Here is a 288,358-nt window from a genome sequence, read left to right as displayed (position 1 = left end):
CCTGCTGCTAGTGGCAGGTAGAAGTTTGGCCCCAACAGGAGTGCAGTGCCTTCCTCCAGCGGGGGAGGGTAGTCAGAGTAGGTTGACTGGCCCCAGTGTGACCTCCAACCTCCTGATCCATGAGATTGGATGAAATTTGGGCATTTGCGATTCTATTATCCATCGTGGTGTCACAAGGCACCACGGGAGAAGGGAGAGGAAAATCCCACAATGTGGAGAGAGGGTGTCACTCCTCCCTGCAGCGCCCTGTTAAACAAAAGCCCTTAACTTGCACAGCTGAAAGTCTTTTTAAAAGAAAGGGTTTATCAGGTAGTGTTAGCAAATAAAAAAGATTGGCCTTGGGGCATGGCGTCCACACCAGCAGTAGCATGGCCAGTAGGAGAAACAGCATGTCTGTCATCTCCAAGTTTTGCAAGTGTTTGTAATAAATCAAGTAAGAGGAGAAAGATGTAAGCCCTTCTGAAGGATTTGCAGTAGCTGTAGACAAGGGGACAGGAGAAGGTAAAGCGGGGCTAGTTCTGGGACTGAAGCAGAGACATAGGAAGAATGTCCGCTCCTGTGGATTAGCTGTGGGTAGCAGATTGGACAATTCAGGTGTAAATTAGAAGCCTCCGGAGGCTCTTGGTTCTATGGCTCCAGGCTATTCTCTTTTTTGGATAATCTCAAAAATAGTCCCCTGGAAATTAATCCTAAATTCCAACAGATACACAGGAATGTGAGCAGTCTTTCGTCAGAATTGGTCCACAGCTACTCACCGGCTAACTACTCTGTCTCTCTCACATGCTCCGGCTGCTGTCATTTTAATTTAGAACATCTCAGAATTTTTTTTCTTGTCATCCCCTACTTCTCCCGGACACTCTGGAGCAGGGTAATTTGTAGACTATTTTGAATCCCCAGATTTTAGAACTGAAGGGGATCTCAAGCAAGAGATCCATAGTTCCCCATGCAGGACTCAAAGTCAGGATGAACTGGCTGCTTGAGGGTCAGGGACAGCATTTGGGTCAGGTTTCCAAACCCAGCCTGAGAGATTCTCACTCCTAGGCCCAGAAATCTGCATGAGTCAAAGCTCCTCAGGTGAGTTCCCATCCAGGGCAGAGAGTCAGTCCTCCCTCCACAGGAAGAACCTGGGTTCTCAGGCCCACGTGCTCTGGAGGGCACACAAGGGGAAGGTGGAATTCCTACCAGTAGGGCTTGAACATCAGCTCTTTCAACCACTGGCTGGGAGACTTTGGGAGTCTCCTAACCCTTCTGACCCAGCAATTCCACTATTAGAAATTCCCATGAAGTCACAGGTTCCCAGCAGCATGGTTTGTAAGAGTAAAAGGCTGGAACCGACTTAATTTCCCATCAAGAAGAGAATAGTGGTATGAATGATGGCACAGCCACACTATGAAGCACTGTGAAGATTCTAAAAGAAAAACAGCAAAATAGCAGCTCTATATGTGCTGCTGCCGGAGGTGAAAAAAGCAAGGTATGGTCATTCTTACCTCCATTCCCCACCTGCCCCTTCAGTGGCCTCTTCCTTTCCCTCAACCTTTACATTCACCACGAGGACCTTAGACTGATGGATTCCATCTCACCCATGACTCTAATTCTGTGCACTCCATCCCCACTGCACCATCTCCCTGCGGGTCCCTGCAACAGCTTCCCAGTCTCCAGGATGCGTCCTCACATGAAGATGCAACAGCCCCACTCCCTCCACCATTAAATCCCTTCAGCACTCACAATTGCTAACTCTGTTCCTGCTCACCATTAGCAGGGCCTAGCAAGTCATCCCTGACCCCTGCTTCCTTCTCCAGCCTCATCTCTTGCAACTTTCCATTCTCCCACCAAAAACTTTGAATTCTTAAAATGCATCACGCTTTCTCTTTACCTCCAGATCTACTGCTCCCTCCCTACACCTCTATGGCTAGTCACAGCCTCACAGTCTATATTTATTTATTTATTTTTTTTAAGGTTTTTCTTTTTTTTATTTATTTATTTATTTTTTTTATTGCTTAAAGTATTACAAAGGGTATTACATATGTGTCCATTTTATCCCCCCACCCTAGACAGTCCCCTAGCCTCCCCTATCCCCCAATGTCTTATGTCCACTGGTTATGCTTATATGCATGCATACAAGTCCTTTAGTTGATCTCTTACCCCCCTACCTCCTGCCCCCCAACCCTCCCCGGCCTTCCCGCTGCAGTTTGACAATCTGTTTGAGGCAGCTCTGCCTCTGTATCTATTATTGTTCAAAAGTTTATAATGGTCTCTATTATCCATGAATGAGTGAGATCATGTGGTATTTCTCCTTCATTGACTGGCTTATTTCACTTAGCATAATGCTCTCCAGTTCCATCCATGACGTTGCAAATGGTAAGCGTTCCTTCCTTTTTAGAGCAGCATAGTATTCCATCGTGTAGATGTACAACAGTTTTCTAATCCATTCATCTACTGATGGGCACTTAGGCTGTTTCCAGATCTTAGCTATGGTGAATTGTGCTGCTATGAACATAGGGGTGCATATATCCTTTCTGATTGGTGTTTCTGGTTTCTTGGCATATATTCCTAGGAGTGGGATCACAGGGTCAAATGGGAGTTCCATTTTCAGTTTTTTAAGGAAACTCCATACTGTCTTCCATAGTGGCTGCACCAGTCTGCATTCCCACCAGCAGTGCACAAGTGTTCCTTTTTCTCCACATCCTCTCCAGCACTTGTCGTTTGTTGATTTGTTGATGAAAGCCAGTCTGACAGGTGTGAGATGGTACCTCATTGTTGTTTTGATTTGCATCTCTCGGATGATTAGTGACTTTGAGCACGTTTTCATATGTCTCTTGGCTTTCTGAATGTCCTCTTTTGAAAGGTGTCTATTTAGGTCCTTTGCCCATTTTTTGATTGGATTGTTTATCTTCCTTTTGTTAAGTTGTATGAGTTCCCTATAAAATTTGGAGATTAGGCCCTTATCAGATATGACATTGGCAAATATGTTTTCCCACACAGTGGGTTTTCTCGTTGTTTTGTTGATGGTTTCTTTTGCTGTGCAGAAGCTTTTTATTTTGATGTAGTCCCATTTGTTCATTTTCTCTTTAGTTTCAAGTGCCCTAGGAGCCGTATCAGTGAAGAAATTGCTTCGGCACATGTCTGAGATTTTGTTGCCTTTGGATTCTTCTAGAATTTTTATGGTTTCCTGTCGTACATTTAAGTCCTTTATCCATTTTGAGTTTATTTTTGTGTATGGTGTAAGTTGGTGGTCTAGTTTCATTTTCTTGCATATATCTGTCCAATTTTCCCAACACCATTTATTGAAGAGACTGTCTTGGCTCCATTGTATGTTCTTGCCTCCTTTGTCAAATATTAATTGAGCATATTGGTTCGGGCCGATTTCTGGGCTCTCTATTCTATTCCATTGATCTATATGCCTATTCTTGTGCCAGTACCAGGCAGTTTTGAGAACAGTGGCTTTGTAATACAACTTAATATCTGGTATTGAGATCCCACCTACTTTGGTCTTTTTCAGGATTGCTGTAGCTATTCGAGGTCTTTTTTTATTCCAGATGAATTTTTGGAGAGTTCGTTCTAGATCTCTGAAGTATGCCGTTGGTATTTTAATGGAAAGTGCGTTGAATTTATAGATTGCTTTGGGTAGTATGGACATTTTAATGATGTTGATTCTACCAATCCATGAACACGGTATGTTCTTCCATCTGTTTATGTCTTCCTCTATATCTTTTTTCAACGTCCTGTAGTTTTCTGAGTAGAGGTCTTTTACCTCTTTAGTTAAATTTATTCCTAGGTAGCTTAATTTTTTTGGTGCGATGGTAAACGGGATTGTTTTTATAATCTCTCTTTCTGAAAGTTCACTATTGGTGTATAGAAATGCCTCAGATTTCTTGGGGTTAATTTTGTATCCTGCTACATTGCCAAATTCATGTATTAAGTCTAGTAGCTTTTTGATGGAGTCTCTAGGGTTCAATATATTTAGCAAAAGTGTCTCACCCTTCATAATTTTTTCTTTCCCCACACCCCAAGCTCAAGTGCTCCCATGGCCTCCCCGCAGCCTCTCCCACCAGAGCGTGTTCGTGGCCACACTGCAATTGCATGATTCCTTCTCCAGACCTCTCAGCGCACCTTAAGCTCTGAAAGAGGAGAGTCTCGATCTGTTTCACTCCCAGAGCTCCAGGTCCCAGCACTGCCACGATGCAGGTGCTTAATAAATATTTTCCTGGTGGATAAGTAATAGCCCTCACTACAGTGCATTAAAAATTATCTAAATCTATCGATGGGGACAGGTGCTGAGGATAGAAAGATAAATTAAACAGTGTCTGCAACATATGGAACACGTTTTTAAAAATGCCAAATAAATACGTGAAGGTTTTCTTCCTCCTGCTGTGTATTCGGCCTTCCCAAGTTCTAAGCATTGTCAGAGAGACACAGACCACCACACAACAGCAACTCAAAGCCAATGAAATGAAATAGGTGAGATCATCACGGAGGTCAGAAAACTTCACTAATAATCAAATTTCCATCAGAAAACGTAGAACACTTTGAAAGTTATTTCATTTTCTTCAGGGTGTACACTAAGCAAAATGTTATCTGGAGAAGGACACCAGGTAGCTTATGTGTCATTCGTTAGTGTTGAGGACCAGCATTCCCCTAAGCATATTTAGATTTCATGCAAGAATATAAGCATCCTCTTCTTTTACTTTTTTTTAATTTTTCTTCCAGTTTTATTGGGATATAATGAACATGTAATATTGTGCTAGTTTAAGGTATATAACAATGATTTGCTATATGTACATATGGCAAAATGATCACAACAATAAATGTAATTAACATCCATCACCTCACATAGTGATAATTTTTTTCTTGTAATGACTCTTCTTCCTTTAGTGCACTTATCACAATTTACAAAAGCATATTTAGCTGAGCATTTATTTGTTGAATACCTAACTCTGCACTAGCTTTTAAGCTATGGGAGGAGCAAGAATTTTCACTGCTTTAGATCCCCAGGATCCAGCAAGCTGTCCTAACACTTAGATGTTGAGTGGATATTTGTTGTGTGAAGCATGAATGAATGCGTGAATGAGTGAACGCGGAGAATAGAGCATGCGAGTTCATTTATCCTTGGACAATTACTGAGCATTGATAGGAAAGTCACTATGAAACCAATCTGATGAAAGCTAAGAAAAATGAAGAGTGCGGACGAGCCACGGTCACTAATGAATCTGGTTTGTGTGTGTGTGTGTGTGTGTGTGTGTGTGTGTTTAAAGGAGAGACAACCAAAAATATGGGACCAAGGAGAGAGATGTTATCATAGACCATTGACTGATACACTCAGAGCATTGTTCCAGCACTGAGCTGTGAATAAAATGCTGCTTACCTAAGCAGTGTGCGCGAGAGTAGGCACTGTCTGTGTTCTGCTTAGATGAGAGTACCATCACGGCTCCCTGTCAGCCTCCATGTTCAACCGTCCCAATCACTGCCGGCTGCAATTAGGAGAGCTGGCGAAAGGACCTTGGAGGGAAATCAGCTTGCGTGCTTTTTCTTCCATTGTGGCTGGCTCATTTGAATGATAATGTACTGCAGTCTGGGTGTAACATCGACTGTGTTGAATAATGAGGCAGTCCTGGACTCCCCGTACCTGAGTGACCTGCAACAAAAGAGGAGCAACATCTTTGGGCAATAAAATGGCGACCTGGTGGCAGGAGACAGATGCTGGGGGACACCCCACTGCAGGCACCCTCAGGAGCTTCCGCACTGCGAGCTTGTTTCGTTTATTTTATTCATCATCATTTTTCCAGCCGAGAGGCTTGAAGGCTTCTGGCCGATGGCATCCTGAGGTGATGAAACACTGGGTAGGAGACCAAACGAGATGCAGAACCCCGTCCCTGGGGAACTCTTAACACCCCTGAGCCTGTTATCCATGTTCAATAATTGAGAGGAAAACTTAGCTCAGCTCAGGGGACAGAGCCAGGTGACAGCAGGAGGGCCCTACCAGTCTGGGGATTTTCAAATATCACTTTATTTCTATTAACATAGATATCCCTGTAAGACACCACCTGTGTAGGCTCCTGGCTCTGGAAACCGGGAGCCAGGTACTCAGAGCTGTGGGGAGGGTGATTAGGGGTGCAGTGTCTGGGTTCAGACTGCCTGGGGATGAAGCCTGGTCTACCACTTACCAGCTGTTTTCCCATCTGTAAAATGGAAAGATTATAATAAGAGCGTTTACCTCATATATAAGGTTGCTATAAGGTTTCATTGTGTAAATAAGTGTAAGGCACTTAAGACAGTGCCTTATACATATTCAATTCCCAATAAAGATCAGCTATTATCAGCGTTGCTCTGTGCAAACGCCAGAAGACACTCATTCTCCACAGGGCAAAGCATGGCTTATTTGGACGGTACAGGTCCTCGAGTCAGGCTACTCAGCTAGGTACTAGCTGGGTCACCTGGGCAAGTAGCTTTACCTCCTGAGCCTCAGTTTCCTCATATGGAAGTGGAAGTACATAATGGTAACGACTTCATCGGGCTGTCATGCGGGGTTAATTACATCAGACATACACTTAAAGGAGCGCCTGGCACACAGTCCTTAGTCAATCACTGTAGGAGGATGCTAGTATCATGCTGCTATCACCGTCATCATTAGCAGCAGCAGCAGCACAAACCACCCTAAGGAGTCTGGTCTTCAGGTAGTAGGCAATGGGATGTCATGAAATGTTCATTTGAGAAATTATCTGTCCAGGTCTGTGCACCTGAAATCTCACTCTGGCAGCAAGTTAGAACGTGGACCAGAGAGGGTAAGTCTCGGCAGGACACCAGTTACAAGGCTCTGCACTGGTCAAGGCAGAGGGTAGTGATTGCAGACTCACCCTTAAAAACTTCTTAACCAGGACCTATGCACTTGCAACCAACTTACTTCATTTCTGCCTGTTTTTCTGCTATGCTGTCCCTTTCCCTGGGATGCCGGTGGACAAGGCCTAGTTGACTTGGAAAAAGCGACAAGGTAAGTGAAGGACTGTCTTCCTCTCTTTCCCCCCACCCCCTGCAGCCCCCACCTAAACATATACTGTTTAATTTGTCTCAACTTAAATATGCAGCCCAACTCCTAATAATATGTCACACTGAGAATCTTAAATCCTTTCTGGAACAAGACATGTTATTAATACACAGATAAATTATGCAAGTGACTTGGAGTTGGGGGAGTAGGGGAGGGAGTGACAAGAGGTAAACATGTTTTGAATCTCTGTCTAGACGCCTACTCTAATAAAGATACCCCAGGTACCAGCCCCAGAAGGTTTCAGGGTCTGGAGTCTCAGAATCCTCCCAGACATCTTTGGTGTCTGCCCCACCCCCACTTTCACCAAGTCAACCGCCATTTCTCAGTGCTCTCTCAGACAGCAGATTTGGGTCGCCCCACTGGCTCCCTACCCGCCCCCCGGGTCCCCCCAACCCCCAGTGACAGGACACACCCTCTCTCCTTCCCTGCTTGTCAGCTGAGCCGGCATCCATGAATGGCAAAGCATGCAGAACTGGAGCCCAGACAGCACTCATCATCCTGTCAACCAGGACAAAGGGAGGAAATTCCATTATGTCACCTTCCACAAGCAAGAGACAGCGACAATTTCCCCTGTAAACACAGCACTGACACTGTTATGATGGATCTCAAGCGCTTCTAATCAGTATGGAAGTGGAGAGACTGCGGAAGCTCTTCAGCCTGAAAGATACCAGTCAGCGGGAATTGTGGTCGCCTGTTGTCATTGAAATGACCTGGCTGGGAGCACCCACCACTCCGCACCCATCACATCAAACAGATGTGTGTACAGCACAGGCCAGCTCTGCACAGCACATTCACGCTGTGTGGTGACTTCGGGTGAGCACTAGAGGTCGGGCACATTTACACTCGGTTGCCACATTTTCACCCTCATTTACTCACTGCCCTCTCTCTATTTCCTCCCCTCCAAATTACAAAAAGGGGACAAGGTTTTTACTTCTTCAGTTTTGAAAAGGAAAAGGATGAACTTGTTTTATAGTTTTTAAGAGGGAGAAGATTTTCTTTCTATAGCTTCTTACCAACAACAGCAATGGGCTTGAGTTTCTAATGATTTGATCAATACTATCCAACTGCACAAGTGTGTTTAGTTTAAAACTGGCTTTCTCTCTCTCCACAAATTGTTTATCTATATATATAAAAGCCCAGCAACTGGAACGGCGGAATGACCAGAACGACCGAAATGACCGGTGGCTATGACGCACACTGCAGCAGCCAACCCTCCTGATCTTGGCCCCCAACACCCCGACCGGGGGAGGGGCCAGCTGCCAACCACCGGCAGCCCCTCTCCCTGCTGGCCCAGCCCAATGGGCCCCCATTGGGGTGGCAGGCCAGACCCCACCCATGCACAAATTCGTGCACCGGACTCTATTAATTATAAAGGTAAACACCATCCTTACCATGTGATCAAACTTATCACCAATAATGGGACAAACAGACTTCATATGCTTCCTAATACAATGTATCCAAAAGGACAAAACATCACTTATCCAGTATTCCTGCCAAAATGGGCAGAACCTGAATGGATACCAGACAAACCCAAATCAGGGAAATTCTACAAAACAACAAGGTTCCACTCTTCAGATATGTCAATGTTGTGAAAAGCAAAGCTGGGCTGAGAAACTGTTCTAGACTGAAGGAAACCAGAGAGAGCTGAAGGATAGATTATAGTATTGTATCAACATTAAGTTTCAAGAATTTGATGGCTGTATTATCCTATATAATAAAAGCCCAGCGACCAAAATGGCAGAATGACCAGAGACCAGAATAACCATGGCCCCTCACCCCGGCAGGCAGCCCCCCAGTGAGCAGTTAGGGGCAATCAGGCAGGCAGGCCAGTGGTTAGGGGTAATCGGGCAGTCAGGCAGAGGCAGTTAGGGGCAATCAGGCAGGCAGGCAAGCAGTTAGGGGCCAGCGGTCCTGGATTTTGAGAGGGTGCAGGCTGGGCTGAGGGACCCCTCCCCCTTCCCCCACCCATGCACGAATTTCATGCACCGGGCCTCTAGTGGTTTTATAAGAATGTTCTTGTTCTTAGGCAGTCCATGTTAAAGTATCTGGGGGAACAGTCTACAATTTACTCTCAAGTATTTAGCAAATAATAATAACAATGTGTATATGTGTGTATAAGAACATCTACAGAGAGAGAAATAAAACAAATGTGGCAAAATATTAACAGTTGGTGGGTCCAGCTGAAAGATAAGTGGGAGATTGCTGCCTTATTCTTACAATTTTTCTGCAGGTTTGAAAATTTCAAAATAATTACCTGTGAGGATGGGGGTGGGGATTCTTCTATTATGTTTATCAAATGAACATGGAATATCAAAGGAAATACAAGATATCTTTCTGACATCAGAGGCAGGAAGGAAAACACTTTTGGGGGGGCATTTATAATGTAGGTTTGTTTTATTTAAGTTTAATGTTAATTCCATGCTGTGTTTCATTAAGAACAATACAGGTTCTGTATCTGTGGCTTCAGTCCGATATCCAGTAGTACAAATTAGCTTCAAGTTACACATACTGAACAAAAGAGGTTGAGTGAGTGAAGGAGTGGGGCCAGGGAAAGGGGAAAAGGAGAAACAAAGAATTGAACATGCATGCAGGCTTTTCCATGCCACCGTCAATGCTTCAGAGGGAGAGTAAAAGAAGGAAAACATTTCTTAAACAGAACACCAACACACCATAAAAGGAATGAAGATAAATTACACTGTAATTAAGAATGATTTTTTTATCAAATGAAACTTGAAAAAGTCAAAATGCAGAGAAGAGAAGATATCTGCAACATATAAAAACCTATCATGTCTTGGTGTCCAGAATATATAAAGAATACTTTTTACAGTAAGCCATTAGAAATTGAGCAAAATATATAAAACATTTTAGAGTGGAAGAAACACATGGCTTATAAACATAAGAGAAGATGTTCAACCTTAATAGTGATCAGGGAAATGGAAATTAGGACCACAATTAGGAAACAATTTACACTTAGATTGGCAAAACTTAAGTAACTTCTGTTAACTTACAGGACAAGATGGAAAAATTTTACATCAACAAAACTATTACCTGCTAAATGTACAGTCAATTGGGAAAACAACTTGGCATTGTTTTCATAAGCTGTTCACTGAATTCATTTAACTTTCTTCCTAGATACACAGAAAGACTACCTTTCCCAGCCTCCTTTGCACTTAGGTATGATCATGTGACTGAGGTCTGGAACAATGGGATGTAAGCACACATGATTCTACACCACTGTCCTGACTTGCCAATAAAACTTCCTTTGTGAACCCCCAGTCTTTCACTTCCCCTTCTGTTAGCTATTTGTACTCTTCCAGGTGAATGTCTGGAATGTTTGAATGTCTCATTCTCAAGAAGCTTCTATCATCCTGGATTCTGAATGACTGGGTGGAGTGGAGCACAAATCCTCACCCCACCCCCACCCTATCTCCAAAAGACTTTTGATGAATAAGAGTCCTTCTTTTGTGTTAAGCCCCGATGGTTTTGTTTGTTTGTTTTCTGTGACAATAGCTAGTGCTACTTTTTAAATAAAAGCTTTAAGTTGAACATCTGCATATGCTACAACCCAGAAATTCAGTTCTTGGGGCCAATTTTCCAAGTTTGGTAAGAAGGGTAGTGTCCACCAGGTTGGCTAAAAGAGCTTCTTTCAGAATTTTCTCTTTCTTTCATTGCCTTCCCATGGAGGATTATAGATAACCGAGTTGGATTACTTCCATCTATAAAATAAAGACTATAAAGTCTTTTCACCCTAATCAGAAAAAGCATCCTTTTGTCCCTCTATATTCATCAATATGTCATATTTAACGGTTACAATTATTGACAGCTATATAAAACATTTGGTGACAGATAAAACGGCTTCCTATAAAGTGTTTATTCTTTTTTATTGATAATAAGTTATCTTTCTTAGCTCTACCAAGAGAATACAGACCACTAACAAGAGATCAAATCCATTTCTATGGCTTTCTACGATCATTCCTTTTACTCTGGGGCTGTGTTCTCAGTTCTGTCTTTAAACCTCAGCATTCCTAGGAGCTTGGAGCCCAAAAGCAGGGTCATATTACTTCTGTAATGAGGAAAATACAATTCTAATAGCATCACTTACTATACCCTTTCATTTTTCTTCAAGACAGACTGTGCTACTGTGTGCCTATGACTTGAATCTTTAAAATAGAAAAATTTCAACTATAGAGAAATATTAATCAAAGGATCTGTCTGTATGTAGTGCCAGGCAGGCATCATACATAATAATAATAATAATTATAATAATGTATTATAATAACTATAAACATAATTGCTACTTTTATTTAATGCCTACTGTGTATCAGGCATTTCAGTGAGGCCACAATTGGTAGGTGTGCCCTGCACAAAGGTGTCTGGCTGAGGAGCAAGTTGGGGCTGAAATCTACTTGCCAAACTCTTTGTCCTGGGGCAAAGCTGCATCATCCTGTCACATGTGCTAGGAGATGTGCTGCTTACACAGTATTTCTGATCCCTAAGACATCAATGCATTGCACAACCAGGAGACTCAGGTCCTGAAAAACCATATTTTTTCTCACACAACATTGCCTTTCTCCAGAAAAAGAATCCACAAATTGAATTGTTATTTTGTAATTCTAAGGAACGTCTTAATGGAAATGATTCATCCAGTCGTTTCACAAATACATATTCACCTCCTCTGCATAAGACAAATCTCCGCCGTCTGTGGAGGCTGCGAGGGTGAGGCCCACGGTGGCGTCCAGGAGCTGACAACTTCATGACAAAGACAAGCTGACTGCGCGGGTAATGGCCCTAGAGGGGATAGCGTTCAAGAGAGGGCGAACTTTCAGCTCTGAGATGCTGGACGGATATTTGAGGGGAGCCTTGAAGGATGAGAAGATTGAATATACAGAGATGGTGGTGGAATTCCAGGCCAAGGCAAGAGAGGTATTATTATCCTATCTAATAAAAGAGAAACATGGTAATTGGCGTACGACCGCTACCCTTCCCATTGGCTAATCAGCGAGATATGCAAATTAACTGCCAGCCAAGATGGCGGCCGGCAGCCAGGCAGCTTGAAACTAACATGAGGCTTGCTTGCTTCAGTGACAGAGGACTCCAACGTTCCCCCTCCTGCTGCTGCAGGCCTCTGAGCTGGCAGTTTCAAACATAGTTACAAAAATAGAAGCTAAACAAAACCCCAGAAACCAGCTTTCAGCTAGCCGGGATCTCAGACCTAGAGTTGATACAGAGTTTCGATTGTAGAACCTAAACAAACCAGATACCTGCTTTCAGGAGCGGAGGCCTAAGAGCTGGAGCCTCAGAGCTAAAGCTGGCTCAGAATAAAAAAAAAAAGAAAAGAAAAAAAGGAGCAGTTGGGAGCTTCAGTCCCAGCCTGAATACAGCCCTCAGCCCCTCACCCAGACTGGCCAGGCACCCCAGTAGGGACCCCCACCCTGAAGGGTGTGTGACCAGCTGCAAACAGCCATCATCCCCTCATCCAGGCTGGCCAGGCACCCCAGTGGCACCCCCACCCTGATCCGGGACACCCTTCAGGGCAAACCAGCCAGCCCCCACCCATGTACCAGGCCTCTATTCTATATAGTAAAAGGGTAATATGCCTCCCAGCACCGGGATCAGCGGAGCCGCGAGGCCTCCTGGCACCAGGATCAGCGTGACGGGGCAGCGCTCAAACCCCCTGATCGCCCTGCGGCTCTGTGTGTGACAGGGGGCGGGGCCACAACCTCCCTATCCACCCTGCTCTGTTCCTGACAGGGGAAGGCGCCCCAACCCCCTGATCGGCCCTGCTCTGTGCCTGATAGGGGGGAGCTCCCCAACCTCCTAATCACCCTGCAGCTCTGTGTGTGACAGGGTGCGGCGCCCCAATGCCCCCCCCCCCCACGGGCCCTGCTCTGTGTGACGGGGTACAGCCATAACCTCCCCATCGGCCCTGCCCTGAGTGTGACAGTGACGGCGCCCCAACCCCCTGATCCACCCTGCTCTGTGCATGACGGGGGGAGCTCCCCAACCCCCTGATTGGCCCTACTCTGCGTGACAGGGGGTGGCACCGCAACCTTCCCATCGACCCTGCCTTGAGTGTGACAGGGGGTGGTGCCCCAACCCCCCAATCGGCCCTACCCTGAGAGTGACTGAGGATGGCATCACAACCTCCCAATCGGCCCTGCTCTGTGCATGCAGGGGGTGGCGCCCCAATTCCCCAATCGGCCCTGTTCTGAGCCCGACCAGGGGCTGCACCTAGGGATTAGGCCTGCCCTCTGCCACCCGGGAGCAGGCCTAAGCCAGCAGGTCGTTATCTCCCGAGGGGTCCCAGACTGCGAGAGGGCACAGGCCAGGCTGAGGCACCCCCCTTTCCCCCCGAGTGCACAAATTTTTGTGCACCGGGCCTCTAGTAATACATAATACCCATGCAGAGAGATGGAACCTGTTACCCGTGCTCTGGCCTGAGCCTCCTGACCTCCTTTCTCAGGGAATCAGCCTGACTTCCTGCCTTTCCTTTCCCAGCCCAGGTTCCAGGGCCCATCACTGGGTCCCATCTCACACACCCAGCAACACTCAGAGTTTTGACGGAGCCTCACTCCTGACTATCCTCTTCTTTGTACCCACACTGGTCAGTTGAGGCTCGTGAGAGAAAAGTCTCACAGCCGTGATGGGAGAGCTCCAGCTTCAGGGTTCATCCCTCATGGGACCCTCAGCAGCACCCCTCCCCACACCCCATTTCCTGGGAGCTCTCTGCCCTTCTCCTAACTGCTAAGTCAAAACCACAGCCCTCCTTTGGCTCACCTCCAATGCCCTCCCTTACTCCCAAAAGGCTTGAGGCAGGGCCTCATCAGCAGCTCACTGCCACCCAGCGGCATCCCAGGTGTCCGCTCCTCCCCGCCCCCCACTTCTCCTCCCCCTACACAACACTCCTGGCAGCGGGGAGACTGGGCACCTCCTCCATTCATCACTGGGATCTCATCTTCGCCAGGAATGTCTCCATGAGCGCCAGCTCTTAACCATCACTCACCAGGACCTCTCCACACATTAGCACAACATGAATGTTTTACAGACAAGTGATTGGTGAAGGAAAGGAACTATCACTTGAAGACTTACTGTGTGCCAGTACTGCCAATAAATCCTCCTATTTAATTCCTGCCTACCTCTGTACCACATGCCTATTCGATATTTCTGTGTAGTAACTGCGTACGCTCAGAGAAGTTAGGAAATCCACCCAAGATCACACAGCAAGTAAATGGGGTAGTGATTGAACCCTGGCTCTCTGATTAAATGCCCTCTCCTCAGCACAAGATGCAGTGCTCCCTGCAGTCCCGGGGGGCTCCGCAGCCCCTCTGAGCGTGCGTGGGCTGGCCCAGCACTTTGGGAGGGTGGAAGATTCTCTCAGTTTCTGCGGCGTAATCAACTCCTTTCAACGTTCCTTTCACAGGAGAGAAAGGAGGAGAAAGCTGGCCTAATTCTTCCCCTTTTCACATCTAAAGGGTTTTGTTTTGCTTTGCTTTTTGTACCTCTAATTCTTCTTGCTTTAAATACCGAAGTTTGTAGCAGACCTCGCTGAGTTTCTAACAATGGCTTCTGGTGTTCTAACTCAAGCAGTGGTTTCTCTGCCTCTGGGAGGCATCATTATGCCTGTAAGACGCCCTAATCATTATCCTCTAACATTGTCTGACAGAGGACCCCTGCTGCCCCCCTCTCAGACGCCATCATAGAAAGAAGCAAGTGAAGGAGGTGTACCAGATAGAGACAGTTTAATGTAAGCACAGCAGAGAAACCATGGGCTGACAAACATGCTCCCCGGGCGGTTGCAGGGGGAAGATCTCTGCTCATAGGGACAGCAGGCTGATCCTAGAAAATAAAACTGTTTTCTTTGGAGGGACCAGGAGCTGAGCATCCCCCAGGCCTCTGCCTGGGTTCAAGGGTAACAGTGGCAAGATGAACTTGCCTGGCGGGGCGGGGGGTGAGTTTGCTTCCCCACACCCCCAAACACTCCCACTGAAGCTCTCACCTCCTTTTGACCCAATTCTGAGGGGCGTGCAATCCACTGGCCCGTAAGGCCCCGCTCTGCCGGGGACTTGGCAGAGCTCCCGTGCTCCAGGAAGTGAATCGTTTTCCTCATTCCCACGACGTGAAAGTGTCTTGAGAAACGCAGGGGTGTGCTTGTTACAGCAGGCCCAGCGTGGAATTCACAAGTCCTGTCCCACACAAGTGGCAGCTCCAGTGGCCAGGGGAAGCCAGCCTGGCTAGACTCAAGTCTGAAGGGCAGGCTGGGCTGTGCCCAACAGCTGGGAATGGGCAGGGAGACTCGGGGGTCCTAAGCAGCCCGGCACTCGGTGGTTCTCCATCGTTAGCAAACATCAGAAACACCTGCAGGGCTAGGGGAGCACAGATGCCTGCTCCCCCCCTCCCCCGTCCCCAGAGATGCTGACTCAGCAGGTCAGGAGCATGGCCCGTGGGTCTGCATCTCCTGCGAGTTCTCAGGGCTGCTGCCGCCTCTGTTGGTGCCTGCTGCACACTTGGCAGAGCAGTGCCTACTGCTGCTCTGTCTCTGGGCCTAGAAGGAGGGAGCCTGAGGGGATTCTAAAGGCCTGCCTCGTGCGGGTGCACAGTCTGTGCACTGCTCTGATGAGGGGTGAGGGGCATGCTAATTGCATTCATGCTGCACCAGCCAAGCCATGCGCTCTGCCAACGGGCTGTGCTGGCCAGGAGAAAGGTGTCCAGAGAGGGCACCTCCTAATTCACCTACTCAAGGGAAGTACCTTTTCCTAATTTGCACTAAAGCACATACAGTGGGGCTTTGACTTACGAGTTTAATTCGTTCCGTGACGGAGCTCGTAACTCAAATTACTCATATGTCAAATCTTTAAGTGAACGAGTGAGACACATGATGCTGGGCTGATGTTGTGGCGTTCACTGTGATGTTCGCTGCGCTAACTAGCGATGGGGTATCTGAAGCTGGCTCATAACCCGAATTTTAGCTCGCAACTCAAAGCAAAAAATCGGCCGAGAGACGGCTTGTATCTCGAAAAACTCGTTAGTCGGGACACTCGTAAGTCAAGGCACCACTGTATAGGCAGCTGTGGCCCTAAAAAATGCCCTTTACCCACCAAGATGCATAACAGAACATCAAGTGAACACCCGCTCTGAGCCCTGCCGAGGGGATCTCAGGTCACAGGTGATCCTGGTGCGTCGTGGGCGGGGAGGAGTTGGCTTTTACACCCTCAATTCTTGTCTCGCATTGAGGTTATTTCATCACATTTAGGACAAGTCATTGCCAAGGCCTTAAGGGTGATCGAAGCATGTGGTTCTGTCATTTCCTGCACAACCTCAGACCACCGGGCAGGGAACTGCTGCCCAGGAGAACTGTCCTACAGCTAATGCGTCTTGCCTGCCGTAAGCATCTTCCACGGTGTTCCAGGCACTGACAGAGACATGCTCTCAAGCAGTCTCCCCCACAACCAACTGGCTCGACTGGCCAGAGCTCCCCTCCGCTCTGTATACCTTCCTCCGCTGCCCACAGCAGGCTGACCCCGCTCTGGAACGCTGTGCCACCTTCTGCCGGCTGAGCTCTGTGTGTTCCCGAACCTATGGGTGCCAGCTGCGTGTGGCACTGCGATCAAGTCATTTCAGTAACTATCCCGTAAACTGGTGAAATGCAAAAGGAAAGAAAACTTTTGTTTCCATGAAAATTAAGTTGATTGCTTTGCAAAAGCTCAATGAAGGCACGTTTCCAGCAAAGATTACTGTCAAATTAGCAACGGAGACAAATGTAAGAAATCAAGGAGGGGCACACGGAAATCTAAAAGAACGCTGTCGTCAGTTGCTATCCGCGCATCTCAAGTTCTCCGTTTGAAGACCCTGAAGTTAGAATCGGACATTTCTCATGAGAATGGTCCACGTGAGAAAGATGAGGGGGATCTGGAATCAGCAGGGCCCACACCTGAAAACAAGGTTTTGGCCTAAATCAGAAGAGTGGGGAATGAATGTCAGTTCATACGTTTTCAGTGAAAATACATTTAAGTCAATATGGGAAAATAGTGCTGGAAACAGCAAAACCAGGTGCCCCGGTCACTCTGCCCCTTTCCAGCGGGGTGAGCTTAGACGAATAATTGTTCTGAGCCTCAAGATCCTCCCTGTGAGTGGGAAGAGAACCTCGTGTGAGGAAAATGCAATGCACGAATATTGGTGGCTACTGTTGGGAACCAGCATCCCTTCACCACCCCACTCAGGGATGGGTCTGCCATTTCTTTGTGAGAGCCCATCCCATTCTCACTCTCAGCCTGGGAGCTTCTAGGGCAGAACCCCTGACTCGGGATGGGGATCCCCACACACTACCCACCTGGCCACCCATGTTGTTTCAAGGACGGCACACGGCTCAAGTGTGGGCAAAGGGGACTCAGTTCCCTCCAGGATTTTGAATTATCAGGGGATTGACCTCTCTCCTCCCCTGACTGGGGTATGATGATGACGTAAGCCTGAGGACAAGTGGAGAGAAGAGGACAGAGCTAAATCAGAGGAGACAGGCCCGAGAGCAGAGGTGATGGTCAAGCCATTCCTGAAGCCAGGCTTTCCATTGAGGGAGCTGATACAGTCCTCTTCCGCCTTGTTTACCTCCTCCAGAAGCCGGCGCCACGACATGAGCCGCCTGCAAGTTGTTTCTGTGGAAGATGGCTGCAGGGAGCACTGGAGGAGGCGTGGGGAGAGAAGCAGGGAAGGGAAGAAGGCCAGTGAGGGGGCATTACCAGCAGTTCCCCTGTGGCCGCTGGAGCGTAATCCCGTGGGGAAGCTCTGGAAAGCAGCGCAAAGCACCCCAACTCAGAGTTATCCCAGCGAGGGGCACAGGAGCAGGTACATGTACCCATGGTCCCATCTGCTGCTGGCTGAGGCCGGCTCTGAGATGCACCAAAGGGCATGACCTCCCTGCGCTGCTGGCCTGACCCGGGCACAGCAGAGTGGACCTCTGCTTCCCTCGGACAGAGTGACAGGGGCTGGCAGCTGGCCGCCGGGCTGGTGCTCAGGAGCACGATGGGGCTGGGAGGACATCGCAGGTGTCAGCAGTGTCTGCCACAGTGGGGCTCTCCGGTACTTGCTGAAGAAAGCCCTTAGTGATACTTCAAGGTGCTTAGCGCCATGCCTGGTACGGAGTGAGCACTCAGTAAGTGCAATCGTCACCAGTGTGACTATTATGGCGACTGACCAGTAGTGGGCATGATGGAGACCCAGCTTGCCATGTGATGACAGGTCTTGGTTACCTAAGAGCTCTTCCAAAGGGAAAGAAGTGATGCCTCAGAAGTCCCTCCCCAGCCCCTGGGCACAATTGTGGGTTCCGGGGCGCCGCCCATTGCTGGCCCTCCCTGCGGCAGAGGGCACCTGAAGCCTCAGCCAGCCCTCAGCACCAGCGGGCCTGCAGGAGCCCCTGGCCCGCGGGCCCCCTAGGCGAGCACGGAGAAGACGGGCAGCTGCCCAGGGAGGGCCCGGTTATGCAGGTTGAGAAAACATGTACCAGAGACCTTTTGGGGGTTTTCCGATCTTGGTTGCAGTTCTTGCTTTCCTTCTCAAAGCCTGGATGAAGAAACTGATAGAAGAATGAAGCTCATTAATAATTAATTGATTGATTGGGGAAAAGTACTTAAATGTTTCAAGGTTTTGGCCTGAGAGATTTCGCTACAATAGTCCAAACATCTGTTAGGAAAAGAATCAGCCGCATTGAGGTCACGCCCCATTAATCTGCTTGGGTCATGAGATGGGTTCGGGGCCCGGAGCCAGAGGAGCTGCATGGGTTTGGGCAGTGTCCACCCGTCCCCAAGCTGGCTAGAGAGGCCGCTCTCCTCCTGCACCCCAGCGGCTCCTGAGTCCCAGGCTCAGATGGGCCAGGTACCTGGGAAGCACTTCATGGCCTGTGAGGTTGGCACTTTCCTTATCCCCATTTTACAGATGAAGCAACTAAGGTACTGAAAGGGCACACAGCTAGTAAATAGTAAAGCAGAGGTTTGAACCTGAGCATTCTGACTGCAGAGGCCACTGAGCAATACAGTTTAGATTAGAATATCATGCTTTGAACACAGCTTTAGGTACAAGCCTTCTCTGGAAGATCGGCGTGTCTCCCACAGTCTTCCTCTGCCCCACTCAGTCACATGCAACCTGAGTCAGGCCACCGGGGAACCCTTGCCGGCTTACTGTTTGAGTCCTTTTCAGTGCCCTTTCTGTTGGGGACATTCTGCAGGGAGCCGCCAGATTTCTCCTACGAGCCCTGCATACGGGGGGCAGGGCTATTCTGTTAGCCTCCTGCGCTGCATATGCTGCAGGAAAGCCACAATGTGTGCTGAGTTTTGAAGAATCAAAACAACACTTTTGAAAGGAGGTTGGGGAGGGAGAGAGGGCGTAGCAGGGACTCTCAACTAACAGAGGAGCTTGTGGCTGGGAGTGTGTGTAGAATCAGCCTGACATGATGTCAAATGGCAGCTCTGCTCAGGGACATGGGACACGTGACCACACTTTCAGAGCCTGGTTCCTTCCCCACCTGTAAGTGCAGACAACAGTGCCCACTGGACAGGGTAGTCACAAGGTTTCAATGAAAGAGTCCAGGTGAGACTGTGCAAGCGCAGGCACACAGTCGGCTTCCAATAATTGCTCGTTCCTTCCTTCCCTCTCGGTGGAGGAAAGAAAGGGGGCACTTGGAAGGTTAGTCATCCTCCCGTTTCAGGAATCATGGCAATGGCTTTGCTGATGTCGTGGGAAGAAGACCCCATTGGGAATGGGTGCTGCCTGGGGAAGGAACCCCAGCTCAGCGTCTATACATTGTGTGTGGGTGACTTCCCTCGGGCTTCCTGCAAGTCCTGGCTGGGACGTGACGGCAGATGTTTATTCGGTCAGGGGAGAGGGAGAGGGAAAAGGGATCTCTGATCGGGTCCCCATGCCCTCAGCCCCCACACGCACCTCCTGGGACTGCCTTTGGACTGAACGTGAACCCTGCAGTTTGTGAGTTTGTTTGCTTTGGGCAAATGATGACTTCCTGTTGCTTAGAAGACAGAGCGAAGCTTCCCAAGGCTTCTCCGCCAGGCAGCAGTTCTTCCCAAATGACAGGAATGCTTGTGGGGTAAACAGAACTGAGCCTGGAGGATGGGGCCCGCCCACTGAGCAGCCCCAAGAAGTAGAATTGGGGTTTGAGAAAAAGGGGGTCGGGTCAGCTCCCCCAACTCCCACGTTTTAATGGAATCCCAAGAGCAGTTTCTAGGACTCCGGGCCCTTGCCCACACACACTGCGTCTGTCCTGTGACATTTTCCCTGGACCCCTGGAGCTGGCATAACAATTCCCCCGCCTCCTGTGCCACTTGGCAGTTCTTCCTACCAACTGGGCAGCCTGAATTCCCCTCTCTTCAAAAAGCATACCAATGTTATTCCCCAAGCCCCCGTAAATGGTCCCACGTACCTTCCTCTCCTGCTCAAATGCTCAGCTCATGCCTCACTTCCTACAGGAAGTCCTCCCAGGTTGCTCCTCTGATCTTCCTGTTTACAGCCCTTACCACTCAGTCCTGCTCACTGAAGTTAGTCTCATTTTCACATCCCCACATTGTAAACTGTCTGAAGGCAGGGAGTCAAAACATAGCTAATGTGTGCTGAGCTTTATAAGCTTGATTACATTTAAATCTTCAAACCATTGTGAGGTAGTCACATTCATTATCCCCACTTTACAAATGATGAAATGAAGGCCCAGGATATATAAACAACATCCTCAAGATCACAGAGTTAGTGGCAGAATTTGGCAACGACTCAGCTCTGGTTTTAGTGCCTATTTTTGAGAACACAATGGGATGTGGCCTCCTAGATAAATGTTAATTAATTCCTGGCCAGGCCAATGGTTCTCAAAGAGTGCTTCCCAGGCCAACAGCACTTGGAAACTTGATAGAAATGCAAATTATTGGTCCCTACCCCAGACTTACTGAATCAGAAAGTCCAGGGTTGGGGCCTAAAATCTGTATTTCTTAAAGCCCTACTGGTTCTTCTGATGTTTGCTGATGTTTTAGCCTATCTGACTAGACCACAGATGGACAAACTTTCTCTGTTAAGAGCTAGATAGTAAAGATGTTAGACTTTGCAGGCCTAGAGGTAGAATGGAGGCTGTAACATAGGTTACTTCCATAACAAGACAGAAAACAAATTCCCAGAAATGTTTTATTGATGAAATTCAAACTAGAGAATAATTGTTGAGTATGATGTTTTTATAATACAGATCTTACAGTGAGAAAAATGAAATTCCTTTTGGAAGGGTTAGCATTTTGTGTTTGTGAGATTCCAAGGTTCCCTACCATCAGGTCAGTTGCAAATGTCCATTTGGAGAGACCGTCCTTCGCTCCCGGGACACAGCCGGCAGTGGACTGGATTTGGCCTGCAGGCTGCAGGAAGCCCATCCATAGACAATCAGTGGGTGCACTTGGGTCAATTCATGCCTAAACTGAGCACTCACTATATATAACTAATTTGGTGCTTCCGTACCCCAACCCCGCTCCTCCACCCCCCAAAACAGTTGCTCAACAGAACTGACAGATCTGACCAGGCGTTTTGGCATCCTGTAACTCTCCGAGAGGCTGTGATAAGCCAGACAGGCCTCGCCTCACATAGCTCCCTGAAGGGGAGACAGCTGCCCGGCCAGGTGGCTGAGCAGCTGCAGGAGGCCCTCAGCCTGGCTCCTGCTGCCACCTGTGGCTGCCCTCCCTGCCTCAGCTGGCCCCTCCTGGACTTCCCTGGGGCAGACACCCTCCTTGCTCCAGGGAAGGTGGGTGTCCAGAGAGGACAGAAACGGACCCTTTTGCCCCATTTTTATCCTTGGCCTGGCTTCCTCAGCACTTGTCTGAACTCGTGGAAAAATGGGAGACTCTAGGGAGATGAGACTCAGGCATAGCAAGAAGCGCAAAACCTTTATGGTGCCCCAAGGAGGTGGATGGACGTAACAAATGGCTGATATACTGGGTTGTACTGTATCCTACAAAACAGTATGTTCAAGTCCTAACCCCCAGTACCTGCGAATGTGACCTTATTATAAATAGCTCTTTGCACATATATTCAAGTTAAGGTGAGGTCACACTGGATTGGGGTGGACCTTAGAAGAAGAGGGAGATTTGGACACAGAGATGCAGGGACACAGAGAACACCATGTGGAGATGGAGATGATGTTAGAGTGATGCCTCTACAAGCCAAGGACCCCAAACATCCGGGCCACTCCCAGAAGCGGGGAGGGCAGCTCCCCCCAAGCCTCCAGGGGAACCAGCCGTGCCTCCACCTTGATTTTGGACCTCCAGCTTCCAGGACGGCGGAAACTTGGGTTTCTGTTGCCCAAAGCCACCCAGTCTGTGACATTTTGTTCCGGCCGCCCTAGGAAGCAATACAGCTGATAATATGGGAAATACAATGAGATACATCAGATTGATGAATGAGAGAAAAAATCATCATACTTTAAAAAATCTGTAGCATTTAAGACTATGCTTATGACATAAAGTTAAGCCAAAGAAGCAGATTTCAGAATGAATTTTGGAGCCCTAAAACTTACATTTATATACACACGGTATGCAGACAAAAGGTTGGATGAAAGTGATAAACAATGTCTTATTTATCTGAGTGGAATAAAATAAACATAGGTTTTTAAAACCAGGAAAACGGGTGATTAGAAAAATGAAAGCAATTAAATAGAAGTAACAATCCATGTTTACTCTGAACAAAAGTACCAAGAAGTGTGAAAGCAGCCTGAAGGCTAAACGGCGGAGACAGGTGCCGGGGAAGCTCCTGTAAGAAAAGGCGAAACAAAACCAGACACCAGGTCGGCTCCTTAATTAGAATCATGTGAGAAACGGCTCATCTGTCCGAATTTCAGATGACGGACTGGGAAACAGAAATACGGCGAAAATGAGACTTTTAATTGCACTCTCGTGAGTGGGTGTCCATTGTACGGCAAGCACGTGGGGCAGGGAACATAGCCTATTTATTCAGTCCCTCCTCCGGTTCCTCATTGGCTGAGTACTATTTGGTCACATGTTGCCTAGGTCTTGCTGTCTCCCATTGGGCCATTTAAATATTGGGCTGAGACCTTTCTAGCTGTCTGCACTTCCCTTTTGTTTAGGGGAATCTTCCTGGAAAATGCGCTATCAGCCATGTGCACAGCTCTCATACCTTCACACCCGCCCCCGCCCCCCCCCCCCCCCCCAACACACATACACATCCTGTTTGCTCTGGGACATTCATTAACTGCCTGGCCACATGCTGTTTCTTTTCTGTGGAGATGAATCAGAGGCATGTTTCTTACAAATCATCAGGAAGGTTTCCAGACAAACCAATGCCCTGGTCCCACCCAGACCCACTGAATAAACTGGGAGAGTCACCTAGGACTGTAGGAAACCCCAATTTCATTTTAATCAGTCTTTGCTTTGAAAAAATTCTCTATGAGAAACCTGAATTTGGCCTCCTCAGTGAGTTGAGAAGAAAAAATGAATAAGCAACATTTTATACATCTGCTACATGGTTGGCACAATTCTAAATTATTGACATTACCCCTTAAACATCACAGTAGCATCATACTTGCCATGATTATACCCATTTTAGGGATGAGAGAACTGAGACAATTATGTTAAACATCTGCCAGGGTCACACAGTGGCAGATCTATAACCCAAAATAAGGAAACTTATTTTGCATCACGCTGAGGTCCTCATGCTATTGGTCTGGGGCAGGGCCCCTCAGGTGGTTCTAAGCACCACACTGAACTCCACACTGAACTCCATCTAGGAAGCTTGAAACATGGTTGTCCAGGCTGGAACGGTAAGGAAGGTTGAGCCGCTCATGTTCAGATTGTATTCTGGAGGCCTACTTCCCCCAGCCTTGCACAGCAGGTCAACACCGCTGGGCTCCGCATGTCTCAGCTCACATCCTGAGTGGGTGCTGTGTGTGCAATCATTTCATACCTCAGTCAATTAGGCACCTGGGGAAACGTCCCTACCTTCAGAAGTGAAGATGGCAGGCTTCTGTCCTTGAAGATCTTCAATAACTGCACAGAAACCTCTGCTCCTGGTGAATCACCAGAGAAATTTCGCAGTAGTCTCTGGACTGGGCCTTTCTGGAGAAACCTGTTCTCACTCATCGTGTGGGCCTGAAATCCTACCCGTACCACCTCACTCCTCGCTTCCACTTCTCCCTCCTCCCCGCATGCCCCACTGTTCTAATTTCCTCATGCATGCATTGCTCATCTCTTTTGCCTTTTTGCACTGGCTCTGTTTCTATGCATCACTTAAGTCAGTGGCCTTTAAACTTGGCTGCACTTTAGAGTCACCGGAGGGGCCCTGCCCCAGACCAATGGCATTAGGACCTCAGTGTGGGACCGGGCAGCGGTTCTTTAAAGTCCCTCAGCTGCTGATGAGCAGCTAAATGAGCTCCCAGATTCTTCCTGCAAAAACATGGGGCAATAAATAAATAATAATATAGCCATTTCAAGTTTCAAACAGCTAACTTACAATCATTACAAGCATTCATTTTTTTAATGCTCCCCCTGCCCTATGACCTCAAAGCCTTTGCGTTAACAGACACAGCCACAGAAATCTGCTTCTTCTGTTTCTCTGAGTGCCTCCTCCTCTGCTCCCCCCCGCCCCCGCCCCCCCACACACCCAGCCACCTGCCTCTTCTCCTTCAGAAACCTCCTCCCACCTTCCGTGTTCAGGAACCCCCACTCCCACCGTGTTCCAACGTCTGCCTCCACCAGGGACTAGAAGAGCAAAGCACAGCAAACCACTCTTCTGTAATTTGCTGAGCTGCCAACCTTAGAAAGAGACTAAATATTCCCCTTTTTGTTGTTTAAACGAAATTTGAAACAAACCAAAGTTGTGGTTTTTGTTTCCAGAAGTAATTTAGTAAACTAGTTTAATGCAGAAGCAAAAACAATATAGTCGCAAAACTATGGAATGCAAACATAAAGAAATAAATCTCCAGAGGCACCTAACATATTCACGTCGAGGGGATCAGATACACACCTGCGTGAGCGGAACGGGCGGGGTGAGGGGTGGCAAGCCCACGTACCCGAAGGGCTGATCTTTGAAAAGCACATAACAGGGGACTCCCTGAAGACAGAGCATGAATATTATCTGCAGAGTGAGGACAACAACATAGTGCAAAACTTTATAAATGAAGCAGCAGTCTGCCCTCATCGGAAGCCCTTGCCATCCTTCCTGCCCTCGGCCTTCTGCTTCCTGCACCTGGGACTGTGGCTGGAATGTCCAGGAAGACATGGAGATGGAAAGGGTACCCTGAGGTCCCACTGCTGTGCTCCTCGAAAGGGCAGCCGTGTGGGTTGTAGCCGGGGATCAGACCCCAAACCTAGTCTCATCTCTGACTGAGCTGTGGACCCTGAGGCAACTCTCTCCCGGTCTCTGGGTCTGTGTCCTGCTCAGTAAGATGCAAAGTCCTCTGAGGTGCCCTCCAGGTCTGGTATTTAAGGCTCAGGCTCTAGGAGTAAAGTCAGGTAGCGACTCAGGATTCTGGGAGGACTCCACTCTACCTCTTAGGGTTTGAGGAAGAGCTGCCCACCTTTTGCATCTGGGACCTAGAACGGCTGATCTCTGGTTTGTATAAAGGGGTCACTCTGCCTTGAGTAGGGTCATGGGAAATCACTGCAACAAAAGAAAAATAGCCAGGAGAGGAACCAGCTCACACAGTGGGTTCTACACTTTCCAAATGACCATGAAGTCAACAAAGTATTGTGCGCAGACAATGGGCTTAAATATATATAAGCACACACATATATAATGTTGATAGCGTTAGATTTAGAGCCAGCAAACCTATGGTCTAATTCAATTCAGTTCTGGCATTTACCCATTAGATCACTACCAGAAAGTTAATTTTTTGTAAAAAAAAAAAAAAGGAAGTCAAGTGAGGTTCATAGTACCTACTGTAGTAGATTAAAGATAGCCCCCAGTTCTCTGCTACTCCTCCCACTGAGAGGTGCAGTCTAATTTCCCTCCCCTCAAATCCGAGTCAGCCTCAGTGACTCGCTTGATCAATAGAATGCAAAGGAAGTGGCACTATCTGCTGAGGCCAGGTCACATGGCGTCTTGGCCTCCCGCCGTGGTCTCTTGGAGCTCTTGCTTTCAGGATGCTCCGACTTGGGACCCAGCCAGCATGTTCTAGAAATCCAAGCCACATGGAGAGGCCACCAGTACACATCTGGGCAACCAAGCTTTGACCCAGCCAACAGTCAGCATTGACTGCCAGCCATGTGCATGCGCCATTCTGGGTGCACAGATGTTAAGCTGGAGGGGAGTTTGTTATGGAACACCTAACTTGAAGACAAGTGACTACTGTGCCATATGAACTGTCAAGAATAGAGAAAAGCGTACTGTAAATGGTAAAGTGCTCCACAAACGTAAAGGGTCGTTGTTAATATCATCAGTTCCTCCCTTGCCCTTCCTGTCCTGTCCCAAAGAGCAGCTCTGAGTCCTTGTTCCGGCCACAGCAATTTTCTGCCTTGGCTCTGGGCCCACCTCTCAGATTTTCCAGCTTAGCTTTTAAGGAAGGCTGAGATCGGAGAGAGGAGCCCCTGGGATTGCTCGCCTGAAGTTCCTGACCCACATGCCTATACTCATCCCTACACCCCGGGTTTCCCAGTACCTAAATATAGCTGGACATGGGGTTATAAGCTCCTCTGTCAACTCATGCCCACAGAACTATCCTGAAATTAATGTTTCTCCAGCCAGAATCTGTATATATCCCTCCCCACTATGGACAAGTATTGATTATCATGATGAACCACAGAGTCCTACATTCAAACAGAGGATCGTAGCTGACATTAGAATGGAAATGCGACCATAACCAGCTGACTGTAATTTCTTCTCCAAGGGCCTTATCAAGCCCATTATGAGGGAACTGCGGGGCTATTCTTCAACAGAGTTTGTTCAATGACAGATCAATGACCTGAATCATCTTCAGGAGAGGTCCCTATACTTCTGTGCATTCTCAAATGTCATCAAACATGAGATAGTGTCCACAGAAGACACCTTTTAAACCCATTCAAGTGTAATTTCCTGGTCATTTAGAGCAGAACTAAATGTAGGAATCATTGGTCTAAAAGCTAGTTCTCTGGACATATTTTTAATAGATTTATTTCCAGATTTCCCACTACATTAGTGCTTGAAGTTGGGTTATGCTTGTCACCTGTCCTCCCATTTCCTCAGCCAGTCACTGCTGACAGAAGACAGCGCACTCCCATGCTGCTTCACAAACCTGATGGCATCAACCCCCACCTCTTCACACCCCACCCCACCCCCGCAAGGTGTGTGTGTGGGGGGGGTGGGGGGGCGGTAAAGTCTGTGTCCTTATATTTCTCATGACATTCTGGCCATCTGTGATCCTCTCGATATCACAAGGAGCTGGAGGCCTGTAAACAACATCTCCCAGGTCAACTCCCATACCAGCTGGCTTCCCGTTGGGTTCTGCCAATGGTAGGCGACTGGAAGGAGGGAAGAAGGGAGAGGGTATTTGTTCTTTTGCTACTCGTATCATCAGTGCAGTGACAGTAGTGGCAAGGGAGCACGCATTCCTGGGTTCCTGGGCAATAATGGAACACCTTTGGCAGCTCAGTGCTCACGGGGTCTGGCCCTGCAGCAACACTGCTAGGGCGGTGGTATTCAGGTTCCTAGGCTCCTGCAATAAGAGCACAGGCTTCTGACTTCCTGTGAGGTGGCAGCAGCAGCAGGTATACCAATAGTCCAGGAGCCTAGCAATCCTGAGTCTGGGGTAGCACCATATTCCTTTTTGCAGCTACAGCCTAGGGGTGTTAATTACTTCCTACAATTCCTAATATCTGGTTAACCTTATTTTCCTCTTTTTTCCCTCTTAGATCTTCTGACCCTTCTTGTCCAACAACCAAATCCCTGCATTGAACTCTCTTTTTTGACATACCTGGAGTGGTTTTTATTTTCCTTACTACACTCTGCTGCTATTCAGTAGTCTACACACCTACAGGAGACATTGGTCATTGCCTGCCCCTGACTTTTCTATAAATGGAACTCCAATTTTTATCAGATCAGCAAAGTTCCCAGATAGATACCCACTTTCCAAGAGCCTGATAGATACCTACTTTCCCAGGTGACCATTTGGCCAAGGCAATATAAGGAGTCTTCTTAAAAGGTTTTCAATTTTCTGATTAAGGACCGTGTCACCTCCCCACCATTCTTTCTGCCTTAAGTATAGCTGTGCTGTTTGGACCTGCTTCGGCCCTCTTGCATCCATGAATCAACAAACATGGGGACAAAAGGCAACACTCCGGGGATGATGTAGTAGAAAGCTAGAAAGAGCCTAAGCCGCTGATGGCATTGTAAGCAGCTAAATCAACCTTGGCCCCAAGGCCCATGCTCTAGTCCCATCCGATGACAGTTCTGAGTTCTGGAACTTTCCTTGCAAGTTCCAGTTCTTTTCAGTAACTTCTGCCTTCGTTTGACAGCATAGGAACATTGTAAAATTGTTTCCAGCTTCTGCTTAGCTCAGTTTACATGTACACTCATACAGGGCTTCTTCAAAGAGGGAATAAAGGGCAAATTTAGAAAATGAAAAAAAGGAGCTTTCCCACACACAGGGGAGCAGGCGAGAGGTTGTGTCTGGGCAGAAATCTGACCAGAGCAGCCCACACAGTATTTGACCTCTCTGTTGTCATTTTGATTAGCCCTTTATAAAAAACAAGCTCACCATACAATTCTCATGAGACCCTCTACGATAAGCTGGAGTAGGTCAGAGGCAGATTATTTGGGTCATGGCAATGATACAATACCACAAATCCTTCTTCTCACCCTACTTTTTTCATTTCTTTTTTACCCAAAATTGGCTTTGGAGCCCATCTTCCTGGAGAGGCAAGCTGGTGATCCCTGCTGACCACAGCTTCTCTTGGCAGCAGGTCTAGTCTGATCATTACTCAGTATTGCTGAGTCTCTCTCGCTGGGAGACTCCCACCGCCTGGCCATGCTTTAATTAAGTGGATACCTTGTTCTGCAGTGGTTGTGCAGCTGCTGTGTTTTGCTGGTCTCTTGAAGCCAAATTAGAATTTTTAAAATCCTTAGCTTTTATTTGCTGAGTTCCCTGGAAATTGCATCACTCATCCCCACTCTCACCTCTCCACTAGCCATGGGAAGGGTGGGCAAGGCACAAGGGGGAGGGTCCCTCCCTTGAACTGGTCACTGGTCATGTGCATGTGTCATGTTAATGAGTGAAGAAAGGAAGGCAATGAGGAGAAACCTTATTTCTCTCCTTCTATTTGTTTTTTAATCAAATCAAATTCTTAATTACATTTGGTTGGAATGAAATTATGCCTCTGAAGAGCTTCCAGATGGAACTTAGAAAGTGACTTTAGCTGAACTTTGCAGCCGCTTGGTCAGTATAAATTATTTGCCACCAAAGGGGCTGTTAGCCTGCTGGTTTTTCTTTGAGGGGTAAGGGGCACTTCTGCCCCATCCCGCCCTCCAGATGTGGCTTAGGGATGACTTACCTGGCTGGGCTAAGGGGCTTCTAAGTTTAGAGTTTTTCTTTTTTTTAAAAAAAAATATTTTTTATTGATTTCAGAGAGGAAAGGAGAGGGGAGAGAAAGATAGAAACATCAATGATGAGAGAGAATCATTGCTCGGCCGCCTCCTGCACGTCCCCAACTGGGGATCGAGTGCGCAACCCAGGCATGTGCCCTTGACCAAAATCGAACCTGGGACTCTTCAGTCCGCAGGCCAACGCTTTAATACTGCGCCAAACCGGCTAGGGCTAGTTTAGGGTTTTTCTAACAAGCCAGCAGGATGAGGACTCTGAAAGGCTGTCCAGTGAAGAGCTTCTGGGATTTATCATCAGATGAGCAGGGACCGAATGCTGACCTGGCCGTCATAGGCTGTGTGTGTGACACTACAGTGCCTCGCTTCTCTGAGCCTCCGTTTCCTCAATGGAGTTTTCTTACATCACATGATTATTGAGATGAGATCATATGGTCTGTGCTTAGCCTTTAATTCCTCCTCTTTCCTTATTCTTCATCTATTTCCTCAGAGAGAGGCTGCCCAACACAATTGAAATGAAATCCAAGATGCTGGTTTATGTCAAGAACCTCTGGTTTATGAGCTACAGTTTTCAGAGCTTCATGAAATGGGTGGGCGAACCAGGATGCCAGTTCTCTTAGACTCAGCCCTTTATCTCCAACCTGGTCCCAAGCTCCAAGTCTTGAAGTTCTGTCCTCCTCAGCTTATGATGGGACTTACACTGCCTGAGCATTCTCTCTCCTCTCTCTGGTTGTCCATCCAACACCATCTCCTAAAATTTCATTATTTTAATTAATCACACCCAATCTAGCAAAGGAAGACAACTGGTAGTGCAGCCTTTGGGAGCACAGGAACGATGCCCAGGAATGCCTCCTGCCTTCATCCTGAGCCCACCGGGCAGGTGGAGGGGAGAGAAAGCGGGAGGGGGGCAGCTCCAAGTTCAGGTCCAGAGACGGTGGGTGACTTCGAACTCTTCCTCTTTGTTCCTTTTCCTATCTCATCAAAAAAAGTACTTTATGTACTTGTCCTGTTTCTGCCAGTTTTCCTATGGAAGTCCATCTATCTATCATCCATCTATCCAGCTGTCTTTCCATACATCCATCCTTCCAAACAATAAATACTTATTGGGCTACCATTAAGGTCCAGTACTTTAGGAATTGTAGGGAACCAGAACTGCCCTCAAGGAGTTGTTAGTCCAGCTGAGAAGATTAGGACACAATGGCTACCTTCTCTGGAGTTTCCTTGTTTTATTCTTTTAGGAGTTGCAGCCTCCTCTTTGTAGTCCAGATTCCCTGGGGGTGCGCCTGACCCCAGGAATTGTGTACTCTGAGCTGAGACTAAGGCTGGAGATTCCTGGTGATCAGCCAGCATGAAGATCACCTGACCCCTGGTGATCTTGAAGCAGATTATCTGACCGAAGGCCAGAGTCCAAGGGCTGAGGGATTGGGAGCCTCCCCGAGACCTGGGTGCATTATTCACAGCTTGTCATTTGCAGTCGGAGAGACGGGCTGCCCTCTGACATCTCTGAAGATGTTCATGATTTATTGGAGGCATCAGAAGAAATATAAAACTAAATAGTAATATAATCCCAGGGGAAGGCTTGCTTCAGTATTTTACATAATATTAGAACCTCAGCAAATAATTTCCCTGAGATAAAAATAAAAAAAGTTGACAAACATTCAACTGAAATGAAACCATTCATGTTTTGATGTCAGGAGACTTGGGTCTCATCCAGCCTTTAAATATCAAATTTTCAAAAATCCCCATACAAAGGAACAGGAAGTCCATGGACAGGGAAGGACTAGATTGAAACCCTGATGGGGGAGGAATGGTGTGTTTGGGAGCAGTGGAGTCGAGTGACAGAAGTGTAGGCACGTGTGGATGGGTAGAGGGGTGAGCTCAGAGAAAGTCAGCTGGGCCAGCCTGGGGTTGGGCATCCATTCTTTTGTGGCCTTCCCTAGCTACAAAGGGACTTTGTCAGGTCTGCTCTTGACAGATATTACTCTGGAAGCAGTATAATCTTTGGATGGAGTGGCAGGGCTGTGTGTGTGTGTGTGTACTTAATATGTTGGGGAAATGGTGAGGGTGCAAGTGAGAAGAATGCTGGCAAAGACACAATAAAAGAAATATGGGACTTTGGATTTGAGGGAGGTAGCAGATGGAATGGGAGTAAAGAAATCACTAACTGATCAAGATTATAGCTGGGGATAAAAACTCTGCGAACATTCACAGTACATGATTATCTGTGTGGGGTACAGGTAGGAACTCAGCAGTATGGGTCAGAGGTGGGAGCAAAATATTTAACGCATTACTTTTCCCATTGTTGGCTTTGGAACAATATAAATGTATGTCCAATTTTAAAAATTGAACTAGGGATTTTAAAATAAATTTATAAAGATAGTGTGAGCAGGAACATCTAATCGAGTTTTTGGGTTGGTTCAAAAGAGCTCAAGATGTACCTGAAACATCGCCAGCTCTGAAATTTCCCCACACCGAAGTCGTCAAGGCCCAGCCTGGCCTCTTTAAATAGGTTGTGCTGACTATAAAATGTGTGTGCAGGAGTCACGGTAAGAGCAGGGGAGGAAGCCATGTGGGTGTGCACCTGTGGGTGATGCTTCTGGACTCATCTATTGAAAGTCAGAATTCAGTGTCCAAGAGCACTTACTCCTTACCCTGCCTCCAAAGGTGATGTGTCTGTAGAAATAACGTGTACCTCTTTATTTAACCACTAGAGGCCCAGTGCACAAAATTCATGCACTGGTAGGGTCCCTAGGCCTGGCTGGCAATCAGGGCCGATTGGGGCCTTCCTTCCCCCAGTTGCCGGGCCTTCCTTCATTCCGCGCCGCCCCCTGGTGGTCAGTGCACGTCATAGCGGGCAGTTGAACTCCCAGTGGTTCCAAACCCCAGAGGGGACAATTTGCATATTAGCCTTTTGTTATATAGGATAGGCTCTTGAGTCCAGCGCTTCCTTTTAACTTTCCCTCGATCTCATTATGATGTTTTCTGAATCATCTGACAAGGTCCCTTTGTAGCTAGAGAAGCCTGCACAGCGTGAGTGGCGCCCCCCCCCTCCCCACCCCCCCCTGCGGCTGGCCCTGCTGACTTTCTCTGAGCTCACCCCTCTTCCCACCCACACCTGCCCGCACTCCTGCCACTCCACTCTACTGCTCCCAAACACACCATTCCCCCTCCCCCACCAACCCAGGGTCTCAATCTCGTCCTGCTGCCCGAAATGACCTGTCCACTGAATCCCAACTGTTCCACACCAGTAGGGATTTCTTTTCCTCTACTCTCTCTCCTCTGTTCTCATTTTAAAGGCTGCCTGCCGCTCTCCTCATAAAGTATACTAGATTGTAGGATCCTTAAATTGGATGTATCTATTGTGAGTGGACCCCATCCTGTTTCTCCCGAGTAAGCACCTACTTAGCATCGTGAACACCCAGCACGTAAGACCCACTGCTCACTGTACCCAGCACCCACTCTCTGCTTCTCTCTTCCGGTAACAGAAGGGCTGCTTTTTCATTGCGCACATGTCTACCCAGAATAGAGATTACATTTTGTGGCCTCCTCTGTGTTAGCTGTGACCTATGCCCACGTTCTGGCTAAAGGGAAGTGCACCAAAGGCATGTGCAGTGTGTGTGTGTGTGGGGGGGGGGGGGCTCCCTTAAAGGAAGGAGCGCTCCCAGCCGTTCCTCCGCCCTGTTTCTCTGGCTGGAACGCGGATGTGCTGGCAGCCACGCGGATGTGCTGGCAGCCACGTTGGCCCAAGCAGATGTGAGCACAGCACGCAGTTACAGGAGAGAAGAAAGGAGGCGCTCACACCAATTCCACGGGCCACCTTCCTAGGTAACTGAGCCGCTTGTGCACAGGTGGTTACACAAGAGAAAAACGCTTTCCACTGCGTGGAAGTCACTGTTATTTTGGGTTTGTCGGCAGACAGCCTCTTTCATAATCTCTACAAAGTGCTTAGTACACGGGGACCGAACTAAATGACTGGATGGTGGATTCAGGTGTGCACGGAAAATAAGAAACCCGAGGGGCTCTTGTTTCACGTGCCCAGAGCGAAGTTGTAAGCAAGCAGACCTTGCAGGACCCATCCCGAGACGCCTCTCCCAACCAGAGCTCTCGCCAGAAACTGAGCTAACCCTGCACTTATTCTATTGATTAAAGGCACGTACCCCAAGACCAAACACACCCCGACTGTGTCAGGAGCCACTTGGTGGGAGGCCTGGCTGAGCGTGGCAATTCTCTTTGCCTGGGAGGCTTGGCCACGTTGGGGAGTTAAAATAAACAAGAGACAGTCTCCAGAATAGTGTGACCCAGCGCGGCTGCTTATCCAGGCCCCAGCAAGCAGTCTCGCCAAAACCCCTCCAACGCAGCGTCCTCTGACTTTCCTCTGTGTGCAGTCTCCCAGTGTTCCCGGGTGACAGTACCCAGCGAGCCAGAGCATCGCTGATGGAGAGACTTTCCCTCACCTGTTCACTCTGCCACGTTAACCCACTCCGTGCTGGACCTGACCCTCCAAGATAATCACAAACGACCTGTCCCCCACCCCCGCTCCCGCAGGCTGCTCCTGGGCATGGACTCAGGTGCCCTGGGATGGGCTGTGTCCAGTCACTTAGCAGAAGTCACCTAGGCCTCCCTGACTCCACCTCCCCTAACCACTAGGCTTGCACCATGGTACTTACAGGAATCGTGCACCACACGTCCAGTGAAATAGGAGATACGGGAAATGAGCCAGATTCCGGGGCTTGAGGGAGGGCTCACTGTTAACCAGAGGGGACAGGACAAGAGCAGCCACACATGACATTCCAAGCCCTTGGCAAACGGCACAAAGACAGGCAGGGCTTGGATCTGCAGACCTGACTCTTCCTTTTCCTTAGACAAGAAACACTGAACATTCAGACTTGTGTGTGAGTGTGTGTGTCAGTGAGTGTGTGTGTGTGTGTGTGTGTGTGTGTGCATTTAAACATGGCCCTGGATCAAAGGGCTGAGGCTCTGTAGACATTGAAGAGCCAGAGTGGCCTCCCAGCAGGAAAAGCCAATTCTGGAAAGAAGTCCAAATGTGAGGGAGGTCTGGGAAGTGCCCTTGACTCAGCGATTCAAACCACGTACCCAGCCCAACCCTTTCAGATCCCTGTTTGTGGCATTTAAAAGTGGGGAGACAGGATCCCCACAGAGTCTGAGCATCCAGGTTGGGGGTTCCCGCATAACCTCATCCTCTCCTTCCTCTTCCTCAGACCTGAATCACTGCCCCTGGGTCCAATTAGCTTAAAATCTCTTCCTTCTCCAGTGCTTTCTTTATGACTCTCGGTGCTCTTTCATCCTCCTTTTCCCCCAAACCATGTGCTTGCCCGGCCTCGGCTCCTCCAGTGGGACGGAGTTTCCCGGGGCCTGCTCCATCTCTCTCATCTCTCCCTCCATGCTGGATGGCATGAGGCCTGACCCGGCAACTCAAATTCCTGCTCAGTTGGTTTGATTTTCTGTGAAAGGGTCCCTTTCCTCTGCACCTCACAACACGAGTTAATCATGGCATCCAGCCATCCCACTCTCAGACCCAGGAGGCGCTGGCTGAGTATGGGCTCCTCATCCTCAATTGTGGGACCGTGAGGCCGAGAAGTGCCCACACCGAGGTCCCCTCCCTGTTGCCCGAAGCAACTGCCTTCCTCTCCTTCTCTCCAAGGCCCCGTCTCCGGAGGGAAAGCCAGGGAAGCACCCAGTGAGTACTGGGGAGAATTTTAACAATTAGAAGGGAAATGAATCACTTCCCGGTGCTGGTGGAGGCTCCCACATGAGACACCACCATGACCCAAGGGCAGCGGTGGAGGTCCATTCCCAGTGTGGAGTGACCAGGCTCACTGTCTCTCCCCTCGAGGCGGGGACCCAGCCAAGCTCCACCGTCTTCCCCGGGCAGGTTGGAGGGGACCCCGTGGGAACAGGGGCTTCTTCCTACAGGGAGACAGCCTGGATCTATACAGAATCAGAGCCGGAGGGCTGGGAGCCTTCTGTCTGGTGACACCAGAATAACAGTGATTTTTTTTCCCTTCCCCCCCGCCCCCTCCCCCCCTTGGCAGGCAGAGAATCGCCATCAGACCCCCAATACCCCCAGAAGTCTAGCCACATGCCCTGCTTCCTCTGCACTGTAGTGGGCTCAGGGGAGTCCAGGGCTCGCCTGGTAGACGGGATTCCCCATTTCTATCACCCCCTCCACCCTCTCACTGTTCACTCCACAGTAGTCACTCCAGGAGCCCAGTCTTCACACATGCCAGGCTCCTCCCAGCCTCAGGGCCTTTGCACTCACTCTGCCCGACCACTCTTTCCTTGGATGTTCCCACGACACTCCTCTCCCTCACTCAGTTTTGCTTAAATATCACCTCAGAGAGCTCCCTGCTGCAAATCTGCAAATTGCTCCCGGCCCCCTGCGCAAGCCTTGTTCCGTTTTATTTCTCCCTGCTGCAGTTCCGGAGCCGGCTCCTTCCAAGGACTCAGGGAGACTCTGTCTCATGCCCCCCCCCCCTGGTGATCCCTGGCTGGTAGCAGCACCTCAGCCTCCGCCTTACCTTCACAGGCTCCTCCCTGTCTGCATGTCTGTGTCAGATTTCTCCTTCCTACAGGGACACCTGGCTTTTGGAGTAGGGCCCATCCTAATGGCCTCATCTTCACTAATGACGTCTGCAGGGACCCTATTTCCAAATAAGGCCGCGTGCTGGGGTCCTGGGGGGTTAGGGCTTCAGTGTATGAATTTGGAGAGGGACACACAATTCAACCCATGACAATCCCCATCTTGTCTGAAGACAGAACGTTTGCCTCTGGGCAGCATCTTCTCTTCGTGCCCCTCTCCGGCTTTTCACGGAAAGGAATGTGGTAGCAGACGGCGTTGGCTCAAGGCCAGCCTATAGCCTGTGTCCACCTTCCTGGGCCTTCCCTTAAGATGACCTTTGTCCAGGCAATGACAATTGCCCTGCAGCCCAGAAAGAGGCCAGTGCCCTTCGGCCCCCTGCAGGCCCCTGATTGCTCAGCCCTCAGCTGGCCCCGAGCTGATTCCCCAGGAAAGAACTGGGAGTCTTCATGTCCAGCTCCAGTCCCTCCCCGATGGGCAATGTCAGTGCCCAGCGTAGACTTTGCTCACACAGTGCTCCTTAGTGGAAGCATCAACCCTAAAGAACCAGACATGGAAACAAGTGCAAATGCATGCCTCCTGCCAGTGGGGGTTCGCTGAGGTGGGCTCACATAGCTTGGGCCCCCACCCACAGCTGGGGATGGGTGGGGAAGTCCCTAGAGCCTGTGGAAGGTAGAGCTGCCAGGGCCTAACCAGGGTCCGTGGGCACCGTGCCTGATACCAACACTGAGAAATACAAATGACAAGGTTTACCTCCACACACACACCAGCACACAGATCTCTGAAAGCCATGGTGGGGGCTATTCTGAGCTGCTCATTAGCATCAGCACATGAAAGCTGGCACCGGTGTCTCCGCCACAGCCCAGGCCTTGGTGTTTACAACCCGAGGTCCGCCGGTGGGATGGGCCCTCTGAGAGCCTCACCCAGGTTTTAATTCATGTGCATTTGCCCCCAGAAAGGGCGCTAAAGAACACCAGTATGTGCCCAGTCAGCGTAGCCCAGTGGTTGAACATTGACCTATGAACCAGGAGGTCAGGTTTGATTCCCAGTCAGGGCTTATGCCCGGGTTGCAGGCAGGATCCCCAGGGTGGGTGTGTAGGAGGCAGCGGATCAATGATTCTCTCTCTTTCCCTCTCCCTTCCTCTGAAATCAATAAAAATATATTTACACACACACACACACGCACACACACACACACGCACACACACACACGAACACGAGGATGCTTTAGTTCTTACAGCCCATGATATTCTGAGTTACCAGAACTAAAATGGAATAATTACAATGCAATGATGTGAGCCTGGATGTGTGACCACAAAGCCTGAGCCCCAATTTCCAAATCATACCTCCTTCGCTGCTGTGGCCAGGATTCGATGAGATCACTCCTATGCCATGCACGGAGTAGGTACTCACTAGATGCAAGGAGAGTTTTCGAAGCAGGCAAGTCATCCAGCCTCGGGCAGGAGCAGGACCAAGCCCATGCACTGCAGGCTGTTTTCCCTCCCGTGGCCCAGGGGCCTGCTGCAGCCAGAGGCGAGAGAACAGGGAGCACTGGGGCGCCAGCTTTCCCAGGAGGCACAAGCTTCTGTGCACCTTTCCTCCTGCTCAGATTTAAAATGAAGTACGGAATTTGCATTGGGTCCCCCCAGGGCCTGGCTCAGTGGCCTCGGCCTCAGGTTTGAAATACCTCTGCTCGCGGGAACTGTAGGTTCAAATCCCAGAGGGCTTCTGCTAGGCCTGGCATGCTTCTGAGACATGTTATTTGAATAAATGCAATGTAGTGAAGGCACACCTCAGAGAAGGCCTCTGGAAAGGGGAGATGGAGGCCCTGTGGGAGGGCGTGGAAGCTCGGAGCTTTCCCATGTCCTTGCCAGATGTCAAGTATGTACGTAAAACTTCAGGGAGAACAGAGAAAGCTCACAGAGAATCCCTGTGCCAGAGCCCAGCCCCCAATTGTCTTTATTGTGAATCCTCTGTAACTTGCTTTCCTTACACCTCTCACTTCCCTGAAAGTGGGTGTTTTTAAGAAAAGGGGTGTTTTTGCCTAAGCTCTTTCTCCGATCTGGAGATCAGTCTATCCCCCTCCAAGCCACAGCCAGGAGGAGGGATGGTTTCAAAGACCACTCATACCTCACAAGATAACTCCCTTATCCATAGATCATGCTGCAGCCATTTGAAGACAAATATTCTGTTTCTTTCCATGGGCACCCACCATGGACACCCACCATGGGCCTAGGAAACATTTGTTCGTGGATTTTATACGCGTTACCTTTGTGCCTTCTGCCAAGGCCTTCCCTGGACATCAAGTTAGTCCTCATAAGAATCTCACAGGATAGCAATGGTCGGTGTTGTTATTATCCTTGGTCCTTCCCCTGGGGAATTAGGAGAGGTTGGACAGAAAAAGGAAGCAATGGGTGTTGGGGGGGCTTGGCATTCCAGGCTGGGGGGAAAGGAATTATGAGGACCTGGAACATCAGAGAGCTTGGCATATTTGGAGAAAGCTTGTCATGTGGATCACATGGTGATTCTCAGCTAAGGACAGTTGCTCCCCAGGGGACATTTGGCAATGTCTAAAGGCAGTTTGTCACCAATAGCAACAGGTACCACTGGAATCTAGTGGGTTGAGGCCAGTGACGCTGTTAAACATTTTACAGCCCACAGCACCGCCCCACAACAAAACATTATCTGGCCAAAATTTCAATAGTAAAGAGGCTGAGAAAACCTGGGCTAGGACTTGGGGTGAGGGCAGGGATGGTGAAGGAGGAAATTGGAACTGGATTCTGAAGGGCCAAGCTAAGGGTTTTCATAGCTTCCCATGACCTGCTGAGGATTTCAGAGCCTAGATTTGGTAAGGAAATTGAAGAATGACCTACAGTGAGCAGAGTCTGAGATCAGGGAGATTGTCAGGAGACTGTTAGGATTTGCCCATTCATTCATTCTTTTACTCATTATTTATTAAAGACTTAATGAGCATCTATTATGTACTAAAGTCTGTGCTAGTCACTGGGATGTAATTATGAGTAAAAGAGACCCAGTCCCTGCCCTGGGGGTTTTACAGTCTGAGGGAGGAGAGAGGTGCTATTTGAATAATTCAACAAATATGTAAGCACACATTACTGAGTACAATGAAGCAACAGCAAGGAAGTTACGGGAGCGTATGTGAATGAGGACCTATCAAGGAAGGCTCCAGAAAGAGGAAGAATCCAGGCAAGGGATGACATGAGTCTTTTCTGGGCAAATCAAAAGAGAGGACGAGCTGATTCAAGTAAGTTTTAGAGGCAGAACCCATGGGACTTCACAGGACTTGCTGTGGATGAGCTGGGAGAAGTCAGGTCCTGCTAGATTCTGGAGCCAGGTGCTGCGTCAGCGATGGGGGCCACAGCCATGTGGGGGGTGCAGGGGGAGGAGCCAACCGGGGCTCAGTGGTGCCATCAGACCTGCACCCTTAGGACCCATGGCACACTGAAGTAACCCAGTGACAAGCTGCATTCCCACTCCTGTCCATCTTGTTGCTGGAAGAGCCCTTGGATGGGAAGCCCACCTCCATTTTACAGGCGAAGCCCCTGAAGCCAGAGGGGCTCCTCGATTTTGCTAAGGTTCCCCACCCCCACCCCCGCCCCCGCCCCATGTGGTTAGTGGCTCAGCCAAAGCTAATCTGAAAACCCCGGAACATAAGAGAGTGAAAGTAGAGCCCTACTTTCCACCTCCCCACCCAGATTTCACATTTCCCAAACTGAGATGCCCTTGACCACCGTCTGGCCAGGGCAGGCTGGGCTTCATTGATGTGGAAGCATTTCAGCCCCACTTTGCCTCTTATCCTACAGCGAGGTCTCTTAGGGAGGCTGCTGTCCACCCAGAAGCAAAGACAAGCTCGGGGTGAGGCCTGGGAACTCCCCTGGTGAGAGGCTCAGCCGGCCAGCCCTTCAGATTGGGACTCAGGCTGACCTTGTAGGTGACACACCTCATGGGGCATTTGGGTGTCTAACCAGCTGTTATACAGGACTCTTTTTGTCTCTGAGTACTGCCTGAGGCACCTCAAATTAGGAACAATAGATGCTCGGGCAGCCCTCTGACTGAGTTGTCCAGTTGTCTAGCAAATGGCTTTCTGTTTTTCTAGCCTGGAGGTGACAGTGGGCAGGATGCTGGGAGAACCGGTTTGGATTCAGGAAGTTGAAGAGGTTGGTAGGAAGGATTTCTCTAGACAGTGACTGTCAGGCTGTGTCCGCGGCTTTCTATGGGTAGGTGGAGGGTGAGTGAGGGGGCTAGTGAGGCGGTCCTCAAGGAAGCCTCTCTAAAGGGGAGCTGGATTCGTGTCTCCTGGAAGTAGGGTGGGTGTAGAGACTGGTTCCTGTCCCCAAAGAGGGAGGTAGGCAAGTGAGCCAGGAAGAGAGTCTGTGACTGGGAGAGGTGAGGCCTACATCCAGATGGGCCCCAGATGGTGCCAGTGGGAGGAGAAGACAAGAAGGGAGGAGGGGGACGGGCTCCCCAACAAAGGAGGCGGGGAAGCCAACAGAGGGATGGAAACCAGGGGGTGGAAGGAAGCACACCAGCGAAGGCATTGCCATGGCCAGTTGCTACAAATGGGAGATCCCTAGGGATGGGTAATCCTCCCAAGAATCTGAAAAAGCACCCACATTTGGGGTGAACCCAGAGTGTCCTGACTCCAGGTTGTAGCCTCATCATGCAGACTCTGTGCAGGTTTTCTCATATACCCCCTTTCCCTGGGGGAGACCCTGAGAGGGCCAAAGAGCAGCAACAGGGTGAGTAGGAGAGGAGGCAAATGAAGGAAGAGAGACCTTCCCCCTTGGGGGGAGAGGGTGGGGAAGGGCAGATGGGAGCAAAGTTTTGAAATATATGCAAGAGTAAAGCTTTGCTTTATTTATTTATTTATCGAATTTATTGAGGTGATTGGCTAATCAGATCATATAGGCTTCCAAGCTTTGATTTAAATAGACTAGATTTTTAATATTTATGGATAATTAAATGTTTGGATGATGAAGCTTAGGACCTGAGGTCCAGAGAGGCACCCAAGATTTTACGTCAGATCCCTATGCTCCTGCAGTGGTTCTCAACCTTCCTAATGCTGTGACCCTTTAATACAGTTCCTCATGTTGTGGTGACCCCCAACCATAAAATTATTTTTGTTGCTACTTCATAACTGTAATTTTGCTACTGTTATGAATCGTAATGTAAATATCTGATATGCAGGATGTATTTTCAGGGGTCGCGACCCACAGGTTGAGAACCGCTGCCTGTGGCTTCCTTCAATGGCTTCGCCACCAGACTATTGTCCGCTGGGCTCTATTTTAACCTCCGGGTGCTAAATGCAGGCCTCAGGTCCAGACTTCCAGAGATCTGTTGTCAACAGCTCAGGGTTCTCCACGTGTGCCTCTTATTACACACCCCTCCAAGGGGAGCTCACCCCTTGAGGAGCTGGTCCCCTCCCTCCGGAAGGCTCTTCCCTGGGCAAAACTCCTCGGCCTCAGGAAGCCTGCAGGGAGGGAAGCAAGAGGGTAGGGAAAGTCAGGTGAGAACCCGGAGCTGCAAAAGGAAGAACCAGGGCGTAGCCCAGATTGACAGCTTAACAAGTCCAACCCCGTCTGTAAACTCATTACTTTTCTTTAAAGAAGGCGAAAGCCTCCTTCTAGCCTGGCTGTGCCCTGGCCTGGAGCTGGAGCAGAGAGGAGAAAGGGCCAATCCAACAGCGGAAGGAACCGGCCCATGTCCTGGACCACATTGTGGCCGCTGGGTACCGGGGAGCCTCTGACAGAAACCCAGTCGCGGTGCCTTTTGGTGAAGAAGGCTGGGGTCTCCAGGAAGAAACCAGGCCTCGGAATGGAGCAGAAGGACCTGGGCCGCAGCCCAGCACACCCACCAGGAGACCCGCCCCTGCTCACCCTGGCCAGGATGCCTGCCCATCCTCCCTTCCCCCGTGGCTATCGGTGTGGAAACGGTCTTTCTTCCCCCACTGCTGATGAGAACTTGTTGGCAGTGAGCCTTTTCTGTGTGCATTTCCTTCCCAGGAAAGCCGGTGCCTTCGCTAATGAATTCCTTGCCTTGACACCGAGAATAGCTGCTGTGCATCTCTCCTCATTGAGGCCCTCGCCGTTCTGGGGCCTGTGAGAACAATGCCTGCGGCCACTTTTGTCCCCACAAAGCAGGAGCTAGCCAGCTTCATGCTCAAGGAACGGCTGGGTGGGAATCTCCCTCTCTCCCTGCAGGCCCAGTGAAGGGCCTGGATTGGGGAGATCTGGGGTGTGGAGGGGAGGGACTAGGAACCATCGATCAGGTACACCCGGGCCACCAGCTTGGCCTCCACTGTGAGTCAAAAATGAGTCTATTCTCACCAGCAATGTGACCATGGAGAAGTGACTTCACATTTCTGAATCTCAATCTCTTCATCCATAAAGCAAGAATAATAATGTGAAACCCAGGGTGGTTGGGATGATTAAATGAGAAGAAGAAATGACTGAGAGCGGCGCAGGCTCATACAGAGGATGCGGGAAGTGGAGCTAACTTAACCCCCACAGGCCTCGGGCAGCCTTCCTTGGGTGCCCCACTTTATGTGGGTGCCTTTCAGCTTATCACCCTGTCGGCCTTTCTCCAAAGGCCATGGGTAGGAGCTAGAAGGCCAGCCTGTGGCAGGCAGAGGGTGCTGTTAGAGCTGCGGACACCCAGGCACTAGTAGAACCACGGTCCAAGGTTTAGATGATGTCCTTCCAGCTTTAAAATCAATCGTCTCTTACATCCTGTGTACTCTCTCAGTGATGGTGACTTAGCCCAAGTATAGGCTCCTGTGGCCCATGGACAAGCCGGGCTGCTGATGTGCAAGATGAAGAGGCGGTTCCTTTCCAATGCCTGGAGCGCTCACACCCCTGACCAAGATGCTGATGTCCCTGTTCTGACGCTCTCCTCTGGTCAGGGGATCTGCGCTGTTCACTCTTCCTCAGGGTGCCCGTTTTCTGAGTTTCCTTACAGATTAGTCCTGCCTTGTGCCCCATCAAACGTGTCACCATCACTGGTGACATCACTATGATGTAGATGCTGCTACAGGCCTGGGGAGACCTCAGCATCCTCTCATTCTGTGTTGATTTAATTAGTGTGGCTTCCCCAGCCTCCACTGACTGAGCGAGGAGGAATACTGGACACGGTCCCAGGCTCCTGAGGCCTCCGATCACCCCAGCTGCCAGCCCCTTAAGAGGCCTCTGTGTGAAGGGGGCAGTCTGGCCTCTGAGTCAGAATGACTATGGCACAGGTGTATATCAATGTCTGAAGAAATACACCTCTGGCTTCATCTAAGCCATTATTCTCAAGGCCACTACTCAGAGCAAGACTTTGGGGGACCAGGGAGCTGCTGCCATGGAAGAGGAAGATGAGAGTTCAGATCAGAGGCTGTCAGGGTGGGAAAGGGTGCAGGTGACCGGCTGAACACCGCTGATGGAAATGAGGTGTGCATTTTGTCAACTTGCAGCAATAGTCAAACTCTGGGCCATGAGTCAGTCTCATGTTTTCATTGAAATCTTGGGTCTCCACTGAGAATGTGGGTAGGGGTCCCGATGGCCAGACTCCGCTACCAGAGGGCTTTCCCGAGGTGGCGAGGGGGGTGGGGGGGTGGGGAGCAGTGGTCAGAGAAGCTCTGGCGCTGGGCCAGGGATGCAGCACAGGTACAGGCTGCCGCCTCACAGCAGAACCCTGGCAGCTGTGGGGCCCCTGACCCAGCAGTGACAGAAGTGCATGGCATTCCCAGACTGTTCAAGAGCTCTAGAAACAGCTCCTAAGCCATTCCCAGTGACAAAACGGAGCCCACTGAGACCACATACACTGGGGCCTGTGCAAAGAGTCTCAGTGGAGGGGAAAGACCGAAGAAGTGCAGATGCCGTATTAGAAAGAACCTGGTCTAGGAGCTTCCTCAAGATCTGACACCTCTGGGTGCCATCAGGGTAGACCCCACAATAAACACTTTTCTTCAGAAATAACTAGGTGTCTCTGTTCCTTGATATGGCAGGAACCCTCATTAAACCATCTTCAGCCAAAGAAATAAGGGAAGACTGAGATTTTTTTAAAAAAATATATTTTATTTATTTTTACAGAGAGGAAGAAGAGGGAGAGTTAGAAACATCGATGAGAGAGAAACATCGATCAGCTGCCTCCCGCACAGTCCCCACTGGGGATGTGCCCAAAACCAAAGTACATGCCCTTGACCAGAATTGAACCTGGGACCGTTGAGTCCACAGGATGCTCTATCCACTGAGCCAAACCGGTTAGGGCAAGACTGAGAATTTGAACAGATAATAGCATCTCATGGCTGTTGCAACACGAGCTGTATCACCCTTTGCCCAAAATAGGCAAACTCTATTATAGAGACAGAAAGTAAATTAGTGCTTACGTAGGACAGAGGGTGGGGAGAATTAGGAGTGCCTGTTAATGGGTGTGGGATTTCTTTTTGGAGCGATGAAAATGTTCTAAATTAAGCTTATGTTGATGGTTGCACAGCTGTATAAAATATATTAAAACCATTGAATTGTACACTCTAAATGGATGTATTCTATGGCATGTAAATTATCCTATATAATAAAAGGCTAATATGCAAATTGTCCCCTCTACCAGGAGTTTGACCAGGGGGTGGGTCGGTCAGCCAACTGCCTGCATCTCCTCTCCCCCACCAGCTGGCCGGCCCCACCGTGCACGAATTCGTGCACCAGGCCTCTAGTATCTCGATAAAACTGTTTCAAAAAATAACATGGCTGGTTGAACCCTAATGATATCTGTGGCTACAAAGTAACATAATGTATAGGACTGCTTTTTCAAGAGAGGAAACCAGGCTCATGTATGAGTTATGGTAGAAAGCATAGAGCTCTGATAACAGGTAGGTCTGCACTTGCGTGACCTTGAGCAAGCTACTTAGTCCTTCTGTACCGATTTCTAAGACTTTTATGAAGGTGAAATGGGGTAATATCTATCCCAAGCTGTTGTACAGACTTGTGGTTGAGTATGTGTTAATTATACCCTCCTGTTCTCTAGCAGGAACGAGCCAGGTTCTTAGTCTTGAACAGGGATGAGGGTGTGAGTCATGAGACCCTTAGGAATGGGAATAAAGCTGAAACCTGTCATAACCTCTGTGGTCCAATGTGAGAGCTCGGGCTCAGTCACGACTCTGAAATTCAAGACTCAGGTCTAATTAGCAACCAAACGGTGTCACTGAGCCTCAGGCTGGGGACCTGGGGATAGTGAACATTTCTTTGCCCTGGTCATGCTTGGTTCTGCAATTTATGGGCAGCCCGAGGAGGGTGGGGAGGCTCCAGCTACAGGGAGTGAGGGACTGTAGAAGCCGTGCCATCTATTTGCCTAGCCTTCACCCTAAAACAAATAGTACTTAAAAGGCCCTGTCAACTTTATATTCTCTACTTAACAATTTTGAAAACTATCTATAGTTCTAATTATTTACAATTAAATACATTTATATTGCTGTCACTTACCTGCTTCAGAAATTATTTGACTTCATCCCTAAAATGTTTGAAAAACAGTGTTTGCTTTCTTTTTTCCCTCCCAGAACCTTGGTGAAATATATTATTTCTACATTACAATGGTGTATGAAACTTACATTCTGTATTACAATCATCATTTCTACAGATATAGTAATTCTTGGGCCAGCAGTTGTATGGGTTCAATGCTCACCACCATTCCTTTTGCCAAGGTTTCCTCACTGATCTTTTTGGTTGAACAAAACTTGCCTTCTTGTAGTTTCTTTAAAACGTGGTTATTGGACTTGCTGGTCTTACATGTTTGAAAATGTTTGTTTCCTGCTTTTATGCTTGATCAACATGTTTGCTGGGTGTGAAATTCTTGGATTCCTCACGTTTTTTTTTTGTGATTTGAAAAAGTGTCCTCCTTTGCTGTGGAGAAGCTGAAGGTCAGTCTGATGCTTTCCCCTAGATAGGCAACTTTTTCTGTTGATTCGAATGCTCACAGGGTCTTTTACCTTTGAAGTCTAGTTACTTTACTATGTTTTAATGCTTAGCACATCAGTTTTTCTTAGGACATGGTATGCCCTTTCATAGTAGAAATTCAAGTCTTTTTCATTTCTAGAAATATTCTTTTTTTTTAGTTGATTTTTAGAGAGAGTAAGAGAGGGAAAGACAAAGAGAAATATTGATGTGAGAGAAACACATTGATTGGCTGCCTCCCGTACTCGTCCCATTCAGGGCCCAGGCAGGGAAGGAGCCTGCAACCAAGGTGCGTGCCCCTGACCAAAATCGAACCCAGGACCCTTTGGTCCGCAGGCCGACGCTCTATTCACTGAGCCAAACTGTCTAGGGTTCTAGAAATATTCTTTGAGTATTTTTTTCCTATTCGTCTGGTTCCTTTATAAGGCAATACTATTTGTGTATCTCACTTGACCGATGGTCTATTTATTATTTTCATGTTATTCTTGTCAACTCTTCCTCATGTCCAATTCACTTTGCTTGCTTTTTAATTCTTTTCTTTGTGTTGTTATATTTTCATCTGCATTTGTTCTTTTTGTCCTGATTCCAATGTGAGTTTCATTTCTGTCTCCTCCCTGGACTCTCCAACTCCTCACTGTACAGTATAGTGGTTAAAAGTGAGGGCTCTGAAGTCAGAGTTTGATTCCTCTGATCAGAACATAACTCTGGTTAAGTTACTTTGGTACTTTATCTTTAAATTCAGAAAATGAGAGTATCTACCTCATAGGGCTGTTGTTAGGACTGACGAATTAATATATGAAAGCACCCTGAACCATGATGGGCACATTTTAGGGTCTGTTTGTGAATTTGAAAGAGGAGATGATGATGATGGTGAGTATAACAATAACAATAACAATAACAATAACAATAACAATAACAATAACAGTAATCATAGCTGTGTCTCTTCCTGAGCTCTTATGTCACTGCTTTGAGGTCTTAGATCAACTTAACTTTTTTTTTTTTTTTTTTTTTTGCATTCAAGGTAATATGGTCATAATTTTCATCTATTTGATGGCCACATTTTTCTGATGCCTATTTCTTATCATTTGTTTTTCTCACTCCTTTCCTCATCATTTTCTTGTAACATGTTTATATAGATACTGTACTGATTCTTCTTTCAAATTATTACTTACCTTTTGATGAGGCTAGTTCTTACAGGACAAGCCTTTTGCAGGAGATTCCGATGCACAGGCCAGCCTGGGTTTCAGACCAACAGAAATAGTCCACACGATCACAGAGTTGTGTGAGCGGATATTTTCAAATGCCTCCTCAAACAGAAAAGAAAAAGCCCCGAGAGCTTGTCTGGTTTCCTCTTTCCTTCACTTGGTCAGACAGGGACTCCTCAGTGGCTAAGTCAGCAAGGGCACGTGCTGCCTGGTGTGAGATCGTGGCTGGTGGGAAACACCTTGCACACACAGGAAGCCACTTCCTCCACGGAGCTTCTTGTGCAGTGGGACTGAGTCCCGCCAGAAAGGCCTTGGAGGGAACAAACCACTGCCTCAAACGCATCGCCTTTCTAAAGTCCGCGGTGGAACTGCAGGGCTGTCGGACCAACTGCTCGGGAAAGAGACACTGAGAATGTCATCAAGATAAGGAGCCGAGCGCTGCCCCCACTTCAATTCCACCCGAACGGCTGGCAGGATGCTCCTGGAAGCCCAATGGGACCTGAAGGGCAAAGGAGCCCACGAGTGTGAATGCTCTGTCTAGCGATTTAATGAAATGCTTTTCACGCATTGTCATCAGTTTTGAGTCCCCCACATCTCCTAGAGTGACAGCAATCAAAATTGATTTGGGGAATTTCATCCACAAATTAAATTTGCTGGTTTCCAATATGGAAGCTCAATGGCTTTGTCTCGCTGCCAGTGAGGGGGCCTGAGAGTTTGAGGCATGACATGTAAAAGGCAAAAAGCATTTGCTCATCTGGCACAATTGAATGGTTCAAAAGTGGACACAGGTGCAGTTTCAGCTCTGGGAGCCAGAGTTGGCAGGGCCATCTGAACCTGAACCGCTTACCATGGTTTTAGGCAGGCTTGTGTCTTCCAAGAGGTGTCCTTTTCTCCAGGCTCACCTGGGGTTTTTAGATGCTGTGTACATGGGCTAATAATGTATTATTTTTCTTTATTGATTAAGGTATTACATATGTGTTCTTATCCCCCCATTGCACTCCCCCCCCCCCACGCCCCGCTCCTGCCCTCACCACCTTGGTGCCTGTGTCCATTGGTTAGGCTTATATGCATGCATACAAGTCCTTTGGTTGATCTCTCCCCCTTACCCCTCCCCTCCCCTATCTTCCCTCTGAGGTTTGAGCATCTGATCATTGCTTCTCTGTCTCTGGATCTGTTTTTGTTCATCAGTTTATGTTGTTCATTATATTCCACAAATGAGTGAGATCATGTGATATTTATCTTTCTCTGACTGGCTTATTCTGCTTAGCATAATGCTCTCCAGGTCCATTCATGCTGTTGTAAATGGTAGGAGTTCCTTTCTTTTTACTGCAGCTTAGTATTCCATTGTGTAGATGTACCACAGTTTTCTAATCCGCTCATCTGCTGATGGGCACTTAGGCTGTTTCCAAATCTTAGCTACGGTGAATTGGGCTGCTATGAACATAGGGGTGCATATATCCTAATAATGTATTAATTGCCATTGGAAGCCATCCCTCAAATTTTGTTCCAAAACTCGTTTGCGGAGTGTTTTCTAGTCTCATGACTTTCACCTAGAGCAGTGGTTCTCAACCTGTGGGTCGCGACCCCTTTGGCGGTCGAACAACCCTTTCACAGGGGTCGCCTAAGACCATCCTGCATATCAGATATTTACATTACGATTCATAACAGTAGCAACATGACAGTTATGAAGTAGCAACGAAAATAATTTTATGGTTGGGTCACAACATGAGGAACTGTATTTAAAGGGCCAGAAGGTTGAGAACCACTGACCTAGAGGGAGCTCACCCAGCAAAGAGCCCATAGGTATACTCTCGTTATGTCCCATCGGTGTGTGGCAGCACCCCGACCATGACGACAAATGCTGTTCTCTGGGCAGCACGTGGGAATCACTAGAGAAAAGTGCTCCTGTGAAGAGCTGCCGGCAGAGAAGCCGGGTCCCGACATCTGGGGGACGGACTGGCAGGTCCAGCAGCACATCCTCCCAGCCATTTTTTCTAGTCCTTGTTTCATAATCCACCCTTCAAGTAGACCTGGGAATGTTGGCTGTGAAGGCAATAAATGATCTTTAAAGCTGTGTCCCTCATCAAGAGGGTCAGAATCACTGAGTGTGGGCTGAGGTCCAGGAGTTAGCATGTCTGACAGCCCCTCAGGTGGTCCTAAGGTAGGCGGTCCACAGACCACGCTGTGATAAACATGCTATATAAGATGATCCATAGGTTAAGGAGAATAAAGTGTATTTATCATTGTGAAAAAAATTAATGAGCTCATCCCCACCCCCTCTCCACTACTTGGTCCTCGAGCCCTGACTGGTGATAAGCTAGCAGAATCACCATTAGTCAACTTGGATCCAGAGATGGAAAATGAGGACTATTAGGTGAGCTAATAAGCTTCAATCTTGTTTTCAAACACACATATGTATACACATGTGCACACACAAACACACATCACACATACACATCACAGTTGCACATAAAATTGCATTTCCTGCCCTAGCTGGTTTGGCTCAGTGGATAAAGTGTCGGCCTGCGGACTGAAGAGTCCCAGGTTCGATTCTGGCCAAAGGCACATGCCCGGGTTGTGGGCTGGATCCCCAGCAGGAGGCAGTCGGTCAATGATTCCCTCTCATCACTGATGTTTCTATTTCTCTCTCATTTTCCCTTCTTCTCTGAAATAAAAAAATATATACATATTTTAAAAATTGCATTTCCTTGGTTCGAATGAAGACAAAATTGATCATGTCATGTTGCTCTATTGACTGGAAATTCAATAGAACAAGATAGTTGCTGAAGAGTTCCACCACCTTGCTTCATCCATTTTAAAATTCATTGTGGCATTTTTTCTTGAAGGTCAGAACTATGTCTTATAATTCTCTGGGCCTTCTACAGTGCTAAGAATGTAGCCGTGCTCAGTAAACACAATCATTAATTCCACGAGAAGCAATAGAGCTTGATTGCGTGTGTCTGTGACTTGGGAGCCAGTGGTCTGAATACCCATTGCACTATTCTAAAATGGAAGAAAGTTCAAGCTGCTCATCTTTGCTACATTTTATATTACTTAAAGGGACATATTCACAAATCTGCAGCCACTTACAAATATTCATGGAGGAAAAGCAAAATTCCTTTGTACGTGCTTATATCATCAGGCCTCACATCCTTCAAGTTAGGGTTCATCAGTAGAGCTGAACATTTAATAAAATTATTAATACAGTGAAATAAAGCAATTGCTTTCGTAAAGGAGATTTTGTTCTTTTTCCTCCTACTTCCCCTGCCTGCAGTAGGAAGATGTTTCCAGTTTGGTACTGATGCAAAATGAAGAGGGAAGAGGCTTTCTTCCCTTCCTGTTTCAGAGCTGGCTTCGCTGAGCAGAAGGGTTTCACATCACGTCACGCTGAGTCACGAGACCCATGAACAGAAATTGCCAAAACATGCTTTTAGCACGTGTGAACATTTAGGAAGTGACATTTTCCACGACTGTTTCAACTTTTTTTTTTGTATGTTTAAAATTTGCAGAATAAAAAGTTGGGAAAAGAAAACAAGAAAAATAAACATGAAAGTAGGGAGGAAGAGGGACCATTATTTCCTTATCTGACTTTAAGCAAGCCAACATCCTCCAAAACATAGGAAGTATTAAATGATTGCCAAAAGCCAGCACAGACTGGAGAGTCAAAATATTCATAAGGCAATTAGTATATATTTGTAAGGCTGTATCTATCTATAAGGCTGCCCATCAGTAAGTTATTATTGTTTCCAGCATAGAAAACAGCAAAAGTGATGACGGCACAGATGAAAAGAAATCTCTCTTCTCTGGAGTCCCACACCCCAAGAACAGGACCCCTGCTTAGTCACGGGTGTTCTCTCACTCTCCCCCTTACATCAGGAGCCACGCCATAGATGGGGTCTCCCTGGGGGTTTTCCAAACTGGAACGAAGAGAACAGTCTCTCTCTGGTAGAGAACTGTAAGAATCAGAAGCTGGTTCTCTGTCTGTGGCGAACAATTTTTAAGTCAATATGGAGACAGAGAGATAAGAATCGCTCAGAGAACTGAATGCTAGAAGCAGCCACCGTGCAGAGGTCAGGAAGATGAGGAAAGACAGGCAACTTCCAGTAGATCAAGTTTAAAATGTTGGCGTCTTTAATGCCTCTCTTCCTCACATGCTACATATAACATCCAGAAATGCCTCACCCTGGCCAGGCCGGACTCTCATCACTTGTCACCATCTCCACGGACCCAGCAGGGTCCACGCTCCTTTGCTTCTTGCCGCGATTACCCTAATAGCCTCCTTGCTTCCTTCCCTCTTGCCCTCGTAACCACACAGCAGCCAGTAAATGGCTTCTTGTCTCAATTATAAGTCAGATCACAACTCTCCTATTTTGGATCCTTCAAATACAGAGGAAAAATATTTACTATTTCCTATAGGAATAAAAGTGGAAAATATTTTATTATCTAATTGAATTTCCCTCTACTTACCTCCTACCTCACCCTCCTCCCACCCATTCTGCCCCGGCTATAGTCTCTTTCCTTTGCTGATCTGAGGTATAGAAGTGCAAAGACACCCTACCTCAGAGTCTTCATACTTGCTGTTCCTTCTGCCTCAAACACACATCTCCCAGAGAGCAGCATGGCCAGCTCCCTCCTTCAGGCATCTATCTGCTCATATTTCATAGAGGCGTCTTCCCAAGTCCCTACACTAGCACGCTCCCCCTGCTTGTCCCTATATTATTTATGTTTCCCTCTCACTTAGAATGTCCTTTCTGCTCCATGAGAATAGGTATTTTGCTCACTACTTGTTTTCTTAGCACCCAGGACCATGCCTACCATGTGGTCGGCACACAAAAATATGCTGCACAAACCATTCAGAATCCTTTCAGTGTCTCACATTTCAACCTCTTTTACCGACACTGGCTTGAACTGGTCCTCATACTGGTGGAAAGTCATTCACCTTAAATTTTACCTCAGTCACATTTCTTTTTTTATTTTTTATTTTATTTATATATATTTTATTGATTATTTACAGAGAGGAAGGGAGAGAGATAGAGTCAGAAACATCGATGAGAGAGAAACATTGATCAGCTGCCTCCCGCACATCTCCCACTGGGGATGTGCCCGCAACCCAGGTACATGCCCCTGACCGGAATCGAACCTGGGACCCTTCAGTCCGCAAGCCGACGCTCTATCCACTGAGCAAACCAGTTTCGGCATCAGTCACATTTCTTTATCAAATTACTTAATGATAATGTTTCTCTCTACATTTTCCTGTCTTCTCACATTTAAATCCCTGAAACAGCTGCCATTTAACAATTTTTTCAGCATTCAGAAAAAGCCCAGTTCTCCTTTGCTACTGTAACTTGTTATAATATTGACTACAGTAACTTGAGCTAATAATTTTTATTCAATTGATTTAATATTTGAAAGTCATGAAACATTCATTTCCACCCTGAAACTATAGCTTCTCTTCTCAAATGAAATCCCAAGTCAAGAGCAGTAAAATGCAGAATTCTACAGTCCAGTACCCAGTTAGGAATCCTCTCTCGCCTTTGAATTATCCAAGTTTGTTGCTCCTTCCATTTCTCCTTCCTGTTCAAATTTTAATCAGGTCAGGATTTTTTCTAGCACTGGTCCATTGGAAGATGAGAAAACACGACACATCAAATTAATATACTTGACCACAGTCATAACCAAAAAGCAGATCCTGGTAGTGCAAGCGTGTGGGTTAAAACGGGGAGGGGAGAGTAATGAGTTCATTTGTCTGTTATCCTCAGTCTCATCTATCCTAAAGGTCCACAATAAGTAAGACCTCCCTGCAAAGACAGTCAATGGGTGCAGACCAATTTTCCATCAGGGGAGAGAGATCTCCGACTCTTGGCTCCTACAAGTCACTTTGTGCTTCCTTTGATGCCACTCCTCCAGACTTTTTAGCAGTCACTTCATTACCAAAATGTCCCAGTGGTTTCAATGGACCCACATAAATTTATATTTACACTTAGGCAGCACTTTCAAAAAAATGAGAATAAACTTGTAAAAAGGAATCAATCCCCATACCATTTTATAGTTCTGTTTTTTATTTTTACTTGGTGTTAATGGGATTTTAAAATGTCATCATGGATTTATTTAAACTTCTACCTATTAACCTTTTGACATCTGGAATCTGCTGTTAAGACTAGATGTCAAAGATAATTTTAAGAATATTTCAAGGGATTAACTATTCTGAAAGTTGTAGCTTTAAAAAAACATTTGTCAATGTTACTTCTGGGTTTGTATCTACCAGAACTAAAAGGAGAGTACAGAAGAGACAGTTGCACATATGTGTTCACAGCAGTACTATTCACAACAGCCAAGAGGTGGAAGCAACCACATGTCTGATGGATGGATAAATGAAATATGGTATTTACATACAATGGAATACTATGCGCCTTTAAAAAGAAAGGAAATCCTGTCACATGCTACAACACGGATGAGCTTCTGAGGACATATGATAAATGAAATAAGTCAGTCACAAAAGGACAAATACTGTGACTTTTATGAGATCTCTAAAGTAATTTATAGAAGAAATTCAAATCAAATTCATAGAAATAGAAAGTAGAATGGTGGTTTCCAGGACTTTGGGGAAGGACAAGAAGGGCAGTTGTTTACTGGATATTGAGTTTAGTTCTGCAAGATGAGGAAGTTTTGGAGCTCTTGTTTCACAGCATGTAAATATACTTAACACTACTGAATGTATACTTAAAATGGTAAACTAATGGTGTTTTTATCACATACAAAAAGCAAACACATCTGTATTATTTGCACATACATTTTTCAATGAAGATGGGGCAGGACAGATGCTTAGAGTGTATACGCAGCATTTATCCTTATAATGCAACTAGAGGCCTGGTGCACGAAATTCGTGCATGGGGGAGGAGAGTCCCTCAGCCCGGCCTGCAGCCTCTTGCAATCCAGGACCCCTCTGGGGGTGACCAACTGCCCATACCTGCAGGATTGGACCTAAACCGGCAGTCAGACATCCCTCTCTCAATCTGGGACCGCTGGCTCGCCTGCCTGCCTGCCCGATTGCCCCTAACCACTCCGCCTGGCTGCCTGATCATCCCTAACCGCCTCTGCCTTGGCCCTGCTGCTGCGGCTTCATCTGGAAGGGCGTCCGGCTGTCTGGTCTAATTAGCATATTACACTTTTATTATTATAGATTTCCTTTTAAACTACACACCAAAAAACCTTCCATAAACTTAGCATTTATTAACTATATCAAGTACAGAGTATCTTAAATTATAGTTTATTAATTAGGGAGGAATAACTAAGTATACAAAGTGAAGAGAAATTGGCTATTCTATCTTATAGTTTATCTTTGTATCTGATCTATGTCTGTCTTGTCCATTAAGCAGACAGTAAACATCAATGTTTGGTTTTGTTTGTTCACCATTGTATCTCCAGGGGGTAGTACTTAAGTATTTATTAGATAAGTGAATATAAACACTTGAAGATGTAGTAAAATCCAGTTCTATAATCACCAAGTTCAAGTGTAGTAAGAGATATACCATAAAAAGAGGCAGAATCAACTTTCAAAAAACTAATTTTAATCAAAACAAAAATTGTTGATCATTAACAAGTTTATAAAACAGTGATTTAGTTACATAAATAAATTGATATCAGTGTATCAAATCTTAATTACTTTCGACTTCATGAGCATGTTTACATGGGTGATGAAGTACAACCTTTTTTTTTTCTTTTTACCTATTATAATAAATAAAATGGAGCGCATGAAATAGTTCTTCTAAACAAAAATACCTACAAACATACCTCTAGCATGTTCTCTAATGAAGGGAACAAGAGACACTGGACAACTTTTGCACCAAAACATAAAAATTGCTTTAAAAAGCACAAGGTTACAGAACCATCAGCTAAAGTAAAGACACTATACTGTAACCAAAGTTGGTATTTCATAATATAATGAACAGTTTGGTAGTTAGATCTCCAGTTTGGTTATTTTAAAGCATTAAGACAAGGCAAGATAGAAGGCTGCTTTTGTTTTGAGTAATTCTAGAGAAAATAAAATATATTTTAAAAAAAAGAAAGAAAACTGAAAATAGAACAGTCCTACCTACACAACTTTCTGTCCTGCACAAAGTCAAAATACCTATGCAGAAGAGACATATAATATATATAATGTTATTTGTGCACAAAGGTTAGCTTATTAGCTCACTGCAAAGGCGTTATGTATCATAAGTCAATTGTTCTGGAAAACATTTTGCGTTTGTGTCAAAAGGATATTTAAGTTTCGTAGGCTAGGAGGCACGAACCCCAGTTCCGGCATACTGTATATTCTTAATGCTAAGGCTTGCTGCTCTGGCTGTGTTTTTGTTGTCCCTCTTTCTTCTAGTGCCTGTTACAAGCATGTGTGGTGTAGTGGTTGTTGTTGTTGGTATGTGTGTGTGTCTGGTGTCTGTATCTACATATATATGTATACATAAGTTGTATAAATATATATATACATATATAATTTCTCCCAAATAGATCTCAGTCCAACCATGCAATCCAAAGGTGGCTCTGCATAGATGCCCAGTATGAAGTTCACCGCCTGAGCCAACCCCGAAGCAAGGCGCACTTTTAGTCCCTCTGATAGGTTTTCTCTCATTTTGTTTTTGTTTAAAACCAAGCTACTGCAGCTTCAAGTATTTTGCATTACATAGAATATTTTTTATAAATTAGTTAATGTTATATTTTCAATATTCAGACATATACTATAATATATATACAGTACAATAAATGCTCTCATTCTTTAATTTTTTTGATAAATCCCTGAGAATGTATGTTGACAGTCGCTAAGTTTCCACATGCACAAGCATCGTGTGCCATGCTTCTGGACGAACAGCATTGCAAAGCCACGTGGGTCAGCCTTTAACTACTAGTATTTCATTTTGTTGGTTTGTTTAAATATGCTGAAAATGTAAAGATGAGTTACAAAGGAGTAAAGCTGAATCCATTCGAGGTACTTATCACAGGATGGAGGTGTTCTGTTTGGTTTTTAAAGCCATTTCAATTATTTTTTTTGAGGCTGTGAACGTATACAGAAAACAGGAGAGCTATGTGGACTTTTGCCACTTGACAACATATACTCAGTGTAAACCAAACCTTTTTAACGTCTCTCTCATACAAAAAAAAAAAAAAAAAAAAAAAAAGAATTAAAAAATATAATAAAGTAAAAGGAAAGAAGAGAAGAGAAAGGGTAGAAAAAAATTAAGAACACACGAACTTTCACAACATGACAATTTAGTCTGCAAACGCAATAGAACTATACACATATAATACCGGTGTGGCTCTGTTCTTTAAGTTAAAAAGGATACAAAGGCAGGCTCAAGTAAAAACAAACCATCCCTCCCACCCCCACCCCCACCCCATTCATACAAGTTCTATCAACCAAACCTCTCCCGAACCAACATCATCAGTTTCTTTTTGCCTTTGTAGATTTGTTTCAGGTTGTCAATAAACTGCGTAAACTGAATGTGTCCGTCATGCGCCATTAGGAAGGTCTCTCGGGCCTTGCTGAGGAACTCTATGAACTCGCTATAGTGCCGAGGACTGATGTGGGTGAGTCGCGAGTGCGTTGTGTTGATGTAGGCCCCGATCGTGGCGTCCAGAAGCTGCCTCAAGGGGGCTTTGTCCAGGGACATGAGCTTACCAGAGTTCCTCCTTCCATGAAGTCCCACCATGCCAGGGGTGGTCAGAGTGCACCTGCGCAAAATGTCTGACAGTACCGTTGCACACTTGACACTCTTGACCACCAGAGGTATTATAGCTGCAAGCTCGTTTTTACCGAGGGAGTGGCTGAGCGCACAGGCCCACAAAACGTCATTAATGGCAGGGTGCGTGTCCTGATTGTAGCTCAGGTTGAGATGGGTCATGGCCAGGGTGGCCAGCTTGTAGGCCCTCATGGGGTACCCGCGGTGCTCCATGTACCGTGCTATCGTGAAGAGCTGGGTGTAGCTCATGCCGGTGGTAGCAGCGTCGAGAACAATTTGGTACGCCGTCTCAAAGGCTATGTGATCCTTTTCACATAGGGTGAGTGCGGAGAGGGCGCAGTTCTGAGGGTCCTTCATGGCACACTGCAATGCGAGTGTCCGAGCACTGCTGGCCAGCTTTTCCTGCTGATGGCAGTCCAGGTGGAGGCGGACAATGGTGCTGTTGGACATCACCGTGGTTGCAACTATACTTGTGGCCTCGGTGGGAGTAAAAAGCGTAAACCAGCTCTGCATGATGCTGTCTAGGGCATAAACACCTGCGAGGAACACAGAGAAGCCTTATTACTGACAAGGACGCTGCCTAGAGGTCTGGCCTTATTTTCACTTTACAATCAATGCTTACATTGTTAACTACCACCAGACATGAGCGAGGCCAGAAAATCCTATAAGGTAATGTGCCTGGGAGCAACCTTTTAGAATAAAGTTATTATGGATTGTTATTCAGTGAAGTGCCTGAAAGGAACATGAACTTCCTGTAATACAGAACTAATCCTCTCCGTAGCCGGTATTTGCACTGTGCTGCTTGCCATTTCAGACAATGGCTTTTTGCTAATGAGTTCCAGTTCACTGGGGCCTCCTGTCAGATACTCACTACAGAATCTGTAGTTTTTCTCAGAAAAACCACAACCCCCAATAAAATAGGTAGTTTTTATGTGGTGTGTGTGTGGGTTTGTATGTAAGTTTAAAATACACATGATATAAAATGATTAAGACACACAAAGAAGCAGGAAAATGTGACCCATAATCAAGAGAAAAACTTCAACAGAAGCAGACCTACAGATGACTCAGATGTTGGAAATGGCTGACAAGAACTTAAAAATAACCATTTTAAGTACACAGACCCAACATGCCTCAGCTGTAGAAAAGTACTAACGGTGAATGTTTCAAGAGAAGGTACTAAATTGCAGAGAGAAATTAGGCATATATCTTGGTGCAGAGGAAGGGGAATTGTGTGGCAGTTCTTAAGGTGGTATTACTTCGTATTGTTTCACTAAAGCATCACATCAATAATATAAACATAATTTTTATATTGAGACCAATTTACCTTTTGCCAAAATACCAAACCATCACAAGTTAATAAAAGAAGAACAGTAAGAATGCCTTCACAGTGTCTGCTGTGTCAGTTTCTAAACACTGAGGTGGCAGGGTCCTCTCAGCAAGAGGCATGTGTCCTTTTCTGACGCCAACAGGAAGAAGGAAAGACAGGTGAACCAACATTTATTTTCAACAGCCACCATGTTGTTGGTGTTGGTGCTTCCGCTGCGAATGTAGTTTTTTCAGCACTGACTGCTGCAGAGGGGAAGCAGGCAGCTAAAAGGTCTCACAAATGGCAGCTTGGGGGATCTTCTTAGGGCTAGCTACAGTATCTCACACATCTGAGAGCTCACCTGACCCATACCCAGTGGTCATTTCTCTGCTGGGCAGCATGACAAGGCCTGAGAGGATGAAGAAAACACTCCGAGCAAATAGGCAACTATATCATTTTTACTGAAATGGACTGAACCACTAATCCAGTCTCAAGTTAGTTTCAAAGGTGGGCTCCAATCCCCCAAGGATTCATGCTGGAACCCTTTAGTATAAAATTGTAACCTGATTATCACAAAAAGTTACTAAAAGCACCTTAATAGTGACAGAACAACTGGATAAAAAGCGTTTTCTCACTGACCTATTCCATTTTAGTGAGTTTGGAGCCCCACATACTTGACAGTTTGGAAGAGGAGCAATGCAAGTGTGTACACAACTGAAGGCTGGAGGGAAGGGAGCCCCTGTTGGTTGCTGGAGCGGCAGGAGCCTTGGAAAAGTCAAGGTGAAAGAGGGAAGAAGTTCTTGTACCTATAACTGAGGAGTTAAATCTGACAGGAGGTATCTGGGGAAGCTCCTCCTCCAGAGTTTACCTACCCACTTCAGTAGCACATGTTACCAGCCATCTGACCATCTCCCGCCGTCGCCAATTTAAGGTTGACAGTGTCATTCGCATAACCTATAAAGAAAGATAGGAAAACAAAGTGTTTTGGAAGATTATCCCAAGTCAGTGGAAATATAAAACAATTCATTCCAAGGTATAACTACAAGGCAGTCCCCCTATTAGCAGGAGGACGGAGGGACATATTTAGAGAAAGCTCTGCATATGAATTTGTCCATGGCTCTCCCAGCCTTGTCCCAGCCAGAGAGGCAGGAGGTCCACTCCTGGTGGGCCAACTGACCAGATGCAGCATCCTGGACAAGTCACTCAATCACTTTTCTCATCTGCAAAATAAGAGGCCTGGGCTGAAGCATTAAACACAGTCCAGGCTTCATCTTCTCCCCAACTTTAACATTCCATGGTTTTAGATTTCTGAGGCTCTCCTAAAATAATTCTGATTACAAACCCTCAGATGGCAGAGGTATTTTAGTCATTATTTCAGTCTCTGGTTCTCTTATTTGGCAAGTGTGAAGATAACCTCAGGTCCATGGAAAGAAATCATCTTTGGCATCATTAGTGATCTGATTTTGTTTTTCACTTTCTAATAAGAGACCCCAAGATAAAATATCCCTCTGTTCCTATTTCCCCTATTGTTTTAAGATTCAGAAAATCTAGGCACGTAACTCTGAAAGCCTTGGAAAGGCCCTGTGGGATTTCTTTCTGTGTCCTACAAGGAATGAGGCAGGGAGCAAACTCTCAGTAACCTGCCATTTATCCCCCAAATCTGCCAGGATTCCAAATACCTGGAAAACTTGTATTAATGTGTGTTTTTTCCTGCATACCTTTAAGAGGCAAAGGAAATAAGCCAAATAACCAGAATTCATTTTTATAAAGAAACTTCTAAAATGTCATTTTATTGTTTAAATGCAATCAATCTCCGATACCAGTGAGATGGCGAACCTTTTGAGCTCGGCGTATCAGCATTTGAAAAACTCTAACTTAACTCTGGTGCCGTGTCACATATAAAAATTTTTTGATATTTGCAACCATAGTAAAACAAAGATTTACATTTTTTATATTTATTTTATATATTTAAATGCCATTTAACAAAGAAAAATCAACCAAAAAAATGAGTTCGCATGTCACCTCTGACACGCGTCATAGGTTCGCCATCACTGTCCTATACCCTCTGCTCGTATAGTACTATATACGGTAACTGTATTTTCTTGTAATACAACTCTTTAAACTTTATTAATTACTGTAAGGAGAATCCATAACTAGAAAACTAGATTAATCACCTAATCAGGGTATTCCATGCCCCATACTTTAGGTAACTAGAAGATAAAAATGTCTTTTACTGCTTTTCAAGGAGGGGAAAAAAAGCCCCCATAAGTGCATACAGAGATTTCCCGAGTAAGGTAGAAATATAAACTTTACAGTTCTGGGTTTATACAGTAATCTTTTCAGAAACTATAAGAAAGCAAACATTTATTGGCATAACTAACTGAAAATGTCCTGGGTAATATGTCTAATGGCTTGCTGAATGCTGAAACTGGCCCTGGCACTATCGCTCCTTCTTTTTCTTTTTTTTAAAATATATTTTTTATTGATTTCAGAGAGGAAGGGAGAGGGAGGGAGAGATAGAAACATCAATGATGAGAGAGAATCATTGATCGGCTGCTTCCTGCATGGCCCCCACCGAGGACCAAGCCTGCAACCCAGGCACGTGCCCTTGACTGGAATCAAACCTGGGACCCTTCAGTCCATAGGCCGACGCTCCATCCACTGAGCCAAACCAGCTAGGGCCATCACTCCTTCTTTACCTAATTTCTCAGGGTTATAAAAGAGAGTGCTTTGGCTGGTTTGCTCAGTGGTTAGAGAGTCAGCCTACAGCCCAAAGGTCTGATTCCTGGTCAAGGACAGGTGCCTTGACTGCAGATTTAACCAGTTGATATCTCTCACATCAACGCCTGTCTGTCTCTCTCCTCCCTCTCCCCCTCTAACCTCTCCCCTTCCACTTTCTCTAAAAATCATGGAATACCCTCCCTCTTTGGATGAGGATTAAATTAAAAAAGAGCTAGAACTACCCATCTATTATGAAAATGCAAACATCAATAAAAATTCATACTTCCTCTAAAAATTTACCCCAACAACTGAATCTTTATTATACACTAGAGGCCCGGTGCAATAAATTCATGCACTGGGGGGGGGGGGGGGGTGTCCGTCAGACCAGTCTGCACCCTCTTCAATCTGGGACCCCTCGGGGGATGTCTGACTGCCAGGATCGGGTCTAAACCAGCAGTTGGACATCCCTCTCATAATCCAGGACTGCTGGCTCCTAACTGCTTGTCTGCCTGCCTGCCTGATTGCCCCTAACCACCTCTGCCTGGCAGCCTGATCACCCCCTAACCACTCCCCTACCAGCCTGATCAACGCCTAACTGCTCCCCTGCTGGTCCGATTGCCCCCAACTGCCCTCCCCTACCAGCCCAGTCGCCCCCAACTGCCCTCTCCTGCCAGCCCAGTTGCCCCCAACTGCCCTCCCCTGCTGGCCCGGTCCCCCTCAACTGCCCTCCCCTGCCGGCCCATAACCCCCAACTGCCCTCCCCTGCCAGCCCGGTCGTCCCCAACTGCCCTCCCCTGCCGGTCTGGTTGCCCCCAACTGCCCTCCCTTACTGGTTTGATCGCCCACAACTCCCCTTCCTGCCAGCCATCTTGTGGCTGTGGGTGCTGCCATCTTCGAGGGTGGGGCAGTCAATTAGCATATTCCCTCCTTATTAGATAGGATGATAGCTTTATTTAAGTCTCTAATGAGCAATAACCCTTCTCCATTCATTAAAGGAGAAAAGGTGACATTAAGGCTATAGAAAATGATTTTCTTATTTGAAAGACACATATCAAATCAGCCTTCTAAATGTCAATCCAGTCCCTGCACCTCAGGCAGTACCTGGTTCAGGGGAAATGACCTCAGCTCTGAAGCACAGTGCTCTCCTGAAAGTCTAACAGACTTATGCACCCAACTCATTTACCTGCACTAAATAAATCCAAGTAAGCAAACAGAAACAACTTCAAAATGCTGCCTTTATTTAGCAATCGTTGGTATCCTAAGAAAGACCATGAGTCACATACCTGCAGGCCCAGCTCCAGAGACACTTTCAAAAGAGTGATGTCTGGCAAAGTGTCCATGAGAGTTGCTATTTTAAATGCATCCTGGGCAAGCTTGAAGATGTGGGATGAGGAGTGAATGTTTTTCTGGATGGATTCTAATACTGTTTCCAGCCTCCGAACATCGCCTGCAATGAACAAGGAAAAACCAAACCAAATCAAATGAAAGCAAAATAAAAACAAACAAAAAAATCATACCAAACACACACATACAAAGGGAAGTAAAAAGGAAACAAAATAAACATAAAGCAGAAGTTAATTTCCCTGAAATGTTCACAGATGGCACAGATGTTATAACTAAGTCACTGCCATGTCTATGAATCTTGGCTTCACCCAAAAGAAACACTGAAACAAACCCTCAATGACTAAAAACACATGTGACCCAGGACCAACACGAGATAACAAATAGCTCTCCTAGTTCCTACTTATATATGTTTGGTGAATATTTCAGGGAAAGAAAAAAATATAACCAAACTTTTCAATCTCCTTCTGAATCTCAACCATCACTCACACAGCATGGCAACTAAACCTGAACTTTGCCAGCAACAGGTTTAATGATACAGTTAAAAGAGGAAAATGCCAGGCTCAAACGAACAACACCTATTTTGCCCCATAAGCTAACACTAATGAAAAGTATCCCCTACAACCAACTACTGAGAATCTGACAGCAAACATGACCCTTAAACAAAAAGGTAAGCTAACAAAATAATCATGAGGCCTCAGGACAATCCAATACCTTTGGCTGCAGTTAGCATGGTGGACGCCAGCTCACACTGCTGGGATTCTATGTGGCTTAAAGTGAACCAACGAGGGTATCGGTTGGGAACAACTGACGCAATGTGGTGTGGGCGGGTGAGGTCTCCTGCTGGAGCAGCAGATTCCAATACTAGTAACCTGTAACGAGAAGAGACAGGGTAGGTGGCTCCTGGTTATCACTCATCTATCATCTTTGCCACGGGGACTAGCCTATTGCCAGAGGAGTAGGTAGATGCTGGGAGAACCAGTCAGTCCTTGTGCAGGAGGAGCTGGTACAGCTACACTCTGCTGTCTGGATGCCAAAGTCATCTTGTTAATTACTCATTATCCAAACCTAAGGGATTCCTTTCTTTAACATCGTTCAGAAAATTGCACAATTCAAAGAAATTAAGATATGTAATAATGAAGTATGAAACTCAGTCTTGATGTTTACCTACTTTCAAATTTTTGAATCTTACCACTCATTAAAAAATAGAAATCAACAGAAAACTAACAGTGAAGTGGATATTAAGACTTAGATTACAACAGTCAGGGATCGGGTGGATAACTGAGATATATATGCTTAACTTACTAAAACACAACATAAGAGGGAAAGTAAAAAAAAAAAGACTCCCTTTCCATTACTCATACATTCTAAAAAATGAGTTCCTTATTCCTTCAGGCATTTGTAGTTAGAATAGGTTCTATCACATATATCAGAAGATGAGGAATGCATATGATCCAAGTATTTGTCCTTGACAGTCTCGTATAAATTCCGTGAATTTCCCATTTCAATCAATCTTTGATTAATATGTTGACAAATAAAGAATAATTATTAAAAACAAAGCGCATGCTTAGTGATCGTCTCCAAATATAACTGCCAAAGAGATCAGTACAATAGCTATAACTGAAATAATTCCTCTACAATCATCAAAACACTGATCTTTAATCAAGTACACCAGTATCAGGAACTACAGAATAAGAGCTGGGGATCAAGAGTTAGCAAGGTCAGGGTGTGAAGCTGGCCTTGGGGCCCCATCCAAGAGCAGGTACTGCTCTGGTAAATCAAATGCCTCATTATCTTTTCCCCTTATCTAGGGACAAAGAGATGTTAGCATTAGAGGATGGCAAGGTAGTCAATTAAGTAATAAGCATTTTGGTGGGGTTGCTCTTTAGTTAAAAACACACACAAAAACACCCAGAATGTTCCTGAATTAACAGGCAGATCTTTCCAGAGTTGTTGTAGAAGAAACTAGTCGACCCCCCTGGAAAGATGAGAAAATGAGTGCTGAAAACACCCTTCCCCAGCCCACCACACCTACTTCCAGAAGGACTAAGCAGCAAGTAAGCTACAGGTCTCTCTTCCTTCCTGTTCTCATGGCTGCCCTAGGAGGCCCCACCACACAGTCCTTTGGCAGGGGATGGTGGCAGGTAGATGAGAAGAGGTGGGAAAGCAATTCCCTTGTGCCCTTCTAGTACCCCGTGAACAAACTGCCTGGGCAGCAACCAACCACAATCATAAATGAGTTTCTGAGTGTCAGCCTTAGCATAAGCCAGACCCACAGAGAAATCTTATGCTATTTTCCTCTTAAACTTTACAATGGTCAGAGCAATTGCATCTGGTGGCATCATAACATTAGCATCCTTCCCTTTACACAGGAGCACAACTCTCAAATTTGAATAGGTATAGAGCTGAGCATGTGTCTTCATCTGACAACTTTCGTCTTCCAAACATGGGAATAGGAAGTTACTAAGTGTGCTTTAATACTTTGTACGCCATAAGCGTCTATAGACGCAAGCGAGATAAAAGCATCTTTGGACATGTGGCAGTTAATTGGTTAAAACACAAACCAAGTGGTATAAAATAATTTGGTGGGAAACTTTGCTTGTTAGCTTTAAATTTATTTTTTGGTATTTTGAAAATAGACAAGAGAATTATAAGGTTTCTCTAGTAGGTAAATGAGACTTCACATTGCCAAGGGAAGCATGTGAAATTGAAAGATGTCAGCCTCAGAACACACTGACACACAGGTACACACACACCCTTATCACTGCACCAAAAAAAGACCTCTGAGAGATGAGCTACACACATAAAAAGGCAAGAGCTTGATTCGAACCCACTGTACTGGTTGCAGACATAGAGTCTTTGATGAAAAGTTTCTATGGGATCTAACTATTCTTCGGCACCACAAGCTTTTAGGTTATGTTCATGGTTTGTCTTTAGGTGATTATAACGAGGTCTAATCTGCACTTTAACATAGAAGTGCTATAATTTTTTTTTAAAGGAAAAAGTTCATGTTTTAAGAAAGGTTGATATTCCTTTCAGGTCCTTGAAGCACAATAGGCTACAAATAATACTGACAAATACATCTTGAAGTCACTAAAAAATATTCACCAAGAACAGATTGGCAGTAAAAATAATTATCTGGTGAACTGACTTTTAAAAGAGAAGTGAAAATAGAAAGGTGAGTGGCAGAGAACATACTCTAATTGTTGTTGCTGAAGAGGAGGGGCTGGAGAGGACATGGCAGCAGTCAGTGCTGAGGGGGGCAGATCCTGGCAGACCAGCATCTGTCCTCCTAGTGAAGCCTTCAGCACTAGAAACAGTCCCATCCCCGTCACCCTCCCCTGGAGTGCAGGGTATGACAGCAGTCAAGGATACCATCTTCCTTTCAATCAGAAGTCAAACAAGCCCACGGCCCATGAACGAACCACTACACAATCCAAGAAACATATAAATAAATATGTTCTGTAGATTTTCTGCTGCCTACAAGAAACATGAATGAATGAGAAATCAGTGAACAGCCATTCCTCCCAGGGGGGAATTTGGATTGCATCTGCCCGGCTGGGCTGTGAATACGTACCGCATTGCTCTCAGTGCAATTTTGTATGCCAATTCAGCATCATGAGGTAGGAGAGAGGTGAAGAGATACTTGGCAAATGTGTGCATTGGAACGCTCTCCCGATGGATTATTTCGCCTAAACCACTATATGGTCCGGCTGTGGGAAGAGAGCATACACATTTTACATTCCTAAAAAAGGAACTAAGACTTCATGTAAAGTATATCTTAAAATTGTTATGTAAAGTTATAGCGTATACAAGCTAATCTAGTTAAGAATGTAATCTAAGTCAGCTGTCGCCAACCGGTGGCCCGAGAACCACTGATTGTCTACAAGGTCCGAAAGGTTGGCGACTGCTGATCTAAGTGGCATAGTAGAAGGAATACAGATTCTTAGTCAAAAATGATTCTATAGGCTATGGTATTCAAAGTCGAATTTACTTCAGGAACAATCCTCCAACTGCACCACAGCTGAAATGAGAATCAAAGAACTAAAGGGCAGAGCTTTTTCACATTATAACTGCTTTGGAGAAAGAAACCTTCCAATGTATAAAACCTCACTGAATTCAAGAAACATCCTCTGTACACGTGTATGTTCCAGCATCCAGATTTTCAAATGCACAGATAACTCTGCTGCTTAACTTTGGAACCTGTGCCTGGCTGGCCCCTCAGTCTCAAGGGCACAGACAAGCCAAGTTTCCAGAAAAGAGTGCTCTGAAGGGTTGGGGAGGATTCTGAAACACAAATCTCAATACAAAGACTTTAAACATTGTTTCTTCTAATAAGCAGAAATACTGATTCTCAGAAGGTGATTAATAATAAGAGAATAGTTACCCATTTGATACTCACCATAGGCAAAAGAAAAAAAATTAAAGTAACTGAAAATTTACTTTTTGCGCTCCAAAAGACCAATTTTAAAAGCAAAATTACATTGAAGCAGCTGAAATTCATTTCTTAGTAAGCTATGACAGGGATGGTGGCAGAGCTGACTTCCCCTGTGATCTCTGAATGCTACCCTAGGAAGGGCAATACAGACTTTTAAATTTTTAAAGGAAACCACAGTGGTTAGTTCAACTACTTTCCACTTACATACCTTGAGGTTTAGTTACTGTAAACTGTATAATAAGTTAGTTTCCATGTCACCTTTGGGTAAAAACTGTTTCATGATTTCTAGAGTTATGAACCATGACACTACTGCTCAAAGGACATAATGCATTTGTTTTCCCTGAGAAAAAATCAGTCTTGTGAAGAGTTTAAAATGCAAGAAATGCAAAAGAAATGGTGAGAGGAGTTACTGCACTAGCATGGAATAGGAACATTACATATTACATATTATAGATAATTTTAATAGAGGTTATTTTTAAATTTCATTAGTATTTTTGAATTATTTGTTCTAAGTACTTGAAAAATCATATAGTAAACACCATTTTTTTTTTAACCTAGGTAAATTAAAATACATCCTACATTTCTAATTTTACCAAACCTATTCAACTTTTTTTTGTGTTTAAGATATTTAAAAATGTTTTAATGATCTGGTATTCTTCAAAAGCTGAAATAGCATTATACTAGTAGTTCGACCCTTAGCTCATATAATGAGGCCAAATTATTTAGGTTATTATTATGAACTTAATGCTTGTTATCTCCCACCTCAATTCATTATGTCGAAGTCCCAACTCCCAATGTGACTGTATTTGGAGAAAGGGCCTTCATAAGATAATGAAGGTTAAATGAGGTCAGAGGGTGGGGCCCTGATCCAACAGGATTAATGTCCTTACAGGAAGAGACAGCAGCTAGAGCTCTCACGCATGCACCTCTCTCTCTCAGGCAGCTGTCTACAAGCCAAGAAGGAGGACCTCACCAGAAACTGTACTGACCAGCACCTGACCTTAGACTTTTCAGCCTCCAGAACTGTGAGGAGAAAATTTCAACTGCTTAAGCCACCCAGTCTATAGTATTCTGTTATGGGAGCCTCAACAGACTAAGACACTAACTCTATTTTACTTAAGAACTAAATATAGCAAATTTGTAGACTATTTTTTTCATGTCTCTTCCATTTAATTTCAATGTTTCCCCCTTAAACCATCAAGCTACCTGCTCACTATGCAGGAAAAGCCAGAATGCATAATCGGCATTTTGTTATGACACTTACCAACAAGCAAAACATTCAGTCGGGTAACACCGAATTATTTGTGGCTTAATAATCACTGTAATTCAATAATCAGTGTACTGAATAATGAAAAACTGAAATTTGGTAGTAAGTTCCCCAGAAGTTTCCAACATCTGAGTCTGCTAACTATTGCACCCCTGAAATTCCTGGAGTACATTGATGCATAAAGAAGTTGGTGCCCAGTGCAGTCAACTCAACCATGAGGTGCCTATCTTCTGGAGTGGACAGAAAGGGTCCCTTTCTTTCTTGTTGGACTGTTTTCTGTCCTGCACCACCCACTCTCTGTGGGCCGAGCAGGGATGAGTCAACAACACTCTTCATCAGGCACAGTTCTTATAAAAATATTTAATGGGGAGGTATGAACTAATCAAAGACTAAGACAGTTAAAAATTATTCATGAGTAATGAACATGGAAAACATTTTAAAAGGTAAAATGATAAACAAATATCAGACACCCTCAAGACTGAAAAGCATACACCCTCTTACTCTTCAATGTATTGGAAACCAAAAGCCCGTTACTAAGACTCAGTGACATCATAAAAAAAGCTATGGCTAATGATTTTGCTTATTTCAAAAGAAATTATGAGAGGAAAGTAAAAGAAAACAGTAATGAAAGAATCAAGATCACTTGAAATTTGCCAAGATAGGCTTTTATGTTTAGAAGAAGAAGAAAAAAAAAAACTTTAGCAGAGTGCTTCAAAAAATTAATATTAGGAATTTTTACCTAAATTAAGCATGCTATTAAAAACATTTTCTCTTTAGAATGCATTTCTAAAACACAAATGTGTATAATGTATTGGTGAAAATATTTCAAATAGATCTTTAGCTTTGGAAAAATAAAAGAGGTTTTGAAATGCTATTTTCTCTAAATCCCTTCCCCATATGTAACAGTTCTGAATATAAGATGAAGACAGCACACTTTTTGAGCCTATCAATCAGAGAGAATCCCATAATAATGACAAATGTGTACTTTTTTTTATCAATTAGACATCACCTAAATTTACCATACTAATTACACTTAGTCTTTTCAAGGAAAAAAACACACAAAACTGTGTTAAAAAAAATGCCAGCCAAATTTGTTAGGCACTTCAGCTCTTAACCTTATGAAAAGAAGAAAATTGGGCTTTGCCTTAGAGAGTCTATGAAACTTTAACTTGCTGAATCTAATCCTAATGAATTCTCTGAAATAATGACTCAGCACAGTGGAGATCCACTCCTGCAGCTTTTAGTCCTTTGTTAGCATGTGCAAATGACATATTCAAAACCCAGACGTCATGTAATAGCCAATAATTCAGAGGAATGCCAATCAATTTCCATTATATTATTTAATTGATCCAGCAAAGAGGAATATGGCTACCAGCAACAGCTCACTAAATATCAAACTTGCATTTATCTCAGGAACAACAAGTCAAAATAAAAACAGTCCTTTTCAGAGCTGGTGGCATTAAATGGGGCTCATTTCTAATAGGTTATCCTATGTGACCACCTAAATAAAATGATATAAATCTGAACATCTGTATTTTTTTATTAAGTAATACTGTAATTGGATAATGAACACTCACTGACCATACTACCAGGATAACCACCATATTAAATACACTCAAACCTTACTTCCAACAAAAATAAAATTGGCTAAATAAGTGGAAAATCTCTTTATTAAACTACCTTCTAATAGGAAGACTGCTTGCTTTCGAAAAATTTTCACCAGTGTGTCATCCAATTCAATTTCCTGAAGTTTAGAAATGAGCTGCTCCTCATTCCGGCAAACCTTCTCTTGTGTGTACAGCCCATCAGGCATGATACGCTGCTGTCCCAGCCCTATCAGGGCTACCTCCACAGCTAGTGTTAAATAGGATTCCCCTTCTTCTAAGAATTTGTGTGCAGGTAGATGCTGGTATTCCAGAGATTTGCACTGTCCCATATTCTCTGTAAAATGTCACAAAAGAAATCAGAGTTCAGAAACTACTTTCTCAGGTACAAATATTTATTTTACCCAGTACTTGTAAATGAATTATTGACTTACTTCCAAGAAGACCAAAAAACAAGTGTATAGCTTTCCATTATGTTTTCTAAATGAATAACTAGATGTGTATGCTTTGGGGGATAGAATATTACAAATATTTTTCCCATTGAAAATGAATCACCAAAGAAAACTATAAATCTAAGAGGAGATACTAAGAATACTTAAGAATGAGAAAACTTTTAATTAAACAAGTGTAAAATTATATGATGACTGCAACAGTTACCAATTCTTAAAAGCCTCACAATAAAAAAAGTTTGCATACTTTTATCACAATGTTAAAATCTATACTAATAAAAGGGTAATATGCTAATTAGACCAGATTGACCAGACATCTTCCAGATGCCTGACTTCCTTCAGGACAAAGCCACGGTGGCGGGGGCTGAGGCAGAGGCGGTTAGGGGTTATCAGGCCGGCAGGGGAGCAAGCAGTTGGGAGCAAGATCAGGCCAGCGCAGGGGAGCAAGCAGTTAGGGGGCAATCAGGCCGGCAGGGGAGGGCACTTGTGGGTGATCAGGCAATCAGTTAGGGGCCAGTGGTCCCAGATTGGAGAGGGTGCAGGCCAGGCTGAGGGACACCCCCCTCCCATGCACGAATTTCATGCACCAGGCCTCTAGTTTATTATAAAAACAGTAGAGAATACAACACATGTAACCCAATTTCAAGGGCCTTTTTGTTATCAAATAAGTCATCAGTTATCACAATAGTAATGATTCTTTGAGCATTCTCTTATCTCTGTTTCCATTATAAACTTTAACAAACTTTCAACCACTGAACTCCCAAGGAAAGCACATTCACAGTCATACTTTTTGCCCTCCCAATAGTTTTGGGTCACCCATAATCCATGGAGGTAACCACCACAATAGACAATATGGAGGGAAGATAATAAACCCTCTGAGCTCACCCAAACCTGGGAGCAGCAAAGGGACAATCCTTTCTCACTCCCACATTATGCACATCCTTATTGTATATCTTTATGCTGGAAAACAGTCATCAATGCAAATAAATTCTTAGATGCACAACCACTGACTAGAAGAGAATAAATATGCCTAAGGTTCTTTATACATGCTGTCAACTGTCGAATCTGAGCCTGCCTGAAAAGCGGAGAGTGCCTATTTCCTTGCTCTCTTGCTAGCTGTAGATATTGTTAACTGTATGGGTTCATAAAACAAACTGTGAAGAAAAATGACCACTGCCATTCAGAGTTTAGAAAAAAGGGCACACGAGACCAATGTCAAGGTTTTACCTGTGAAATTGGAGAATCCAGGGAAGCTTTCATCGTCCATGTGGCAGGCTTCCATAAGGCTGCTGAAAAGAGTGCCCACAGGGTCCAGAGGGTGTCCAACCCAGCCCTCCAGATTGGTTATCAAGGTTATGCTTTTATGGGGTAGCTCTGTGTAAGAAAAGGAAATTGAGAGATGAAAAGAAGTAAAGGGAAGAGAGGCTCTGCCATTTAAAGCAGCATCCTGACAAATTAATACTGAATTAAATTTAAAAAAAAAGGTACATATAATCCCCAACTTGTGAACTATTTTGAATTCGGAAGATTCATCTATAAATCAATATAAATGGTACTAACCTCCTAGGAAAGCTCCCAAACATCTATTTAATTCATGTGCCCAGGGTACAGTGTTAACATTGCAATGTACACTTTTAAATTATGTTGTATGAGGAAATGTCAATTCCAAACTGTCACCTGAGAAGCTAGGGACAATTCCTCTCACTTCCTAAGAGTGACATTAGAGAGGACTAAAAAGTTGACCCCAGAATTACCACTGGATAACGCTACAATTTTATTAAGAAGATGCTCTCAGAGTCAGTGCTCACTGGATCACCTAAGCTGGAGACTAGAGGGCAGTTGTGGCCTGGGTCAGACTTGGACTCCCCCATGAATATTATTAGCTTACTTCCCTATCACCTTATGAAATTGTTCTTTATCATGGATCAGTGAGCCATTTAAGGGAGGACCTTTGCCACAAAAAGGAACTATAGCAGAAGATAACGTATCATTTGAATGAAACATATCCCTTTCATTTTTCACAGAATGTTAGCACTTTCAAGTTCTTCAGTTAAATTACAAAGTGCTGGAAAAAAGCTGCAAATATTTTAAAAGACATATTCCATTGTTGTAAAAAATGCAACATTTTTACATCTTAGTGTTTACTAAAGTAATAAATGGTAATAGCTCCTTCTTAAATGAACATATAATAAAATCTATATACAATCTTATATAATAACAGCATAGTATGCAAATTGCCCCCTCAACTGGAGTTCTTCTGGGAGTTTGACCAGGGGGCGGACCGGCTTGGGGGAATTTCATGCACTGGGCCTCTAATATCTACACTAATAAAAGAGAAAAATGGTAATTGGCGTACGGCGATACCTTTTTCATTGGCTAATCAGGGCTATATGCAAATTAACTGCCAACTAAGATTGGCAGTTAACTGCCAACAAGATGGCGGCTAATTTGCATATGTAGGCACAATGCAGGGAGGTGAAAGGGAAAGCAGGAAGAAGCCCCCTGCCACTGACAGTGATCTGAAACCCAGGGGGGAGCTAAGAGCTGGGGGGCAGGGCAAAGGCGGCCCTGGGGCCGCTTTTGCCCTGCCCCCAAGCCATGATCGGAGAATCAGGCGCCTTTGCCGCCCTGGCCAGTGATAGCAGGAAGTAGAGGTGGAGCCAGCGATGGGAGCTGGGCACGGTCGAAGCTGGCAGTCCCAGGAGCTAGGGGTCCCTTGCCTGGGCCTAAAGCGAAGCCCACGATCGCAGCGCCCCCCGCTGCCACTGCAGGTCCCCGCTGCCTGGGCCGGACGCCTAGGCCAGAGGCGTTAGGCCTGGGCAGGGGCGGAGCCTGCAACCGCGGGGAGCTGGGGGTCCCCTGCCCAGGCCTGACACCTCTGCCAGAGGCCTCAGGCCTGGTCAAGGGGCCGATCCGGTGATTGGTGATCGGAGGGTGATGAGGGTCAACTCCTCTGGCCGAGGCATCAGGCCTGGGCGGGGGGCAGAGCTGGGGATTGGGGGGATATGATGGTCCCCTTGCCCAGGCCTGAAGCCTGGGTCAGAGGCGTCAGGCTTGGGCGGGGGGTGGAGCAAGTGATCAGAGGGAGATGGGGGTCCCCTGCCCAGGCATGATTCCTGGGCCAGAGGCCTCAGGCCTGGGCGGGGGCCAGAGTCAGTGATCGGGGGGAGATGGGGGTCCCCTGTCCAAGCCTGACACCTCTGGCGGAGGCGTCAGGCCTGGGCAAGGGGCCGATCAGGCGATCGGAGGGTGATGGGGGTCAACGCCTGAGGGCTCCCAGTATGTGAGAGGGGGCAGGCTGGGCTGAGGGACACTCTCCCCCCCACCCCCACCCAGTGCACGAATTTCGTGCACCGGGCCCCTAGTAAAGTATATAAGAAAAAACTGCTTGTAAATTGCTAAAGAGCCATTCCATGAATCCAACATTCCTTTAGAAGTTTTCTGGTTTGGACAATCAACTATCAGTACATAAAAATAAAGTATGGCCTGCCATAATGTATTAAAATCTATAAAAGTATGGTCCTAGATTCCTTGGAAAGGTCTTTCCCTTTGGCTTCTGTCACTAGCTTTCATATACATAACCAGTATGAAAAAAAGAAATATGGGAACAACCAAATCTATATGCTTGATAGGAAATTTTATATATATAAAATTTATATATATATAGAAGGGAAGTGTTGTGCTTATACAAATAAATCTACTGTCAAGTGATAGAAACTGAGGATAAAATTTTACAAAGTATTTCCTATATGTCCTTTCTTTTCACACAAAAATTAGTGAAAAAACACAGAAATGGGAGAAATAAAATTTAAAAAGTAGTTTTTTAAAAATTGAGAAGTTGACTCGGGCACGGAGCCCACGCCATCTTGAAGGGGAGAGTGGCCTCTTTTAGGAACTCATTAGCACCACCACCCAGACAGGCCTGGATACTGCCCGCAACCCAGCAGCCACTCCAGCCAAAATCCTGCTGCCCACCCGCAGACTCGCAGACCCTGGGACCTCCATCTCGAAAGGAGCATCGCGCCCGCAGCAGTAAGTGCAGCCTCCACCTCCCCAGTGGCAGACCTCCAACATCGCATTCGTGCGTCTCCAGCGCACAGGTCTCCGAGGCACACCACTCCATAGACTTCTCTTAGGAGTCACTGTAAGCCCCAGCTGGGTGTGATTTTGTACAGACACAGGCACACTGCCCCCCAGTAGAAATTCTGAATTTCCTCTGCCTGAATAATTGCCCACACACACACAGCTGCGCTACTTAAGCGCCAGGGCCCTTCAGCGCCAGGGTCCCTCAGAATGCGTCAGAGTTCAGCGCCTGGCCAAGGCACTGCCACAGTTGCTCACTCCCCCTGAGCCCATCTATCCACAGGGCACTTTGGGAAGCCACAGTGAGCCTCTGCTGGGTCCGATCTTGGACAAACAGGGACGCACTCCCCTGGGCAGTAGAAATTCTGATTTCACCCATCCTGGATACCTGCCCGAAGACGCCTTGATTAAGCATGCCAGGACCCTTCAGAGTGCTTCAGTGCGCCTGCACTAGCAAACTCACTGTGGGTGCTCCTGTGTGCCACCACCAGGAACGCGCGCCTATCCACCACAGGTGCACCAGCAAAAACTGAGTTTCCCGACCCCACAGCTGCAGAACTCTGGACACTACAGTTGCATGCTTTTCCAGCGTGTAGGTCTCCCAAGACCAGCAGCCCTGGGGCCCCGCTGTGAGCCCCACTGGACACACACTTAAACAAACAGGGGTGCATTGCTGGGCTGTAGAAACGCTGAATTCCCTCTTCTGGGATACCTGCCCACAGACACTGCAATCCAGTGGCTTCAGTGCCAGGGCCCTTTAGAGTGTGTCAGTACATCCTGCTAGCAAACATACCACAGGTGACCCTGTGAACTGCTGCTGGGATTGCGTGTATCCAACCACGGAGGCAGCAGCAAAAGTTGAGTCTGCCCATCCCACAACTACAGAACTCTGGACACCAGTCACGCCTTTCCAGAACACAGGCCTCCTGAGCCCCACCACCCCAACGGATGGTTCCTGGGTGCCACTGTGAGTACCGGCTGGGCACGCATTCAACCAAGGGCACAAGACAGCAAAAATTGGGACACCCCATCCACGGCTGCTGACTTCTAGACACCTCAGTGGCGCCTTTCCAGCTCGCAGACCTACATCAAGAGAACCCAAATAGCTCAAGTAGGGAGCTACACTAGACTACTAAGCCCAGGAGACCTGAGAGGTCATACCAGTAGCACCATACCCAAAAGAAACTGGGTAGCGAAGCAATCGGAGCTACAATTAAAACATTACAGCAAAACATGGGAAGAAAAAAAGCAACCCAGAAAGGAAAGAAAAAGAGAAATCACCAGAAAGGGAGTTAAATGAAATTGAGGCTACTAACTTATCAGAGAAAGAATTCAGAGTAATGGTTATAAGGATGCTCAAACGCTGGATGACAAATACACACAACTCACTGAGAATTATAAGGAGCTGAATGAGAATGTCACCAACATGAAAAGGAACCAAGAGGAAATGAAGAAGGACATAGCTGCAATAAAGAACACAATGGAAGGCTTAAACAGCAGACTAGAAGAGGCTGAGGACTGCATCAGTGAATTAGAAGACAAGGTAGGAAAAAACACACAAACACAGGAGCAACTGGAAAAAAAACTTAAAAAGCAAGAGGAGAACCTAAGGGAGCTTTGGGACAATGCAAAACGAAACAACATTCACTTAATAGGGGTACCAGAAGGAGAGGAGGAGAAGCAAGGAATAGAAAACCTGTTTGAAGAAATAATGACAGAAAACTTCTCTGATACTGGCAAGAAAAAAACTACACAACTCCAAGAAGCACATAGAGTGCCAAACAAGATGAACCCCAAAAGACCAATGCGAAGACACATCATAATTAAATTGGCAAACACCAACGACAAAGTAAGAATCTTAAAGGCTTCCAGAGAGAGACAGAAAGTTACCTACAAGGGATCTCCTATTAGAATATCAGCTGACTTCTCAACAGAAACACACCAGGCAAGAAGGAAATGGAATGAAATATACAAAGTGACGCAAAGCAAGGGAATGAATCCAAGAATACTATACCCAGCAAGGCTATCATTTAAAATTGAAGGTGGAATCAGGAGCTTCAGACAAAAAAGGGCTAAGAGAGTTTATTACCACCAAGCCAGCAATTAAAGAAATGCTAAAGGGACTGCTGTAAAAAGAAGAAACAGAAAGACAAGAAGAAACACAAACATTAAGAATAAAAATGACCACAAACAAGTACTTTTCAATAATAACATTAAATGTAAATGGATTAAATGCTCCAATCAAAAGACACAGGGTAGCTGAATGGATAAGAAAACGTGACCCATATATTTGCTGTCTGCAAGAGACCCACCTCAGAATCAAGGATTCACACAGACTGAGAGTGAAGGGATGGAAAAAAAATTTTCAGGCAAATGGAAATGAGAAAAAAGCTGGGGTTGCGATACTTATATCTGACAAAATAGACCTCAAAGTAAAGGCCATAACAAGAGATAAGGAAGGCCACTACCTAATACTAAAGGGAGCAATTCAACAAGAAGGTGTAACTCTGGTAAACATATATGCACCCAAATACATAAAACAACTTCTGGAAGATATCAAGGGAGAGATCAATAGCAATACAGTCATAGTAGGGGACTTTAATACACCACTGACACCAATGGATAAATCCTCTAAACAAAAAATCAGCAAAGAAACAGCAATCCTAAATGACTCACTAGATCAGATGGACTTAATTGACATCTTCAGAATATTTCACCCCAAAGCTACAGAATATACATCTTCTCTAGTGCACATGGGACATTTTCAAAGATAGACCATATCTTAGCACACAGGCAAAGTCTCTTCAAATTCAAAACAATAGAAATCATAACAAGCATCTTCTCAGATCACAATGGCATAAAACTAGAAATCAACTACAATAAAAACATTGAAAAAAAAATCAAACACTTGGAGGCTAAATAGCATGCTATTAAACAATGACTGGGTTACCGGAGAGATCAAAGAAGAAATAAAAAGCATCCTGGAAACAAATGACAATGAAAACACAACAATCCAAAATCTATGGGACACAATGAAAGCAGTCCTGAGAGGGAAGTTCATAGCTCTACAGGCCTACCTCAAAAAAAACAAGAAAAACTGGTAATAAATGATCTAACCACACAACTCAAAGAATTAGAAAGAGAGCAACAAGAAGAGCCCACAGTACCCAGAAGGAAGGAAATAATAAAGATCAGAGCAGAAATGACAGAGACCAAAAAAAATACAAAAGATCAATGAAACCAAGAGCTGGTTCTTTGAAAGGCTTAACAAGATTGATGAACCTCTCGCCAGGCTCACCAAGAAACAAAGAGAAAGGACCCAAATAAACAAAACCAGAAATGAAAGAGGTGAAGTAACAACAGACCCTACTGATAAACAAAGGATTGTCAAAAAATACTACGAACAACTCTACTCCAACAAACTGGACAACCTCGATGAAATGGACACATTCCTAGAAAAATACAAGCTTCCAAAATTCAATCAGGAAGAATAAAAAAACCTGAATAGGCCAATAACTACTGAAGAAATTGAAACAGTAATCAAAAAACTTCCAGCAAACAAAAGCCCTGAACCAGATGGCTTCAGAGGGGAGTTTTACTGAACATTCAAAGAAGAACTAAAGCCAATCCTTCTCAGACTATTCTAAAAAATTCAAGAGGAAGGCACACTTCCAAGCTCTTTCTATGAAACCAGCATTACCCTAATCCCAAAACCAGATAAAGACACCACAAAGAAAGAGAATTACAGGCCAATATCCCTGATAAACATAGATGCTAAGATCCTCAACAAAATTCTAGCAAACCGGATCCAGCATTACATTAGAAAGATCATACACCATGACCAAGTGGGATTTATTCCAGGAATGCAAGGCTGGTACAATATCTGCAAATCAATAAACGTGATACATCACATAAACAAGCTGAGAGACAAAAATCACATAATCCTATCGATTGATGCAGAAAAGGCATTTGACAAAGTTCAATACCCTTTCTTGATAAAAACTCTCAGCAAAGTGGGAATAGAGGGATCATACCTCAACATAATAAAAGCCTTATATGACAAACCTACAGCCAACATCATACTCAATGGGTAAAAACTAACACCATTTCCCTTAAGAACAGGAACAAGACAGGGATGCCCACTTTCACCACTCCTGTTTGACATAGTACTAGAAGTGCTAGCCAAAGCAATCAGACAAGAAGAAGAAATAAAAGGCATCCAAATTGGAAAAGAAGAAGTAAAATTGTCATTATTCGCAGATGACATGATACTGTACTTAGAAAACCCTAAAGATTCCATCAAAAAATTATTAGACCTAATAAATGAATTTGGCAATGTAGCAGGATACAAAATTAACGCCAAGAAATCTATGGCATTTTTATACGCTAATAGTGAACTTACAGAAAGAGAAATTAAAAAAACAATCCCATTTACCATTGCACCAAAAAAAATTAAGATACCTAGGAATAAACTTAACTAAGGAGGTAAAAGACTTGTACTCAGAAAACTACAGGACATTGAAAAAAGAGATAGAGGAAGACATAAACAGATGGAAGAACATACCGTGTTCATGGATTGAAAGAATCAACATCATCAAAATGTCCACACTACCTAAAGCAATCTACAGATTCAATGCACTCCCCATTAAAATACCAACAGCATATTTCACAGATCTAGCAAGAACTCTCCAAAAATTCATCTGGAATAAAAAACAAACAAACAAACTCGAATAGCTGCTGCAATCCTGAGAAAGAAGAACAAAGTAGGTGGGATCTCAATACCAGATATCAAGCTGTATTACAAAGCCACTGTTCTCAAAACTGCCTGGTACCGGTACAAGAATAGACATATAGACCAATGGAATAGAATATAGAACCCAGAAATCAACACAAACCACTATGCTCAATTAATATTTGACAAAGGAGGCAAGAACATACAATGGAGTCAAGACAGTCTCTTCAATAAATGGTGTTGGAAAAATTGGACAGATACATACAAAAAAATGAAACTAGACCACCAACTTACACCATACACAAAAATAAACTCAAAATGGATAAAGGACTTAAATGTAAGATGGGAAACCATAAAAATATTAGAGGAATCCACAGGTAGCAAAATCTCAGACATATGCCAAAGGAATTTCTTCACTGACACAGCTCCTGGGGCAGGGGTGGGTAACCTTTTTGTGAGTGCGTGCCAAAACCAGTAAAATCTCTGACTCAAAATTCTGCGTGCCAACCCTAATTTTTTGAGAATGTGTTACACCTACTTGATATCTCTTAAGGTGTATGTATGTGAAGAACCTTGAAGAAATAATAAAATTAATTTGAGCGACAAAAACACAGTATATGATGATGAAAAATACATTTATTTTTTAATGTAGACATGTATACTGATAGTCCGACAGAAAACTTTATGACTCCATTTGATATTATCAGTGGGACTTTTGCTGCTGCATCACTGATGATAGAGATTTTACATCAGGTTTATATTTCGTGACCTTCAGAGATATGCACGAGCTACTTCTTTCATCCGTCAGGCTACTCCTATTACGAGACTTAACAAAATTCATGACTGAGAACAAAGATTCAAAAGCGTATGTGGATGAAAACATGGAGAGTAACGCTGTTGCAAAGTTTTTTAAACAGAAAAAATTTTCTGGAATGGCATTCCAAGTCCTCAATAGTTCGTTTTCGACACTTCTCTCTGGTACTCCCGTCTCTAATCACTTTTTTTCAATGTTTTCCAAGTCAACTCTAAGGTCAATAAATTTCTGCTTCCAAATTGAGCTACTGTGAAATTCAATCAACTGCATTTCAAAGTCAGCTATGTCTATGGTCTTTAAGATAACTTGTTATGTAAAATTATTTATCTAAGATGCACCTACACTGAATTTATCTGAAAAATAAAAAAGTTGATATTAAGAAAATAACTGCAAATGGAAGATTATAAGAGAGGGTTTCGCATGCCAGCCAAAGTTACTGGCGTGCCATGTTTGGCACGCATGCCAGGGGTTGCCCGCCCCTGTCCTAGGGCAATGGAAACTATGGGACTATATCAAAATAAAAAGCTTCTGCACAGCAAAAGAAACCATCAACAAAACAACAAGAAAACCCACTGCATGGGAGAACATATTTGCCAATGATATCTCTGATAAAGATTTAATCTCCAACATTTACAGGGAACTCATACAACTTAACAAAAGGAAGATAAGCAACCCAATCAAAAAATGGGCAACAGACCTAAATAGACACTTTTTGAAAGAGGACATACATAAGGCTGAGAGACATATGAAAACATGCTCAAAGTCACTAATCATCTGAGAGATGCAAAATCAAAACGACAAGGTACCACCTCACACCTGTCAGAATGGCTATCATCAACAAATCTACAAATGACAAATGCTGGCGAGGATGCAGAGAAAAAGGAACCCTCATTCACTGCTGGTGGGAATGCAAACTGGTGCAGCCACTGTGGAGGACAGTATGGAGTTTCCTCAAAAAACTAAAAATGGAACTTCCATTTGACCCAGTGATCCCACTTCTAGGAATATATCCCAAGAAACCAGAAACACAATCAGAAAGGATATGTGCATCCCTATGTTCATAGCAGCACAATTTACAATAGCTAAGATTTGGAATCAGCCTAAGTGCCCATCAGCAGATGAATGGATTAAAAAACACTGGCACATCTACACAATGGAATACTACGCTGCTGTAAAAAGGAAGGAACTCCTATCATTTGCAACAGCATGGATAGAGCTGGAGAGCATTATGCTAAGTGAAATAAGTCAGTCAGAGAAAGATAAATATCACATGCTCTCTCTATTTGTGGATTATAATGAACAACATAAACCGATGAACAAAAACAGATGTAGAGACAGAGAAACATCGATCAGATGCTCACAAGTCAGAGGGAAGGTAGGGGAGGGAGGGGGTGAGGGGAAGAGATCAACCAAAGGACTTGTATGCATGCATATAAGTATAAGCGATAGATGTGGACAACAGGGGGTGAGGGCAGGATTGGAGGGGATAAGAGGACATTGGGGGGGATAAGGACACATTTGTAATATCTTAATCAATAAAGGGAAAATAAATTTTTTAAAAATATATTTTATTGATTTTTTTACAGAGAGAAAGGGAGAGGGATAAAGAGTTAGAAACATCGATCAGCTGCCTCCTGCACACTCCCCACTGGGGATGTGCCCGCAACCAAGGTACATGCCCTTGACTGGAATCGAAGCCAGGACCCTTGAGCTCGCAGGCCGACACTCTATCCACTGAACCAAACTGGTCAGGGCAAGGGAAAATAAATTTTAAAAAAAGAAACATGATGCAATTTCAGACTAAATTAATAGAAGTGAAGTGTCTGAACAAAGGGAAAAAAAATTGAGAAGTTGAACTAAGTGAAATAAGACAGAGAAAGATAAATTCCATATGATTTCACTCATATTTTTAAAAAAACTGAGCTCCCACCAAAACCGGTTTGGCTCAGTGGATAGAGCATCGGCCTGCGGACTGAAAGGTCCCAGGTTCATTTCCGGTCAAGGGCTTGTACCTGGGTTGCGGGCACATCCCCAGTAGAAGATGTGCAGGAGGCAGCTTATCGATGTTTCTCTCTCATCGATGTTTCTAACTCTCAATCTCTCTTCCTTCCTCTCTGTAAAAAAATCAATAAAATATATTTAAAAAAAACCAAAAAAACCTGAGCTCCCAAATACAGAGAACAGATTGGCAGTTGCCAAAGGTGAGGGGATGGATGAAATAGAAGGTGGTCAAAAGGTAAAAAATTTCAGGCATAAAATAAATAAGTCATGAGGATATAATTTACAGCATGGTGACTATAGTTAATAATACTGTATTGTATATTTGAAAGTTGCTAAGAGAATAGATCTTAAAACGTCATAAGAAAAAATATTTTTAACTATATGTAGTGATGGATGTTAACTAGACTTATTGGGCTGTTCCTTTTGAAATATATAAATAGTGCAGTATTATATTGTACACCAGAACTAACATAATGCTAAATGTAAACTATATAGCAGTTAAAAAACAGAAGCTGACATATCATGCCATATAGTATTAAAAAATGTACAAAATAATTCATTTGCCAATCTTGACCATGTAATAAGTAGCTGTATTGCATGAAAAACAGCTATGAAAAACATATTCTTTAAATACTGACAGACAAAAAAGTAGAGAAAAATATAGGTATAGATATGTAATCCCAGAATACTTAAGAATAATCGGAAATAAAGTTTTTCATTGCTCCCAGGATAAAAGAGAAATGTGTCTAAGAGTGGCCTCAAAGATAACCAAATGAGTTTAATTTAACATGTATTCTAACATACCTACATGAGCTAACATTTTTATACACTTTGCATTTCTTAGATTTGCAACATTTAAAAATATATATATTTTATTGATTTTTTACAGAGAGGATGGAAAAGGGATAGAGAGTTAGAAACATCGATGAGAGAGAAACATCGATCAGCTGCCTCCTACACACCTCCCACTGGGGATATGCCCGCAACCAAGGTACATGCCCTTACCGGAATCGAACCTGGGACCCTTCAGCCTGCAGGCCGATGCTCTATCCACTGAGCCAAACGGGTTAGGGCTGCAACATTTTTATTAAACTCATTTTAAAGACAGTTCTTAAAGGTTATGATCTTTAAAGATCAGATAATCATGAGCTAGCTCTCTTTTTGTAGTATAAAATGTGCTTCAATCTTCCTTAGTTTAAATATTATCATTCTTTATACTTTTCAGAAGTAAATACCTTTTGGCCAGATATTATATGTATTTAGGGGGAGGGGAATTTCAGGAAAATTTTCCAAAGGACCAAGCAGCATATCTTGCAAACATATCTGTTAACCAGTGATGACATGAAGAACATGAAAGATTGAACAACAAAGTCTTGATTATCAGGAATATTATAATCCAATACTATCTGAGCTCCCCCTTTCTTTGGTTCAAATTGTACCTTTGGAATTTTCTTCCATCATATAAATGATAAAGTTAACATTTATAATACTTTCAATGTAGAGGATACTAAAAGTTCAAAAAAAAATCTAACCTCGTCTACTTCAACGACTTCTTTACAATTTTTAGCTGTATCCTAGGTGGAGTGTGTATAATCACTCAAGAATTAAAAACAAAAACATAAAAAGAAAAAAACAACAGCAACTAAAACCATCTTTCTGAATAAGAAATAAAATTCCAGAGTAAACACAATCCTGCCAAAGAAACATAAAAAGATTTATACCTACAGATGGAACAAAAAGTGTATAGATTATCCAGAAAAAGCATACGTATTTCTTTTTCTGATCAGGGCCTCATTCATGTAAGATGCTTTGCAATTAACCACTACTCAGTAATGCTTAATGTCAAATCTAAAAGATTAATAAACTGAGATATAGAGAAGTTAAATATGTTCTGTCAGCTGACAGTTCATCATCAAATGCTGACAGAATTTTAAAAATCCGAGGAGTTTTCTGCTGTGATCACTTTAAATATAATGTCCTTATGTACAAATTATAACAAGTAAAAAGTTTTAGAGTGATTACACACTATGCCAGGCCCTGCTTTAAGTGCTTTAAAGGATTAATAATCTTCTCAAGAACTCTAAGAAATAGGTCCTCAACTGAGCCTCATTCCACAGATGAGGTGTCTAAATCACAGAGAGGTCTAGTCATTGCCCAAGGACTTTGAGTTTGGACTGATTGCTATTATTCAAATATAGGCAGTTTACCCCACAGAACCCTACTGTTAGAATTAAAATGCAGTCACAAAATAAGATATTTGGCTAACTTATATTTTAGATAATTTTGACATATTAAGCTCCCCCTTTCTTTGGTTCAAATTGTAAGTAATAATAATAAAAACTTCTTCCCCTTAAAAAATTAACTAACCTAAGATACTTAAAAAAAAAAATCTTACATTTTACCATATTAAGCCAGGGGGGAAAATACCTAGAATTTCTCAAAGATCAGATATTAAATATTTCGAATGAGTGGTTAAGTACTGCCATCTCCATCACTTTCATTTTAAAAGCCATCTCTCCCAAAAGAGCACAAAACCTAGTGATGTCATCACCAAAAATCCCATTCATTCCAATGAAAACAAACTCCTTCACATTCACCTTTTTTTTGAGTTCGGAACATGTCCAATTGTTTCTGTTGCTGCCGCCTTAACGTGTTAACAATAGCTATTGCCAGTCTCAATGCTTCTCTGGGGTACCCATGAGAACGTAATGCGTCCACTCTTGCACAGGCTGTAGGGACATGTTCTAAAAACAGAAAGTTAAGGGGCGAGAGAAAGTTGCCACTGTCAGATATATCCATAAAAACAGGATTTAATAGTAAGATGTTTTCCCCTCAAAATACTATTAAAAAAACACAACAAGCCATTTCTGAACTTTGATTTGAATGAAAAACTCAGCTCCTATTGCCAAGCATTCATCCATCTCCCATTGAATCCCTCAGCTCTCCTCCTCCCACTCCAATAATGCTATAGAAACTAAACAAAGAAGTAAGTCATGGAAATGTCTTTCCGGTTTGGGCACTTACCATGCCAGAGGGGCCACCCACGGGAGTCAAAGAGGGAGTTTTCAGTGTCGTCATGGTAACAGTAGTTGGTGTATAGGTCACTGCTGATAATGTGCTGCAAGTGGCTATCCTGCCAGTGGAGATCGCATGCCTCGATGGCTCGGGTGAACACTGTCCGATGTGGCCTGTTCGATGAATCTGTTTTTTTCACAATTCAGAAAGCCGTGTCAGCTATTATTCACATGTGAATAAATCAGTCATACCACTCTGTGGCCAGATGTTCATGAGCAAACCCACACGCATTGTCCTCACCCCCTACACGGAAGGATGGAGGGTGAATATTCTCATGTCCTAAGTACTAGGAGGCAAGTCAGCCCAAAGAGCCACCATTCACTCACTTGTTTTATCCAACACAAACACTCTGCAGCCATCAAGCTAAGGTTAAAGGCATCCTGCAAAAAGAACTGTCAAGTCTAGTTTCCATGCCAAATACACTCAAAGGAGGCACTCGGCACAAAAACTACATGAAAACTCACTGCTCCCCATTTCGGAGGTGCTGTGGTGGGCTGCCCTGATGGGATCAACAGCTCTCACACACACTATGTAAGAGATGTGACACCAGCCATGGAACCTTTCAGGAAGATGCAATCAGCCTCTAAAGATATGCAGAAGGGTTGTGCTTTTGGTTGTATTTTTTAACTATATTGTGCGGTTTTGCACAATTAAAACTATTATGCTTCTTGGGATATAATGGTTAAATGCCACTTTATATCCCAAAGGGCATAAATGCATATATTTAACAGTTCACAAAGCCACACAACATAGCTACAAAACAAACCAGCGCACTTACCTTGCCCCTACAGGCTGCCTCCTGACTCCAGTGCAGGTTCCATGACTGGTGTGATGTCCCCAGCATAGTGTATGCCGGGCATCACAAAAGAGCAGAAGCATACACTCCAAAGAGGGTTCAAGTTTCAGGACCTGACGGAGAAAAGAAATGTTTGGGGAATAAAGGATATTCTCACCCCCACTTCTGGGAATATTCAGTTCCTCTGGATAACATGGTCCAAATTCTACGTGCACTCCCACCCTTTGTGTCCCCACTCCAGACTTACCTTCAACTATGGCACAAAACTTAGTGAGCCTCAACTGAAAATCAGGGGAACAAACTATTTTTATTTGTGTGTACTTTACTTAGCTCAAATATTACCCTCACTGTTCTGAGGCTTAATTAAATGAGAAGCAAAATCTGGAGCTTCCTTAGTTGATAATGTTTCATCTTCCTGTCACTGGAGATCTGGCTAAGCACAGACATTAGGAAGTCATAAAAATAAAAAAGGAAATCAAGAAGAGCCCTGAGAACTCATCAAGTCCAACCTCTCTATTCTGCTGATTAAACTGAAAATAGAGAGAAGTAAAGTGACTTGCCAAGGTCACACAGCAAGGCAATGGCAATCAAGATCAAAACACAGATATCCTCAGTCCAAATTCACCTATTTCAGCTGGAAGGTTTCTGAAGGTCTTTAACAGAAAGACCTTACTTCAGTTTGGTCTCGGGTCAACTTAGATATCTATATATCTAAGCATAGCAGACATATCAAAATGCATCAATGACATAATTTGAGAGGAATAGATACCGATGTATGTGTTATGGCCCCTGCCTAGACTCCTTGCTAGCAATAGTTTTAATTATACATCTTACAAATGGGAAGAGTGCACCTTACATTAAAAGGCCTTTTGAGCCTATCAGGGCCTTTGCTGAGCAGAATATACTCCTACCCAATAAAGAACTGGCTCCATCACCTCTCATAGCCAACTGATCAAATATTCCAAAGTGCAAAGCTCACCCATGTTTAAGTGGCTTTGTCATTTCATTTATCCTGTTTAGCTCAAATCAAAGAAATAGAATTTAAAACTAAAAGGAGATTTTTAAAAGAGCAACTTAATGTTATGCATGTATTAAAAGAATGAGAAATTCTACCTGGTGATTTGCTTCACTGTGGTATCAATAATAGCATTCCATTAGAAAAAAAATGAAGACCTTAACTTTTCACATGATTGTATTGATTGAGCATAGAGAAAGGTAGAGGGCACACTAGGCTTTTAACAGTTGTTAGCTCTAAGAGAACAATAAAACCAACTGTAACAAAAAAAAGGCTAAACACTAATAAAATAATATTTAAATGAAAATGTAAGACAGAAAGTTCTATAATAATATGGGACACATTGTAGACAATGACAAAAAAACACACACCAAAATGTTGGCTTGATTAGGTGGCAAAATTATGGTCAATTTTTATCTTAGATGTCTTTTGTTTTCTGATTTTTGCAATTCAGATTAAAAAAAAGAGAAACAGATTATATTAACCAAATTTTTAATAAAATGTATGTATGAATAATAATGCATACTTATTGAAGAATATCAGGGCTTGAGAGAAACCAAGATGGTGGCATAGGTAAACACCGGAAATTGCTGCCTCACACAACCACTTCAAAAATACAACTAAAAGACAAAATGGACATCATCCAGAACCACAGGAAAGCTGGCTGAGTGGAAATTCTACAACTAGAAGGAAAGAGAAAAGCACTGAGACTCAGAGGAGGTACGGAAGTAAAGTGCAGAGATATAGAGGCGCGCGGAAAGGGCTGGCAGCTGAGGACGCGGTTGTCTTTTTCATTCAGGAGGGAGTCTCAAGCTCCCAAGTGCTCTGAACTCCAGTTCTGGGTGAGTTTCTGGGGACTCATACGGGGAGAAACTGGACTGTCTGGCATCGGGCAGAACTCAAGGGCGGCTTTCTCTCAGAGGTGTTTTCAGCGATTGCCGGGACACTGAGACATGGGCCTCTTAGGGTAGGACTGGGGAGCAGCCAAAGCTGCTTGCTCCGCCCTGTTGATCCCCTGAAACCCCGTCCCACCCAAGTTCTACGCAAAGGCTCTTGCATATGAATGACCTGGCCCTTTGCAACCTGAAAATTACCTAACAAACTGCAGCTGAATCAGAGAGACCCAGAACATCCAAAAGAAGGTTCAAGGCCTCACAGCAGCTTGCATTGCTTCACAGCTGGGCCTCATCTGGGCACCTCCAAACCCCAAACAAAGAAGAGGAATCTCTCCATAGCTCCTGCTGGGTAGCCTCAGGCAGAGGCTAAAATAGCACCTCCTTAGAGATCCAAGAGCCAGTGTACCCAGTGGTCAGAGTGGGACCATCCAGATTACAACTCCTCAGATCCATAAGGGACACACTCAGGGGGCAGACTCAGTGAGCACCAAAGCCCCACTGAAGCAAGTCTTGCCCCAGAAGGGTGTCTCCAGCTCAGAAGTTCTCCCACTGCAGACACAACTGATTCTCACAGCCAATTGGCCTGGAGGTCAATTCCTCTAAGTGATACCTACAACAATCAAGGCTTAACTACAACAAGACTGTGCACAAAGCCCACAAAGGGGTGCACCAAGAGTGTCCACCTCAGGTAATTGGGGAGGCTGAGCCCCTGGGCCCTATAGGACACCTAACACAGAAAGCCACTCTATCAACACAGGGAAGCATAAAAATGCGGAGACAAAGAAACAAGTCACAAATGACAGAAATGGAGGAAAGCAAACTACTGGATATAGAGTTCAAAACCACACTTTTAAGGTTTTTCAAGTATTTTCTAGAAACCACTGATAAATTTAGTGAGACCATCAAGAAATCTAGTGAGACCGCTGATAAATTTAGTGAGACCATCAAGAAATCTAGTGAGACCCTTGAGGTTATGAAAAAGGACCAACTTGAAATTAAGCATACACTGACTGAAATAAAGGATATTATGCAGAGTTCCAACAGCAGACTAGAGGATCACAAGAATCAAGTCAAACAAAGATTTGAAATACGAAGAAGCAAAAATCACCCAACCAGAAAAACAAAAAAAGAATCCAAAAATATGAAGATAGTGTAAGGAGCCTCTGGGACAACTTCAAGTGTACCAACATTCGAATTATGGGGGTGCCAGAAAAAGAGAGAGAGCAAGATATTGAAAACCTATTTGAAGAAATAATGACAGAAAGCTTCCCCTACCTGGTGAAAGAAATAGACTTACAAGTCCAGGAAGCACAGAGAACCCCAAACAAAAGGAATCTAAAGAGGACCACACCAAGACACATCATAATTAAAATGCCAAGAGCAAAAGACAAAGAGAGAATCTTAAAAGCAGCAAGAGAAAAACAGTTAGTTACCTACAAGGGAGTATCCATACGACTGTCAGCTGATTTCTCAACAGAAACTATGCAGGCCAGAAGGGAGTGGCAAGAAATATTCAAAGTGATGAATACCAAGAACCTACAACCTAGATTACTTTACCCAGCAAGCTATCATTCAGAATTGAAGGTCAGATAAAGAGCTTCACAGACAAGAAAAAGCTAAAGGAGTTCATCACCACCAAACCAGGATTATATGAAATGCTGAAAGGTAACCTTTAAGAAGAGGAAGAAGAAGAAAAAGGTAAAGATACAAATTATGAACAACAAATACACATCTATCAACAAGTGAATCTAAAAATCAAGTGAATAAATAATCTGATGAACAGAATAAACCGGTGAATATAATAGAATCGGGGGCATAGAAAAGGAGTGGACTGACTATTCTCGGGGCGGGGGGGGGGGGGGGGGATGGGGGGGGATGTGGGAAGACACTGGACAAAAACTGTACACCTATGGATGAGAACAGTGGGTGGCGGGGGTAAGGGCAAAGGGTGGGGTGGGAACTGGGTGGAGGGGAGCTATGGGGGGAAAATAGAGGAACAACTGTAATAATCTGAACAATAAAGATTTAATTAAAAAAAAATAATGCATACTTAGTGAAGAAAACTTGAGAAATTCAGAAAGGTAAAATGGGAGAAATTAGTTCTTTTATCCAAAAATATAAAAATAAAAAATTGGCTACCATTGTTGTACATTTTAAAAAGTCAAACAAACTACTCTTTCAAAGGGTGTAGATTCTAATACTATTACTGCTGCTGTTAATTAATTCTAACAATCAATCCCTGCTAGCAAAGTCAGGGCCTAATCTGTCCTTCACATTCACTTCAATATGCCAACACATGCAGTTCTGCCCACTGTCTGTACACTCCACACCCAGCTGCAATGGCACTGCTGGCCACTGCAGGCTCTCCCCAGCAGCCTGTACAGCTCTCTTCTGACAGCCCCTCTGGAGGATGTGAGCATTATGCTAAAAACAGGAGCCTTGGTGCCTTTAGGCACAACAGCTATAAATATTGCCCTCAGAAACTAGGTCCTGACTTCATACCCCTAGGCCAAACCATAAATAAAATGAACTGTTTTATCTGGAGGCTGGACCACTGTTTAAGGGTGTTCTGAAGCCAATGGAATATTCCTGTTTAACCAAGGAGAAAGTAACCAAATGGAAAGTAAGTGTAAAATGTTAGGATGGTGCTCCCCAAAAGCAGGTAAGGAGTGAAACAGAGAAACTTCCAAATATAAAGAAATAAAAGATTAAAGATATTGCCTATATAGGTGTAGGCATATCCTTTCCTAGCAATGCAAGAGAAAAGATGTTGAATTGCTAAACTTGAAAATTCTGAGCTTCTGGAAAATAATTTGGGTATAAGGGATACATGTATTTTCTTCAAAGTTATTAAATAAAATCATGAGCAATAAAGATATGACAGATTTCAAATACTGAATTCCCAAGGCAAATACCTCTAGACAAAGCAGAGCCAGCCAATCATCTTTCCCAAGTCCTAAAACTTCCATCCTTTTCATTGTACAAGTCCCTGTGGAGTAATACATGTAATTCTTTCTTCATAGAGACTGAGAACACTATGCTAACCCACATTTGCACTCAGCACATTGTCATCTCTTTCCAGGAGTACCAACTGTATATGGGGCCAGCAAACATAGAATAACAGTCTTGATTCTGGATCCTTCTGATATCATATAGCTCTCATCTTGCATTTTTCATAACTTTAGAGTCTTTCAAGTTTTCTCAAAAACAAAATAGAAAAACGCAGCAACAGCACAAAATCACACAAAAATAGTGACATGAATTGATGAATGAAAGTTTTATTTGTAAGTGTTAACTACTTTTAAGATTTGGTTCTGAGAGAGAGGAGAAAATGCTATAGTAGCTGAGAAAAATTAGTTAAGCAGAGGAAAGATTAAAAAAAAAAGATAAGAGGGACTTGAGCTAAATGGTTCGATCCAATAGAGGAGCTCAAAAACAAACAAACAAAACGGGATGGAAATGTAAGACAGAGGTTCTTCAGAGGACATTTGGAAATGTCTGTGTGCATTTGTTAGTTGTCCCAAAGTAGGGTGTACTATTAGCCTGCAGTAGGTAGAAATAAGTATGCTAGACAATCCTTCACAATGAAGAATTTTCCTAGTCCAAATGCCAACAGCACCCCATGCCCTTCCAACCATCATAAAATTCTTGCTATATTCTAAAACTAAGAATTTTTAACTGACTATGCAGTAGCCCAAATATGAATTGACCAAGAGACAAAAACACACAGCTGCTAAAACCTTTCAATATTACCAATCTATACCATGATTTATTAAATTAAAAACATTCAAAATAAAGTTAATAAGCAAGTTTATATACCATATAATCTCTATATACAAAAGCCTAAGTGACTGTTATGACTGGTCGACTGAACAACCGGTTGACCAGTAGCTATGACATGCACTGACCACCAGGGCTCAATGCAGGAGCTGCCCCCTGGTGGTCAGTGCACTCCCACAGCCAACCTCCCATGGCCGGCCAACCTCCCACGGTACCCCCCCCCCCCCCCGACTGGGTGAGACGGCCCTGATCGGCTCCATTGCCAGCCAGGCTGAGGGACCCCACGTCTAGTTTTATATAATTGTAAATAACCCATACTAATACATATAAGTATTGCATCCTTCTGTATTCTGAGAATATGAAGAAAAGCACACAATGGTCTCAGGTAAAAATTAAAACATATATTCACAGTCAAAACACATTAAATTCCTTAAGTTATAATAAGTTCTTAAGTGGGGAAATTATTTTCTCATATTCATTGTAAGTTACTGTCATAAATGTATGTGCACAATTAGATACGAAGAAAGCAGAATATTACTGTGGACTAACCTTGGTTGACATTTGCACCCTGAGGCAGAGCGTTGGTTAAGTTGGGTAATTCACTGCCATGATTTCCATCTTCCCATGGACAGACATCAACACTGTTCCACTTTTTCAGCTGTTTTAGCCAACTAGCCTTCTGTTCCAACTTGCAGTGGGGATTTAAAACTATACACATCCACAGAGCACCTAATTTAAAAGGAGAGAGGGCAGTAAATTAAAAAAAATTATAAAAATGTTCAATTCTAATACCTAATGATAAATTTTAAATCATTTCAAAATGGATTCAAATCTGTCATTTTTATAACACAATTCTCTCTTTAATCCAAGCCACAAACCCCATGCAGAGTTAATGGAAGGAGGACAACTGAATTTGAACCAAAGATTCAAACACTGTTTGTTACAAATAAAGATGAAAGATATTTCAAATGTTTATTGTTAAATACTTTTCTACTTATGTAACATTTTGGACAAAAAGTCAATAAAAGGTACAACCCTAAGGTCCAATTTGCCACTTCAATTTAAAAACAGATTTTATACATGGATTCTGCAAAAAGTCACTCTAAATAAAGAACACAATGAACACAAATAAACAACTTCCTAGTTTCCTTATAGGAGTGTCAAGCTTTATTGTATTTATTAATTAGTATGCCTATCTATTATATCAATAATGTCTTAAAAATAAAATTCACTTAAATATACTTCCCTAAATGATTTAACCAGGAATTAATCTTTATATAAATGAACTCATTAAATGTATGTCTTTATGTGAATGAAATCACTAAACATTAATCAAAATTACACTAGTTATTTAAGGTAAAAGCCAAAGTGAATTTAGAAGACATAACTTATAATTTGAATTAAGGTTTTGATTTATTACTTTCTACAATCTTCAGAAAAGAGGTAGCTAATTCAAGCAAATAGTTTACAAGTTTTAAAAGTTCAAGTTTTTCTTTATTAATTTCAAAACAAGATAGATACCAATACGTCAAAGCCATTCACAATACTTTTGCTTTGAAAAGACACGTCTGTGTGTATTTTATTTTAATCAGTTGTGTTAAATGAATAATAAAGATAGAAATGATCATTATGTTTTGTTTGTCCAAAAGAGATGCTTTATGTTCTTCCACATTTAATATTAGCAAGCTTCTTCACTTAGAAATTTTGGTAAGTTAAATACCGAATAAACTTTTACCACAAGAAAATAAAAATGGACATAATCTATCTAAGCCACAAATATTTACAATTTACATTTCCATATTTTTAAATGCCAATTGAAAAACAAAATGTGGTTGAACTAGATAAGGCCACCACAGCTTATCACAGCTTAGCCATGATTATAACCAAAAAATCTGAACAAAATGCAAAAAGCAGCAATCTAGCGACTCTGAAAAGTAAAGGCTAAATACTAATAGAATAATATTACAAGCAGATTATGGAAACAAAACATGAAGAAGCAAGCCATACGGGGATGACTTCCTGTTTTCTTTTCCCTCTCTTTTCTTCTGGCTTGGACACAAGATTAGACCCATTAGAGGAACTTTACAGATGGCATATTCAGCAAAGACTTGAGAGAAATCTCATCTACCTGGTGAAAGGCCTGGGAAAGGGGACCTTAACCTCCACTCGGGAGCAGGAGCAAGGGGATCCTGGATACTGTGTGCAAAGAGGTACAAGTTCTGGTAACATCTCATGTGCATGAAACAGACCCCAGGAAGCACAGCCAAGGCCTTAAAGACTTTATTGACATTGTCACCTGAAGAAGGTGAAACAGGCCTTATATCCTGAATCTACTCTGGTTGGTTGTATGCTTTAAAAAAATAAATTATCCAGAGGATTTTAATAGGACCCAGACTCTCACAACACAATATTCAAAATGTCCAGGATCCAAAATTACGTGGCTTACAAAGAAACAGTAAAATGTGATCAATTCTCAAGGGAAAAACAATCAACAGATGCCAACCAAGATGAACCAGATGTTAGAATTATCAGTCAGAGACTTTATAGCAACTATTATAACAGTGCTCTATGAGATGAAGGTAAACACTATTGAAAGAAGTGAAATACAAACTATAAAAATGGACTAAATAGAAATTTTAGAACTGAAAAAAAACACACACCAATATTCGAAATAAAAAATTCAGTGGATGGGATCAAGAGCCGATTAGACAGAAGGAAAAGTCAGTGAACGTGAAGATATAAATGATCTCATCTGAAGAACAGAGAGAGGAAAAAACAACAACAACAATAACAACAACAAAAACACAGAAAATAACAGAGCCTTAAAGGCAGGCGGGAAAACAGTGTGTCACTGGAGTCCCAGAAGAGACAAAAATTTGGGAAAAATAATGACTCAAAACTTTCCAAATTTGGAGAAAGATTAATTTAGAGATCTAATAAGCTCAGCTAACCACAAAAAGGTAAACTCAAGGAAAACCATGACCAAACATCATAATCAAATCACTAAAAATCAAAGTTAAAAAAATCTTGAAAGCAGAGAAAAATGAAATACCATATATAGAGGAATGACTCAAATAATTAGAGCTTCCTCATCAGAAATCATAAAAGGCAAAAGACATTATCTTTAAATTGTTAAAAAAACACACACAAGTGTCAACCTAGAATTCTATATCCAGAAAAAATAGACTTCAGAAATGCTGAAATAAAGGCATTCTCTGATTAAAGAAAACTAACAGCATTCATTGCCAAGAGACCTGGTCTAGAAGAAATGCTAATGGAAGTTTCTTCAAGGCTGAACAGAAATAATACCAGAGGGAAAGTTGGAATTATAGGAACAGAGGAAGAGTTATAGAAATAATAAATACCTAAGTAAGTGCAACAGACTATTTTTGTCCTTTTAAATTCTTTAAAATAAATATGACTATTGAAAATAAAAATCTGACCATTGCCTTATGGAATTTTAAATGTACGCAGATGCCCTAACCAGTTTGGCTCAGTGGATAGAGCGTCGGCCTGCGGACTGAAGGGTCCCAGGTGTGCAGGAGGCAGCTGATCAATGTTTCTAACTCTCTATCCCTCTCCCTTCCTCTCTATAAAAAAATCAATAAAATATATTAATAAATAAATAAATATACGTAGATGAAATACACATGAAAACTGTAACATAAAGGAAGGAGAGTTAAAGGAACCTATATAGTTGTTAAGGATACATTCTATTAAAGTGGCAAAATATTAACACAAAGTATATATGTTTGTTGTAATACTGCAAACATTAAAAAATACAAGGAGATACAAACAAAAAGGACAATAAATTACCATACTAAGAAAATTAAGTAATTCAAAGAAGGAGAAAAGAAGGCAGGAGAGAGAGAACAGAGGAATAAAAACAGAGAAGACAAAACAAATGATTAGATGGTAGATCTAAAATTCTCAACAACATCAATAATTATATTAAATATAAATGGTCTAAACATACCAATTATGAAATGGTAAAATTGGACTTAAAAACAAGATCCAGCCTAGGCGTGTTGCTCAGTGGTTGAGTGTCAACCTATGAACCAAGCAGGAGGTCACAGTTCAATTCCAGGTTAGGGCACATGCCTGGGTTGTGGGTTCAGTGCCCAGCAGGGGGCGTGCAGGAGGCGGCTGATCAATGATTCACTCTCATCATTGATGACTGATGCCCGCCTCCCCCCCCCCCCGCTTCCTCTTTGAAATCAATTAAAAAAATATTAAAATAAAACACAAGATCCAACTCTATGCTGTGTGTTCAAAATACACTCTAAATATAATGACATAGATTAAGGGAGGGGGGGAGGAGATGGAAAAAGATATACCATGCAAACATTTTCAAAATAATGTTCAAGTGGCATATTAGTATCAGACAAAGTAGACTTCAGAATAAGAAATACTACACCAGGGATAAAGTGAGATATAACATGATAAAAAGGGTCAGTTTTCCTAGAAGACATAAGAATCCTAAATGAGAATGCTTCATATAATGTCAAGACTTCAAAATACATGAAGCAAAAACTGAAATATTTGAAAGAAAAAATAGACAAATCCACAATTGTATATGGAGACTTCAATACTCCTCTCTTAATAACTGATAGAACAAAAGTAAGTAGAAATTAGCAAGGATGAAGAATGCTTAAACAACACTATCAACCAACTTAACCTAAATAGCATTTGTAGAATACTCCACCTAACATTAGTAAGAAAAAATAAAATGAAATCCTACTCTTTTTTAAATGCACAAAGAACATTAACTAAGATAGTCCATAATCTGGGTCATAGAGCAAACTTTGATAAATTTGAAAGAAAAATCATACAAAGTAACAAGAAGATATTTGGAAAATTCCAAAATATCTGGGAATTAAACAACAAACTTCTAAATAATTTATGAGTAAAAAATAAAGTCAGAAGGGAAACCAGAAAATATTTTGTATCTAAAGAAAATGCAAATGAAGTATATCAAAGAGTTCAGAGGGAAATTTATAGTATTAAATGCTAATATTGGAAAAGAAAAGATTCAAATCAATAATCTAAATATCCACCTTAAGAAATTATAAAAAGAGAAATCAAAACTAAAGCACAAGAAAGGAAGTAAAAGATCAAAAATCAATTAAATTGAAAACCAGTAAAAAAAAAAAAATCAATGAAACCAAAAGCTAATTCTTTATAAAAGATTAATGAAATCATTAAAGCTGTATGTAATCAGGCTGACTGAAAAAAGAAAAGAAAAACTAGCAGTTTCAGGAATAAAGGGGGCACATCATTATAGATTCTAGAGGCATTAAAAGGCTCAAAAGGGAATACTATGAACAACTTTATGTCCATAAATTCTACAACATAGATAAAATGAATTCTGTAAAAACAACAAAGTTCCCTCAAGAAGAAATAATAACCTGAACAGTTGTAAATTTATTTTAAAAATTAAATATGTAGTTAAAAGTCTCTAACACTGCAGGTACAGGTGTTTCCCTGGAAAATTCTCCCAAACATTTACAATAGAAAGAATACAAATTCTACACAATATCTACCAGAAAACAGAAGAAAAGGGAATGGTTTCCAATTCATTTTATGTGGTCAGCATTACCCTGATATCAAAACCAGAGAAAGACATTACAAGTAAATACAATTACAAATCAATATCCCTCATGAACATAAAACAGAATACTTCAACAAAATATCAGCAAACCTAATTAAGAAAATATATATATATATTTTAAAAAGTAAACCACAACTAATTAGAGCTTATCCCAGGAATGCAAGGCTGGTGTAACTTTCAAAATCAATCAGTATAACTTACTATATAAACAGAATGAAGAAGAAAAACCATATGACCACTTTGACAGATACAGAAAAAACAACTGACGAAATTCAACATCCTTTCATAATAAATAAAACTCTCAGAAAACTAGGAAAAGAAGATAACTTACTTAACCTGATAAAGGGCATCTGTTAAAAAAAACAGTTCACATCATAATGGCAAAAGACAGAATGTATTTCCCTTAAGATCGAAACAAGGCAAACATGCCTGCTCTTGTCACTCCTATTCAATATGACGCTGGAAGTCCTGGCCAGGCCAATAAAGAAAAGGAGGTTAATGACATAGATTAGAGAGGAAAAAATAAAATAGCCTCTATTTGCAGACAACTAATCTATATATAAAAAAAATAAAGCTCCTAAAACTAATAAGTTTAACGAGGTCATGTAATAAAATTCAAATAAAAAAAATCAACTGCACATCTATATGCTAAAATGTCATTGAACAATTAGAGATCAAAATTTACCAAATAAGAACCCAAAAGACCCTAAAATACTTATAAATCTAACAAAACATGCACAATCTCTATCATAAGAACTACAAACCACTGACAAAAGAAATAAAGACAATCTCAGAAAGCAGAAAGTTACTATATTCATAGATTGAAAGTCTCAAGTGTTAAGATGCCATTCTTCCCCAAATTGATTTATATATTAAACACAACCCCTCTCAAAACCCTACCAAGCGTCTGTGTACATATGGAAAGAATAGATATAAGATAGCTAAAACAATTTTAAATAAAGACAAAGCTGAAGACTCACAGTATGTTAACATGATATTTGAGACTTCCCATAAGTTACAGTAATCAAGACAACGTACAAGTGGTGAAAGAAAGGCACATAGATCAATGGATTCAAAAGCTCAAAAATAAACCTACAGAAATATGGCCTATTCAAGGTTCATAGTCAATTCAAAGAAGAAAAGATAAATCTTTTAAATAACTGGTACTGAAACAATTAAGATATTCACATGAAAAAGATGAGCTTAAGCCTGCACCATACACTTCATTAAAATATAATTCAATAAACTTATTAAAAACTAATTCAGCCCCTAGCCAATGTGGCTTAGTTGGTTGGGTGTCGTCTTATGCACCCAGAGGTTGACTGGGACACATGCCCAGGTTTCGGGCTTGATCCTGGTGGGGGGCATGCAGCATGCGGGAGGGAGGTAATCAATAAATGTTGCACTCTCACATAGATGTTTCTCTCTCTCTCTCTCTAAAAATCAAAAAACTATTCTTAAACAAACAAACCTCAAAACAACAAAAAAACTAATTCAAAATGTATCACAGACCTCAACGTAAAATATAAAACTTCTAGAAAAAAAATCTCTGTAACCTTGGGTTAGGTAAAGATAATGTTAAATATAATACCAAAAGTATGATACATAACAGTTAAAATTGATAGTGGACTTTATCAAAATTAAAAATTTTTACTTTTCAAAAGATACTGTTGAGAGAATAAAAAGGCAATCCACAGACTGGGAGAAAATATGTGCAAACCATATATCTAACAGAGAACTTGTATCTGTAATGCCCTCTCAAACCTCATCAAGAAAATGAACAACCCTATAAAAATAGGCAAAAAATTTATAAAGACACTTCACCAAAGAAAATATACAGATGGCAAAATGCAGATGAAAACATACCTGGCATCATTAGCCCCAAGGAAAATGCAAATTAAAACCATACAAGATACCACTATACCCCTATTATAATGATTAAATTCAGAAAAACAGATTTAAAAACTGATAATACCAACTGCTGCTGAGGATGTGGAGCAACTGGAATGCTCATAATTGCAGCTAGGAGTGCAAAGTAATGTAGTCACTTTGGAAAATGTAAAAGACTGGAAATAACCTAAATGTCCTTCAACTGGTGAATAGATAAACAGTGGTGCATATAACAGAATACTACTCAGCAATAAAAAAATTAATATTCACAAATAATGTGATGTAGATTTATTTTCAATGTATCCATTTTCATAATTCAGAATTCCGTATTTGTCCATATCTGTGTGAATTATAATCTATTTTGAAAATTATTTAAAAGCACTACCAAGACAACTAAAAGCTAAGATAGGTGGCATAGAGCTAACTTTAAATTAAATGTAAAATAAAAAAATAAATTAAATGTAGAAATTACATATTCTAAAATATGTATCTCAAACCCATTGTTTTCACATTCAATTTCTCCTTTTTAAAAATGCAAGTGAAATACTAATTTTTAAAAACAGAATTTTTAAAACCAAATTTATATTAAGCACTAGCTCTTTTTAAGTAACTCAAAAGATAAAATTAGGAAAATATCAATCAATGTATGTAGTGTTATAGACTGACTGATTTGCATATAAAGGAACTGATAATGTGACAATGAATCAGTGCGTTTCACCTTTACCTGGGAAAAACTCAAGAGTCTGTACGAAGATAGAACAGTACTGACAAAGAAATACAATTCTACTTAAAAAAAGTTCTTTTGAAGAAGTAGAGAAACACTAAGAAAACCGTAATTAAATAATTGTTATTATCACTAATAGTTACTATTTCTTGGGTGCCTATATAAGCTACAGGCATTATATTTAGGGTTTTACAAACATTTTCTCATTTACTCATTACAATAATCCCCCATGGTCAGAATTAATATTTCTATTTTAAAGGTAAGAAAACGAAATCTCAAAGAGATTGTGGTCCTTAAAACCAAGATTGTAAATATTTTTGGAAACTTTAAACAATGATTTCTATGACTTGATGAAAAAAGAAATTCATAAAACTCACCTTAGATTTTCATGTTTACATTTCTCTAATTAGAAAATTTCTATTTTACAGAATGAGAAAATATTTAAAAACCAAGAATTTATTAAATTGCCTGTAACATTCTTTTATCTTCCTAAAAGAGAGGTTTCATCCTGAAAGAATGTTCTTAATGTAAGACCATCTAACAGATATGGTCTTTAATCTTAACAGTCAATAATACAAAAGCTGTAATTAGCATTAATAACCAAGTTAACCAAATTGAGTATGTCATTCTCCAAATTTTATTAATTCAGAGTCCCACTTTGGGTATTGATTTCCTTCCCCTCCAATACATGTCTGAAACATTCCCAGCTTTAAAAATAAATTTCTTTGATGATCAAATGCTTCATTTTGATGTCCCCTGGAAATATTAACTCTTTCAAGGACTCAACCAAATATAGGAGAACTCAGTGAGAACTTTGTGTCTCTAGCACCTAGCAGAAGATCTGGCATCCAGAAGTTATTACTGGTTCTTTCACAGAACATGCTTAATTATTTGCTATGAGTTACAATGAAAACAAATTCAATAGTTTTAAATTGCTTTCCTAGCTTCAATGCCTCAAAGTATATAAAGGCAATTATCAAATCACTGGTGTGTGCAGCATTCAGATTCTGAATTATCCATGGCTCTCCTGATTATACATTTCAGCTCTCATCTAGGTTTTCTTCACCATCCAGCATGCTTTTCCTCTCCTTTCCACTACTCAGCCTAATCTGCATGCACTCAGTGATTTCAGCAAAAAGATGCACTGTAACTTACAAGCCAAAGTAAAACAAAACTAGGAAAGCAACTTCCCTGGGAAGAAGAAGAAGCATTCTTTGCACATGGTGAATGGTTCTAATCCACTGGGTGGTCTTAAACCTGTTCACGTCCTATATATATCTGACCAAAATAGTCAGAGAATGTGGACAGAATCACACTGAGGCAGAAGACAAAGCATCACAAAGGCCTCTGTGGTTACTTGCATTGCACCAATAACTGCCAGTGGACAACCACCCACACTCTGGCCAAATGTCAGTAACAAAAATCAATGAATTACCATGCCCTGAAGGCCAGTCTTTCCTGTCAAACACCATTTTGCCCTACCTCACATTGTCTTACATTTCCAACTAGAATAAATGTTTGATCGACAAGCTCTGATCTTAAAAGGGCAAGATATGGATTACCAGCCATAAGAACTTGGGCAAGCCCACTTAGTTTCTCTGTGGCAGCAGTTCCCTACTTAAACAATAGGAATAATAATTTCTACCTACCTCAGTGGGCTATTTGAACTTAAGATAATACAACTGAAAATGGTGAAGTTCACCCAATTCCAAAAGGTGCATTCCTGCCTGCCGCTGTGTAGACTTTGGTGTTGAGGAAATTGAGACTCAAAGGTTAAAACAGTTTGGAGAGCTCAGATTGCAAGTGATTCTGATTTTCACTAGGGTTCAAATAGTCTATAGAAACTCAAAAGTTAACAGAACCCAAGTTCTTATTATTGGAGGGGGAAAAGCAGAAGTCAAAAGCAGAAGTGAAATGTGGTAGAAGGAGAGTATGAAGGTGAGGAAGAATCACTGTTGAACAAAAATTATTAAAAATTAAGATGTAGACTACACTAGGACTGTGTTGCACTATTTCCTAATAATATAGATTCATTTTTGACAATTTTATCCCTTTGTCCAACATAAGGGATAAAGTTAACTGAAATAACAGAACTTCATTTTCACACATTATTATATTCTACACTGTTAGAGATATTTGGCATTTGGAAAATGACCACTAGAAAAAGCATGAAATATTGTCAGGGGTCACAACCATGCCCTGGCTATCTATTACTACGTACAAAACTACCCTGACTTAATGCTTACCACAACAATGTACCATTGCATCTCATGATTATGTAGCTCAAAAATTCTCTCTGCTCCTTACTCCTCCCTGCCCCCAAATGGCTTCTCCATGTAGAAACCAAGGGCTTTCTCATGCATATCTTTTAGCTAGAAACATCTTAGCCTGCCTCAGGATAACTAGACTTTTGACCTAGAAACCCAGGTCTCAAAGATGGAACCCTCTGAGAGACAGGAAGTAGATGCTGCCAGTCACTTATACTATAAGTGGTTCTCAACCTGTGGGTTGCGAACAATGAAAATACATACTGCATATCAGATATTTACAGTACGATTCATAACAGTAGCAAAATTACAGTTATGAAGTAGCAATGAAAATAATTTTATGGTTGGGGGTCACCACAACATGAAGAACTGTATTAAAGGGTCGCAGCATTGGGAAGGTTGAGAACCACTATACGCTTGCACCCAGAAACTGGCCCAGCATCTACTCTGCTATATTCTGTTGGTCAAACATTTATATAAAAACTGCCCAGGTACAAGAGGAGAGAACACAGACCCCACATCTCAATAAGAGCACCAAAGAATCTGTGGCCATTTTAAATCTATCGAAATTACTAGAAAAAAATAATAAAATGTTATAAAGTTTATAATCTCTAGAAAAGATTATAAAATGTTTGTTTGAATACAAAATGGAAAAGAGGTATTTACCAGTATGAGAATGTTAGTTAAAATGATCAAATCTAAATAAACCACTCAACATATGAGAAGAGCTCCAAATCAAGCAAAAACAAACAAATCATTATAAAAACTTAACAGCATAGAAAGGATCCAACACATGCTGCAATATTAAGTGCTGGTATGTATGCTAATTTTTTACCCCTTTAAAGGAAAATCCTAACAAAATTGGGTTACATATGTTAGGTTCCTAATTAAAAGTCCACATTTAAAGTTTTAAAATGTTAGTGTTTAGGGTACAAAGAACATACCATCTAGTTCAACGAACATATTTCTAAAGTGAATAGCATCTTTATTTATCCACCTGACAATAACAGCTGCCACTTATTGAATATTTACCTGACACTAACCCTGTGCAAAGTGTTTTATATACATTATCATATTTCACCCTCACAAAAAAACTCACTGTACAGATAAGGAAACTGAAGTTCAGAGAAGTGGAAAGGTTGTGCTGCTATTAAAAGATGGTAGCCAGGATTTGTTACCACACCCACATTCCCCCCAAAATCATTATTCTTAAATAAACACTATGGTGTTTAGCTTTCTGCCAGGCTATGTGGCCAGAAAGCACTTCTGTAAGTTAGGATTCATATGTGCAGCTATGCATCTATGATTTCCAAGATTAATGTTTTTAGTCTTTTGACAGAATCATTATTCCCTTCCTCAAATTTTAGCAGTATAATACAAATGACATATCACTGTCTAAAATTATGAAGAAGCCCTGGCCAGCTTGGCTCAGTGGATAGAGCGTCAGCCTGCGGATTAAAGGGTCCCAGATTCGATTCCGGCCAAGGGCACATGCCTGAGTTGCAGGCTTGATCCCCAGGGGGGGCGTGCAGGAGGCATCCAATCAATGATTCTCTCTCACCATTGATGTTTCTATCTCTCCTTCTCCCTTCCTCTCTGAAATCAATAAAGAAATTTAATTAAAAAATAAAATAAAATAAAATAATGAAGGAGCCTTAAATATACAACCAATAAACCCTATACCTCAACCACGTGTTCTTAGAACATATCTTATGCATGTATAGAAAGCATATCCAACAAAAACCTACACAGGTTCATCTAAATGGAGTCTAATAAAACAAAAGTAACCAGTTTTTCAGGACAGGCATAGCAAATAAATAATTTTACTGTAGATTAAAACAGCAGATAAACAATCTGAAGACTCAGCTTACAATTGAAATCTGTTTTCTCTGAAAATATGATAATGTCCGATGAGGTCTGTTAGGGGGGAGTTGTGTCAGCATTTCTGGGATAATGCATTTGCATGTGACTGTGTGTGCTTTTTGCCTGCTGGGGGGAGCCTTATGATCTGTGACTGAATAAATGTGGCCATTCTCTAACTATTGCTAGACCCTGTCTCTCCCCTACCCTCCGCCACCCCCCTTCCATCAAAAAACTTGTTTGGAAAGTTCCTTCTATTCCATGGTTTTTTGCAAATAAATCCAGTGTTTAAAATAAAAGCTACATATTTTATAAAAAACACTTTGGAATTTTTGACAAATGTTGCTCTTTTCCCTGTTTTCCAGGAGGTACAATGAGTATAATGCTACTGAAGATAGCAAAGGGAAGCGGCAGAGGAAGTAGGGAGCAGAGGACCAGGGCAACCAATATCACCTTGTTTACTTTTTATTTATTTTTAAATTTGTCTATTATAGTTGACATTCAATATTATTCTGTATTAATAAGTTTCAGATGTACAGCACAGTGCTTAGACAATCATGTACTTTTATCTTCTTTAAAGGTAAGAAATAAGAAAGGTCAGTGAGTCCCTTTCCCCTGTTCCAAAGATGGAGAATAAAGATTGTTAAATGTATGGGAAGTTTAATTTCTACTTTTTAATATCATGTTTATTTTTATGAACTAGCAGCAAGCAAAGAAAAACAATCACTTCTGGTATTTCCCAGGGTTCCACAAATATAAAACAATTCATAATTTTTATCATATTTATTTTTGTTCTCAGGACTATTATAAGAGGCTAGAATTGCATGCATGATCCAATTAACTTATTATACTTATTTAGAGGCCACGAAATGCCTAATTGCAGTCACAAATAGGAGATCACTGGTATAATTAGTTGTGCTAGCAAAACTGTAGTTACAAAATTTCTTGGGTCAGGCCACACAAAAACCATGACCCTAATTATAGTATTGTTCTCAGTACAATTCAGTCTTAATATGTTAGTAACTCATGTTTAGAAAATAAGTTTAACTGGAAAAAACATTCTTCTTACTTTAAATTTGGTATGCTAGCTTCTTAATTCACTAAAACATCTCCAGGAAAATTTCAAAATAAAACTTCAGGGATACTGTAAAGAGAGAGTTTTCAAGATCACTTAGGTCAAGCAGAGCTAAACCCTCAGCAAAAGGGCATTCAATCAGTAAAATAACCATCTTTTTGTTGTCAAAAAATAAAATAAGCCACGTATATTCCAAAGCAGTTGACTAGTAACCTGGATAATGTTCCTCTGGGCAAACCTGTGGCCCTTATCTAATAAAGGGTGTCCCAAAATTCACACAAGAAGTAATTTTGATAGAAAACACAGGTTTATAATTAAAAATTGTAAATTTTTTATTGATTCATAAAGTATACAGTATAGGGTTATGTATGGAATAGCATATCGGGTAGATGGGTTATCATGTCGTGATAGTGAGCACCATTAACTGTTATTGCCTGAGCAGCAGCATTTTTGAAGAAGAATGGTCCGATAATGCCTCCAGCCCAAAATCCGCACCAAACAGTGACATGTTGTGGATGCATTTGTTTCTCAACAATCACTCGTGGATTTTCTGAACCCCAAATGTGACAATTTTGTCAATTAACCAAGCCATCAAGATGAAAATGAGCCTCATCAAAATTCAGCCATATTTATGCAAAACGGTCATGGAAAATTTCAACAAAAGAGTGCGTATGTGCCAGCAAAGCCGTGGAGGACATTTACCCGATATGCTAGTCCATACATAACCCTATACTGTATACTTTATGAATCAATAAAAAATTTACAATTTTTCATTATAAACCTGTGTTTTCTATCAAAATTACTCCTTGCATGAATTTTGGGACACCCTTTATGTGGTCTTCCCATCCCACTTGATGTGTCAGTGCTGCCGGGTCAACATGCAAGATTCATCTAAAACAGCCTTGCCTCACTAGGAACCTGGTTCTACAGGAAATAACCAAAGACAGGAAATTCACCACTCACCACCCTTCTCATTTTCGAGAGAGGGAAGAAGGAAAGACAGAAGACAGTGACAAACAATGTCTTATTTTGATACGAAAAGGGGAGTCAACAGTTCATGAGGAGAAGGAATGTGAGCTGTGGTAAACTCCAAAAACATTCTCCACATGCTCTGCACTGGCTGTGTAAGGAAGCTATCTATGTAAACAGTTCCATTATTCGTCCAACAGTCCTGCCTCAAGTCTCTTTCTCTATTCCTAGTGTTTGTGTGTGTGTGTGTATACACACACACACACACACACACACATACATATATTTATTTCTTTAGGTCTTCAGGATGCCTCTTCTCCACTGAATCTACTATCTCCACACAGACAAAAGAGTCTTGGAATGAGAAAGTGATATGTGCATTATTTAAATTATCTTATTTTAGGCCTCAAGAATCAGTATCACGCTCATATTACAGATAAAGAAACTGAGGTTCTATCTAAGCTAAGGGACATGTACGGGGCTACACCGTTAGTAAATATGAGAATTAGAATCTGTACTTTTAAAAAGAGTGTCTGGCTCAAATAACCCCATTCTTTATATTCCAATTGAAGGCTTTGAAAACAGTCCTGGCAAGCTTATATTCATTTGTCCCTTTGAAAAAAATATGGTCAAGTCTGACAAGGAATTACCTTTGAATATCTACACTAATAAAAGAGAAACATGCAAATTGGTGTTACTCCGCTACGCTCACCAGCCAATCAGATGAGTATGCAAATTAACCCAACAAAGATGGCAGTTAAAATTTGCATACATGGACACCCAGCGGCCTGGGTCCCGGGAACATCATCAGCACCCAGGTCACTCCGAGGTAGGCCCCGTGTGGGCCCTGAGCAGCACAGGAAGGGCCTGAGCCAGGGGGCTCCTGAGCAGGGGTAGAGCCAGCCATCGGAGCTGCAGGGGAGCCCCCTGCTCAAGCCTAAAGTGTCGGCCAGAGGCATCAGGCCTGGGCGGGGGGCGGAGCCGGCAATCGGAGGGGTCTGGGGGTCCCCTGCCCAGGCCTGATACCTCAGCCAGAGGCGTTAGGCCTGGGCGGGGGGTGTAGATGGCGATCGGAGAGAGATGGGGGTCCCCTGCCCAGGCCTGATGCCTCAGCCAGAGGTGTCAGGCCTGGGCAACGGGCTGATCCGGCGATTAGAGTGTGATGGGGGTCGACGCCTCTGGCTGAGGCGTAAGGCCTGGGCAGGGGGCAGAGCCGGCGATCGGAAGGGTCTGGGGTCCCCTGTCCAGGCCTGATGCCTCAGCCAGAGGTGTCAGGCCTGGGCAAGGGGCTGATCCGGCGATTAGAGGGTGATGGGGGTCGACGCCTCTGGCTGAGGCGTAAGGCCTGGGCAGGGGGCAGAGCCGGCGATCGGAAGGGTCTGGGGGTCCCCTGCCCAGGCCTGACGCCTTGGCCAGAGGTGTCAGGCCTGGGCGAGGGGCTAATACGGCAATCGGAGGGAGATGGGGGTTACCTGCCCAGGCCTGATGCCTGGGCCGGAGGCATCAGGCCTGGGCGGGGGGGGGGGGGTGCAGAACCAGTGATCAGAGGGAGATGGGGGTCCCCTGCCCAGGCATGACACCTGGGCCAGAGGAGTCAGGCCTGGGCGGGGGGCTGAGCCGGCGATTGGAGGGGTCTGGCGGTCCCCTGCCCAGGCCTGACGCCTCAGAGAGAGGCGTCAGGCCTGGGCAGGAGGTGGAGCCGGCGATCGGAGTGTGATGGGGGTCATGCCTCCAGACAAGGCGTCAGGCCTGGGCAGGGGGCCGAGCCGGGATCGGTGTGAACTACAGAGGAAACACCTTTTCTGACTGCTCATTGGCTAAGCTCCCTGTATGCCACTGGTAATATTCTTAGTAACTTGGGTAATAAGAATCCAAAAAGGTGATCTAGGGTGAAAAAAAACAAAAGGTCCACTGCTGGAGGGCTAAGTAATGTCATATACTGCCCTAGCCGGTTTTGCTCAGTGGATAGAGCCTCAGCCTGCTGACTGCAGGGTCTGGGTTCAGTTCTGACCAAGGGCATGTACCTAGGTTGCAGGCTCCTCCCTGGCCGGGACCCAGGTCAGGGCTCATGATGGAGGCAACCAATCAAAGTGTTCCTCTCACTTTGATGTTTCTCTCTGTCTTTCCCTTTCTCTTCCACATTCTCTAAAAATCAATGGAAACATATCCTCATGTGAGGATTAAAAAAAATAATAAAGAAATGTCATATCTATGAAAGACACATCTTGAAAATGCCTAAAGAAAGTTGTCATTTTTTCATGGTGAAGGGACTGGAATCCGTGTTGATGAAAACACCTTGCTAGCTGCAGTGACTGGCAGTGGCTGCAGCAGCGGGGTGATGGAGCTGGTGCCTTCCCCTGATCAGCCTGGTTGCCTCCCACAAAGGGAGGCCAGACTGCTGCTTAGGCCCGCTCCCCAAGGGGAGCAGGGAGTGGGCCTAAGCCATCACTAGGACATCCCCTGAGGGCTCACAGTATGTGAGAGGGGGCAGGCTGGCCTGAGGGACATCCCCCCCACCCCGGCGCGCCAGTGCACGAATTTCGTGCACCAGCCCCTAGTATATTATAAAATGATACAGAACAGTGTCATATAATATGAAATGCATTAGATCTATCCTCAAAATTTTCTGAAATGCATCCTACCTTATATAACCTCACTTCTTAGGTTGTTTTAGTATGTTTTGGGCTGCTTTAATTTTCACTTACTCATCTGTTTTCTAACTAGACAGTAAGTTCCTCAACGGCAGTGCCTACCACAGGGCACTGTAAATAGCAGGCTTTTGTCACTCTGCTGTCTACCAACCGTATTTATAGATAAGTGCCTTCCCTGAGCCACTGGTACAACACCTTTCCTTTCACTTATCATGGAGAACCAATTTAGAAAAAAATTAATCAGGAGCCCTACCAAAAATAAAAAAAAATTACCATTAGTTATGATTATAGACTATTTATAGCACTATGGTTGTATAAGAATAGCAAGGAAAAGGGTTTACAGTATCCTGTCATATTGGAACTGCAATTTTATTTATAAAAACAGTTTGTAATGCACTGACTTCTCTATGGAGTTCAGAAAGAACCTGTGATGGGTGCCGAGTTTCTCAGAGAATACAATGTTTCATTTTGCTCTAATTCATTCTATTACCGAATTAAACTTTGATGTATTGGTCTTGACAAGTGCTTCATGCTGATTGTATTGTGTATGATAGTATAATCACTCCCCATGCATTTCCCACTGGCTGGCTGATTAATGCAATAGATTACCTGCAGCATTGATGGCAAGAGGGAATCATTGCCCTTCTGTGCTCTAAACTGTTTGTATTTCCAGTGTGCATGCATGCGTGTGTGTGTATGCGTGTGTGTGTGTGTTTTACACGTACACAGGCACCCATGAAGATCTACCTATACATAGGTGGAAAAGGTGGGATAAACCAGAAGAAGAAAAGAAAAAGAAAACTGAGGACACAGAGAACATTAATGTCAATCATTGTTTTTAGTACTCGCTTCTTAATGCTTCCAAATAGGTGACTAGTATTATACCTCAATTATTCATTCACTTTTTATTCACAAATACTTACTGAGCACCAAACTCTAACTAGGCACAATGTTTTTCTCAACCTTTACAGAAAAACAAACTTTAAAAATGTGTCACAATCAGTGTTCTTATCAGTGGGCAAGAAGGGAAAAGGGGGGAGTGAGGATAATCAAGTGAGCACTAACACAGGGATGAAAAAGAATAGCTATGAAATTGGTTTAAATGCCTAAATAAAGACAAAATATAGAGTGAGTAGTTTAGTGGTTAAAAAAAACAACAACACAAAAATCTCTAGATGACTTGGTCTTGGAGATCAGACTCTTGTGCTCTTGCAGCGTTTTGAAAGCATTCCTCCTAATGGGATTTCCTCCCAGTTTCAAGCTTACATTTGACCCAAGTGCCCTTTAACTCCTCCCACCCAAACCCTTCAGCCCTTGCTCATCTGCAAAGACTATGGCTTCCAATCTAAGGCACTTAAAGACTGCTGATCGCTTACATCTACCTATTTTATGAATGATTCTCACTCTCTCCTCCAGGTTTGCTGAAGCAAATTTTGAAATTTACTAGAGTAACCCAAAATGAAAAGGGTTGGAAAGCATGACCCACAGTCAACAAAGTCCGGCTGGCCATAGCTCACCATCACAGAGATTTGGATTTCTATTTCAAAGGTTATCTTCGCAACAGAAGGCGTAGAGTTGAGTGAGTTAGCCACATTTCAGACAACTACTATCACTACTCCTGACTATTACCTTTAGCTCAGAGTCTGAGAAAATAACTGGAAAACCAGTTACTAACTCATCCAAGCAATTTAATGTCAGAAGGCACCTGTATTTTACTAGAGTCCTATTTTTATTTCAATTTGGAATTTTTAAATAAAACACTCAAACAAAATTATACAATTACCAAACAAGATTACAGCAGCCTCACAAAAATTCACCTGCTGCAAATCACTTACCAGTCTGTCTTCCCCCTAAAATATGTAAGAGGAAATTTTTTATATGAATAAAAAAGTTATTCTTTGGTATATCTCTAAGAAGAGCAGCTACTAAAAGTCTATGAATACGACTATCAAGCATGCATTTTGAATCTCAGAATCCTTTGTTCTAGAGAAATCTTGGTGGAAAGCATAGTGTAAAGTGGTGAAAGTCACCTTGCTGGAATTGAGAAGAACCTGCTCTCTCTTCCTTTCCCTCCTACCCTAGGACTCTGTGAGGCAGTGTCTGAACAGCCCCTGCCTAAGGGATAACCAATATTATTTACTTTCCTGGATTCTCCCCACCCCTCATTAACCTACCTAAGCTTAAATGAACTATGAGAACATTTGTACAGTATCCAGAGAAGAGTGTATAAGTATGTGGCTGCCTCAGTCCTGGGCTTCCACTTTTTATTCTAGCTCCTGGCATCCCTGATTCCTGTGAAGCCCCTGGGAATCTCAGATTGTTTAAATGAGGCTTCTCAGCCCTTGTTAATTTTTGTATGCTGCCACTTCAGGGTAAGAAATAGTGCAAGGAAATTATCCTTAGCCTGACTTCCATCATTTTCACTTTCACACTCTTGAGATCCACAATCTAGCAAGGAGACACCTCCAGCTACATTTCCCTTTGGTGGCAGCTTCTTGAGGATAAGTGCAATACTAACTCTTAGGAAGTGGGAAAAGTAAGGAGAACTTTTCTAAATTGTTATGAGGAAGAAAAGGACATGTTTTACTTATGCTCTTACATTCCTATTAACCACTAATTTGAGAGTAGCATCTACTACCAATGGACTCATGGACCAAATAAAAAGACAGCATAAAAAGGTAACTGGAACCCATTCTTGGTACAAATAATGTACCAGCATGCTACGTATATGATATAGAACACTAAAGTATACAATGAATCATAAGGCATCTTAACTCCTAATTCAATCTCCATGGTATTTAGAATAGAGTTTTATAAAAATATACAAAGGAGTGACCTCAAGTGTTGTTATAAATTATCCAAATATCTAAATACCTTATATGACTATCATTAAGACTCTCCAACTTGTTAGATAATAAGATCAAATTACCCGTAAAGCTCTCTTTTAATCTTGAGAACCTACTATTTTATATTAATATTTATTTAAACTGTTTTCTCTTTATTTCTACTTTCACATACAGGGTACCGAATGGATACTGAATCTTAGCAGCTGCAGTCAAAAAGAAGCATGATTGATTGATGCATTACACAGTATTTATCATAGGTTTGCTAACTGTACAGAAATATGCCTCTTCTTTTGGTTAACTTCTGACCCAAACTAGAAATTACTCTGCCTACTTAAAGAAGCAGAGAATAAACCCCTCCTTCCCATCCCCAGACAAGAACAGAATCCAGAGGCCTCTGACCCAAGAACAGAGAGGTCTCAGTTTTAAGAGACAGAAAGCAGCAGGATCACACAACAGAGAAAGAAACCAGACCCCAGTAATGAGGACCCCAGCAGCAGATACCATTCTGAGAACAGTGCTGGAGGGAAGCAAAGTCTCCTGAGCAACACAATTGACAAAGCCCGTGTATTTAGAGGGAGCTCTGAATAATAAGGGGGAAAGCAGAGACCAAGACAGGAGCTCACAGCCCCATTCCAGGGCAGAACAGCCCAGCCCGTGCGCAGGAAGGGTCTGCAGAGCCTACAGTCCACATCAGGTAAACAAGTGCTGACAACCGTGTTATCATCAGGGCCTTGTATGGGCCAGGATAAAGACAGTAGCCTAAGGGTCTTCCCTGCTCCTTAGCAAAGGAGACTGAAAAATGAGAGCAAAACTTCACTGTATCCCATCTGCAGTATGTAATATCTTAATATATAACATATAATGCAGTTCTCCATGGCATATGTTTGCCTATTCTACATTAATGTGTTTGTTTTTTCAGAATCTGAAATTAGAGAGTTGGAAACAAACGGGCAACTAGATGAGGTACGCTCTGCTGACCACTGCAGTCAGGACCGAGGGAGCACGGCTGGGCAGACCAGGCCAGGCAGCTTCTACAGCGTGGTTTACAGCCATCTAGGTATAATCTTCACTTGGTCCCCTGCTCTGCACTTAGCAGAGAGACCGCCTAACAGGCGCATTATATAGTCTTAAAAAAACAAAAAGCTAAGGACAGTGTCTGGTGGTTAAGTCTTTGAAGTCACTGACACCTGGGATAAAATTCCTGCTCTGCTGCTGTGATCTTAGGCAAGTTATGCAGTTTCTTTAAGCCTCAGTTTTCTCAGCTGATAAATTAGAGCTAATAACTGTTTAAGAATTAAATAAAACAATGCATGAACTAAGTGCTTAGCATAGTGCCTGATATAGTGGCTGGACTGTAATGGGAAATAAAACAAAGCGAAAATTTAGATCCTCTCTCTTTCTCTCTTCCCTTTGAAGTTAACATGGAAAAAGAACAAGGTTGGATTGAAGGCAACATTTTTTATAATGAATTGAGCTCATCCCTCAATTGAGCTCATCCCTATCTTTGTTCATATTATTCCTTCTTTCTGGAGTATTCCCTACAATTCACTTTCATAAACATCTTATAAAACCATGTTAAATTCAATCTGTACACATATTTGTACTAAAATGGGAATAAATTACCCTATCAAAGTGCTTCTCAGTTCATTCATGCCTGTTCTAATCTCTTGTGTCTCCTGATGGCTGGCAGCTCTATAATCCCACCTTCCTACCAGTACCACTGTCACAATAAAATATTTCATGCATCTATTCCTCTGGACATAGTAAGTGCCACATATGTACTGATAGAGAAACTAGTTAAGAATTCTGGAAAGAAGGCACTGAAATGGTAAAGCTGTATTCTCCTTGTACCCAAGGAAGACAAGCTAGTAGGTGCCAAGCAATCCCTGATAATGTGGTTCATTAGGATAACATTCTGCAGTCGCAGCGACAAGAAAGTTTCCAAGTCTATAGTGTCATCTTCTTACTGCAAGATGGGGCTCTGGGAATTGCTGTTTTCTCCATGGCCCTAGCAAGGAGGTAAACCACATTGGAATTCTTTCTAGTTCTCAATGAGAAGCAGTTACTCCTTAGCCATTCACTAACCGCCATCAACTTCAAAATGTAGAAAGTTTGAGTTTGAATTTACCACAGAAACTAAGGGGCTTAAAACAGTGTGTGTGGGTGGAGGGAGGAGGGAGCAGAGGGCGTTCCTAGCCTACTGCTTTCAGCAATGTAAGATGGCATTTCCCAGAAACTTTTCCACAATTACCCCCCAAACCAGAGCCTTTAGAGTATTATTTCTGGCTGTGCACAAAGGGTCTTACTATATCCTCTAGAATGTGTAACTTAAGTATATGTTTTCTTCCTTATTCAAGAATAATGTTATAGGTAGCCCTGGCTGGGTGGCTAAGTTGGTTGGAGCATCATCTCACACAATAAAAGACTGTGGTTTGATTCCCAGTCAGGGCATATAACTAGGTTTCAGGTTTGACCCCAGGTCAGGGCACATACAGGAGGCAACTGATCAATGTTTCTCTCTCACATTGATGCTTCTCCTCCCCGCCCACCCTCCCCCCACCCCAACCCTTCCTCTTTCTCTAAAATCAATAAGCATATCCTCAAAAGAGGATTACAAAAAAAATGTGGGTGGGTGTAGGATAGACTCAGAGATGAGAGAAGACTACTTATATCTGGAAATGTAGAAGGAACAGCATTTTCTAGGTACACGGTATAGGTAATTTTTAGTATATTAAATAAATGTGATCCCAATGGATAAACTAAGTCCTCTACTGCTAAACAGATTTATACTGATTTCAAGAGCTCTGAGTCTGTAACCTACTCAATCTGTCCAGCAATGTTATAGCTGTTGCTTAATAATAGTGGTCAAACTAACCTTACAATGAAATTTGAACTAGAAAGAAACACCTAACTATGGCTATTTCTGCTAACACAGAATTAGGCATCCAGATAAAAAGCTTTGGACAGAACTCAGAGGTACCATCTTTTCATGTGACCTGAGTGAACACAGCTCAGAGATGCAAGGCTCTTGCAATAACATCTCCCCAAGAAACAGTGTTTATATGCTAAATAGCAAAACACATGACTCAGCTTAGAGAGAAAGTTAAGTGTTTAAAATATGGGGGGAGGGGGGGTATTATGTAATACTTGAAAGTGAAAATTTAAGGCTTTTCCCCCATGATAAAACTGCAATTAAATCTTATTTAACTGTTTCCTCTAATGACATCCATTTTAATTAGGTTTTAATAAACTGGCAGCCACAACCTATAGTTTTAAAAAGCAAAGTAAAATTACAGTCTAGGAAACATTTAAGGCGAAGAGACCCATCAACACAGATGAGAGGTTACAATATATCCCCTCATACCAAAAGACCCCCACTGTAATTAAGTGTGCTGAATAGACAGCCAGTAGGTGTGCTCGCCACCAATGGCACTGGGCTGTTCTTTGAAATCCCAAGTAGTATCTGTGATCTGTTTTCCAGGAAATTTGCAAGTCTCAGAATAACAAAAGCAATTCAAGAGGTGTGTGTTCTATAGCTCTATTAGCTGTGTAGCCTCTATCAAATGTGCAACTTAGCTTCTACCACTGAAAGGGGCTTTCTGTTTTAAGATTTTAATACACACATTTTCTATAGCTGATCATGACACAACACTCCTCTTGAGAAGACTGCCTTATGCTTAAGAAAATGAACATTCATGTAGAGAAAGTAAAATTAATATATGAAAAATTGATTCACATATAAGACAAAGTATCTGCAAATGAGATGCACTAAACAGAAGCTTAATATTCATTTGTATTTATTTCATACATTATGAAAATCAGGGAGTAAATCACAAAATTAACTCAGACCAAATGAATATCATAGGCACTAATTTTAGAAAAGAAGAACTGAGCATAATTAGTTCCTTTGTTAGCCAGAGAATGGGGGAAGAAATTGGGCCTGTTGCTACCTCAAAAAAAGTTTACATACAATTATCTGAAAGAGAGAAAAAGTTAAGTGACTGCTGTTTTTTAAAACGAATTTTAAATCAACAACACTTAAATTTTAATAAATTACATATACTCAGAATATTGTAAATTTGGGGGACGGGGAATATCTATCCTATAAAAAAAAATTTGTAATCTGGCCAAGATGCCTCCAATCCCCTCTGCCAAGCAGCAGGGTTACTTAGCCAAGTTAGTCTTACTTGTACACTTTCGTCAGAGTAAAGCTTTCATGCCAGGAAATATTTTTTTTCTGGTGTATTGGTCATTGCCAGAAATGGACCCATCGAACCCACCGGTGCTAAGGAGTTAAGCATCTGAGATTTAATTTAACAGTTTCAGCTTTATTAAGCTGTCACAGAGCAGCCCCACTTTGATAACAGTAGCTGCTCCAATTATGGCTTGGTTTAGGGTTGACAAGTGTAATGATTCATTCGTGGCACATGAGAAGCAATAAAAGGTTGTTTTGCATTACAGCTTTAAAAATGTGGGCACTTTTTTCATTTAATTTGTCACTTAGCTTTTGCTAAGAGGACATTTAAATTGCAGTAAAAGGCAAATGGGGCTTTTAGTTTAAATGTAATCCCCATATTTAAATGATCTGTAATGGCGCAGTGTTGGAGTGGGAACACTATTGTCTCACAGTGGGTCCTGATGGTGACATGTGACATTTGTATTCAAGTCCTGTATTATCCATGTGGCTAAAGGGCTTCCAATTTCATTTCACAGCCAGAAGCCTGCAGAAAACACCAATTAACTTGCAGATCCCATTTGCCGACAAAACTCAGCCTCTTCTCAATGTCTGGCATCTGGCAGTGCTCAGCATTTAATTCCAGAGCAGAGCCTTGAAGCAATGTGAGCCCAGTGCAGGGGCACAAAGTCAAATTCCCCCATTTTATTAAGAACCAAAACCCTTTCCCTTTGTAGTCCAGACGCAACTTTTAGTTAATTTTTTGGTGAATGAATATTAAGATGTGATAGCTATTGTTCTAAGTAGGGTTCTTCACAGAGCTCAGACCCCATTAAAACAGCAGGTGACCTCTGCTCACCACCAGAACACATAGGAGAATTTATAGCAGTCTAGTAATTATTTGGGGATGAGGTGTGATATAAGAAAACATAGGGCAAGAAGATGTACTCTTCATCCTGGACTGAAACCAAACTTGAATAGAGGCTGGTCCATAATTAGAAGGTCATCAGAGGGTATAACTAGAATCAGCTCATGGAAACTTGCACTCAATGAGAATTTATACTTTTGATTAAGGGTTGAGGTACATAATTTTCAAAACCAACTTGGAAAAGTAAGATGTGACTAATGGATTAAATGTGAACTATACAAGTTTTGGCTATATCACTTGTATTTATTTGATAACCAAAAAATTTAGTTGGTACTTTCTTCTTACTAGTTATTTGTAATCCTAAGCTTCTCTAAGTACTAAAGTTCCTTAAATTTTATTCATTTAATACTAATCCAATAATGTTTTCTTAAATGATTCCCTTCATTATAGTTTTTTTAATGCTAGTCCTTTTTTACCATCATAAACCAACTACTGAATTCAACATTTACTGTAACAAAATTGAGGATGGTTTACTTAGGAAAGCCAAACACTCCAGTATTCTATAAAAATAGTTGTTTAAACCATGCATTATACCTATGTTTTCTAACCACTACAGCATGCTCCCAAACATCCCTCCAATACACTGAAACTATCTACTGACATTACAGATTAATTGGGAGGAAAGGCCATCGCCTTTATTCTTTCATGCCCCCAAGGAAAATACCAAGATTAAATTGACATTTACCAAGAGTTGCCATCCACAGTCAAGTTCTGAACACACATCCTATTAATGGGAAGAAAACTTGCATGTCAAATTCTTTACCAATTGTATAACCCTACGTCATACAATGTCATCTTATGGAAGTCTCCTAACCTCCTCAGAATTTAGTTTCCTTATCTGTAAAAGAGTTTATCTCAAAAGTCCATTCCAATTACTATGACCATGTGGCATCTTCATCAGCAAGTTTCACCTGGTCTAGAATAGATGTGGAATCAATCAGCAGGATATGTTCTCCATCATTAGGCAAGATGAGGACAGGTATGAAGATGTGAAGACTTCTACTACTCAACTGCACTTAGACTAGGATGTTTTAGTAAATATACCTAGAACTTAAAATTAATACAAACACAATAAAGTACTGGTTAAAAACTCCACTTGCCACATAGATTTCTTGATAGAAAGACAAAATAATAATTATTAATTCTTTAGCAATGAGCATTAGGTAACAAGAGTCATCCCCCAACATTTCCCAGTAAATACGACAGCTGTTTCTCATTGTTTTCAACCACCTGCTGTATTAGTATCTTTACTACCAAGGATTTGGAAAGCAATAAAAATTAGAGTCTGCTCTATATTTTTCATTCTTATGATCATTAGTTCATTTTAATCTATAACAGTCAAAATATAAAATGAATGTTCAAACTACTTTTGATATTTTTAATGTAGGCAAAAGGGAAAAACAGCCAAATTTTAGCTGAATTGATCACAATATTACTCTAGAAACAAGAAACTCTTTTATACAAAATACTGATTTCAAAGTAATACAGTTTTTCAAATATTTAAAGGCTGATTCCTGTGCTCACTTTCCTTAAGATCAGACAGTTCCCACCAAACCCTGCCAAGATTGTTTCCTGCAAAGTTCTTATTCTCCCTCTCTTGTATCCAGTATATAATGGCAACAAGTCCATATAGGAGTAGCACTCTCTCTTCAGCAATACACTGATCATGATCTTTAACCATTCAACATAGTCTTCATTCATATAACTCAATGGCAATCTGTCAGGAAACTTCTATTTACCCAGTTCATCCCAGAGCTGCCTGTATTTGTCAGTCATCGCAGTGCCTTGTTGCCTCCAAAGTGACAGACGAGGATCAGCCATGAATTGCTCTGTTATCAAGGTCAACATGCGGGCCCCATTAGAGTCCCTCATCTTCAGCATCTCCCGAACCTAGTGGGGGGAATAAACAAAACAGACTTAAAAAAAAAAATGTTCAAAAACAAACAGCAATACAGAGACAGATCACTTTTCTTGGGAGAAGGGGCAGTTAATTCTCAACACCAACTCTCTTAAGCAAACCAAAGTTGTTAAAACTGGTTTCTACCCTAAATGGTAATTGAATCAAAGAACTGACTCTTAGTTTTTCTATATTGTTTTAGAATCCACACAAGGAAAAATATTTGACTAACTTCCAATTCAAAAAGAAAAATTACTAGCTTCCAGAAAAACAGTATCAAAACCAAGAAGACAAATCATTTGGCATCTTCCTGACTCTCCAGTTGATTGCACTTTCCACCAGAAGAGGTGAGCCTAAAAAGCAAGCTACTAAGAACTCTTTAGGGATCTTCTGAATTGACCTAATGATGTTTATAGTAGCATCTGTCCTGCAGTTTTTTAGAAACGGTTTTATTGACACAACATTCACATACATACAATTCACCAATTTAAATTGTGCAATTCAGTGGTTTTTAGTATATTCAGAAAGTTGTGCAACTCTTCAATTTTTGAGGTAAATTAGTAATTTCAGTAAGTTCTCTCTCACCTCAAATTCTGTGGCATAAAGAACAGATCATATTCACTTCGATGGATTGTTTTTGCAATGGTAAAAGGAAAGTGAACAGGGCTGTAGGTTCAAGAACTCTTTTGGCTCTAAACCAACAATCCACAAAGCAGAATCATGACCAGGGCCCTAGGAAGTTCTCAGTCTCTCACGCTGGAACCTCGAGCTCTCTGTCCAGTACTCTTGTGCTACATTTTCAAAATAAAAGGAAGAAAAGAAACACAAGGCTAACAGAAAACCCTAAATGAATCCATCCTTTCCAAAAGTGCACAACTATGCATTCAACAAGAATCCCAGCTGAATACCAGCAGTTCTCTCTATAGGAAATTCCTAGAGCAAGGTCATGAACAGTGAAAAAGGAGAAGTGGGTCCTTTGATTCAAGATTCTCTTTGTGAACAGTAAATGAGGAGGAAATAGCAGATCTTCAATAAAGCATCTCAAACCTCCAGATTAATAAATCCTGCCTCAGGCTGGTACCCTGACAAGTGATGGAATCCCCTCATAGGTTATAGAATTTGAGCACTTCTACAGTAAACCACAAGGGTTGTGCTTCCAGGAAGGTTATTTCAGTAATCTTTTTTTTTTTAAATATATTTTATTGATTTTTTACAGAGAGGAAGAGAGAGAGATAGAGAGTTAGAAACATCGATGAGAGAGAAACATCGATCAGCTGCCTCCTGCACATCTCCTACTGGGGATATGCCCGCAACCCAGGTACATGCCCTTGACCGGAATCGAACCTGGGACCTTTCAGTCCGCAGGCTGACGCTCTATCCACTGAGCCAAACCGGTTTCGGCTATTTCAGTAATCTTAAAAAGGAGTTTATTACTAATATGGAAGCACTAAAAAATCATGAAAAGATGAATATTGGAAGAAAGAGAAGGACTTGCCATTTATTGTGCATCATACTTAAAAGTTTTTTACATTTATACTTACCGTTTAATCTTTATAACAAGTATATAAAGTAGGCCAGATTATAACCCCCATTTTATGAATTATAAAACCAAGTTAAAGTACAAAGGGTTAAAGGGGTCAAATATATGGTGACAAAATCAGAACCCAGATCTGTCTTAACTCTACTGAATACTAAAGTTATGCCATTCCCAAAATTAGAAGTTGATGTTACTTCATATGTCATATGTAATATATACATCATATACAGATTAAAAACTACTAATGAAGGCCAGTCTAACACTTCTTTCACATTGCTTCTACTAGGCCACAGGGTACTCTGCTGGCATGAGACTATGAAATACTTCCAGTGTGTCTAAATATACTAAAACTTTAATAGTTACCACTATATCAAGTTTGATTTAATGTTTTCTTTCCTGATAAATTTCTAACCTATTACTCGGCTAGAAATAGCAATGAAAATAAGCACTAGTAAGCATATAAACCAGTACTATTAACCAACATGCCAGTACTACATCTATAGCGTAATGGTAATTAATTTTCAGACTGTTGACTCTGAGGCATTAAAGGAGTTTGAAGTGTCTATGAGTTACTAAAGATGAGTAAATCATGTGTGGAATAGTTTTAGAGTTAAGTATATTTTTTTAATCTAATCATCAGAAAATTAGCAATCTCTGTATGGTATATGCCGCAAGGGTGGAGAACCTTTTTTCTGCCAAGGGCCATTTGGATATTTATAACATCATTCTCAGGACATACAAAATTATCAGCTTAAAAATTAGCCTATTATATTTTGTCAAACATTTAATTAACTTACCCCTCATGCCTTGGCAGGGCCAGACCAAATGATTTTGTGGGCCTTATACAGCCCATAGGCTGGAAGTTCCCCACCCCTGGTATATGGAATAAGTCTTTATTAAGAGAATATGATGAATATACTATTTTTTGGTCATAACTAGTAACTGAGTTTACTCTAATTCTTCTGAACTGAAAGACATCTTTTAATTATTATGAGTATTAGAAAGATTATTTAACAAAAGTATCAATGTACAATTATCTGTTCCCTTAAAGCCAATCTGAATATAATACCAGTAATGATGGCTGTAACTCCAATGAAAAAACAATGATTTAATATGATTAAAAAAGCATTTTATCCAATGTTTAGATTTGTGTTTATGGTACTAAAAGTTCTTATAAAACAACAGTTACAGCTTTTGCTCACACAGAACTTATAACAAAGCTAACTTTGTTTCTTAGGTCATCAAATTTTGGTGCCGAAAATTAACATTTACCAAGGCCCAAATACATGTTAGACACCATTATCATTTAACACCATGATCACAACTTGAGGAGATATGCTACTATTAGCTAATTTTACAGATGAGGAAACTGACTTTAAAAACTTTCCAAGTTTCATCTACTTAGTGAGATTTTGAACTTAGATCTAAACCCTGGTCTATTATGACTTCAAAGTCTATGCTCTTAAAACAAATTTAAAGATACTGACATTATTAAACTAAAAATATAAAGCACCTTTTAAGGGCTATATTCAAGATACTGGGGAAATTAATTAGAAAAAGACAAAACGGCATTTTAAATACCATTAAGGTATTTATTTTGGCTTTAGTATGGGAATGTTTTTTCAAAATTGTATAAATTACCACAATTTTATTAATAGGAACTGAGAAAAAAGCATTCCGCATCTTGTCTAAGGACATCTAAGCAAATTAATACTTGTGTTAGAACACAGAAGTTTCTAATTGATTAACTTAGAATGTATTCTTAAAAAAATATTCAAAAGACAAGTCTTTACACTATTGTAAACATGATCATATAAAAGATACCTGCTGTATTTGTATATATTTAGAATATTTCTTTAAAAATAAACAATCATACCTTTGCAAAGAGCAAATTAAGCTGCTTCCCTGATCCGTGGTACCCGCCCTGGGAAAGGAACAGTTTAACCTGTTCTTGAACCTGCTCTTCATCTAAGTGCCAGCAGTTTTCATCATCTATACTAGCACCTGCTGTTGGATCAGGAGCACCTAGAAATAAAAAGAAAAAATAACACATATGCTAGATAAAGGCTGTGCTAAAAGGGCTCTGATAATAAACTTGAAAAGAATTAAGATTATGTACTCTTTGCCTAAACACTTTTTAATCCAATCTCAAGTCAATTACACATACAAATTTATGACTTAAAATAAATACAAGAGGCATTCTTGTATTTCCTGGATTTTCCTAATTTATGCTAAGCCAAAATGCAGATTACTTTAGAACTGAAATATTCCCATTTTTTAAGATCAGAGAGTCTACCTTTGGAGATGAGTTTACAAGTTCTTTAAAGAATAAAAAAGTCACAAAAGTGTCTCATTGTAAATACGTGATATTTATAAACCTCTACTGTGTAGGACATGTTAAGAAAATGTTTTTCAAAGATTTAGAAAAACATGAAACCAACTAAATTCAGCAGAGTATTTCTCTCTTTACTATATTAATTCAAGAAGCCTTCACCATTATCTGTTGCTGTATAAACTACATGCTGACAAAACTGAAAATTAAAAAGGGAAATCAAGCCACATGGGAACAGGCAGTGCAGCTGTTGTACTAAACCAGGTTGTAGTATCACCTTCCCAAACTGCGTAAATATTTTATTGCTGAAGTACACACAAAAGATAATAGCTATGTAATAAGCCCTGTATGTAGACTACCTTAGAAATTAAAAATCACCCACATATTTAGGCAGGTAAAAATTATGTTTCATTATTTATTAATAAAATAATAAAATAAAATAAAATGGTTTTCAAGGCCTAAGATTCATAAGTAATACAAAATAATTTAAATGTAAAACCCTTTCATTAAGTAGTTTAAGGTTCATCCCTTAAAAAGATACATTTGTAGGTACTGTTTCCTATTACTTTTATTTTCCTCTAATGATCTAATGCAGATTCAATTGGCCAAGGAAATAATCACTAACATCTGCCTAGAACCAGGATCCATTAGTCCTGAGGAATAAGACAGAAGGTCTATAAACCACTCGGAGAAGGTGTGCTTTCATTCATTCGTTCAGCCAGCATATATACTGAGTGCCCTCTGCTAGATTTGGGAATGGAATGGTTTACAAAATATACAGAATTCCTATCCTCACAGAATTTATCATCTAGTTCAATGGCTTTCAAACTCTTTTTAACTAAGATCCATAAGAAATACAATTTACATCATACCAATACACCTATGTATCTGGGTGCTTATGTGATCACATCTATCTATTAATCTGAAGTACAGTATGATGAAAAAATACCCTTACTATAAGTAAAGAGGTCTGGTATTTTCTATTCCAGTTCCCTTTTTTTAAAGATCTTGTCATAATTTTAAAAACTGATTTCATAATCCCTTAGGGGTTGCAACTCACTATATAAGAAACACTTTTTAGTGTATGAGGTAAATATCAATCTAATAATCACACATACAGCTATATATATAATAACTAGTGCCCCGGTGCATGGATTTGTGCACATTGAAAAGAAATTAATTAGAGGGTGGCTGGCAGGGCAGAACTGGGCAAGACAGGTGGACACTCCCTGGAGCCAACCTCCTGTGGTCCCTTCCTGGCCAGCAGCACCTGGGGCGGTGTGTGGGGTCCCTCGGCCTGGTCTGTGGGGAAATGGGCCAAAACCGGCTGGCTGACATCCCCCAAGGGGTCCCAGATTGTGAGAGGGCAGTTCTCGGGTGACACACCCTGGAATCGGGCTCCCTCCTCTCTGGTTCTGGGTGCGTCACCCGAGAACTGCCACTGCCAAGTCACCACAGCTCGGCAGCTCCTGCATTGAACGTCTGGGTCTGCATGTGAGACTAAGAGCAGGATCCTGCAGAGGTCTCAGGTGGGAAGGGATGTGGTATGTAGAGTAAATAAAAGATAGTTCATGTCCAAGGAACAACAAAGTAGAGGACAAGGGAAAAAGCAATACAAGACAACCCTGGAGAAGAGAAGAAGGGCCAGACCCTGAGAACCCTGGCAAGTGATCTCAGTTTTCCCCCCTTAGAGTAATGAATGGGAATTCATGACAAGGTTATCCAAAATGGAAGAATGGCATACTCTAGACCAGCGGTTCTCAACCTGTGGGTCGTGAACAATGAAAATAACATCCTGCATATCAGATATTTACATTACGATTCATAACAGTAGCAAAATTACAGTTATGAAGTAGCAACGAAAATAATTTTATGGTTGGGGATCACCACAACATGAGGAACTGTATTAAAGGGTCGCGGCATTAGGAAGGTTGAGAACCACTGCTCTAGACAGTAAAAGATGTTTTGTCCTGATGTACATCAATTTCAATATTTGTACCATGAAATATTAAGCAGCCATAAAAATTAATGAGAAGATTCTCTATGTACTACAATGGAAAGATATCCAGCATATACTGCTGATTGGGAAAAAATAACAAGGTGAAGAAAACTATATATAGTGTAATAGTGTACCATTTTTTTTTTTTTTTGGTTTAAATTCTTTATAAAGTATTACATATGTCTCCTTTTTCTCCCACTGACCTCTCCCTGGCCATTCTCACCATCTTTTTAATAAATAATAAAGTTTTAAAAACAGCTTGTGTGTTAGTATTTTCTTACATATGCATAAAATATCTTGAAAGAATGTTTAGGATGAATAACAGTTTCATGAGGAGAGGAGGCTCTTCACTGAGTACCTTACTCTCAAATTCTGGAACCATGTGAACATATTTATGTATCTAAAAAGTATCACTCTAAAGTGTGAATGATTGGAAAGCAAAAATATATGAGAACAGTGAGGATGACATTTTGATGGTCTGTACAAAGGATGAAGTGGTCGCTTGAAAAACAGCAGTGAGAACAGAAATGGAGAACTAAATAGGACAATCAATAGGACTTGAAGAAGTGGATATGTGAGGTATGGGAGATCAAGGGTTGAGAGACATATGGGTTTTTAGATTAAACAACTGGACAAGATATTGTAAACTCACTGACACACAGACCACTGGAGCAGGATCAGGTTTGGGGGTAGGAGGGGTAGTGTTTAGGTCATGAGTTCACATTTAGATGTGGTGAATTTGAAGTACCTTTGAAATAGCCGAGAGAGAGGACAGGATATCAACAGGGTTTCCTGTTGTAGGTAGTATGGGATAAAAAGAGCATCTAACACGAAGCCCAACATTTAAAGGCTGGGAAAGAGAATCAGCAAGGATGGCAATGGGAATGTGTGGTCTATTAAGAAGAGCAGGAGAGATTGCTCTTTTGGAAGGCAGAGAAAGCTGTTCCAAGTAGGTACTAGGTAGAAATTTAAGCCCCCAGAGAGCAAGGATTTTATCTGCCCTGCTCACAACTGCTTCCTAATACCTAGCTAGTGTTTGTCACTATCAGGCAATCAGGTATTGGGAGGAAGAAGGGGAAAGAGGGAGGGAGAAAGGCATGCATATGACTCGTATCAAACAGGAACCACTGCTAGTGTCTTCAAACACTTTATTTCACTACCTCAGTTTCTCTTCACAATGTCCACCAGAGATGAGCATAGATTATGATCCCTGTTCTAGAGAGGAGAAACAGGTTAGGAGTTGTTATGACTTATCCTCAGCCATAATGCCAAATCCAGTCTTATTCTCCCCCCTGGGGAAGAATATATCCCAGGCCCTAACCGGTTTGGCTCAGTGGATAGAGCGTCGGCCTGCAGACTGAAAGGTCCCAGGTTCGATTCTGGTCAAGGGCATGTACCTTGGTTGCGGCACATCCCCAGTAGGAGGTGTGCAGGAGGCAGCGAATCGATGTTTCTCTCTCATCGATGTTTCTAACTCTCTATCCCTCTCCTTTCCTCTCTGTAAAAAATCAATAAAATATATTTTTTTTAAAAAAAAAAGAATATATCCCAGAACCTTGGAGCTAAAGTTTGAATCCAGGAGGCATCAAGGCAAGGATTATGAACCATAAATTAAAGATAAATTTAAGGAATGACACAGATGTTTGTAGGCATCTGCTAGCATGGCTCTCTTGTACAGGAAGATTTAAGGATACAACAATGATGTGAAGAGTTTACTGGGGCTACATCTGTATCCCACAGGGATTCAGAGTCCCTAATCCAGCCAATTGCCTAGATTCTAGGAAAAGACAGACACAGAAACACACAGAGACTGGCAGGCACGTGCATTCATCAGAAGAGACTTCCCAAACAACTAAACTATAGAGTCTCAACTTTTATATTTTAGCTCTTCCCAATATCTTCCTAAAATCCTGGGATATCTGGCATGTCCCTTCTTATCCTCTTCTTAGAGAAAACTCTGACAAGGTACTGATTATGCATTCCTCACTGTTCTCTCTGATTTCTACCCTCAGAATGGTTATTTCCCCAAATTTTATGATTTTTAAGTTGTTTTCTATTGGAAACTGCAGGCACAGACCTACAAGGAGTCCTGCCTCAGAAGGACATAGGGGATGGGGGCTGACTTCCTGTGGTGTGAGGGAGTTGTGCTACCCTTCGCTGCTTGGGTCAGAGCTCTATGAGGCTTGGAGTTTCTGTTTGCCACAGAAATATCCAGATATTTTAAGTAGATTTTAATTTGGTTTGGAGAAAATCCTAGGCTTCTTCTTGGCTTGAAGTGGCAAATGGGTTAACATTCAGATACTCTCCCAAACTTCAGGATATACTCAATTCTTGTATTTTTCATACTAAGAAAGAGAAGTACTAGGAATAATAATCAGGAATCACTTTTATTTGACTTGAATTACACAATGAATTTTTCCTTATAATCTAGTAGATTTTAAAACACTATCATATTTTTTAAATATATGACAGATTTAAAATGCCTTTAATGAATCACTTAATTTACATGCATACAGATTTTTATTCTTGTCCAGCTTGAAAGACATCTAACAGCAAATGTCTAAATATATGAAATTATGTTTCTCAAGTTCTTAAGGAAATCAAGTTGTGGTTTTTATTGGGGGGCTGTGAACTAGTATTAGAATTAACATTTCTTTCTTTTTTTTTTCTCTTTATTTCAGAGAGGAAGGGAGAAGGAGAGATAGTAACATCAATGAGTGAATCATTAATCGGCTGCCTCCTGCATACCCCACACTGGGAATCAAGCCTACAACCCAGGCATGTGCCCTGACCAGGAATCAAACCGTGACCTCCTGGTTCATAGGTCCATGCTCAACCATTGAGCCATGCCTGCCTGGCTAAACTTAATTTACTTCTTGAGCAAATGGGGGAGGGAGCGGGCAACGCAGAGAAAAAACGGCCCAAAGACAAAATTTTACTGCAAATAAGCTAATAAAGTCTCCACACAAGTTGCGAGGACGTGTGCGGTTCCTAATGCTGGATTAGAATTGAGAAGTCTTCAGTTCTAGGCTCAGTTTAGAAAAACCGTGTCCTCCAGAAAATCACTTAAGCTCCTTAGGTCTCCATTTTCTCAACCCTAAAATCTAAAATGTAGGGATAAAAAATTAACTAGATAATAAAAATTAGAAATCTCATGTGGCTCTGTAGAAAACATCCTCACTTAGCCATTGCAATGCAAGCAAAGATAACTAGTTGATATAACCTTACTATAAGTATAACTCAACATTTTAGGAGTAAGACATGTATAATATATATTATAGACCAGAAAATTAAATGTCTACAATGATGATCCCCTTAAAATAGAAAATTCATTTATTAAACTTCAATGATACAGAGTTTAACTAATCAAATCCTAATGTCTTGATTGCATGCATTAAAGCGTTGCCTAAGCCTTGTTTAAAATGCAGATTTGCAAAATTTATTTGTACTTGTTAATGGCCGTCTGTTATCAAAGACAAATCTCTCAGCATTTAGTTTTGAAAAAGGCATGCAGAGAGAAACATCATTCATGTATATATACATTTACTCTTAGATATTCCCCCAGTTGGGCAAGAACCAGAATCTGTGTATGAAAATTAAATGGTCCACGTAAAGTGTTTTAAAACCTATCATATTTTTACTCTTATATATAATTATAAATGCTATAACTTTTTATAACTGTATAATTAATCTTTGTGAGCATTTTATTACCAAAGCTTAATTCGTCAAAGTTGCAAGCCTTCAGGGACAGTGAAATCATCTGTTGAAGAAAGTGAAACAGTTTAACTGTCTCTCATTCCCAACTGGGGAGTGTGGATCTGACTTACCCTCCTAACTTGGTTATGTAATACCATAGGAGGCAAGCAAAGGAGAAATCATAGACTTGAAGAACCACTGTCAAATCTTTAGCTTCTCCTTTCTGCTACTTAATTTAGTTTGATTTATCCCAGTATCAAAACTCCCCTTTTCCCTGCAGTTCTCAAATTTAAGTGGATATGAAAATTCTTGAGGCACACTGTGAAAAATACCACCTCAGACCTACTGGATTGGAATCTTTGCCAGGATAAAAATAGGGGGTAGAATTCTATATTTGGAGAGAATGTTAGACGTGGTGGCACATTCTTTGTATTGAAAAGTGTTCAGGGTCCTAAAGCATCAGAGGCCTCTCAGTGTACTATATGAAGCACATTAGAGACACACTGAATGAAGTATGTCTCATGTCACAGAAATAGGAAACATCAAATCATTCTGCAAATTTTAAACTGAGCTATTAAGACATGTTCACAACTGGCTTATGCTACGTTTGGTATGTGGCATTATCTATAGCTGTGGTTTCTAGTGGGGAACTTAATGCTTTCTCTTCTCCTCTTACTCTGTTGGGAAGCAAATTCAAAGAAGTGAACGGCTTTTAGTTTACATCTTCCTCTTAACTGTGACCTAACTGCTTTAGTAACTCTATTGTCCAAAATAATGCTCTATTTACATGTATGTAGCAGTGTTCTTTTTGTTAAAATTAAATTGTCAAGTTCAGTCTATATAGACAGAATAGAGGCAGCAGATGTCTGCACTGCGGAAGTGATGAATTAAGCCTCTTTTGAGGAACCTATAGAAGAATGCCTTTCTTACCATTGTAATGCCTGCTGTTAAAACTAGGGAATATAAAAGTCTGTGGTTTACAAAGGCCCCAGTACACATCTTACAAGCTGAAGGCAAAATCCTGACATCAACTATTGGCACCAAGACGGAGCAAACTTCAAGTGATTCAGACTCAAAAAAGCCTTTCTTTAGAGAGGGCAACAGCAGCAAATAAATAAAAACACTTGAGAAAATATTTAAATTTTATTCTTAATTAAATCCTCATTTCAAAGTAGTGACTAATTTCAATTTATAGTTTTGTGGTAGCTGAAACAGACAGATCCTTCATCACCTTCTATTCTCAATGGTCAGTCCATGTAATTCTATTGCCATGATACAGTGTGATATCCTCTCCAAAAGCTGTTAGAGGACAACCTGATTTCTTTATCATGGAGCTAATGACTTAGGGAGCCCTGTCATGTGCCAGCTCTGCTCCCTAAACAAGCCACCTTCCCTTCAGCTAAATGCCAAGGAAGGAAAGAAGTAGCACTGTAATCAGCATATATCTCAGGGAACTAAAATAGGCTTGTCAGGGTTTATAGCTCCTCCTCTATTATTTTCCTCTCATCTAATTGTATTATTCATCTTTTATTATCATCTAATTTACTTCAGAAGTTCAATAATATACTTATTCATGTACAGAAATAATCATGTATTTTTATAGGGACAAAGAGCAATGAAGTATTTGTACATTCTCCAATGCTCATTTAAAAATGCAGAGTATAAACAGAGTGCATAACAGGTAAATCATGTTCCATTAATTAGCTAATAAATGTATTAATAATTATTTGATACACAAATATAAATATTTAAAAGAAATGTTCTCAGAAAGTCTCAATTTTACATAATCCAACTCTTCAAATTTATTAAAAGATATCTACAATGTTTTTCAATCTTCTTCAAGAATGGGTTGTTCAGATTATTTTAAAAGATGGTTTTAAAAACTGGTTCACAAATATCTTCCTCAGTTATCTATCACTGCCTATGAAGACTCATGCCAATTACCACATCACAATAATGGTGGTAAGAACTACTCATATTTACTCCTTTAACCTTCCTGACCTTATGAAATAGGCACTCTTTATTGTCCATATTTTACAAATAAGAAAACTGAGACCTGAAGAGAATTAGTTACTTATCCCCACTATTTTAACTTAGGCTGTCTAACTTCTAACGTTCCTAAACCCTCTGAACAGTCCTATAGTGGGAGGTACAAGAAACCCATGTATAAGCTCATCCAGCCAACATGGAGATACTTAGGGTTAGTTAAAGGAGAGAGGGATGCTGAGGAAGCTAATTGCAGCTGGTAGCAATCCTTTATAAATTATGAAAGTTGGGGCAATGTCAAGGATGACTACAGGATGTAAGGAAAGGCAAAATTTGGAGGTGAAAAGAAAAGGAGGAAGAGTATTGGGCTATCTTTGCATTACCCTAGCAAATTCCTCCTAAGAGATGTAACTCCTCCAAATTAAGAGTTAAGTTCTAAGATTATTCCTCTTTTGGTAAATAATATATTTTTTTCATGTGAAGGAAAAAGTATCACCTGTACATGACTGTATATTCCATCAATTTAAGAAAACCCACATTTAAATCATACTATGAAATCATCAAGTTTTAGTTAAAACTTAAGAGTAAAATCTATATATTTAATTAATTTTATATATTATATAAAATTATATATTTTATTAATTTTTAGAGCAAAATCTATATATATAAAACACTAATATGCAAATAGGCCAAACGGTTGGAAAACCAAACTGAACATTTGGTTGCTATGACATGTGCTGACCACCAGGGGACATGCGCAAAATGGTGGGCGTCCGCATCAGGCAGCAGAGCACAGAACATGGTGGGCATCGGCCATGGCGGGGTGGTGGAGCAGGTGAGCAGGGGCACCAGACCAAGGTGGGGCGCCAGTCGCTGTCATCGGGTCAAGCCTCTGGTGGTTACTGTAAATTCTTTGCTCCTGCACACCACGGTCCCGCCTGGTGCTCGCACCCGCCGACAGTGCCGGCCCCAATTGCTCCGTGCCATCAGAGGATGTGAGCGGGGCCAGCACCATCAGCACGTGGGAGTGGTGGCGGGAGTGGTCCTGCCGGCAGACAGGGGACCAGGAGCTGTGGCGGGAAGGACTGAGTGGGGGCGCGGAGGAAGAGCTGAGACCCGCCCCTGTGCCCACCACAGCCTCACAGCCCACAGTTCCTTTCAAGGTGCACGAATTAGTGCACTGGGCCCCTAGATGGGCAATAAGGCTAAAACTCAAAATGCATATACCACTTGCTCTGGCATTTCTACTGCTAAGAAATTTTTACTACTATTATTATTATTCAAAATTACTTACACACACACACACACACACACACAAAGGATGGTCTCAGCAGCACTGTATATAGTCAGAAAAAAATGCAAACAACTTCAAAAATCATTCAGTAGGTTAATGGGTACATATATCCATTCTATAAAATATTACACAAAATTTATAAAAAGATATTCACAAATATTGAGAGAAAAAGCAAACTGCAGAAAAATGTTTTCTAAACTGTTTTTAGAATACATATGTGTGCACACAAAGAAAATTGCCTCAAGGAACATAAACCACACTGTCAACAGTGGTTGCCTTGGGGGAGTAGGGTGTTACTGGAGACAGAGGAGGAAGCTACTGGGAGTGGGGAGCCAATGAGGACTTGTCTTTTCATGTTCACATACTTCTATACTACCATACATTTTTCCAAGATAGTCTTATTTTTAAAAATTTTAAATTTCACATTACTGCACTTTGAGATAATATATTTAAAGCAACTTTATTTTCTCCTTCAGAATGTATTTGCTAATTATACTGACCACCAGTTGATCAGACCTTTGTTTCACCAACTGTCAAATGTCAGAATGTTCTACAATATAAAGTATATGCTTGTAATAACTAAATTAACTCCCTAGGATACTTGCAAAAACTGGTTGCCAATAGCAATAGCAAGTGCAATAATAATGAATATGACCATCCACAGGAAAACAAAAGGAAGAAAGATGTGACATGAAGCCTCCAAACAACTCCAACTATCTCTCAATGTTAGATTTGGAACATGTATGTCTATAAGAAAAAATCTCCAAATTTATACTAAGAACAAAATGAAATGAAAAAAATAAGTGCTACTTTTTGCTTAACAAATTGCTTGTGCCTATTACTTTTTTAAAAATTTATTGATTGATTTTTAAAGAGGAGGGAAGAGAGAAAGAGGGAGAGGGAGGAGAAGTATTGATTTGTTGTACCACTTACTTATGCATTCATTGGTTGATTCTTGTATGTGCCCTGCCCAGTGATTGAACCCACAACCTTGGCATATCAGGATGACACCCTAAGCAACTGAGCTACCCAGGCATGGCTCTATTACTTCTTAAATATTGTCCTTAGGAAGGCTACCATGATACACAGGTCATAATTTTGACGCTGATGGAGCTTACAATCAACTACACATAAGTTACACATGAACATGGGACTGAATAAGTTTGTGTTTGTTTGGTAATATCTGGGGGAGCCTGAATAGATTGATATATAAGACATGGAGAGACAGAGGCATTCAGAGGCTAAGTTTAGTGAGACAGTCAGCATGAATGGAATTGATGGTGTTCGTTTCATAAGTAAGAACCACTCTCAAACAAATTGAATATCTGATCTAAGAAAATTATACAAACACATCTGGGTAGAAGTACAAGAGGTACACCTTTGCAGTATGGATCACAGGCGCCTCCTGGATTTCTGCAGAAATACTACTACAAAAAGTCACAAAATCAGAAGTGAAAGAGATGTGCCAACCCTCCTGGACATGTGAATACATCCCTTCTACATCTGGCTGACTGAGATGGTATATTTGGGCATATGGCAGTTAGTAAGGGATGAGTCTAGCCTACTTTTAGGATTCGTTAGGCCCTGGAAATAAACCCCCTTCCCCACTGTTCCAATGTCACAGCCTCCCCTCAGTCTGTCACTTTTTGTTGTCATCTGCCCAGTACAGACTAGCCCAGCCGTGGGCAAACTACGGCCCACGGGCCGGATCCGGCCAGTTTGAAATGAATAAAACTAAAAAAAAAAAGACCATACCCTTTTATGTAATGATGTTTACTTTGAATTTATATTAGTTCACACAAACACTCCATCCATGCTTTTGTTCCGGCCCTCCGGTCCAGTTTAAGAACCCATTGTGGCCCTCGAGTCAAAAAGTTTGCCCACCCCTGGACTAGCCCATAAAAAGGTCACTAAAAGACGAGCACAAGAGAAAAAGTAAAAGAGGAAATATGCACCAGAAAATCGGAGAAAAGCAAGCTGACTTCTAATAATCATCCATCCCCCAATTGGTTTCTTCTCTCTTCTTAACTATGAGAAGCTTCTTACAGAAATTGCAACAGGAGGCAAACTTGGTTATATTAGGTTATATTATTACTATTGCTAGAGGCCTGATGCACGAAAATTCGTGCAAGAGTAGGCCTTCCTTCCCCTGGCTGCCGGCACTGGATTCCCTCCAGCACCCGGGACCCATGCTGCTTCCCTCTGGCCACTGGTAGACACCAGGGACCCGGGCTGCTTCCCTCTGGCCCTGGACATCTGGAATGGCGCCTGGAAGAATGTCCGGTCTAATTAGCATATTACCCTTTTATTATTATAGACTAGAGGCCCGGTGCACAAAAATTGGTGCACTTGGGGGGGAGGGGGGTCCCTCAGCCCAGCCTGTGCCCTCTCGCAGTCTGGGACCCCTCGGGAGATAACGACCTGCTGGCTTAGGCCTGCTCCCGGGTGGCAGAGGGCAGGCCCAATCCCTATGTGCAGCCCCTGGTCAGGCTCAGAGCAGGGCCGATTGGGGAGTTGGGGCGCCACCCCCTGTCATGCACAGAGCAGGTTGGATCGGGAGGTTGCGATGCCACCCTCAGTCACACTCAGGGTAGGGCCGATTGGGGGGTTGGGGCACCACCCCCTGTCACACTCAAGGCAGGGTCGATGGGGAGGTTGCGGCACCACCCCGTCACGCACAGAGCAGGGCCAATCAGGGGGTTGGGGCGCTGCCCCCTGTCACGCACAGAGCAGGGCCCATCAGGGGGGTTGGGGCTCCGTACCCAGTCACGCACAGAGCAGGGCCAATCAGGGGGTTGGAGCGCTGCCCCCTGTCAGACACAGAGCAGGGCCCATCAGGGGGGTTGGGGCTCCGTACCCAGTCACGCACAGAGCAGGGCCAATCAGGGGGTTGGAGCGCTGCCCCCTGTCAGACACAGAGCAGGGCCCATCAGGGGGGTTGGGGCTCCGTACCCAGTCACACACAGAGCAGGGCCCATCAGGGGGGTTGGGGCTCCGTACCCTGTCACACACAGAGCAGGGCCAATCAGGGGGTTGGGGAGCTCCCCCCTGTCACGCACAGAGCAGGGTCCATCAGGGGGTTGGGGCACCATCCTCTATCACCCACAGAGCAGGGCCGATCAGGGGGTTGGGGTGCCGCCACTGCACACTCAGGGCAGGGCCGATGGGGAGGTTATGGCTCTACCCCATCACACACAGAGCAGGGCCCGTGGGGGCGGGGGGGTTGGGGCGCCGCCCTCTATCACCCACACAGCAGGGCTGATCAGGGGGTTGGGGCGCCGCACTCTGTCACATACAGAGCTGCAGGGCGATCAGGGGGTTGGGGAGCTCCCCCCTATCAGGCACAGAGCAGGGCCGATCAGGGGGTTGGGGCGCCTTCCCCTGTCACAAACAGAGCAGGGTGGATAGGGAGGTTGTGGCCCTGCCCCCCGTCACACACAGAGCCGCAGGGTGATCAGGGAGTTTGGGCGCTGCCCCGTCACGCTGATCCCGGTGCTGGGAGGCCTCTCGGCTCTGCTGATCCCGGTGCTGGGAGGCATATTACCCTTTTACTATATAGGATAGAGGCCTGGTGCATGGGTGGGGGCCGGCTGGTTTGCCCTGAAGGGTGTCCTGGATCAGGGTGGGGGTCCCCACTGGGGTGCCTGGACAGTCTGGGTGAGGGGCTGAGGGCTGTTTTCAGGCTGGCGGGTGACTGAAGCTCCCAACCGCTCCTTTTTTTCTTTTTCTTTTTTATTCTGGGCCAGCTTTAGCTTTGGCTCCAGCTCTGAGGCCTCTGCTGCTGAAAGCAGGTATCTAGTTTGTTTGGGTTCTATAATCGAAACACTGTATCAACTCCAGCTCTGAGATCCCAGCAGGCTGAAAGCAGGTTTCTGGGGTTTTGTTTAGCTTCTATATTTGTAACAATGTTTCAAACTGCAAGCTCAGAGGCCGGCAAGGCAGGCGGGGAACGTTGGTTTCCTCCATCACTGAAGCAAGCAAGCCTCATGTTAGCTTCAAGCTGCCTGGCTGCCGGCCGCCATCTTGGCTGGCAGTTAATTTGCATATCGCCCTGATTAGCCAATGGGAAGGGTAGTGGATGTACGCTAATTACCATGTTTCTCTTTTATTAGATAGGATTATTTGTTATTATATATGCATATGTTACATCATTAAAATTCTTACAAAATTGTTAGAGAAGATAATGAGCATTTTACATATGAGGAAAAATTAGTCTTTATTCTCTCCTATAGAATATATATTTGCTAATTATATCAACCACCAGTTTTGTTTCACCATCAGTGCCAGAAAAGGCTGAGTTGAAGTGACTAAAAAAGTGAGTAAGCACTGAGAAATCAGCAAATTCCTAAATAAGTACTTAGCAAAGACACCAGCCTCTTTTCTAAGAGTATGGAAGCTGGAAAGTTTAATTAGAATATAAAACCAAGAGTAAATAATTTTGCTTTAAAAAAAAATGCAAAACTGGCCCTAGCTGGCTTGGCTCAATGGATAGAGTGTTGGCCTAGAGGACTGAAGGGTCCTGGGTTCAATTCTGGTCGAGGGCACATGCCCACGTTGCGGGCTTGATCCCCAGTGTGGGGTGTAAAAGAAGCAGCTGATCAATGATCCTCTCTTATCATTGATGTTTCTATTTCTCTCTCCCTTCTCCCTTCTTCTCTAAAATCAATAAAAAATATATTTAAAAAAATGCAAAAGTGTCCAAGATTTGAAAGCAGCCAATGTGTCCTCCATCACTAGATGAGTAGATAAAATAGCTATGGTACATTTATACAATAAAATACTAACTACTCTACTCGGCTGTAAAAAAAAAAAAAAAAAAAAAATTGCCCTTTGGGACAGCATGGATGGTCCTAGAGAGCATTATGCTAAGTGAAATAAACCAGTCAGAGAAAAAGACAAGCACCATATCATTTCACTCATATGTGGAATCTAATGAACAAACTGAACTAACAAGCAAAACAGAAACAGATTCATAGATAGAGAGCAGGCTGGTAGCTTGGGGGTCAGGGAGGGGTGAGGTTGGGTGGATGGAGGGATTCAGCAAAAAAGAAAAAAGATAAAGAACTCATGGACACAGACAAAAGTGTGGTGACTGTGAGGGTGGGAGGGGAGGAGGAGGACACAGGGGTGATAAATGGTGATGGAAAAATATATATTTAAAAAAACACAAAACTGTAACTGGCAATTTCTCTGGACAGCCATTAACATTTACTATCTTACAGCCACTATTTAGCATACAGTGGTTAATTTTATAATATAATCAAAGTTAACATGGAAAATTTTATAGAAACAATGAAATGTAAAAAAAAAGCCTACTAATAAGAACTGAACTATTATGGTGACTAAATCTACATTCCAACTGCCTTGCCTACTTGTGACTTTGAGATGGGTCACTAACCCATTTCTTCATCTAGAAACTACTGCAGGTACAAATTCCCAATGTCTAGTTTATAAGAAAATTGTGAGGAACAAAGTACATGAAATAGACTTGAAGAAGTTTTTAATTCCTCAGGATAAAATTCTTTTAAAAATAAAATATTCAGCCTGACTGGTGTGGCTCAGTGGTTGAGTGTCAACCTATGAACCAGAAGGTCACAGTCAATTCCCCGTCAGAACACATACCGGGGCTGCAGGTTCAATCCCCAGCAGGGGTCGTGCAGGAGGCAGCTGATCAATGATTCTCTCATCATTGATGTTTCTATTGCTCTCTCCCTCACCCTTTCAATAAAAAAATATAGATTTTTTTTAAATATTCAAAATAATGAAAAGCAACTAATAGAATTTTGAGAAGCATTAGGATAAGTTCACTAGGAAAACAAAAAATCTACTACCAAATTGCATTTACTTACAAATTAGGACTTTTTCTAAAATAAATTTGGATAAGCTAAACCTATTGTCTTTAAGATATTCTTCCCAATATTCACATTCCAGCCATCTTTCTTAAAGAAAAAATACACCCACAAAACCATACAAAAATGTACTGCTTTTAAAAACAGGTTAAAGAATGCTTTATGTACGATGTTTGGAGGCAATGGGACCATGTAGTCAAATAACTGAAAAACACTTTTAATCCCATCCCTACTAAGTCATTAATTTAACAGTTACAATAAGACCCTCCAGGGAGCAGATTTCCCATTTCATCACTTAAGGTCATGGCCTACTTCCTACCTCTCTTCTTTTTTACCACTTGTCACTAGAATGGAAAGCAGTAGGAAGGCAGCTCATGTAATTGGCCCATTTCCAGGCTGGGAGAAATCTGATGATAAATTAATGAAGAGAAAGCTGGTGAGAGAAACTGCTCCAGTTCACTGCTCTCATCCAAAAAAGTTACTTGAAAATCACATTGAGTCTAAAGCTAACCTGCATTCTGCACTTGATATTTCCTTAGATATATTTTTCTTCCAATTTTAGAAACTCTGAAAGAAATATGCCATGTGAACACATTCTGCACCCAACTTTAGTTTACACTGTTTCATTAGTCCCACAACTTCAACATAGAAATGAATTTTAAAAGCTTTTAAGAAATGAAACTTTGGAGGCTGCTATCCAAACAAGGAAGACAAATACAGAATGAACAGCTGACTGTTGGTGTGGACTTCTGGTTAAACTAAAACACAGAGAACAAAGGGACCCTAATGAATTAAGAAGAGCCCTAACTGGTTTGGCTCAGTGGATAGAGTGTTGGCCTGTGGACTGAAGGGTCCCAGATTCGATTCTGGTCAAGGCATGTACCTTGGTTGCAGGCACATCGCCAGTTGGGGGCATGCAGGAGGCGGCTGATTGATGTTTATTTCTCATCAATGTTTCTAACTCTCTATCCCTCTCCCTTTCTCTCTGTAAAAAAAAAAAAAAAAAAAAAAAATATATATATATATATATATATATATATATATATATGAAAAAAAGAGAATGCATAGAAGTTTGAAGACATATTAGATCCTACTAGAGGCCTGATGCACAAAATTTGTGCAAGAGTAGGCCTTCCTTCCCCCGGCTGCCAGCACCAGCTTCCCTCAGGCACCCGGGACCCAGGCTTCCCTCCAGCCACTGGCAGGCACCCAAGACCTGGGCTTCCCTCTGGCCACCAGAAGGCACCTGGGACCCGGGCTTCCCTCGCAGCCCTGGCTTCGCCTAGAAGGTCATCTGGAAGGATGTCCAGTCTAATTAGCATATTACACTTTTATTATTATAGATTCTTCTGCCTCCATGAACAATTTAGTAGGAAGCCACAATAGGGCTCGTGAGAAATCTCTGAAATGATTTGTTAGCTGGCCTGAATTTTCAAGATTGAGACATACGCTATGACAACAGAAGCCAACTTGCAAAAGTCGTTGAGTACATGTGGTCTGGGTGGGTCCAAGGTACTTCTGTGGCAGAGTTGTTTACAATGCTATTATTCAACACTAAAGGCCCGATGCACAAAATTCATGCAAGGACTCGGCCCTCCCAGCTGCCCCAGCTGCCTCATAGCCCCGCCACCCCGGCCCACTGGTCGTTCAGGAAGGTCGTTCCACAGGCCGGTCTAATTAGCATATTAGATCTTTATTATATAGGACTAGTGTCCCAGTGCACGAAATTCATGCACAGGGGTGGGTGTCCCTCAGCCTGGCCTGCACCCTTTCCAATCTGGGACCCCTCGAGGGATGTCTGAAACTGGCTGTCGGACATCCCTCTCGCAATCTGGGACCACTGGCTCCTAACCACTCACCTGCCTGCCTGCCTGATCGCCCCTAGCCCCTCTGCCTGCCAGCCTGATCAACCCCAACTGCCCCCCCTTCTGTCCTGATCACCCCTAACTGCCCACCCCTGCTGGACTGATCACCCCCAATTGTCCCCTCGCTGGCCTGCTCACCCCCAACTGCCCTCCCCTGCCGGCCTGATCACCCCTAACTGCCTATGCCTCGGCCCCGCCACCATGGCTTTGCCCAGAAGGAAGTCTGGAAGATCTCCCAGAAGGTCTCCTAGTCTAATTAGCATATTACCCTTTTATTAGTATAGATTGGTAGACTCTACCAAGTAAAACGCTCTACACACGTTAAGACAGCTACTTTAATAAAGCTGAGCCTGATATGGGGAGTACTAACAGAAACATGGCTATGCCGGTTTTCCTGACTTAAAAACCATGTTAAAAATATCTTATGGCACCCAGAGACTTGTAAAAGTATGCTTGGAGCAGCTCTATTCAAAACAACAAGGTCTATTAACAGTGGAATGGACAATAGTGCTGTTCTTGTACCTAGAACACTCTAGAGTTGTGCTGCCCAATAAGGTAGTCACTAGCCACATGTGGCTATTGAGAATTTGCAATGTGACTATAGTGTGATTTAAGATGTGCTGAAAGTGTAAAACAGACACCAGATTTCAAAGACTTAATATGAAAAAAGGGTAAAATATATCAATATTTATGTTGAATTGATACTTATGAATATTATGATATTAATATGAAGATGTTGAATCAATATTTTGGATATACTGAGGTAATAAAACCCATATTAAAATTAATTTTACTTGTTTAGTTTTAAATGAGGCTACTAGAATAGTTCAAATTACACATGTGGCTCTTATATTTCTAATGGACAGTGCTGAGAGTGGCCTATTTGTTGGCCTGGGTGTTGGTTTGCTTTGTTAATCTGCAATTTGTATTTTATGCACTTTTCTGTGTGTTATATCTCACAATTTAAAGTTTTTAAGAAATGATCTCCAACTGCTTTCCTTAAACATTTATATTTGCTATATATCAAGTAATGACTTTGAAGAAAACCTAAAACAATAGGACTGAGTGACTGGCCCTGTATCTCAAATCAATACAACTAAAGAAATGTAAAAATGTTAGGCCCCTAAACTGCTTACTCAAGACTGTCACAGTCTTCAAAATGTTTTTTTAAAACTTTCAGAAATTATGTTTAAATGTTTTAAAAGCACAGCAACCTTTAATTTAACAATATTATTTATCCTATCCTAATGTAATATATATGAAATAGGTGATATGTCTATTTGTGAAAAGTTGTGCATATATTCTTCTGAGTCAACGTATTTGCAATGCACAAAATAAATAATTGGTAAATGTGTTTACAAATAAATGGAATCACATGTTCAACGTACAAAAGAAAACCTTTTGGCGATGTCTTATTCATGATAGCCATATCCTAATCTCTCTATAAACAAGTTGCAATATTTTTCTAAAAATAATTTATTTTCTTACTTTGAGGCATTCTGTCACAAACTTTCTGCCTTGGAAAATAAATTTTTAAAGAAAACAGAAAAAAAAATTCTGAGCATGCAGAAGTCAGTTTACTGATAACAGTTGACATGGGTAAATAAAATGGTTAAATAAGTGTTTTCCACAACTAATATCTAGTATTTGATGAAATTTTACCAAATATAAAAGCCAAGCTTTAACAAATGAAATATTTTTCTAAGCATAAAAGGCTATGTGGTAGCTAGTAAAATGCACAAAACTGAATTGTGTTTTTTTTTTTCTTCTCTGTCCTCTCCCAGCAGGCTGACTGGGTCTGGGGCTGAGGGCCGCCTCCCCCTCTGACCTCTTCAGGTAATTCCAGCCCACTTGTTGCACCTCCTCAAGGGAGCTGCTTCTCACTGTGAAAGAGGCATTTCTGGAATAGAGATTGGGTATTTTTTAGTTGAACTCCACCAATGAAGGAATACTTCCTCCTAACAAAATTATTTTAATAACTAACCTAAATTTAAAAGTAGTCTCCAGTGTCTCAAATTCTTCCCTAGATAACCCCAATGCATAACAAAAACCCCCCAAGTCCTGTGGACTGGCAACAGGAGTGGCTCAGAGGGCCAGAGGGGACAGGAAGCTTAACAGGCTTCCATGCCTCAATGGGGTTTGAGTCTTGGTGGAAAAAATACGATTAGTGCATTACCAATACATGTAGACTCGGTCCTGCTACCCCCACACCTCATGGAAGTCTATCAAAGCAGAAGAGATACGGGATTCATCAATCCTTCAACAAACCGCTTCCTGGCTTTCAGCCTCTTCTCACCCTGAATTAAAGCCCATTGGAAAGCAGGGTCCTGGTCTCAAATGAAAACCCTAAAGCAGAACACCATCGGGATCAAGTGCAACCTTGAGAGCCCCAATCCCCTCTCCGAGGTTCTGACCCTTTCCAAGGACAATTCAAAAACAGCGAGGCAGCAACAAATAGTTTTATCGTTACTCTCATTTGGAATTCAGAGACCTGGAGCAGCCCAGCAACCTGGGAGGGGGAGGTGGGGGGGGGGAGGCCAAGGTCAGACCCCTTGAACCCCTTCCCTTGGCCTCCCTAACCTCCACCAGCAGTTGGGGAAAACCCGCCGGTGCCCTTTGACTCAGGGGTCATGGGCTGAAAGGCTCGGACCTCACACACACCCTGGCCCAAGGCTTACTGGAGTGAAAGCAGTGGTACATTTCAGTGGAGAACTACGGCCCTTCCATGTTTCCCAGTCATCCTTGGGCTGCCCCAGGCTGGACCATGAGGAGGGAAGGGGAAATAAACCCACCCACCCTACTCCAGGGCCCCAGGGTGCCTGATACCCAGAGGCTGTGCTCTTAACCATTTGTGGAATTAAAATATGTAAAATGAAAAGGTTACACCCACCATTCCCTGCGGCTAGAATATAAATTCCTAGGAACAGATAAATCTAGTAATTTTTTATAGCTAACAAAAGCTTCAATCACTTTATTTTTTAAAAACCTGATTTTTACCACTCTGACATTTTATATAAGCCAGCTAACTTATAACTATGGACAAGCTCTAACGAAAGTCTGCTTCCATACCTGTGAGAATTGAGAATTAATTTCCAGGTGGCTATTTCGTGATTACCCAAAAAAGAGAATAGCCAGCCACCTCGAACCCCAGGAGCCTCCCAAAAACTGAACTGTTTTAAAATGCAAAACAAACGTAGGCCCGGCCAGCATGGCTCAGTGGTTGAACGTTGGCCTATGGTCACGGTTCGATTCCTGGTCAGGGCACATGCCTGGGTTGTGGGCTCAACCCACAGTTGGGGGGGCACACAGGAGGCAGCTGATCAATGATTATCTCTCATCATTGGTGTTTCTATCTCTCTCTCCCTCTCTGAAATCAATAATAAATATATAAAGCATGTGCGCTCGTGCGCGCGCGCACACACACACACACACACACACACACTTATAATTCTCTCTGCTATCTAATAAGAGCAATGCTGATGATCTAACTTATATTTAATTCATTTTTATGAGGAGTTGAACTTATAAACAAAAAAAAGTCCAGAAGAAATCTACAGAATGAATATCTATACTCACCATGAACTTGGTTAATTTCTGAATTCTGGGATAGAATTTCATCAGCTAATTTCTGAGCGGTTGGCAAAACTTCTGTGTGGTGCACTGTGATCAAATACTGTACAAACTTTTGTAGTTGGTCTCTATTCATTTGAAAGAGAGTTTCTGAAATGGGAAGATGTAATTTGACCTGATCTGGCTTGCGAATGCGGTATAAAGACAGTGCCACAACATGGGCACAATAAAATATGTCCTTGTTTCCACAGCTGCAGGTCACTGAGGTAATCTTGCAACGATCAAAGCTGATGGCCACGTTGCAAACAGTTTCTGGCTCCGATTGTATTGCAGGTTCTGTTACTGTGCCACTCAAGTGGAAACCTAAATGAAAGAAAGGGAGGAGAGACTTTAGCTTCTGTATTCAAATGCTATGAAATATTCTAATTCTTTGAAATGTGTAGTACTTCATGGCAGCAAGAAACAAACATGACAGCTTTTATTTTCAAGTAAATACATTCAGGCCACTCAAACCCCACCCTACACCTACTCCCACGTCTTAAAGGTAAAAAATAAATGGTATTTAACAGACATCTGAAATATTTTACAGAGCCATATGAAAGCACTTATTGCATATATCACTATAATTCCTTTAGAAAATAGATTACAGAACTAATAAGCCATCATTACTCTACTCCAAATCTGTGGAATACTGGATAAAAATTCCTTAGATCAGTGGTGTTCTTCCTTTTTAACTTTTTAAAGTAGAGTAGGCCAGCTCAGCTTTCTTCTCAACAAACTCCTCCTTTCCCTCCATCTTTATTCTAGGCAGCCACTAGTCTACTTCAACCAACTCTGCAACTCTGAGGAGGTTCCCTTTCACAGTGACCAGAAAAAAAGTTTTAATTAATAATCCTTTCTATAGCATGCATACATATCCCCCAATATAGCAATGAGTGTCTGCTGATGGAACTGCAAAGCCCAACAAATCTCATGCATACCATACCTAAGTAGCTAATAACGACTATTTTCTTTCACATTATAGAGTTAAAGCTGGTACAGAAGTTGTTAAATACTCATGCTTGAGTGCGCGCGCGCACATGCACGCAGACACACGTGCACACACACACACACACACACACACACAGGCATAAAAAAATCACCAAGTGGCAAGGGGCCTTAGAGGCCTTGTATCTTAAACTTAGAACCACACAGGAATCCTCCACAATCTCCCAGACCGACAGCCACGTGGACACTGCTAATAATGGTCCAGAGATGAGACATTTACTCCACACAGGCAACAATTCCCCCTTGGAGAGCCATAGCTACAGCTTACAGTCAACTAAAAACTGCCTTCCATCACCACTGTCACCTGTCAGTCCTGGCCTGTTTGGCCAGGGGACAATTCCTCCTCATGCCTCTTCCCTTACTGTGTTTGGAAGGTTATCCTAAATTTTATTTTGTACAGCCAATTAGTTCCATCTTCCCTCCCTGAAAGCCACATTCAGAGGCCAAGGATAAACCTTAAGGGTATGGGACCCCTTTAGGAACTCCAGGTCACATTACCTAAGGAATCAAGTGCCTGGAAGAAACGAAGTTAAAAAATAAAGCCCTTGCTCGCTCTCAGCCTTCCACTACCTATACTACTTGAATAAAATCCACCGAGCCCGCCACCATTTCTTTTTTTTTTTTTTTTTTTTAATATATTTTATTGATTTTTTACAGAGAGGAAGGGAGAGAGATAGAGAGTTAGAAACATCGATGGGAGAGAAACATCGATCAGCCGCCTCCTGCACATCTCCCACTGGGGATGTGCCCGCAACCCAGGTACATGCCCTTGACCGGAATCGAACCCGGGACCCCTCAGTCCGCAGGCCGACGCTCTATCCACTGAGCCAAACCGGTTTCGGCCCGCCACCATTTCTTTAGATTCCCCTTTATTCACAAAGGTTCTTCACCATGTGGGAACTCTGGGGAGCTGCAGAGATGTGGCATGAGAATGGTGGCCAGATGACACTTAGAGTTCAATGTGGGGCATCTGAACCCCGCTTACTCCCTCTTCAAGGAAGGGTAATTAAGCCAGAGAGTTGGAAGAAACCCTATTCAACTACAAGAAATCTTTCAGAGTAATGTAATTTGACCTTATCAGTCATATTCAGCAACACTTAGTGGGAAGAGAAAAGTGCCATAATAATTCTTACCAAATTAATCAACTTAAAAAGTATTTTCTAAAAAGAAGTTACTATTATTGCTTCACAATAAGAAATTTTGATAATTGTAATATGATAGATAACCTTGAGTTTTCTTTCAGAGATTATCCATTTTGGTTTTCTTCCACAGTTTCAGAATGAATATTCCAGTCTCCTTTAACTCTTTTAGTCAAGAAGTTTTTTGAAAAACGATAATTAAAGAAAAGATACAAAGTAAATCCAATCATATTTTTTAAAAATGTTAATGCATTTTCCCATGAGGAAAAAGTAACTACAAAGTAAATACCCATGAACATTTCAAAAACGAATAAGGGCAGTCTTGCCTTATTATATACTAAGAGGCCCAATGCACAAAATTCATGCGAGAGTAGGCCTTCCTTCCCCCGGCTGCCAGCACCAGCTTCCCTCTGGCACCGGGGACCTGGGCTTCCCTCCAGCCACTGGCAGGTGCCTGGGACCCGGGTTTCCCTCGCAGCCCCAGCTTTGTCTGGAAGGCCGTCTGGAAGGAGATCCAGAAGGACATCCAGTCTAATTAGCATATTATGCTTTTATTAGTATAGATGAGATGTACTGTAAGCCTATAATAACTAAAAATCCACGTGACAGGCACAAATAAGACAAAAAAATCAATGGATCATAAGAGCGAATTCAAAAAAGTTTCCAAGAACATACTGTGCATTTTAGTGCAAGAAATGTTTTCCATCTGTCACATATGTATGTGTACAAAGAAACCAGTTATTACTACAATAAATAGTTGTCATAAACTGCCCATTTATAAAATCGATCTCTCCCAGGTTAACACTCTCATGTCTCTTCTTGACCACCAAGTCAACATCTTTGTATCTCCTCCAAAGTGATGTTGGAGAACTTCTCCAATCACACACAGGCAAAGAAAGCCAAGACAATTGAGAATTCAAGAGTTAGAGTACTTAGTATTTAAACTGTCATTAAGGCTATTAACAAGTACTTCAAGAGACTTAACTATAAAAGAAGAGGCCCTTAGGAAAACTGATGAAGCCCTCAAAAAGTTTTGCAAAAATGACTTCTTCATTCATGTGATCTGTGCCAGTCAAAAGTAAGTCAGGTATATTGATTCCTGGTATCATATACAATTTATCATACAATTTCATTAAACATTTATTACTATTGTAAAACTTTTTAAAAAGCAAAGCAAATTATAAAATACTAGTGTCCTGGTGCACGGATTCACGCACACTGAAAGGAAATTAATTAGAAGAAATTATTTTAATATCGCTATTCACATCTTGCTAATGAAAAGAAAATAGGATTCTACTGAGTCTCCTATCTACCTACTCCAGGATTTCTGTGAGGATCAAATGACATGAGGCACAGGAAAATGCTTCACAAACATTTGGTTAAGCTGTAAAGTGTTTGCACCTGGTTATAAAGCAAGTTGGGTTTCTGGGCTGAAGAAACTCCAAGGATGCTAGTCGCTAGGGAGAGAAAGCCAGGTGTTGTTACGTGACATCATTACCAGGCGCCCACAGCAACTGTTTCCGGGCTTGGTTGGGCTGTGGGCCGCATTTTACGCCATAGGGTCTTGGCAGTATTGGCTGTGATTTGGTGGGGTGTTGCTCCGGGGTGGTGGCTGGGCCTGTGTCTCACTTGGGGAAAGCCGAGTGTTGGTTTGTTGACGCCAGGACTGTGGTGCCATTTATTTTTAAATGGCCAGCGCACATCATGGCAGCTCCTGCATTGAGTGTCTGACCCCTGGTGGTCAGTGTGTGTCATAGCTACCAGTCGGATGGACAGACACAAAATTCGTGCACTGGGGTGGGGGGGGGGAGAAAGCCCTCAGGGGATGTCCCCACGGGGAGCAGGCCTAAGCCGCAGTCTGGCCTCCCTCTGCGGGAGGCGACACTGTGATCAGGGACAGGTGACGCTCCCATCATGCCTCTGCTGCTGCCACTGCCGGCTGCCTGAGCCTCAGCCATTGCAGCCACTGCGGCTTGCCTGAGCCTCGCCTGGCCCTCATTGCCTGAGCCTCGGGCCCCTGCAGCGGCAGCGGCCATCGGCAGTTTGCCGGAGAAATGGGCCGGCCCTGGGCAAGCGGCAGCAGCCATAGGCCACGAGCTTCCCCATGCTTAACCAATTGGGTGCGCTCATCCAGTGATGGGCAGACCGCGTCTTCCAGGGTTCTCCTGGCTGCAGGGTCTCCCTCCAGGTTGAGTCATTGGGTCCGGCTACTAGAGGAAATTCCCTACATTGGTTGTCTGGGCCCCTGGAGGCCTCCACTGATTCCTGACTCTGACCCGAGGGGTGTTGAGGGGCGATGGAGGCGGCCTGGGAGTTTGAGGAGCTGCAGGAAGGAGCTGCCTTTCTCAGGATCCCTGACCCGCAGTGCTGGAGGCCAAGGTGGGGTGTGACTGGGCCAGGAGCTCTTAGCTATGGAGCTTGGACTTTCCCTCACCTGCCTTCACTGCTGGGCTTTCCCTCGCTCATCTGCCTTTGCTGCTGGTGCAGAGGTTTCCCTGCAGAGCGGCTCTGCTGCCACTTGGCAGAAGTAACCTGTGGTCCTTCTGGGCAAACAGCAGTGGCCATCGGGAGCGCTCATAGCCACCGCCATGTGGGGAGTACAGGCCTCCCTCTGGGGGGCCCGCTGCCCCCGCCCCTGTCCCCACAGTCGCTTGCCCAGGGCTGACCCTGGGCAAGTGGCAGCCGCCATCACATCCCCAATGCTGCAAGTCCCTGCCCCCATCCCCAACGCTGCAAGTCCCCACCCACCACGCCTGCTGCACATGCAGCCTGCTGATCGGTCATTACTGTGATGGTGTCCCAACCAATTTGCATATTACCCTTTTATTACTTTAGATTATGACCACCAATTTAAGAAATATGTCAGGACACACATGAACATATACTTGTCTTACAGAGTAACACTTCATTAATCTGATATCATCAAAGATTAAGGAGTTTCATGAATATTCATTTTCCAAATAATTCTGGTTATCTTTCATGTACCCAAACTCCATTAAGAATTCCAAACATTTTTGGGAAATACTTCTGTGCTGCCCTAATCATCTGACCATTTAGGAGGTTACCAAGTGAGTGAAGCAGCACTCCCTATAACAGGCAACTGCAGGTGGCAGTACTCTTTATGTGGGACTTTTTGTTACTTTTCTCCATTATCAGCTACCACAATGATTCCTCTCCTATACTACTAGCCTTTTTCAAAGAAAATTATTTGCCCCCAGGTCACTTGCACCTCTATTGCTGCTAGAGACGAGAAGCTTTACTTTAAAAACAGGAAAGTTACATAAATACATGTAAACCACAGCTGGTATATTATTTTTTAAGACTATGCAATATTGAGTCAATAAATAGATAGTAATTCCATTAGCTTTACTTCACAATAGTAAAGTCATGTATATTGGCTTCTCCAATTTGAAAAACGTTCTTTGAAATTCCATCAGTACACTCTCTGTGGGTCTTAAATCATACCAGAGCATGCACAGAGAAGCAAGGTGAATATTCCTCTCAACAATCCCTAAAGGGTTGTAAGACATCTTTCCCTGACACCCTCCTCTCCACCCCAAACCAGTCTTATCTCTTAGGTACTGGATGACTTGAAACATAATAATGTTCCTGAGCATGGATTCTGCCTTTCTGGAGTTCTGACAAACCCTGGTGACCAGGTGTTATAGGCAAAATCTCCTGTGACATAGTTAGCTGGTCTATATAACAGAATAGAGGACACAAAAAGAGGCAATCTTCCAGTCTATGAAAAAACATGGATGATGTTTTCTTTTCAAATAACAAAAACTGAAGAAATTATCTAAACCTTTTTTTATAAATATATTTATTTGACTTTACAAAACAATCTATCAAAGATAGTTAATCCCATGAGAACAAACTTCATTGGGCAGTCAAACTGTTTTATCCTCATGTTACCACTGAGCCCAATAAAACATTAATACTCACATTATCAATCTGAAGAAAAACAAAGCAGAAACATGGGCACAGTATTGTATAGGCCTTGGTAATAGAGAGACTTTGACTTGGTTCAGGCTCTGTCACTTAAACACTGAGTGCTCTGGACACGCTATTTAACATCTCCGTCTCTGGCTCTATTTGTTTGCAAAATGTGGCTAGAAATACCTCCTAGGGTTATTTTGGGATTAAAATGAAATAACATATGTAAAGCACCTGGCACATAGTAAAAGTGCTCATTAAATTTTATTTCCCTTTCCTTCCCTTCCCAGCTGGAGCAGTAGGGGAGGGGTACTGGATACATTCCCTTCATCCATAACACTTTTATTTTCTATGCTACTTGAATTTAGGGGGGAGGAGGGTCTCACTGATGTCGTGTCTTAGAAAATAAACTTGGCTACTGAGAATGCTTGAGGTGAGTAGGGCAATACTAGAAGGATAATTGCTGTTTGACAACAAAACCAAAAAATTTCAGTCAGCTATACCTTTGCTCAATGCAGCACTCTTTCCCCACTTTTCCTATTAAGTTCTGTCAACACAAAATAGCTAATTTTGTCAGTGTTATTTTCATACAGATAAACCAGAAAATAGGAGATTTTTTAAAATTAATCAAAGTGTTGTCCAGGGACACCCAGAGATCTCTGAGACCCTTTCAGGGTGTCCACAAGATCAAACTTTTTTTTCCCATAATTATATCTAGACATTACTGACTTTTAAACTCTTTCTCATGAGTGTACATTTAGTAAGCAAAAGGACTGTGAGGTCCTCAATAATTAAGAGATCAGAAAGATAAAGAACTATTTATAATGCACTGCTAAGAAAGGGAAAAAATAACTCCTTTTAGCCAAATCATCTTTGAAATAACATCATTTGCACTTGGATCTTACAGGTCAGTAGTTAATAAGACTCAGCAGAGAAACACTTAAGGGGCAAATTTCTCACGCATGAGCACATACTCAAATCATCTACATTAATTTCACATTAATTAGAATTAATTAAGGTTTCTGGAAAGCAAATATTTATTTCTTCACTGACATTATAAAATAAGCTTTCCTTAAGAGCTTATTTTCCATATCTAAGGTTAGATTTTAGTTGCATTTTAAAGGAGACCCACATCAGACTGGAAAGACAACTGTTTCAAAATATACCATTTTGTGCTTGTATGTGCTCAGTTAACTGAAAAATGGTTTCAAACTCAAAGCATTATTTTAAGCTAAAATAATCTGATAGACATAAAATAAATATACACTGAAAACTACTACTTTCAGGGCACATTCTTTTCAGACAAATATGCAGCCTGTGCATGAAGCACTCGAGTAATATATTCTTTGTTGAAAAAGAATTTAACAGAAGTACTGGTGTAGTACCTACACAAATATATCTTTTACCCTTTTCCTAAATAAAAGAACCCCGGGGAAATTAAAGGCAGAAACCAAGGTAATGTAATGTTATGGCTAAAAGGGTGGCAAGGGTTATGAGAGAGTATTTTTTGTGTTTTTCTAAGCTAAGTCAAAACAATGCAAAAGTGTTAACATTTAACACTCTCATAACTAAGTATATTCATTGGTTAACTAAACCCACTACACTGGCTAAATGTATAGTAATCAATACCTGATTAAGTGTCCCTGGTAAAATAGATGAATTAATCATTGGCCCCCAAAACCTAACTTTTACCTTTCCTAACTCTGAGAACTATAGCACACAAAATCCAACTCACCACACGTTGCAACCATCCATTAAAAAACAACAACTATGTTTTAATTAAAATTGTGCTTAATTTCCAGTTAGCAGTACTGACACGTTAAGGGCCCAAGATGGAGACAATAAACTCAACTCAAACCCAAGTTATCTAAAATATGATAGTCCTTCTCAACTATATATTTTTCTCAAAGGGAAATCCTAAATTAAAGAGACTGTATCCTGTGAGCTGGTTAATTAAATCCTCTAGCCCTAATTTCTAATACTAAGCTTAAACAGCTCATAGAAAGATATTAGGAGATTTTGCTGGCAATCACTAATGACGTGGTTTCTGTCTTTCAGAAAATTATTTTTTAAAGGAAAAGCTTTACTTTTAAGTCTACCTTAAAAATGCCTGCTTGGAATAGAATCACTCCTACACTTCATTAATATTTGAAAGACAATGGCAAATTAATGCAAGGACCAGACTGTAAACCACAGCACACATATAAACAACATAAAAATTTACGAAGCATGCACTAGATGGGCCCAACCAAGAGTTCCCAGTGGCATTCAGTTCAGTGTCGGTTTTGTTCTCACTAATGTAGATTCTTGTACCATTTCATACAAAGATCCACGAGATAAGAGTTACTGTTAGATCTGAATGGCATTAGACAGTTATTTAAAACTAGAGGCCCGATGCACGAAATTCATGCAAGGGCCTTGGCCCATGCTGCCGCTGCCGCTGCCGCGGCCACCAGGGGCCTCTGCCACCTCTGCCGCAGCCCCCGCCTGCTGCAGCTTTGCCCAGAAGGAAGGATGTCTAGAAGGACGTCTGCTCTAATTAGCATATTACACTTTTATTATTATAGATTATTTCTAAAAAGACACTTATCCACTAATTTAGCGACCTGCAATGGGCAACTAGGAGCACTAGTTTAAAGGGGGGTGGTGCTAGATTTTGTTTATAATCACATCATTCCATTTCATCCCAAATTTTGAAGTACTAAGGGTTCCCCACCACCACCATCACCATCAGGTAATTTTTCAGAACTGAGGGAAACAACCATTGCCCAGACTGAGATTCTGGGTGGGTAATAAACAGAGGTAATAAACAAGTTAGGTAGACTAATTTGAGTTACTTTAACAACTGTAACGCCACAAAGCGCTTGAGAATTTAAATTATTTGCCCCAATCTGTTAAATTCCACTTTATGCCAGTTTCTCTGATGTCAACATTTTCTAATACAAGCAAAGCAGCTCCAGCCTTCTGCCCTTTTTAAAAGGCCAGCTCTACCAGATTCCCTTGCTGTCAGAATAGCCCCAATGCTGCCCCTTCAGTTCAGGGCTCCCTCTCTCCTGCCCCCAAACTTGGCCTTTCACCTAGGTCTCCAACTTCTGAAGTGCAGATTAAGTTTATCAGAGCCCTACGGTGCCCAAATATTAACTTAGCAGCTCTAAACACCTGTGTCTTACTTCCCAGGGCCTGGATCTAAACAGGAGAGGAGACTGAAAATCCCTTTACCAGTTTATTTCCTGGGTTGTTGCTTACAGCATAACAACCTTCAAAAATGCTTGGCTGTTTGCTTTAGGAGTGGGGGTGAGGGAGTAACTCAAGAGACTAATTTTGTTTACCAGAGCCAAGAGGTAAAGAGAAAAGTGTGCTCAGGCTGGGGAGGGGAGAATGCAGACCTCAGTAGTCAGATTCTACCACCCACACCCTAAGCTCCAGCCTGACCCCTCAACCCCAACAGGAGCACCACATTTTGGCCCTAGCTGATTCCTAATGCTGTATCTCATTCCCAAGCTCTAACAGACTTAATTCTGCAAAGTGGGCATCACCCTCCCCTTTTTACAGGAATTCTCAGAGAGGTGGTAGAACACACTTAGGATTAAGCGAGCCTGGTAGAAACATGGGTTTTCTAAAATACAATGATAACCGTGTACAACTAAATCTTTCCATACCAATACATAAGTGATTTAAAAGAATGAGGCAGATTAACAGATCCAGACACTTGGGTAAACATTGCTAAGTTATAGGACCCTTGGAGGTAGAGCACCATCTTTCATCTCTGCAACCCAAGGATCCAGCACAGCCCTTGCTTGGAATTATAGGCCAGGCTCCTGTATCTATGTCAAATGAAGGAACTCATGGGTTCTTCCAAGCAATACCAGCCTACAATGTAGAAGTCATAAGTGACTAAATGCTTTGGCTCCAAGCCCAGGATACTTTAAACTTAACTAAAGACTATTTCTAAAAGTCCACTCCTCTCTTATGAGTTAAGCTAGCAGCAGAGATCTGTGACACCATAGGCAACAGCAGAGGTCTCTGGCATCATTGTCACAGAGGACTGTCCTGGAGGAAACACTCAAGAAGCATGTTAGACGAAAGAACATATGGTATGTGGAACATATAGACTGGTGCTTCTCAAACTGGAATATGCATCAGGATCACCTGGGGGGATTGTTATAACACACTGCTGGGCCCCATGCCATCATCCTAAGTAATGCTGCTGCTGCAGGTCCAGGACTACTGACCTAGATGATTAGAACTATAGTCTAAACAAGTCTAGTCAGAATGTACTCAATTAACATCATAAACAGAACAGTAAAAATATATATAACTTGTGATATAAAGAACGTATACAATTTCTAGCTTATTATGTACCTAAATACTCCCCATTCCAAGAAGTCAGGAAAGGTATGTTAAACTGGTCTGAGCATTAAGAAAATAAATAAAATTTTATAGTAACAAAAATATGTTACTATAAAGTAAAACCTTCATTTAAAAATCTAAATTAAAATATAAAAATTTAAAAATGATTAATCAGAGTACTTTTTTCCTAAGTACATGGTGATAAAAGAAAAGCAGACAGGTCATCTGTTCAAAATATGGATGAAACTTAGTAAGGCATTTTCACCCATATCTTGGAGCAGTGTAATTACAGATGACTTTTTATTTTCTTTGTTTTGGTTGGTGTGTGGGGAAGTGGTTTTTCTAAAATTTCTACAATGAACACAAATTGCTTAAAGAAAAAAAAAGTGCTTTTGCTAAAATTTTAAAAGTGCTCAAAGTGTTCCTGAGTAAAGAATTTGTCACATAAATGATGTCCAGCACATGTTCTGGGATACTGATAATGATCACACACCAAATGCTAACAATGACAGTCATCAATGTGGTCATCACACTACTGACTTGACCAGCCTATTCAGGCAAAAGGACACTTCCAGACTCTCCTCAACCCATGGATGCTCAGTCCTCCTTGTGGCTCAGCCACATTCCAAAGAAAAAGATGACGTACAGCACTCAAGGTAAGATAAGGCAGAGAAAGACTGGGCAACTTGTTCTCCTTTCAGCCATTAATATCTATTTCCTATTTCCTCTACTCTTCTCATGTATTAAATAAAGAGAATAGAAAGAGAAACATTGATATGAGAGAAACACGGATCGGTTGCCTCCCCAACCCATGCCCAGAAATCGAACCCACAACCTGGGCTTGTGCCCTGACGGGAAAATGAACCCATGAACCTTCAGCATATAGGTGCTCCAACCAATTGAGCCACACCAACCACAGCTTGATGAGAACGCTGAAGATCCACTCTCCTAGCAACTCTCAAATATGCTATACCGTATTATTAACCACAGTCACCATGCTGTGCATTATATCCCCATTACTCATTTATTTTATATGTTTGTACCCCTTCATCCATTTCACCAACCTCAAATCCCCACCTCTGGCAACCACTAATCTATTCTCTGTATCTATGAGCTTGGATTCTACTTGTGTGATTTTTAGATTCCACGTATAAGTAAAATTATACAGTATGTCTTTCTCTGATTGATTATTCCACTTAACATAATGCCTTCAAAGTTCATCCATGTTGTTGCAAATGGCAAGATTACATTTTTATGGCTAATATTACATTGTGCTCACATACCACACCCACACCCACACCCACACCCACACCCACACCCACACACATTTTCTTTATCCATTCATCTACTGAACGATTCTTAGGTAGTTTCCATATCTTGGCAATTGTAAATAATGTTACAATGAACATGGGAGTGTATGTACCTTTTCAAGTTAGTGCTTTCATTTTCTTTGGATAAACACCCAGAAGTTAATGAAGTCCAGTATTACACTGAGAAATCTACCTTCTTCCATTTAAAAGGAAAGAAACTTTCCCATATCTCTATTCCCATCCTGGTATAAAGCATTTTCCCTCCAAAAAACAAGAATTTTGTGTATACTGAGAAAAATAAGAAGAAACCCACTTAAACTGTCATTCCAAAATTCCGAATACATACTCTTGTCTCCCTTACAATCAGACCAAAATTAACGCAGTAGTCTGATTAAAATGTCTTAGATTCTGAAATATTTTATTGCATCTTATTTTTCAAAAGCCACAAGTTATTCATAAAACACCCTCAAAATTAAACATCAGGATTTTTTGTTTTTAGAGTAACTACCACAGGTTAGTTATCACACTTGGGTATAAAACACAATTTTTTTTTAAAGTGAAAGTACTTGTACTTATACGTTTTCATTATCTCCACGGTGGATGATAATAAAAACAGTGAGTTTTTTCTAAATACAAAACACTAAAGTGGCCCTTGGCTCAATACCCACACCTAAAAACAGTATTCCCAAGAGAAAAGATTGGCCCAAATCCATCATATGACAAGACTGAGCTATAGGATATCAAACATATGCTTACAAAGTGCTCACTTTGGTCAGCGTTAAACTATTTTTTAATTTAATGCACCCTAAATTTACTATATACTTACTCAATGAGAAATACTTAAATCCACATGAAAATAATCATTTACTTAATGATTCTTTCTAGTCAAGTTCTGATTTTGAGAGAAAATATCCCCAAACATCCAGAGGGTATCAAAGTAGCTAAAGACCACATTTCCTTTGGGGAGATGGGGGATATATTGCAGTGTAAAATTTTGCTTTTAAAAAACTATAAAATTGAGAAATTAAGGTCAATGGGGAAATAAAAAGAAAATAAAAAACTTATTGAAAGTTTTATTACTTCCTACAGGTCTCTTAAATAATGTATTTAATAGGATTATAATTTAGAGCACAGTTTGTATATTTAAAAAAGAAAACTAATAATCTAGTTAGTCTGTCAATCTAAATTATTCTGACATTTGTACCCTGACTTCCTGAATCTAACTAAAACATTCCTGCCACGATGCCAACCTCCTAGTCAGGCTTTCTGAAAGGACTAAGGAAGCTCAAGTTCCCCCAGCTGAACAGGAGCCAAACATGTACCACTGCCTCTTCTATGCAGTTGTAAGCAGTTAATACTCAGGATAAATCACTCCAAAATCAATCTTTATTGATCATAAGGACAACAACTATCCTAGCCAGATGGTTAATCTTCAGGAGTCAGGACATACTTTAAAGGTAACAGGAGCTTCAAACTGTAGTCCCTGGAAACAGACTTCTTGGAACCACATTATCTTTAAATAAATAAACCTCAATTGAATGAAGTAAAATTACAGATAGCCCTAAGAAATACAATGACTAGTTAAATGTTCCCAAAATGACCAATGGCAAAATGTTCCTGGGTTCCACCTCCCTGCCCTTATTTCTCCCTCAAGTGCAGAGTTATCCCTGCCCTAAGCTTCACCTTCATGAATTATTTTGCTTAGTTCGTGGAGGAAAGGTAGTATATTTGCTTTGTATACTATTTACTACTTTGAAGTCCTGTAAATACTTAGTAACAACAATAATCAACTGATTATGCAGATCAAGCATTCATAGTTCAAAGAAGTATAACCATTAGAGCACTAGGAAGTGATAAAATCTCTAACAGTGGCCTGTAACTGCCCGAGGACTTTATTAACCCACTTTAGAAAAAGATGTTAAGGTGGCAATTAGATAGAACACATACTTTTTAGCAGCCCTTATTTGGTGTAACAATTTTTTTTAATAAATCACACAAATGAGAAATCATTTAAAGCAAGAGTACATTCCCATTTAGTCCACCCTTTCCCCTTCCTGGACGAATCGGAAGGCTGATGGGTCCAAATCAAACCACCTATACAGACAACCATTTTTATTGCCTTCAGCAATACCCATTTCATATGTGGGGCAAAGAAGAATTTGAACAAATCACCATTCTTTTGCCCACACTTCCCTGCTACTAACAGACTGACAAAGGGAAAAGTGAGTAGAAAAGATAATCCAGGAAGAGGGGCAGAAAGAAAGGAGGGAAAGAAGGGGCGAGGATGTTACAAGACAAGAGGTTTCTGGGTGGCTACTAGGTTCAGAGTTTCTAAGAAGCAGTAGGAGTATATCAACTTGGAACACATGTTTCTGAAAGGAAGCTGTTCTTTCATTGCATTGAAGTATTTAGCAGCGTCAGTCCAAACTGTTCAGCACCCCAGGCCATTACTGTGTGCTTTTCTAGTTACGCTGGCAGTGAGGTGACAGACTATTCATACTTCCAGTCAACTTCCTTTTTAGTTACTGCCTGAATCACACCTGGAGATCAATCAGGGAGCAGGTGTTTCACTGAGACTGCCCTCCCATCTGCTTCACACCTGTTTCTGTCCTAAAATAGACACACTTATAAGCAGACAGGGGGAAAGTATGAAAGGGATGGAGTGGGTTCCACACAGAGCTTTGTACAGTCAGCATCACTCTCCGTCCCAGCTGTGTTGGGAATGTAACTCTTGGAACTATGACAACAAAATCCCAGTACAACTAATAAACAACTTTTGAGGTTCAGAATGGCATAAATTAATTAGAGGAGAGTTGTGAGATAGTATATATGGCCTTATTCAAAGCTAGGCTATTAAAAACAACCAAATTCTTACAGGATGGCCAAAAAGGTATTTAAAGGAGGAAAGAAGATACTATATTTACAAGGACTGCCAGGGTGAGGTGTTAGCATTTTATGAGGTTTCCCAGCATATTCCCCTTATAGGTGAAATTTCATGTAGGTAATATCAAAATATCCTGTATATATCTATCATTACTCTCTGTTCTTATTGGCACTGTGATTTTCTCAAAATACTTTAATATCTCTAGTCAAGACTAATCTTGCTGGGGTCCAACCCCAGCAGGTCCAGGGGTCCCCAAAGGTGTGGACGGAGTCGGTGAAGAAGGAATGACACAGAGGCAGCGTTCAGGTGATCATCATAGCCGAGTTCTCTTGTCAGGGTCTCCAGCCAGGTTCTGTACCCAGTTCTCCAGCCAAGTTCTGTCTAGGATCTCCAGCCAGGTTCTGTAGCCAGGTTCTGTCCAGGACCTTTTGCCATGTTCTCTCCAGCGAAGTTCTTCTGTCCCTAGGTTCTGTGTAGGTTCTGTGTCTAGGTTCTGTGTCCAGTTTCTGTCCAGGATCTTTTGCCATGTTCTCTCGCTAGGTTCTGGGTAGGTTCTGTGTCTAGGTTCTGTGTCCTGTTGTCTTGTTACATCTGTATTTATACCAGTTGATTCCAATCCTATCAATCTCTATTCCAAAGGGTAGGGCGTTTCTTATCTCCATTCCAGGGAGTAAAGATTATGTAGCTTAAGCATGATTGTTCGTAGTTAAAGTGATTAATTACCCGCCTGGCTCTTAGTTAAGGGGTTTTATTCCCTCCCTAACTTCAGGGGGAAAATCCCTACCTGGGGAAACAACCTTTCTCAGAGAGGTGACCTTGGTTAAAACACATAGTGCCAAGAAGGTGAGCAAACATATTAAGAACAGTATGCCATATATGCCAGGTCCCTTGAAACAGCAAGGATGGACCGGCTCCCGGCATAGTCTCACTCAACCTCCACTCCCAATTATAGCCTTTCTCTTTATTCCTAAAATATGCTTACTATTGACTTCCACATGATAAATAAATCTTCTCACCATACCCCCATATACTTCTTGGGTCAATGTTTTCATTTTACTGTCTCTAAGTGCATTATTAGATCAGGGTCAGTTTGTCTCTCTGAGGTTGCAACGTCCTTGAAAAGTTTCTTTCAGAATACCTACCAACACACCTCTATCATCTCTCCTCCCCCATACAGAACACACACTATCTCATTCACTAGAGAATCATGGGATTTAGTAAAGCAAATATTAAGTTCTCTAACCATCATAATAAAGTAGTATTGCCATTCAACAAATTAGTTATAAAGGAAAGAATGACATAATGAAGAGAAGGAAACTAATTTAATATACATGTTCATTTGTATATAATGTGAAACTTTCTAAGTGATTTCTAGTCTATGATTTCATTTGATCTACATACCCACATATATAAAAAAAGAAAAGACACCTGATGGCAATTAAAAGCCAAACACTGTTAACAGATTTTACACTTAAAAGTTTTACCACTCAATAAAATATATATTCTTTTCCCCCTTGTTACAGATAGGGAGAAGGAAACTCAGAGATGGAAGCTATGATCTATGATGTTAATGTTCTACTACTAAGTGGTAGTTCTCCTGATTCTGGCCATATACCATGTTGACTTCAATCTAGCTTAATCAGATTAAGTTTTCTAATCCATAATTGCAGCAAATATTAGAAGAATGACCTATGAGCTACTCAAACCCTGGGCATACCTTAACTATGAGTTTTAACCAGATGAAAAAGCCTACCCCTAGGCAGTCAAGAGTACCTGATATTTACACATCCCTACCTCCTCATCCAGCCCCAGCCTACAGATGGGCTATATACTTGGAGAGGTCATTCAACCAATTAGGGCCATAATTTCCTACATATAAAATGTAAGGGGTAGGTTAGACAATTTTTAAGGTTATGTCCACCACTATTTTATTTTTCTCTTATAATAATCAACCCTATAGAACTTTTTTTTTTTGTCAATCATCACCCAAGGATATTTTTTCCCCATTGATTTTTAGAGTGAGTGGAAAGGACGGGGAGAGACAGAAAGAAACATCGATGTGAGAGAGACACATTGATTGGTTGCCTCCCACTTGCACCCTGACCAGGCCGGGGACCCAGCCTACAACCGAGGTACCTGACCTTGACCAGAACTGAACCTGCAACCCTTTCGTTTATGGGCTGATACTCTAACCACTGAGCAACAGCTAAGGCAAACCTATAGAATTTTTTAAACAAATGTTTGAAATCTAGGGAGAGAGTTGAAAATCACCATCTATAAAGCAAGTAGTAAGTCTATTAAGTTTTCAACTTATATGCTACTGAACACAAAAGACTTGAATTTAATAAGTAGCATTGAATGCTGAAAGATAAAATGACTAGAGTCTACTCATGAAGCTATCTAGGAGGAGTCCAAGATGAGTTGGCCTAATTTCTAAACTCTGGCTGAGAGAACATTATGAATATGTGTATTTTAGTGATAAAACACAGGAAAGACTAACAATTTCAAACTTAGAATCACTGCCTATATTGTGAAATTTTAATTTTTACTCATAATATAATCTCATGTAGATTATACATAATCTAATTAACAAACCCATTAGCTCATGCAATTTCCTCTGCCAAATATGCCCTTTCTCTCCCTCTCTAATCACCTGTGTGATCTATTTTATTTTTTTATATAGAGACTAAAGGCCCAGTGCACAAAATTCATGCGGGAGGGAGGGGTGTCCCTCAGCCCAGCCTGCACCCTCTCCAATCTGGTACCCCTCGAGGGATGTCTGACTGCCCGTTTAGGCCTGATCCCGGTGGATTCAGGCCTAAACGGGCAGTCGGACATCCCTCTCACAATCCAGGACTGCTGGCTCCCAACCGCTCGCCTTCCTGCCTGCCTGATTGCCCCTAATTGCTTATGCCTGCCAACCTGATCACCCCCTAACCACTCCACTGCCAGCTTGATCGACGCCTAACTGCTCCCCTGCCGGCCCAATTGCCCCTAACTGCCCTCCCCTGCCAGCCTGGTTGCCCCTTAACTGCCCTCCCCTGCCAGCCTGGTTGCCCTTAACTGCCCTCCCCTGCCAGCCTGATTGCCCTTAACTGCCCTCCCCTGCCGGCCTGATCGCCCCTAACTGCCCTCCCCTGCTGGCCTGATAGCCCACAACTGCCCTCCCTCTCCTGCCGGCCATCTTGTGGTGGCCATCTTTGACCACAAGGGCGTGGCCATCTTGTGTGTTGGAGTGATGGTCAATTTGCATATTACTCTTTTATTAGATCACTATTTATATTGCCAAAATTTGAAAACCATCTAACTAGCCAATTATGTTATGAGTGTTTGGTATCTTATGAACTATTTTATTTTATGTTATTTTAAATCTTTATTGTTGAGATTACAGATGTCCCTCTTTTTCCCCCCACTGCTCCCCTCCACCTGGTTCCGCCCCACCCTAGACCTTCACCGCCCTATTGTCTGTGTCCATAGGTAATGCACATATATATGTAAAGAAGTTCTTTGTTTAATCTCTTCCTGTCTCCCACCTTCCCTCTGAGATTCATCAGTCTGTTCCATGTTTCCATGCCTCTGGTTCTATTTTATTCATCAGTTCATTTTGTTCATTAGATTCCTTATTCATTTATTTTGATTTTTAGATTCATTGTTGACAGGTATGTATTTATTGGCATTTTATTGTTCATAGTTTCCTCCTCCTCCCTCCTCCCCCTCCCCCTCCCCCTCCTTCTCCTCCTCCTCCTTCTTCTTAAAGAAGGCCCTTCAACATTGCATTAATACTGGTTTAGTGGTGACGAACTCAAGCTTTTTCTTGTCTGTGAAGCTCTTTATCTGACCTTCAATTCTAAATGATAGCTTTGCTGGGTAGAGTAATCTTGGTTGTAGGTTCTTGCTATTCATCACTTTGAATATTTCTTGCACTCCCTTCTGGCCTGCAAAGTTTCTGTTGAGAAATCAGCTGACAATTGTATGGGTGCTCCCTTGTAGGTTAACTGCTTTTCTCTTGCTGCTTTTAAGATTCCCTCTTTGTCTTTTACCTTTGGCATTTTAATTATGATGTGTCTTATTGTGGGCCTCTTTGGGCTCATCTTGTTTGGGACTCTGTGCTTCCTGGACTTGTAAATCAATTTATTTCACCAGGTAGGGGAAGTTTTCTGTCATTATTTCCTCAAATAGGTTTTCAATATGTTGCTCTCTCTCTCTTCTTCTGGCATCCCCATAATGCAAATGTTGGCACACTTGAAGTTGTCCCAGAGGCTCCTTACGCTATCTTTACATTTTTGGATTCTTTTTTCTTTTTGCTCTTCTGATTAGGTGTTTTTGCTTCCTCATATTCTAAATTGCTGATTTGATTCTTGGCATCCTATACTCTATTGTTGATTCCCTGTAAATTATTCATTTCAGTTAGTGTATGCTTGATTTCTGACTGAGCCCCTGTAGGGCTCAGTGGCTTCAGCCTCCACAGTCACCTGAACAGGCACTCTAGGTGTGCCCCTGTGTGGGCTGTGTGCACTGTCTTGTTGTAACTGAGCCTTGATTACTGTTGGCACCACCGGGAGGAACTGACCCCCCAGGCCAACTGGCTGCAAGGACCAGCTTTGACTACACCAGAAGAGCTGATGTCCAGGAGACACCCCTATGGAGCAGGACTTGCTTCAGGGGGCTTTGGTGCTCTCCAAGTCTGCCCCTTGAGTGTGTCGCTTATGGATGTAAAGAACTGTAATATGACCTGGTCTGAAACTGTCCACTGAGTGCACTGGATCTGGGGCCTTCCACGAAGTACAAAGTCAGCCACTGCCTGTGCCCTGCCTGGGGCCACCCAGCACAAACTACAGAGCGGTCTGCAGATGGTTACTACTTGTGTTGGTCTTGAAGGTTCCCAGGAAAGTGCAAACTGTGAAGCAAGGCAGGCTGCTGCTAGTGCTGGAACTGGGACCACTTATCGAGAGGTATGGGGCACGCTGAGTCCAGCTGCTACTTGTTTGAGAGGTTTTAGGAAAGTCTGAAGCTTAAGCCAGGACAGGTGATTCATATGGAAAAGCTGCTGCAAACAGCTTGGGTGGGGCTAAAAATTGGGTAGGGCAAGGTCTCAGGGAATCACGAGGGTGAGGTCCAGGTTGATGGAGACTCAGATTTTGTGCCTGCCAATCAGCTCTGTGGTGGCAGAGGGAGTTAGAGAGGGATTTTAGCATAGAAACAATGACCTCTGTGAGCACTTCTGTCTGGGAGAAACCTGCCCCTGAGTTCTTGCTCTGATACCGGACAATTTAGTTCCTCCCTGTATGTCCCTAGATCAGTGATTCTCAACCTTGGCTGCACATTAGAATCACCTGGGAATCTTTTTAAAATCCTGATTTCTGGGCTTCATCCTCCGGAAATTCTGTTTCTTTGTTACTAATGTTGTGGCCCCACCCCATAACAAAGAAACAGAATTTCTGGAGGATGAGGCCCAGAAATCAGGATTTTAAAAAGATTCCCAGGTGATTCTATTGTGCAGCCAAGGTTGAGAACCACTGCCCTAGATCCTTTCAAGTTGCTGCCCAAGTGCTGGAGCTCAGAGGGAGTGAGTCTGGGTACGTCAGTGCGCCAGGCCTTTAAGAGGAACTGTTTGGGTCTCCGGCAGCCTCCGTGTCACTCAGCCATAATCACCGCTAGTTTTTATAGCCTGAAGTTACGGGGACTTCTCTTCCCAGCACTGGAACCCTGGGCTGAGGGGATCTTGTGTGGGGCTTGTTTCTCATGGGAGGCCTCCATAGCCAAGATATCCCTCCAGATTAAAAACATGCCACACACAGGTGTCAGACTAGCCACTTCCGTACCTCTGCACAGTCTCAATGTGCTTTATTCTTTAACTCTAGTTGTAGGACTTCCATTCAGCCAGATTTCAGGCGGTTCTGAACGATGGTTGTTCTGTATTTTGGTTGTAATTTTGATGTGCTTATGGGAGGATGTGAGTACCACATTTACCTACACTGCTATCTTAGTTCCTGCGTATGACCTGTTTTAAATCCATTTATCCACACAGTGAAAAGACCACTACTACCTAGAACCTCACCATCCATTACACACACACACAAAAATGTTTTTGTTCTTTCTTTTATGCACCAAAGTACTTTCTGCAAATTGTTATTACAGTCCCTTAGCACACAACACTATGGTAAATTGTTCACTCTCTCAGTGAACTGTAAGCTGTTATATTCACCTGTGTGTCCCCAGCACCTACCAGGCACATAGCTGGCATTCATTAAATGAACAGAATTGAAAATGAATAGAAGAAAAAATTTCCCATTCAGTCAACCAACATGACTTTGGACCTGAACATCTCAAATATTCAAGCTCAGACACGTTTTGCTATACTGGACAGCAAAAGCAAAGTTGAAGTACCCTATAAATTCAGTTCTCAGAAAGAACCTTGGTGAAAACTATTTTTAAAAGGAACAGAGGCAAAAGCTCTCTTGATCTTAAAATTTAGTGTGAAAGCAGGCCTTCACAATTTAGGAGGGGGGAAAAAACAAGTCTTCGTATTTGTTATAGATTTGGAGGCCAAGAAAAGTTAAATATTCCCATTATTTTAAAGTAATACTCTTCTAATTGTTCTTTTATTCATGACATTCTTTCTACTTTCTGGAAAGGTAAGAGGAGTTGATTATGTGAAATATCCACTATCTCCTAGTTTCTACTCTCCTACTATATGAAGAGGTAGCACTCCTCCCCACCCCCAATCTCCCTTCCCTCCTTCCATGAATAGTATTTAAAAGACTGCCATTTTTCTATTTCACACAAAATTTGAAAAGAGATCTGGCCTCATGCCAAAGAATTGTCAATTTTTCAAACAAGATTGCCCTACCAAATCAGTCATCTTTCTTCTTCCATTAGAAAAGATATTAAAATAGAATTACACTTCAAAATGTGAGCTCAACATTTTAAAACCACTAAATTTTTTGTATCCTTAATATACTCTAGCTTTAATTTTTCTAGCTTTTCTTTATAGCATTAAACAAAACTTTTAGATCTTTCCCATCTTCCCGAATTTGTCACAGACTAGCCCAATTACCAGAGAAAAATTCTAAGTCATAACTTGACATTTCAAACATATTCGTGCAATCCAGGTTAGGTAAAAAGGACAACCAAACTATACGTTAGATACATTAACTATACCACATTCTCACAAGAAAGTCAAGTTCTTTAAGAAAATATTTGCTTTTTTATAACCACCAATTTCAAAAATCTTTTTACATTGGAACAAATCATTTGGAAATAATAGTTTGTCCTTGCCGAAACCGGTTTGGCTCAGCGGATAGAGCGTCGGCCTGTGGACTGAAAGGTCCCAGGTTCGATTCCGGTCAAGGGCATGTACCTTGGTTGCAGGCACATCCCCAGTGGGGAGTGTGCAGGAGGCAGCTGGTTGATGTTTCTCTCTCATCGATGTTTCTAACTCTCTATCTCTCTCCTTTCCTCTCTGTAAAAACTCAATAAAATATATTTTAAAAAAAAAATAGTTTGTCCTTATCTAGTAAGTTAAAACTACATACACTAAATAAGTGTATACATAATCCAGAACACTCCATCATTGTCAATGATATCCCCAAACTGGAAGCAACCCAAATGTAAAACAGTAGAATGGATAAACAGTATTTGGGAATAAAAAGTATATTACTATACAGCAATGAGAATGCTACAAGAAACCACGCGGATGAATCACAAAATGTTGAATAAAAGAAGCAAGCACAAAGAATACATAAAGTGTAATTCAGTTGTAGGCTTATGTTTTATGTACTATTATATATTTTATACTTCATAATAATAGGCAGTCTTTTAGTTTAAAAACTCAAGTCTTCACCCATAAAATCCTTATTTTCATTTCGGTTACAGCATTTATAAGTCTGTTTTTCCACCAGACTAGACACTGCTTGAGGGTGGAGATTGATTTTATTCATTTTTGAGCTCCCAGAAGTTCATGGTACACAGCAGATGCTCAACAAATATTGACTGGATAGATGGATGAATGAATAATGAACACAAATCTCAAATGGCAAGGAAATCTCCATGAGGCAGAAGAACATACTGGTAAGTCACTTCCCCTTTCTTGTATACAGGGGAAGACCAGTTGTTTTTTTAAATCAGCCCCAAATTTCAACTAGTAACATATATTCTCAAATGCCTATATATATATCCCTAATATGCAAACAGATCAAACAGTGTAACAACCGAACAACCGGCCGTTGTGTGTTTACCACCAGGGGGTATCAGCCATGGCAGGATGGTGGAGCAGGTGAGCGGGGGCACCAGACCAAGGCAGGTGGCTGGCCGCTGTCACCAGGGTGAGTCTCTGGTAGTTACTGAAAATTCTTTGCTCCCGTGCACCAAGGTCCTGCCGGGCGCTTGCACCTGCTGCCGGTGCTGGATCCACTCGTACCAACTGCCTGCACCGCACCGGAGCCACCACTTGTATTTGCTGCTGGCGCCAGCCCCGATTGCTCCACACTGTCAGCGCAGGGGAGCAGCAGCAGCAGTGGCGGGAGCAGGGCTGCAGGCAGACAGGACTGGATCTGCAGCGGGTGAGACCAGTTGGGGGCGCGGAGGATGGACCAAGACCCACCCCTGTGCCCACCACAGCCTTGCAGCCCACAGTTCCTTTCAAGGTGCATGAATTTGTGCACTGGGCCCCTAGTTTCTAATAAGCGGCTACATTTGAACACAGGTTAGTTTTAGGATGTATTTTATTAAAAGTTTACGGTATTTCTGAGCTCATAGTTCAGTTGCCAAATTCTGATTTTCCCTTTTGCAATACTGCTGCCAGATTCCTGGTTGTCTAACTATATTAATAATTCCTTAATTTAAATACAAAACACATGCACAACCTTCTTTATGAATTTACCCCCAAGAGTTCTAAATGTTTCTCCATTAAAAAGCACATCTCAGCACATCCTGCTGTTCTTAAAGTTGGAATGCTTTCCTCCTCCCAGTTCCCCAGTCTCCCATGGACCATCGTACTGAAATTAGCTATTCATTATATGTGAAGGAGCGCTGGCTGGAGCGGAGCCCTGCAGAGAAAGACTGCTATTTTACATGTCAATTTCAGAACCAAAGCATCTGCTACCTTACTAATATGTATATTTAATGTCTCTGCATAATGTGCAGAATTAGATGCTATTCATTGCCTGTTTGTTCTGATATTAGGTACTCTTAGGTAGCATTATTCTAAATTGTTCTCTTTGAAAAACATGGAACATTTTATTAGGTCTCTTCCTTGGTGTTGTCTGTTACAGAGGACAGCATATAGAGTATTGAAGACCAAAAAACCATGACTCAGAGTAAGATAACCACTGTGACAAGTTTTTGGCCTGTAATTACTAATAATTTACTTTGTATCCTAGGCTCCTTATTCCTGGATATAGTTTTACATTAACTTGCCATGTGGATGGGGGAGGTATTAAACTTTTAATAGCTGTAGTAAACACAGAATATTGGAATTGTTCATTTTCTGGAAAATCTGTACTCTTATGTTAAAAGTTATATTTCTAGCACATCTCTCTTGTCAACAATTCATCCCAGAAAAACATAACATTTTTTGGTAAAATATTTGGTATAATATTTTTTATGGTGATACATGTCCATGAATAAGCCTCAGGATGGGGTAGGAGTAGAGAGAGTAGTTTTAAGCTATATCCCATCTATAGACTATAATTGCTTTTGTTCATTAATCTTCATACTCAGCAGGAAGCTGAGAATGTTCAATATTTAAGAATGACCCTGTATATCAGTATTATGCTAGTCAAACCTAAGTGATACTATCTACACTAATAAAAGAGAAACATGGTAATTGGCGTACGACCGCTACCCTTTTCATTGGCTAATCAGCGAGATATGCAAATTAACTGTCAGCCAAGATGGCAGCCAGCAGCCAGGCAGCTTGAAACTAACATGAGGCTTGCTTGCCTCAGTGACGGAGGATCGTTGGAGGAAACCAACGTTCCCCGCCTGCGGCTACAGGCCTCTGAGGAGGCAGTTTAAGAAACATTGTAACAAATACTGCCTGACTTCAGCCAGCAGATTCGCAACATTGTAAGCAAAGGCCAGAAACCTACTTTCAGCCGTGGAGGCCTAAGAGCTGGAGCAAAGCCTCAAGGTAAAGCTGGCCCAGAATAAAAAAAAAAGAAAGAAAAAAAGAAGCGGTTGGGAACTTCAGTCACTCCCAGCCTGAAAACAGCCCTCAGCCCCTCACTCAGACTGGCCAGGCACCCCAGTGGGGACCCCCACCCTGATCCAGGACACCCTTCAGGGCAAACCAGCCGGCCCCACCCATGCACCAGGCCTCTGCCCTATATAGTAAAAGGGTAATATGCCTCCCGGCACCGGGATCAGCGTGACGGGGGCAGCGCCCAAACCCCCTGATCGCCCTGCGGCTCTGTGTGTGACAGGGGGCGGGGCCCCAACCCCCTGAGCAGCCCTGCTCTGTGCCTGATAGGGGGGAGCTCCCCAACCCTCCCCCCCCCCCCCCGCGGGCCCTGCTCTGTGTGTGATGGGGTAGAGCCATAACCTCCCCATCGGCCCTGCCCTGAGTGTGAGAGTGGCGGTGCCCCAACCCCCTAATGGGCCCTGCTGTGTGTGTGACGGGGGCAGCGCCCCAACCCCCTGATTGGCCCTGCTCTGTGCGTGACAGGGGGTGGCGCCGCAACCTCCCCATCGACCCTGCCTTGAGTGTGACGGGACGGTGCCCCAACCCCCCAATTGGCCCTACCCTGAACGTGACTGAGGGTGGCATCACCACCTCCCAATCTGCCCTGCTCTGTGCATGACGGGGCGGCGCCCCAACTCCCCAGTCGGCCCTTCTCTGAGCCCGACCAGGGGCTGCACCTAGGGATTGGGCCTGCCCTCTGCCACCTGGGAGCAGGCCTAAGCCAGCAGGTCGTTATCTCCCGAGGGGTCCCAGACTGCGAGAGGGCACAGGCCTGGCTGAGGGACCCCTCTCTCCGCCCCGAATGCACAAATTTTTGTGCACCGGGCCTCTAGTATGCATAATAAAGAGCTAATGCAAAAAAAAGAGAGCTAAAGCATGTGTTAACAGAATTAAAAGTGCCACAATGACACAATCATCTAGCTTGCTTTACCAGTTATTGGTGTGATTAATGACTTGCTCAGATTAATAAATAAGATTATTCTAGCTTTATAAACCAATCACATTTGTCAATGAATACTTTTGATTACAGAAGGTAACTAGTAGATCTTGTGGGTGTTTTTTATGTAGTTGAATCCTAGATATAGACTAATGGATTTGACCTAAAAATTTGGCAATAAACTTTAAAAAATTAATCTATTCTTCTCTTAGACACAGAAATTTAGATTCCAGTACTCCACGAAAAAAATATCTACAAGTGCATGTCTACTTCACACTATCTTTTACAAGCTGCCAAGCAGTCCTGCGGCTGCTGAAGGAACCCTAGTGCCTGCCTCCACTTTCCCTTAGGTCCGTGGTCGGCAAACTGCGGCTCTCGAGCCACATGCGGCTTTTTGGCCCCTTGAGTGTGGCTCTTCCTAAGCCTTAGGAGTACTCTAATTAAGTTAATAACAGTGTACCTTAAATGTATATACCTACCTATATGTACCTACCTATATAGTTTAAGTTTAAAAAATTTGGCTCTCAAAAGAAATTTCAATCGTTGTCCTGTTGATATTTGGCTCTGTTGACTAATGAGTTTACCGACCACTGCCTTAGGTTATAGTGTGCTTTTTGCTTGGTTTTAGTCAGACTTTACACCAGCTAATGTAATTGGGATGGTGCATCTGAGGCAGATGTTCATACTCTCAGCTGGAGGAGGTAGACAGGGCAAGATCTAAGAGTAGTTATTGGCAAAACAACTATTAGAAGATGGGCAGTCCAAATAAGTACCAGCTGCTATAATTAAAACCATCAAGAATATTTCAGGCTGGAAATCATTTTAACCTGTTTTTATATTGAGGAACAGAACTAGCTCTATTTCTGAGGATCAAGAACCATTAATTAAGGAACTTCTACTTTCTGCCACTTTATCACAATTGCAATTTTATATTTGTTATATATTTAACAAGTTTCTTCCTACTAGAAGGTATGCTCCAGAGAACTACAGTCACCAATTTGTCCCAGTATAATGCCTAATACTTAGTAATGACGACTCAATAAATATCTGTTGTGAATGCATGTAAGCATGAATGCCAGAAATAAGTAATCTGATAATTAGTAAGAACTATCATACAAACCTACTGAATAGACAGAACCTAACATCAAATCAGAAGAGAGTAGATAACGACCAGGGCTTCTGTGATTAAGCTAGTTCATAGTCTACTAATGTCAGGATCTGAGGCAATAGAAGTTTTATGTATTTAAAGATTTTAACAAATAAACCATAAACACAATATAGCAGGAAAAACTAAAACTGGAAGAAATATTTCCAACACTATTAACTTGGAAAATTTAAGATTATGATTATTACGGCTGTATTGTTTAGTTAAAGCATGGGTCAGCTGATGCCCAAATTACTCCCAACATCTCTTCTGGTGATAATTAAACAGCGACTCAAGTTCTTTAAAATGAAATATATAATTGCTTGCCTTAACTATACATTCTAGACTACAGGCCAGAAAAAATATATGTATTTTTAAATCCTTACCCAAGGGCCGAAACCGGTTTGGCTCAGTGGATAGAGCGTCGGCTTGCGGACTGAAAGGTCCCAGGTTCGATTCCGGTCAAGGGCATGTACCTGGGTTTCGGGCACATCCCTAGTAGATGTGCAGGAGGCAGCTGATCGATGTTTCTCTCTCATCGATGTTTCTAACTCTCTATCTCTCTCCCTTCCTCTCTGTAAAAAAATCAATAAAATATATTTTTAAAAATAAATAAATAAATAAATCCTTACCCAAGGATATGTTTTTATTTATTTTAGAGAGACAGAGAGGGAGGAAGAGAGGAAGAAAGAGGAGGGAGGGAAGGAGAGAGGGAGGGAGAGGGGGAGAGAGAGAGAGAGAGAGAGAGAGAGAGAGAGAGAGAGAGAGAGAGATATTGAGATTGATTATTTGTCTCCAGCACACATCCCAACTGGGGCTCGAACTCGAAATCTAGGTATGTGCCCTGAGGGAAAATCATACCCAAAACCTTTTGGTGTACTGGACAACACTCAATCAACTTAGCCACCTGGTCAATCCAGAAAATAATTTTTAACTGATGATATCTCATCTTTAATCAGAATTTCAAAAAACAAATTAAGTTTTTTGTCATCTAAAACAACCACTAGGAACCAACAACCTTAGAAAACATAACAAATCAGCTTCTTATTTAATCAACGACTTAAAAATGGAATCCTTAACAGTTGTTTAAAATATGCATAACTAGGTTTGCAACAGTTATCCTGATTTAAAGCAAAGCACATCTGTTTACGAGTAAGTAAATAAAGTCTGACAGCAATTTGGAACATCTATCAGAAGGAATCAACTGCAAGCTTAATAAGCATTATTTGTATTCCACATAATACTCTTTGTTCTTTCTAGCCACTGAAGTAATAAAAGACACTAAAACTCAGTTAGTGTGTACTAAATCCAATGTACCTAGGCAAAACACTGAAAATTCCATTTGGATGGTTCCCAGCCCACACAGCCCAACTTTTTAAAATATTACTACCATCTGGTTACTAGTCTGTGTTTACCAAAACAGTAGCTGTGCGCACATTTCTGTAGCAGCTGTGGTCAAAAACTTTAAATCAATCCATTTGGCTAAATGAAAACTCTTCAAGGAAAAAAATAAATACAGTATTTTGAATGTATACTTAAAATAAGTTCCATTACATTTAATAACATTTTCCAAGGACAAAAATAGTAAGAGTTTAAGTGGTATTTGAGATATTTTAATTATTTATATCATTTATCAAATGACAGAAGTCAAGTAAATTGCTCAAGGTCAAACAACTAGTTAGTAGCTACTAGTAGACTCTGTCTGGAATACCCTTATCTCCTAGTTCCTAGTATAAAGAAGGGCCTTTTCAAAAAATTGTTTCAACCAAATACTGAGATCCTAGGAGTAGAACTGTGTCAAGCGAATATACCATCTAATAAAAAGCAGGATGAAATTATTTCAAGTGCAAAGCATTTTCATAAAATATAAGAGCTAATCATTATTTGTAAAACCAGACTTACATTTGTTTCATAACTGTGGTAAGAACTTAAAGAATCCTGTGAAATTTATAAGCCTTTTAATTCACAAACCTTTCCCTCTCTTTGTCATATCCTTCTCCCAACTCCTCCCATAAAAATTAAGTCTACAAACCAATCCTATTAACCTGGTCAAAAGGCTAAGTTATTACTTTTAATTCAAAGTTAATTTCTTAGCTCCTACACACAACCTAATGTTTCCTTTTCTACTATATACTACATTGCATGCTTTCTTGTAATCAGAATGTATTTTTGTAATTAACACTATCAAACTTCCAAATAGCCCCTTTCCCCATAAGAAACAAACTCAACCACCAAATACTTAATATAGGAATTTTCTATGCCTTGCATAGGGGAGGAATTAAAGGCAATAAATCAAATGTACTCTAAATCTTCTGCTGTTATAGAACAATTTCTCTAAAAAAATTTTTAAGAACAAATTTTCAGACCATATTGTGGACTATTTTTTTAAATATTTTTATTGATTTCAGAAAGGAAGGGAGAGAGAAAGATAGAAATATCAATGAATGATAAGAGAGAATCATTGACCGGCTGCTTCCTGCATGCCCTCTACCTGGGATTGGGCCCACAACCCGGACATGTACCCTGACCAAAATTGAACCATGACCTCCTAGTTCCGTGGTGGGCAAACTGCAGCTCACGAGCCACATGCGGCTCTTTGGCCCCTTGAGTGTGGCTCTTCCACAAAATACCATGTGCGGGCCCGCGCGTCCAGTGCAATTGAAACTTCGTGACCCATGCGCAGGGGTTGGTATTTTGTGGAAGAGCTGGTATTTTGTGGAAAAGCCACACTGAAGGGACCAAAGAACCTCATGTGGCTCGTGAGCCGCGGTTTGCCAAGTCGCAGTTTGCCGACCACTGTCCTCGTTCATAGATCAACATTCAACCACTGAGCAACACTGGCTGGGCTACTGGGGACTGTTTTAAGGTTATTTGGGTCAATAAGTCTCTAGCCTTGCTTTGACAAAAACTGTTTCCTTCTTTCTCCCTTTTACATATGTGTAATGTTAACTTTCAAAGGAAATAACTGGACATTAAGTTATTTGGGATTGTATTTGTAGGTGGGCTATTTTTTTGATTTGTTGGTTTCCTGTCTTCTGGTCATTTATTTAGAACTGGCGAACCCAACGAAAAACCCAAACTCAAAACTTTTATTCACTTCTTTACATTATATCATGTCCAGGAAAAGGAGAGCTGGAGTCAGTGGACAATATCTAAAATAGGTTGGGGATAAGTTAACATCACAATTATTGAGACAAATGTACATCCATGTATTATAGGCACCTCTCATCAAATACCGTATACATCTTGTTAATGAAACAGTCAAGCGGTGTTATTCCCATTTGATAGCTAAAGCACTGTTATTTACTAGTACAATAGCCATGATTTGGAAGCAGCCCAAGTGACCATTAGTAGATGAGTGGATAAAAGAGCTGTGGTACAGAGAGAAACCAAGATGGCGGCATAGGTAAACACCTGAAATTGCTGCCTCACACAACTACTTCAAAAATACAACTAAAAGACAAAATGGACATCATCCAGAACCACAGGAAGGCTGGCTGAGTGGAAATTCTACAACTACAAGGAAAGAGAAAAGCACACTGAGACTCAGAGGAGGTGTGGAAGTAAAGTGCAGAGGTACGGAGGCGCACGTGGAAAGGGTTGGCAACTGAGGACCAGGTTGTCTTTTTCAATCGGGACGGAGTCTCAAGCTCCCAAGTGCTCTGAACTCCAGTTCTGGGCAAGTCTCTGGGGACCCAAACTAACACGGGGAGAAACTGGACTGTCTGGCAGCGGGGGGAACTTGAGGGCGGCTTTCTCTCAGAGGTGCTTGCAGCGATTACCGGGACACTGAGACGCAGGCCTCTTAGGGCAGGGCTGAGGATCAGCCATTGCTGTTTGCTCCGCCCTGCTGATCCCCTGAGACCCCGCCCCACCCAAGTTCTACGCAAAGGCTCTTGCATATGAATGACCTGGCCCTTTGCAATCTAAAATTACCTAACAAACTGCAACTGGGTCAGAGAGACGCAGAAAATCCAAAAGAAGGCCCAAGGCCCTACAGCAGCTTGCATTGCTTCACAGCTGGGCCTCATCTGTGCACCTCCAAATCCCAAAGAAAGAAGAGGAATCTGCAGGTCTCTCTGTAGCTCCTGCTGGGTAGCCTCAGGCAGAGGCTAAATTAGCACCTCCTTAGAGATCCAAGAGCCAATGTACTCAAGTGGTCAGAGTGGGACCATCCAGATTACAACTCCTCAGATCCATAAGGGACACACTCAGGGGGCAGACTCAGTGAGCACCAAAGCCCCACTGAAGCAAGTCTTGCCCCATAAAGGTGTCTCCAGCAAAGAAGTTCTCCCACCCTACACACAGCTGATTCTCACAGCCAATTGGCCTGGAGGTCAATTCCTCCCAGTGATACCTACAACAATCAAGGCTTAACTACAAGAAGACTGTGCAAAAAGCCCACAAAGGGGTGCACCAAGAGTGTCCACCTCAGGTAATTGGGGAGGCTGAGCCCCTGGGCCCTACAGGACACCTAGCACACAAAGCCACTCTACCAACACAGGGAAGCATAATAAATGTGGAGACAAAGAAACAGGTCACAAATGACAGAAATAGAGGAAAGCAAACTACTAGATATAGAGTTCAAAACCACACTTACAAGGTTTTTCAAGAATTTTCTAGAAACTGCCAATAAATTTAGTGAGACCCTCAATAAATCTAGTAAGACCCTCGAGGATATGAAAAAGGACCAACTAGAAATTAAGCATACACTGACTGAAATAAAGGATATTATGCAGAGTTCCAATAGCAGACTAGAGGATCGCAAGAATCAAGTCAAAGATTTGAAATACGAAGAAGCAAAAATCACCCAACCGGAAAAGCAAAAACAAAAAAGAATCCAAAAATATGAAGACAGTGTAAGGAGCCTCTGGGACAACTTCAAGCGCACCAACATTCGAATTATGGGGGTGCCAGAAGAAGAGAGAGAGAGCAACATATTGAAAACCCAGTTGAAGAAATAATGATAGAAAACTTGCCCTACCTGGTGAAAGAAATAGACTTACAAGTCCAGGAAGCACAGAGAACCCCAAACAAAAGGAATCCAAAGAGGACTACACCAAGACACATCATCATTAAAATGCCAAGAGCAAAAGACAAAGAGAGAATCTTAAAAGCAGCAAGAGAAAAACAGTTAGTTACCTACAAGGGAGTACCCATAAGATTGTCAGCTGATTTCTCAATAGAAACTATGCAGACCAGAAGGGAGTGGCAAGAAATATTCAAAGTGATGAATACCAAGAACCTACAACCAAGATTACTTTATCCAGCAAAGCTATCATTCAGAATTGAAGGTCAGATAAAGAGCTTCACAGATAAGAAAAAGCTAAAGGAGTTCATCACCACCAAACCAGTATTATATGAAATGCTGAAGGTATTCTCTAAGAAGAGGAAGAAAAAGGTAAAGATAAAAACTATAAACAAAGTGACAACAAATACATATCTATCAACAAGTGAATCTAAAAATCAAGTGAATAAAAAATCTGATGAACAGAATAAACTGGTGAATATAATAGAATCAGGGGCATAGAAAGGGAGTAGACTGACAATTCTCAGGGGAAAGGGGTGTGGGGGGTGTGGGAAAAGAGTGGACAAAAATCGTATACCTATGGATGAGGGCAGTGGGGGGGGGGGAGGTAAGGGCAGAGGGTGGGATGGGAACCGGGTGGAGGGGGGCTATGGGGGGGGGGGGGGAAGAGGAATAACTGTAATAATCTGAACAACAAAGATTTAATTAAAGGAAAAAAAAAGAGCTGTGGTACATTTACACAGTGGAATACTACCCAGGCAAAAAGAAGAAGGAACTCTTACCTTGTGGGACTGCATGGATGGACCTGGAGAGTATTACGCTAAGTGAAATAAGCCAGTCAGAGAAAGACAAGTACCATATGACTTCACTTATATGGAAATCTAATGAACAAAACAAACAAATAATATAGAAACAGACTCACTGATACAAAGAATAGACTGACAGATGTCAGAGTGGAGGGGAGTTGGGGGGACTGGGTGAGAAAGGTGAAGGGATTAACAAAGAAAAAAAAATACACAAGGACAACAGTATGGTGATTACCAGAGGGGAAGGGGGGGTGGGGGAGGTAAAAGAGGGTAAAGGGGGGATAAATGGTGATGGAAGGAGACTTGACTTGGTGTGGTAAGCACACAATACAATATACAGATGGCGTATTATAGAACTGTATCCCTCAAAACTATTTAATTTTATTAGTCAATGACATGGCAATAAATTCAATAAAAAAAAAAACACAACTCAAGGAGGTTGGATGACTGCATTAGGGTCCAAAGCTAGTGAGTTAGCTGCAAAACTGTGATGAAAACCAAGCTCTGTAAGTGCCAAGAGCAGCAGTCATTTTACAACACTGCCTCAGTTCATTTCACTAGTTTCAATTAATTTGCAACAAGAACAATACAAAGCTATACACAATGCCTCACTCTGCTTACCTACTGTTTTTGGGGGGTTCCTTTCTCTCTTCCAACACTCTGTGCACTTGATGGTAAAGCTTTGTTTGAGCCTAATATCTGGCTGAGAATCCAGGCGTGTGCTTCCTACACAACACACTGTAGACTCTACAAGCTGAAGCGTATGGTTCATTTTGCACAGGTAATCAGCATTCTATTTAACCGCTTGTGTATACGCAATTCTTTCTAAATTCTAACCTAGCACAGGCCGAAGTTTAACTTAATGTTTTAGAGAAGAGGGAAGCAAAATTGTTTTGAAATTCTCTGTGAAAAACAGCCTGTTGTATTAGAACAAACAGCAGCTTGTTCTGATCATTCCTTTGTTTGACAAGTCTGAGCTGGCTAGAAAGGTCATTTATACCTCAAAGCATCAAATTAACATTTGAAGACATGAATTTTAAAAATGGCTATTTGCTTCTGTTCTGTGAATGGCTAATGGAGTTAAAAAGAAGAAGAAAAAAGGCAGGAAAGAAAACCACTACAGTCTTAGCCAAGTCTCCCCCAAAACCCCTCCCAAAAATAGCAAAAACAGAAAAAGGAAACCCCAAACTTTCCTTAGGCAAACAGCACTGAATTTATGTTCATGACAACACATGCAATTATGTCTCAATTAAGCCTCAATCTTAAACAGAAGAATTAAGAAGGTAGCTGAAATGGTCAAATTTTAAGCAATACAGGGGAAGAAATCACTCATCATCACAAGATGACTTTTTGACAAATCACAAGGTTCTTTCTTCTCACCCAGAACCTTCTGCCTCAACACCAGTAATGACTGTATAGAATAAGCTCCCAATTTACTTAGTACTGTTTTGGTTCAAACACAAAATCTTTTTCCTTAAGTGCCTATATTAATATTTTTCCCAACACAAGTCTATGTTCCTGTATATTTGAAATATAAGGGATCATTACTAACTATAACCTTTATAACTATTCACTCAAGATTGGAAGGATCAATCTTGATCAATCACAAGGGATGTGATGTTTGAAAGTTCACTGTAGGGGCTGACAAAAGCACTTCATTTTTATTATAGCTCATTTACTACAAATGTATAATGGGAATATCACAAACCAGCTTCTATAATATTCTGGGAAATATATGACTTAACATAATATTTAAAATTAATATGATTTAATGAGATAATATAAAATTGTGGGAAATAAAATTTGAGAATCTTACTAATTTCCCAAAATAGTATAGAAAATTATGAGAAAAAGTTAAAATATGAAGAAAATTAAAGAGCACTATAATTCAAAATAATCTCTAAAATGCAGGATTAGTGTCAAAAATTACCTCAAATAAATATATTCTATGATGTTATCAAGTTAGTATATAATGTGTCTCAATGATGCTGCTTCCTCAAGCCATTTCCCACCTTTACTCTTTGCACTGCTTAAAACCCCTTGTAATATGGCTTGCACTGCAAATATCCCATGGTCAAGGTTTTCTTGGGAGCAATTAATGATTTTATAAATGCAGAGCACAAAGGTCTCTTCTCAGGCCTCATGCTCCTTGACCTCCCTACAACATCTGACACTACTCCGTAAAACCCTTTGACTTGGCTCTGTAACATGGCCCTGGCATTATTCTCCATCAACCTTTCAAAGCACCCCTTCTCAGTACCTTTCACTTATTCAGGATCTAAATGACCCTAAATTTGAGTGCCTTTTGTGCTATGTGCCCCACTGCACAAATCTTGGGGATCCATTCACACAAATGACAATGTGATTGATACCCACTGGAGTTGAGCAATGGAGTGGCCCTGTCCTTGAATTGTCCTCAGGGTTTACCACAGATAATGCATTCTCTTCCTAGACAACAGCATCCATTTCTACACCTTCCACCACAAAACACAACAGAGTGCGCGCGCGTGCGCGCGCACATACACACACACACTGGCTCCCAAGTCTATATCTTCATCTCTATTTTCTTCTGCTGACCAGTCCTCCCTTCCAGAATATTTGTTAGTATCTCCATGTGGACAATACTTACTGACATCCACCAATACAGTACCTCCATCAACTTCTCTCCTAAAAAACCAGCACACTTCAGGCCATGTCAGACTCCTTCATTTCCCTTATCTTGGCCACAGCAAATCTTGCCAAGGTTTTTCTCTACATTCTCTCTCAAATATATTGCCTCACCTTCATTCCCAATGCCCTTCTACAAATTGGGCTTCACCTCTCACCTTAACGGATAAACCCCTCCGCTCCCCATTGTAACACACCAATCCAGTTTAAAACATAGTTAGATGCTATGCCAGAACTCTTTCTTTCTTCCTTTTTCTTCCTTCCTCTCTCTCTCCTCTCTCTCTCTCTCTCTCTCTCTCTCTCTCTCTCTCTCTCTCTCTTTCCCTCCCTCCCTCCCTCCCTCCATCCATCCATCCATCCATCCATCCATCTATCTATCTATCTATATAAAAGCCTAAGTGACCATTACGACCGGACAACCGGCCGGTAGTTATGACATGCTCTGACCACCAGGGGGCAGACAATCAATGTAGGAGCTGCCCCCTGGTGGTCAGTGCGCTCCCACAGCCAACCTCTCACGGCTGGCCAACGTCCCATGGTCCTTCACCATGGCCGGCTGGCCCTGATGGGCCCAATCACCAGCCAGACCGAGGGACCCCACCTGTGCGTGAATTCGTGCACCAGGCCTCTAGTATTCTATAGGAAAATTAGGGCTTGTGGTCTCATCTCTCTTGCACTTTCCTTCCTCTCTTTACATTTTCCACCTCAAGATCTACTCCCCCTATTTTATAAATGCTGTCATTGTCTATAATAAATCTAGAAAACTCAAATTTTCCTCCATTTAACCCCCACATGAAAAATGTGAAACAGGTAAACTCTGATGTACATCTATTAAGCATGTCAATGTAGTCAATGTACACATTCCCAATCAAAATCAGCTAATTTGTCCTGACCAGTATGGCTCAGAGGATAGAGCGTCAGCCTGCGGACTGAAGAGTCCCAGGTTCAATTCCGGTCAAGGGCATGTACCTTGGTTGCGGGGCACATCCCCAGTAGGGAGTGTGCAGGAAGCAGCTGAATCGATGTTTCTCTCTCATCGATGTTTCTAACTCTCTATCCCTCTCCTTCTCCCTTCCTCTCTGTAAAAAATCAATAAAATATATTTTTTTAAATCAGCTAATTAGTTCAACTTTAAGTTTACCTTTTAAAAATAAATTTCAATTTTAAAAAGGCCAGATATTCACATTCCCTGATTAAGGCCAGTACGTCATCTATCTCTCTGTAGCAAACCCTACCCCCCTGCATGAGTGGTGCTTCATGAAAAGTAGGCACTCAATAAATGTCTCAGAATCTGACCCTCAAATAGTGGCAACACTTGACTGTCCCTGTCACACACAAACAGGGGTTGTCTTTAACTGTGGTTTCCCTCCTATCTCAAAACATAAAATGATAAAGGTAACAAAACCAAAAAAATCAAGTAACTTTTTCTCTACAACCAAGAATTGGTTTTATAACTGTAGCAATGAACCTGTAATAAATCATTCACAATGTTTCCTCTTCCCCTGCTCATGACTAAGAGTAACACTGTCAGCCAAAGTGAGAGGCACAGGTCAAAGTCATTAAAAAGCACAAAGCTACCCCAAAGCAAACATGTGAAGATCATCACTGACAGCAGATCAAAAAGAAAAAAACAATGTTTTTTGTTAATCCTCACCCAAGGATATTTTCCCACTGATTTTTAGGGGGGGCGGGGGGGGGGGGGGCAGAGAGAGAGAGAGAGAGAGAGAGAGAGAGAGAGAGAGAGAGAGAGAAACATCTATGTGAGAAACATCAATTGGTTGCCTCCCACATGTGCCCTGACCAGGGATCAAGCCTGCAACTGAGGTACATGCTCTTGACTGGAATCGAACCCAGGACCCTTCAGTCCAAGGGTCGATGCTCTATCCACTGAGCTATGTGCCCCACTGCACAAATCTTGGGCAAAAGAAAAAAAATTTTAATTCAGATATTTTTTTAAATCCTCACTAGAGGATAAGTGTAGAAAGCAGAAGGAAGGTTGGGAGGGAGGGAGGGAACAGAATTAGGGAGGGTAGAGAGAGAGAGAGAGAGAGAGAAATAGGAACATCGATCAGTTTCCTGATTGAACCTGCAACCCAGGAATGTGCCCTGACAGGGAATCGAACCCGAAACCTTTAGGTGTATGAGACAACGCTCCAACCAACTGAGCCACCCAGCTAAGGGCAGAAAAAAAAAAAAAATGTTTTTTAAAGCAGAAAACCAAAACTCGGGAGAAAGAGGTTTCAGCAACATTAAGATTACTAATGAAATATGACCATGTTCTCCATCCCTTCAAAGATTTCTGGCATCCCTGTACTTTTTCAAAATAAAACAGCCTAAGAGAACCAGCAAAGTGGCTTTTACAAGTCAGGAAAAATCAAACTAGGTCAAGTGCCTTAGTTCACCATAGCATTCATGCCTATGTTTTTACTCATTTGTAAGTGCCTTGCCAGAATCTAAAATATTAAGGAAGTTCTATATAAGTCAGAACTCCCTTAGATACTGTCCTCTGGATGTAAAGTCTCTTGTGGTCCCCGCTACTACTATTATTAAATTCTAGCAGGCTCATACCTAACCTGTCCAAGAGCCATTGTCAAAGTATAGAAATGAAGAAAGCCATCTTCAGTAGCTGGAAAAGGAAGTCTCAATGTGGCAGAGGTAGTATGAACAATAAAATCTCATTTTTATGAACTGAGTCAGAAAAAAATCATTGTAAATATAACAAATTTGATAGTTTAAGATAAGAATTTTATTAAAAATAGTTGTCTGAGCCCTAGCCGGTTTGGCTCAGTGGATAGAGCATTGGCCTGAAGACTGAAGGGTCCCAGGTTCAATTCCAGTCAAGGGCACATACCCAGGTTTCAGGCTCCATCCCCAGTGGGGGGTGTGCAGGAGGCAGTTAATCAATGATTCCCTCTCATCACTGATGTTTCTATCTCTCTCTAACTCTCCCTACCTCTCTGAAATCAATAAAAATGTATTTTTTAAAAGTAGTTGTTTGATTACTATTAGAAAAAAACATATGCAGTGGAATTTTTATAAACACCAAACTTAAGAAAATATGGACAGTTTAAATATTTTGAAACCATTATAGTAAAGATTAGTTTAAGTATAAATCATCAATAGATGCCAAGTATAGGGGGAAATTTTTATGTGGAATGGGATATTTTCATTGTCTTAAAGTGGCTCCCCATAGATTGTTAGTTCCGGGGGGGAGGGGGGGTGGTTAACTACTGTATATAGTGAAGAAATTGGAAAACATTTTGACAGAGTGATGATCTCAAGCAACACTACTAAGGAGAGGCAGATGGTAACACTACCAAGGAGGGGCAGAAGGATCTCGTGCGCCTCCAGTTATGACACCCCTATGACACATTACTTTTATAGTATTCTGGCAAAGAATATGTAATCCAAATCTAATCATGAGTAAACATCAGCAAACTCCAAATAACTCCATTAGAGAAAGGGGGAGACTCTATTCTTTAAAAACGTCTATTTGTCATAAAGGATAGTCTTTGGAAATATTCCAAATTAAAGGAAGTTAAAAGAGACATGAGAACTAAATGAATGCTAGAATACTACACAGCCATAAAAAAAGAATAAAATATCTCCATTTGCAACAACATGATGGACTTTGAGGGTATGGTATGAAGCTAAGTAGAGTTAGTCAGATAAAGACAAATGCCAGAAGATGACAGATGTACTATCTCTACTGTGGTTTTGTAAGAAAACATCCCCATGGAACTCATTCTCAAATATTTCAGAAAAACATTAGATATGTGTGCGTGCACACCCACGCATGCAAAGGGATGAAAAGGAGAGAGGAGAAGGGGAAGGGAGAAAGAGAAAGGGAGAGAGGAAGGAAAAGAGAGAGAAAGGGGGTGAGTATCCTTAATGGTAAAGCAAATGAGCTAAAATGTTAACAAGTGAATGAGGGAAAAAATTTATAGATATTCTTTGATTATTTGCACAATTTTTCTATAAGTTTAAAATTATTAACACATAAAATTTTTAATTATAAAAAATGTATGTGCATTGCTCCAGTATTTTGCCACATTAATTTGGTAAATATACTCTTTATATTTAAACTAGAGGTCCGATGCACGAAATTCTGCAAGGGGCTTGGCCCTCACAGCCCTGGCTTCATCCGGAGGGTCGTCCTGAAGGTCGTTCGGCTGTCCGGTCTAATTAGCATATTACGCTTTCATTATTATATATAGTATTGTGAAAACAGGACTACCTATTATTACTTACAACCTTACAAATCACACAACAGCCTGAACAGACTATGTCAGAGGAGAAGTACTGGTGTCAAAGGTTTTAAAAGTAGGCTCTCCACTTCCATAGCTGTGTAGATGAGCAGATCCTGCTCCTACAAAGCATCTATGCTAATAAAAGGATAATATGCTAATTAGACTGGATAGACTGGACATCTTCTGGACATCCTTCCGGACAAAGCCAAAGGGGATGCAAGGGCCAAGGAAGGCAGGCAGCCGGCAGTGGCAGCAGCAGCAAGGTTATGTGGGCAGCACCTTCCCCTGATAGGCTCGGTCACCTCCCGCAGAGGGAGGCCAGACTGCAGCTTAGGCCCACTCCCCATGGGAAGCGAGCATAAGCCATCAGTAGTACATCCCCTGAGGGCTCCCAGACTGTGAAAGGGGGCATGCCGGGCTGAGGGACCTCCCCCTAGGGCATGAATTTTCGTGCACTGTGCCTCTAGTCTATATATATATAGAGAGAGAGAGAGAGAGAGAGTGAGAGAGAGAGAGAGAGAGAGAGAGAGAGAGAGAGAGCGCGCGCCAGCGCGCCAGGGTCCATCACATCCAAAAATGACTGAAAGCTCGACCTTACGCCCAGTCTGCACGCACAGCAGGCTCTGGTGGGTGGGGACTTGTGGCAGCGGGGCGGGGCCGGGGCCGGGGAGGGGGCCGGCACTCACACTCACAAGCACACACATGCACAGACACACACAGCACCCACCAGCTCACAGCCTTTTCTCCCTTTTTTCCCTCCCTCCCAGCTCGCTCTTGAAGCCTCTCTCAGAATGAGGCCCCAGGGCAAGCAGAGGGTGGAGCTGCCCCACTGGCGCCGCCCCCTCCCAGCCAGGAAAGAGGAAGAGGAAGAGAGGGAGGCCTGGAGGACTACTTAGAAAAACAAAGAGAGACAGAGACTGGGAGAGACTGGGATGGAGAGATGGAAACAAAAGAGCACTATTAAAATATTTCCTCTAATTAATTCCCTTTTAATATGCACGAAATTTCGTGCACTGAGCCACTAGTCTATATATATATATATATATATAAAAGCCCAGTGACCAAAACGGCAGAACGAGCAGAATGACCAGAACGACCGGTGGCTATGACGCACACTGCGGCAGTCAACAGGACTGATCCGGGCCCTGATTGGCCTTCCCCCCCCCCCCCCAATTGGGGCCGGGGCTGGCCAGCCAACCTCCTGTGGCCCCTCCCCCTGACTGGCCCAGCCCAATGGGCCCCCATTGGGGTGTGCCGGCCAAACCCCACCAGTGCACGAATTCATGCACCGGACCTCTAGTCCTATATAATAAAGAGCTAATATGCAAATGGTCGTCACGCCCTTGCACCCTCGCGCCAGGGCCGGGGGACCTGAGGCTGCGTCCCCTGCACTACGGGGCTTGACAGGGGTGGGGCCGGCCGGGTCTGGGTCTCACTCGATTTGGAAGTGTGCACGGGTGGGCAGGGACTTGACTCCCGTGGCACACCCCAGACTCTGACAGGAGGGAGATTTTCATATACATCTTACTAATTTTTTTTCATCTCTGACATTTCTATTATAGAGAAAGGGAAAATAGCAATATTAAAATATTTCCTCTAATTCCCTTTTAATGTGCATAAATTTTGTGCACCGGACCACTAGTATATATATATAAAAGCCTAATATGCAAAGTGTCCCCTTGGGAGTTTGACTCGGAGTTCAATCATGCACTATGATGTACGCTGACCACCAGGGGGAAGTGCAGAATGAAGGCAGGCCCCGGCTGGCAGCTGGCAGCTGCTAGGGACCCTACCTGAATTTCATGCACTGGGCCTCTAGTAACTGTATAATAACAAAATAGAAAGAAAGAAGATAACCTCCAGTTATCTGCCCATTTCTTACTGGCAGAATATAAAGAAGTTCAGATTCCTTAGCTGGACATACAGACCCTTCACAATCTGGGAAAACTACTTCTTCAGATAAAATTACTTCTTCAGATTTATCAGCTGCCACCACCCCAACTACACCATACACACACCCTCAACATTGCAGCCATGCTGATTATAAACCCCGTACCTTTATACATGTTTTCCCCTCTGCACTGGAACACCTTCTCTAATGGCCTTCTGTTTCTAGTGAGTCCTTCTCATGCTTTCTTTTTTTTTTTTTTAAAACCTTGTAATTTTTTTTTTAATATATTTTATTGATTTTTTACAGAGAGGAAGGGAGAGAGAGATAGAGAGTTAGAAACATCGATGGGAGAGAAACATCGATCAGCCGCCTCCTGCACATCTCCTACTGGGGATGTGCCCGCAACCCAGGTACATGCCCTTGACCGGAATCGAACCTGGGACCTTTCAGTCCGCAGGCCGATGCTCTATCCACTGAGCCAAACCGGTTTCGGCCTCATGCTTTCTAATTAAGTCTAAATGCCACTGCCTCTGTGAAGTCTCTTCTGACTATCTTATTCCTTCTACTCTTCTCCCAAAGAAATATGTCCCTATTTCTGGGTTATATGAGGGTCTGTCTATTAGTGTGAGTTTCTCTATAACTAGAACATGAGGTCTGTCTCTTAAAGCAGGAATTGTGGTCTATAACTGCACTGTCTTCCAAGCAGCGTCATAAGCACACATTAGATGACTATATTAACTGCTCTAGGACAGATTCAACAGTCAACAACAACTAACTCCTAGAATGCTTACTTTGTATCAGATACTAGTGTAAGTGCTTTTCAAATACCAAATTATAGTTGTCCTTTGGTATTTGCAGGGGATTGGTACCAAGACCCTGCTAGATACCACAATCCATGGATGCTGATGCCCCTTATATGAAATTGAGCAGTATTTGCATATAACCTACATAATCCTCCTCTATACTTTAAATTATCTCTGTATTAATTATAATACCTAATACAATGTAAATGCTATATAGCTAGTTGTTATACTATTGTTTAGGGAATGACGAGGAAAAGGTCTGAACATGGTCACTACAGATTCAGCCATCATAGGCCTGACTACATAGGTATACATCAGCAGCAACATAGCTTTTTCTTTTTCTCACATACTTTCAATAAAAGGTTGGTCAAATCCATGGACATCGAACCCACATATATGCAGGGCCAACTGTACTCACAACAATCCCAAGAGGTAGGTTTTTCTCTACCTTAACCTCTCTGAAAGAGCAATATATCAATAATATAATGTACCAGTGGTAAAGCAATGGTGCATCTTACAATCAATGGCCTTAGTTTTGATGAAACAGAGTAATTAGTCCCAAGTCGTATTCCTTCATATATACAGACGAGAAAACTGAGGCGCAAAAGATAATTTAATTAACTTGTTGAAAGTTGCATAGAAAAGTAGAGATTCAATCCCAGGCAGAATGACTACAGAATCAATGATGTTGTACTATTTCCCCAACAAAAGGGATCCCAAAGCATAAGTGGGCTATTGGCACCAGAGCTGGCACAAATCCAAAAGTGAAGTTTTCTCTTTGAGAATACCAGGATCCTGGGAAATGGCAGGATAAAGCTCAATTTTAGAGGCAGTGAATTAAAATGGACCATAGAGTACCTGAGGAGAAAGCCATGAGCCCCTGTCAGCACCTGCTCTTTTTGGGAGAGTCCTGTGCCTGATCCTGGCTCCTTCTTTATTCCCCACCTCAGGGGACATACTCGACATCTTTATTTTCTCCCTTAGGTTTGCCCTGAAGTTCCCAATAAATATAATTATAGTTCTCTCAGAGCTAGTAATTACCAAAAAATGACCTAACCAATTCTTCTGCCTTACATTTTAATCCCTGTAACATGATCTCTGGTAAGTTAGCTTTCTAGCCTCAACTCAAACACTTAAGCATTTCCTTTTATTTTTAGAAAGATGGAAAAAGATAGTCTTGATATTGAAGTCCACCTCTTTCTAATTTCTACCCCTAGTCCTATGTCTTCTCTCAGAGTGTGTATAGGAAATTTTAATTTCTCCTCCCTTATGACCTTGTTCTCCTTCAAAAACTATATTCTGGCTGCAAGTAATAGAAGTAAGAAAGAGCTAGCAGCACAAGCTAGCAAAGCGCTATGGAAACACAGAGGAAGGGCAGCTCATTTGTGAGGACAGAGAGAGTTGGGAGCGGGGAGGGAGCCAAGGTTCCTGGCTTTTGAGGGACAAAATGTGGTTAGTCAGTGTCAAAATTCAGTATTACACTGAGGGAAAATTTTTATGAAAACAGAAAGCTGAACTTTAAAACAAATAAAATGTATTTTTCTAATATTCTTGCTTTCATTTTATGATTCATGGGTTTGTATAATTTGTACAGTGCTAAATGCATAGATACACCATCCTACTGACAGAGGAATGTAGGGTTGGAATAAACAAAATGAAACATCACCTTATTATACTATATTGTTTAGGGAATGACCAGGAAAAAGTCTGAACATGTTCACTACAGATGCAGCCATCGTAGGCCTGACTACATAGGTAAGTATACATCAAATGTGTAGCAGTACCAATTGCTGAAGATTTCACTTGTATTCTTCACTAACAAAAGGCTGCCTTAGGTACTCCTTTCTATTTATAAGAAACTGGCACAAATGCAATCTATAACTGCTTCTTAATAATCAGCGACCAAGTCAGACTGCTCCAATGCACAACTTCCCACACACAACCCACCCCATTACCAGTAGCCTCTGTTCCACAGCCACTTATAACATGGATAATGTCCAATGCCATGTCCCAACTCTCTGAGACCAGACAAAACTATGTATTTTGGTAAAAATACTAGAAACTTCTGTATAGAAAACATTTAATTATAAGTGATCTTTCCACCTGATGTTAAATGAGTTACTGATCTAGAAGCAAGTGAAATGTCTATATTGTCAGAACTTTTAGATAATACTGTAAGAAGCTGAGGCACTAGTATCATATTGTCTTTAACGTGGTCCATAACTTAATATTATATTGTCACTAGACAATGTGATCTCTAAAGCACATGTTGACTTCTTTGTATGGTCATTTTCTAGTTCTTTATCAATTAGTTGAGTGTGATGCCATCCAAGCAAAGATGACAAAATTTAAAGATTACTGCTGCAAATTAATACTAGAGGTGTTAAAAAAATAAAAAATAAAAAAAATACTAGAGGTGTTTGTAGTTCCTACATACCAGAAAAATAATTATATAGACTTTACAGCTTATAAAGTACTTCCCAATTCATTTGACACAACTCAATATCTGTTGCAGATCCTCTTCTGTAATGAATGCAACCACACTATACTACCATTGTCCTGAGGGGCTTTCAGAGAGGCTTCAATATGTAGATACAGAATGAAACTCTAGACAAGAGCTGTAAAATAGAACTTTCTACAGTGATGAAAACTTTCCACACGTAAGCTGTTACAATACAGTAGCCACTAGTCGCATGTGGTTATCGAGCACTTGAAATATATAACTGAGGAACTAAACTTCTGTTATTTTGATTTTTAAATATATTTTTATTGATTGCAGATAGAAAGGGAGAGGGAGAGCGATATAAACATCAATGATGAAAGAGAATCATTGGCTGCCTCCTGCACACCCTCACTGGGGATGAGCCCACAACCTGGGCATGTGCCCTGACCAGAATCAAACTGTGAGCTCCTGGTTCATAGGTGGGCACTCAACCACTGAGCCATGAAGATCGGGCTAATGTCATTTAATTTTAATTAATTTAAATATAAATAGCCACGTAGGTTGTAGCCTTAAGCACAAATGAAATAGAAAATTAACAATAATGAACCCAGAGAACAGCACTGGTTCAAGGGAACAAGAATGGATGTGATACAATCAAAAATAATACAACCAAAAGATAATCATAAATAGCCTTTCAATCTTTGCAAACTCTGTGGTCACTTAAATCTAATGAGTGACTGTAAATCTCCAAGGCCTGCTAATAGTATCAACTATGAAGGGCAAGGAACTCAATTCTATTCTATGGGCTACAGTGGCTTTCCTGGAGGTGGAGTTTATCACCCTACTTGGATACTAACCCAACTAAATTATAACAGGAGCTAATGGTTGTGAAAAGCAAAGTGTCTTGGTAAGTCAAGCATTATTTCTTTAACTCTTCATTCACTGAAGAATTTAAAGGAGCATTTTAAAAGCCATCCCCTTTTCTCTGCCCTTATAGTATCACATACCGCTATCACCATTCATACCATTTCCCTCATTCACCAAGCTAGATATTAGGTTTCATTTAAATAAAAGTAACAGACTGGTGCGGCTTCAAATCCTTCTTTGTATTACAATTATTAAGACTTTCAAAACCCCTAGATAGGTTTTTATGAATCCTATGAACAAAAGTAATTGTCATTTCTTATTCCTTTAGTGTCATGCATGTTCAAGGCACCTTACTAGTGCTGATAACAGAACTGAACCTGGGGTCCTGGTTCTGATTCTGAATGCTACCTATGTAGTCCTCTGCAAATCACTTAATATCTCATTGCCTCCTTTTTCTCATTTGTAAATTGATAGGATGATTAGATAATCTTTAAAGTAACTTCCGGTTATCAAAAACTACCTATCTATAATATTTTGAATGGGAGGAGGAGTTCTTAAAGGGGAAAAAATCGCATAATTTGCTTATGTAGAAAAACTGATATGAACAACCTGCTTCAAAATTTTGAATGACAATCTACCCATTCTCGAAAAGTCTGAGTATACCAGTTCTTTGAATACAAAAGATATTCATTTCCAGTATTTCAAAACACAAGTTTTTCCTAACTGTGCAAATTAAAAGGTACATTATATGGGCCACACTGGCTTTCCTAATTACTTATACCGTTAGCAACCTAGCGCACTAGAAAAAGCACATGCGAACATAGCCCTTTTTTCATTAGTTTTTGCTTTTTGTTTATCTTCAAACTACTCATACACTGTAGCCACAGCCTCTGGGACAATCTTTCCAGTTCTTATGTTCTACAATTCTGAATCTGTGTCCTCTAACAACATTTGAAAAAGAACAAAAGGCTTTTCTAGCTATGTGAATGCTTCTTTGGGAACTTGGGTCTATTAACACTCAAAAAATGCACTTTTAAAATAACTTGAGTAACTTTAGTTAGCATTTAGTAAGGCAGAACCCTCTAGAAGAGATAAGCAGTTTGCATGTTGTGAACAGAATCCGTTTCATTTCTACAACTGCAATTCTGACCTAACCTCACTTAATCCATGAGCAGATGCTAACAAAAGTAGGTATATTTATCTGACTCTTTCTGTCCTCCTTCTCATTCATTCTCTTCACAAGTGTTCACTTCCCTCAATTTGTTTTGTCACAGGGGCTTTGTGTTTTCTAGTATTAGTAACTTATTTTGTTGATTCAACTTTTCAGTTAATTGTCTTGCAATATAAAGGTGATAGCTTGCAAGTTAGCAGGCTAGGGCTAATGGACTACTTGAGGCCAGAGAAGGTGGCATAGCTAAACTAAATCACTCCCATAAGGAATGGACTAAAGGATCAAACCCTTGATTAATGTCACTGGCATGAGGTCCTAATCACCTGGCTAAGAGGCTTACCAGCTGGTCACTCATCACTTCTGAGACGATGCAGAAGCAGGATGCTACAAACCCACAGGAAATCAAAGGTGTTTAAGCTCTGACAGGTATATAATTAGGTAGGAAGAAGATCAAAAGCAGCATGTTATCAGAGGCTATGGCTCCCGGAAATAACTACTGCAGTATATAAAATTCTTATTAAGATTTTCAATAGTTTTGAAGAGAAGTTTCACTAGTAGGAAAACCCAAAGGTAACCAGAATTGACTCATCCTAAGAAGGTCTCCAATGAGATGTTATCACATAGAATAGCCATGTGAAAAACAAGTCCTTCTGCTTCCTTTCTCTCTATAATCCTTCCCAGCACTTGGACTCACTGAGCAACAAAGGAATGCCTTTTGTTCTACATCTCATGTGTAGACTGCCTACTTCCATCTGCCCTTTTTGGTCCCAATGATTCCTAGGATCTGCATACTTCTCTACCCAACCCACATGTAAGAAGGTTAGACTTAAGATTATGATCTATGCTTTTGGTTTTACAGGAAAATCAGACTGCTGGTATCCCAAGCCCAGATAAGCTTATCTTGAATAACTTAAGCTCCCATTACCTTTCATTGGTAAATTTTTTATAAAGGCTTTTGTCTTTAAAGTTCTCAGTTGTAGAGAAATGCGACTCAGAACCTTTATGTGACCAATCCTAGTTTTCATCTCATATCCACCCTAACACACAAACATATTTGTATATAAAAGTATTTCTATGCTAAATGTTCCTGTACCACACATTAAAATAACACTCCCTTCATAACACACTAAGTACCTTGAAAGTATCTTTTAGACTAAAGCTTCATACATTTCAGCTTCTGAACTAACAAGCAAAAGCCTATTTGAGCTCTACCACATTAACTTCTCTGTAACACCAGAATGGCCTGCAGATACACAGAACTGTTGGTTCTGTGTTCCAGCCATAGAGAACAGTGACTGACAGCATTGGCTTTGTAGCCAATCAAACCTGTGTATTTAAGTCCTAACTCATTTGTTAGCTTTATATCCTGGAACAAGTAATAACCTCCCACAAGCTAGTTTCCTCATCTATAAAGTAAAGATTCAAACACCAACTACTTCACAGCCTTCTTGTAAGGATTAAAGTTTGAATAAAATAATTCAGAGAAAGGGATCAGCATAGTATAAGGCACATAATGTTCAACTTTTGCTGTACTTTCTATTATTTGAGTAACTTATTTCCATTATTACAGATCTATGGTTCTATTATCCTATGACCCTATCTGGCATATACCCAGCTTCAAGAAAGTCTTATCTTAGTTGGATTAAACCCAGCATTTCCTATCCAATTTAGTCTAATCAGGTATCTCAGCTTACAGAAAAGTGCCAAATGAAGCACTATTTGTGTTCCAGAGTCACAAATTTATTAAGTAACTCTATTATCTACACTAATAAAAGACAAACATGCAAATTGATTGTACCTTCGCTACACCTTAAGCCACGCCCACCAGCCAATCAGAGCGACTATATGCAAATTAACCCAACCAAGATGACAGCCGGCTGCCATGGAGCTGGAGCAAACAGGAGGCTTGGTTGCCTCAGTGATGGAGGAAGCCAAGCTTCCCACCTGCCATGGCAGGCTCTGAGCTCCACTCAAGGCAACAAAGTTTCAATTATAGAAGATAAATAAATCCCAGAATTAAAAAAAAAAAAAAAAAAAGAAAACGGAAAAAAAAGGAGAGGCTAGGAGCTTGGCCAGGGGGACTTGGTCAGCCTGAAAATGGCCCTCAGCCCCTCACCCAGACTGGCCAGGCACCCCAGTGGGGACCCCCCACCCTGAAGGGGGTGTGACCAGCCTGCAAACAGCCATCAGCCCCTCAACCAGGCTGGCCAAACCTCCATGGGGTGAGGGTCCCCACTGGGGGGGGGGGCTTGACCAGCCTGCAAACAGCCATCAGCCCCTCACCAAAGCTGGCCAGGCACCCCAATGGGGACCCCCACCCTGAAGGGGGTGTGACCAGCTGCAAACAGCCATCAGCCCCTCACCCAGGCTGGCCAGGCACCCCAGCGGGACCCCCACCCTGATCCGGGACACCCTTCAGGGCAAACCAGCTGGCCTCCACCAGTGCACCAGGCCTTTATCCTATATAATAAAAGGGTAATATGCAAATTGACCCTAACAGCAGAACGACTGGGAATGACTGGTCACTATGACAAACACTGACCACCAGGGGGCAGAAGGACCACAGGGGGAGCTCTGCTCAGCCACAAGCCAGGCTGATGGTTGCCAGCACAGCGGTGGTGGCGGGAGCCTCTTCCACCTCCTCAGCAGCACTAAGGACATCCGACTGCAGCTTAGGTCCGCTCCCTGCTGGAAAGTGGACATCCCCCAAGGGCTGCCGGGCTGCCAGAGGGATGTCTGACTGCTAGCTTGAGCCCAATCCCCCAGGAAGCGGGCCTAAGCCAGCAGGTGGAACATCCTCCGAGGGGTCCCAGACTGCAAGAGGGCATAGGCCGGGCTGAGGGACCCCCCCCCCATCCCCCGAATGCACAAATTTTTGTGCACCAGGCCTCTAGTATATGTATAACTACTAGTAGTTCTAAGAAAAATCACTTAAGAATGTCTAGACATAGTAACAGTAAAGCAAGTCAAGGCAGGTCATTGATATCATCTGCAGAAATAAAAAATAATATGATAAAACATCTACTTTCCAACCTTTTATCCAATATAGAAATCTGCTGAATTTGGAACAATGTCCTGATTTTAACACTATTCCAAAAACAGTTGTACACTACTTCTAATTTTTACAAACTAATCATCTGGCAGGCAAATATCTATACTCTTTACTTTCTATTTATATTTTATTATTTTATTATATTATGTCTTTTTCTTTAAGCTGCCTAACATCATTTAGGGAAAAGAATCCAAAAAGTAAGCAAAAAAAATACTTAAAATTCAACTAATAAACAGTGCTCACTTCTCTGAAACATACATAAGTCTTATTTGATTTATCGCCCAATCATATTTAATGAGCATAGCAGAGTTCTCTCAAGCTAAGTTCCTCAATTTGGGGGCTTTCTGTTGTGTTTTTAACTACTAGAAGATATTTCTGCTTCCACAAAGGAGACAAAAGTCTCCTTATATAAAGTATTTCAGCCTGAGGTACTAAGAAACCCAATAAGTAGGAATTAAAATCCTCTATCTTGAAATTTTACACTGAGTGGCCAGATTATTATGACCACCTGACATTTGTAGGCAAATTAGCTATAATTTCGCGCTGAAGTTGCTAGAGGGCCAGACCATTATAAATAGGGAAGCAGATTGTTTACCTCGACAGTAGAAGTGGTTTTGTTCTGAAGATATGGGTAAACAACGCGACTTAACAGCCTTTGAACATGGGATACACACACACACACACACACACACACACACACAGAGTGTGGCCAGATTATTATGACCACCCCATCAGTACTTCGTTGGGCCACCTTTTGCCTTCAATACTGCGGTGATTCTTCTTGCCATTGACTCCACGAGATGTTGAAAGGTGATGCGAGGAATCTGACACCATGCCTGACGAATAGCACTGTCCAGTTCTGTGAGATTTGATGGTTGTGGAACCAGCTGCCTGATGGCTCTTTTAACTTCGTCCCACAAATGCTCAATTGGATTGAGATCTGGTGATTGTGGGGGCCACCTAAGCAAGGTAAAGTCTCCCTCATGTTCTTGAAACCACTCCTGCACAATATGAGCACCGTGGCATGGCGCATTGTCTTGTTGGACGAAGCCATCTCCATTGGGATATGCCATCAACATGATAGGATGAACCTGATCAGCAATGATACTTAGGTATGTTGTGCTATTCAGACGTTGTTCCACATGAATTAAAGGGCCCAAATCATGCCAGGAAAACATGCCCCAAACCATAACACTGCCCCCACCAGCTTGAAGGGTTGTACTCATGCATATGGGGTGCATGCTTTCATGCTGTTTCTGCCAAATTCTCATTCTGCCATCTGCATGATGCAACTGGAAACTTGATTCATCAGACCACATGACTTTCTTCCGTGCTCGACTATCCAATCTTTGTGTTCCTGTGCGAATTATAGACGTTTTATCTTGGTAACTGAAGTTCAAACAGACCTTCAGCTTCCATATCCCATACGATGCAGTGTATGGCTAATGTGCCTACAAACGTCAGGTGGTCATAATAATCTGGCCACTCAGTGTAATAGCATAAGTAATTCTATAGAGCAAAAGAAAATAAAAGATTCCAGCCACTCTACCTATCTGACTTCTCTGTGAATTGCTAAAACTTAGGTCCAAAACCAAACTCTTGATTGTCACACTCCAAAACCCTTGCGTAAACAGGCATCACCCAGTTGTTTAAAGCAGAAACTTCGGGTCACTTTTGATTCTTCCCTCCTCTTCACCCACACTCATCAATCCTTGTTGATCTGTTCACTTCTCTCCATCTCCACTGCCACACCAGTCTAAGCTAAATATTGCCTGGACGGCTGCAATCACTTTCCTGACTGGATGCTTTGTTTCCATATGTCCCTCACCAACCTATTCTCCACACAGCAGTTGGAGAATGGCTTGCCACTACACGAGAATAAAAGCCAATTCCTTAACCATGCCCTGAAAATGCCTTACAAAATCTTGTCCAGCCTATTTCTCCTACCCTGATTTTCCTCTACTTCACCATCCATGCTGAGTTCCTTTCAGTTTCTTATACATATTAGGTTCTTCTCCCCTCAGGAACTTCCTTCACACATACTCTATAACTCTAATTTCCATTAGACTATAAACTCTATAAAGCAAGTGAGCTGTTTTTATTCAGCAATATGTACCCAGCACCTGACATTTTAAAGGTTAGCAGCACATAGTCGGTGTTCAAAAAATATCTGAGAAAAGAATGAATGAATGGGAAGAGAAAATGAATTTTCATGATAAATACTCTTAACTATAAAATGGAAAGCAATATAAGAAATCAGCCTCCATGAAAGGAAGTTTACAATATACCATTTCAAGTTAATATTCAAGATGGACAATCCTAAAAAAAACACAGATTCTTCAGCAATACTCTTAAGAACCAAAAGAGAGATTAACAGAAGAGTTTGAAAACTGAATACAATTTCTCTTTTCTGGTTTTGACAATCTGTTTTCACTGCTGAACTTGCTCTCTTCAATTTCTTCTCAATAGAAGCCAAGAAGCAGCCCATAAAAGGAAATATGCAAATAGTTAAAACACTAACCAGAACTAAGACACAACTTGCTGCCAGCTGCTCCAAATAACATAAACAATAAATGCCATCACCTAACTAATTCCTGATATGCGACGAAACAAAAGGGGAAAGAATCTAAATTAAAGCTCTGAAATATAATAAAAATGATGTATTATTATGCCTATGCCTGAACTGTCAGCCTTCACAGGATCAAAATAAGGACGCTGCTTTTCCTCCCACCGCATTAAAAATAAACAAGATGTCAGATCTAAAGTATGATAGTTGCAATTCTGACCTACCTCTATTATTCTGACCTAGCTCTATTACGGCATGAAAAATAGCTAACTTTCTTTTGTGAGGCTTTTCTTTTAATCATGAGGTCTCAGTATGGGGGCTCCAGTCTCAAAATCCCTTATCGTTCATTGGAAACATAAAGTATAAACCATGCAACAGAAATTAAAGATGTACTAGGGATAAGCTTACAAGGCTAACAAACATCTTTTTTTTCTTTATGGGCTTGTAAGTAAATCAATTCAGTGTTATTTGAGATTATTCAGTATTGCCTGCTATAATGTCTTTGGTTAATTTTTTTTAAATACACAATAATTACAAATGGAAATGTATTTGCAGGTAATATCTTTTAAAATATGAATTAACTAGACAAAACAAAATTTTAAAGGGTTCTTATTAAAGACAAGGTTGAAACTCTGTGAAATATATTATAGTATTTTTGGACAACAAAAATACTGCAGTTTGGGGCAAAAGCTTCCAATTAAAGGCTCCCTTTTTCACTAACACCAAGAACTGTTGGGAGGCAATTTTTGCCATGTTCCCATCCTTTAAACACAAACTGTGCTCACCTTAGTTGGTATTAAATTGACCTTTAAAAGCAGTTGGTTAACTAGGTCTTACTTTTTTTCTACAAAGTCCAAATATAGACTCATACAATAAAACATAAGCATTTACTCTGTATTTTGAAGGGGTTGTTTTCTTAGAAGAAATGATCATTATTTTTGCAAAGACAAAGGAGAAAGGAAATTAGAATTCTAAATCCACATTCAAAGCACTTGCAACTCCACTGTCAGAACACAGGGCAGGCCAATGAGGAATTCACAACAAAAGTGCTGGGGTGCTTTAGAAAGCAGGGGGATGGAGAGACCAGTAAGCATTTACACAGGTCTTCATTTCTTCTGCTGCCTTATTCCTAGGGAGACCAAACATACTGACTTATTGCTCAGAATATTTTTATGTTTTGATAATGGCCTTCCTTGGCTTGATTCCTATTATGGGGGGAACTAACTAAAAGCATTTCCCCTGGAGAAAGCAAGACACTGCAACATCAAAAGTGATTAGGCAGTCACATAATTGGCGACTAAGAAAGAATTGATAACCTCTTTCCTAATTCAATGTTCAATATACCAAATATTCCTGTTGGATATTCCATGTGTTAAATGAAATAACCTTAATATTTGTATCCAATATAACAGAATATAGTTATTTACACTTTTAATATTCTGCATGAAGTATATTATCACCAAAAGTATCTAAGCAAAAATAAAAAGCACAAGTTTAAAGTCTAGCCTGATGCTTTAAAAAAAAATAAATCAATTATTATTATACTACTCAGAACCTCAGAACAAAATTAAATTCTGTGGAACTATCATTTTAGGGCTGAGCACTTGAGCATTTGAGTAATTTAGGGCTGAGCACTTGAGCATTTGAGTAATTTAGGGCTGAGTGAGCATGTTGTCTTTTACCCAAGAAGGTCCTGGGGGTTTTTTTTGCTCTATTTCTTCATGGTCTGTAAACTGATTTCACCTTAGCTGGGCTGCTGCACATAGGTGAAATTACAGTGACTGATTCGAGAAGGTGAATACCATCAATGCCTAAAAAAATGATCGAGATCATGCAGAAGCAGCTTCTCAATAAGAACAAAGGTTTCCTTTCACAAAAGGCTAAACCTCCTCTATCAAAAGTCAGTAACACACTTTGATAAATTTGGAGTCCTGAAACAGTTACTCAAAGGGAGTCAATAAAATTATACCAGATAACTTCGGTAGCCACTGGAAAAGATTTTCATTTATTGGGCCGGTCAAGTAAAAAAGTTTTCCATGAAGTTTAATGGCTCCTTTTAGATCCTTGTTTATAAACTTGCATTGCACTCCATGCTAACCGCCCACACCTCTCATAGCTCTGCATAGCCCCCTCCACAAAAGGCTAATAAACTTGCATTCCTGACTCTGATTCACATTAACTAAGAAGCAGAAGATTAACAAAAATCTTGTATATGACCAAGCAAATGGACTTAATTAACAGTCAAGAATACAAATGTTTTAAAAGTAAAGTTAACCACATGAAAACAGGATATAAGGGGTTGGGGGTGTAGTTCTAATCATGATCTTTAGAAGATGTCTTCAGGAAAAACCCTCACATTTTTCTTTAAGAGCTGAAAAATCAGCAATAGCCCAAAGTTATCATGCCAAAAGGTGTTTTTAATAGTTTCATAAATTTTGGCAGTTTTCCACATAATATTTCTTCTTTTTGACCTTTAGCTTTACAGAACTGCATTTGAGAGAGTTTACTACTTCTTTCTGGTACCAATTCTGAAATGAAATGGGCTTTTAAAGTAAAGAAAAATAAAGAACATCACCCAGCAAAAATCATCTCTCTTGACCCTCCACCAGCAAAAATCACTATAGGTTTTACTGTTTCTCCTTTCTCAGAAACAAAAACAAATAATAAAGTGGTCAGTGAAATTTGACAATTTGATATTCAAGTTATGTTTAACTTTATGTTTATACTTATTAAACTGAAGCAATAACAGAGTCCTGGCTTTCTAAAACGGTGGGTGGGGGGAAAGTCTTTCACCTTATTGCAAGGAAAATCTATAATCAGAATTTAGCATTTAAGGAACTGCAAACCCACTCCACCTGGCCTCACCTCCGCTGTCAGTCGCACACATGCCACCCCGCCCCCGCGCTGTCAGTCATACGCAGGCCCCGCCCCGCCTCCCTGCACTGTCAGTCCCTGGCCCTCGGCTGAACTGGAGGCGCTGACGTCAGCTGGCGACCGCGGCCGCATTCCTAAACAGTTCAGACAAACCCACTGGTGGGAAGCTTCGAAAGCCCTCAGCTGTAGTGAAGAAAGCAAAGGCTTGGCTGGCAGCCAGACTCCTGAGCTCAGCATTTTGTAATGCACTTCCTTTTTACTTAACAGCTTGCATAATGCCCTTAACCCTTCTTTTACCTGCACCACACCTTTAACCCCTTCTTTTCCGGGTGGAACTTCAAAGCAACCTTGGGAAGTCAGTCTCCCATAGGGTTTTAATATATTCCACACCAAATCACAACTGACTGATTTTTAATATTGCTAAAGAGGCAATTTAATTAAACACACATGCTCCGCCCCCAAACGGCCCACTATTTCCCCCTTAAAGCAATGCTGCTTTAAAAGTAAGGAAACTAAAACGTTTTATTAAAACAATATATTTTAATGTTCAATTTTTTCAAGGCCCTGTCTTCATTATTTACCTCTCAGAACTTATTTTTTCAAGATCTAGTGCCTTCAAATGGTCCAAACACAGGAACAAAAGGTTATACAATGACAAAAATCTCCCTCCAACCCTGTTGCCCCAGTCTCACTCCATGAAAACTAATGTAAATTTTTAATATATTTTTATTGATTTCAGAGAGGAAGGGAGAGGAAGAGAAATAGAAACATCAATGATGAGAGAGAATCATTGATTGGCTGCCTCCTGCACGCCCCACACTGGAGATCAAGCCTGAAACCTGGGCATGTGACCTGACCTGACTGGGAATCAACCATGACCTCCTGGTTCATAGGTCAATACTCAACTAAATGAGCTACACCAGCCAGGCAAAACTAGTGAAATTTATTTTCCTTGCATTTATCTAGAAATTTGGTTTTATATATATATAAATACAAAGACGTTGTATTTTCTCCCCTTTTAAACCACCACACAAGCTTTTTTCTCCTTTGTTTCCTTCTTTTTTAAAACTACATGGAGCCCTGACTGGTTTGGCTCAGTGGATAGAGCGTCAGCCTGCGGACTGAAGGGTCCCAGGTTCGATTCCGGTCAAGGGCATGTACCTTGGTTGCGGGCACATCCCCAGTGGGGGTTGTGCAGGAGGCAGCTGATCAATGTTTCTAGCTCTCTATCCATCTCCCTTCCTCTCTGTAAAAAATCAATAAAATATGTTAAAAAAAAAACTACATGGAATTCTACAATTTGTTTACCAAGCCCACTGCTCATAAGCGTTTAAGTAATTTCCAGTATGTCTGCTATTACAAATAATGCTGCAGTGAAAATCTTGTATGACTATATCCCTAGAATAAATTCCTAGATGAAGAATTGCTGGGGGAGGGGGGAGAGACAGAAAGAGAATTGCTGAGTCAAAGCAAACATGCATTTGTAATTTTAGAGGTGCCTACAAACTGCCCTCTACTGAAGCTATACCTCATACCCTCCCCACCAGCAGTGCCATAAGGGTTCCATTTCCCTACTGCAACTCAGACTGTCTCCTGAGAATTACGGTTCTCTCCTTTATTTCATACTGGTCTCAGATTCTTTGTCAGGCCATTATTACCAAACTTTTTTTTTTTACTTTTGGAAAACATATCTGTAAAAAAATGGTATCTTGGTGTAATTTTAATTTACATTTCTCATATAATGAAGTTGAGTGTCCTCTTATACATTTGAAAGCCATTTATTTGTATTTCCCTGTGAACTTATGATTTAGCATCATCACTTCTGACCATTTTTCTATTGGATTGTTCATCTTACTGCTTTGTAGGAGCTTCTTATATTTTGCCTTTTGTCTGTGATGAGAGTTTGAAGAAGCTTTCTATACGTAAGGAAATTAACCCTTTGTATATGATATGAGTTGCGAAACTTATTTTCCAGTTTGGTGAATTATTTTGGTGGTTTCTGCCATACAGAAATTTAGGGATTTTATATAGCTGAATTGTTATCAAATCTATTCTTTCATGGTTTCTGATTAGTGTATCAGTCAGACATAAACAGTCATTCCCCATACAGTTTATAAAAGAATCCTCCTGTCGTTTCTTATACTTGTTTTCAGTTTCACATTTCAATCTTTGGAATTTGTACTTTGTTTTTTCCTATATGATTATGCACTATTCCCAACACAGAAATGCTACTTTTATTATATTACTAAATTCTTTTTTTGTAAGTAGGGTTCATAGGATTTTAATGCTGCATTCATTACCAGTGATCATTTTTAAATCTAATAGAAAGTAAAATATGCTTTCCATAGACAACAAGATACAGTTTCCATAAATACATATCAGATGGAGATTTTTATTTATTTCTAAACCAAACTAAATTCTTTAATTTATCCTAGGATAAATTAAAGAAATCCTTTAATTTATCCTAGGATAAATTAAAGCATAATATTAGAATACATTTTAAGACTTACAGTGAAATAGTGTCTAACGTGACTTTAACATAACTAGCTTTTGAAAATAAATTTCCATTCAGAAACATTCCCTGACCAACTATGGCAAGTACTTTTAGACTTCATAAAGACTTCAGATAAGGCCTTAGCAAGCTAGCTCACTCAATTGGTTGGAGTGTCATCCCAATGACAAGGTTGCTAGTTCCATCCCCGGTCAGAGCATATACAAGAATCAATCAATGAATACATAAATAAATGGAACAACAAATTAATATCTCTGTCTCCTTTCCCCTCTCTCTAGAAATCAATAAATTTTTAAAAATTTTAAATCATGTTTATATTTTTTAAAAAAATAGAAAAATACTTCAGATAATTACATGATTTAAGTGTTGAAAACATTGTTAAAGCACAAATTTGATACTGACTGTAGATAGTTGCCTTTTAACATATCCTCTGAAGAATATTCTTTAAAGAAAAATGAGTAACAAATGAGGAAAAACTAGTCCTTTCAACTAGCTTTTGTCCTCCTTTCCATATCTGTTAAGAGATTATACCAAGTCTCTATGAAATTCATAGGTTTTTACATTGTAAACCATCATACTGGTAAATAATTATCCTATTGCCCTAGCCAGTCTGGCTCAGTGGATAGAGCATCAGCCTTCGGACTGAAGAGTTCCAGGTTCGATTTGGGTCAAGGGCACATGCGGGGGGGGGGGGGGGGGGGTAGATGCAGGAGGCAGCCAATCAATGATTCTCTCTCATCATTGATGTTTCTCTCTCTCTCTCCCTCTCACTTCCTCTCTGAAACCAATAAAAATATAAAAAATAAATAATAATTATATTAAGTATAAGAAGTATTAAGCATGCAAATGATTTCATCTTTAAGGAGATGTTAAAGGGGACCAATATGCCACATTCATCAGTTGCTAAAAGCACAGAAAAATCCACTGTTTTGATTCTCATAAAGTTAGGATAGCAGACTTTAAGATATAAGGTTCATGTTAATGTAGTAGGGGAGGGCAGGGAACAGGGGGCAGTGGGCAGGGAGAATACAGAAATGCCAAAGCAGGGAGAGGCCTCAAACCTTGAGGCAGAATTTCCCAATGCAGCTCAGGCTGTACTCTACATGATGAGGCTATCATTTATTTCACAGTAGTCCCAAGTCACAGGACCACAAATTGTGTGTTAAGAAAAAGCCTTTAAAGGTATATTTTCCTTGTGTGATACAGATATCTGCATGTATGCAGTTTTTCAAGTTCTGAAGTATAGCTCAAATAAAAGACTTTATCCTTCTGAGATGTGGTGCTACAACTATATTTGTGTAGTTGCTATTTTAAACTCTGAGCCCATTTCCCTATAAAAACTGTGACATACAGAATAAAGTCCAAAGAGAAATTGCTTTAAAGCTCCTGACACTCTGCCCCTAATCTACTCTTCTCTTTTCTTCCAAGGAGCCTACACTTTGGCCCCATGGGAGCAAGGCCTACTATTTCTCAAACATGCCTGTTGACTTTGATCACATTTTTCTATATCTGGAATATCCACCCAACAACAGAGAATACCAATCTCTAACCTCACATCTCCTTTTTAATGCTCAGTTCAAATGCCACCTCCTCCATAATTTCTTGCCCCTCTGAAGAATCAGCCGCTCATAAACTCCATTGAGCCTCTCTAATAATGATGATGAAGAATGTTAAAATGAAATTCTATCAAAATATGTTTAAACTTTTATTAAGAGAAAAAAAACACTACACTATTAATGGAAAAAGAACTGTTATGTAAAAAAAATTATATAGATCTTACTTATTTAAAAAATCTACTTAGATATCCTATTTATGTGAACAAAAGTATACATTGTTATTGGCCGTATCTTTTTTTCTGAGGGGGGGGGGGGAGAGTTATCATTCCATCAACTTATAAATTAAAAGGAATATAAAAACAGACAAAACTAATATGCTTTAAATATGGTACTCCTAAGCCTAGGATGAGACAGGAAGCCAACAGTTCTCAAACATAATTGAGCATCAAAAGCACCTACATAACGCAAGGAATATACAGATAATCAGACTCAAGCCCCAGATGTCCTGAAATAGAACAGCTGATGGTGGAGCCCAGGAATCTATTTTGTAAAAAAACAACAACAACAACAAAACTCCCTAGCCCTGGCCAGTGTGGCTCAGTTGGTTGGAGCATCGTCCCATACACCAAAAGGCTGTGGGTTAGATTACCGGTTGGAGCATATATATAACTTAAATATCAGGAAGCTTACAAGATTGGAAACTTGTAAGAGAACTGAGCATTAAAACCTGCTTCCTTTTATAACAAAAAGTAGCACTGGCCAAAATAAGTGTTCAACTCCCAAGAAAGAATCTGAATACAAATTTTTGTACAATTCCAGAATCTTGTTTGCATGCATTTTTTCTTCTGATTTTATTCAAAAAGATTCTCTTTTCTTTTCCAAGTATACTTTCTAAGTCTGGAGACAAAGCAGTCCTTTTGTCTGGCTCCTCCTCCCCTAGCCTCCATGTGACCACACAACCATGGGGAACTAAGGGAGCTAAGAGACTCACAGTGGGGCTTATGTTAGTCTGTGAAAGACTGAAGCTGCCAGCTACATATGGATTAGAATTGTTCTGTTTACAATGGCTCTCTGCTCTATAACAACAGGAATAGGACTGACCAATGTCACATGGCTTAGTAACCCTAGGCCAGTGATGGCGAACCTTTTGAGCTCAGCGTGTCAGCATTTTGAAAAACTCTAACTTAACTCTGGTGCCGTGTCACATATAGAAATTTTTTGATACTTGCAACCATAGTAAAACAAAGACTTATATTTTTGATATTTATTTTATATATTTAAATGCCATTTAACAAAGAAAAATCAACCACAAAAATGAGTTCGCGTGTCACCTCTGACACGTGTGTCATAGGTTCGCCATCACTGCTAGGCTATTTTTGATTTATTTTTCTAAACAATACCATAGTTTTAACAGCCTAAAAAGAGGTCTGAACCGGAAAATATATTAATTTGGTAATATGAAAACTGTGCCCCAGTGAATAGTCACTCAATCTAAAATTACTGCCGTAATTGGAGGTTTTTAAATAAGGCCTGCTGCTGATGGTTTCAAGACAGTCTTCAAGGACTAGGAAGAGTTGCCTCAAAAAGATACCAAAGACATTAAGTTTGAAATCTTTGTTTTTTCTAAATCAGATGTGTAAACTTGTCAAATGATCTCATTTATAAACAGGACATTATTCCTAGTGCAATGCACAATTATTCCCTTAATTTTATCATGGGACCACAGTTTCACATATCTCAGATATCCCATTTCCATATCCCCAGAGCCTATCACACAGTATATGTTCAAGTCATTATTAATGAATTTTACTCAATTAAAAAATATACAAAAATAGTTAATTTCTCTCATTCAGATATAGACTCAAGAATGTATGTACAAAATAGACATTATGAGTGAAAGGGTAAATAGAGAGGATGAATGGTGATGGGGAAAAAAAGTCAAAAAAAATTAGACATTATGCCCAAGAATGCAAATATTAAATACGCACATTGGGACAAAGTAACAGTTATTGTGAGAAAAATAACTTTAAATTTCCTAACTTGGGTGCAACTGGATAACCTTTTTTAAGATGCAAAACATTATTCAATTTAATAAAATTGAATCCTATTAGAGTTCCAATTTCTAAATGTACTCCTAGAGCAATGTAATCTAGAAACTATACATTATTTTGTTCTTTGCAGAAAGTTAATCATTAAAAGCACCTTCATTTGGAGAGCTTCTAGACATAGTATTTCCTATATTTTTTTTAAAAATGGAATCACTGGGGATTTCATCTCTATACTGCTCCTAGAATCCATAAGGCAAAAGTTCAAATTTTTACTTCAGGTGATTGTTTTATATAGATTGGGAGCCAAATGTAAGCAAAGCAAAATTCCAATGATAACAAGTGACATAACAACAAAGTCCACTAGTTTTAAAAGTTCTATTGTAACTAATAATTATATTAAAATTTCATTTCCATACAGATACATTTCAAAATCATTCTCACCAGTAAATCCTCCATTCCCCCAAAAGTACTTATAATTGTTAGTCATCTTTTCTAGTCCTCACAAATAAGGTCCTTTAATTCTACAGAGTGAGTGCTCTATTACTGCTTACTACTTTACACTGAAGAGCATCTCCAACACAGAAATATCTACTAACTGCTACCGTAACTCGGATGTGCATGTGCATGTGATATTTTAAAAGTGACAAATGATAGGAGATAGCTCCTTGAATTTTGTCCCAACTTTAAAAGAGTTCTGGTATGTTTTTCCAATCTCTCCTTTTACCTGTGGAGCTGGGGTGGGTATCAACCTGAGTACTTACGTAAGCGTACATATATGCACTTAGTTGGGAAGAGGGGGAAGGAAGAGGACAAAAGAATTGACAGCAGGAACAGATGGGACTGGTCTTGCTGATTTATAAGATGCTTGGCTAATGGGACATTTGGGCAGTGATTATTTTGGAAACATCTATGCTAAAGCTTCTTTGTCAAACGAAAAAAAAGTCCTATAAATTGATGCAACTACACATCATTAACCTCTTGAGAAGCAGCTTCCTAAACTATAAATAATAATTTTTAAACTATAAAGGATAAATTTATTAGTATTATATTTATAATGCTCACAAGAAATTAACTATCTCCAGTTCAAAAATTTAATAAGGAATATTTGATATCTGGAGCACATTATAAGGATAATTCATTTAAGCCCTCCCCCCTCAAAAAAAAGAAACCAACAAAAAGTGTTTTCTGAATATTTTTATTCAGCAGCAAATAAAAATTTTAAACAAAAAGTTAAATTCAAAAATTTCCCATTACTTTACTTGTAAATGTAGATTTTTTTTCTTTTCTTTAAACTATTTAAACTAGGCTAATGTTTTTTAAAATACATACATATATATATATTTTAGAGAGAGGAAGGGAGAGGGATAGAGAAACATGGATAGGCTGCCTCCTGCACAACCCCTACAGGGGATCAAGCCCACAACCCAAGCATGTACCCTAATAGGGAATTGAAAAGTGATGTCCCAGCAAGACTAAATCAGGCTAATTTGATTGAAATTAAAAATATGTTTTGGGTACAGCATTTTGCAAGCTAAATAAAATGCTTCATTCAAATTTGAATGAAAACACTCAATTCTCACAATAAACCTTATAAGGTCAGGAGGGTTAAGTGTTATTGTGATAATTTTGCAAAAGAAGATGAGAGTGACAGAGATAAGACATCAGTGGAAACCCAAGTGGAAGCTCAGCTCTCTGGTCCACCCTGCCCCAAATCCTGTCTGCCTCCAAATAACAGACTGTATTTTCTCATCTCAGTGTATGTGGTAGACTTATAAAGAAGCACAAATATTCCAGACTAATTTAGAATGCCTTAAGCCAACACCTACCCCTCAAAAAAATATGTAAAGCTTAATAAAACATTCAAGTCCACAGCTCACTGAACCCCATGGAGTAAAGCTATTTACTTTCTTTCTTTTTTTAAATATATTTCTTTAGTGATTTCAGAGATGAAAGGAGAAGGAGAGAGAGACAGAAACATCAATGATGAGAGAGAATCATTGATCGGCTGCCTCCTGCACACCCCCCACAGGGGATCGAGCCCACAACCCAGGCATGTGCCCTTGGCCAGAATCAAACCCGGGACCCTTCAGTCCACAGGCCGACGCTCTATCCACTGCGCCAAGCCAGCTAGGACGTAAAGCCATTTTCTTTATCCCATCTAAATAATTTATAGGGAAATAAGTTATCAGAGAATATTTTAATTCTAAATCTTAAGCTCTTCGAATACATTTTAAAAATACAGATTTTTTTAACCAAGTGCCTCAATTTTTGAAATTCATTTTGTTTTAAAGTTGGGGTTTTTTAAAAAACCAATTAAGTATTTACTGAGTTATCAACATGTGTCTAGCCCTGTGCTCATTTAATCAATTAACTGATTTTTATCTTAACTCTGATATTGCTTAATTCAGCATTCAAAGATGACACCATGACAGATCCATATACGTGGGCAGGTATAAATGGGGGTAAAGGAATCAATGCACACCCACAGTCTTTTTTGCCCTGTACAATGACTGCTCTTAATCTTTGCATAGCCTGTCATATGTCCTGTGTTGCGCTGTCAGGCAAGATTGCAAGAACACACCCTGTGTTATCCCCTACATCTGTATCCCTTCACCAGACTGGACTCTGCACAGAAGTTTTCTCAGCACTGAGCAATGTATACCACCTGTCTGAAATGGTGCCCCCTTTATAAAAGGAGTCTTTCTTGTTCATCTGACAGGCCATGAGAGTTTTGATGAAGGGATGAGTCACATTATAAATGTACTCCTTCTGGTACTAATGTTTAGCACATCCCTAACTTATAAATAGGATTTTATCACTCCATGAAATGAGTACAATGGCTTTCATTTAGCTCCTCATAACTGTGTCCATGAATCAAAACACAAGGCTTATGATGATGTCTCACTATCTCTAAAATCTAGAGGATCAAGTCCAGCTCTGCATCATGGCACACAAGATCCACTATGGTCTGGCCTGCCTCTATCATCTCCTCTTCTACTACCACCCTCCTCAACACTTAGCGCCAGCCATGGAAGCTGTGAAGAATCTAAATCACAAAGGGGAGGTAATGGTTCCTACCTTCACACTTTCACTTTCGCAGGAGCTTCATGGGGCCTATAATGTATTTCCAATCTCTCCTCTCAACCAACCATTTCCCCCCTACTAACAGTATTTGCCTGGCCAACTCCTATCATTTCCCACCACTGGTTTCCAAGTTTCCCCTTCTCTTCCAGAAGCCTTCACAGATTCCCCAGAAAAAAATGATTAACTCCCCCCTCGCCAAAAAAATAAAAAATAAAAACAGAGGATACTTAGTACACTGTCAAGTTACATGCCTTGAGGCCCTCTTATTTTTCTACCAGGTGAGCTCCAAGAAGATGGGGAAGGGCTCTGACGCAGCCCTGCATACCCAAATCAAATAGTCAATAATGGAGTCAATGATGGCCAGTAGTGCTCAGCAGGCCAGGACTCAGTTGTTTTTCCAGGGAACTCTTCCCATGCAGGGCCTGCCAGGGCACAAGCAGTCGGGCTGGGGCTGACTCCTTCAAAGAAATAGCCATGGAAAAGACACTGCATGAGCTGGCCCCCCATGGAGCATGCTCAGAGACAAGAACACACTTCCCCAAGAAAGAACTCTATAGATGGGCTATACCAGGTGGAGAAGGGGTAGACAGGCAGACACTCCAACAGTAATTCCACCAACCTGAAGGAGGGAAAGTTTTTAATCATAAAAACTGCCTTTTATCTCAATTTATATGGCCTTGTCTCCTACATTTAGCAATAAACTGCTGCTTTGTAGTAGAAATTATTTAATCCAGCAGAACATGGACATAAAATAGCAGCCCCCAAACAAAAAGAAAAAGTCCTTACCTATCCTAAATTCAACCAGCCAATAACTTCTCTATCCTACCCCTATAACTAGAACACTCCACAAATTTTGACTCAGGGGGCTGCTTGCTTTTATTTTATAGATCCTATAACAAGGATGGTCATCTTGTTTCCAAGCTCTCTACAGATTGAGAAAAGCACATCTGAGAAAAGAGTTTTATAAGAAGACAAAAAGCTATTAAAGAACAGACCCAAAAACCCCAAGGTCCAGCAATCTAGACCATTTTGACTATATAGACATAGACATAGATATATAGTTATATAGATATATTTTTTTAAATATATTTTATTGATTTTTTACAGAGAGGAAGGGAGAGAGATAGAGAGTTAGAAACATCGATAAGAGAGAAACATCGATCAGCTGCCTCCTGCACATCTCCCACTGGGGATATGCCCGCAACCCAGGTACATGCCCTTGACCGGAATCGAACCCGGGACCCCTCAGTCCGCAGGCCGACGCTCTATCCACTGAGCCAAACCGGTTCCGGCAAGATAGTTATATAGGTATTTAATCTAAAAGAGCAGTGCAGATTCTTAAAGGGGCAAACCTCATCAACTTTCTGGGAATGCTGACCATACAAAATTATACGTTTCTTAACATACTGTCATAGCTAAAATAAAATTAAAATAAATTATATTAGTAACTCCAAAATATAGGTGGGCAAGATGAATATGTGATTATGTTTAACATAGCATTATTCACAACAGTGAAAACTAAATACCTATTAAAAAGGGAAACAATCCCTGGCTGGTGTGCTCAATGGTTAGAGTGTTGGCCTGAAGGGTCACAGGTACAATTCCCAATCAAGGATGAGTACCTGGGTTATAGGTTGATCCCCCGCACCCCGTTGGGGTGCATGCAGGAGGCAATCAATCAATGTGTTTCTCTCATCTCTCTCTTTCTTTCTCTTTCTCTCTCTCTCTCTCTCTCTCTCTCTCTCTCTCTTCCCCTCACTCTCTCAAAAAATCAATGGAAAAAAATATCTTCAGGTGAGAATTAACAACAACAAAAGAAGACACAAGAAAAAAGAAACAGATTGTGATATATACATAAAATGGAACACAATTTATGTAAGGATATGTTGTGTATTTTTTTATTGACTTTTTAAGAGAGGGAGAGAGGGAGAGAAACATTGATGTGAAAGAGAAACATAGATCAGTTGCCTCAAGAACAAGAGTGGGTATCAAACATGCAAACGAGGTATGTGCCCTGACCTGAAATCGAACCCACAACCCTTTGGTGTAGGGGATGATGCTCCAATCGAGTCACCCAGCCAAGGCCACAATTCAGCCATTTTTAAAAATCCTATCTGTTAATATGGGAAGGTAGTCAAAATAAAGTATTAAGTAAAAAAAAAAAAGGTTGGTAAATGGCATGTGTTATATAACTTCATAACAAGAATACACATACTAGTATATGTATGCTCATAACAGGTGTATATGCGGGCGTATTACCAAACTGTTGACTGTGATCACTCTGCATTACCGAACTGTTAACCGCTGATTTTTGCTTCTTCACAGTTTTCTATATTGTCTGAATTCCCTATAGAGGCACAGATTTTTCACAGGAGAAAAAAATGCTTTTGAAAAGTACACTCCAGCATAAGCATATACATCTCAAACACCGTTTTAGATAAAGGGGAGAAAAGGGCAGGTAGGTGTTTGTATGTAGCTAGCCTACATGCAACCACCATGTGTTACCTTCCATCCATCAGCTATAATAGAGAAATAAGCAAAAGAATATATAGATTTATCATTGCAAATTTATCAATACAACTAGAAAATACAATTTGAAAGCTAGAATACTTGTAACACAAGGATATCTTACATATAGCTCCAAACACCTAACAATTTCAAATAGTTTCTTAGATCTATCTGGAAGAAGTATATCATCAAATTTTCAATGTTAAAACATAGTGGCTACCAACAATAAATCAACAAATAAGTGCTGGCAAGGATATGGGGGAAAGGGAACCCTTGTGCACTGCTGGTGGGAATGCAAACTGGTGCAGCCACTGTGGAAAACAGTATGGAGTTTCCTCAAAAAATTAAAAATGAACTGCCATTTGACCCAGTGATCCCACTTCTAGGAATGTATCCTAAGAATCCCAAAACAGCAATCAGAAAGAATATATGCACCCCTATGTTCATAGCAACATTATTTACAATAGCTAACATCTGGAAACAGCCCAAGTGCCCACCAGGAGATGAGTGGATAAAAAAGCTATGATACATTTACACAATGGAATACTATTGAGCCATAAAAAGGATTTTTTTACCCTTTGAAACAGTATGGATGGACCTGGAGATTATTATGCTAAGCGAAAAAAGCCAGTCAGAGGAAGGCAAATATCACGATCTCACCTATCTGGAATCTAATGAACAAAATAAAATGACAAAATTGGTCCAGAGACATGGATGCATGGAACAGACTGACAGATCTCAGAGGGGGAGGGGAACAGGAAAGGGGGTAATCTCTTCCTATTGGAAGAGATTAACCAAAGAATTTATATGCATACTAGAGGTCCAGTGCACGAAATTTGTGCACTTGAGGGGGGTTCCCCAGCCTGGCCTATGCCCTCTCACAGTGTGGGAGCCCCGCGATTGATAGCCCCAAAGATGTAGGGGCTCCCCCCCATCTGGGGCTCCTCGATGGATTGCCCCAAAGAGGTAGGCCGGAGCCAGGGGTCCTGCCTCCACGGAGGGCACGGGGCCACGGGAGCCCCAGCGGAAGCCAAGCGGAGCGGCCGCCGGGGCCATGGAAACCCCACCTCTGCTGTGTGCACAGCCATCTTGTGATGGCGTGAGGGCATCACGTGTGAGGGCGTGATGACTACTTAGCCTTTTATTAGTAAGGACATGCATAGCCCATACACAGACAATAGTGTAATGAAGGCCTGGGGTGGTGCCAGGCAAAGGGACAGGGATGGGGGACAATTTTAATACTGTCAACAATAAAAAATAAATGGGAAAAAAAACCTACAGTGGCATGTCAACCAATGGGGAAAAAAATACAATCTTGAAGAAAATTGCATGCAAAATGGAGGTAGCCCTATAAAAAGCCCACTGGACTGCAAAAGGAGTTTTGGCCCAAGCAGTTTTGAAAATACTATTTTTGAGATTGCTACCCAACTGACAATGCTGTATGGGCTCAATAAAGCAAGGGGCAAAGACAAAGGGGAAAGAAGAAGCACAAAGGGAATAGGACATTTCACATAGAAAAAAATTTTGAAAAACACAAAAAATATTAACCTTGTCATAAGCTCAGGTTAATAAGGGGGGAGGTGAAACATGGTATCTGAAGGTATTTGAGCTAAAAAAAAATGTGATTTGGGCACAATGTTAGTCACATTATTTCTGAATTCTAGTAATTTCCTCCTTATAAAATAAGACATAAAAGGATAAGAAACATTGCCCTGCCACTGTGGCTCAGTGGCTAAGTGTCAACCCATGAACCAAGAGGTCACCTGTTCGATTCCCAGGTACATGCCTGGGTTGCAGGCTCAATCCCTAGCAGGAGGCGTGCAGGAGGCAGCCAATGGATGTTGATGTTTCTCTTTCATCAATGTTTCTCTCTCTCTCTCTCTTCCTCTCTAAAAATCAATAAAAACATTTTTAAAATGTAAAAAAAAAAAAGGATAGGAAACATGTTAATTATAGTAACTTTCTTAGTCATAATGAAGTATTTTTAAAAAGATCTTTTAAAAATAAATATGGTAAAAATAAATCTAAAATGTCATACTATCTTCATTGTGGCAGACAGGCTGCCCTTGAATTCTTTTGAGAAGACAGGGCATACTACAGGTAGATAGGCAGACTGCCAGACAGACTGGTCAGCAAAGAGTCAAGGAAAGGAGATAGGATATGAAGAAGAAAGGGGACTTGGTAACAAATAAGAAAGGAAAGGAAAGAAAGCAGGGAGGGAGGGAGGGAGGGACTCTGCCTCATGCTGTAGATGCCTACAAGAAATTTCATTAATGGCATGTTCTTATTACAGAAATTCCCCAGATTGGTCAAAGGACTGCTTTTTTGGTTTCCAGATAAAAAACCACAGGCACTCTTTTTTGCATCAAGGTTAGTGCATGTAATGCACATGGCTAAGAAACTGTTGTCAGCCCAGCATGTCCTCATCAAGATATAACTGTGGCCTGCTATAACTTCTAATGATAGTTGCATGTAAGACCAACACAAACACAGAGCAAACATAAACAGAATGATTTATATCTGTCAAAACTGTATTCTGAAACTCTTAATGTGGCTTTTCCCCCCTCCACGAGATAGTTTCCAAATACATGTAGTCTTTGAATCACTGCAACCTTTATCATTTCCCTATCTTCTCCGTTAAGTTGCAGAGTTCTTAAAGCTGTAAGAAAAGTATTCTTCCACTTCAATATACAAGTGTGGCACCACAACAAATCCCAGGTGAGGAAGGCCTTCCTAAAGGGATAAACTCCACTAGGTGGCGCTTTCCGGAGCAGGAGCCACAGAAAGTGCCTCAAGGGCAGGAGAGCAGACCTTCCGTTCACAGACAGATGGTAACTCATCTTTTTTGTCTCTTCTCTCATTTCTCCTCCCTAAATGAGTTTGGGGACAAGTGTCCCAGTATGCCAAATGCATTTATGAATCTTTAAGTGAAAAAGAATAAAGAAACAATGATCTAAGTGATTTGAAAGACAGGTTAAAGGCAGTCTTTTTTATGACTAAAGAATAATCAAATTCAGAATTTTCCAACTTCAATTATAAAATTGTCAACTTCACAATTATTCCTACTTCCATGTAAACACTATAGATTTCCATTTTAAGATGTCCTAGTAGCAAAATACCTGAAGTCACAATTCTAACCGAAGAAAACTTAAAGCCTACACAGTGATGTGGTTACGAGCACAGATTTTTTTTTTTTTTTTTTTTTTTTTTTGGTCACTGTGTGGGCTCAAATTCTAGTTCTACCACTTACCAGCTGTGTGACCATGGGCAAGTTACTTAGGTATCTCCTAACTTAAATTAATATATGTAAAGCTCTTAGAACAACAGTATGTAGCACTTACTGCAACAGTAATGACTACTACTATTATTACATCATCACCGTCATCACCATCATCTACATCATCACCATCATCATCCAGGTTTACCAGGAGCATTTCAACTGAACCTGTCATAGAACAAGAATGTCACCTCTAAAGCCTTCCAAATATTTCCCAATTTGAAAAGACAGTGTAAGTCCAAAATGTTTCTTACATCTTAACTATTTTGGTACACTGGGATCTTCCAGCTAACTGGTTTTCTAAGAAGTTATGCTAATCAAGCAAAGTTTTGAAATTTAAATTGTTCCCTCTTCCATCTTTCAAAAGGAAAGGGAGAGATGATTTGGGAGGTGTTTTCCTTTTGTTTTTCAGTTAGCTTTGACAGGCCATTAACTCAAACTAACCTTAAATACACCTGTGGAGTGTTCAACATGCAAAGTGCTTTTGCCTTACAGTTCTGTTACCAGCACCCAATTAATTAAAAAGCACTGTCCTATTAAATAACTTCTACATTTGAATCTCAAAAGTGTTACCTTTTTTTCTCTATTTCCCACATTTAAAATATTCCATTACTTTTTTTTTTCCCCAATTTGGATGCCTTTTATTTCTTCTTCTTGCCGAATTGCAATGGCTAACACTTCCAGTACTATGTTGAACAGGAGTGGTGAGAGGGGACATCCCTGTCTTGTTCCTGTTCTTAGGGGAAATGGTGATAGTTTTTGTCCATTGAGTATGATGCTGGCTGTGGGCCTGTCATATATGGCTTTTATTATGTTGAGATATGATCCTTCTACTCCCGCCTTACTGAGAGTTTTTATCAAAAATAGGTGTTGAATTTTGTCAAATGCTTTTTCTGCATCAATTGATATGACCATGTGGTTTTTTTCTTTCAATTTGTTTATGTGATGTATCACGTTTATTGATTTGCGGATATTGTACCATCCTTGCATCCCTGGGATAAATCCTACTTGGTCATGGTGTATGATCTTTCTGATGTACTGCTGGATCCGATTTGCTAAATTTTGTTGAGGATTTTGGCATCTATGTTCATGAGGAATATTGGCCTGTAATTCTCTTTCATTGTGTTGTCTTTACCTGGTTTTGGTATTAGGGTGATGCTGGCTTCATAGAATGAGCTTGGAAGTGTAAAATATTCCATTACTTTTTAATAACACAGGAATATTAATGAAAATAATTCTAAGTTTCTCCAGCATGAGGCATGGAGGAGAACATGAAATGGACACAATCCTGGTTTTCAGGAAACTTCTGTAAATATACTGTTTTCTGGAAGTAGCAGATTTACTGTACCTTATTACTGATATTACCCATTTGTTGATTCAGGGAAAGTGTATATTTTCCCAAAAGCAGATAGCCAATCTACTGTAGAAACCTATTTTCAGAAACAAGCAACTACCAGCAGAGAAGTAAATTCTCAATAGTCAGAACAAATCCCTTTGAACTCATGTAGTACTCATTATTGATGTCATAAATAAAACAATAAAAGCAAATGATCCCTTGAAAAGAGTCTTAGCAATTAAAGATAAAGGGATCAGCCATAACTGAATTGGATACAGGGCATTTGCCAAGAGCAAATGGGTAAAGAGCCTCAACAGTAAATAATTTTGTTGGGATGCAAAAATATTTTTAAAAATGAGAGTTAGTAATGTTCTTTGAGAAAGTAAGATAGTGAAAAATATTAAAAACATTTTATAAATTCACACAAAGGGATTTTAAAACAGGAAAATCTCTTCATCCACAAGTTGTTGTATTATTTTGCTTAAGTATATGCTTCTTGGGAACTTCAGAATCGCGAAATATATTCCTGATTAGCAACACTCAAGTTTCCAGCTGCCTTTACATTTGTTCCCTTTCTCAAAGCCCTAATTCTATACCAAAGCCTTTTGTACTCAAAAGCCAGCTCAGCTCACCTTACTGGAAAGGCTCTTCTGGTTTTGTCAGCTGTGCCCATGATAAGCAGCTGGGAAGTATGGAAAAACCATTAACAATTGACTGAAAAAGAATATGGACATGGAGTTTCACCATTTGTTGTTGAAGAGGTTATAAAAAATGTAAATGAAAAATGAAATTAAAAAGACTATTCATTGCTCCACACCTGCTGAAAAAAAAGCTTTACAATCACCAATCCCTGTAAAAAAAAAAAAAAAAAAAAAAGGCAATGGCTCAGCTGAAGAAAGCATTAATTCCTGTTTAAAGAGCAAACAAACAAACTTGCCAAGGCATAAAGACAAAGGCAAAATCACTCAGAAGCAGGAAAAGAAATGTCCACTGATGCACTGGGGACAAACCAAAGGTTTCTAAGAGGTCTGTGTTTCCGTGATGTAGTATGTACTTTAAACAAACAACAAGCTCAAGGCAGATAGACGTCAATCTGGAATGTAGGCAGGAGAGCTTTCATGACTTCAAAGCAGAAAAATGTGTTCTCAATTAGTGTGCAATTTATAAAGCCAAATGCAGACCAGGCCACAAATATTTCCCATCTTTAGCTTAAGATTTCCCCATCTTTAGTAGCATTCAATTGCTGGTCAACAGTGCCACTGTTCCCAATATGTCCTATGCCTATCATGACCACCACTCCATGTAGCTATCACAAGGGATGGGGAATGTCCGGCCTGAAGGCCATATGATACCCATAAAATCATTTGGTGTGGTCCTGCCTGACCTGAACTTCAATAAATCTAAGAGCAACATAAACTTATATTAAATGAATTATATTAAGTGAATGATGTTATAAATATCCAAATGGCCCTTTGCAAAAAAAAAGGTTCCCCACCCTTGGTATCAGGAGGCTCGCTCTTTCCTGAACATGAGTGCAAACCCCCACCTCTGCAATAAATTATATCAGACCAGGCATGAGCAGTCTGCAGTATCTGCTACTATTCAAAAGACACTGAGAGCCAGGTTAGCTACTCCGTAAAACCCTGGTAACTGGGCATGATAACCATAGCTAGCAGGGTTATGCACACCCCTCTGACCATGGGGCCCAGGGGCTGAGAGCAGGATCACAAAAGAACGGAGATCAGGTAGATTGATGGAGCCAACTAAACTACTTATGTGAGACAGTATGTGCTGTACAGAATATATGCATTCCACCATGAAACAATGAAGGAGAAAAGGGGCCTTAATGTAGATAAACCGCTAAGCACTGGCCTAGACACTAGACATAAATTATCTCAATGAATGTATCCAAAACCCAGAGAAGTTAAATAACTTGCCCAGGTCACAAAGAGAGTAAGTGCTAAAATCAGAAACCAACCAACCCCAAGTTTAACAACAAGGAAAGTGTTCTTTCCAACCAATCATGATATCTTTTATCATTTTTCTCATTACCATGCTGCCCTGAAGTAATTCATTGTGGGCATCTATAAATGTGGTTTGAAACTCAAAAGGGAACTGAGCATTTCCCTGACAACCTGCAGCACACACTGACTTGGGAGAGCTACTTCAAACACCAAAATGCCTCTATTTTTACCACTTTTGATGAAATATCTTTCTCAAAATATATAACTGCCTTCTTCAACAGAATATACCAACCATCACTAACCAGTAGATGGGTCATGCCATGTCCCTGGTGTTCTACCATTGGTATGGGAGACTGTACTCATCTTAGAGATGGAGGGGGCTTGCACAGACCACCCAGTCAAACCCTATTCATGCAGGATCTTCCTCATAAGATTTATCCAAAGTAAAGGGCTAAAGTGTTAAAAATATGAAAACAAAGCATTTACATGTGGCTCAATTGATCTAATGTTCATTTAAGCAGCTCTGGGGACACAAAGGTTCCAACATCCCACGTTAAGTTCAGCCACTCCAGCAAATAAACAACGCCCACCAAACTGGCCACCTGTCAATCTTAACATTTTCTAAACTCTGTAATCTCGTGAATTAAGATTCAAATGTAACTATTAAAGCAACTATTCGTAAGGTTTTGTGAGGGTGCACTATTATTTTACCTTTTGTGAACCTTCCTTCCTCCCAGCCCAGGCTCACAGAGCTATGTACCTTTTCACCACTACACTTGTTCTAAAAATGTTTCATCAATTTGGGAGAGATATCAGTAAAGATCAGAGATTCTCTGTTTTAGCAAGGAGAGCAACACATTAACACTGTAAGCCTGATCCTTATCTGGCAAATCTTTTTTAAGTAATTTTCCTCAGAAATATTACCGCCTCTAGCATCATTTTTTCATTTTTCTAACTAAGATGACGTATTACTTAAACCAATCCCAAAAGATAGTAGCATGTATAAGAATTTATTCTGTATATATCATTAGGTATCAGATTAAAATAAGAACTGTTAGCCAGTTTGGCTCAGTGGAAGGAGCATTGGCCTTCAGACTGAAGGGTCCTGGGTTCGATTCTGGTCTAGGGCATTTATCTTGGTTGCAGGCTTTATCCCTGGCCCCAGTTGGGGTGCATGCAGGAGGCAACCAATTAATGTGTCTCTCTCCCATCTATGTTTCTCTCTGTGTGTCTCCCCCTCCCTTCCACTCTCCCTAAGAATCAGTGGGAAAAATATCCTCAGGTGAAGAGTAACAACAACAAAAAATAAAAACTGTTAAAATAATACTGTTATGCTAGAGTCATCAACCTTTCCAGGTCTTCATTCACTCAAAACAAGATCAAGATTTCAATTATGACTACCGCCAGCTACTGGAATAAAAAGAAAGCCAGTCATCCACCATCCTCCACTTCCATCATCTGCTTTTCATTCTTCTCCCACCTCCCTAAGTTGAAGATGTAGCTCCACGCTGCCCAGATCTTTGACCTAGTGGGGAAGAAACTGCTTCTTGTCAACTGCCTAGTCTTTCCGATGACTGTAGTTATTTTAGCACTATGCCTAAAACTTAAAAGAAATCGTAAATAGAAACAAAACACGGGTGTGGGAAACTTAAAAACAAAACAGAATAAACTTATTTTTAAATAGTATGTAAGCTGCATTTTCAAGTAATATGCTCAATCAATAGGCACATTATTTTCTCTGTATCCAGACTTTTTAGACACACTATCTTTACTATACTTTCTTCAGATTAAGAAATAGGTCCATTGCTTTGATTTTAGAATAACTTCACCTGGAAAGATGTTTGGAGGTTAAATAAAATTATACTGAGCATCTTATTTTAAAGTAAATCTAACATGCTGCTTAAAAATAAGTCTAGCTTACATTTCCTAACTTTTGATATCCTGTCTTTGAATTCATTGAAAATTAGCTCCCTTAATTTCTTACCCACCTCCTCACTCACCCCAAACACAAAATTTCTGTCTACAAAGAAGACATCAGGACTTTATTGGTTATGGTATAGCACTTTTGGGAAACTGAAAAAATTGCAAAAAAAAAAAAAAAAAAAGAAAGAAAGAAATGGCTCCACCAGAGTCCAGTTAATTTTGTCACTGATTGTCCAGGAACTACAAGCAAATACCTTATCATAAATGCATCTCCTGAAATTATTAATATTGATGCAAGTGTCAAAAGCAAGGGCAGTAGGGTACTCACATAATTCCTTTGCAAAAATATCAGAGAAAAGTTGAACTGGAAAAAATTCTCTTTCTGCTCCAAAATAGCAAAGATGGCTATTTTGTCACCAAATGACTGATAGCTATGTGTAGAGAGGGGGGGAATATGCATACAAGAGCACAGAGGACCAAGCACTAGCAGCCACACTTGTCTATCAGATGAACATGATGCCACTTAGTCTTGGCTGCAGTCATCTCTGACAAATTTTTGGCCTGCATTCCAATTCTCATTTTCCTAGCATATCTGTATCACTCTACTTTCTATCCCTCAACAAAGAACAAAAAGATTAGCAAGTGGACCTTTATTCATATAACACGTTAGCTACAACCAACTTCATCTGTTATATGAAGAAAGATATCCACATGCCACTATTACATGAAAAGCCCTAGTACATCAGTTTTGAATGGTTTGCATTACATTTAACCACACAGTAAACTACATAATACAGTTATGGAGTGGATCTATTCACTCCACATGCAGAAATGTCTCAATTGCTAAAGAGAGAAAAAAAAAGCCCTTCTCGTGGCATTCAAAAGTTGGACTATATGGAATTCCAGGTGAACAACAGGGAAAAATATATCACTCCAATGATCAAAGAAGTAATACACTGCATGCCAGTTTTCCACAGGCAAGAGACCACATGTCACAGACAAGAACAAAATAAAATGCAGACAACTGCTCACCACTGAGGCATGTGTGTGCCTTCCTCATCCTTTAAGATGAAGACATGACATGCATCACAATGTTAGTGTTCTCTTTGCAGACACACTTCACTTTGTGTTCTCTGTGCAGGACACACGCAGCTTACTTTAAGTAAGTTCAATTTTGTCAAACTCAAAAGAACTATTTGGAGATAATTTTTACTTTTTAAAAAAAAATATGCAATGGTATTCTTTAATGATTCATTCTACAAGTATATCTATTACATGCTATAGGAACAGGTAAGTGTTCACAAACACATGAAGGAGTTCATGCTTGCAATGACAATTCAAACCAAGAGTTGGTAATTGCTGGCACAAAAACCAGAAAGCAAAAGTCATTGCTAAAGAAGATTCAATGGTCAATGCACAGGAGTATGATCTCCCTGGGGCTCCAGTCAACATTTTGCAATAAACAAATATTTCTTGAATACCTACTGTGTGCAAGGCAATCCCACCTGGCTCAGCGTTTCCTGCACTTCCACATCCTGACTTGACACCTAGAAGGACTCCCAGACTATACAGAGGATGCTGACCCTGGTGCAATAATACACTCAATATCCTCAGTTTTGTCAAGATTTGAAGTCCTAAGAACTGTAAATGGACACTAAAGTACTAGCATTTTTCAAAAACTAGATTTAAATACTCTGAAAAAACCATTATATAGATGCTAATTGTTAGGAACATTTTCTAGAGCTCTACTACAAGAGTACTTAAATACTGCTGATTGTCCAAACTCTAAGAATTATTTAAAACCACACAAAATGGGGGGTAGTGATAAATACAACAAATTAGTTCCAAGGCTATTCAAAGTAATAAAAAATAGGCAAAGCCATTTTCCCCCATCTTAAATAATACACAAATATGCTTACCATTTTATTGTCTATCAGATGTAACTTGGCATTTGCATTGTTAATAGTCCTTTTTAGTTGTTCTTGAATAGCAATAACTGGATCTCCTACCTATACGAGAACTTGGACGTGCTAAAAATGTCAAGCTACAGATAAGCATGCTTTCATGTTCAGTCTATCAGCAGAGTAGAAAAGTTTTTGGAGAGTGGTGTTTATTGTCTTGGGAAGGCATTGTATATAGGAAGATTCATCTGCTTTGTTTCCCTTGATATTCTACAAAAGATGGGTCCAAATATAATTTATCCCTCATGAAAGACATCTGTCATAAGTCAAAAGCCCATGGAAATTTCTAAAATCCCTTAAAAAACTGCTTTTCTGACATGTACTAGCAAAAAAAGTGGGGGGCTTCAGTGTTTTGTGGTATCAAAGTCTTTGTCTTCATATAGTTATCAACTCAAAACTAGTCAAAGGACCCTCTGGAAAAATCAAACTGTAAAAGGCAATGGATTACTTGACCACAAGTAAATTCCTACAATTTTAAGATGACAGTCTACTTCTGTGCAGTCATTTAGCCAATAAAGATTTAAAGGGAAAGAGAAGCAATAAAACACACTTCACAAATCCAAAAAATTGTTCCCAAGATAGAAAAAGAATTCCCTTCACAAGGTCTAGCCCAAGAAATTGCACTAAGAAATAAAAACATGTCTGAATTTATAAACTGAATATATAGACTTTAACTTCTACACTGTTCTTTACCTTTCTATTTTTTTTTTTCATTTTTATGGTTTAAAACAGTGGTTCTCAACCTTCCTAATGCCGCGACCCTTTAACACAGTTCCTCATGTTGTGGTGACCCCAAACCATAAAATTATTTTCGTTGCTACCTCATAACTGTAATTTTGCTACTGTTACGAATCGTAATGTAAATATCTGATATGCAGGATGTATTTTCATTGTTACAAATGGAACATAATTAAAGCATAGTGATTAGTCACAAAAACAATATGTAATTATATTCAATATGTGTTTTCAGATGGTCTTAGGCGACCCCTGTGAAAGGGTCGTTCAACCCCCAAAGGGGTCACGACCCACAGGTTGAGAACCACTGGTTTAAAACTTTACATTTTTTTAAGGGGAATGCCTACGCCCACCTCTCTCAAAGCAACTTAAGGTTATCACTTTCTTGTGAATCCTTCCCAAAGATGTTATATGAAAATACGAGCAGCATATAAATGCTTGTATATTTATTCTCCTTTCTTCTCAAATGGCAGCACAACACGCTATTCTACATCTTTTTTTTTTTTTTGGCCATTTAACAAGTATCTACACCAGTGATGGTGAACCTTTTGAGCTCGGCGTGTCAGCATTTTGAAAAACCCTAACTTAACTCTGGTGCCGTATCACATATAGAAATTTTTTGATATTTGCAACCATAGTAAAGCAAAGACTTATATTTTTGATATTTATTTTATATATTTAAATCCCATTTAACAAAGAAAAATCAACCAAAAAAATGAGTCCGCGTGTCATGGGTTCGCCATCACTGATCTACACCATTCCATATCAGCCGTTTCCCCATCCTTTTCTACAACTGCACAGTATTCCATTATGTGAATGGACTATAATTTTTTAACCAGTCTTCCATACTGAACATTTAGGTTGTTTCCAATATTTTGCTGCTATAAACAATTCTTCACTAAGTTACTTCATTTCTATTTAGCATAAGATAAACTCCTGGATGTGGAACTGTTGAATCAAAGAGGTCCCACAAATTATAATTCTAATAGATGCTGTCAAATTACGCTCTATAAAGACTGTCTCAGTTTATACTCCCACCAGCAATGTATGAGTGCCCATCTCCATACCCAGGCTAACAATGTGTTAAATTTTTATTTTTACCAAAGTGATAAGCTTTTTAAAAATGGCATCTGGTGTGGTTTTAATTTGCACTTCTCTTATAAAGTGAGCACCTTTAGATTTAAAGCCAGTTACATCTCATTTCTGTGAAATTTCCATAGATATCCTTTGCATATTTTCCTACTGAATTATTGGGTTTTTTTTCTTGATTTGTTGAATTTTTATACATTAAGGAAATTTGCCCATTAGGTTTGATGTTGTTAAATGTGTGTTTTGTTTTTTTTTAACTTGTCTTTTGACTTTGCCTGTGTGGGTTGTTTTAGGGGTTTTTTATATGCAGAAACTTTTATTTTTTAAATATATTTTTATTGATTTCTGAGAGGAAGGAAGAGGGAGAGATAGAAACATCAATGATGAGAGAGAATCATTGATTGGCTGCCTCCTGCACACCCCCTACTGGGGATTGAGCCTGCAACCCCGGCACGTGCCCTTGACTAGAATCGAACCCAGGACCCTTCAGTCCACAGGCTGACACTCTATCCACTGAGCCAAACCAGCTAGGGTGGAACTTTTTTATTTTTATAAAGTCTAATTTATAAATCCTTTTCTTTAATTACTTCAGAGTTTTACATCAAACTTGGAAAAAGCTCCATTCTAAATGATAAAAAATTTCTCCCTGACTTAGCTCTATTTCTGTTATGACTTAGTTTTTTAAATTTAAAGTTGGTCCACTTAAAATTCATTCTGGTAGAAGTATATAGATTCAATTTTATTTTATTTTTAGATGGCTCCCCAGTTATCCAAACACCATTTATACTAAATAAATTTTACTGATTTGAGATGCCAATTTTATTATGTCCTGTGTATTTTAGGGTCTCTTCCCAGTCTTCTTCTTCTTTTTTTTTTTCCATTTAACTGTAGATCTGTACACATACCTTCATCACAGCTGTCATTAATGTAGCTTAATAATATCTTCTAAAATCTTGTAAGGCTGGTCCCACCTTTCATTACTTTTCTTTTTCAGGACATTCCTGAACAGCAATTTTGTTCCACTGAGTATGAATGGTGTTGATTCATGACAAAGCTAGAGCATTCAAATTTCATATTAAATGTTTCCAATCACAAAGAATGTTCTTCCTCGTGGGTAATAATGGTGTTTGGCATTAACTTTGCTCATAGACAAAAGGGTTGTATGAAAAATGTATAAATGCCAGAAGCACTGTTAAAATAGCATATTCACTGAGTTTACCCATAAATTAAATAGAAACAGAAAATAATTCCATGGTCACCATATGCTTTCTTAAAATGGAAGCTAAAAACACGGGAGTAAAGAATTGAAAAAGACAAATGATCTACACCAGGTTCTAAGCAACCTTTTCTTCTGAATATATCACTCCTACCATAATGGTTTGTTTTATGGACTGTTTCCTAATTTCCTATTCCAATAATACTCCAAAATGGAAAATCATGTCCATTCTACTCCAAAATTCCTACCTAATTGTTACCACATGTATAGTATCTTTTATCACCATGTAAATGGAAGCAAAAGAAATGATGGATGCCCTAACCGGTTTTGCTCAATGGATAGAGCATCGGCCTGCGAACTGAAGGGTCCCAGGGTTCAATTCCGGTTGCAGGCACATCCCCAGTGGGGTGTGTGCAGGAGGCAGCTGATGGATGTTTCTCTCTCATCGATGTTTCTAACTCTCTATCCCTCTCCCTTCCTCTCTGTAAAAAAAAATCAATAAAATATACATATTTTTAAAAGAAATAATGGATGGAAACAAAAAGTAGAAATAATATTTTACATTAACATTTACAAAAAGCATGTTAAACTCAAAGGCTAACATGGGCCAAATAAACAAGATTTAAGTTTATATGGGCCGCAAAAAAAACAAAAGCTTCAATTTTCATAGAAATGTAGGTTTATTTCCATAGAGACATGCTGAATACAAAGGGCTGAAATGAATGAGTAATCATTAACATGAAATAATAGAACATTTTAATAAAAAGTAATATTTTTTCTTGAACATTAACTTACCAGACACTGAATAACTGCACAAATAAGCATAACACAAATAAACCTATTTTTCTTGTTCTCGAAAAGCAAAATATTTCCTGTTGCTCACACCAAACAAGTCAGTACAAGACTATGACGTGGCAACGTCATAAAATATTCGCTGCTAGTATTAGTGGAGAGAAATGGTGCGCCTGCACATAAGGTGCATAAGGGAAATGAATGCAATAAGATTATAGTAATCAGTCATTAGCAAACGTTGTAGTTTGTTAATTATCCATATATATAAAATGGAGAAATATGTTAATTAACCGGGACACCGTAATGGGTAGACCGGATAGGAGGAGGTTGCACACGCAGTATGGGGGCAGGGCGGTAGGGGCCTCCGTGCACCTGCGCTGTGGGAGGGCCTGATCAGCAACGGCCCAGGCTGCTTCAAGGGCTGGAGAGGGAGGCAGAGCTGGACCGGTGACTCAAGGGTGGGCAGAGCCACGCGATTTCGAATCGGGAACTGGGCTCCTAGTATTATATAGAATAGGATATCATAAAAATTAAATTACAAAATTTTTATTAAAACATGTCTTACATACCGTTATATTGGCTGGGTCACAAAAATATTCCTTGTGGGCCGCATGCAGCCTGCAGGCTGCGAGTTTACAATTTACAAACATGTAACTTATACTATCTCATTGAATATGTATGCATAAACTGGGTTGCCTACATATAAATAAAAAATACACAAACTGAAGAACCATTTTTATAAGCAATACTTAAAAACAAATACTCATTTCTACTACATCTTATAATTTAAATACTATAAATCTTAGATACCAAAAGAGAAACATCCTCTCTGTTGAAGGATGGAGGAGCAAGATATGAGATTCAAGATGTAGGCAGGGCCAAATCATGAAGCCTTGTAGACAATTAAGTAAAAATTTTAGAAGTTTGCCTTCAAAAGAATTTTAAATAGGGAAGGAACATGATCACAACTGATATTCAAAAATCATTTTTTTACAGTACAGAGGATGGGTTAGTTGAAGTGTGGCAAGGGAAGATAGCAAAAAGTTACTGCAATGAACTAGACCCGTGGTTGGCAAACCGCGGCCTGCGAGCCACATGCGGCTCTTTGGCCCCTTGAGTGTGGCTCTTCCACAAAATACCACGTGCAGGCGCGCACGTACAGTGCGACTGAAACTTCGTGGCCCATGCGCAGAAGTCAGTATTTTGTGGAAGAGCCACACTCAAGGGGCCAAAGAGCCGCATGTGCCTCACGAGCCACGGTTTGCCGAGCCGCAGTTTGCCAACCACTGAACTAGACCAATGATCGTTGGACTTAAGGGTAGCAGTAGTAATGAAGAGATATTGAGGTGGTAGAAATAACACACTGATGATTTTCTGGCTTGAATAACTCATTAGGCAGTGGTACCCTGGTTACAGAACAAGGGAATAGAGAGTGAAAGGCAGGTTTGGAAGAAAAATGGTAAGTCTGCGGCACAAGTGTGACAAGCAAGTAAAGATATACAGTGAACTACAGAAGTCTGGAGCTCAGTAGAAGGAAAGATTTGAAGCTTCTATGTGGAGTTTTGAGAGTAGATTAAAGTAAGAAACGGGCCCAGAAAAGTGGGTAGAAAAGATAACCCAACAAAGAAGACTTGTGTTGCCAGAGAGGTAAGAGAAAAAACAAGAAAGCTTGGATTTATGAAAGTCAGGTAAAGCCCGTGTTTCAAGAAAAAGTGGTCACCTTTGGTGAGTGTTGCTGAGCTGTCAAATAAGATGAAGCATAGGAAAGCCTACTTCAATCAGTTAACACTGGTGTCCATAATAGGTCCAGCTACAGAAGAGTGATGGGGCAGAGACCAGAGTGCAGAAGTTTGAATAATAAAGAGGGAGGTGAAAAAATATGGTATAATTACTCTCAAGAAATTTGATTATGAAAAAGAAGGGGGGAAAAACAGGTCACTGAGAGAAGGAATGGTATGGGAAGGCTCAGTATGAAAGAACGATTTTTTTTTTTTAAGACGGAAAAGATTTCCCCATGTTTAAATAGTATGTATGCACAATAGTATTAAGAAAAAGAAAAATTTCTTCCTTTCAATAATGCCCCAAAAGTACTATAAGAAACACAGTGAATGCTGCTCATTTCTGAAAATGGTCTTATTATGGCAGTGAGAAATCTCTGCCATCCATAAATGGTAATTTGCTCCTAATCTCTAATAAATTACCAAAAAAATCAGTAATAAATCTTTTAAAAAATATTTTATGCAGACACAAAAAAGTTCATAAAGAGACCTGTTGACATTTAAATCATAACAAAACTTCAGGATGTTCACACCAAAATGGAAAATGAAATTCACAAAGTTCTTATGCCTAATATTCAACCAGTAATTTGTCAATTCTGAAATATGCTTTCTCAAAATATTCAGGTTTTGGAGAATAATCTGTGGATTCAATAGGTCAACTTCCTCTGATTCTTCCACAAGATTAAAGGTTTCACAGATGCCTTTAAATGAAAGGAAACTGGTGATTACATGAATGGTTTGGTTATTTACACCCCTTGAGGCTCATACACACACACACACACACACACACACACACAGCACACCTAATGGTTTTGCCTTGAGGCAAAAGATTTAACAGATTGCCCTCCTAATTACTCCCTAGACACTCTGTACACAATGCCATGTGATTTTTGAGGTACAGATTCCTATATAAAACTTACCTTTAGGAAAAAGAATAAAAAATAAATGTCTCACCAACTACTTCTGAAGAAATAAAATTATTTATAATATCCAAAACCTAACAAATCACCATGCCAAATACTAGTTAATATAGCTAATAAATTCTAACCCAATTCTAAATAAAAGCAATTTAGGTAAAGGCATTAACAAATTATTTAAACATCATTATCCCAATACACCTGTGAACATTTAGTTGTACTACAAATACAGTGCAAATGTTAAAATTTCAAATGTGAGACATTTTATTCCTGAGGAATGTCTGATGTTATCATAATAAGCACAGACAACAGGAAAAGTCATCAATTTTAAAAGATATTAAAATATAAAATAAAATCTAGGTAGAATAAGGAGATAAAATAATTTTCAAACCAGAAGAAAACTAGAACTGAGTATTAAACCTCTGAAAAGGTACAGCAAGCTCTGTAAATTAGAAAAGAAATCACCATGGAAAAAATGTTTGAATTCCTAAAAATAAAGTCTTCCAAATGTCCCAAAATGGCAACTAAAATCTCAGCAAGGTAACAGCACCTGCCCACATTTCACTCCCCAGATGTCTCCAGAGCTCCTGCTCTCCACCACTGTGCGCATCCCCCTTTTTTTTTACCACCAGGTGAAGAGGATAGGAATAAAATTCATGGAACAGGAAATGTAATGAATAAGCAAACATATGAGAAAATATTTAACTTCCTGAGTAACCCAAAATTTTCATATTAAAACAAGGCAACTTGTTTTGGCAAACTTTTAGTAACTTGTTAAATTGGCAAAAATATAAAACCATGTTAATATTTAGAGCTGGTAATTGGTATATGAAATTGGTAGGCAATATGGCAGTATGTATAGAGAGCCATAAAAATATCCTTTGGCCCTCAGTTTCCTCTTCTGGAAGTCTATATGAAGGGGGCGGAATTAAAATATGGGCAGAGTAGAAGGAGGATGCTCATCTGACCACCATTCCTAAAATAAAAAGTTGGAAACAACCTCTATATCCAAAAAAAGAGAATGGGTATGTGAAATATTTATCGATAAATCCATTAGTTTATATACATGGTCACTAAAAATAATTCTAAAATGTATATAACATGAAAATGCTTTTCATACAATGACAAACCAAAAAGAGCTAGATATAAAAATGTGCAGATAAGGGAAACCTTTTTTTAATGTATAGGAATATACAAAAAGGAAAAACACTAAAATTGTGACTATGGTTGGTTAACTTGATGGTATAAAATGCTTTTCACACTTTCCTGCAAATGTTTCATAATGTGGTTTACATCAAAGTCTTGCTGAATTCTCCCAACAACTCTTATGATTAAGTACAAACAACTTTAAGATCTATTTTATAAATGTGGAAATGGGGCACTAAAATTAGTTAAAAAATCAGAATGTAATAGAACTGAGATCTGAAGCTAGGTAGTCTAACCACTCACTACATCATATTGCCTCCCTGTGTTCTGCCCATTCTCTCATGGGGGTTGGAGATAATAGCAAAGGCATAAACTCTGGGATCTGACTACCTGGGTTCAAATCCTAGCTCCCATTCTTACTGATTAATCTTGGAGAAGCTAGAGAAAATCTGTCTCTCACTTTTCTCAACTACAAAAAGAATGTATGCATTTAACCTTTCTTGCATCAAGGAATTGCTGTGAGAAGACAACATTATGCTTAATAAACAGTAAGTGGCTCACACTGAGGACGCAAACATGTCAGTAACACAGTAATCCTGCAAGGATATGGGGGTGTTTGGGGCTTTGGTCCCACACCAAATGATCTCAAACTGCTACTGCTGAGTTCTTTTATCTTCTTTTTTAAGATTTTACTTTCTCAAGCTATCACCTTCTTAAGCTGGCACTCCTGGCTGATGATATACCTGCATGGGGCATCTTTTCTCCCCTGTTCCATGCCTCTTTCGAATAAGCTCAATAGCCAGACTTCCTAAAATGATTTCTAAGAAAATCCAGATTCTGAGAAAGAATTTGGGGTCACCCCTAGTTAAGAGAAAAACTAATAGATGGCCTTTGTAACACCTAGTTTTGGCTTTTCAAGGATTTGTGGGGTTTTTATTTGTTTGTTTATCTTTTGCTTATCTGGCTTCTGTGTTGGGTTTTTAAGAGTGTTGAGGATACCATACATCCTCAACCAGTGATGGCGAACCTATGACACACGTGTCAGAGGTGACACGTAAACTCATTTTTTTGGTTGATTTTTCTTTGTTAAATGGCATTTAAATATATAAAATAAATATCAAAAATATAAGTCTTTGTGAAACTAAGATGGCGGCATAGATAAACACCGGGAAATTGCTGTCTCCTACAACAACTTCAAAAAAACAACATAAAGACAAAACGGACATCATCCAGAACTACAGGAAGGCTGGCTGAGTGGAAATTCTACAACTAGAAGGAAAGAAAAGCACGCTGAGAGCCAGAGGAGCTGCGGAAGTAAAGTGCAGAGGTACGGAGGCTCGCGCGCGCAGAAAGGGGCTGGCACCTGAGGACGCGGCTGTCTTTTTGAATCGGGAGGGAGTCACAAGCTCCCGACTGCTCTGAACTCCGGTTCAGGAAAGTCTCTGGGGACCCAGGACTCATACGGGGAGAAACTGGACTGTCTGGCAGCGGGCAGAACTAGTAACTTGAGGTCGGCTTTCCCTCAGAGGTGCTTGCAGCAATTACCGGGACACTGAGACGCGCGGCCCCTTAGGGCAGGGCTGAGAATCCGCCATAGCTGCTTGCTCCGCCCTTTGATTCCCTGAGACCCCGCCCCACCTAGGCTGCAGCAGAGGCTTTTGCATATGAATGCCCCAGCCCTTTGCAACCTGAAAATTACCTAACTGCAGCTGGGCCAGACAGACCCAGAACTTCCAAGAAAAGGCCCAAGGCCCCACAGCGGCTTGCATTGCTTCACAGCTGGGCCTCATCAGGGTACCTCCAAACTCCAAAAAAGGAAGGGGAATCTGCAGTTCTCTTCGTAGCTCCTGCTGTGTAACCTCAGGCAGAGGCTAAATTAGCACCTCCTTAGATCCAAGAGCTAGTGTGCCCAGTGGTCAGAGGGGGACCATCCGGATTACAACTCCTCAGATCCATTAAGGGACACACTCAGGGGGCAGACTCAGTGAGCACCAAAACCCCACTGAAGCAAGTCTTGCCCCAGCAGGGTGTCTTCAGCACAGAAGTTCTCCCACTGCAGACACAGCTGATTCTCACAGCCAATTGGCCTGGAGGTCAATTCCTCCCAGTGATACCTACAACAATCAAGGCTTAACTACAACAAGACTGTGCAAAAAGCCCACAAGGGGGTGCACCAAGAGTGTCCACCTCAGGTAACTGGGGAGGCTGAGCCACTGGGCCCTACAGGACACCTAGCACACAAAAACACTCTACCAACACAGGGAAGCATAAAAAATGCGGAGACAAAGAAACGGGTCACAAATGACAGAAATGGAGGAAAGCAAACGACTGGATATAGAGTTCAAGGCCACGTTTATAAGGTTTTTCAAGAATTTTATGGAAACCGCCGATAAATTTAGTGAGACCCTCGATAAATCTACTGAGACTCTCGAGGATATGAAAAAGGACCAACTAGAAATTAAGCATACACTGACTGAAATAAAGAATAATACTCAGAGATCCAACAGCAGACAAGAGGATCCCAAGAATCAAGTCAAAGATCTGAAATACGAAGAAGCAAAAAAGACCCAACCAAAAAAGAAAAAAGAAAAAAGATTCCAAAAATACGAAGATACTGTAAGGAGCCTCTGGGACAACTTCAAGTGTACCAACATCAGAATTATAGGGATACCAGAAGAAGAGAGGGCAAGATATTCAAAACCTATTTGAAGAAATACTGACAGAAAACTTCCCCTACCTGGTGAAAGAAATAGACTTACAAGTCCAGGAAGCGCAGAGAACCCCAAACAAAAGAAACCCAAAGAGGACCACACCAAGACACATCATAATTAAAATGCCAAGAGCAAAAGACAAAGAGAGAATCTTAAAAGCAGCAAGAGAAAGAAACTCAGTTACCTACAAGGGAGTACCCATACGACTGTCAGCTGATTTCTCAACAGAAACCATGCAAGCCAGAAGAGAGCGGCAAGAAATATTCAAAGTGATGAATGCCAAGAACCTACAACCAAGATTACTTTATCCAGCAAAGCTATCATTCAGAATAGAAGGTCAGATAAAGAGCTTCATAGATAAGAAAACGCTAAAGGAGTTCATCACCACCAAACCAGCATTATATGAAATGCTGAAAGGTATTCTTTGAGAAGAGGAAGAAGAAAAAGGAACTCTTACCATTTGTCACAGCATGGATGGAACTGGAGAGCGGATAAATACCACATGATCTCACTCATTTGTGGAATATAATGAACAACATAAACTGATGCACAAGGACTGATCCAGAGACGGAGAGGCATTGATTGGACTGTCGGGCCTTGGAGGGAAGGTAGGGGAGGGTGGGGGTAAGGGGGAAAGATCAACCAAAGGACTTACATGCAAGCATATAGGCCTAACCAATGGACACGGACACCGGGGGGGGGGGGGGGGTAGAGGGTAACGTGGGGATAAGGACACATATGTAATATCTTAATCAATAAAAAATATATTTAAAAAAATAAATATATATATATATGTCTTTGTTTTACTATGGTTGCAAATATCAAAAAAATTTTATACGTGACACGGCACCAGAGTTAAATTAGGGTTTTTCAAAATGCTGACACGCCGAGCTCAAAAGGTTCGCCATCACTGTCTTGGACCTACAGATAAATGTGGGCTAGCTGGAGCACACTAGAATGTGGCACTGTTGTTATTCTGTCAAATCAGATATACAGAGATAAAGTGGGGGAAGGCAGCTGCAGGCTAGTATACCGGATTGCTCAAATCTATCCATATAAAAGGCCAAGTGACCCACTGTATGTCCATCCAACCGTCCAACCGGCCGGTACCAGTACATATGATGCACACTGGCAATTTAAAAATAAACGTTGACTCACAAATGCACGATACATATAAAGCTCTCGCTGATGCCAATCACATGTGTGTGTTTTTAACTGTCATTGTCATTCATGAATTTGGTTGACACTTCTATTATTGAGAAAGGGCGAATAGCGATATTAAAATATTTCTTCTAATTAATTTCCTTTCAATGTGCATGAATCCGTGCACCAGGCCACTAGTATTCCATAAAAGCATAAACAACCCTTTTTCCTCTAGCTCACTAAGTGCTAGTGGAGGTTATAAGTGACAGCTAGTACAAGATAGGTTTTGGGGTTTGAGGCGCTGTACAGAAGAGGAATTAAATATCACACAGACACAATCCTCATTTTAGACAAGTTTGCCCAACTTACTGCCAAATATGGTGGTTCGAGAACTTTTCTTCAACCCAGTGCTGTCTGCACATACTCTCTAGCAAGGCAGCAAAGAACTAACTCCAACTTTCAGTCATGAGTCCATTAGGTAAATTTAAGTACCAAAACCACTAAGTGTTATACGAGAACATAATCACACTGTTTACTACGAGAAAAGTCTTTACTGGATTAAAATAAAAGCACACAAGGGAGGGTGAAATGGAAGTGACTGTACAAAATGTATTTGATATTTCAAAAATAGAAGAAAAGTTGTCAAGTCTGAAACAAAGTTTAGAATGTTCCACTCTTATTAAGCAATGCTATCAAGCATGGCTGTATCTCTGTGTCACACCATTGTAACTGCCACTTTCAAACACTTGTTCATATATATGAACAAATTCATGTTTTTAACCTCCAAACCTTTATTGCCTATGTTTATGAACATGATATTCCACATTGAGACAAATTATTAACTTCACTGACATAATAAAACGTTACATTCCAAAAGGCTACAAAATATTAACAAATGTCGCCCCAAAAACTTAAATTTTTATATATGTATATGTATATGTACATGTATGTGTGTATGTGTATGTGTGTGTGTGTGTGTGTTTGTGTGTGTGTGTGTATATATATATATATATATATATATATATATATATATATATATATGCCAGGGTGAGCAAAGTGTTTCTGTAAAGGGCTTTTCCTATTTTACGCTTTGCAGGCTATTAAGTCTCTACCACAACTAATCTGCCATGTACCACAAAAGCAGCCACAGACAATATATAAACTAATGAGCATGAATATATTACAGTAAAATTTTATTTATAAACTCTGAAATTTTAATGTCATACAATTTTCATATGTCAAAACATTACTTTTAATTTCCTTCTCAAACATTAAAATAATATGAACACTATTCTTAGTTTGCAGGATACACAAGAACTGGTGGCAGGCCAGATTTAGCCCAATGGGCCATAATTTTCCGATCCCTGATATAAGTTACCTAATATTCAAAAATGGAAATACAAAATACCCACCTGCAATATTGGGATCAGATTCCCTTCAAATCTGGAGGGAGTGGTGTAGGATAGTCCATAGATTAAATAATGTACTATTATACTTTTGAAATAGAAAATATGCTATGCAAACTACTTTGTAATCCTGGCCTCTAAAGTTAATGCCAAATGTTAAATAGGAGAATGCATCTTTTTAATAACCTTTAAAGATCTTTTAGCTCCCCTCAGGAATGACTTAAAACATTGCAGTGTTCATATTATTAGCAAAGTATTTTTAGGTCCCATCCTAGCATAGCTAGAGTCTCCCCCCAATCCCCAAACGCCCAATTAGTCAACTAACCATTAAGTCACTGTGACGATTTTAAATTTCTATAGCATGATAGAAGCTATTTTCTGAAGCTTCATTAGAATAAATGCTATTTTGGATCTAAAATATGAGAATGAGAACACACTGGGATTAAGGGGAGGCTTCTGAGAACACTGGATTGGTCAACCTTCTGTGAATTTAGCAGAATTGTGAAAGGTAAGTACCTGTAACATCTTATTATAAAACTAGAGGCCCAGTGCATGAAAATTCATGCACTGGAGGGGGGGGGGGTCCCTCAGCCCGGCCTGCTCCCTCTCACAGTCCAGGAGCCGTCAGGGGCAGGAGGCGACCCTTTGATCAGGGGAAGGCAATGCCCCCATCACACCTCTGCTGCTACCACTGCTGGCAGCGCAAGCCTTGGCCGGCCCTGGTTACCTGTGCCTCGGGCCGGCCCTGGGCGGTTGGGGAGTCGCCATCCTAGGCTTGCCTGCGCCGCGGGCCATCCCTGGGCAGCTGGGGGGCTAAGGGGGCTGGGGGACTCCAGAGGCAGGCACAAGGAGCGGCCGGGCCTTGCTGCACGCCTGCTGCCCCGGCAGGGCCAAGGGGACTGGGCGCCACCATCTTGTGGCTGTGGGCACTGCCATCTTTGAGGGGATGGCAGTCAATTAGCATATTCTCTCCTTATTGGCTGTGGGCGCCATCTTTGAAGGCAGGGCAGTCAATTAGCATACCCCCTCCTTATTGACTGTGGGTGCCGCCATCTTTGCAACAGCGTGAGGGTCATTTAACATATTCCCTCTTTAATAGATAGGATTCTGCTATAGATATATTCAAACCTGGTACTCTATAATCTGACAATTCTCACATGTCAGTAAATCACTGAATGTATCCCTACCAATTCTAAATAATAAATAATTCTAAATAACCAAAAGCTTGCTTGTACTGATTCCACAGTCACTGTCTCCAAGAGTTGATGTGCTCACTCTTCTATGATAACCTTTATACAGGTGTTGTTGCCTATAATGAATCTTTCCATCTGGTCAACCTCAGTAGCTCTGATCAACCACCTTCTCTGTGTGCAGTATCCCCTGTGGTGTGGGGAGAGGGGGATACAGTGGGAATCAGTGGAAGAAAGTTCGCTCATTTTAGCAACTTTGCTCAAACAGGTGACAGAGATCTGCTGCAGGTGGTAAAGAAAACAGAGCGTTTCATCTTGATTCTCAGGGAAAAAAAGAAATAAACAAACTGAAACCAGACTGACTTACCTTAGGTATTTGAAAGTCAGTGATTAATTGGAACATACATACTTGTTTTGGGAGACCAAAATCTCTTAAGTCAGCCTCATTTGGAGATGGGGAGGGGGGGATATATTTGGACATTTGTTTGCACCTGGAATTCTAATTTGTTTCAGTTCACACTTTTAAAAATAATTAGTAATTCCATTTATCCAGATGCAAACAAGGAGGAGTATCCAGCTAGTGGTTAGATTATCAGTGACCTAGATAAGAGCAGATGCAGCCCAAGAAATTTTGGCTTCCTGACATAGTGAAATGCAAGGAATCTATTCATGCCTTCTTTCATTTTATAATTATTTACTGAATTCTCAAATATTTATGGTCTCAAATACATGGGCAGGCTCCCTCCCGGCAACCTGAAATATCTCTAAAACATCTACAATGGCTTAAGAACTGTGTTTTTCAAATAGTGGGTCAAAATCCACTAATAGGCGACGACCAATGTTCTGGGTCACAGAAAATATTAGGAAGCATGGCATGTATGTTTTGGGGGTAATTATTATTTATGAAACTTTTGTTTATGTTATTTATGGTAATGTATGTGTATATACTGGGTTGCAATGTAAGGTTTTTACTTTGAAGAGAGGGTGACAGTCTATAAAGGCTTGAAATAACTGCCAGATCTAAGAAGACATAAGAGATAAGTAATCAGGACAGAAGTCAGGCCTAAAAACAAAAATTGGGGCGCCATCATCACTTGATGGCATTAAAAGCTTTGGGGGTGGTTGGCATCAACTAGAAAAAGGGCATGAGAAAGGAGAAAAGAGCCAGACTCAAACCCTGGGTCACCACCATTTATAGGCTGGATAGAGGAGGAACCACCAAAACCAGATGAGGAGAGGTAGTAGGAAAACCAGGGAGCCGATATTCCCTGGGTTGGCTTCCTCCCATGCAAGGAAAGCTAATAAAATGAAAGTTCAAAAAAGAGGCATATCCCCTTCAATTCCCCATTTTTTTAAAAATAAGGTGTGAATGAGGAAAGGCTGAAGGATGTTTATGAGTGAATTAGTGTAAAACAGATGTGACAAAGCCTGGAAATGTACTTACTCTGCTGATGTATACATACCTAGGAATGCTTATGGTGGGTGCTGTATACCAAAAGAGGATGCTGGTATCCACTTAAACCATCTATATGCATGTCTGAAGACAACATGTGGGCGAATTACATGGTAAACATTTAGGGTTGTCCATTGGCTTTCTAAAGATGTCAAAACACATTACAACAGTGAATCTTGTCCTTAAAATATATTTTTCACTATCTTCTTGCAAATCTCACACTAAATTCCCTGCAAGGAAAGAAGGGATTCTTAATAATCAGGAAACAAATGCTCTCAACAGAAAAGTATAATGGGATAACAGGATTACCCTTTGTTTAGGCTGGAGGTGTTCCAAAGCTATTATCCTGAGCCCCTGTGAATAAAAGCCACAGCAGCCTTTAACGTTCTGGGCAGCAGCCTCATTTGGAGGTAATGGGGCTCTCTTAAAACTTATATGAAGATCTATCATCGTGACTACTTTAAATGCCTTTGCCCTACTTCGTAACTTCTACAAATAAAGTGTTAGTACTCTTGGTCTTAATAAAACGGACATTTCCTAGAGTGGGATGGCAACTTCCTTTTTCAATATTAGAAGCAACTATTGTTTAAGACAATCGGTATGTGACAGAATCAAAATGATGTTATGGAAATGGGCCTTACATACTATATTGCCCAGGTCCTTCATTTAACAGATTAAAAAAAAGTGGGGGCTTTTGAGTCAGTTTGTTAATGTGTAAAATATGAGTAACAACAACCTATGCCACAGGAGAAACGTAAATAAAACAATGCATTTAAATCACCTAGCACTGACTGGCACATAGTAGGCGCCCAAAGTGAGCCCCTCTCCTTCAGTCTCCACTCTCTTTTCCTTCTTGCCCAAGGCAAGAGTGAAACTGAGGCTCTGCTGTGACTGCTCTGTGACTAGACAAAACATAAAGAAAAAAGGCCACATGAACTGTATACTTGATGTTTTTATTTATCCTGATTTAAACATGAAATTAACATTAAATAGCTTCTTAGATAAGACATTGAACTCCAAACTCAAACAGAGAGATGGCGATAGGAAGAGAGTGAAGAAAAACAAGGAGGCTCAATGAGGTAAGAACAAAGCAAGTCAGCACCCAGAGGTAGAGATTGGAATTCCATATAAATGAGTATCAGCACCAAAAGCTAGAAATAGATCAAGGAGAAATAGAAACTGAAATATCCCATTGTACTGGCTACAAAATCAGTGGTGGCCATGAAGAGAGAGATTCCAGGAGTAGAGGTGAAAAGCTGAAGCCAATAAGCAATATCAAGAGAAAAATAAGCACAGAATAAGCAAAATCAATGCAAACAGCTGCTCATTTGAAGTACTCAGCAATAAGGAACATTTCAAACAATAACCATGTGTGGAAGCAAGATCAAAGTGTAGAAGCCAAGAGCACAGACTCTGAAACCAGACTACCTAGATTCACATCTCAACTCTGCCAAGTTGTAGCTGTGTGACCTCTCTGTGCCTCAGTTTCAACATCTGTAAAGTAAGGATAAACACAGAACCCACTGTGCCTATTAATTTTTGTTGGTTCTGATCTCTTTTATTGAATTACAAGTGGTTGGAAGACTATAAACTACATTTTTCAAACTCCCTTGCTAACTAGCTTCTAAGTTGGATACTGCCCATGGGAAACTATGGCAGGAGATTGCAAGGTGAAAGAAGGGTAATTCTGTCTTTTTTTTATTTCCTGTTTCTGGTGGTACCTCTATAAGCAGCAGCAGACAACCGCAGGCTCCAGCAGCATCTGTGGTGGTTCCAAAGCAGCAGAACCAATGAAGATCTTCAGCAAATCTGTAGAGCATACAGTTTATACAGCAGCTGTCTGATATCTGAGTAACATCCCCTTCTCCTCCTTACTCCTTCAAAACTCTCTCTCTCTCTCCCCTTTTTGGTCCAACACACACTTTTTTCTTTTTGTTCCTCCATCCCTTCCAATGCTGCTGTAATCAATTCCCTGTATTAAATCCTTCTGTGTTTAAAATATCTGGTGCTTTTCAGTTTACTGATTGGACACTAACTGATAACATCTACTACTTATGGTTGTGAGAATAAAATAAGTTTCTCAAAAGTAAAGTGTTTAGATCAGTACCTGGCCCCTGAAAGGCATTTTATAAATGTTAACATCTGTCACTCCGCAAGCACCTTAAAATCCACATGTCTAAAATCAAGCTCTTTGTCCCCCACACAGACTCTAATTCTGACAATCATCCTTTTCTTCACCCAAGATCCAAATGAGTCATCCAAATAAGCAAAATCTGTGGGTTCCCACTTCAGAGAGCCCTCTCAATCTCCAATCACCAGGTACAAGCCTTCATTCCTTATCTAAGCAGCATCAATGTCTTCCCCTCCCTAGGAATGTATCTGTTTGCAGGTTCCAGTTCATTCTAACCTGCCCCAGGAGAATTTTTCTAAACACAGGGGAGGTGATTAATCATGTCACTCACTACCAGTGGTGCCCAAGGTCATGAACCCATTCAATCACACAAAGGCCTTCCTGAAGTCAACCCCTGACTACTTTCTTAACAGTACTTCCCAGTATACTACTTTCTATTAGTAACACCAAATCTTACATTCCCAACCACATCAGAAATCCTTGGCATTCCCCAAACTCTCTCTGCCCTTTGGTCCCTCTATACCTCTGCACAAGAATATCCCTCGAAATAAAAAATACCTTCTCTGCTCTACCCTCTCCAGACTTTACTGGATCTCTTCCACCTCAAACAGAACTAACCTCTCCTATTCTTCCTTAGTATTTCTACTATTATAACATGGTGCTAAGTGCTGAGTTCCTCAGGGGACTAAAATTCATTACCCCTTGAATGTCCCTCCATATAGCAGAGCTTCCAATGAGAACTAAACTGTAAGATAAGTGATACCTCAGCTCTCCGGGCTGCCAACCCCTAGGTCAGTGGGCTTTACCCACAAGCCCACTGGCAACTTTTCTACAGTTAAAAATCTCCTATCCCAGTGCATGTATGTTATTTTCTGTGTTTTATGAAGTAAAAATACGTTGGAATCACTACTCTACAGCACCTTGCACATAAAACAATAGCTCTGGTCTTCCACCAGACCTCATGAAATAGAATTCCTTCTCCATTTTCAAGCTTCTACTGGCAGCATTTCCTATTATAGAAACTTACAAGTAAAATGAAAACTATACAGTTCCTCACTTATTTACAACTTTTTTCTTAATTTTTGGAATATGAATACAAGAAAGTTAGTGAATGAAAGCATAGATCTTTCTAATTTAAGAATATATATTACAGACTCATTTGCATTCATAAGTTATTAGATTTTATTTTGGACCATTAAACACATAATTGGATTCTGAGACAGTCAGTCAACTGGAATTCAGAACACGGACCCCTCCAAAGGAAAAAACTGTAGTTAGCTTCTTAGGCTTCATTTATTATAAATAGTATAAAACAATACTATTATGTAGTATTATTAAATACTAGTTAAATACTAGTTATCTAGAAAAAAAATTAAAGGCTGAGGAAATACATGACTTTTTGAAGAGGGATCTCTAAGTACCCTTTCAAGGGCTTAAAAGATCCAAGATGCTATTTCTAACTTTATTTTGAAAATCTACAACTTGTTTCTTTCCTTGTTCTAAGCCTATCAATTGTAATTACCCTTCTCCTACCCGCTAGTATTGAAACAGCAAAGGACAAAGGGAGAGAACACTGGGAAAATGAAATACTGAAGATAAAGAGTACATACAAAAAGGTAGAACTAAGCTTTAAGCAATGAAAGGTGAAATATGGGAAAAAAAAAAAATCCAGGTTGTTCCAGGGATGTTATTACAGAAATTGAAAAAATAAGTTTCCCATGTCTACCACAAGGTGGCGCTACCGACAGAAAACAGCTTGGTAAAGCCTCAACTAAAAAGAGGATAATAAAAAAAAAAGGTCCACGGACAACAGTGTAGTGATTAGGGGTGTGGCGGGGCAGGGGGGGGGGGGCGGGGGGGAGAGGGTGGAAGAGGCATAAATAGTGATGGAAAAAAATAAAGTGCCCTGGCTAGCACTGGCACAGTAGTAAGAGCATCAGCCCAAGAAGTGAAGGGTCCCAGGTCAATTCCCAGTCCAGGGCATCGTACCTGGGTTGCAGATTCCACCCTGGCCCTGGTCAGGGCAGGTACGGGGAGGCAACCAATGGACATCATCTCTCTCACATTAATGCCTCTCTTTCTCTCTCCCCCTCCCTCCCTTCCACTCTCTCTAAAAAAAGTCAATGGAGAAAATATCCTCGGGTAAGGAACAACAACATCCAAAAATAGTAAAATAATTTTTTTTTAAAAAAAAGGTTCTGGAGTAGACAGGAAACAGTCTTTCAAATGTATAAAGTAAGTTTCCCAAACTCACAGATTCCAGCCCCTAAAGAGATTTTTATGGCCCACAGTGAAATTATAAAAGAAAAGTTTAGTCTTATAAAGCTAAATTTATTCTTTTAATAAGGTTGTCCTCTATTCTGAGATTATCATTTTTCTGCAGATATCATTTTTCAGGCTCCTAGGTCAGCTGACCTTTCCCCGGGTTCAGTCTATGGAAAGCACTGTTGGAGAACTGGTAGGTGGGAAGAAGGGAGGAGCCATTATATTTCTCCCCCTCCTCTCCACCTCAGGCAGAATTCCCAACATTGGTTGGATATCTCCCATGACTCCAGCTCCTACTAGGAGATTCCCAATTTCCTCAGAATAACCTGGCTCCTGAGCTCCCATAAGCCTACCAGTAGTAGTAGTACTGTATTATTCTCTTCCTGCTGCCATTAATTTCCAGGTTGCCTCAACATCTTATCTTGCTGTCTTACCTCCTCCACTGCCCATGTAACCAATCCCCTGCGCTAAATTCCTATTTTAAAAACTTAACAGTGGTTTCCCTTTCTCGCTTAGTGGGCCTAATGAGTATATTAGCCAGTGTGTCCGCATGTATTAGAATCACTTGGGGGGCTTATTAAAACTCAGATGCTGGCCCCACCTCCATAGTTTTCCAGCCAGTATATTTGGAATGGAACCCAAGAATATGTTTTTCTAACCCAAGACTATGTATTTCTAAGAAATTCCAAGATAATGATGACACTACTAAAACAGGTACCCATTTTGAAAACTATTGACAAAACAAAGAATTGGCCATTCTATGTTGGTGCGCCCCCCGCGCCTCATTTTCATTGGACAATAAAATCCCCCAAATATTTTGAAACTAAAGGAAACCACACCCTTCTGTTGTCATGGGTGGGGGGGGCGGGGGGGGGGGGGCGGGGAGGAATCAAACCTTTAAGACAGTTTCCTTACATTATTACTAGGCCAATAGGTTTCTAAGAAATAATTTTTTCAAAGTAAATATAATTTCAGCACTTATTGTATACCTTACCTAGAAATAAAATACCAATTTTAAATCTCATTCCCAAATCCAGTGAACTTTCCTATAAAATAAAATGGATTTAGGCTCTTAAGTTATTGGAAATAACTTAGCCAATGAGGTCTCAAACCTAGAGAATAATTAGTTGGCAGATGGTTGGTTCTTCTATCTTAGAAATTTAAGACTGAAAAAACAGTGCTAAATAACTTAAAGGGCAATTCAAGATGTGTCTTGAAACCAAGGTTTAAGAATCACTAAAGAGTGTTTAGATTCATGCTGGCAAAAAAAAGTTAAAATCAAGTATGTAACCAAATCATGGCAGAACTGTATACATAAACAAAAAGAACTTATGAGACTAAAAGGTCTACAGACCAGCACTAATAGAAAAATGTGAGCCACATACATAATTTTAAATTTTCTAGTAGCCACATTTAAAAAGGTAACAAGAAACAGATGAAATTAATTTGATATATTTCATTTAACCCAAAGTAGCCCAATTATCATCATTTTAACAAATTATTAATGGAATATTTTACATTCTTTTTATTGCACTAAGTCTACACTATCTGATGCATGTGTTACACTTCCAATACTTTCAGGCTAGCCACATTTCCAATACTCATTAATCACATCTGGCTGGTGGCTACCACAGCAGACAGTACCAACATAAGACAAATTCACTAGTCTTTTATTGAAGATCTTGATACTAAGTATAGTGATAGTGTCCTAACTGCTGTTTTCACAACTTACTTATAAATTACTTTTTTAAGAATTTCAAGCTCCTATCATCTAATATTGTGTTAAATATATATATATATATATATATATATATATATTTTCACAATGTGAATCACACTGTAAACAGGTAAGCTACCGTTACTGCTATTTTATAGAGTCCCAAAGCCAAAGCCAGCAGTACCTCAACGGTATCTCAACTCACCTTTCACTAGTCCAAAGGAAGAACTAGCAGCCACTCTGGGCCTCCACTGGCGCCCAAGCTAAGGAATTCTCATCTCCTGGGAATTTGTGAACAGGGAACTAAGTCATAACTACAAACCAAATCCCCAAACTTAAGTGTCTGATCCTTTGACAGGGAGAACTGATGTAACCTTACCACTTTGCAGTGTTCACTAGCAACACATTTAACCCACTTAATGGGACTGATAAAATTGTGATAAAAAAATATCAAATTTACAATATTATTTTAATACTGAATTTAAAGTAGAAAGGACAAATGAGCTTGAGGTACTACTCTTTAATTCCTCATGCGCTGTCAAATGAGACCAGACAAATAACCTGTATACAAAATCAAAAATTTAAGTAGGCTACAAATTTCAATAGGAAGCCAGAGTACATTGATTGCCTTTAATTAATACAACTGATGATCAAAATAGAGTCCAATAATGGTGTATATAAATCACTGAGTACAGGGGCAGAGTATCCTATATAATAAAGCGGTAATATGCAAATTGACCCTCACACCATAACGCCGTCACAGATGGCGGTGCGCACAGCGGGGATGGGGCAGTGGGGGCAGGGCCGGCAGCCGCTCCACACAGCTTCCCCGGGGTTCCTGCGGACGAAACTTCTGCCAGGGTTTCCATGGCCCCCCCAGTGTGCGCTGTAAGGGCAGGGCCCGGCAGCTGCTGCACGCAGCCCAGAGGCGGGGCATCGGGGCAGCACTCCAGGATTCAGGGCCATCTCGTGGTGAGACGGCCACGCGGGGGCAGGACTCCAGGACGCAGGCCAGTCCCATGGTGCAGGGGGAGGGGTGGGTCCCGGGTCTTGCACGATTTCGTGCAACGGGTAACTAGTAAATCATAAACATGGTGCTTTGAGAAACCCCCTAAATTAAACTTAATATTTGAAAGCCAGAGTTTGGTACCGGTTTACTCAAGAATCCAGTGATTTATGAATTTAAATGATACCCTAAAGAAATGCACAGGCATTGAAATAATATTTGTAACACCAAACAACGTCTGAACCCTTCAAAAATAATGGCCTGTTCATCACTTATCAGAAAGTTGGTTTTCTTTTGCATATAAAACTCTTTCCATAAGCATAAATGTATTTGTGTGTATGTACAAGAGTAGTAAGATAATTACATACCTTTGGGGCTTAAATACAACTGGTGCCAAATCACACCTTAGGCATACAGTTATTTCATTTTGAACCATTCACTCTAGAGCAGTGGTTCTCAACCTTCTGGCCCTTTAAATACAGTTCCTCATGTTGTGACCCAACCATAAAATTATTTTTGTTGCTATTTCATAACTGTAATGTTGCTACTGTTATGAATCATAATGTAAATATCTGATATGCAGGACGGTCTTAGACGACCCCTGTGGAAGGGTCGTTCAACCGCCAAAGGGGTCGCGACCCACAGGTTAAGAACCGCTGCTCTAGAGAATAATTACTCATCCCATAACTTGGTCATAAAAAGCAGAGCTTACTCAGCATTTCAGCAATTAAAGAGCAAAGGTGGATTTTTTTATATGGCACTTTTGTAAATCAGATAATCCAAACGTATACCTTAGTAAATTAAAGTGCTAAAATTATAACAATTTATATAGAATTCCTAAGCTTTTAACTTGTGGTAAGTCTACATAGTAAATAAGCTGCAACTGCTGCAGAGAGACCCAGCTATGAAATAAAAGTTGAACCCACGGCAGCTCAATGGAGAAAAGAGGGTGTGGTGCAGCAGGAATGAGGTCACAAGAAGGCAAATCTAATAGTATACATCTTATAAGGAAGGATAGTGTTTTGACTTTACTATTAGCCAGTCACACTGCACACCCTTACAGTCTAATCCCAATGGGAAAAATAAAGATATTGGCATCTTAAACTAGTGGATTAAACATCCTCCAGAAATGCTCCTTTATGTAGTCTCATGGTGACACACAGGAGAAAATAAGGAGACCTTGGATATCACCTGGAAAGACATCTAATCTTTCCTCACCTGCAAAGAAAGGAGTTTCTCAAAAACAAAAGAGGTAAAGACAATGTTAAGGCTTGCTCTAAGAGTTAGAAAGGTGTTTAGACTATAATTTAGCAGAAAGAGAATATCCATATCACTTCAGCAAATGTTAAATCTCTCCATTAATAGGGCTGTTAATATAGCCCACCAGCTGCCTTCTAGTAACAATGCAGTATGCACCTCAGCTGCCTCACAGAGCTTCTATTATAATCTTCTCTTTGAAGTATCTCCTACATACATTGCGCCCCCCAAGTCTCCCACTAAAATTAAGGACTGATGAAAGAGAAAACAGTAATTCTTTCAAGTCAAACTATTAATGTCATCAAATACTGTGAATCAAACTCTATTTTTTAAAAAGCTTAGCAAGGAAAAAAGTCATAATAAATTTAGTATATTACCAGCTCTGAAACAACAAGGTACTATGGGCCATAAAGCCATTAATACTATCATGAAGAAAAAACTTAAACATACCCCATTCTAGAAATTGTGGAACACTGTTCAAAGGTCAGAGAGCTGATTTTGAATGGTGTCAGAGACCAAGGAGGTCTCCACATGGTTTCCTTCACGTAGGTGCAGGAAGAGAAGCTGTCCCTAACAATGCTTAAAAAGAAGGTGGTACAGTAAAAAGATTCCCTCCAGAGCTAGGCAGCCTGCAGCCGGGGTGCTAACAGACAAGTGACTTGGCATCTCATGTCTCGGTTCAGCCACAGAAAGAACAGAATACTTTCACCCTAAATTGTTCCATAAGGAGTGGAAATAATGCTTGTAAAGCACAAAACTAGCATTCACTTAGTGGTAGATATGAGCTGCAACTATGTAACATAGTAAATGAATACAAATGTCTAATTAGAGTTAACCCCAACCCCCCAAACAAGATTCTAAAAAAAAAAGTTCAATTTTGTCCAAGATTGCATCAATGAGCTTGAAATAACTTATGTGGCAGAGACTTGCTTAATATTTCTTACATGTATCATTCTAGCTTGCCACTTTGGAGTTTATTTAACATAAGGAAGCAAACATTAACATGATAAAAAAAGATTGAAAAAGAAAAGCTCATACACAGACAAAAATGCACAAAGTTACATATAGAAAAAGAATGATGCACACAGTGACCTTGCACACAAGCTCTGCCCAAGGCCAATGCCCTGCCCACCATCACAGGACACAACTGCTCATCCAAGAGAAATGAGAAAAAGGAAAGATAACTGACCTACACAAGTGGGCAAGAGTATCCATTCTAATTACACACCCTACCATCCTCTAAAAACCTTTGGCTATTTGGGTTTTCCTAGGTAATACGTGACAAACCTAAATTTCTCAGACCATGTCATATAAATCCACATACCAATACAATTGACCTTGATAAGGAAGCTTCTCAAACTCTTCTAAGAAAGTCCCTCTAACAGCAGAGATGCAAGAAAATGTACCTTTGGGGAATCTGGGAGTGGCCCAAAGCAGCCACAAACACAAAACTGGGTGGCTTTTCAAACAGACACATTCTTTGTGGCATGGGGGTAGATGAAACCAGAGTAAAAGCAGTGTCTCTTCCTGGAAAGTTAGGAAAATATTTCCAAAGTAAAATAACCATGTCCTTCATCTATTTGTTCAACAAGCTTTTTCTGAGTCAACTATGGCAAAGGGTTGCTTATAACTAGGAGCTATAAATACAAAAGTAAACACATACAGAGACACACACAGACATACACACAAAATCTAATCGGAGAGACAAAAAAAATCACATAGGAAACTATGATTAGGGTTACAAAGGAGAGACCTCTTTGCCAGATTTCTGAGCCAAGTTGATAATTAAGTCATGAACTAGGCAACAAAGAGCATTCCAAGCAGAAAAAAGAACACAGGCACAGGTAGCTAGCAGGGCAGCTTGAAGGCAGCTGAAGGGCAAGGGAAAAAATGTGCAAGAGGCAGATGGGGGTCCAGGCCAGACCATGCCAGGCCTTGCACACCCATGACTTTAGTCCTCTAAGCAAAGGGAAAGCCACTGAAGGTTCTGCACAGGGAGAGTACAGGCAACATCATCCTGGCTGCAATACGGACTTGAAGCCTGCCCAAATTTTACGAGATCATTATTACTAGTACACTCTTACAAATACATGAAAGTCCATTCTTACTCACACATGTGTACATACACAGAAAGAGGAAATAAATAATCTTAAAAACACCTCTACGGTACATATGAGAAGTACAGAAAGGCCATTAACAGGCCTTTAACTGCATAGCTAGGAAAGGGTGTGGGGTGGGTAGTCAGGTCACATCAGCACAGCTTTCAAGGGCAAGGACTTATGAAATCACCCAAAAATAGAATGGGGGGGGGGGGGGATACACAACCAAGGTTCAGTTCATAGTAAGCTCTAAAAATTTCACTTGAAACTGTTTTTCTAAATACTTTATTTGTAAATCTTTAAATCAGGGGGAAAGGGTTAGTCAACTCTTTTAATTGATTCAAGCCAACAAAAGAAGGAAATGTAGATCTTAGTAAACAGTAATATGACTTGAGAAATTCAGAAAATATCTGCAACTGAGTGTTTTGTATCTGATCCCATCTCCTACTTGCCCATGATAAATATTCAGGGAAACCCAGACACTAAACCCCAAGTGAATAGGTTAATCTACAAACTGTCCATTCTATTCCTGAATGTCACTGAATTGATCTTAGCCAAGCCCCTTTCCACTTTAATAAGACTAGTTCTAGAGTTCCAAGTGAAGACAAAATTCATCAGTCACTAAGGTCAAAAAAGAAGGGAGGCATTAAGACATTAAGACCATAACATACATTGTTGAATAATACATGCTCTGTTTAGTTGCACTAAATCAAGCAACAATTATAACCATAAATAAAATACTAACAGGTTAACCTTAGATAAGAAAATTTAATGTTTTAATCATAACGAGATTGATTTTTTTAAATGATATTTCCCTTCTGATTATAAAATAAATACATGATTGTAGGGTTTTTGGAAAATACAGAAAACTAGAGGCCCGATGCAAAGTTAGGTCCTCGCAGCCCTGGCTGACTTGTGGCCCCACACCCCACCCACTGATGGTTCTGGAAGGTCGTTCCATAGGTTTGTTCCGTCGCCCGGTCTAATTAGCATAGTAACTCTTTATTATATAGGATAATATTAAATTAGGTAAAACTGGACCACTGAATAATGATAACGTATTTCCCCTTTGTGTAATTATTAAGAATTCAAGTATTTTCATGTATTCCCATGTGAGTTTCTTCACTGCCTCATGATAGAGGTGACAGAGGTATAATTATTCCCATTTTATAAGGACTCACAGCAACCCAGAGCCAGTTAAGTGGCCTGACTACAAGTACACAGGTAGGAAGACAAGACCCAACAAAGGAGACTTTACTTTCCTGATGGGTCAGGCATCTTCTCCAAAGCTCATGGCCATGTGATCAGCAAAAGATATACTCACCAAAATGGCTAACTGCAAATACCTAAATGAGCAGTACCTGTGAACATCAATCTGAGGCAGTGATGGCAAACCATTTTAGCTCGGCGTGTCAGCATTTTGAAAAACCCTAACTTAACCCTGATGCCGTGTCACATATAGAAATTTTTTGATATTTGCAACCATAGTAAAACAAAGACTTATATTTTTGATATTTATTTTATATATTTAATGCCATTTAACAAAGAAAAATCAACCAAAAAAATGAGTTCGCATGTCACCTCTGACACGTGAGTGTCATAGGTTCGCCATCACTGATCTAAAGCAAACAATGTACAAATAAAATTGTATCATTAATACTAACATGTTTTATAAATTAACATTAAATAACAATTAAAATGTATGTATTTAAATTGTTAAAAAAAAATGGGGGAACATGGGGATGGGGAGTGTAATGGGACACATCATAAACTGATAGATAATAAGTATCTTTAATTAACTGCTTCCTTTTTTGTGAACAAGAACCTAGACAGAAATAATTCCCTATCTGAAAGAGATTGAGTGGAGCCACCTGATGAAGACCAGAGATAAGCCATCTCCTTTCAGTCTCAAACAAATCCTTTCCTCCCTTCCTCTCTCCCTCTCACTCTAGCTCTCTCCTTACACAAAGGCTGAAGTGTGTGTAATGCAAACACAGAGTATAATTTTAAATGAGTTATTAATTGCCCCCTTATTTCTAAAAAACAAGATATAAACTATATACAGGGTGTCCCCCAAAAATGTATACACATTTTAATAGCTGATAGCTCAATTCTGAAAATGAAACGTATTTTAATAAAAACTGCCTAATTATTCAAAGTGTGTGTATACATTTTTGGGGGGACACCCCATAGTTTATCATCTGAACTGGAATACTTCTAAGAGTAAAAGAGGTGACTATTCACAATTATGTCAGAAAAAGAGACATACAACAAGACTGACTAGGCAAATGGGAATAAGTGGGCACCCAATACCTGAATAACCCATCCCTCTCATGAACCAATCATTGGGAGTACACAGTTATTGTTAAATTACTGTTCAAAAAACTGATTGGGCCCTAGCCAGTTTGCCTCAGTGGTTACAGCGTCAGCCCACAGACTGAAGGGTCCTGGGTTTGATTCCGGTCATGAGCATGTACCTCGGTTGCAGGCTCAATCCCAGCCCGAGTCAGGCCACATGGGGGAGGCAACCAATCAATGTGTATCTCTCACATCAATGTTCCTCTCTTTCTCTCTCCCTTTCCCTTCCACTCTCTCTAAAATATCAATGGAGACTCAAGGGGCAGACTCAGTGAGCACCAAAGCCCCACTGAAGCAAGTCTTGCCCCATAAGGGTGTCTTCAGCACAGAAGTTCTCCCACTGTAGACACAGCTGATTCTCACAGCCAATTGGCCTGGAGGTCAATTCCTCTAAGTGATACCTACAACAATCAAGGCTTAACTACAACAAGACTGTGCACAAAGCCCACAAAGGGGTGCACCAAGAGTGTCCACCTCAGGTTATTGGGGAGGCTGAGCCACTGGGCCCTATAGGATACCTAGCACACAAAGCCACTCTACCAACACAGGGAAGCATAAAAAATGAGGAAACAAAGAAACAGGACACAAATGACAGAAAGGGAGGAAAGCAAACTACTGGATATAGAGTTCAAAACCACACTTTTAAGGTTTTTCAAGAACTTTCTAGAAACCACCAATAAATGTAGTGAGACCCTCAAGAAATCTAGTGAGACCCTCGAGGTTATGATAAAGGACCAACTAGAAATTAAGCATACACTGACTGAAATAAAGGATATTATGCAGAGTTCCAATAGCAGACTAGAGGATCGCAAGAATCAAGTCAAAGATCTGAAATACGAAGAAGCAAAAAACACCCAACCGGAAAAGCAAAATGAAAAAAGAATCCAAAAATACGAAGATAGCGTAAGGAGCCTCTGGGACAGCTTCAAGCGCACCAACATCCGAATTATAGGTGCCAGAAGAAGAGTGAGAGCAAGATATTGAAAACCTATTTAAAGAAATAATGACAGAAAACTTCCCCTACCTGGTGAAAGAAATAGACTTACAAGTCCAGGAAGCGCAGAGAACCCCAAACAAAAGGAATCCAAAGAGGACCACATCAAGACACATCATAATTAAAATGCCAAGAGCAAAAGACAAAGAGAGAATCTTAAAAGCAGCAAGAGAAAGAAAGTCAGTTACCTACAAGGGAGTACCCATACGACTGTCAGCTGATTTCTCAACAGAAACTTTGCAGGCCAGAGGGGAGTAGCAAGAAATATTCAAAGTGATGAATGCCAAGAACCTACAACCAAGATTACTTTATCCAGCAAAGATATCATTCAGAATTGAAGGTCAGATAAAGAGCTTCACAGATAAGGAAAAGCTAAAGGAGTTCATCACCACCAAACCAGTATTATATGAAATGCTGAAAGGTATCCTTTAAGAAGAGGAAGAAGAAGTAAAAGGTAAAGATACAAATTATGAACAACAAATACACATCTATCAACAAGTGAATCTAAAAATCAAGTGAATCAATAATCTGATGAACAGAAAAAAAATAAAAATAAAATATCAATAGAAAAAATATCATTGGGTGAGAACAAAAAAAAAAACAAAACACTGATTGGTATATCCATTTTATGCAAAACTGAGTCTTAAGCAAAGTCTATCGCAAGGGAAAGTCATCAGCATTTTGTAGACCAGTTTAATAAACCATTCCTATTAATTAGCCAATGTATTTTCACAAAGTGTAAGATCTGTGTGGTATTTTGAAATTATATGTGCTTTAAATCATCTGGGGGAAAAAATTTTAAAAACAATAATTAAATTTCGTTTTGCCAGTTTGTTTAAAAAGTGAAATATCAAATAAAAGGAAAAGCAATCTCTTAATCCCTCAAAGACATTTATAACTCAAAGTTATTTTCTTGGGTAACCCAAAAATACTGTTGTTTTTCTACACAGAAATGTCCAAATTATTTTTTTTAGAAGTTGGAATCATCTAATTTAAAAAAAATTTGTTTTCATCCCTATCCAGGTGGTTCTGTTGTTTGGAGTGTCAGCCTGCACACCAAAAGGTTGTGAGTTTGATTCCTGGTCAAGGCATATATCCAGCTGGCGGGTTCCATCCCCAGTCAGGATGCATGTGGGAGAGAACCGATTGATGTCTTTCCTTCCCTTCCTTCCCTCCTTCCCTCCCCCGCTTCCTCACTCTCCCTCTAAAATCAATAGAAACATATCTTCAGGCGAGGATTAAAAAAAAATGTATTCAGGGCAACTTTTTTGGCTGATACTGTTAGCAAGTTAACATGTTTGAAGAAAAAGTCCCCTCAATAGGGATTGCTTTGAGTAATACACATTTTAATGATGTTAATTCTTCCAGTCCATGAACAGGGTATATGCTTCCAATTGTTTGTATCTTCCTCTATTTCTTTCTTCAATATCTTAGAGTTTTCCAAGTACAGATATCTTATTTTTGTTGTTGTTGCTGCAAAGGAAAATGGGATTCATTTCTTTCTGAGAGTTCATTATTGGTGTAGTAAAATGTTAATTTTGTATCCTGACACTTTGACGAATTCACTTATTAAATCTAGTAGGTTTTTGGTGGAGTTTTTAGGGTTTTCTATATATAATATCATGTTACCTGTGAATGACAGTTTTATTTCCTTCTTTCCAATTTGGATGCCTTTTACTTTTTCTTGTCTGATTGCTATGGGTAGAATTTCCAATACTATGTTGAATAAGAGTGGTGAAAGCAGACACCCCTATCTTGATCCTGGGACAAGGTCGACACACTGTTAGCTTTTGCCTATTGAGTATGATGTAGGCTGTAGGTTTGTCATATATGAGAAATGCTGATTCCTCTATTATTATGTTGATCCCTCTATTCCCACTTTGCTGAGAATTTTTATTAAAAATGGGTGCTGATTTTGTAGAATGCTTTTTCGGCATCTACTGATATGATCATGAGATTTTTACCCTTCATTTTAATTATGTGATGTATCACATTTATTGAATTGTGAATACTGTACCAGCCTTGCCACCCCAAAATAAATCCCATTTGATCATAGTGTATGATCATTTTAATGTATTGATGGATCCAATTTGCTAATAATATCTTATGAGATTTTAGCATCTATGTTCATTAGGGATAAAAACAGTATGGAGTTTCCCAAAAAAATTAAAAATGGAACTTCCATTTGACTCAGCGATCCCATTTCTGTGAATATATCCTGAGGATCCCAAAACACCAATCAGAAAGAATATATGCACCCTATGTTCACAGCAGCAATATTTACAATAGCTAAGGTCTGGAAACAGCCCAAGTGCCCATCAGTAGGCAAGTGGATTAAAAAAGCTATGGTACATTTACACAGTGCAATACTATGCAATTGTGGAAAAAAAAGCAGGATCTATTACCCTTTGAGACAACATGGAGGGACTGGAGAATATTATGCTAAATGGAATAAGCCAATCAAAGAAAGATAAATAACACATGATCTCATTTATATATGGAATCTAATGAACAAAATAAACTGACCAACAAAATAGATCCAGAGACATGGATGCATGGAACAGATTGACACATCTCAGAGGAAAAGGGGGTGGGGGGTCGGCAGGAAGAGATTAACCAAAGAACTTATATGCATATATACATAGCCCATGGACACAGACAATAGTGTGGTGAAGGCCTGGGGTGGGGTGGGGTCGGGGTGGAGGTGGGCAAAGGGGGATAAAGGGGGGGCGGGGAAAATGAGGGATATCTGTTAACATTGTCAACCATCTACATAAAAAGGCCTAAGTGACTGTTACAGCAGAATGACCAGAACAACCGGTCGCTATGATGTGCACTGACCGCCAGGGGGCAAACGCTCAACGCAGGTGCTGTCCCCTGGTGGTCAGTGTGTTCCCACGGGGGAGTGCCACTCAGCCAGAAGCTGGGCTCACGGCTGGCAAGCACAGCGGCGGTGGCGGGAGCCTCTCCTGCCTCCACCTCCATGGTAGCGCTATGGAGCAGCAAGCAGGCAGGTGGACATCCCCCAGGGGTCCCAGACTGTAAGAGGGCACAGGCCGGGCTGAGGGACCCCCCACCCCCTGCAAGAATTTCATGCATCGGGCTTCTAGTAAGAAATAAATTTAAAAAGTCCCCTCATATAAGTCAGAAAGAAACCTAATATGGTATCTGTATGTAGTAGTAAGTTGATGATAATAAACCAAGTCCTAAAACCAACCTGTCTATATTGTGGTCATTTCCTATTCAAAACACCTCTTAGGAGACTTAAGTTACGCAACTCTGATTCAGAAAATCAAATAAAAATTAGAACTTGGAGCTACTATTTTCAACTAATAGAATTTCATACAGGCACCCACAAAGACTGGCATATAATCTAAGTATATCATTCATTCAAGTTACATTTCAATGTCTACTATATACACACTACACAATTAACACTATCATAATTGGCTGGCCTGAATTTAAAATTTGCCAGGATTTTTTTTTCAATCTAGCAGATTCACTTTCACTCCAAAAAGGGACTTGGTACCTACCTTAAATACTGATTCTCATCCTCAAAAAAACAAGACTCGACATTTAGGAAACTCAAAATGACTCTGTAACAGTATGTGGTAGAATATTCTTACATTTATTTGTTACCATTTCATGTTTTGAATTGTTTTATAGCTAACTGTTGTTCCCTCTATCAGAGGTGCTTAGAAACCTACAATCTTACAAAAAAAAATAATTTTCTGATTTCTCATTAAAAACTATCCCTCATTTCCTCCAATTTTTACATTAAAGATGAGTTCCACATTTGTACTCTAAAGTTTAGAAAAAGCCATGATCAGGCAGTCAAGTGTCAGTCTCTGCAACAACCCCTTGGTCTACCTACTTTCACTAGGTAAAAACCAGATTACCTAAATGTACCTACCTGGTTTACTATATCTTTTTATTTTTTTTATTTTTTTAATAAAAAAAATTGTATTTACTTAGAAGCATTCAGAATGTCAACAAAACAGCTGCAACTTTCTTTTTTTTTTTTTTTTTTGCAATTACAGGGTGGTATTCAGTTAACATAAAAACAACTATTTCGTATAAGCTGCATCAGAGACAACTGAAGATGAAAAGCTACCATCCCCATATATAACTAATTTGTGCTGTGCACCAACAAGAACCTGCTTTAAATTTCCATGCCAATTTACAACCCCCATATTGTACCAGGCAAGGTTAGTGGCTATTGAAAATACCACCAGGACAGGACTATCTAAAGACACATTCGGTAGTGTGTGTGTGTATTTTGGGTTTGGAGAAGGAATGTGGTAGTGATGGGCTAAGTGGTGGTGGGATAAACTCAAGAAAGCACAAATTTAAGTAGCTATGTTTAAATATATAGAGGGTTCCTTTCCTCTTCCTTTTTCAGTTCAGGAATTTATGTTTCATTGTGCTGCTTATTTAATGTCATTATATAAAAACTTATATTTTTACTTTTCCCCCCTCCCTCCATTCTTTCTGTTAATGATAGTGACAGTTCAGAATGTAGTCTGTGAAACTCCCTTTTTGGCAGCATCAGGCTTTCCTTTAGCTCAGTATGCAGCAATATCCTTTTCATATTTCTCCTTCAGCTTAGCGGCCTTCTTTTCATAAGGCTGCTTGTCATCTGCAGCAGTGTTATTCCACATCTCTCCCAGCTTCTTTGCAATGTCACCTATGGATAGGCCAGGATGCTCTCCTTTGATTTTTGGGCAATACTCAGAACAAAACAAGAAAAAGGCTGAAGAAGGCCTCTTGGGTTCATTGGGATCCTTGAATTTATTTTTTGTTTCTCCTTTAGGAGGAATATAAGTTTTCATTTCTCTCTCATAACGAGCCTTGTCTGCCTTTGCCATATCTTCAAATTTTCCTTTCTCCTTAGCAGACATGGTCTTCCACCTCTCTGAGCACTTCTTAGAAAACTCTGAGAAGTTGACTGAAGCATCTGGGTGCTGCTTCTTGTGTTCCTCCCAGCAAGTTTGCACAAAGAAAGCACACGATGACATTTTGCCTCTCAGCTTCTTAGGATCTCCTTTGCCCATGTTTAATTACTTTCCTCAGCGAGCACACAGTCACCCAGTGTCCAGCTGGCTCGCACTTGCCCCGGCGCTGTCTCTATGGAGCTCAATGTACTGCAATGGCTGTGAGAGCGGGAGCCAGACATGTTACTCTATCTTTTTAAAAACAATATGATGGTTGTAGATTTCTCAAGTAAGGCTTCTTGAAAGAATCAGGATATATAGATTTTTCTAGATTTATTAAATAAGGCTTCTTGAAGAGTTGTCAAAACTCAATTCTAAATTATTAAAAAAAAGCAAACCAAAAAGGAGAAAACTAGCTGCTCCAAAACTGTAAAGGCTCAAAGATGGAATCATCACTTTAAGAAGTGAATTTTTAAAATTAGCCTTTTAGAGATACAATAGTCAATACATCCCTAATACCACCATAAAATAGACTGTCATACCGTGAACTTTCACAGACTACATTCTGAACTGTCACTATCATTAACAGAAAGAATGGAGGGAGGGGGATAAGTAAAAATATAAGTTTTTATATAATGACATTAAATAAGCAGCACAATGAAACATAAATTCCTGAACTGAAAAAGGGGGAGGAAAGGAACCCTCTATATATTTAAACATAGCTACTTAAATTTATGCTTTCTTGAGTTTATCCCACCACCACTTAGCCCATCACTACCACATTCCTTCTCCAAACCCAAAATACACACACACACACACACAGTTTAGAAAATACAAAGCATATCATTATATGTCAAAAAATAAATTTCACCAAAGCTTCATGATTTATCAAAAGCAAAAGACAATCCACTGCTAAGCTATGAGCTACTAATACCAATTCAGACCTAATACATACACTGAAATTTGAATAAAATCAGTCACTGATCTGGTATCTCCAATTTTTTTCTAACAAATCTAATATTATAAACTGCAAACTATAAAAAATAAATGAGCATGAAAAATCATGGATGAAACTTAAATTACTGTTAATATAAGAATGTTTAAAAAATCTGTCCATTTTAAAATAAAAGTACTTTGCCATATAAACTGTTAAAATAAATAGTTTTTACAAAACTGTTTTTCCCACCACAAAAGTCCTTTTTGAAAGCAAAAATGCAATACTACCCAGTACTTTGGAATTTCCTGCTATTTATGAAAGAGCTTAGACAAAATGCCTTTTTATTAAGTTGCAAAGAGATCCATGAAAACTCCAAAGAAACTGCTCTGACAAGTTCCAATAAGGAACGTCATTTGAGCAATTTGCTCATCCGCTAAACAGCACTAGTCAAACTACCTTCTGGGCTTTGGTTTTAATCAAGCTTGTTAGTTAAGCTGGAGCTGACATCTTTTACATGACTCACCTAAATAAAATCTATATTAAATTAAGGATCCAAAAGATTGACATTTACCTACGACCATCCAGTAGATTACAATGTTCTATGCATATTAAATTTTACACACACACACACCTTAGGACTTCAATGGCACATACACCTATCTGCAGAAATATATATACATAGATTAATGGTTGTATCTCCAAGCCACTTTTCGAATATCAACCATAACCTCTAACTGCAGATACCATATGGTATAATTACTACACTGTGATATAGTTCAATATACTTGACACTCAGTCAATATTCTTTCCCCAAGACATTCTGACTATTTCCTAAATTTTTGTTTTCACCCTAAGTAATAAAATATTCTTGGATCAGTAACAGCAAACTGGCTGTTATCCGCAATGTAAGTTTCTCATTTTAAGATATAAAAATTTAAATAAACTCTATAACATTTGCCTCCTATATGCTATTAGAACGGCAACTCACCTTTCACTAATCCCTAACCTTACACTTTTTGAAAAATTTTATTTTCAGTTACAAGCGACATTCAATATTATATTAGTTTCGGGGGTCAGCGTAGCGGTTATACATTTATATAACTTACAAAGTGATCCCCCTGATACTTCCCACCTGACACCATACAGAGTTATTAAAATATTAGACTATATTCCTTATGCTGTACTTTATATCCTCGTGACTATTTTGTAACTGCCAATTTGTACTTCTTAATCCCCTCACCTTTTTCACCCAGCCTCCCAACTCCCCTCCCATCTGGTAACTATCAAAATATTCTCTGTATTTATGTTTGTTTCTGTTTTGTTTGTTCATGTATTTTAATCTTTCAATTCCACATATGTTAAATCATACAGTATTTATCCTTCTCTGTCTGACTTACTTCACTGAGCATAACATCGTCTAAGCATAACACCCTCTATATCCATCCATATTGTTGCAAATGGTAAGATTCCATTTTTTATGGCTGAGTAATATTCCATTGTGTGTGTGTGTGTGTGTGTGTGTGTATGGCACATCTTTATCCAATGGTATATCAAAGGACACTTAAATTGCTTCATATCTTGGCTATTATAATTAATGCTGCAATTGAACACAAGGGTGCACATATCTTTGGATAAATACTCAGAAGTGGGATTTTTTTCATATGGTAGTTCAACTTTTAATTATTTGAAGAACCTCCATACTGTTTTTCATAATGACTACACCAATCTGCAATCTCACCAAGAGAGTACAATGGTTCCCTTTTCTCTACATCCTCACCAACACTTACTGTTTACTAATTTATTGATGATAACCATTCTGACAGTTGTAAAATATCTCATTGTGGTTTTAATTTGCATTTCTCTAATTAGTAATGCTGAGCATCTTTTATGTCTATTGGCCATCTGTAAGACCTCTTTGGAGAAATGTCTATCCGGGTGTCTTCTTCCCACTTTTTAATCGTATTGTGTTATTTTCACCTTATACTTTCTTATTTCACAAAATTGAATTCAGCAGAATTCACCTAATAGTTACATTAAAGTGAGGAGGGAGGGGGGGAATCAATTTGATTCTATTTCTAGTTATTTTGGCCAATTATTTTGTGCTACCTTAAGAAGGACATCAGATCAATTCACTAACTAAATGTTCTCCTGACACCCAACAGATCTAAATATGTTACACCACTATTCATTGAATAAGCCTAACAATTATCATCCCTATTTCTATTCATATTTAGTGTAGTCCACGGTACACCAAACATCATCCCTATCCTACACTCAGCTTTCCTGTATACTGCTATGGAAAGAATATAAGTACTGTCATTCTTACCAAAGTCCCTTCCAAAGATACAGATTCACAATGTGACATTCTGTTTACTTCTTTCCAAAATTACTCAAGAACAAATACAATATATTTTTTCTTTGTGAGTACAATTGACAATCAAGTTTACACGTGCATCCAAAAGTATGAAACCCAATTTGCAAATACAACCCACATAAATACTGGCTCTAAGGTATATAAAATCTAGACCCAAATACTGATATTTCAACCAAAACCTAGCTGCTTCCTACGAGAATAAATAGTGGGCTCTTTTATTCCTACATATTCCTACAGCACTAACTAAACCTAAACAGACAACTTTGTTAGCAAAGGGAACACTGATAACTGCATAAAAATAAAAACATGTTTTGTTAAATGTCTAATGACACCTATAATTATATGAACCAATTCAAACTCCACACTTCGACAGCAATGGCAATTTTAAAGATGCCCAAAGCATATTAAATCAATCGGGCAAATTTCACACCTCTTGGTGCAGCCACAAAACCAAAATTAGTGAGCTGGAAGTAAGTCTGACCTGATAAGGCAATTCTTAAATCTTCCTTCCATCTAAAATAGCTATAGTAGTATAATACTATCAAAAATGAGTCCCACATATGTAATACTTTCAACAATATTTTTTTTTAATGAATCCCTTCTTTAAAAAGCCAAAAGACAAAAAAAAAAAAACATGCACATCCATTTAGTAAAAGTAGAGGTAAGTAGAATATCACAGTAGAATGTCTGAAAATTAGTCTGATACCTGAAAAATCAGGTTTTTGAAACTTGCCAGCAGTCCCACAATGCATTGGCGCTGTGCCATCATGGCCTGGTGCCAGGCTAATGTGGAGCCAACTTAAAAATAGCAGCCAAGCAGCAGAATACATAGGTCCTTGTGACCTCAGCTTTATTTCCCTAAATCAAGGGAGGTTGGAGGGGAGGAGACAATTACAGGGAAAGAAAGGAGTGGAGTACATTCTCATCGTTGGTACTTCCTATCTCTTCCAATTTCTTGCCTTTTTCCCTATCACTCCCTCCTACTTCTCTCTCCTCCTACTCTATTCCCCCATTCCAAAAAAGGAAGGGAGAGAATAAGGATAGTAAGGGAAGGAGGAAAGGAAGGAGGGAGGGAGAGAAGGAAGGAGGGGAGAAGCTGAAGCTCTGAGGCTACTCCATCTCCTGACTTCAAGTCTCACTTGATTCCACCATCATCACAAAGCAGACATTGGTCACTTCAGTCCTCAGCTTTACTGCAGGTCTGGAGAAAGTATAAGACAAAAGTTACACAGGTGATAATTGGGGGAGGGAAGGAAGAGAAAACTAGTAATGTTGGCAAGAGTACAAAATCTTAAGTACTAAGAAAGCTTAAAGAATGCTAAAGAAACAGGACACTTTAAAAAGTCCTTACTCAAATACAACAATCAATTATAAACTTCTGTTAACCTGAATTTTAAATGTTTATTTTATGACAAATACTTATAAAATTCATGACCACCATCTTTGTAGAAATGAGTTCATATAAAGCAGTAGCAAGATGCAAAGGTTCCACAATAACAAATTCAGTATGCTACCTTTGGACTTCTGCAGGCCTTTACCCAGACAAATAGCAACACTAGAAGAGACTCCAGGCTCTGCCCTTTACACTGAAATTATAAAATATCTATACTTCACATATAAAAAAGCTGGTCACTGTCAGCAAATATTTAACAGATACAATTCTAAATTGTACTGGTGTAATTAAATTAAGTACAAAAATTTAAACCTTGCTTCTGTAGACTTACTTTACATGCTATCTTTTAATCATATTTTCTGTATAATACCTTCCAACATTATAGATCTGACATCAATTAACAATGAAAAATGCTTTAAGTAAACAGACTGTTAAATAAGCCAGGACCAGGCAATGAGTCACCTGAATTTTAAGCACAATAATTCACTAAATGAGCTTCCAATTTATGTGATCAGCTTATTCAGTTAGTAAGAGTTTCAATGTACTGGCAGGTTCTATTGCATCCTTCCAATTAGCATCTTCCCAATAAACTCTCTTTTTTAAAGAATTTAAATCATCTTATCAGCAATAATTATTAGTATAATGTTTAATCATAACCTTTAAAAGGTGCTTAAATGAGATATATTTCTTTAATATACTTTGAAAAATTGCCTTCACTGCATATACACCACAATTAGATCTAGCCTACATGTTATTCCTCATTTAAAAGTTTAAAATGTCTGATAGAAGATGATCAAAATCACCCCACACAACCTTCCTCCAAAGCTGAAACTCACTCATAAAAGGAATTTATAATGCAGGTTTTCAAGTCAAATTTTAAAAATACACCTTAAAAATCATAGCTATGGATACAAGTTAAAATTCTGGCCACAGTGAAAGACACTCTAGAAAGTAGCAAGAGACTATAAACCTAGAGATGAAACTTCTTTAGGTTTATCTTATTTAATGACTAGAGGCCCAGTGCATGAATTTGTGTACGGGTGGGGTCTGGCCAGCCTGGCCCCAATCGGGGTGGATCGGGGCCGGGCCTGTCAGAAGGAGGCAGCGGCTGGAGGTTAGCCAGCTGGCCTGCCCCTGATCAAACCTGATCAAGGCTGGGCTGGCTGGGGGAAGGGGCTGTGGGCGATTGGCTGAGGGGACCAGCCCCCAATTGGGGTGGAGGGGGCCGATTAGAGGCGGGGCCAGCCATGGGGAGGGGGTGTGGGCAGGTCGGCCCCACCCGCAATTGGTGTGGGGGGGACAATCAGGGGCAGAGCTGGCTGGAGGGAGGGGTCACGGGTGGATAGGGGTGGTGGGGGCTGTTCAGGAGGGGTGGGGCTAGCCATGGGGAGGGGCTGTGGGCCATGGGCCAGCCAGCCCTGCCCCCAAATGGGGTAGGGGGGGCTGGTGGGGGGGACCAGTGGCCTGGGGGAGGGGCCATGGGTGGTTGGCTGGCCGGCCCTACCCCTGATCGGAGTGGGGGGCCAATCAGGGGCGGAGCTGGCTGGTGGGAAGGGCCGCAGGCCCATCAGGGTGGTGGGGGCCATCAGGGGCGGGGCCTGCAGGGGGGGGGGCCACAGGCGGTTGATGGGCTGGCCCTGCCCCCTATTGGGGTAGGGGGCAGGCGATTAGGGGCAGGGCCAATGAAGGGGAGGGGCTGCGGGAAATTGGGGTAGTGGGGGCCCATCGGGGATGGGGTTGGCCAGCCAGCCTCACCCCCAGATCAGGCGAGTTTGCTGGCCACAGTGGGCGTCATAGTGACCAGTCATTCCGGGGTTATGGTTGCTGGCTTTTTATATATGTAGATGATGCATCACAGGTAGTACTAGTTAGACAGTAGAAGTACCAGTCAGACAGGCTGTTTCTAGCTCCATAATTTACCCTGTGTGGCCTTGAACAAAAGTTACTAGCACTTTTTTCCTATGCTTCAGTTTCCTCATCAGTTAACATGAGAATAAAAGTGCTTCATAGGGCCCGACTGTGGTGGCTCAGTGGTTGGGCATCATCCTGTGCACCAAGAGGTTACTGGTTTGATTCCTGGTCAGGGCACATGCCCAGGCTGTAAACTCGATCCCCATTAGGGGGCGTGCATGAGGTAGCAGATCCATAATTCTCTCTCATCATGATGTTTCTATCTCTCTCTCTTCCTCGCTGAAAATCAATAAAAACATTTTTTAAAAAGTGCTTCATACCGCTGTTAAGAAATATAAAGTGCTGCGCTAGCCAGTTTGGCCTCAGTGGATAGAGCAACGGCCTGTGGACCAAAGGGCCCCGGGTTCGATTCTGGTCAAGGGAACGGCCCTGGATTCGATTCCGGTCAAAGGAACCTATCTTAGTTGTAGGCTCCTCCCCAGCGAGCCCTGACAGGTCTCGTTGAGGAGGAAACCAATTAATGTGTTTCTCTCACATCAATGTTTCTGTCTTTCCCTCCCTCTTTCACTACCCTAAAAATCAATGGAAAAATATCCTCAGGTAAGAATTAACAACAAAAAAAATAAATAAATAAATAAAACATTTTAAATTATTTTAAAAGAAAAGAAATATACCCAAGAATAAGACAGTATGCCCTAGTCAGTTTGGCTCAGGGGATAGAGTGTGGGCCTGCAGACTGAAGGGTCCTGGTTTGATTCCGGCCAAGGGCACATGCCCAGGTTGCAGGCTCAATCCCTAGTAGGGGACATGCAGGAGGCAGCCAATCAATGATTTTTTCTCATCATTGATATTTCTATCTCTCTCTCCCTCTCCCTTCCTCTCTGAAATCAATAAAAATGTATATTAAAAAGAAATATAAAGTACTTGGAACAGTATCTGGCAATGGTTAAGTATAATGAAAGTGTTAACTGCTATTAGTATTAGTAACAAACTAGAGGCCTGGTGCATGGATTCATGCACCAGTGGGGTCCCTCGGCCTGGCCTGCGCCCTCTCGAAATCTGGGACCCCTCAGGGGATGTTGGACTGCCAGTTCCGGCCCGATCCCTGCAGGCCAGGCTGAGGGACCCCACGGTGCACCAAGACTCTAGTATGCATATAAGATCTTTGGTTAATCTCTTCTCGCCCTTCTCCCCCTCCCCTCTGAGTCATCAGTCTGTTCCAGGTTTCCTGAGCGTTGAGTGTCTGCCCCCTGGTGGCCAGTGCACGTCATAGCAAATGGTCTAACAGTCAACGGTTGCTTAGGCTTTTATACAGATGATATTGTTGCAGTAGTATTAGGAGACTCAGGTAAATTATGTTCAGTTCAGTGCAGAAAAGCACCAAATCAAAGAGGACTTTAAAATTAGAGAGGTCACTAAGTTTTGAGGTCACATCAATTATGTGAATAAAGTGTATCTAGGGGTTATGGGTATACCATTTACTGATGATGAAGGTGGAGGGACTGACAACACACTGAAAAATGTACAAAAACAAGTCAAATACAGACACTACTAGGTAAGTTTTCATAAACATACTAAATTCAGAGCAGTCAAAGCACTAAACTTTTAGTAAATTCTTGATTACATCGGTGTATGCATAATTTCATGTATATTCACACAGCTGTAATATTCAAATAGTTAGCAATCATAACTAACTTTTCCTGAATTTTAACCTCACTTTAGAACAGCTCTACAATTTCCAAAAATGTCTACAAATGTTTTACACTACCATGTATTTAGTATGCTAGAATCATTGCTTAACTGAAGCTATTAGAATGTGGCCTAACATTAAAATGCTGTCTAGAAATACTTTTATAACATTCAAAGAAATGTTAGCCAAATAAAGTCTGCAACAGTTCAGTCAATTTACATTCAAGAATATTGTTCCTCTGCCTTGGCCGATGTTTCTAAGTGGTTAGAGCATCTGCCCAGGCACTGAAGGGTCTCGAGGGTTTGATTCCAGTCAAGGGCAGTACCTGGGTTGCAGGTTCGATCCCCAGCTGGAGTTGGGTGCGTGCAGGAGGCAACCAATCAGAGTCTTTCTCACATCTACCTTTCTTTCTTTCTTTTCTCTCTCTCTCTTTCTCTCTCTCTCGCTCACTCTCACTCTCCCTCTCTCTCTCTTTCTCTTTTCTTCCCTCCCTCCCTTCAACTCTCTTGAAAAATCAAGGGGGTGGGGGGTAATATCCTTGGGTGAGGATTAACAAACAACAACAAAATATTGTTCTCATTTCTAAGATTTTTCTGAGATTTACAAAACATTCCCAGAAAATTAAGAGGTAACCAAGCAGTGGAAAGAGACACAAAATTTAACTTTTCAAATTACTCAATATGTCTATGCCTCAGATTTCTCATCAGCAAAATGGAAAAGGCTGGAATTGATGTCATCTTTTCATCTCTAAAACCTACACAACTCTATAAGTTGGTAATGGCTATCATGCAAGATATTATATAAAAATAGCTTCTCATCTGTTAGCATATTTTGTTTTAAGAAGAAATGGAACAGTGTATCTATACACAGAAGTCACTGAAATATGCTTGAGGTAACCATAATCAAATGACACCTGGATTCATTTGTCTCTTTTTCTGCTCACTTTTGATCAACTTAGTTACAAATACATAAATAAATATATGTAAATATGTTAGCTGACTCAAAACTAATTCTCACATAAGATTTCCACAAATATAAAAAACTGCATACCCTTAGTAACAGAGTTCACTTACTATCAGCTGAAAGGCAATCTTTAAGTTCAAAATGAAAAGCAGATTTTGCACTGCATTCTCTCCAAAGCCTGCTTTAGCTACCTATTATTTTTAAAGAATTGAAAACTATGTACAAAATGTATTCTCAGCAGAACACAGGCACTGAAAGCAAAAACTGAAAAGATACTCAGATTTTTTAAACAAATATAACCAACACACTTTTTATTTATTTATTTAGAGACTCTGGCTAGGATTGAGAACAAGAGTCACTTCTCATGGGACAAGACTATGTAATGCAATGTTTTTCTCAAAATTATCACTTGATACTAATTTCTCAGAAAGAGATGGAGAGTATTCCCATCCATTTAAAGGAGGAAACAGATCATGTTTTCTAACTTACAGTAATCCCTAAACATTTAGTTAGCTATCTCAAAAAGTTAATAAGCCAAGAAAATTAAGTTAGGTTTTTTTACTGTGAGAAAGTACTGTTCTTAATATTGTATCATAGTGGCCTCCGCGCGTCTCGATGGTGGTGTGGCCTCCCGCGGTATCCTCTGCAAATGGGCTCCCTGGCCTAGCGCCCCGCCCCCCCCACCCCACCCCCCCTGCCCCCATTATCCCGCGCCGAGGTTTCCACCAGTGCACAAGTAAGAGCATGGCCGACATCCCCTCCAGTGGCTCATTCGTGGCCACCCACGGCTACTACCGGCGCCGCCTGGGTTCCACTTCCAGTAACAGCTCCTGTGGAAGTGCCCAGTACCCTGGGGAAGCCATCCCCCACCACCCGGGTCTCCCCAAAGCCGACCCGGGCCACTGGTGGGCAAGCTTCTTTTTTGGAAAGTCCACTCTCCCATTCATGGCCACAGTGTTGGAGTCCCCAGAGCATTAGGAATCTCCCCAGGCCTCCAGCAGCATGATCACCTGTGACCTGGCTCGGGAAGCCACAAGGAAGGAGCCTGGCGGCCAGCCTGACAAAGTCAACGCTGGGCCCCCATCCTGAGTAGCCAGCACCAGCCGCCAGACTTCCAGAGGCGCTAGGCTTTGAGCCCCTCCCCCCCTCCTCCATCCCCTTCCCTCTCACCTCACCTGGCGTAGACTAGGCCGGCTGCAGCAAGCAGAAGCAGTTGGGTTCTTTTATATCAAAAGAGCAACACGCCAAAAAGGAAGTTGAGAGAGCCCCACTCTTTACTACCCAAGCCACACGCAAGCCTGCCTAACACCCCATAGCCATGTGCCTTGCACCAAGTGGAAAATAAATGAGAAGCAGCCAGCAAAAAAAAAAAAATTGTATAATAGTTATTTGAAAGGTGACTAAAAATGGTTTTGTAGGTTCCATGTAGTTTATTATATTACCATCTAATAAATAATGGCCTATAATCTGCTTTGTTTCTAAAATGTTTATACTTACCTGTAATCTGCTTTCTTTTCTAGGACATTTGTCCTCAAATATAACAGTTGAGGGTCAACAGCAGTTCAAATTTAATGACTGCCCTATAAAAATTTCTAATGCAGCCCTAGCCGGTTTGGCTCAGTGGATAGAGCATCAGCCTTTGGACTGGAAAAGTCCCAGGTTTGGACTGGAAAAGTCCCAGGTTCGATTCCGGTCAAGGGCACATGCCGGGGCACATGTAGGGGGCATGCAGGAGGTAGCCAATCAATGATTCTCTCTCATCATTGATGTTTCTATCTCTCTTTCCCTCTCCCTTCCTCTCTGAAATCAATAAAAATATATATTAAAAAAATAAATAAAAAATGTCTAATGCAACGAGTTTATCATATGTATATGTAAGTAAGCTTCTTAAGTAAAGACAACAAAGATTCATTTTGCATCACTGAAGAAAATTAATTTTCTAACAAAAATAATGAAGCATGCAAGCATGTGAATCAGTATAGATCTAATCGTGTAATTTTTTTTAAAGAATAGGTTATTGATTTTTAGAGAGAGAAGGGAGGGAGAGAAAAACATCAATTTGAGAGTACAAATCTTCTGCCTCCTGCACCCGCTCCCCACCCCCTAATGGAGAATGGAGCATGCAACCCAGACCAGGAACTGGACCAGGAATCAAACTGGCAACCTCCTGGTGCACAGGACAACGCTCAAGCAACTGGCACACCAGGCAGGGCCAACTGTGTAATTTTTCAAAGGGATAGCTTTCTTAAAAGAAAACATCAGTCATTCCTCCACTGCCATCCTGTTCACTGAACATATTACTAGCTGAAATCATACATTAATTGAACTCTCTTAATATGAGTGTGAGCAGAAAAAAATATGCTGGTCTGTGTCTTTCCAAAGGAAACATTTGGAGTTAGAATTGAAAGCAACTGATTATCCATTGTGAAAAGAAAAAAGGCCCAGGATAAACATCTCAAAAACCGTCCAGGACATACTCAAGACAATTATAACCTGACTTGTTCAATTACTTGCAGTACTTCTTCTATTAAAACACATATTCCACAGGCATCCTATAGTTTTTAAAAGGAAAGGCATCAAAGTCTCAAATCTGCAAAGGGATGAAATTAAATGCAAAGCTGGGGGAAACAAACAAACAAACAATAGGAATGGCCTTTTCTTTTACAATCCAAGGGTGTATTCAGAATACAAGTGTGTGGCAAGAAACTAAAAAGATTGAAGAAGAGTAGAAATGCTTTCTTAATCCACATCTGCAATTCCAGCTTCCAGTATTGTTGAAATCTTATATAGCTACAAAAGTATTGTCTCCTGAATACTTTAGATTTGAACCAATACTAACCATCAGAGAACTAAGTATTATAACAAATCCCAAGATCTGTTCAGCTAAAATTGAAAACCTAACTTTCCTCAGAACAATGCTGAACACAGATGAGAAACTCACTTTCAAAACCAAATTTGTAAGGAAATCACATCGCAATTCACATAAAAAATAAAAAATACATATGCACCTAGTTTCAAATTTTCTTTTATGTACTTTTTCCATTAATCAAAAGGCAAAAAAAGTGTAATACCTGATTCAAACTGTTCTGTATTAATTACTGTAGTCTTGAAAATGCATTCAGTAAAATGTACCATCACCAATAAGTAAAACACCCAATTCTAAAAGTAATTTAGAATCACCTCTTTATATAATAATCTCCAGTCTGTAAAGAAAATCAAAATACTCAAAGAAAGGCCAACAAATCAACCCTAAATAAATTAGTTAATTAAAATTTTTATCCATCTTAATTCTAATAACGATCACCTTTTATTGCCTTGCCACCCCCAAACACAATATTTTAAGTTATGAATCTTAAAAGACCATAGAAGTGTTTACCAAAGTGAAAAAGTTATCAGCAAAAAAATAAAAGCAACTCCTTTTAAAAATTAACTATTTCCTTCTTATATAAAACCCTCCCTAGTTTTGTTTTGAGATTTGCCTTTTTTAAAAGTGATTATCTAGTCACAAATAAGGAAACTGTGTTTCAAAGCCCCCCAAAAATGGATGTACAGCAACCAAGTCTTCAGAAAGGGGACACACACACACACACACACACACAAAACAAAACATATAAATGAACTAAAAACACAAGAATAATTTTTCCAAGATTTTTATTATAAAACACATGCTTTTGGTTTTTAAGAACAATCTAACCGTAAGACTGACATAAAATGAAAAGTAAAATTCCTCACAAAACCTTGCCTATTCACTTGAGCCCTTCTCCATCTTTCTCCAGTATTCAATGATTGTGTAACCTTTTGAGACATGTTTATGCATCTATATGTACGTCTTTTTTTGTTTCAAACAGAAATTGCAGCATGCTATATGAACAATTAGCTTGTTTTTAAACAAAATATTCAGATCACCTTTTCTTGTCAGTACATATAAATGTACTTCACTTTTTTCATGGTTGCATAGTATTCCGCAAGTACTTTTTAATCAGTTCCCTTCTCTTTTTTTTAATATATTTGTATTGATTTCAGAGAGGAAGGGAGAGGGAAAGAGAAATAGAAACATCAATGATGAGAGAGAATCATTGATCGGCTGCCTCCTGCACGCCCCCTACTGGGGACCGAGCCTGCAACCCAGGCATGTGCCTTTGACTGGAATTGAACCTGGGACCCTTCAGTCCACAGGCTGATGCTCTATCCACTGAGCCAAACCAGCTAGGGCTCTTCTGATAAAAGTGTAGAATGATTCCAACCTTTTAGAATTGCAAACCTTACAGCAACGGGTATTGCTCACTGTACAGACCAACTCTGTGCAGAAAAATTTCTAGAAATGACTAAAAAATATTGTGCCAAGCAGGGAAGCACCATCTCCTCAATCTATTTGAGTACTGCCTACCCATCTTGTTAGTAATGTGATAGATGAAGACAGCATGTTATTTTTACTTGTGTTTCTTTATAAAAGAGTGAAGATGAGTTAAGTTCAATCATGTGCATTTCTTTGTGAATGTGCTACCCATTTTTCTACTGGGTTATTCATCTTTTTTTTAACCAATTTTTTTTGGAGTCCTCTGCCAGCCTTTGGTCGAGCATGCTACAAATATTTGCCCCAGTTAGCTGTTTCAGTCCAACAGGAAATTTTTACATATTTCTATGCAATTGCATTTATTTTCCTTCATAATTAAAATTTTAGACCATATTAGGTAAGTCTTTCCCAAGCAAAACTTTGGGGGAACTTTTTAATGTGACTTCAAAATCATCACTTAAATGATTATCGATAATATTTACATATAAGTTCTAATATGTCATTATTTAACAAAAATAAGTCAACTACGCGTCCTCTAAACCAGCGGTTCTCAACCTGTGGGTCGCGACCCTTTTGGCAGTCGAACGACCCTTTCACAGGGGTTGCCTAAGACCATCCTGCATATCAGATATTTACATTACAATTCATAACAGTAGCAACATTACAGTTATGAAGTAGCAACGAAAATAATTTTATGGTTGGGTCACAACATGAGGAACTGTATTTAAAAGGCCAGAAGGTTGAAATCCACTGCTCCTGTAATCAGCTAATGGAGAGCTCTGCATCAATGAAACACTACTTACAACTACCATACTGAGAGTGTATTTTCTCCTTTATTTTTTTTAAATATATATTTTATTGATTTTTTTAGAGAGAGGAAGGGAGAGGGATAGAGAGTTAGAAACATCGATGAGAGAGAAACATCGACCAGCTGCCTCCTGCACACCTCCTACTGGGGATGTGCCTGCAACCAAGGTACATGCCCTTGACGGGAATCGAACCTGGGACTCTTCAGTCCGCAGGCTGACGCTCTATCCACTAAGCTAAACTGGTTAGGGCTATTTTTTTTTCCTTTAAATGTCTTCTTAAAACTTAGGAGTTGAAAAATAACTAGTAAGTATGTTCAATTTCTGGGGATGTCTAAATTCTTTGTCCCTCAATCATTAAATAATTTTCAACAGTGTAAGTGAACTAGATTTTCCCTATTGTAATTATAATTTAATCATCTCTACAAAAGTCAATAAATACTCCTTATACAAACTTGTAATTTTGCAATACCAGAAAATCACTTATGATGCTATCAATGCTGTACACTCTGTTGTTTCATTTCAGGTCCTGAAGTGAAAAAGAGTTCTACCTCAAATCACAGAATTATAAAGTAAGCCTCTTGAGTTAGTATTCCAGTTCAAACCACCACTGAGAGCTAAATTAGATGGTTAATCTAGCTACTCTCTCCATTCTCCATCAAAAACAAAAGAAAGGAAAAAATTCTGGTCGTAAGTTTTCTATCTCAGTACCAGCTGCCAGGCATTTAACAACCTTCCATCTCTAAGCTGACTGGCACAACAAGTAGTACAACTTGGAAGTTAAGAAAATTGGCAGAACTCAGAGGGGGAGAAAAATATTTTCCACAATTTCTGCAGCACTTGTTTAGCACGTATGTGTTTCTAAAGGGGTGGTCAAGTCTTCAAAACTGTAAGCAGCAGCATACTACTTACTTCACAGGAACCAATGCCAACTCCATTCAGTGGTCTCCTTCCCCTTTGAGGACTATTCAAAAAGTTAGTATTTTCTTTTACAACTCGCCCAGGCCTCTTCACTGATGAAAGCAGGCAAAGCCCATGCTGTGTGTCTGTCTCCTAGAGAAGATTGCATCTTTTATTTATCACTCCTTGGCTTTATTTTCACAGTGAATTCCTGGCTTAAATGCAATCAGCCAAGAAACCCTCCCTATGTGCTCTCCTGTCATTCCTCATTGCTTGCAAGCAGAATCAAGCACAGAAGGGGAGAAAGAAAAAAAAAAAGCCTCAACGTTGCCAGCCAAGCCATAAAAATTCTCAAACTCTAGTTAGTTATACTGAGGATCCATAGATACCTTCAATCCGTTTCAACCTGGCAGAAGGAAACGAGAAAAAAAAAAAAAAAAACTTGAAAGTATGTTAATTGGGTATTTTTTTTAAAAAAAAAAAAAGGATAGATGGATGGGTAGCCTCAAAAGTTGAACCCCCTCTATGACAGAAGGATAGGGTGCTGAAACTAGAAAAGGCAACACTAGGGGATGCCTTTGGAAATAAATGACCATGCAGAAAATCACGTTTGCAGATTGCATGAGAATTCAAATTAAGCAGACAGGATTAAAGCAAATCTGAATTCTCTCCTGGAGCCCCTACCGACCCCCACCGAACCCCCAACGACAATAATAAAAGGAACTGACTACGGAAAAAATCATTAAACATAAGAGACAGCGATGCCTCCAAACCTCTCCCCATGCATTAGGTACCGGTTCACCACTACAATTTGAAGTACACAGCAATATGGGAAGAGCAGGAAATACGCCGTCTGCAACCAGGAGAAAACTATGGGGAGGGGGCTCACTATAGCATTGTTCTCTTCAGTCGGCTCCGACATCCCCATCGCTATGGCTGAAAAAGATACCCGGCCAGAAAAGAAAGAAAAAGAAAAGAAAAAAATCCCTGAGGCGGCCGGGGGGAGACGGAGAAAGCTTTTAAACTCCGTATTTGAGAAAACTCTCCCGGTCTACCAGAGAAAAGAGGGCTGTACAGCTTTAAATCACAAGTCCCTCTCTCGCCTTTGTCAAATACCTTCTACTTTACAAGCCCTGGAAAGAAATAGAGACTCTTTTGTTTGGTTTCCCCTTCTCGGAAGGTGACAGAAAACTGAAAGGAGCACAAATAAACCTGAAAATGAGAACCCAGCGCGGGGTCGTGCCCGGCTGCCGGGCGGCCGCGCCGGCAGGGACGCGGGAGCCGCCGCGGAGCCCCTCGGGCTCGGGCTCGCGCTGGTGCGCCCGCCGGCGGGAGCGCAGAGCCCGTCCCTGCTCCCGCGCGCACCGGGCGCGACCACCGGCCACCCCAGCGCCAACCAAACTCGGGCGGCCACAGCCCCGGGGCAGCGCCGCGGCCCCAGAGGAAAGGGAAGCGCCAGCCGCTCCTTCCCGGACTCGCGCCATTTCATTCGGGGCGTCCAGGGGTTAGATGTCCCCTCAGGAGAGACGTTCCCTCAGGAGAGGGGTCCAGCCCGCCGCCCCGCTCCCCACCTCCGGCGCCGCTCCGAGGCAGCAGAGAGGCGGAGGGAGAAGACGTTTAAATCCCCGGTGGCCACGGAGCTCGCCGGGCCGGACCGGACCGGACGCCGCAGCGACTCCAGCGCGTCGCGGCCGCAGCCCGTCGAAGCCCTGTGAGGAGCGGCCGCCGAGCCGCATGAGCATGTCCTCCCTCCCCTCCGGACGCAGGGGCGGGAGGGGAAGAGAAGAAAGAGGGCGAGCGACAGGCGAGGGGAGAGCGGACGGAGAGCGGGGAGCGCGGCCGGGCCACCGGCTCGCCCGGCCGGCATTGTCTGCGCGGCCCGCGCCCCCTCCCCCGCCCCGCACGGCCCCGCCACACACCCTCCGCCGGGGCCGGCCGGCCGCGCCTTTGTCCACATCCGCCCCCCAACAAGGCTCGCAGCCCTCCAGGACCTGCTCCCCGGGAGGAGGGCGCCCGACACGCACCCCCCGACCCCAGCGCGGGGCGCGTCCTGCTGATTCATTTCCCACTCGCACCGGCCCGTCCGGGGAGACAGGGGGCGGGGAGGGGAGGGAGGAAACGGGCGCTCGGGAGGACCGTCCGGTCCCGTGAGGGCACCGGGCAGGGTGCGGGCGCGGGCGCCCGCCGGACCGAGGGGCTGCTCGGAGGGGAGCAGGCGGGCGCCCCGCCCCCGAGGGACTGACGGGTGGACAGACGGCCCCGAGGCTGCCCGTGACTCACCGACTTGCAGGACGTTGTCGACGCAGCCACTCTCCAACAGCGCGATGCCCCGGCGGAAGGGCAGCCGGGTCTCGTCGCCGCCGTCCGCCGTCCCGGCCGCCCCCACCGACGGAGCCCCGGCTCCGGCTCCGGCGGCGGCCGTTGAGGTGGCCGCGGGAGAAGACGACGAGCTGCCGCTGCCCGCGCCGCCCGCGCCGCCGCCCGCGCCGGCGGGGCCGCCGCTGTCGTCGCCGGGGCCGCCCGCGGCGCCGCTGCCGGTGTTGAAGGACGAGTACATGCAGATCTCCCGCTCGCTGCGGGGAAAGGACCAGTAGACGATGCGGCGCTGCACCGGCTCCGGGATGCGCTCAAAGCGCTCTTCCACGCGCTGGAACGGCCACTTCTCCGCCACCTTGCGCGCCGCGATGTCCAGCAGCGACTCGGGGCTCTGGGTCTTGCCCGGCGGCAGCAACCCCAGCGCCGCGCCGCCCCCGCACGCCGCCGCCACCGCGCCGCCCGCCCGCGGGCCGGGCCGACAGGCAGAGCTGTAGCCGCCACCCGCTCCGCCGCCGCCGCTGCTGCCCCCGCCGCCGCCGCCCGGCCGGCAGCACAGCCGTTTTGCGGGAGGAGGCTGCTGTCCGCGCTCCGCCATGACCGCGTCGCTTCTAACCCGACAGCGGAAGTGCCGGGACCCTATAAACGGCACAAGGAAGCGCGACACGCACACGCCGCCGCGACGCCACGCTGCCATCTAGGGCCCGCCGCTCCTTGTATGGGCCCAAGAGGTTGGGCCTCCACGGTGACGTCAGGGCTGAGGCGGAGCGCCGATAGGGGGACCTAGGGCCGGGGGCTGGGCTATGCAAATCGCTGGGCTCAAACATAAATAGAGCACTCGGCCGACACGGGGGTAGCGGGGGCGGCGGGGCTGGGCGCTCGCCGGCTGTGAGGAGGTTCGGCCGCTGCGAGGCGGGGGGCGGGGCTCAGGTGGGATTCCCGCGGGAGAGGACGGGCCTCCGGACCTGGCCCAAGGTGGGTGGGTCTCTGCGCCCCCTGCTACTCCACTTCCCTTTCCAATTCCCTGCCTTCTTTTGATGTCCGGCAAGTGAGGACGCGCCTCGTGGGTCACAGCGGGGAGAAGACGGGAAATGGGGGGTGAGCCTGGGCAGAGGTCCTGCTAAGTGGGGGGCGGGGCCCGCGGGCCGAGGCCCCACCCTCCGTCAAAGCCTGCCCGCCGGGGGGAAAGCCTTTGGGCGGAGGAGGCGCTTTCAAAACAAAGAAATGCGGCGTGGAGCCCAGGGGATGGGGGTGGAGAGGAAGGCGGAGGAGGTGCGGCTGTAGCCGCCGGGCTGCCCGCTTCCCCTCCAGCTAGCCCGGGGGAACTCCCCCTCAACCCCCAGCCAGGGCTGCGGCGCCTGGGAAGAGGGAGGAGGCTGCACTCGGCGGCTGTTTTCCACTTCACTTTTGCAGATCCGGGTAGGGAAGGAGAACGCCCGCTCCGCTGCCCCGTGTGGCTGCAGCGCACGCGGCTCCGAGCCCAATGTCCGCTCTGTCCTGGTGGCTGGGCTGGGGGCCGAGCCAGCCAAAGTGTCCGAAAACGCGCAGAGCGCTCGGAACCTACCCCGCAACTGGGCGACGGGCGTTCCGAGCGGGCACCGTGGCAGCCCCGCCCTTGCGCTCCCTCATCCCTGCGTGGAGCTGGGGAACTTGAACTGGCTCTCGTCACCCCCGCGGCCTCGCCGATAAGACACCGCTTCAGTCCCGGGGTGCTCGCACTCGGGATGGAAGGTACACCCGAGCAGTGGATTTAGCAAACACCTTTGTGAGTACACGCCCCACGGGAGCGCGCGCACACATGCCCCTCGAGCGCGCGCGCACCACCCAGCCGGCTGCAGACACTGATCCTGGGACTCTTGGCGGCGGAGGGCTGCTGCGAGCGCGTTCAGTGCGCACTTAGACCTGCGCCCCGGCTCGGCACCGGGTGCCGGGCTGCGGCGAGCCGAGGCGCTCCGGACGCACGCCGCGCTCTCAGCAGTCCTGGCGGCGCCAGAACGCCCCATCCTCCCCGGAATAGGCACTTTGGGGAGCAGGCAATCGAAAGGGATTGAAGAGTGCAACTTGCAGCTTGCTGCTGCGAGGGCGCCGAGGAAGGAGTAGAAGCGAGTGCCGGGCTGAACCAGGAACCCTGCGGACATTGTTCTTCGCACTCCGCAGAGCTCGGTCAAATCTGGATCCAAGCCACGGACTTGACTTAGCACGTTAGAGACATCTTTACTCTTTGCCCCCTCCCCCTTCTGTTTTTACTGTACTGTAAACCGTATTACTGATGCTGTCGCTGTTGTAGAAGATAAACTGCATCCCATTTGGCACTTTCGCATCTTTTAAGGTTATTGATTGGCACCCCGTTGCCTACATTTAAAGGAATAGAGCGCTTCTGAGTTTTAAACAAAATCGCCCACTCAGGGCCGAGGCCTGGGAGACCTTGAGCTCCAGCTCTTGGCTCTTCCTGGTGTTAGGCCTTACCAAGCCGCAGGCTGCAGGTCCCAGGGGAACGGGACACTGGCAGACTTTCCATAGCTGCCTTGTTAGGAAAATTTTGGTGACATTGTGTTTTTATATATCCCCTCTGGTATTTTTCTGGGCACCTCCTCAATGCTTAGGAAAAGGCCTGGGCAGAAAACTGGAAGACTATGGCAAATGGCAGAGGGAAGGCTCCTTCCTCCAGTTGTTTCATTTCTGGACCTCTTAAAAATAAAACTAATTTTTAATTTTAAAAAAAAAATGGTGATTGGAGTACAAAGTAAGTCGAAAAGTAAAATACAATTTGGGCTCTATAGGTTTATATACTATCATGTAGATTACCAAGCATTGTCATATACATATACACGTAGAATCGCTGAACTGGAAATTTAAAGATGACAAGACTGGTGCCCCCAGACAAGATGACTCATTCAGGGTCATAGGAGGTGCTAGTGGAAGAAATTAATTCATACTGATCAGGAAAATAGACACCTTTGGAAGTGCCTAACGTTTAAGAGGCCTTGATTTTGTAATGAACCAGAGACCAGATTTAAGTAAGATATTGTCCTACATTGGAGGGATTTAGTTTCACTCTATTTTGAAGACAAATCCAGAGCCACCTGCTCAGCCTGACCCAATTTTCCCTCTCTGCAGTTTCTTACACTGAGACCACTCTCTCCCTCTTGAACTGTACTCTTCCTGGTTTCCCTGACACTTCTATCCCTCCAACGTCTCCAACTCTTCTTTCTCTGCCTTGTTTTGGGGTTTCTCTTCCTCCAAACTGTTTAATGTTCACCCTGTGCTACAACCTATCAGGATCTCTTCTCAATTTTTGGTGACCCACTCCTTGCAGGGTTTCCCCCATTTTCAACTCAAAACCATGGTCTCTGCTTGAGCTCACTTATTTCTTCCTAATGGCCAGCTTCCTTTTCTGTTGCCAGAAGGGTTCTCATGGCCACCTCAAACCCAAACTACCACCTTTCCTGGAAACCAGGTTCTCTTCCTTCCCTTAGATTGTTATTACTCTTGCCACCTGTTCATAGGCACCTCCCATATCAGTTTATTGTCTATCCCAGCCCTTCTCACTGCTTTATTATTCCTCCTCCTCACTCTCAGAGCCTCCTCACTAATATGTCTGTATAACCTCTCTGCTTCCATATCCTCCTCCACCCAGCTGCTTTGCTTCCTAAAGTGTGATGGTGTCACCCTTTAAATGGCTCCCTGCTGCCTACTGGGAAAACTCCAAACTTAAATACGATCTTGACCAAACCCAACTTTCCAGCCTCATCTCCCACTAAAACCCAACAGAACTTCCAGTTTCCCAACAGGAGTTTTGTTAGTCCCAACAAGACTTCTCCCACTACCCCAGAAGTCATTCCCACTTCCCCATTCTGCACATTTGCTCAAGATTTCCCTCTGCCAGTAATGTCTCTTCCCTTGCAACTTGTCAAATTCCTACCCTTCCTTCAAGGACTTACTCCAATGCCACTTCCTCTGAGAAAACCCACCTGGATGTGTGATGTCTCTCTTCTCAGGCCCCTCTACCACTTTGGATCTTTCTTGTGACATTTATACCATTCAGCCTAGCATCGCGGTTTTGTTTACACCGGCCTGAGCCATTCTCTCTCTTCCCTGGTTAGATATTCTCTGAAGGTTGGGATTATGCCTCAGCCATCTTTGGAGTCCCAAGTACTTCTCACTGCACTGTGAGGCTTCTGTCTCCCCAAAGGTCAGCTACACCCACGAGCCAAGGGAGAAATAAGCAACAGTATGTCATCGTTGGCTGGTACTTGTGCAATCTCTCACTTTGGGGGTATTTACAGTGTGTTGTTTTTTTCTGGTGTTCATAGAAATTATTACTAAATTACTTATAATTGCTCTTTTCATACCCTAGGGACCAAATCAGGGCTAAAGGCCTCTGGTTATGCTCCCATGTTTACCACTGGGCAATGGTAGGAAATCAGAGTACAGAAAATCTACAGCTTCCCAAATGCAGTGACTCATCAGATCACACCACACCACACCACATTAGCCAGTGTGGTCAAGAGCTAGGCTCTCAGGCACACTTCATAAACAAGACTTCCAGGACTCCATAAACTAATGGTGTCCAGGAAGAGAGACACTTCTCCCCCAGCACCTGGCCCGTTGCAATTGGATGGACGGATGGATGGATGGATGGATGGATGGCAGGTAAAAAAATTTATTTGAAACTCCTATTCAGAGAACTATTATGACTCCTCTACTTGCCTTTAATTTAAAAGTGAAAAATATGAATTAAATTCAATAGATATTATCAAATTCCTGGAGCAGTAGTTTTTCAAAGAGAAACCCTTAAAGTCTCCCAGATCATAATGCACACAATTTTGGAACTGGGAAACAGAAATTGACACTCACTCCCCACATGAATCTCCTTTACAATCAAGTTTGAAAAGTACGCTTTTGGGGTAAGAACTTCACAGAGTCCTAGCTCTTAGGAGGATGCCTATAGAAATTTAAAAAAAAAAAAAAAATGACATTGCTGTCCAGCCAGTGTCGCTCAGTGGTTGAGCATCAACCTATGAACCAGAAGGTCACGGTTCTATTTTTAGTCAGGGCACATGCCTGGGTTGTAGGCTCTATTGCCAGTTTGGGGCATGCAGGAGGCAACTGATCAATGATACTCTCTCATCATTAATGTTTCTCTCTCTCCCTCTCCCTCTTTGAAATCAATAAAAATATATATATTTTTTAAGTGACATTGCCTCACCATTATTGCTAGTCATCTCAGCTAATTAAGAGAATTTGCCATTAGTAAGAAGATTCCAATACACGAGAATTGAATTAGATCTAAGGAACCTCAAGTCATTTGAAGTTATACCCATTTCCATGTTTTTCTCATACTGGGACATACTTTTACTATTTTAACTGAAGCCAATTATGTTCCCTGGACTATAATTAATTGTTTAGAAGGAAGAAAAGACTAAAACAGCAGTTAGCCTGTTAAGGAGGCATTATTCTCCCCTCCAGTCAAATGACAGGGCATTCTATTCTATGTGGCTAAAACAAGTGAAAATTATAAATGATGCTTCATCAAAGTAAAGTGTCCAATAACAGTAAGAAGTTCCATGAAAATCTTTGTGGTCAATCATTCCCTTCAAATAGATTCTTGGACAAAATAAGAGGTAGACAGGGAATGATCAACCTAGAATTGATTGAGTTAAAGTAAGTGCTCCATCTTGAATAGGGGGAAATTTTTTATTCATTTCAACTTTGCTAAATTCTAGAAAGTTAAACCACTAATATTTTACTATTGGTATTTTTTAGAGTAGGTGCAGACAGGGCCAGGTCCTTTATAAACAATAACTCATTTGGTGTCCCAGTAACCCCCACAAGAAACAAAGTGAGATTCAGAGAAATTTGCCAAGGGTTTTTCAGCTCTAATCTGGCCAACCAGGAATTCAAGTTTAGTCTGACAATAAAGACAGAATTTTCTCCATTATCCATTATTTCTGAAACTTGCCAGATCAGAAAAATTGCCCCGAGTACTTGTTAAAATGTATAGATTATTTTCTCTCTCCTCTGCAGAAGGCTTCAGAATAGGCAAAACTAGGAAACATCACAGTTCAAGGCCACAGTATCACTAACCCACTGTTTTATTCTTTAAGACATGCCCTTCTAGAATTTGCTGTAATTATAATACAGTATTCAGCTACTGATCAACCAACCGATCCTTTCCATCTTATTTCTAAGAACGGTGTATTCTGTTAAGATGAAAGCCTTTAAAGTTACAATCTAGAATTTTGAAAAGTAAATCATATCTCAACATATACAAAGAAAATCAGGTTGGCAATTTGCCTCCAAATAAAGTTGCTTCAAATTTTGTAATTTGGAGAAGTAAAAGGTGTTTGATTTTGTTAAATATTAGGTAAGCTAAAAATATTTATTCCCACTTTATTTCCCTCTGACAACGGGGAGGAAAAAACTCCCACTTTTAAACACTGAACAGGTAGCACTGTGGAAGAATCATTATTTAGAAAATTAATGATTTTCTCAAAATAGCACCACTCTTTTGCAGATTATTTCTGATAGGTGAGATGGCACATGAAAAACACAATACATTAAATATTAGAGTGTAAACCATTCTCTAGGGGGACAAAAGATGCTCTGACATGTATACAGGACACATTTGCAGAAAATGTCATCCCCCAAATCATTTCATAAAAATATAGCATGAGAATTTTCAAAGTGGATCAAACAATATTTTGCTTATTCTCATCCCCATCAGGAAGAAGTAAAGATTTACAAGTTAGACAACCACATAACTTTAGGGGGCACCTTATCCTACATGAGCTTTACTTGCATTTAAGAGACAAGCATGAAAATTAACGTTAAAAATGTGAGCCCTAGCCAGTTTTACTCAGTGGTTAGCAGGGGTGGGCAAACTTTTTGACTCGAGGGCCACAATGGGTTCTTAAACTGGACCGGAGGGCCGGAACAAAAGCATGGATGGAGTTTGTGTGAACTAATATAAATTCAAAGTAAACATCATTACATAAAAGGGTACGGTCTTTTTTTTCAATAGTTTTATTCATTTCAAACGGGCCGGATCCGGCCTGCAGGCCGTAGTTTGCCCACGGCTGGGTTAGAGCGTCATCAGCCTATGGACTAAAGGGTCTCATGTTCTATTCCAGTCAAGGGCATGTACCTCAATTGTAGGCTTGATCCCAGACCAGGTCAGGATGTGCACAGGAGGCGACCAATTAAGGTGTCTCTCTCATCTCTCTCTCTTCCTCTCTCTCTCTCCCTCCCACTTCCACTCTCTCTAAAAATCAATGGAAAAATATCCTCAAGTGAGGATTAACAAAATAACAACAAAAAATGTGAAAGCCAAACTCTAAAATGTATACTATATTTTTAAATATTTAAAAACTCATTCCTTATCAAGAATAGCATTATAGCAATTCAAAAAAAAAAAAAAAAAGAATAGCATTATGGCAATTCAGATATGAAAGTGTCACTTCCAATGACTTCATTCAAACCCAGAATTAGATAACTTGTGAAAATGAAACAGTCTCAGCAAAATCTGATGTGTCAGGTATTTTTTCAACCTGAAAATCTATATTAACACCTCCACAGAACCATACTACAATAAAACTATGGTTATGCAGAAACTCTGTAAGAACCATCCTAAATAGATAATTTTCCCAAAAAACTGATCTACTTTTTAACTACCAAACCCCTTCTAAAAAGCTTAACCTTATAGGCTAGAAATCTTTCTAAAACATGACAACTTAGTTGACTTCTTAAGCATAAGGTCTCTTTATAGACAAAACAATTCCCTGAAGATGTGCTAAGGCATGTAAGATGCCTTAACTAAAAGTCTATAACTAAAAGTCCCAGATTGTTTTCATTCTTTTCTTCCTTTATTTTTTATGTAGTTTTTTTATGTCTTTTTATTTTTGTATTTTGGTCTCTTCTACAGTTGTGCCTGTCCCTGTTCCTTTTGATTATTGTCATACACCACTCACCTCTTCTCCCTTTCTGAATTATTGCTCCCCATCTGCTGTGGCCTTGGAACCCAGAAAGCACACTTATTAAAATTGTGTGTAAGAGAAAAAATCAACTAAGTTTCTAATGAGGCCCTCCCATCTGGTTAAAAAAAAAATGTTTTAATATATTTTTATTGATTTCAGAGAGGAAGAGAGAGGAGAGAGAAATAGAAACATCAATGATGAGAGAGAATCATTGATTGGCTGCCTCCTGCATGCCCCACCCTGGGTGGGAGTCGGAAAGGCAACCTCCTGGTTCATAGGTAGATGCTCAACCACTGAGCCACGCCAGAGGGACCCATCTGTTTAAAATTTGCATAGTCTTTGTCACATTTATTTTGATTTCTTGCAGACTTTCTGCATCCCAGCTAGGTCCCAGATAAAGGGGGGATTATTAGACAGTCAAACTCTGACAGTCAAATTCATGACGATGACTCTGAGTTGCCTACTGAATCATCATACATGAAATAATATATCTTGAATATGATTTAGATTTACAGTATTTCATGCTTATAATCCTTTGAAATTTGATGGTTTCCATCTGGAATTTATGGCAATATTCTGAGGGATTTCAGACAAACCAGAAACTGCCATTTCCAGGTCACACACAAGAAGGGACTGTCATGCATTCCTATTATAGCTTCAGTTCAGTCTTGAGTGAGGAGGAATAGAGACCAAAATCCTTAATAAACCGACCCTGTAAGATTCTCTGGGGTTAGGCCAATGCAGGATGCTTAGGCCTGCTTTCAGTTCCTTGAACACTTGAACACTTCCTCCAGAGGGCCTTGGTCCAAGAATTCCCACTGCCTGGAATGCTCCCCCTCCCTTAGCCCTGCAACCACTGCCTAGTTCCTCCTCCTCAGCTTAAACATACTTCCTTAGGAAGGACTGGCTGCTCTGACCAGTCACTTCTGCCTATTCTACACGCCAGTAGTTACATGTACATCTCCCAGGAGCCCTTTTCAGAGTTGTAATTTTTCATTTAGTTGAATGTAGAACAGATTACCTAGATTAGAAAAATAGTAGGTGCTCAATAAATATTAGTTCACTTCATGGAAGGGAGGGAGCAAGGGCACCTGAGCCATTGTAGTTAACATCAAGGCTTGCCAGGAGAGCAATTTCTAACATCTTACCTTCATTTGATTGCTTCCAAGGCCCGTGGGTCTCTCCTTTCCTTTCAAGAAAAGAATAAAATCGACTCAATGAACATTCAGTAGTGTGGTGTGAAGCTATTACTGCTGCACTCTGGAAATCATGGCATTATGCCAAGCGAAGAAATAAGAAAATCTTCCCAAATTTAAAAAACTTTGCCACACTGTTATGCATGCTGCCTGTAACATTTGTCTTTTGCTATTTTTTTTCCCCCTGGCTTTCATCTCAAGTGTCTCTCAAGTTTTGGCAATTTTGAGTCCCGTTACTATGGAAATAGGAAGCGATGATATCTTAGAGATTAAGAGGGGGAAATATCCACTATATAGGGATTCTAGAGTTTTCCTCCTTTGACAATATCTGTGAAATCTGTGTCATCAGTAAATATTTATTTTTGTGCCTACAATGCGTCAGGCATTGTTCTATGCCAGGAATGCCTCCACCTCCAAATTACTACATTAAAGATAAACATACCCCCTCCTAGATGCGGGTTCTCAGTCTTAAGTCAAGTTCAAATTGTGAAGCATAAACTAGGCACCTTCATAACACTTCAGATATTTTATACAGCTAGAATCGTGGGTTTCAAAGAACCCTACTATATACACTGTCAATTTTATTTTTTCTTTCTCTATTTCAAAGATAGATAAAAAAAAGTCTTAACTTTCAGAGCAAGAAACATTTGATCTTGTTTTTTTGTTGTTGTTGTTCCATAGTCTTAATAGTTGATTGTTGTTCATACCCTCAGAAAACTTGACCAGTAATAACTAAACATTTTGAAAACACTGGAAAGGGAAAACAAAAAACAAAAAAAAAACAAACCAGTTTACTTGTCTCCTTAATGAGCAAATGTCCACAATTTCAGAATCTCAATTTTAGAACCTGTGTGCCTGTGTATGGTTATATAAGACTTGGTTTTTCACACATTATATAATATCCTGAATTGTAATTTTCCACATCTCATGTCACCAGAAAGTTTCCAAGTTCCCTGAAGGACAGATATGGAAGATTCTAACACCAGCTGCTAGTTTGTTTCTGCATCGAAGTCCAGCCTGCTGCCTCTCCCTCTCCATGTGAGACATCGGAGGTACTGATGGAGTGCTCCCCACTGCACGTCCCCACCCCACCTCAACGACTTCTTCTTGCCTGTGATTCTGGCTTTAGGAATATTCAGAGGAGGCTTCTACATTAAAAGTGTGTTTGAGCAAGGTCAAGTCTCTAGACTAAAGATATTTCTCTCAATTTATAATTCAACCATTAGAGATTTTGTTATTTTGGACCTTCATGAGTCCCCTTTGAAAAAAATATCGATATCCCCTAAAGGGCTAAAACTTGAAGTCATTATCAATTCATTATCCCAAGGGATTAGTTAAACTGTCTGAGAGCCAACTGCTCCCCCACCCCCATGGAAAATTAAATTCAAGGCAGGCCCTGCAGGGTGGTGCTAATAGGGAGTAGGATGCTGGGTGGGAGTGGGGATGGGAGTTGGGGACACTGGAGGAGCTTCTCTAATTTCACAATGTTATCTTGGGTTTCGTTATCTTAGGTTCATATGGCTGCCTGTGAAACTCTCTCTTTTCCCCCCACCTTGTTCCACCTTTGCTCCTCTTGCCTAGGTTTATCTGTGTGTGTGCATTATTATCTGTGTGTGCAAATATCTGTGTATATCCCCAGGTCTTTCCTTGTCAAGACACTGACTGGTCTAGCAGTGTAATCATAAAAATTTAATTCAGAGAACTTGCTGGATGATTTAGGTATTTTCAGCTTCATTAACAGCTAATCACTACACAATGGATTACTCAACCAGGGTTTGAAATATGCCTTCAAGGTGGCTAGACTAACTGGAATGATCAAGTAAGGGGACTTCAGGAGGGTATCATATACACACAGCTATTATATCTTTGTGAAAACATGAGTTTGCCTCTGAATTGTCTGTGCATGTTTTTGGCAAGTCCCCTTTCTTACTCTCCATTCCTACCCTACCCCCACCCTAGCTTCTGCCAGGTCTGCCTACAGATGCCTCAGACAAGAAACCTCCCAGAGAGGTGAGAGTTCCTTTCATTCTAGCAGCATCCTGAGAGGAGTGTACCAAGGTGAGACAGACAGGCCCACTGCACCCCAGGGTTCAGAGCCAGGCTGGGAGGTAATATATAGCCAGAAGGCTTGGAAAGGTATCACTGGGGACACAGCCAGGTATCTTGCCACCCTCGGAAAATGCTCCTCTTGCCTAAGGAAAAAAATAGCATTGGAGACAGTAATGTGACTCTGGAGCCAAAGTCTTATGGGGGCTCCTTCTCCAGGCACTGGAAATATTCTGGTGGGTATGGAGGTTTGGTTGGTGTGGGAGAAGATGAGAACTCCATCCCCCACCCCACAGATCTCTAGCTCCAACACTGGTTTTGGTTAATAAAAGTCAGCTTAGCCAAAGTGGCAGCAGATTGGGGTAATGCCCTGGGCACAAGCCTAAGCATCCACTTGCAGGTTTAGTTTTTTCAGGTGACAAACCAGTAACACCTCAGGCCACACAAAGTGGTCTGTGGGCAGGACTAGCCCCATTGCCCTTCCCAGGGCCATTTTCATAGCTGGTTGAATTTATCAGGGGTTTTCTCTTAACATTTGTCAATGGCCACTGTCAGGTGTTGCCAGGGTTGCAAGGGAAAGGTTTCACTTGGTTGGCTGAGCAACTGTGTCCTATAACCAATCCAAATGCTGTGCCTGGGGGAGGGGGGCGCGACATGATAGAACAATATCAAGCACAGGCAGACACATTCCGGGTACTAATAAGGCGTCTGGAAAAATGGAATTATAGTGTGCAGGAATCCAATGCCCTTCTCCAACTCCAGCCATGGCGTAGTTGCTGTTCAAAATGTTACAACCTAAGTTAAAGCCATTCCCACTGATTGGAGAATATCAGGATTTCAAAACAGGGGAATAGCAATCGTAAGGAGGAAGTAAAACTCCTTGCTCATTGTGTTTTACAGCCTTCCTTAGTAAAACTGCTGAATTGTAATTTAAAATATTCCACCCTTTCAAATAAATTAAGTGCAGTCCTTAAAAACAGGAAATGAGAGAGGCACACACGTATTGTCAACTAAACAGTCACAGACCTTGTACCACAAAGCGAAGTTGAAAATCATAGAACAGTCCTATGAATTCACTTTAGAAGGATGCTAAAGAGGGTCCCCACCGAGGGAGACGTTATGCCTCTGGCAATGCACTTTTGGGCTAAAACCTGAAGGCTAATTAGGAAACAAATGAAAGACAAACATTAGCTCAAAGGGAAATTTGGAGCTTGAGAGATCATAGATATTCTGAGATTCAGATAAAGCTTATGGTTAAGGAACGTTCGAGCAAACTTTACTGTAGCAATAGCTGAACCTTCCCTTCAGAGAACATAGCTGCCAGTCAGCCAGATGTTCCTATGAAACTCTGGTAATATATCACAGCAAGCAGCATGATGTTGCTTAAAAAATAAGTTAAACTTTTGTGCAGTACTGATTTCACATTTAGTTATCAATATAATCACCAAACTTTAACATTTTTACTGTCAGTTTTTATTCAGTCACTAGAAAAGTGTCTTTAGTCTTCTTGCCATGTCTCTGCCTTTGCTCCCAGACCTGTTCCTTAGAAGATGGAGCTGCCACCCAACAATACTGATGGAAGAAGGGAAGAGGAAGGAAGGGAGGGAAGAAGGAAGATGTGTCGATGTTTGTTCCTCTTGGGTCCCCGCCCCTATTGTCCCTGTCCCCTGTCCACACCAGACTGTTCTGCTCCTGACGAACCCCACAATCAAGCCGAATTGCTTGAGCTTAGCTTCAGGCTGACATGGAGTTTGCTATAAATAAAGAATATGCATGAGCAGGAAATGCATGAGGAAGTTTGGCAACAGGACCCTCAGCAGCACGTTTAAGTGCAACACCCACCTAACTCTACGCGCTGCAGACCAGTGGGACCCACCTGGCTCAGACTTTGCCTAAGATCCTCAAGCACCCAGGGGAGACACTATAATAGCAGGAATCACTATTCCGAAGGGAAAGTAACTTGGAAAGTATTCTTGGTTCACTTTTTGTTGCATGTGATGCTAAATGCAGATATTTGTGCTGTGGGCAACGTCTTAGAAAGTGATTTAACCCACTTGCAGAGCCAGACATAATTTATCATGTGGTCCTATGATTTGAACCCCATTCATTTTTCCCTTCTGATTACTTTAATTATGTTTGTGTATTAATTATTTAGGGCATATTTTTTATTTCAGAGGTTCTGAAGTCTTACTTAATTTTTCTAACACAGAATCTAGCCTTTTCTCATCCTGACCTTATCTGCTCTCTTCAGGAACAGATCCAGGAGGCCAGAAAAACTTGTCACCCACATCTAATCTTTGTACTCAAGCAATTGGATGAGGACTGCTGGGTTAGGAAACTCATTGTTATCCTAGATCCTTTTCCAGCCCAGCAGGCACACCCACATAGTCATTGGTGAGTATTCTCAGGGTTAGAACTGTCCAGAGCTCTTCAAATTGGTGCTCTCTCTCCATAGTTCATATTTCAAGATAACTTCCAATGAGAATCATACAGTCAGTAACCAAAATAGTAGGTTCAATGCAAAAACAAAAATTCAACTGCTAATTTCAACCTGCAATCAAACAGTAAAGATCACCCATTTAAATTTCACCCTTTTTCTTTCCTGAATCACAGCCTCTAATAAAGAAGGAAGAAAATTTGATGATAAAAAGTAGAGAACTGAAGAAGCAAAAGGCCTGGGATAACCCACAACTAAATTAGCAGTTGCAGACCATGAAGGATCACAGGAGGTGGAATCAGAGAGGGAAAGACACTCAGGGGAGTTTGCATGAAAGTGTGAAAGACCACATTCAGTCTGCACCCTCAAGAAAGTGTCTAAGAGAAAGTAGGCCAGACTAACAATGAAGTTAGGGTGAAAAAGACGTGAGTTTAGTTTTCAAAATGTCATGTCCGTATTGAGTGTCTCTTTGGTTCAAACAAGAAACAAAGGGAGAAATCGAACAGCTTCACTGACAAGCAGAACAGTTGGCAAAGAGTCTGGGGTAAAATCTTAGGGAAAGTTTCAATGTGCAGCCCAAGAACAGGTTGGAAGAATCATGACCATGTCCCTTGAGCTGGTCTCTGTTTTTCCAGGTCCTGCTTTTCTCATTGCTAACTATTCCCCTTTTCAATCTGCTCTTAATTTTGCCCCATGCTATCCCTGACAGGTCTCTCTGTGAATTTATTTCTTTAAATTTTTTAAAGCCTTTATGGGAAGACTTTCCATTCATTCACATCAAACCATTTAAAATATGATTTCTCAGTAATAGGTAATTGATTTATAAAAACCTATTTATGCTGACCATAAGAAGGGCTGACTTGATATTATAACAAGACCATGACCAGGTGGTTTTACTAGTGGTGACTCTTTCCACAAATAAAACAGAAGGCTTATTATTATAAAGCAAAGTGGAAGGGAGTTCTAGAACTTGCTTCATTCTCCAGGATGCTCTTGAGAGTGAGTGTTTACAGGTTGCCAGGTTTTCCTCAGTTGTTTCCAATAGGCACATAAATGGATTTTTCTTTAGACAAACACATCTATCACAATGAACCTAGTGAAGCTTTGAGTTTTCTTGAGCCTACAGTAGATTTTGGGAACACCATTTATAAAGACCAAGGTGCTTTGTGTATATCACTAGAAGCAATAACCATAAAAGGAAAATTGATAAGACTTTATCAAAATAAAATATTCTCATCAGAAGAGAGACCACTAACAAAATGAAGAGGCAAACCATAGACTGGAAGAAAATATTTGTGAAATATAAACTCAATAGAGGACCAATGTCCAGGATGTATAAAGAACTCTTATTCAATAATAAGACAAAAATTATTTTTGAATGGACAGAAGATTTAAACAGACAGATCATAAAAGAAGGTATATGAAATGCAAATAAGCACATGACAACATGTCCAATGTCCTTAGTCACTGGAAAAAATGCAAATTAAAACCACAATGAGATATTGCTACATCAGGATGGCTTAAAATAAAAGGGCTGACAGCTAAAATGTCATCAAGGATGTGGAGCTACAGGAACTCTTATACATTGTTGGTGGGAATATAAAATGGAGCACCCACTTTAGAAACAGGAATAGCAGTTTCTTTAAAAACTAAACACACACCTAGCCTGTGATTAGCAATGACACAAGTAGGTATTTTCCCAAGGGAAATTAAAACATCCTATATAATGAAAGGCTAATATGCAAATAGACCATACAGCGGAATAAACAAACAACCAAACAACCTGTCGCTATGACATGTGCTGACCACCAGGGGGTGTGTGCAGAACATGGCAGGCATTGGCAGCAGTGGGATGGTGGAGCAGGTGAGCCGGGGCACCAGACCAAGGTGGGGCACCGGTTGCTATCAGCGGGGGTGAGCCTCTGGTGGTTTCTGAAAATTCTTTGCTCCCATGCACCGTGGTTCTGCCCTGCGCTTGCACCTGCTGCCAGCACCGGAGCCGCTGCTTGCACCAGCTGCCCATGCCGGGCGCTGGCCCTGATCCCTCGGCACCATCAGCATGTGTGAGCAGCGGCTGCTGGCCCTGGATAGCCCCTGAGTGCTTTTCCCCCTCTCCCTGCTCCTGAGGGCCTACCAGGGCCGGCAGCTGCTGCTCACACCTGCTGCTGGCACTGGCCCCAATCGCCCCGCGCCATCAGCGGGTGCAAGCGGGGCTGGTGCCATCAGCATGCGGGAGCAGTGGCGGCAGGAGCGGGGCTGCCAGCAGACAGGGGACCAGGAGCAGCGGTGGGAGGGGTCGGGTGGGGGTGTAGAGGATGGGCCAAGACCCGCCCCTGTGCCCACTGCAGCCTCGTGGCACACAGTTCCTTCCAAGGTGCACGAATTTGTGTGCTGGGCCCCTAGTATGTCTTTAAAAAGACTTGTATACCAATGTTCCCAACAGCTTTATTCACAATAGCCAGAAAATGGATACAGCCCAGGTGGCCATGCACAGGTGAATATATGACACTGTGACTTAATCATGCAATGAAGTACTATTCAGCAATACAAAGGCATGAACTACTATCACACACTAATGTTATTTAACCTCAAAAACTGTATGCTACATGAAAGAAATCTTATATAAAAGAGTTATTTCTATTTGATTCCATTTATATGAAATTTAGAATAGGCAAAATGAATCTGAAAAAAAAAAAAACTGTGGTTGCCTCTGGAAAAAGGAGGGGCGATAATTGACAGGAAGTGGCATGGGGGAACTTTCTGGGGTGATGGTAATAGTCTATTTCTTTATAGGCATTCAGGTACACATTTAAACTCAGAAAATGTACACTGAAGATTTTATATTTCATTGTATATAGATTTTACATAAAAAG

The 288,358-nt window shown here is 41.5% G+C and overlaps 2 protein-coding genes and 1 pseudogene across 3 annotated transcripts; 1 reads left to right on the top strand and 2 right to left on the bottom strand.

The window, feature by feature from the left end:
* Positions 1 to 54,871: 54,871 nt before the first annotated feature.
* Positions 54,872 to 272,443, bottom strand: ZSWIM6 (zinc finger SWIM-type containing 6). The gene is made up of 14 exons (XM_081088785.1): positions 271,798 to 272,443; positions 142,401 to 142,757; positions 121,680 to 121,828; positions 118,109 to 118,259; positions 91,924 to 92,103; positions 84,837 to 85,013; positions 84,410 to 84,556; positions 71,410 to 71,556; positions 69,810 to 70,070; positions 66,002 to 66,137; positions 63,139 to 63,296; positions 62,367 to 62,530; positions 59,235 to 59,316; positions 54,872 to 57,592 (listed from the first exon to the last, which is right to left on the bottom strand). Exons 1-14 carry the CDS (start codon positions 272,426 to 272,428, stop codon positions 56,730 to 56,732), a joined length of 3,603 nt encoding a protein of 1,200 aa, XP_080944911.1. The 5' UTR covers positions 272,429 to 272,443; the 3' UTR covers positions 54,872 to 56,729.
* LOC308517581 (high mobility group protein B1) lies at positions 253,576 to 254,840 on the bottom strand. The gene has a single exon (XM_081088787.1). It carries the CDS (start codon positions 254,367 to 254,369, stop codon positions 253,881 to 253,883), a length of 489 nt encoding a protein of 162 aa, XP_080944913.1. The 5' UTR covers positions 254,370 to 254,840; the 3' UTR covers positions 253,576 to 253,880.
* On the top strand, positions 264,262 to 264,606 carry LOC308517582 (pancreatic progenitor cell differentiation and proliferation factor-like; annotated as a pseudogene). Its single transcript has one exon. The product of its transcript is annotated as a pancreatic progenitor cell differentiation and proliferation factor-like (transcript).
* Positions 272,444 to 288,358: the final 15,915 nt, after the last annotated feature.

This window comes from Myotis nattereri, assembly GCF_964212035.1.
Source record: "Myotis nattereri genome assembly, chromosome: 4".
Classification (NCBI taxonomy): Eukaryota; Metazoa; Chordata; class Mammalia; order Chiroptera; family Vespertilionidae; genus Myotis; species Myotis nattereri.
The sequence above is the reverse complement of the archived record's forward strand: the minus strand, read 5'-3'. Positions and strand labels throughout refer to the sequence as shown.

Bases quoted from the DNA above. Each gene is read 5' to 3' on its own strand.
- LOC308517581 (XM_081088787.1), bottom strand. From the start codon at position 254,369: ATGGGCAAAGGAGATCCTAAGAAGCTGAGAGGCAAAATGTCATCGTGT.
- ZSWIM6 (XM_081088785.1), bottom strand. From the start codon at position 272,428: ATGGCGGAGCGCGGACAGCAGCCTCCTCCCGCAAAACGGCTGTGCTGC. The intron at 118,260-121,679 runs GTATGATTGTTT...TCCCCCCACTAG, and splicing joins TTAATTTGCTCTTTGCAAAG to GTTCGGGAGATGCTGAAGAT. The intron at 66,138-69,809 runs GTAGTTTAATAA...CTCTTCCCACAG, and splicing joins AGCAGTCTTCCTATTAGAAG to CCGGACCATATAGTGGTTTA.